The sequence below is a fragment of the Lissotriton vulgaris genome, unplaced genomic scaffold, assembly GCF_964263255.1.
Source record: "Lissotriton vulgaris unplaced genomic scaffold, aLisVul1.2 SCAFFOLD_2465, whole genome shotgun sequence".
Lineage (NCBI taxonomy): Eukaryota > Metazoa > Chordata > Amphibia > Caudata > Salamandridae > Lissotriton > Lissotriton vulgaris.
In genome coordinates this window covers 27,024-315,381 of record NW_028245675.1, presented here as the reverse complement: position 1 = coordinate 315,381, position 288,358 = coordinate 27,024, and the positions used below count along the sequence as shown (strand labels likewise).

The 288,358-nt window shown below is 44.9% G+C and overlaps 1 protein-coding gene across 1 annotated transcript; it reads left to right on the top strand.

The window, feature by feature from the left end:
• The first annotated feature begins 104,120 nt into the window (after positions 1–104,120).
• Positions 104,121–265,766, top strand: LOC147666317 (sodium- and chloride-dependent GABA transporter 2-like). The gene is made up of 5 exons (XM_086949139.1): positions 104,121–104,200; positions 182,684–182,902; positions 246,646–246,780; positions 253,596–253,736; positions 265,510–265,766. The coding sequence occupies exons 2-5, from the start codon at positions 182,689–182,691 to the stop codon at positions 265,764–265,766; spliced, it is 747 nt and encodes a 248-aa protein (XP_086805265.1). The 5' UTR covers positions 104,121–104,200; positions 182,684–182,688.
• Positions 265,767–288,358: the final 22,592 nt, after the last annotated feature.

Here is a 288,358-nt window from a genome sequence, read left to right as displayed (position 1 = left end):
GGCAAGTGACCGGACAACGTGGCAGGCAGCGAAAGAGCAGAAGGGCCCCACGCAGATCTCGTGGATGCTGGGGGGGCTGGACCCATTTTCAAACCCTGGGGTAGAAAATGCTGTCTTGGCTTTGGCATCCTCAGCTAACCTGATTTGCCAATAACCAGCTGTCAGGTCAAATGTACTCAAGAACTTGGCAGAAGCCAATCTGTCAATGAGTTCATCCGCTCTTGGTATTGGATGGGCATCTGTCTTAGTGACAGCATTGAGACCCCTGTAGTCTACACAAAACCTCATCTCTCTCTTACCATCTTGGGTGTGAGGTTTAGGCACTAGAACTACAGGACTAGCCCAAGGGCTCTCTGAGGGTTCAATGACTCCCAATTCCAACATTTTCTGTACTTCTTGTTTGATACAGTACCTGACGTGGTCAGGTTGCCTGTAGATTTTACTCTTTATAGGCAGACTGTCACCAGTGTCCATCTCATGGGTGCACCAGTTTGTCTGACTGGGTGTCAGAGAGAACATTTGTCTAAAGGATTGAAGAACCTGTTTACAATCCTCTTGTTGATGCTCAGAGAGGCTGTCAGAAAAAACTACACCATCTACTGACCCATCATCAGGGTTCTGAGTGAGCAGGTCTGGGAGAGGGTCACTCTCTTCCTCCTGTCCCTCATCTGTAGCCATGAGCAAGCTCATGTCTTCCCTGTTGACAAATGCCTTGAGCCTGTTCACATGAAGTACTCTGTGAGGGCTCCTGGGAGTTCCAAGGTCCACCAGGTAGGTGACCTCTCCCTTTTGCTCAATAATTGTATGGGGTCCAGACCACTTGTTTTGGAGAGCTGCTGGGGCCACTGGCTCCAACACCCACACCTTCTGTCCTGGGTGATACACAGTCAGGACAGCCTTTTGGTCATGCCAAACTTTTTGAAGTTCTTGGCTGGCCTCAAGGTTTTTAGATGCCTTCTCCATGTACTCTGTCATCCTGGAGCGGAGACCAAGTACATAGTCCACTATGTCCTGTTTAGGTTTTTTGAGAGGTAACTCCCATCCTTCCTTCACAAGACACAGGGGTCCTCTTACAGGATGCCCAAAGAGAAGTTCAAAGGGCTGTATCCAACCCCCTTCTGTGGGACCTCTCTGTAAGCAAACAAAAGGCAGGGTAACAGAATGTCCCATCTTCGCCTAAGCTTTTCAGGTAACCCTTTTATCATCCCTTTTAGGGTCTTGTTGAATCTTTCAACAAGCCCATTGCATTGTGGATGATAGGGGGTGGTGAACTTGTAGTTGACACCACACTCCTTCCACATAGCAGTCAAGTATCCTGACATGAAGTTTCTACCTCTGACAGAGACAACCTCCTTAGGAAACCCCACTCTGGAGAAAACTCCAAGTAGGGCCCTGGCCACAACAGGAGCTGTAGTGGTCCTAAGGGGAATAGCTTCTGGATACCTGGTGGCATGATCCACTACCACCAGTATAAATCTGTGCCCAGATGCTGTTGGGGGGTCCATTGGTCCAACAATGTCAATCCCCACTCTTTCAAAGGGTACCCCCACCACAGGTAGTAGTATAAGGGGGGCCTTTGTTGCGCCACCTGATTTTACACTGGCTTGACAGGTGACACATGAGCGACAAAACTCTTTAGTGTCCTCAGACATATGAGGCCAGTGAAAGTGTGGGCCAAGCCTGTCCCAAGTCTTGTTCTGGCCTAAGTGACCTGCAAGGGGAATTTCATGGGCCAAGGTGAGAAGGAAACCTCTCAGAGACAAGGGGATGACCAGCTTCCTGGTAGCACCAGGCTTGGGGTCTCTTGCCTCAGAGTAAAGGAGTCCATCTTCCCAATACACTTTATGGGCACCTGTGGCATTCCCTGCAGCCTCAGCAGCAGCTTGCTATCTGAGGGTTTCAAGAGATGAACAGGCTAATTGTGCTTGTCTCAAGTCTGCCCTGTAAGGTCCCCCTGTCCCAAGAAACTCAACCTGTTCAGGCTCAAGTTCTTCTAGGACAGTTCCTTCTGGGGTCTTTGGGTCACTCTCCTGTGAGAGCTGATCCTCTCCTTGAGGCAAGGGGGAAGGCACTGCCTTAACCCTACTGTTCTTCCTCTTGGTGAGTGTCTGGTCCATTGTTCCAGGATCCAGCACTAGTTCAGCTGGGCATTTTTTGGCCTGTGACCTAGTCACAGCAAGGACATGGGCTGACAAACCTAACATTTCCACATGAGTCCTATACTCCACATCTGACCATAGGGAGGATTCCAAATCATTGCCCAAAAGACAGTCCACTGGGAGGTCTGAACTAACAACAACCCTTTTGAGGACATTTACCCCTCCCCAGGAGAAATTAACAAGTGCCATACTATAGGTGGTAGTGACATTGCTAGCGTTGGTCACTAGGTAGTCTGAACCTAGTATTACCTGATCAGGGTCCACAAAGTTTGGTGTCACCATAGTGACACTGGCACAAGTGTCCCTGTAGGCCTGAGCCAATTTTCCATTGATTAAAGGCGTCTGCCTGTACTTGCCCAGAGTACTGGGACTTATTGTAGGGGTCAAATCCATGTCCCCAGTACAAACAAGAACAGCCTGGGTAGGTACTCTGACTAGGTCAGAGCCTGCCTCAGATACCAATGTCAACCCCACTATAGCCTTAGGGGGAACACTACCCCTACTAACTGAACTAGGGGTTGCAGGTGCCTTAGGGGCAGTAGGGGTAGGAGCTGGGCCTTTCTTGGTGCACTCACTAAACCAGTGAGTATTACTTTTACAGTACTGGCACTATGGTTTCTTCTGACCATTGTTCTTCTTCTTTTGGGAATTCTGGGACCCACCCTCCTTAGATTGCTGGGGCCCTGTTGAAGACTTCTGGTCATTTTGTTTACTCTCATTACCCTTCTGGTCTGCTTTCTTCTGGCCACCACCCTGGTTCTGGTTCTGCTGCTTGACCCTTGTCCTGACCCATCTGTCTGCCTTCTTTCCCAATTCTTGGGGAGAGGTCAGATCTGAGTCAATAAGGTGCTGATGCAACAACTGATTTTGACAATTACTTAAGATTTGTTCTCTCATAATTAGATTATGCAATCCTGTGTAATCAGTAACTTTACTTCCCAGTAACCAGCCTTCAAAAGCCTTAGTGGCACAATCTACAAAGTCAGCCCAATCCTGAGACTGAATTTTCTGGGTGTCTCTGAACAGCAACCTGTACTGCTCAGTTGTTAGGCCAAACCCATCAATCAGTGTATTCTTCAGGACTTGGTAATTGTTAGCATCCTCAGCTCTAGTAGTGAGTAGCTTATCTCTACCTTTGCCTTCAAAGGAGAGCCACATAATAGCTGCCCACTGACTCTGGGGGATGCACTGGACAGTGCAGGCCCTCTCCAAAGCAATCATCCATTTGTGGATGTCATCCCCTTGTTCAAAGGGGGGCACTATTTTACTCAGGTGTCTAGTATCAAAACTCCTGTCTTTATCTCCAGGGATAATGCTGCCACCAGTGGGGTCTGCCCCACTCATTTTCTGCTCTCTGGCAAAGTTAAGTCTTTCTTTGGCAAGGGCAAGTTCTTCCCTCTCAATCCTCAGATTGACTTTCCTCATTTTAGCTTCATGCTCTCTTCTCTGAGGGGATGTCATCCCTCTGTGAGAAGATGCCTGAGAGCCATTGGTATGAATGGATCTGTTAGAGCCTCTGGAGTGAGACCTAACTCGTCCATTCCCAATGTTAAGCCTGCCTGAGAGTGGGCCTGGGGGTCCCCCAGTTCCATTTTCATGCCTGCTTAAGTTGGTCCTAGTGAGCCTACTGACTACTACTGGACCTTTTTCTGCCCCATCCCCTGACAACTCCTGTTCCTCTTCCTCCTCTTCACTTTCTGTTCCATTGAGGTTGAGGTCAGGGTCCCCAAGGGTTCCCTCTAAGGGGGGCATGCTCCCATCTGGATTAGAAGGGCCTGTGTTAGTAGCTCTTCTGGCATCATATGTCTCTAAGAGACCTATCAGAAAGGGAGTGGTAGGGTTAGAACCCTGTTTTAGTTTCCTGGATGTACACAATTGTCTCATCTCCTGGAAGCTAAGAGCTGCATATCTGGAAGTGACCTGTGGAGGGTCAACAACGACAAGGAGAGTCTCAGATGACTCTCCATGGGTAGACATGCTTCTAGTGAGGTGTAAGTGGTGCACTTACCTACACTATTTGTTTACCTACTGATCCCTTGCTAAGAGTTGTAGTCAGGGTGTGCTAGGCCCTGTTACACTACAACAGCTGGTTCAGTAGAACTCAGAGTATTCTAAGCTAAGTTATATGTACCTTGGTACTTATGTGATCTTTCAAATGATATTCTTAGGATACGTGTGTGGCAAAACAACAGCAAGCTCAAATCCCACCGCTGCCACCAATGTGAGAAGTTGGCCTGATATATAGTGCTCACTATTCTAGTGATCACTGTGTATCATACCAAACGACCCTTATTGATGATTGGTTGTAAGTCAACCTTATAGACCAGCTATCCTAGTAGCGTGGACAAAAGCAGTCTTTAGGCTAAACTCTAGAGGGCGTGTTAAGCCAGCTGTTTTACCATCACATATATATCCCTTGAACACCAAGTGAAAGGACACCACACAAGTTGTTATAAAAATAAAGGATATTTATTAATAACAAGTCTACCCTGAACTCTTTATGAGTCAGGGAGCTAAGCACAATACAAAACTCTTACGAAAATACTTCAAGTTGCACAATTTACACAAATGCCCGAGGGGCACGAAAAACCATATACTCTAAAAGTGGAATGCGAAATACTAGCAGGTGAGTAACACGATCCAGAGGCTTCAGGACCGCTAGGACTACACTACTGAACTCTAAGGTTAGGAGCAGGAGACCTAGGGAGATCGGGTGCAGAGTGTGAACTCTTACGCGGGATGCGGGACAAAGTCTATGGAGGCTAGTATTTCTAAAGTTACTGTTTCCGGACGAATCCGACTAGGTAGACTTAAAACGAAAAAGGATCTGGACACTTGGATAGTGAACCTGCGTTGGAGCACCGAAATGCTCGGGTTACCTAGCCCAGGGGCTGCGGCTGCATAGGGTTCAAAAGACGTCGGGAATCCTCGTTGTAGTCTATGGAGCCTGAAAGAAGATGCTGCTGGCAGGCGACCAGTGAAGATGTTCGTGGTGATCCAAGGCTGGATCGATGATAGAGACGACCTGAAAGCAGAGGGGACTCAGTTCTTAATCACTAGCCAGTGATTGTGTGGGCACCAGGATGGCACCGGATGAGGTCACCGCGATCAGGTGAGTGGCCGACGCTGGACTCTGCAGTCACACGGGCCAGGAGGTGTTGTCGGCGACCAGGCTGGAGGTGCGAGCTGTCCCACGAGGGTGTCTGCTGTCGGCGATGCTGGATCCAAAGCCCACGCGGTGGAGTCAAGATGGCGTCTGGAGTGGACCAGGAGGGTCCGGAGTGCTCCTCTTTTGGAAGGGAGCAAGGGACCAGTCTGAAGCAACCAGACCAGCGGTGAAAACGTCGTGGTACGTCGTCAAGAGGGTCACTGGCCAACGGGCAAGTGACCGGACAACGTGGCAGGCAGAGAAAGAGCAGAAGGGCCCCACGCAGATCTCGTGGATGCTGGGGGGGCTGGACTTCGGTGCTGGGGCTGCTCTGGGTTGGGGCTTCTCAAACCCCAGTGCACTCACTCGACGATCCCTCGGCGGTCGTGCTGGTTAAGCGTTGTGCAGGTTTTGAAGATGGCCGGTCCCTCAGGTCTCGTCACACCCACGAATCTCAGCTGGGCTGATGATGCAGGTAGAGGTCAGAGATGCCAGGGAATCCGGGTCTCGTCGAGCTGGTCAGTCTTGATCCGGAGGATGGACGTGCAAGCAAACCGCAAATGCTTAGGTGGTGCCTGTGGGTGCAGGGTGGCTACTCCTTAGCCACAAGGGAGAGTCTTCAGAGAATGCCAGTTGTTCCTTTCGTGGAAAGTAGTTCAAGATTCAAGATTATCTAATTTGGGAAGGGGGCCCGCTCCTACCTTTATTCTAAGAAAAGGGGCTGGCACGCGACTTGGTCCTGCCCATGGGTGGGACCAGGAGGGCGGTGGTTACACCCCTCTCCTTTGTCCGGACTCTCCCCAGCTCAGGGGCTGGGGTGCCCCTGGAACTGGTTTGAGCCGGCATATGCACAGTGAGCACCGGGGTGCCACTTGCAGTCACCTTCCTCTCAGCCCTGCCTACCTGGGATACACAAAACCCTGTCTGGAATGGTGCTAGCACCGCCCCTGACAGGAAACCCTTTGTCCAAGCTCTCCTCGCTGGAAGGACTCCCAGCAGCAGGAGGTCAGACTTGTGTCTGTGGTGGCAGCATCCATTTTGTGATGCTGAGGCTCGAGTTAACTTTAACCGGGGTTCACAGTTACATACATGTCGTGTCCCTCTAGAAGGGTGGAATGCTAACCCCGTCGCCAGAATTGGCGAGGGGTTAGTATTCCAAATCGTATGACACCTTACTCGACATGTTTTGATAAAGCGATACCAAAGTTGGCAAATAACCGCGAGGATTATAATGCACTTAAGAGTATATGGTACGCGTTATCATGGAACAGCTATTAGGACTTGGTTCCGCAAGCTGCAAACGGGCTTGGCTCATGCCAGAGCACCATCTCACATAATTCCAAGCACTCTGCCTTCAGGATTGATAAGGCCTGCCATAGGAGTGACTGATAGGAATACATGTGTCCATTTTAGGGTTAGATATAGGAATACTATATCTAAAGCAAAGGGTGATTACACCACCTTGCCCCAGCTGTCGTGCAGCCAGTTGTGTCAGATTTGGGTGGCCAGCCAGGGGTGGCATAATACATGCTGCAGCCCCTGGTAGGCCCTGGGTACACCTATGCCCTGGATACCTAAGGTATGCTGTACAGGGACTGATAAGGTGGCCCAGTACCAATTGGTAAATGAACCTAGGGTACATGTGAGTCAATTTAGAGAGAGAACAGCTAGGCTGTGGGTCTGATTAGCAGACCCACAGCCAGGGAAAGTCGTAACCCAGTGAAGCAAAAAGCAAAAATCGGGGGTGACCATAGGATTGCAGACCCCACTCTCCTACACAGGAAATAGATTCTGAAAGCTGCAGAGGGGTCCTGGTCATGCATGGGCACCCTCTCACACAAATCCAAGCACTCTGCCTTCAGGATTGGTAAGGCCTGCCAAAGGAGTGACTTATAGGTTTATATGTGTCAGGGTAGATATAGGTAGCCTATATCTTAGTAAGGGGTGCATGCACCACCTTATCCAGGTTGCAGTAGCAGGCCTTTTGGTGCCATTTTAGAAGGCTTCCCAGGGGTGGCATAATACTTGCTTCAGCCTCTGGTAGGCCTCTGGGATACCAATGCCATTGGTACCTAAGGTACCATATACCTGGGACTAACAAGGGTAACCCAGTAACCAATCTGGAGTGTACCTAAAGTACAGGTAATCAATTTATAGAGGAAAGCAGAAAGGCTGGGGCCCTGATTAGCAGGATCCCAGCCAAACTAAGTCAAAAACCATCAAAACACCAGAAAAAAGTGGGGGCAACTGTGTAGTCAGATTCCACCTTCCGACACTAAGACCTTGTAACCTGTGTTAACTAAATGGGAAAATCATTAAGAGCTATATATATAATGGACTATGAGCCTATTTTGGAGTAATGGACACTTACTCCTTTAACTCACTACACAACGAATTTTAAATGTTTATGTCTAGTTTTAACTATTTATATATTTTATATGCTACTATTGCATTGAGAAAATGAAATTTAGTCTTTTTAACGATAGCCCAAAATCCAAAGATGTGCTATTTATCACAACAGAAGCTACTACTTTTGCAATCAGCCTGGCACCACGCCCACCCTAAATTGGGGTGAAGGGCGCAGGAAATGGGGCATTAATAGGCAATTTGCTGTGCTCACCACAACATGGGAAGGATCCGTAATAAAGGGGTTTATAATTATTAAGTAATACATCAATTCCAGTGCCTGAGTGAGCAGCTGCTGGGAGGGAGCTGTGTTGGACGGCATGGCATTGTGGTTGTCGCTCAGGGTCAAGCTGAGGTGATCAATGCAAGGTTGGGAGCGGCTCGACAACAACCTGTGATTCTGGGCACATGAGTATGGAGAGATTGAAGTGATTTGAAATTAATGTGTTTGTAATGAAAAGCAGTTGGAACTCTGGTAAAGCGTGCGTTGTTGCTTCGGAATGAGTTTGCGCATTATAAAAAAGGATGTGGTTCGTTTATTTCTGTTCTTGGTTTGCTTGTCTGTCGAAAGACTCTTCCTGCGCATTAGGGCATTTGCCACTGCCACAGCATTGCACTGATTGCAGAGAGTCAGTCGGGGAGTGAAATGCCCACGGCGTGTAGGAACAGCTGGACGGCAGTGTTGCTGCTGAACGGCCTTGCTGCATGAACCCAGCCTGCCTCAGATCACAGGCAGTGTCAGCGCTGCAGCGCGCATACCGCACACGAGGAGGAAGCAAGTTGGGGTCGGGGAAGTCAGAGGGGGTTTGTTTATGAAATCATAACCTCTCGTTCTAGGATGTCCGGGCCTGGCCTCCGGGCAGAGGCACCCAGGGACAGAATGTTCCAGGGAGGCCACTGTCACGCTAGTATGAGGTGTTTAAACTTTGTCTGGCCTGCGGTGTTTACTTCAATCCTTAATATGTTGATTGCGGAGCACATGTGGGTCAGGCAATCCGTGCCATTACCCAGCTCAATCAATGTTCCATATATGGCAACACGATACCACCCATGGCTAGGAAAGAAACGGAAATAATGTCTAGAAACCACTCTAATGTACCTGATACACTCGAGGTTAAGCCGACCTAAATTATACCATGAGCTGGCACGCCACTAACTGAGCTTCTGCTGCCTCACTCCAGTTATGTGCGTTGGGGGTTGAGCAGAACAATGCATTTGACTCACTCTCTAGTTGCATTTTTCCCTGCCATATCACTGTGAGAAGGTGGCCCGATGTGCAGCGTTCGCTATTCTAGCGACCACTATGTATCGTTCCAGCGACCCTTATGGTGATTGGTTGTAAGTCAACCTTAGACCAGCTATCCTAGTAGCGTGGATACGAGCAGTCTTCGGGCTAAACTCTAGAGGGCGTGTTAAGCCAGCTGTAATACCATCACATACCCCGTGAACACCAAGTGAAAGGACACCACACAAGTGTTATGAAAATAAACAGTATATTTATTAAGAATCACAACAGCCCTGTAATCTTTATGAGGACAGGGTACTAAGCACAGAACCAAAGCTCTTAGAAAATACTTCAAGTGCACAATTAAAAACAAGTGCCCGAGGGCACAGAAAGTTTAGTGGTCTCGGGTGGACCCGATAAGGCAAGTCGGAAGCGAGGGACTCGGGACCCTAGAGTAAGGAGGCTATGCAGGCACCGAAATGCCGAAGTTACCTAGCCACGAGGGCTGCGGCTGCACAAGTCTTACAGGCGTCGGGGGTCTTCGCTGACGAGCCAGGAGCCGGAAGAAAAGGAGTTGCTGGCCGGCGACCAGTGATGAATAGTTCGTAGAGATCCAAGCCTGGATCAGAGATCGATGATACCTGAAAGCAGAGGGGACCAAGTTCGTACTACTAGCCAGTAGTCAGAGGGTACCAGGAAGGCACCGGATGGCCGTCACCTCGACTAGGTGAGTGGGCGACGCTAGGCTCTGCAGTCTCACGGACCAGGAGGCGTTGTCGGCGACCCGGATGGAGGTGCGAGCTGTCCCACGAAGATTGAGGCTGTCGGCGTCGCTGGGCCCAGGATTGGGGCAACAAGCCTTGGCAGATCTCAGGGCCACGTGGTGGGGCTAAGATGGCGTCTTGAGTGGACCAGGAGGGTCCGGGGTGCTCCTCTCGAAAAAGGGAGCAAGGGCCGGTCTGGAGCAACCAGACCAGCAGCGTTGGTTGTCGGATGTCGTCAAAGAAGGACACAAGCCGGCGGCTAGTGACCAGACAACGTGCTGAGCAGCGAGCAGAAGGGCCCCACGCAGATCGTGGAGATGCTGGGAGACTGCACTTCGGTGCTGGAGCTGCTCAGGGTCGGGGCTTCTCGGACCCCAGAGCACTCACCAGAGAATTGCTTCGATGGTCGTGCTGGTTAAGAAAGCGTGCAGGTTTTGATGATGGCCGGTCCCTCGAGGTCTCGTCGCACCCACAGATCTCAGCTGAGCTGACGACGTGGGTAGAGGTCAGAGGTGCCAGGGAAGCCGGTTCTCGTCGAGCTGGGCCGTCGGATCCTTGAGGAAGGACTTGCAGCAAACCGCAGAGTTCTTAGATGGTGCCTGCGGATGCAGGGTGACTACTCCTTAGCCACAAGGGAGAAATCTTGAGAAGAGTCTCGAAGTCCTTTCGTAGAAAGTATTCTTGATTCAAAGATGATCTAATTTGGAAGGGTCCCCGCTCCGGCCTTTATCCTAAAGAAAGGGGCGGGTACATGACTAGGTCCTGCCCTAAGGGTGGGACCAGGAAGGGGGGTAGTTACACCCCTCTCCCCCTGCTGGACTTTCCCCAGGTCAGGGGCTGCGTGCCCCTGGAACTGGTTCTAGCCGGCAGATGCGTAGTGAGCACCGGGGTGCCACTCCGCAGTCACCTTTTTGCAAAGCCCTACCTACCCAGAATACACAAACCCTGTCTGGGACGGTGCGAACACCGCCCTTGACAGGAAACCCTTTGTCCAAGCTCTCCTCGCTGGAAGGACTCCCAGCAGCAGGAGGTCAGACTTGTGTCTGTGGTGGCAGCGTCCATTTTGTGGAGCTGAGGCTTCAGTTAACTTTAACCGGGGTTCACAGTTACGTACATGTCGTGTCCCTCTAGAAGGGCGGAATGCCAACCTCGTTGCCAGGAATGGTGAGAGGGCAGCACCCCGATTCGTATGACACCTTACTCGACATGTCTTGATAACGCGAGACCGAAGTTACCGATATGGGTCGCGTTATCATGGAACAGCCATTGGGTCTTGGTTCCGCAAGCTGCAACCGGGCTCGGCTCGTGCCGGAGTCCAATTCACACAGTTCCATGCACTCTGCCTTCAGGATTGTCAAGGCCTGCCATAGGAGTGACTGATAGGGACTCGGGTGTCCATTTTAAGGTTAGGCATAGGGATACTATACCTACAGCAACGGGCGAGTACGCCACGTTGCCCCAGCTGTCGCGCAGCCAGTTGTGTCAGATTTAGATGGCCATCCAGGGGTGGCATAATACATGCTTCAGCTCCTAGTAAGCCCTGGGTACACCGATGCCCTGAGTTACAGGGTCTGACAGGGTGGCCCAGTTCCAATTGGGTAATGCACCTAAGGTACACATATCAATTTAGCGAGAGGACAGCTAGGCTGTGGGTCTGATTGGCAGGCCCACAGCCCGAGAAAGTCTTAAACCAGTGAAACAAAAGCAAAAAGTCCGGGTGATCATAGCATTGCAGACCCTACTCTCCTACATGACCCCCCCCCCCCCCAAACGTTGGGACAATAAGCTAACCTTGACCAGGTGAGTCTTCTTGTTCTAAGTGGAAATACCTGGAGAGCCCATCTGCATTGCCATGATCAGTGCCAGGTCTATGCTCCACTGTGAAGTCCATCCCCTGTAGGGAAATGGACCACCTAAGCAGTTTGGGGTTTTCACCCTTCATCTGATTTAGCCATAGGAGGGGCTTATGGTCGGTCTGAATCTTGAAATGAGTGCCAAACAAGTATGGCCTCAGTTTCTTCAGGGCCCACACCACAGCGAAGGCCTCCCTCTCTATAGCTGACCAATTTTTCTCTCTGGGGGTCAGCCGTCTGCTTATAAAAGCAATGGGCTGGTCATTACCATCAAAATTCAGTTGAGATAGAACAGCTCCCACACCCAACTCAGAAGCATCTGTTTGGACAATGAATGGTTTGGAGTAGTCTGGACTCTTGAGGATAGGTGCCGTGCACATGGCCTGTTTTAGGTCATCGAATGCTTTTTGACAGCTCCCTGTCCACTGAACCTTTTTTGGCATTTTCTTACTCGTCAGTTCATTGAGCGGAGTCACAATCGATCCGTAATTTCTGACGAACTTCCGGTAGTAACCAGTCAGGCCCAAGAAAGCTCAAACCTGAGTCTGGGTGGTTGGAGGAGCCCAGTCCCTGATTGACTGTATCTTGCTCTCCAGTGGTTGAACTTGGCCTCCACCGACAAGGTGGCCCAAGTATACAACCTGTGTCTGCCCTATCTGGCACTTGGTAGCCTTGATAGTGAGACCTGCTGCTTGCAGAGCCTCTAACACTTTCCGCAGGTGGACCAGGTGATCCTCCCAGGTGGAGCTAAAGACAGCAATATCGTCAAGATACGCCGCACAGAAGTCATCCAGCCCGGTGAGAACGTGATTCACCAACCGTTGGAAGGTGGCAGGTGCATTTTTCAAACCAAAGGGCATCACCACGAACTGATAATGCCCACCAGGGGTAGAAAATGCGGTCTTAGGCTTGGCGTCCTCAGCTAACCTGATTTGCCAATACCCAGCTGTCAGGTCAAACGTACTTAAGTAGTTGGCCGAAGCCAATCTATCGATAAGCTCGTCTGCCCTTGGTATTGGGTGGGCGTCAGTCTTAGTGACTGCATTGAGACACCTGTAGTCTACGCAGAACCTCATCTCTTTCTTACCGCCCGGGGTGTGAGGTTTCGGCACTAGAACTACGGGACTAGCCCAAGGGCTATCCGAGGGTTCAATGACTCCCAGCTCCAACATTTTCTGCACTTCACTCTTGATGCAGTCTCTAACGTGGTCAGGCTGCCGGTAGATTTTACTCTTGACAGGCAAGCTGTCACCAGTGTCAACCTCATGGGTGCACCAATTGGTCTGACTGGGTGTTAGAGAGAACATATGCCGGAAGGATTGAAGAACCTGTTTACAATCCTCCTGTTGATGTTCGGAGAGGCTGCCACAAAAGACAACACCATCTACCGATCCATCGTCAGGATTCTGAGTGAGCAGGTCGGGGAGAGGGTCACTCTCCTCTTCCTGTCCCTCATCTATGGCCATGAGCAAACTCATGTCCTTCCTGTCGACATATGCTTTGAGCCTGTTGACATGAAGCACCCTGTGGGGGCTCCGGGGAGTTCCCAGGTCTACCAGGTAGGTGACCTCTCCCTTTTTCTCCAGGATGGAGTAGGGCCCGGACCATTTGTCGTTGAGTGCTGCTTGGGCCACTGGCTCCAACACCCACACCTTCTGTCCGGGCTGGTAAACAGTCAAGACAGCCTTTTGGTCATGCCAAGCTTTTGGAGTTCTTGGCTGGCCTTAAGGTTTTCGGATGCCTTCTCCATGTATTCAGCCATCCGCGAGCGGAGACCAAGCACATAGTCCACTATGTTGGTTGCAGGCTTTTTGAGAGGTCTCTCCCATCCTTCCTTCACCAAACACAGGGGTCCTCTTACAGGATGCCCGTACAAAAGTTCAAAAGGGCTGTAGCCAACCCCCTTCTGTGGGACTTCTCTGTAAGCGAATAAAAGGCAGGGGATCAGGACGTCCCATCTACGCCGAAGCTTTTAAGGTAGTCCATGAATCATCCCTTTTAGGGTCCTGTTGAATCTCTCAACAAGCCCATTGCATTGTGGATGATAGGGTGTAGTGAACTTGTAGTTGACACCACATTCCTTCCACATAGCAGTTAAGTAGCTCAACATAAAGTTTGCACCTCTGTCGGAGACGACCTCCTTAGGGAAGCCCACTCTGGAGAATACTCCAACTAGGGCTCTTGCCACAACAGGCGCTGTAGTGGTCCTAAGGGGAATAGCTTCAGGATACCTGGTGGCATGATCCACTACCACCAGTATAAACTTGTGCCCTGATGCTGTTGGTGGTTCCATGGGACCGACGATGTCAATCCCCACCCGTTCAAAGGGCACCCCCACCACAGGCATTGGTATAAGGGGGGCCTTTGTGGTGCCACCTGACTTACCACTGGCTTGGCAAGTGACACAGGAGCGGCAAAACTCCTTGGTATCTTCGTTCATGTGAGGCCAGTGAAAGTGTGAGACAAGCCTGTCCCACGTCTTCGTCTGGCCTAAGTGTCCTGCTAAGGGAATCTCGTGGGCCAAGGTAAGGAGGAAACCACGCTGAGACAAGGGGACGACCAGCCTCCTGGTCATGCCAGGCTTGGGGTCTCTTGCCTCAGTGTACAGGAGTCCATCTTCCCAGTATACCTTGTGGGTACCTGTGGCGTTCCCAGCAGCCTCAGCAGCAGCCTGCTGTCTGAGGGGTTCAAGGGAAGGGCAGTCTAACTGGTCCTTCCCCAGGTCCTCTCGTGTGGGTCCCCCTGAGCCCAGAAACTCAACTTGATCAAGTTCGAGTTCTTTAGGTTCAGTTTCCCGCAATTCCTGGAGGTCAGCCTCCTCTGAGACTTGATCCTCGACCTGGGGCAAGGGGGAAGGCGAAGCCTTAACCCGACTGCTCTTCTTCTTGGGAGGTGTCTGGTCCGTTGTTCCAGGATCCAGCACCTGTTCAGTGGGGCATCGTCTGACCTGTGACCTGGTCACAGCAAACACGTGTGCTGGCAAGCCTAACATCTCCATGTGAGTCCGTTGCTCCACTTCTGACCATTGTGATGACTCCAAATCATTGCCCAACAAACAATCCACTGGGAGGTCTGAACTAACAACAACCTTTTTCTGGCCATTTACCCCTCCCCAGGAGAAAGCAACAATCGCCATACTATGACTGGTAGTTATTGTTGCTGGCATTGGTCACCAGGAAATCTGTACCTGGCATGATCTGTCCAGGGTCCACAAAGTTAGGCGTCACCATGGTGACGCTGGCACAAGTGTCCCTATAGGCCTGAGCCATTCTTCCATTTATTAAAGGCGTCTGTCGGGATTTGCCCAAAGTATTGGGACTGACATCAGGGGATATATCCACATCCCCTGTACAGACAAGGACAGCCTGAGTGAGTGTGCCAACTAAGTTGTCATACCCCTCAGAACCCAAGGTTAACCCAACTAGTCCCTTGGGAGGCGCACTACTACTGCTGGCTGTACTAGGGGGCACAGGTGCCTTAGGGGCTGCAGTAGCAGGAGTCTGCCCTCCTTTCTTGGTGCACTCACTAAACCAGTGAGTTTTACTTTTACAGTATTGGCACCACCTTTTCAATTGGCCTTCTTGATTCTTCTTTTTCTGGGAAGCCTGACCCCCCCCCCCCTCTTTGGGTTGTTGGGGACCTGTTGAAGACTTCTGGTCAGTTTGTTCCCCTTTCGAATCTTTACCCTTCTGGTCTGCTTTCTTCTGACCACCCTGGTTCTGGCCCTGGTTTTGCTTAACCCTTGTTCTGACCCATCTGTCTGCCTTCTTTCCCAATTCTTGGGGAGAGGTCAGATCCGAGTCGACAAGGTGCTGATGCAACAACTGGTTCTGACAATTGTTTAAAATCTGTTCTCGCATGATCAAATTATACAATCCTGTGTAATCAGTAACCTTACTGCCCAGCAACCAGCCCTCCAAAGCCTTAGTGGCACAATCAACGAAATCAGACCAGTCCTGAGACTGAGTTTTCTGGGTATCCCTGAACAGCAACCTGTACTGCTCAGTGGTTAGGCCGAACCCATCAATCAGTGTGTTCTTCAGGACCTGGTAATTGTTAGCATCCTCGACTCTAGTAGTGAGGAGCTTATCTCTACCTTTACCGTCAAAGGAGAGCCACAAGATAGCTGCCCACTGACTCTGGGGTATGCACTGTACAGTGCAGGCCCGCTCCAAAGCAGTAATCCATTTGTGGATGTCGTCCCCTTGCTTAAAGGGGGGCACTATCTTATTCAGGTGCTTAGTGTCTAAACTCCTGGGTTCCCGTGGGGGAATGCTGCCACCAGTGGGAATTGTCCCACTCAACTCTTGCTCTCGAGCAAAGGCGAGTCTCTCTTTGGCTAGGGCAAGTTCTTCCCTCTCGATCCGCAGATTGACTTCCCTCTCCTTTGCTTCGTACATTCTCCTCTGAGGTGATGTCATCCCTCTTCGAGCAGAACCTCGAGAGCCATTGGTTCGAGCGGATCTGTTAGAGCCTCTCGACAGAGACCTAACTCGTCCGTTCCCAATGTTAAGCTGGCCCGAGAGTGGGCCCAGGGGTCCCCTAGTACCAATCTCGTGCCGGCTTAAGTTGTCCTGAGTTAGCTGACTAACTATGACTGGACCTTGGTCTGCCTCGTCCCCAGATGTCTCTGGCTCCTCGTCCTCCTCTTCACCTTCGGCGGAGAGATGGATAAGGTCAGGGTCACCTTGGGTTCCCTCGAGGGGAGGCATCTCCATTTCTGGATAAGAAGGGTCAGTGTTACCCGCCCTCCTAGTATCATAAGTCTCCAAGAGACCAATCAGAAACGGAATGGTAGGGTTTGCACCCTGTTTTAACTTCCGAGATGTACAGATCTGTCGCATCTCGTGGAAGCTAAGTGCAGCATATCTGGAGGTGACCTGTGGAAGGTCGACTGACACAAGGGGAGACTCAGAGTTTCCTCCTTTGTCCGACATGCTGCTTCTAGTGTGGTGTAAGTGATGCACCTACCTACACTATGGGTTTACCTACTGATCCCTTGCTAGGAGTTGTAGCCAAGGTGTGCTAAGCCTTGAGGAGCTACAACAGCTGGTTCAGTAGAACTCAGAGTATTCTAAGCTAAGTTATATGTACCTGGAGTACTTATGCGATCTTTCACAAGATATTCTTAGGATACGCGTGGTAAAACAACAGCAAGCTCAAATCCCAACCGCTGCTCACCAATGTGAGAAGGTGGCCCGATATGCAGCGTTCGCTATTCTAGCGACCACTATGTATCGTTCCAGCGACCCTTATGGTGATTGGTTGTAAGTCAACCTTAGACCAGCTATCCTAGTAGCGTGGATACGAGCAGTCTTCGGGCTAAACTCTAGAGGGCGTGTTAAGCCAGCTGTAATACCATCACATACCCCGTGAACACCAAGTGAAAGGACACCACACAAGTGTTATGAAAATAAACAGTATATTTATTAAGAATCACAACAGCCCTGTAATCTTTATGAGGACAGGGTACTAAGCACAGAACCAAAGCTCTTAGAAAATACTTCAAGTGCACAATTAAAAACAAGTGCCCGAGGGCACGGAAAGTTTAGTGGTCTCGGGCGGACCCGAAAAGGCAAGTCGGAAGCGAGGGACTCGGGACCCTAGAGTAAGGAGGCTATGCAGGCACCGAAATGCCGAAGTTGCCTAGCCACGAGGGCTGCGGCTGCACAAGTCTTACAGGCGTCGGGGGTCTTCGCTGACGAGCCAGGAGCCGGAAGAAAAGGAGTTGCTGGCCGGCGACCAGTGATGAATAGTTCGTAGAGATCCAAGCCTGGATCAGAGATCGATGATACCTGAAAGCAGAGGGGACCAAGTTCGTACTACTAGCCAGTAGTCAGAGGGTACCAGGAAGGCACTGGATGGCCGTCACCTCGACTAGGTGAGTGGGCGACGCTAGGCTCTGCAGTCTCACGGACCAGGAGGCGTTGCCGGCGACCCGGATGGAGGTGCGAGCTGTCCCACGAAGATTGAGGCTGTCGGCGTCGCTGGGCCCAGGATTGGGGCAACAAGCCTTGGCAGATCTCAGGGCCACGTGGTGGGCCTAAGATGGCGTCTTGAGTGGACCAGGAGGGTCCGGGGTGCTCCTCTCGAAAAAGGGAGCAAGGGCCGGTCTGGAGCAACCAGACCAGCAGCGTTGGTTGTCGGATGTCGTCAAAGAAGGACACAAGCCGGCGGCTAGTGACCAGACAACGTGCTGAGCAGCGAGCAGAAGGGCCCCACGCAGATCGTGGAGATGCTGGGAGACTGCACTTCGGTGCTGGAGCTGCTCAGGGTCGGGGCTTCTCAGACCCCAGAGCACTCACCAGAGAATTGCTTCGATGGTCGTGCTGGTTAAGAAAGCATGCAGGTTTTGATGATGGCCGGTCCCTCGAGGTCTCGTCGCACCCACAGATCTCAGCTGAGCTGACGACGTGGGTAGATGTCAGAGGTGCCAGGGAAGCCGGTTCTCGTCGAGCTGGGCCGTCGGATCCTTGAGGAAGGACTTGCAGCAAACCGCAGAGTTCTTAGATGGTGCCTGCGGATGCAGGGTGACTACTCCTTAGCCACAAGGGAGAAATCTTGAGAAGAGTATCGAAGTCCTTTCGTAGAAAGTATTCTTGATTCAAAGATGATCTAATTTGGAAGGGTCCCCGCTCCGGCCTTTATCCTAAAGAAAGGGGCGGGTACATGACTAGGTCCTGCCCTAAGGGTGGGACCAGGAAGGGGGGTAGTTACACCCCTCTCCCCCTGCTGGACTTTCCCCAGGTCAGGGGGTGTGCGCTCCTGGAACTGGTTCTAGCCGGCAGATGCGTAGTGAGCACCGGGGTGCCACTCCGCAGTCACCTTCTTGCAAAGCCCTACCTACCCAGAATATACAAACCCTGTCTGGGACGGTGCGAACACCGCCCTTGACAGGAAACCCTTTGTCCAAGCTCTCCTCGCTGGAAGGACTCCCAGCAGCAGGAGGTCAGACTTGTGTCTGTGGTGGCAGCGTCCATTTTGTGGAGCTGAGGCTTCAGTTAACTTTAACCGGGGTTCACAGTTACGTACATGTCGTGTCCCTCTAGAAGGGCGGAATGCCAACCTCGTCGCCAGGAATGGTGAGAGGGCAGCACCCCGATTCGTATGACACCTTACTCGACATGTCTTGATAACGCGAGACCGAAGTTACCGATATGGGTCGCGTTATCATGGAACAGCCATTGGGTCTTGGTTCCGCAAGCTGCAACCGGGCTCGGCTCGTGCCGGAGTCCAATTCACACAGTTCCATGCACTCTGCCATCAGGATTGTCAAGGCCTGCCATAGGAGTGACTGATAGGGACTCGGGTGTCCATTTTAAGGTTAGGCATAGGGATACTATACCTACAGCAACGGGCGAGTACGCCACGTTGCCCCAGCTGTCGCGCAGCCAGTTGTGTCAGATTTAGATGGCCATCCAGGGGTGGCATAATACATGCTTCAGCTCCCGGTAGGCTCTGGGTACACCGATGCCCTGAGTTACAGGGTCTGACAGGGTGGCCCAGTTCCAATTGGGTAATGCACCTAAGGTACACATATCAATTTAGCGAGAGGACAGCTAGGCTGTGGGTCTGATTGGCAGGCCCACAGCCCGAGAAAGTCGTAAACCAGTGAAACAAAAGCAAAAAGTCCGGGTGATCATAGGATTGCAGACCCTACTCTCCTACAATCACTATATGGTAACAACACTGCTATTAAATGTCCTGAGCCCAGTGTTTATGGCCTGACAGGTGTCTAGTGGTTTGGCGAAAGCACCCTTTTCAGCTCCTCCCAAATGCACACAAAACATTCAAGGAATTTGTCAGGGGATGAACTTTGTGTCCCGTCAGGCAAATCACAATAACTTGCCTGTCCTCTGTAGCGTTCATTTTATATCAATAAAGAAATCCTAAATGTGCGTGTGTATTCTTTGTTTACATTTCCTGGGGGGATGCAAGGTTCCGCGCCATATCAACGTCGAGCATTCCTGGCGTTTCAGCTAGCTGGCCAGTGTATTATGGGATTTGTGGTTTCATTTCCTAGTGCATGGGTACGAATGCAAAAGATACATTTGAGGTTCTCATGGTTGAAATGCCAGGATGTGTGTGGGCCGTCACTAGCGACACGCTGGGGAAGGGATGGCAGTCCACAGGCAGAGCTGACTATGTCTGGGAACGCTCGTCTTTTGTACATGTGCCCTCATCATGGCCCCCGAAGCAGGCGCTGTAGCTCAGAGTCAAGGTCTGCTGTACTGGAAGTCTCGCCCCCCCCCCCCCCCACACTCCCCCGATCCAGGAGCTGTGACGAGCACCTGTGCTAACATACACGCTACTCACATCTAGGGGGCTCTTGGCGCAGCACGGACACTAATGAACTCCTGGCTCACAGGTAAGCTCTGTAGAAACGTGTTTTACTGGTGCTTGCACGGGTGTGACATTCACGGCAATGAGTTCCGCCGACTTTAGTGAAGGATTTGGGGGATTAGTACGGAAGCTCTTCGAGGTCACTTGTTGCTCCTTGAAAAGTGCTGGTGCACCCCCCAGAATGTTCCAAGGACAGTTCGTTCCTTGATAAAAACTGAAGATATCTTGAGGATTCTAAAGTGCAGACCCTTGTATGCTCCTCCTAAAACTGTAGATTCCACGCACTACTGGTAGGGGAAATTGGACCCGCTCCTCGAGTGAGCAACACACAACCCCTGTCGAAATTTGGGACATATCCACTGCATGCACAATGTCCGCACCCTAATCCTATGGGATGGGGACATGTTTATTCCCTGCTGAAACGGAAAGCACGCAGGTCTTGTCGAGGAGCCCTATCACGCTGCTGTCACCCAGCAAGCCATTTGTTTTTGTTTTGGCTGAAACGGGGCAACCCAAGGGCACGACGTATTGTTGCATTCCATCACAATAAAGAGATTAGAAACGTACCGAGGACTAAAGCTTCTTCGGTTCGTTGGGATAGTCCTAAAATGACCTGTAGCCTGTACAACAATATATAGTCAGAATAACACACTTCCATGCCAGAGATCCGCACTGAACTGCACGCCTCCGCCCCAGAGCAGGCCTGAAGACATCCCTGCTAAGACTCATGTCTTTGCAGCGTGGCAATTACAATGCTGCTCTTACATGTTTGTGTTCTGTAGATATTGCGAAATTATGATAGCAAAAATAAAACCATGACTTCAGAGTGTGTTGTTAGACAATATCTGTCACAGCTTGTGAGAGTCCCTATACGGATACAATCTTGGCAAGTGAAATTTAGGATTTCAAAATGCACTCTTGTGATATGACTGCCTCATTTTTATCGACAGGTTGAAGGTGAGGCGGCGTGTGTGGGGGAGGGGCGAGTTGGCTGCACAAGTGAGATCGAAAGTTCTGGGTTTGACTCCAGCGAACAATGGTTTTACTTTTTCAGTAGTTACCTGCCCTCGGACTGTTTTCAAGTAGCCCCATGGTTGATTTAGCACCACCCTTTCACCTGATTTAGTTTTATTGCATGTATTTAAAACGTGCATGCATTTGTTCAGTTATAGTAAATTGCACCCACATATGTTTAGAGGATAGATCATGCATGTGTTTGTGTGTTCCCTTCCACGCTCTCCAGTCATGTGTATGAGTGGTATTTCTACAGCGCGAGCCTACCCACTTGGCAGCAGAGTGCTGTACACACTCATTCTGGCAGTAAGTGACACCCACAGAAGTCGATGGTATCAGAGCCGGGCAGCGTGAGAGGCCCCCCCCCCCCCCCCCCTTCAAGCTTAATACTTTGATGTCACTCGTTTTGGCAGCATGCGAAGCACCCAGGGCTGAGAGATATATCAATGAGCAACCATTTAGATTGCGAGCACTTATAGAAAACTGCAAGGGGCGTTTGCTGGATCGCAGAGCAGGTTTTCGGGTTTGTAAAGGTGGGTTGTTTTAGCCTGTCGAAACGTGGGTCGTTTTTTTCTTACCATTATTGTTTGCAACATATATGTGTCTATATTTATGTATATGTCTGTACGTTTGTGCACATAAATATTATAGCTATGAGTACATGTAGATATAAGTATGGTTTGTCCTCGCCTCATGTGCAAATCTTGGCGGGTCCACTCAGCCTTTCATCCTTCCAAGGTCGATACAATTATAGGTATTGAGTAACTTAACAGTAAACCATTGAGTAGAGTTAGCAGTTAATGGTAACATGGCCAAAATATCTCACAGTGTGGCGGAAGCTTTACAAATTCATGTGTTATGTTTTGTTAAGTTGTTATGTTATGTTACCTTGATGTTATGTTACCTTTCATGGTATGGCTAAATACTCGTAAGGTCCCAAAGGTCAGACCAATTGCATTGCGAATGCATGTTAATTAAAGCCGCATCACTTTTACGGTTTCACTTTTACGGTTTCTTTGCACAACAACCTCTCCCAATTAATATCTCCTAACTATCATATACACGTCTAACTGCAAGCAATCTAAAACACTGGAGTTGGGTGTCTGCGATACACTACAACAAAGGAAGAGTAACAGATTGCAAGTGACCCAAACACGTTACATGGAAATAAAAAGAGAAGTATAAAAAAAACGAAAACTATGTTCCTGATTGCTTTTTCTCCCACAAAACATGACAGTATGGGAAATTAGAAGTATGATAAAGCTAAAATGTCCGAGGAATTTTAAGGCCCATGAGACACGGGCATCCCAAGTTTTTTCGCAAAGACACTGATGATAATTGTTAGCATATATTTTCTCACATTATTAAATTTAACATTTCAAATTATGCAATGTTTCCTTATCCACGTTCAGAGCGAGTACAATGGCAGGCTGCGATTGGTTGTCCTAGACAGCCTTGAGGTGTATGTGGGAACTTCTATCCCCTTATCTGCCACCTGGGACAGCCCTCTGTGCTGCCACCTTGGATGGCCTGTTCCACAGTTTGATGAGCATTGGTTTCAAGTAAACTGTTGACATTGGGTGGGCGGTGTCTGAGACGTTTTAAGGTATGAACAAAGTGAATAATTCCCCAGGGCCTCACCTTCCAAGGGCCACTTTGTGAAAGTGACTAGGACCAGTCAGAGAACTTTATTTACTCTTTCTCCATCTCAACCGCTCTCCCTCTCTCTGATTATTGCTGCACCTGACCCTGTCTCACTCTACCTATCACTTCCTCACCACTCTCCTTTTCAATCTAATCTTTCTCCAGGCCACCTATCTCTCAGCCTAGCTTGCCTACCCCTTTTTAACTCTCACTTTTTTTCTACTTCCCTCTGATATACTCTTTCCTCTCTCTATTTTGCCTCTCTTTCTATCTCTGCTGGCTCAAATGGGAGACTAATCCACCCCTTGCATTTTATCTCTTCAAGGAGACCAGGACACCCTGCAGGCAACACAGGGCTGATTTACTAGTGTATTTCATGTACTAACAGTTTGGTGCTAGGTGATGCAGAGAGGGTCATATCTGACAGTGTGTGATACACACTGTATGTCATATCATTGTCACCAAATAATACTTAGGTGAAAGTGAGCTTTTTAGGGACGTGTATAGTAAACACATTGTTGGAAAGTGGGTTATTGGTAGGGGCAAATGTAGGTCTGCCACTGGCAATAAGGCACACACGCATGTACACCTTTGTCTGCATGTAACCAGCTCAGTGCCCCGCACTCTAGCTGCTGCGCAGTGGCCTGGTCAAGCTAGGGGGACACCCTTAAAATCCCCATGCAGTCTCTTTCATTATGAGTTTACTGTGGGTGAGTCCCAACTTATGAGGCTCCCCCACTGTAAAAGCTTAACAATTAGGTGCTCAAAAAGCGAAAAATCCGGGTGGCCCATAGTGTCAGAACCACCTTCTAACACACATGCTTTAGCACTTTTATCTACTGTGTGCCTCTGTTTCTACAGTACAAATCAATACTGTTTGGAATCATGAGGGCTTGAATTAGATGAAAATAGGCAAAAAATTGAAAGATGATCCAAACTGGGGGCCCCAAAATATGTCTTAGCCTGCCCCCAAATATACTTAAGATATCCCTGTTTTTACATCTGGTGACATCAGATTGCTGACTCTTCTCTCACCCATTAGGGGCGTATTTACAAGACCCTTGCACCACAAGAGTGTCACTTTATTTGACGCACCGGTAGTGCAATGTGCTGACCGATATTTACAAGGTCACGCAAAGTCACCCTCCATGGCTTTTCATGGCCTTGTAAATAGGGTCCCCTTTCACGCATTACTCTGTGTAAAAAGTGAGTTTCATGGGTTTTGCTGTGAGTGTTCCCACACAAAATCCATGGATTCTGACACATTCCTAGATTTACAAGGTTTTATAAACCTGGGAATTCATCAAATTCTAACGCCTTCACAGGGGAGGCATTCAAGTGGCGTAACAAGGAGAAATATTTTATTACTCCCTGTTTTTTCCTCTTTCAAAGAATGCAGCACACATAGAGGAAAACACAAATCAATAATTGTTTTTGTGCAGGGCAAACACAAACATTCAATGCAGGCACCCTTACACCACGTTGAAAGGGTGCCTGCATTGGCACTAGGCAACCTATTGTGCACCTGTCGTGTAGTTCCTATAAACCTATATAGGATCTGCGTGTTTAGAAAACATGGACTGTGGAATAGGTGTCCAGACTGATTCCAGACACCCCACCGGGAATATTCGCCTGTATACCCGCTAGCTCACAGTGCCGCTGTAAACTCCTCTTATCGAGGAGAGAACAGTTCTTGGCAACTATCAAACATGACAACTCTGTCCCATCAGGGATCGTGGAAACAGCACAGTACTTTTCGCTCAGTCACTCGTGCTCACTTTGTCTCAGATAGATACACAGAATAAACAGTGGGGACATTTTCAATAAGCATTTATTGAACCAACGTCATCCTAGTGTAAAATAGGTGTGCTGAAACAACCATAAGACAGAAATAGATATAAATGATTATAAGGACCAACAGATTAAAATAATGGTAGATTCCTACCATAGTGTTAAAACAATGAATACAGGCAGGTGTAAAAATACATGAAAGTAATAATGCATACTCCTACGATGCAACCCTAACTAGATGTACCTAAGTGTACCTAGCATGTATGTAGGTGTAGAGCCAAGAATGCCTCTAGGATAAAGTCTATCCCATTACCTGAAGTGAGAGACTGTAGGACGCATCTTTGTCTTGAGATGGACACTCTACGAGGGATGTCAGACCAATGTGAGCTCAAGTGTCTATGTGCAGGAACCTTAGCAACGTGCGTCAGTGTGTCAGCATGGAAGTCCTTTTTCTCCTCTCCCTGTCTCAGCAAAGATATGGTGTTTATATACCAAAATGGTACCCTCAGACGATCTACCTTGCTGCGTCATGTCAGACTATGATGACGGAAAGAATGACCCTCATATAGTTATTATGCAGGAAATGGTAGTCCTACTGATATTCCAAGAATCCTCATGCATAATGAATTAGGCTCGTTTTCAGAGAAAACCCCACGTCATTTTAGCAGTACAGTAGCTAGGTAAAAGGTCAGTACCAAGAACCTTTATATAGTGTAATGGTAGGGGAAATATAGGTGAAAGGTTTGGTTACTACCTGAGCCTATATCCGGGTATCTATATGAAACATAACACCCACTCCTCATCCAACTGGAGAGCATATTAAAATGCTAAATGAACTTCTAAAATATGTAGACAACTTAATAAGTCCATAAAAAATACGTAAACAACGCTAAAATATTAGTATAAGCTGTAGAAGTCTATGAAAATATGTTCGTATATACCGTCCAAACAATTATGAGTGCCTAAAAGCCATGCTGTTCAGCAAGAAAAGAAAAATGTTTTTTTTGTTCTAAAGTTCCAAATATGTTTGTTTTGAAAAAGGCCAATTTTTACACATCACATGATGAGCCAAATGTTTATCTGTCATGTGTGGGAGACGCAACATCACTGTTGCCTGCAATCGCAGATTACGGTTCCTGCAACACCTCACAGATCAGGTCAGTCGAGCACAGATGATCTTCTGTATTGCCCACAGCCTATGCTGGGGAAGCCTGTGTGACGTCCAAGGCCTGAGTGCTTGAAGAGAAGCCCGTCTCCGTTTGAACAAGAGCTGAAGCATCCCATGGTGGCTCTAAGAATGCAGACCACAACATGGGAATACGCTGTGGACACAGCAGTATGTGAACCATTATTGGGTCCAGTAAAGCGTCAACTTCCGGAGGCGAAACCGGTGGAAGTGTTAGACAGAGATCCAACACGTATTCTTGTCTGCAGAACAGGCATCGGACGACAGGCAGAACACAGTCAATCCATACTGGTCTAAATGATAGGAACCAAGACTTGCTTAGTTGCCGGAGGCGAGGTATGCACAGATGGAGTACCATACCATCACGGTATTGGCGCTCCAAGAGCATTTTTTCCATCTCCTTGGTGACTGGGACGTCCATTGCATAGCAGAAAAATTACAATAAGGATTCCTCTATATTAGGAACAGTATCAGCAGAAGTCCTCCAAAAATGCTTCCGAAGACTAAGTGTATGAAGTTTGGAAACAATACTTGCATACAACAAGTAACCCTGGAGCTTACAGTGACAAGATATGAGATGCCCAGAAGCATCCCACAACAACCTTGATCATTCAGCATCAAGTAACTCCCATTTGAGTGAAAATTGAACACCGGATTAATCACGGTAGCCAGAAACCCTTTCAAATGATAGGATACGTTTTTAACTGGACTCTTACAGGCCCCGTGAAGCATGATATCCTGGCATATGAGAGATCCATTTAAAGAGTTCTTGCAGTCTGTACCACTCAGAAACACTTCCATGTTCCCACTCCTGCATCGAAATCTATACGGCAAATCCCAATATTCTTTGATGAGTTCCTTACCCAATTCTTCATATCTGCCTGCCTGTGGTTTTTCTAGGCAATACTGAAACTGGAAAGTTGTGACTGGTAATGTTATATGGCCATGATTTAACTATTCTGTGCATGGTGACTCTGCCACAGTGAAAGATGAAATGTAAATTGATACTTGTATAGCGCACTACTCACCCACAAGGATCTCAAGGCGCTTGTACGAATATCGCTGTGGAACCCATCCTGGCTTTCCCTGTGAGGCATCCACTCCTGGGCACCCCCAAGGTGGAGGCCAGGCATCCTTAGCGTTGTGGGGGCCGTTGTGGAGATTAAGCAAGCTATTGCCCAGAGTTGCAGAGTGGGACTTCATGATTGGAATATGCACCAAGGCGAGAATTATCGAGTCTGTGGAATTGTGAGCCCAAGACCCACCGAGGCAGGGAATTGAACCCTGGTCCCGGGCTAGACCTCTGCATCAGGGTCTGCCGCTCTAACCATTGAGCCACACTTCTCCACTTCTCCACTTGGTCCACTTTTTCAATACACAGCTCTGTATATTTTGCTCCTCTCTCTTCCATTGTTATCTGCTTCTTAGTTAGATTGTATGCAGAGAACAGGGACATACTGTTTATAAATTGCCAACGTGCACAACCAGAAAGCAATGATTCGTCCAGCTTAACAACATAATAGAATGTAGGTGAGACTGTCCATGCTGTAGTATGGACATATCCTGGTCTAGTTTATCTATAGCAGAAGATACAATGTTGCCCAGTGAATACATCCTAGATGTTAATGTAGTCATACCATTATCAACTGCCGCTAAGGCTTTTTCTAGGTTGATCAATTTCACAAAGTTTCTTCTTAGCTTCCTGTTGAGAGATTTTCCAAATTTCCTTATAAAAAGCATAGAAGAAATCTTTCTGATGTGGCTTTCAGGGACCCAATGAAAAGTCCCTCAAATCCACGTCTTCTGGTATTAAGGATAAGTGATTTTTCACCGGGGATAGGGTTGAGGTTTTTAGCCAATCGAGGCATAACTTCCCAACACTGTATTATCTCACCACCCCTTGATGTTCTCGTTGTGCATAGCGTTGGTCTGGCCTATTGATACTAACCCCTTTGATGTTACCCCTGAATCTCGACAGACACCTATTTGTGTTGATAGGCAATATAAACCATCCCCTCCAATTGGGGTCTGATGAATTGTATGAAACTGTATGTATGACATCATCTACTGTATCCTTACCATGTGTTGTAAAGTTTTGCCACCCCTCAAAAGTGTGTTGGTGAGGGAATTCGAGGAGCGTTCAAATTCTTGTTCTTGGCTAGTCCAAGACAGGAAGTCTATTGCATAGTGTAGTTTAGAAACATGATCTGCTGTGGAATGAGGCATGTTCGAAATAGTGCTTTTATTCCCTGAACTTGCTATTCCTTTGAACCCCAGCCTATTTTTATGTGTATAGTGTCCTTCCATAAATTTAAACCCCGTTCAGACAGTTGGGAAATAAAGGATGCAGAGTAAATCTGTTTGGTGCTTGTTAGCATATTTTTCTGTGCAGTTGTAAGTACAACCTTATAGTAAAATGTGGTCTGGTCAGAAGTGTTAAATCCAGAAAAATAAGAAAATGTCTGTGCCAATGTTCGTGAACTACATTTCAGTGGTGTGGGGCAATAGTCCCATTGGTGGTATGTAAAAACATTGCATGGGATACTGGAGTTATGTAAAAAGTGATGACCACAATGTTGGTAACAGTACATTGTGTCATAATCAGTTGTGCCCTCTAACATTTAAATGCTTGAAAATGCAGCGGATTGTTCTAAATCAGACAACATATTGTTTACAGTTTCAAAATTCCAATCGTCAGAAAATGCCCTAGAGTTAAGGATATCATCTAAAGACATTTTAAATACATATGGTATTTTCAAAAGTTCTGTAGGGCCAAATACATCATATGAAACTCTGTCCCAAACTATACTATCAGGAAATGGAACAGCTGAAATGCTCACGTAGGACAGGTCTCTTTGTTCATGATGCAATCACGTTTGAAGTTTCAGGACCAAGTTCCCATTTGATACTGCAGAACGTTCTGGGAGATAGTTTCCGTTAATGAGTAAGCAAAAGACAGTCAATAGGCCAACCCAGAATTGAAAAAACAATTTACAGTTATTATCCATAGTTGTAGCCTTGGTGATGCTAGGTAAGTCTTTTTCAGAAAAATGTAGAATTCATGAAGTTGTTGTTTACGGGAAACTTGATCTGTCTTTGTTTCAGGTTCACTGGGATCAAGAGAAAAGGTATCAAAATCAATGGAGTCGCCAGATGCAATTAGATCTATCTTTAGTAACTTAGCAGTTTCGTTGAAGTGGCAGACGACTCTAGTAGAGGCTTATTTATGTAGATATCGGTGGAAGGCTGAATTAATATTTGTCTTTTGATATTCTATATCAATAAGAACGAGTTCAATTTCATAATTGGTAAGTCCATTACTTTGCATTGAAATCTTCAAATGTTATTAGTCTTTCTCTCTGAACTTCCTGTATGGTAGCTAAGCATGGGCGGAAAATCCGTTACGCTTGCGGATTTTGCGGATTTTCGGTAAATTCGCAATCCGCAAATGCTCCCGAATTTACCGAAAATCCGCAAATTCGCACGCAGCGGATTTTTTTTTCTTGGTGATACAATTTTGCGGCGTGCGGTGTAAGTTCCCAATTGCGAACATGTAGGTGCGGCGGGCAGCAACAATCTCGCACTCGCAAAAATACAAAAATTGCAATTCTGCACAAGAAATCCACTAGCAAGCAGCATAGACCTTCTGAAAATGATGATTTTTATCAGAATAACTCCTCAGGTTGACATTTGCCTGCACTTTTTTGGATTTGAGGCCTCTTGACTTTCTTTGGATCACTTTTGGATTAGAAATCAACTTTCACAAGTAAGCTTGTTTGGGGCATTACAGTTGCTGTAATGCTGTTCTGCAGAAAAACGAGTTTTGCAAAAGTGAAAGCATTCAGCAGGTGCAAAAGTTCAAACTCATCATTAGTAACCATTCCCTGTAGTGCTTCCTGACTGGGGCCCCTCCAGAGTTCAGTTGCTAGTTGCAACAATTGTATGACCCTGCTCTGACCCTCACAGCAGGCTCATAGAATAGCTACAAGTAGGCCACAAAGGTCCTGGTAAAAAAAATTGCACTGCAACAGAAAGCAAATTACAGATAAGGAAGCAGGTGCCAGACTGGAATTTTAAAACAGTGACACATTAATAAATCAACCCCAAATTAATTCATGTCAGTTGAAGCAGAGCAGGTGCGCTTGCTTTCCCCCCCCCATAATCTACAGTGATGATGAACCAGAGGGTGGCATTGATGTACCAGAGGGTGGCATGGGTGAAACAGAGGGTGGCAGGGGTGAAACAGAGGGTGCTGGGAACCTGTGATGATGAACCAGACGCAGAAACAACATAATAGCGACCGTTGCGAGCCGACATGTAAGTTCGCAATTGCGAACTGGTACAAAACCCTCGCAAACTGGCAGAAATCCTTGCGAACACAAAAATAAATCCGCAAATTCCAAGTTCAGTTGCTAGTTGCAACAATTGTATGACCCTGCTCTGACCCTCACAACAGGCTCATAGAATAGCTACAAGTAGGCCACAAAGGTCCTGGAAAAAAAAATTGCACTGCAACAGAAAGCAAATTACAGATAAGGAAGCAGGTGCCAGACTTGAATTTTAAAACAGTGACACATTAATAAATCAACCCCAAATTAATTCATATCAGTTGAAGCAGGGCAGGTGTGCTTACTTTTTCCCCCCATAATCTACAGTGATGATGAACCAGAGGGTGGCATTGATGTATCAGAGGGTGGCATGGGTGAAACAGAGGGTGACAGGGGTGAAACAGAGGGTTCTGGGAACCTGTGATGATGAACCAGACGTAGAAACAACATAATCGCGACCGTTGCGAGCCGACATGTAAGTTCGCAATTGCGAACTGGTACAAAACCCTCGCAAACTGGCAAAAATTCTTGCGAACACAAAAAAAACCTGCTAATTCGCTAGAATTCTCGGATTTTGCGGATTGCGAGTTCGCAAATTCGCAAAATTCGCGAACGCCAGATTCGCAAAATTCGCCCATGCTTAATGGTAGCGAGAGGAGATCATCGGCTACCCAGGAGCCTTACGGGGCCTACTATTCAGTATCGGTCACATAGTGTGGTTTGATCAGGTTGATGGAGACAAATCTTTTTTTTTTTGCCAGCAAGAGGCGGAAGAAGTACTGTTCTTATTCCTTCTTCAGCCATGACAGGTACAGGCTTTCTAAATGATGGCCCAAATAATTTTTGTCCACAATATTTTCTCTGACCAGAACCCTGACTTTTCGGATCCAGGCTGGTCTAGCCGTAGCTGTTTTCACATCCCCAGTGTAAATGTAAATGTACAGGAATTTATATAGCGCCAATCACCGAGCGGTTTCTAAGCGCTTGCTTAGGGAACCCGTCCTGGTATTCCCCTGTGAGATAACCCCGGCAGGGTATCCGCAAGGTGAAAGCCAGGCATCCCACCGCGAGGGGCCGTTGTGGAGATTAAGCAAGCTATTGCCTAGAGTCGCAGAGTGTGAACCCGTGAATCGAGTGGGCACCGGAGCGAGAATTGTCGAGTCCATGGACATTTTTAGGATCAAGACCCCGCCGAGCCGGGAATTGAAGCCTGGTCCTGGGCTGACCTCTGCTTCCAGGTCTGCCTCCTCTAACCAGTGAGCCACACTTCTCCAGTGGTGGTGTGTTTTACTTGCACATTGCTTTGTAGTGCCCGGAATTCATTAAGAGCCTGTAAAAAAGTCAAACTTTTATTGATGTCAAATGATTTTGCATCCACCACTGTGCTTTCATAGTCGAGCTCAGGTACCCACATTCTCATCCAAAATTGGACTTCGTAAAGAGTGAAACCTCATAGGAAACTTCCTGGCATATTATTGAGTGCCCTCTGGACCCCATGTAAGTGATTAACCCCACTAACATCCGAACCTAATACTCTTGTTGTTAGAGATTGCTTTAAGTCTTGGTTTTTCCTCTCCATGACCAAATTTCCCTCAGGATGGTACAGAGAGGAGTACCGCAGTGCAACACCCAGACTTCCCATGGCTTCCCTGTAAGCCCTAGAGCTAAACGTGGGGCTGCGGTCATAATGTAATATGCCAACTGCGTGTGTCCCTTTGAAGACTCGCAAATCTTTTATAACAGTCCGAGCATCAGCTGAGCGCTGAGGCCAAACCCACAGGAATCTAGAGCATGAATCCACTGCCACCCATACTTGTAATCCCTATCCGATTGTAAGGGGCCGCAGTGGTTCAAATAGACACAAGCGAGTGGTCTGTCTGGTATAAGTAATGGTGTCTGTGCTGTACGTGCCACAGTGGAACTCTTCCTCTGCTGAAATATGTCGCATTTTAAAACAAAAATCTTTGTTCAGTTAGTCCTGGCCACCAATAGCATTGTTTCAGTAAAGAAAACATTGTGGCATTTTTCTGTAGAAGCAAAACATATTTCTGCATTTATGTACAGGTGTGATTTGCATGCTATAGGTTCTGTTTTGCCTTCATTGAAGGTTAGATAAGTATACCCAGACTGAACCACTATAACATGGAGCACCAAAATTGTGTTTTTTACATGTGTGTGTAGGTGTTTGGAAGCTACCATGTCAGCGCGTAGGAAACAAAGGATATCTATGTGTTCATGTGTAATTGAAAAACCAGGTCTTATTAAGTTGTAGAAAGATTTCACTTTTTTTGCGTAATCTAAAATGTAAGTTCTTCCAAAATTTAAGAATCCCCATATTGATTATGAGATTTTCAAAGATTTAGGAGGTTGAAGCAGCACACACTTTTCTAAAAAGTTAGCTGCCATGCTTTTTCCTTCACTTGAAAGCTCATATAGGACATTGAGGTGGGCTATTTTCGATTTTTTAAAGTTAAATTTGTAGCCCTCAGAGGCGAACCACAAAATTTTGTTTCTCACCTTGGTCAAGTGATCCATTAATTCATCATCTGCCAGACAAATATCATCTACATAAGACAATGCCTTTTCATTCAAACTCTTAAGTAACTCTGTTACCTAGCTGAGAACAACCCAGGGCTATTCTTATACCCTTGGGGGAGTAGACAGAATTTATCCTGAAAACCGAGTGCTGAGAATGATGTTAAGTATCTGCTTTCAGGCGATATATTTTGGCAGAAAAATCCATTTGAGATATCTAATGTCGTTTGGTATTTTTTCCACACAATGTTATTCATTAATGCAGCACTGTGTGCATTCTGTACTTCAAATGTTTCAGTGCATGTGTTCAGATGTCTGTAGCGTAAAAATAGATGGCATGAATTATTGGGTTTCATTACAGGAAATAAAGGATAATTCATTGAAGAGGTGCACATTTCAATTACACCCTGGTATTCAAGTTGATCAAAAATCTCCTTAGCTTGCTTTATCGCATCTTGTTTTATTGGGTACTGTCTCTGTGGAGTTGGAGTAGTTTTTACTGGGATTGCATGCTGAGGTGATTCAGCATCCCACCCAACATGGTTGCGATATAATGCTGGAGCAAGTGCTACCACCCACTCCTGCGCGTATGAATGTTTTAAGTATACTGGAATGAGGTCAGAGCAAGCCAGTAAAATTACCGCTTCTCCCTTTGGGCACTCCATAACAAATTCAAGCAGCAAATCTCTTTTAGCCAAAATAATATCATGGTCATAAGTCATTTTCTCCCAAAAGAGACCTTTAATTTTTCTGGTTTGTCCCCCTCCATTTGGAGTGTTATTTCATGTAACTGATGTGGGACGCTTACTCTGATATCAGGTGTTTCCACCGCGATCTGTTCATTCAACTCCGCTGTCACCAGAAATTCTATCAAGTTCTGGCAAGCTTTTGTTACTTCTGCAGTGCTGTGTAGCATTGTCAGAGCCCATTCTGCGTTCAGAATGCCTCAGAATTCTGGGTATGTCTAACTTTAAGACCTGCTACCTTCTTCTTTTCAAATTGAGGTTTCGATTTTTGTTTCTCTTCTTTTTTGGAAGTATCGTCCAAAGCGCGTTGCATGTCTCTGGACTTTGTACGCTCTTCTTGTCTGTGTTCTAACCATCCGTCCCTCTCTGAGTTTTTTGATGAACACTGAAAGGAATGAGAGGAACGTGTATCAGTATCCTGATACCTGTCAGGATTTTTAATGTTATCTCTACTCCTAAGGTCTCCTTTCGGAGGGTTTCTGTCTAGGAGACTCACTCCTGGATTGTGACCTACTTTCTCTATACTTTTGTTTTTTAATTATCATGATCCCATTTCTTTTTGGAAGAATCGGGTGCTTTCTTGGTGTTATCTTTATCAGGACCACTCGTGAATTGACGTTTTGTTGCTCTAGCTCCCAAACTATCTCTACCTAATTTGGCATAGGTATCTTCCATAATTTTAGGAAATTCACATTCCTGTTGTAAAGCAGTTAAATCCCTCAGGCATTGGCGTACTGTCACTACTGCTGCCTCCCCTTTTATGTTTGCTAATATAATAGTTGATACCTGGGCAACATTTCCTAACAGTTTCATCCGTAAGTTCAGAGCAGGTTCTGCTCTATACTCATTCTGTATTTGTCTTAATACATCTGCTATTACTGCTATTGAAGGGATACCATGTGTTCTGGTATATATGGAAGCGAAAACTGTACCCCAAGAGGTAAAATCCACTATCTGGGGAGCGATCCCCATTGGCAAGCAGATTGTTAGCATTCTGTGTTTTTCTTGAGGGCTTGTAGTGGAAATACTGCCTCTAACTGTGTTAATTTTTTGAGCTATCCTGAATGGCATTTGCTTTTTACCCATAACTGCATGTGGAGTTTGTGGAGTTACTTTAGGTGTAGATCCCTGAATTTGTCCTGGAGGTGTAGCCCATGCTGGCTGAAGTGTGAGTGATCTCATCACAAACTGTGTCAGGTTTCTGTAAAGTTTTATGATTTCTTTATGAAGTGGACATATGTCTGGTGCTGGCATTGTGTTAATGTCTGGATGCTGTGTGTATGCCCTTAGGACTGGCCAAGTTGTTCCATCTATTCTGAGCAGACGGAGTCTCACATTTTCATTTGTATGTGGTACAGCGCCTTTAAACCAGTTTATGTGCTCCTGGTAGGTGAGGGGAATTTCAAAGTCCTCATACAGACAGTATTCATCTGGTGTTTCATCTTCAGTGTAAGAATGAAATATATTTGTGCATGCATCTGCTTGTGGCAATTTAACCCATGAATAGAATACCTCTGTTCGATATGGCTTCTATGCCTCAATCACGAAAATTACTGTCCAACCCATAGCTGTTACTCCATATTCTGCTTGATTTAAAGTAAGGGCAATTCTGAAATTTTCTGAAAAGTTAACTTCACCTTCTTGTTTTTCCTGCATTGCTGCAGTTGCACATTGAGCTGGCGCTATGACGTCTTCGACTGCCGTTATTGAAAAAGAAGAAGTTTCAAATAAACTGAGATAAGGTTTAATGCACAACAGGATACTGTTTGTCCTTCTAGCTTGATAAACCTTCAGCCAATACATAGGATATGCCTACTCAGCTGTGGCAGATTGTTCCCTTTCCCACTCCAGAAGTCTCTGGGAAAATGTGAGTAGAGGTCTCTGAGAACAGCATGACTGAGCTACTCAGATTTGACCGTTAAATAAGTACCAAACAAACGTTGGCTGTACCATGTTGTGTAGTTCCTATATACCTATATAGGATCTGCAAGTTTAGACAACATATACTGTGGGATTGGGGTCCAGACTGATTCCAGACACCCCCACCAGGTATGTTTGCCTGTATACCAGCTAGCTCACAGTGCCACTGTAAACTCCTCTTACCATGAAGAAAATAGTTCATGGCAACTATTGAACATGACAACTCTGTCCCATCAGGGATCGTGGAAACAGTACAGTGCTGTTTACTAAGCCGCTCGTACTCCCTTTGTCTCGGAGAGATACACAGAATAAATGGTGGGGATATTTTCAAGAAGCAATGGTTGAAACAGGGTCATTCTAGTGTAAAATAGGTGTGCTGAAACAACCATAAGACAGAAACAGATATAAATGATTATAAGCACCAACAGAGTAAAAGGATGGTAGATTCCTACCATAGTGCTAAAACAATGAATACAGGCAGGTATAAAAATACATGACAGTAATACTGTGTACTCCTACAATGCGATCCTAACTAGACGTACCTAATTGGACCTAGCATGTATGTAGGTGTAGAGCCAGGAATCCCTTTAGGATAAAATCAACCCCATTACCCGAAGTGAGAGATTGTGGGACCCCATCTAGGGATGGCAGACCACAGCAAGCTGGAGTGTCTGCATGCAGAAATCTCTGCATCTTGCATCGGTGTGTCAGCGTGGACGTCCTTTTTCTCCCCTCCCTGCCTCAACAAAGATATGGTGTTTAAATACCCAAAGTAGGACCCTCAGGCGATCTCCCTTGCTGTGTAATGTCGGTCTAGGATGATGGATGGATTGAAGGACCCTTATACATAGTTATTAGGCAGGAGATGGTAGCACTGCTGAGTTTCCCAGAAACCTCATGCATAATGAATAAAGATAGTTTTCGGAGAAAACCCCAAGTCATTTAAGCAGTACTGTAACTACGTAAACGGTCAATACCAAGAACCGTTCTGTAGTGTAATGACAGGGGAAATATAGGTGAAAGGGTTTGTTACTACCTGAGCCTATATTGGGGTACCTGAATAAAACATAACACACCAGTGAAGAGGAAAGCACAGGCATCTGTCATATTCTTGTAAATACAATGCATCCCTGCACTTCCCTAATGGTGCAGCTCAGCGCAGCAAGATGGCTTGCAGCACTACCCTGCTTTATTATCTTGCAAATGTACCCCTTAGTCCCTTCCTATTTGTTGCTCATGAGCCAGGGGCAAGACTGGAGCCTAGAAGAGACACTTGGTGGCATAGTTACAATATTGTGGTGTACAGCAGTGCTGCAATCCTCCTAGCTGTGCTGCCCTATGTCAAAAGAAAAGGGCAGGAATGTGCCGTATCTACAAGATACAGCGCATTGCTGTCTGTTCTGTCAGCAATGGGGCACAAACTGCAGCCAAGCGCCAATGCATGCCCCTTCTGTGTTGTTGGCATGATTGTTTTGGTGCAGGAAGAGACACCTTTCTGCAAAAAAAGCAATCAAATGAGAAATTTTCCTCATTCTCTGTTTGCTGCAGAATGCAGCTCATGTGGAAAGAGGAAACAAGGAGGAGAATATAAACATTTCTCCTTGTTATGCCTGCTTTGGTAACGCACCACATTTATGCTAGGTTGTAGTTTGAGTAGCAAGTGATTTTTTAGGGCTTAGGGTGGGTAGGGTATTTCCACAGTTTAAGGTGGGTGGGGTATTTGAGTGGCAAGGGAATTTTTAGGATTCAGGGTGGGAAGGGGTATTTGAGTGGCAAGGGTATTTTTAGGATTTAGAGGTAGGGGTATTTTACCAACAAGGGTATTTTCAGGGTTTAGAGTTGGTATGGGTTTTTGGGTGGCAAGGGAATTTTTAGAGTTTAGGGTGGGTAGGGGTATTTGTGTGTCAAGGACAATTCTAGGGTTTAGGGTGTGTAGGGCTATTTGAATGGCACATTTATTTTTGGGGTTTATGGTGGGTAGTGGCATTTGGGTGACACAGACATTTTTATGGTTAAGGGTGGATAAATGGTATTTAGGAGACAAGGGAATGTTTAAGGTTTAGGATGGGTATAGGTATGGGTATAGGTATGTGGGTGACAATGGAATTTTTAGGGTTTAGGGTTTAAGGTGGGTAGGGTACTAGGTGGCAAGGGTATGTTTAGGGTTTAGGGTGGGCAAGGATATTTGGGTTGCAAAATTATTTTTAAGGTTTAGGGTGGGTAGGGTATTTGGGCAGCAAGGGTATTTTTAGGGTTTAAGTTGGAGAAGGATATTTGTGTGGCAAGGGGATTTTTTTGGTTTAAGGTGGGTAAGGATATTTGCTTGGCAAGGGAATTTTTAGTGTTTAGGGTAGCAGGGGTACTTGAGTAGCAAGTGTATTATTAGGGTTGGTATTGGTGGCAAGGTTATTTTAAGGTTTGCAGGGTCAGTAGAGGTATTTGGCTGGGCAAGGTATTTTTAGGGTTTAGGGTAGGTAGGGGTATTTGGATGGCAAGGCAATTTTTAGGCTTTAGGGTGGGTAAGGGCATGTGGGTGGTAGGGGGATATTCAAGTTTAGGGTGAGTAGCAGTATTCGGGTGGGAGTGGTATTTTTAGGGTAGGTAAGGGTAGTCGGATAGCAAGGGTAGTTCAAGACTTTACATAAGGTAAGGGTATTTTAGGTAGCAAGGGTATTTTTAAGTTTTAAGGTAGCTAAGGGTATTTGGATGGCGAGGGAATTTGTAAGATTTAGGGTCTTTAAGGGTACTTGGTTGGCAAGAGCACGTTTAGAGTTTAGGTAAGTAGGGGTATGTGGAGGGCAAGGGTGTTATTTGGGTTTAGGGTGGGGATGGGTATTTGGGTTGCAGGGGTATTTTGGGGGTTTAAGGTGGGTAAGGGTATTTAGGGGGCATGGGAACTTTTAGGGTTAAGGTGGGTACGCTTTTTGGGGTTTGGGTCAAAAAGGTTGTATATTTATGTATATATTACCTACTGGTGGTCGCCTGTAGGTAGTTATATTTAGGACCTATTTTTTATAGGAAATCTGCAACATTCTATTTGGAATACCTTTAGCGCTGGTTGACGAATCTTCGAAAATATTTCAAAACTTATGGCCCGCTACGGTCCGCTCCTATCCTGAAAGTCTCAGGGTGATTTGCTAAGCGGGGACCGAGAAAAAAAGGGGGTCCCAAAACATGTTTTCCTCATGCAATTTTCCATAGGGGCCGTTAATCGCAGCTACAGCCCGAACTGCTGAACGGAATTACACCAAATTTGGCAGAGATGTGGACCTTGGTCCAGAGTCGTGCCTTTTGCTTAAATTGTGTAAATCCGTTTCAGTAGTTTTTTAGATATTAAAGGAAAAATATACTTATATATATCTGGGCAGAGCCTAACCACACATCTCATCGTGAGATCTGATTGGCTGTCAGCACTTCATCCAAGAAGTGTTGGCAGCCATCTTGGGACCAATATACATGATAGCACCTCATTAAAAAGCATTGCAGTTAATAGAAGGTTTTAAGACTTTAGTTACATTATAAATCATTTGTTGATGATGGTACCATACTCATTTTAGGAATTGTGTTATAAGGTGAATTTACAATGTGAAAAAGCCTTCTGCTGGGATATCATGAATCATGTTTGAGAGAAAACTATTTTCTCATGCTTTTCCCAGAGAGGTTTGGAAGGTGATCTATAATCTAAACTGGGAGCATATTTTCTGTAAATTCACAGTATCTTTCTCAGTCATGTGAGAATGAATTCTAGCATTCTCAGTAAAACATGAACATCCAAAAAGGGCAGAGACGGTCAGTTGATTCCTTTGTGTTCTACTGCAGCTTCCCAGAGTGTTCTAAAGAACAACTAGATCGCTAACAGTCCTACTTATGACAAACGTACGGCACACCTGAAGCCATCTTGATTGGAATAAAGTGGTAACTTTTAAAACATTTAATTTAAAAAGGAACAAAATGAGGGGGTTCATTTTGCCATAGAAAGTATGATTAGTGCTGCAGAAAGAAAAATTAGGGCACATTTTGAGTGACTTCTCAAATCCTTTTCTATTTCATTAAAAAATTCTTAGATGCAGACTGAAACATGCACTTTCAAAACCAGCAGCAGACTTCCCTGGCGGGCAGTAGCTTTACTACAGTGATCTAATGAGCAACTAGAGTGTTAACATTCTGAATTTATGGCAAATGTGACACAACTAAATGCCTTCTTGATGGAACCAAAGTAAACAAGCAGTCGAAATGCAATAGGTCTCGCCCTCGTTGAAGTTAAAGCAATTCTGTTTGTAAATAGGTTGATTTTTAGCTTTGCTTTTATTAGTGTTTTTTGAAATTCCATGTACATAACATGCATAAGTATGCATATATGTATATGTATGCATGCATTTATATTTGTATTTATATAGATATGCATTTGATATATATGTTTATATATGTATGTATATATATATATATATGTACACACACACACATACATATAAATATAAATGCATTTGCAACAGGAAATTGTTAACTATGCTCCCACTGTAAACAAAACCATGAATAAAAACATGCCTTGGTTACAACCACAAAAAGGTTTTTTTAAGTGCCCAAAATGCAAAGCATGTTTACATGGAGTCAACACAAAAACAGTTGAATTCCCTTTCAGAAAAATACCCTTTACAATCAAAGGCCATTTTACCTGTAAAACCGACCACGCAGTCTATGTACTTGGTTGCACTTGCAAGAAACTGTATGTGGGGAGTACAATTCATCCCGTCCATGTTAGAATTTTGCAGCACTTACGTGCCATCAGTAATGATGACCCAGCTTACCCCTTTGCAAGACATATTAACGCACACCATAAGGGCAACAAAGAAGAGTTAACATATTTCGTAATTGACCATGTAGCACCAAATCCAAGAGGTGGAAACAGATTGCAAGCACTGAGACGGTTAGAGTCCAAGTACATCATTCAGCTAAACTCTAAGATTCCGAATAGCCATAACGCTGATGAAGCACTGAGTGTCCACTTATAATTGTACCATAAGGTTATCTTTATGTCTCATGTAACGCCTCGCGCTCATAGATTATACCCATTAGCTGTTGTAACATCTAAGCTTCACCATCTTTTTGTACATTTTAAAACCCACAGATATACACCGTTTTGTGTTTGTTTAATAAATCTATTCACTTCCATCACATAAACGACAATAGGACCGTAACTGTGACAGAGACTTTGCTTTTTGCAGACTATTTTGCCTTGGTTTCCTATTTCTCTCACGGAACCTCTTCACCACTTAAACATTTTTTAGATCAGTTTCACTTATATTACTCAGGAATAGATGGGGTTAAGCGGTAAACCGGTGAAACACTTACACCTTATCCGTCATTCCCATTCAAGGGTTACATATGTTGCTGGTTTCCCGATAGTTACTTTGCCCACTTGGGCAGAATTTTCTACTTGTACTTTAATAATTGTGTGCAACCTGTTTTCATTTATGTTACGACAATGTATTCCATGTGCTTAAAAATCACGAGGGGGAAAAAACGGCATCCTGTGCTTGTTACTGTTTACACTATGTTTTGATTAATAATAGGAGGAATGTGAAACAAGATGTCATTTTTGTATCTTATGTGGTTAGTTTTCCAAACATTTTATTTATGAAAAACGCATGCCTCGTGAACTCATACATAATGAGTATTATTATGTAAAAGGGCACCTGAAGTACGCAAATGTTTTCACTAAAACATAAAATGTACTACGGGCAACAGCACTAATGAGCGTTTATTTACAAACTAATGTCATACAGCTCTCATGTTGGTCCATTCAGCAAAACCCTGAACCTTAATTCTTCACCGCGGCGATTGTGGCACTTTGGGTTAAACAACCAGCCCGAACCTCCCGCTTTTCTGTGCCTCCCGTAAACTTCCTAAAAGTAATTATGTACTCAATACAAATACCAGCGCACTAGTTCTTGTTGAGATGTATCACTAGAACATGCCCATAGCATAAATCCCCACATCAATCAAACCGCTACCAAGGCTCTCTCACCTTCGTCTCTAAACGTGAGGCACAGTCATCAATGTGGATGGAAAATTACAGAGCAGTCATGCGCTGACAGCTAATATAGAAAGCGTAATCTGTCTTCCATGTCCACTGCCACACAGACCGGAGACTCTTCACTTTTTCTGCCATTTCTTCATGTCAGTATTTAAACATGTACAAAGATTGTTGAATGAAGCATGAAGTTTCGAGACAAATAAGATCTTAAAAAACAAACAAATGTAACAAGCATTTTGTGCTTTATTTTTGTTATACATGACTCTGCAATAATGTAAATTTCTTCCATGTCTATCACTCTGTCACATGTCAGTTTTGTCGTTCACTAATGAACCAATGGGGTATCAAAAATCACTATAAATGCCTTACATGCACTTGGTGAACTCAGATGTAGTGAGAAAGGTGGACCTGTCTGCCGAAACGCATCTGATCGTTTTTACTTGCAAATAAAGACCCTTGATCTGAATCCCACGGAGTCGGTGCCTGTTTCTTCGAAGGATTGTGAACACAGGATTGAGTTATATATATATATATATATATATATATATATATATATATATATATATATATATATATATATATATATATATATATGTGTGTGTGTGCGTGTAGAGAGAGGTGTAGAGGTAGAGGTGTAGAGGTAGAGGTAGAGGTAGAGAGTAGTAGAGAGAGAATTAGAGAGGTAGAGATTAGAGAGTGAGTAATAGAGAGTAGAGAGTGAGTAGTAGGGAGAGTAGTAGAGACTGAGTAGTAGAGAGTGAGTAGCAGAGAGAGAGTAGTTGAGAGTGAGTAGTAGAGTGACTTGTAGAGAGTAGTAGAGAGTGAGTATTAGAGAGTAGCAGAGAGTGAGTAGTAGAGAGTAGTAGAGACTGAGTAGTAGAGAGTGAGTAGCAGAGAGAGAGTAGTTGAGAGTGAGTAGTAGAGTGAGTTGTAGAGAGTAGTAGAGAGTGAGTAGTAGAGAGTGAGGGGAGGAGAGCGACTAGTATAGTGAGTAGTAGAGAGTAGTAGAGAGTGAGTAGTAGAGAGTGAGTAGTAGGGAGTAGTGGAGAGTGAGTAGAAGAGAGTATTAGAGATTGAGTAGTAGAGAGTGAGTAGTAAAGAGTGAGTAGTAGAGAGAGAGTAATATAGAGAGAGTAGTAGAGAGTATTAGAGTGAGTAGTAGAGAGTGAGTTTTAGAGAGAGATTAGTAGAGAGCAGTAGAGAGTGAGTAGTAGAGTAGTAGAGAGTGAGTGGTAGAGAGTAATAGAGTGAGTAGTAGAGAGTAGTAGAGAGTGAGTAGTAGAGAGAGTAGTAGAGAGTAGTAAAGTAGTGGAAAGTGAGTAGTAGAGAGTAGTAGAGAGTGAGTAGTAGAGAGAGAGAGTATTAGAGAGTGACTAGTAGAGAGTGAGTAGTAGAGAGTGGGTAGTAGAGAGAGAGTAGTAGAGAGAGAGCAGTAGAGAGTAGTAGAGTGAGTAGTAGAGAGTGAGTAGTAGAGAGAGTAGTAGAGAGCAGTAGAGAGTGAGTAGTAGAGTAGTAGACAGTGAGTGGTAGAGAGTGAGTAATAGAGAGAGTAGTAGAGAATAGTAGGGAGTGAGTAGTAGAGAGTGAGTAGTAGAGAGTGGTGGAGTAGTAGAGAGTGAGTAGTAGAGAGTAGCGGAGAGTGAGTAGTAGAGTGAGTAGTAGAGAGTAGTAGAGAGTGAGAAGAAGAGTGAGTAGTAGAGAGTAGTAGAGAACAAGTAGTAGAGAGTGAGTAGTAGAGAGTGAGTAGTAGAGAGTATTAGAGTGAGTATTAGACAGAGAGAGAGTAGTAGAGAGTAGTCAGGAGTGAGTAGTAGAGAGTAGTAGATTGAGTTCTAGAGATTACGTTTTAGAGAGTAGTAGACTAGGTACTACAGAGTGAGTAGTAGAGAGTACTAGAGAGTGAGTAGTAGAGAGAGTAGTAGAGAGTAGTAGAGTAGTAGAAAGTGTGTAGTAGATAGTGAGTAGTAGAGAGTAGTAGAGAGCGAGAAGTTGAGAGTGAGTAGTGGAGAGTGAGTAGCGGAGAGTGAGTAGTAGAGAGTAGTAGAGAGCAAGTAGTAGAGAGTAGAGAGTGAGTAATAGAGAGTGAGTAGTAGAGAGTGAGTAGTAGAGAGAGAGTAGTAGAGCAGTAGAGAGTGAGTGGTAGAGAGTAGTAGAGTGAGTAGTAGAGACTAGTAATGATTGAGTAGTAGAGAGTGAGTAGTAGAGAGTAGTAGTAGAGAGTAGTAGAGAGTGAGTAGTAGAGAGTAGTAGCAAGTGAGTAGTAGAGAGTGAGTATTTTAATTTAAAAGGAACACAATGAGGGGGTTCATTTTGCCATAGTAATTGTGATTAGTGCTGAAAAAAGTAAAAATTAGGACACATTTTGAGTGACTTCTCAAATCCTCTTCTATTTCATTAAAAAAACATTCTGACATGCAGACTAAAACATGCACTTTGAATACCAGCAGCAGACATCCCTGGCGAGTAGTAGCTTTACTACAGTGATCTAATGAGCAACTAGAGTGCTAACATTCGGAATTTATGGCAAATGTGTGACACATCTGAATGCCTACTCGATGAAACCAAAGTAAACAAGCATTGAAAAAGTGCAAAAGGTCTCGCCCTCGTTTAAGTTAAAGCAATTCTGTTTGTAATTAGGTGGCTTTTTAGCTTTGATTGTATTAGTGTTTTTCAAACTTTCATGTACATAACATGCATATGTATGCATATAAGTAAAAATGTATGCATGAGTTTATATTTGTATTTATATAGATATGCATTTGATATATATGTATCTATATATATATATACACACATACATATATATAAATGCATATGCATATATATATATATATATATATATATATATATATATATATATATATATATATATATATACATATACATATATATATATATATATATATATATATATATATATGTAGTGATCAAGACTACTGTGTAGTCGAAACGCGTTTGGCAGCGGCAATAAAGAAAATCGTGAAAACCTCACTTGGCGTGGTCATTTTGCAAAGGATTGTGAGGGACTCGATCCAAGGAGTCCTATTGAGACGACGCAACTCTCGATCTGGTGGAGGCAGTCAATACTTGGATACTTGCTGTATATATATATATATATATATATATATATATATATATATATATATATATATATATATATATATATATATATATATATATATATATGCATAGGTGTGAGTGTAGAGAAAGGTAGAGGTGTAGAGGTGTAGAGGTAAAGGTGTAGAGGTAGAGTTAGAGAGGTAGAGGTAGAGAGGTAGAGAGTAGTGGAGAGAGAGGTAGAGATTAGAGAGTTAGTAAGAGAGAGTAGAGAGTCAGTAGTAGAGAGTAGTAGAGAGAGTTGCAGAGAGTGAGTAGTACAGAGTAGTAGATTTTGTAGTACAGAGTGAGTAGTAGAGAGTGAGTAGTATAGAGTAGTTGAGAGTGAGTAAGAGAGAGTAGTAGAGAGTGAGTAGTAGAGAGTGAGTAGTAGAGAGTAGTAGAGAGTAGTAGAGAGTGAGTAGTAGAGAATGAGTAGTAGAGAGAGAGTTTTAGAGAGTGAGTAGTAGAGAGTAGGTAGTAGAGAGTGAGTAGTTGAGAGTGAGTAGTAGAGAAAGAGTAGTAGAGAATAGTAAAGAGTGAGTAGTAGAGAGTGAGTAGTAGAGAATGGTGGAGAGTAAGTAGTAGAGAGTAGTAGAAAGTGAGTAGTAGAGAATGAGTGGTAGAGGGAGAGTTTTAGAGAGTGAGTAGTAGAGAGTGAGTAGTAGAGAGAGAGTAGTAGAGAATAGTAGAGAATGAGTAGTAGAGAGTGAGTAGTAGAGAGTGGTGGCGTAGTAGAGAGTAGTAGAGAGTTAGTAGTAGAGTGAGTAGTAGAGAGTGAGTAGTAGACAGTGAGTGGTAGAGAGAGAGTAGTAGAGAGTGAGTAGTAGAGAGTCGTAGATTGAGTTGTAGAGAGTAAGTTGATGAAAGTAGTAGACTGAGTACTACAGAGTGAGCAGTAGAGAGTTCTAGAGAGTGAGTAGTGGAGAGAGAGTAGTAGAGTGTATAGTAGAGAGAGAGTAGTAGAGAATAGTAGAGAGTGAGTAGTAGAGAGTGAGTAGTAGAGAGTGGTGGCGTAGTAGAGAGTGAGTATTAGAGAGTAGTAGAGAGTGAGTAGAAGAGTGAGTAGTAGAGAGTAGTAGAGAGTGAGTAGTAGAGAGTGAGTAGTAGAGAGTGTTAGAGTGAGTAGTAGACAGTGAGTGGTAGAGAGAGAGATTAGTAGAGAGTAAGTAGTAGAGAGTAGTAGATTGAGTTGTAGAGAGTAAGTTGACGAAAGTAGTAGACTGAATACTACAGAGTGAGTAGTAGAGCGTTCTAGAGAGTGAGTAGTAGAGATAGAGTAGTAGAGTGAGTAGTAGAGAGAGAGTAGCATAGGGTAAGTAGTAGAGAGTGAGTAGTAGAGAATGAGTACTAGAAAGTAGTGGAGAGTGAGTAGTAAAGTAGTAGACAGTAGTGAGTGGTAGAGAGAGAGTAGTAGAGAGTAGCAGAGAGTGAGTAGTAGAGAGTGAGCAGTAGAGAGTAGTACATTGAGTTGTAGAGAGTAGGTTGTAGAGAGTAGTAGAGTGAGTAGTACAGAGTGAGTAGTGGAGAGTAGTAGCAAGTGAGTAGTAGAGAGTGAGTAGTAGAGAGTAGTGGAGAGTGAGTAGTAAAGAGTAGTAGATAGTGAGTAGTAGAGAGTGAGTAGTGGAGAGAGAGTATTAGAGAGTGAGTAGTAGAGAATGAGTAGTAGAGAGTGAGTAGTGGAGAGAGAGTAGTAGAGAATAGTAGAGAGTGAGTAGTAGAGAGTGAGTAGGAGAGAGTGAGTAGGAGAGAGTGGTGGAGTAGTAGATAGTGAGTAATAGAGTAGTAGGGAGTGAGTAGTAGAGTGAGTAGTAGAGAGTAGTAGAGAGTGAGTAGTAGAGTGGTGAGTTGTAGAGAGTAGTAGAGAACGAGTAGTAGAGAGTGAGTAGTAGAGAGTGAATAGTAGAGAGTGAGTAGTAGAGAGTGAGTAGTTGAGAGTAGTAGAGTGAGTAGTAGAGAGTGAGTACTAGAGAGTGAGTAGTAGAGAGTGAGTAGGCGAAAGTGAGTACTAGAGAGTGAGTAGTAGAGAGTAGTAGAGTGGCTAGTAGAGAGTGAGTTGTAGAGAGAGAGTAGTAGAGAGTGAGTAGTAGAGAGTGAGTAGTAGAGAGTAGTAGTAGAGAGTAGTAGAGAGTGAGTAGTGGAGAGTAGTAGCAAGTGAGTAGTGGAGAGTGAGTATAGAGAGAGTAGTAGAGAGAGAGTTGTAGAGAGTAAGTAGTAGAGTAGTGGAAATTGAGTAGTAGAGAATAGTAGAGAGTAGTAGAGAGTGAGTAGTAGAAAGTAGTCAGTCAGTGTCAGTCAGTGTCAGTTAGTCAGTGTCAGTCAGTGCCAGTCAATCAGTGTCAGTCAGTGTCAGTCAATCAGTGTCAGTCAGTGTCAGTCATTCGGTGTCAGTCAATCAGTGTCAGTCAGTGTCAGTCAATCAGTGTCAGTCAGTGTCAGTGTCAGTCAATGTCAGTGTCAGCCAGTGTCAGTCATTGTCAGTCAATCAGTGTCATCTAGAGCAGCTCTGCTGACCTGGTTCTTTGACTCTAAAGCAGTTCTGCTGACCTGGTTCTCTGGCTCTAAACCTGCTCTGCTGACCTGGTTCTCTCCCTCTAAAGCAGCTCTGCTGACCTGGTTCTCTGCCTCTAGAGCAGCTCTGCTGACCTGGTTCTTTTGCTCTAAAGCAGCTCTGCTGACCTGGTTCTATAGGCTCTAGAGAAGCCCTGCTGACCTGGTTCTCTGGCTCTAAATCATCTCAGCTGACCTGGTTGTCTCCCTCTAAAGAGCTCTGCTGACCTGGTTCTCTGGCTCTAAAGCAATTCTGCTGACCTGGTTCTCTGCCTCTGGAGCAGCTCTGCTGACCTGGTTCTATGGCTCTAAAGCAAGCTCTGCTGACCTGGTTCTCTGGCTCTAGAGCAGCTCTGGTGACCTGGTTCTCTGGCTCTAAAGCAATTCTGCTGACCTGGTTCTCTCCCTCTAAAGCAGGTCTGCTGACCTGGTTTGTCTGCGAATACAGCAGCTCTGCTGACCTGGTTCTTGGGCTCTTGAGCAGCTCTGCTGACCTGGGTCTCTGGTTCTAGAGCAGCTCTACTGACCTGCTTTTTAGGCTCTAGAGCAGCACAGCTGACCTGGTTCTCTGGCTCAACAGCGGCTCTGCTGACCTGGTTTCAATGGCTCTACAGCAGCTCTGCTGACCTGGTTCTCTGCGCTCACGATGCACGCACCCGACTTCGCAAAAAAAAATTCAAAATAATATGTTAATTATAAGCACAAATATAATATTTTTTTGAATATCTTAGATAATCTCTTTCCCTAATATGTAATTTAAAGACACATACATATCATTTTGGAACATCATTTTTTCTTGCAGGGGTTGCTCACCAAGCGCTCCCCGGCACATATATGACGTCACGCAGGACCCACCACTGCGCAAGCATCGCGTACCGTAATGCACATATGTCATGAATGCGCGGGAGCAGGAGTCGCAGACTGGCCGCATACCAATCGCACACATCACGCAATATGAAATGTATCTGATGTAACTGAAAAACACTCAGCAGTGACACACCGTACGTGGATCCTTCATGACTTTTCTAAAATGGCGGCTAGAATCCACGCACCCACAGTGATGTGTACGCTTTGAGTGCGCGACTCCGTAAAAAAATTGGGATTTTTTTTAAAAGAAAAAAATATAAATATATTAAAATAAAAAATGAAAAGAAAAAAAGTAATCAATATTTCAGTTTGAATTAAAAAAATTGTGTGCAATTTTCTGAGAACTATATAATGTTATTTAATGAATAAAATATTCATAAATAAACATTTAAAAAACAGTAGAAAATCAGTACACAAAAAAAGGTATAACTACTATCACACTTGAAAATTAGCATTTAAAATACCTTTGAAATTCACTGAAAAAAAACATAGGTTTCAGAGACGTTAAAGTTAGAGATTAGCATTTAAAAAAGCTTTGAAATTCACTGAAAAACCAATAGGTTTCAGAGACGTTATAGTTAGAAATTAGCATTTAAAAAACCTTAGAAAATCACAGAAAAAAAACATAGGTTTTAGGGGTGCTATAGTTAGCTGGCCATTTCACTCGTACAAAACTATAGAAATTCCTCTGTTATAGTTAGTTCTGCTAACTATAACTTGCTTGCCCGCAATACACTGCTGATGATGTCACATGTTGCATCATTCATGACATGGTCAGTGACGTCACTGATGACATCTCGAATTATATCAATGGCCTGGCCATTGTTTTTTCTTAAATTTGTTTGGAGGGGGGCGCGTGGTCCCCCAGCTTAGGATTATTATGGCACGGGGACACCATCCCCCGGGGCCTGCCTGCCTATATATATTTTTTTTCTAAGGGGAGGGGGGCCACTAATAGCCCTGGGGACCCCATCCCCCGGGGCTGGTCCTCTCCGTTGGGGACTGTGGGGGTCCCCAATCCCCCTATGATCCCGCCCGCTTCCTGCCTCCGGCAGGAGCCAGCATTGCTTTTCCACATTGGGAGCTGCTAAGATGCAGCTTCTCATGTGGAAAATCAATTGGCTTTGGTTTTTGGAAGAGAGAGCAGGTTTTCTGCTCTCTCTTCCAAAAACCAATGCAGTTTGCTATGGCAGTGTGGGAGCCGCGAGGCTCCCGCCTTGTCATAGCAAACAGCAGTGTCCCGGGGGGGTGGACACCTCGGGACGCTGCAGGAGCCGGCCCTGGGGGTATTAAGTTTTAACGGGGTGAACCCATAAAACTACCCAGCCTGGGTCAATAGTACAGTACGTTCAAAAAATGGTCATGGTAGTTGCCTCATGTTTAACATATAGAGACAAACAATTCACCACACACAATTCTGATTCTATTCAACAGAAAAAGAGGTAATTTAATATCCATGAGTGATACATTTATTAAATCCAATTATGACGCAAAGCATTAATGTTACTGCATGTATCGGCTTGAATACATTCATAGTGCATGTCGTATTTACAGTGCTCACAGTGTGATAGAAGGAAAAAGGGGGCTATTTGGGTAATGGGGGTGAAATGGTGAGTGAGGGACAGGGTAAAGGTATAGTGACATGGGCACAATCACTGTTATATACAATAAAACCTTTCCAGTCTGATAAAGATCTATAGTTCCCATAAATACATAACTCATAGGCACATTTTTATTGGCTTGTTTTGTTTCTATGGGTTTGTTGGTATGTAGTAGATGGTCTACGTTTCGACCCCTGTTGGAAAGAGTGTGATTTGTTTCTCACTGTGGGGTTTTCATCAGGACAGAGTTATATAAAGAGCTCCTAGAAGTAATGAAAATGATTCAGTGTGTGAAGTAGATGTGGTGAAAAGTCAGGTAGGTGATCTGAATAGAACCTACTTGTGGTAGGAAAGACAGTCAATGAACGATCCCCAGGGCTGGGGGGGCTGTGAGTCCCCCCACACACATTACTTTAAAGCCCTGGAGATGCAGTCCCTGGTGCTGGGGGGCCCCTTTGGTCAACTCATACCTTAACAAAGATTGGCCTGGGGATTTGGCCCACCCAGGGGCTAATTATTAACAAAGTGCGGGAGGCCGCTCTTCGTTTTTTTTTTCACAGCCGGATCCGCGCACCCTGCATGGATTTTGCTGATTTTTTACAAAAAAAATGTTTTGGGGGCCCTGGGGGTTTTTGTGGGACCCCCTAAGCAGGCCTTGGGGGTCAGGTTGTTTCTACCCTGCCCCCTTTTCGCGTTTTTCAAATTTCCTTTACAGATTTCTTGTGCCTCGGTTCTACCGAGGCACAGGATGGCTTCCAACACTTCCTGCTTTGGAGTGTTGACAGCCAATTAGCATACAGCTCGTGATCGGGAGGGTGCGCGGATCCTGCACGGCCATAAATATATATGTGTTTTTACTTTTAATTGTCTCAGCAACTACTGAATGGATTTACACCATTTAACAAAAAGGGTTCTTTCTGGAACAAGAACTACCTCTCTGCCAAATTTGGTGTAATTGCGTTCAGCAGTTCTGGCTGTAGCCGTGTCTAAAGTTTCTTATGGAAAAATGCATGGGGAAAACACGTTTTGGGAACACCCTTTTTTCTCGGCCCCCACTTGATGAGTCACCCCGAGACTTTCAAGATAGTAGACCGGAGCGCCCCACGAGTTTTGAAAAATTGGCGAAGATTCGTCAACCAGCGCCAAAATTCTTGGGAATAGAATGTTGCGCATTTCCTATAGAAAATAGGTCCCAACTATAACTACCTACTGGTGATCACCAGTAGGTAATATATATATATATATATATATATATATATATATATATATATATATATATATATAAATAAATATTACCTACTGGCGGTCGCCAGTAGGTATATATAGTTAGGATTTTTTCTCTATGGGATTTTTGAAAATTCTATGTCTAATAACTTTGGCGTTTGTGGACGGAATTGGCTGAAATTTTCAGGAAAATGGAACATTTTGTTTCTGAGCAGCCCCTGACAATTTGGGGGGGTTTCATCAAGGGGGGGCCGAGAAAAAAGGGGGTTCCCAAAACGCGTTTTTCCCATGTTAATTTCCATAGGGCGGTTGGCCTCACTTTTAGCTCGAACGGCTGAATGGATTTGCACAAAACTTGGCAAAATTGTAGGGACTGTTAGCCCGATGTGCCTTTGCTAGGTCTCAATATATGTGCTCCAGTGGATTTTGAGTAATTTAGGTTCAAAAAAAGATATATATCTGGGCGGAGCCTAACCACACATCTGATCTGATTGGCTGTCAGCACTTCATCCAAGAAGTGTTGGCAGCCATCTTGGGACCAATATACATGATAGCACCTCATTAAAAAGCATTGTAGTTAATAGAGGGTTTTAGGACTTTAGTTACATTATAAATCATTTGTTGATGGTACCATACTCGTTTTAGGAATTGTGGTGGGTTCTAAGGTGATTTTACCATGTGAAAAAACCTTCTGCTGTGATATCATGAATATTGTTTGAAAGAAAACTAATATCTCATGATTTTCCCACAGTGGTTTGGAAGGGGATCTATAAGCTAAACTGAAAGCATATTTTCTGTAAATTCACATTATCTTTCTCAGTCATGTGAAAATGAAGTCTGACATTCTCAGTAAAACATGTACATCCAACAAGGACAGAGACTGTCAGTTGATTCCTTTGTGTTCTACTGCAGCCTCCTAGAGTGTTCTAAAGAACAACTAGAGCGCTAACAGTCCTACTTATTACATCTTGATTGGAATAAAGTGGTAACTCTTAAAACATTTAATTTAAAAAGAAACAACATGAGGGGGTATATTTTGCCATAGAAAGTATGATTAGTGCTGCAGAATGAAAAATTAGGGCACATTTTGAGTGACTTCTCAAATCCTTTTCTATTTCATTAAAACATTCTGACATGCAGTCTCCCAAAATGGCCACCAGAGACAAAAGAGCCCAAATGTAGCCCAAATATCACCCAGATGTAGCCCAAGTAGAGCCCAATGACAGAATGTCCCAGAGTGTTCTAAAGAACAACTAGAGCACTAACAGTCCTACTTATTACAAAGGTATAGCACACCTGGAGCCATCGTGATGGGAATAAAGTGGTAACTCTTAAAACATTTAATTTAAAAAGGAACAAAATGAGGGGGTATATTATGCAATAGAAGGTATTATTAGTGCTGCAGAAAGAAAAATTAGGGCACATTTTGAGTGACTTTTCAAATCCTCTTCTATTTCATAAAAAAATTCTGACATGCAGTCTCCCAAAATGGCCACCAGAGACAAAAGAGCCCAAATGTAGCCCAAATATCACCCAGATGTAGCCCAAGTATAGCCCAATGACAGAATGTCCCAGAGTGTTCTAAAGAACAACTAGAGCGCTAACAGTCCTACTTATTACAAAGGTATGGCACACCTGAAGCCATCTTGATTGGAATAAAGTGGTAACTCTTAAAATATTTAATTTAAAAAGGAACAAAATGAGGGGGTATATTTTGCCATATGAATTATGATTAGTGCTGCAGAAAGAAAAATTAGGGCACATTTTGAGTGACTTTTCAAATCCTCTTCTATTTCATTAAAAAATTCTGATATACAGTCTCCCAAGATGGCCACCAGAGACAAAAGAGCCTAAATGTAGCCCAAATATCACCCAGATGTACCCCAAGTATAGCCCAATGACAGAATGTCCCAGAGTGTTCTAAAGAACAACTAGAGCGCTAACAGTCTTACTTATGACAAAAGTATGGCACACCAGAAGCCATCTTGATTGGAATGAAGTGGCAAGTCTGAAAACACTCAATTTAAAAAGGAACAACATGAGGGGGTTAATTTTGCAATAGAAAGTATGATTAGTGCTTCAGAAAGAAAAATTAGGGATCATTTTGAGTGACTTCTCAAATCCTCTTCTGTTTCATTAAAAAAATTCTGACATGCAGACTGAAACATGCACTTTGAATACCAGCAGCAGACGTTCCTGGTGAGCAGTAGCTTTACTACAGTGATCTAATGTGCAACTAGAGTGCTAACATTCAGAATTTATGGCAAATGTGTGACACATCTGAATGCCTTCTTGATGGAACCAAAGTAAACAAGCATTGAAAATGCAATAGATCTCGCCCTTGTTTAAGTTAAAGCCATTCTGTTTGTAATGAGGTGGCTTTTTAGCTTTGCTTTTATTAGTGTTTTTTCAACTTTCATGTAAATAACATGCATCTGTATGCATATAAGTATACGGATGCATGCATTTATGTTTGTATTTATATAGATATACAGATGATATATGTTTATATATGTGCAGTACGCTCTCAGGAATCAAAACCTCAGGCCAGAAGTATATTGCAACCTTGGTTTATTCACACAACGCGTTTCGGCGACCTGCCTTGATCACGTGATCAAGGCAGGTCGCCGAAACGCGTTGTGTGAATAAAACAAGGTTGCAATATACTTCTGGCCTGAGGTTTTGATTCCTGAGAGCGTACTGCACTGGACTCTTGTTATTGAATATTTATTTCCGGTGGCTCCGCCGGAGTGTACGCCACTTGTCCATGGGTCACCACGTTGCAGCAGGAGCGGCTTTGTAGTGGATGTTTATATATGTATGTATATATATATATTCACTGAAAAAACCATAGGTTATAGACCATATATAGTAAGGAATTAGCATTTACAAAACCTTGAAAATTCACTGAAAAAAACATAGGTTATAGACCATATATAGTTAGGAATTAGCATTTACAAAACCTTGAAAATTCACTGAAAAAACCATAGGTTATAGACCATATATAGTTAGGAATTTGCATTTACAAAACCTTATTTTACTCACACAAAACCATTGAAATTCCATATATAGTTAGTTGCACTAACTATATATCGCGCACCCGCAATCCACTGCTGATGATGTCACATATTACATCATTCATGACATGGTCAGTGACATCACTGATGACATCACTGATGACATCTCAAATGACATCACTGATGACATCACTGATGACAACATCCAGTGACTGTATGTTTCTGTAAAGTTAAAATATGTCTTACATATTGAAGAATGAGTGGATGTATAAGTGTCTGGATGAAGGATTTAGTAGGTGCATGACTGACTGTATGAGTGAGTGATTAAATGTGTCTCACTGAGTGCATGGGTTAGTGACTAAACTGTCTTAATTTGTGCATCATTATGTCTGTTGTTCTGTAAACTGTTGCATGTGTTGATAAGTAGCTATATGAGTAACTATATGGGTTATTGATTGGTTGCCCAAGTATTTGTATGGGAGACTGAGTGTGTGTGTGGGTGGCTGGGAGGTGTATGACTCTGTGCATAGATGTGTGAGCAGTTGATTCACTAGATGTATGGTTTCAAAAGTGCATGTGGAAACAGCTGTATGGGCGGTTGACTGTGTGCATGAGTGTATTGGTGAGTGAATGGATATCTCAGTGCTACATGTCAAAGTAAGTACATATGTAAAACACAGTACATGTGAGAGTTGACATATATAAATAACTGTGCATAAGAGCCAGTGAATGTGTGAGTGGCTGTATGGATCATTGTGAACTTGTATCAGGGATTGTATAAGAGAGTAAATATGTGTTAGTATATGTTTGAATAAGTAAAGTTTGTATAACTGTATAGTTGAGGAAATGGAGGTGTGATTGATTCTTTGCATGACTGACTAGGTGTGTGAGTAACTTCATGGATGAGTGACAGTCTAGGAGTGTCTGTTTACACTGATTGTATCTAAGGTTATATTAGAGTCTTAAGAGGTTCATCGTATTATCACATGAATGATATCATCAGTGATGTGATCAGTAATGTCAAATGAGATGTCATCAGTGATGTCATTTGAGATGTCATCAGTGATGTCATTTGAGATGTCATCAGTGATGTCATCAGTGATGTCACTGACCATGTCATGAATGATGTAATATGTGACATCATCAGCAGTGGATTGCGGGTGCGCGATATATAGTTAGTGCAACTAACTATATATGGAATTTCAATGGTTTTGTGTGAGTAAAATAAGGTTTTGTAAATGCGAATTCCTAACTATATATGGTCTATAACCTATGGTTTTTTCAGTGAATATATATATATATATATATATATATATATATATATATATATATATATATATATATATATATATATATATATATATATATATATATATATTCACTGAAAAAACCATAAGTTTCACACCAGTTATAGTTAGGAATTAGCATTTAAAAAACCTATTAAATTCACTGAAAAAAACATAGGTTTCACACCAGTTATAGTTAGCTGGAAATGTTACTGACATAAAACCATTGAAATTCCCATGTTATAGTTAGTTGGACTCACTATAACTTGCGCGCCTGCAATGCACTGCTGATGACGTCACATATTACATCACTCATGACATGGTCAGTGACATCACTCATGACATGGCTCATGGCTCCTTTTATGACACCCACATCAAACCTAGGGGGTCAGGGGGGGTCTACTCTGCCCCCTTTCATCTCGGCCCCCGCTTGACGAATTCCCCCCAAACTTCCAGGGAAGGAGCGGAGCGCCGCGAGGCAAATTTGAGGACATTTTCAGGTAGATTCCTCAACCGTCGCCAAAGTTATTCCCAATAGAATGTTGCGAATTCCCTATACAAAATAATCCTAACTATAACTACCTACTGTCGACCGCCAGTAGGTAATATATATATATATATATATATATATATATATATATATATATATATATATATATATATATATATATATATATAAATGAAATCAAATTGAATTTCCTTTTATGCAAAATTGTGATTTTATTGTTGTCAGTATATGTACCAAGAATTGTTATTGTTTACTGAATTCAATTTTGAATTTGTTTTACAAAATACTACATGATTGTACTACGAATCAAATAGTTAGATGGTAACTCCATTTGAGCTGTTTTTCTGCACAGAGGCACTTTATGTTAGTTTGTCTTCCCTGTTTACAGACGCTATTTTTGCACATATTTAAGGTATACGCTGTGTTGTTTTTCCTCATTGTGTCCTAGGTAGCTGTGACTACCGATAAACGTTGATGTAAAATCTTCAGCCACAATAAAATTGGTGATTTAAACAAGCGCCATGAGTGCCCTGCTCCTTCGTGGAGCGAGGTGGAGATTGTTGGAATATATATATATATATATACATATGGAAATCACATCTTTATTTATTTTATTTATTTATTTATTGCTATTTGTAAAGCGCGACAAATACCCGCAGGCGTCTTAGCGCTGGTTAATTTGCAAAATTCAGATCGGTGGTAAAGTGCTCAGTGTTTACCTGTATTTATAGAAGTTATTGGGTGAACAACCACGTCTTAAGTCTCTTACGAAACTGGAGAAGAGTTGGACAAGTTTTAATGTCCAACGGGAGAGTGTTCCACAGTTTTGGTGGATCCACTGTGAAACGACGGTCGCCCCATGACACTGTTTTGACGCGGGGAACCACTAAGTGGTTGCAGTTGGAGGACTGGAGTTTACGGGAAGGTTGATATGGCATCAGTTGCCCACTTAAAAAATGTGGACCTTGCCTGTTGAGCGCTTTATAAACTATACACAGTGACTTGAATTTGATCCGATTCTGGATCGTCAGCCAATGAAGTCGTGAAATGGCATCCGAAATGGCCGCATACTTTGGGATTCCAAAAACCAGGCGAGCCGCTGCATTTTGTATTGACTGTAGTTTTCTCAAGACTCTGGTTTGTGTGTTTAGGAGTAGGCCATTACAATAATCCAGTGACGTTAGAACCAGGGAGCTAACCAAGGTTTTAATGGCCGCCACTGGAAGGTAGGGACTGATTTTTCGGATCATGCGTAATTTATAGTGGGCTGTAGAGGCCACTTTATTTGCATGGTCCATAAAATTTAGGCCATCATCGAAGATGACTCCCAAATTTCTTACTTTGGAAACTGGTTTAGGGATCGCTCCAAATGTGGCAGGCCACCACTGAGCTGACCAGTCCGGTGAAAGGGGGCCAAATATCACAACCTCAGTGTTTTCTGAGTTGAGTTTCAGGCAATTAGTTGCCATCCACTCTCCTATCTCCATCATTCCATTCTGAAAGCGTTGGGCGACTTCTACTCCGTCACCCCTGATGGCCAGAACCAATTGCGTGTTGTCCGCGTATGAGGTTAGGCCCATCCCATGTGCTTTGATGACATTAGCAAGGTCCCACACATAGATGTTAAATAGTGTCGGACTCAGGGATGAGCCTTGAGGTACCCCACATGGCAACGTCAGCTTGGCAGATTGGTAAGGTCCACGGGTAACGGCCTGAGTTCTATCAGAAAGAAACGAGGCCAGGAGATCCTTAGCCGTGTGGCAAATGCCCATCTTTTCGACAACATCGACCAAGGTCTTATGGTCGACCGTGTCAAAAGCAGCTGAGAGGTCCAGCAGTACCAACACTGCAGTCCCCCCAAGGTCTCTAATGCGGCGCACATCATCGGAGGCTTTGATTAAGGCGGTTTCGGTGCCATGGTATTTCCGAAATCCGAACTGAGTATCGTCCAGCAGTCTATGTGTCTCAATGTGCTCCGATAGTTGCATATTCATGGCCTTTTCCACCACTTTAGCCAAGAAAGGCAGGCTGGCAATTGGCCGATAGTTTTTTAACTCGGTCTTCTCCAGTCCCGGTTTCTTTAAAAGAGGTTTGAGCAGCGTGGTTTTTAAGGACTGAGGGTAACCTCCCCCAGCACAGGATGGAGTTGCATACTTGTGTCAGGACCGGTGTGATTGAGTCCATCACAGGAGGAAGAACCGAAAATGGACAAGGATCCAGTATGGATCCCGATTTGATTGTGGAGACAATACTCAGTATTTGGTTATCAGTTAATGGTTTAAAACTTGGGAAAATTATAGCTTGAAGTATATTCGAGACAGAAGGAATTGTTTTGATGGGTTCAGTAAATGTAGATTTAAGGGTAAAAGCCTGGTAAATGTCGTCCACTTTTGAAAAAAAGAAGTTTGCCAAAGCATCACACATAATTTGGGATGGGGGTGGAGTCAAGTCGGGGATGTGGCCTGAAAGAGATTCGGTAATTTCATAGAGTTTTTTGCTGGAATTCTTTGCCTGCTCGATTTGATCCGAGTAAAAGGATTTTTTTGCCGCTATATTCATGGTTTTATAAACGGCCAATGATTCTTTATAACGTGTCCTGCATATCTGGTCATAATTCTTCCTCCATTGCCTTTCAAAATGCCTGTTTTGTTGTTTTTGTTTTTTTAGTTCCTCTGTAAACCATGGTGCGGTAGGAGTGGACCTGTTCTTGGAAATTGTCTTAATAGGGACCAGAAGGTTTGTGGCCTGGCTCAGCCAGTCCTGGAATAGCTGTGTTGCCATAGCTGAGTCAGAAGGAATCCGCGGGCGTGTGCTGTCAAGCTGTTTTATTAGGTCTGGTTGTTTAATATTATGCCATGCTTTAAAGGGACCCTGGCGAGCAAGAGTGGTTGCCTTGTTCGCGGAATTATTTATTGTCAAAGTACAGAATACAGCGTAGTGGTCCGTCCATGTCATCGGTAAGATATCTGAGACCTGTAGACCCTGGACATTGGAAAAGATCCCATCTAGAATATGTCCTGCCCGGTGTGTGGGCGATGTGACCAGTTGTATAAGTCCCATGGTTTCCATATCAGAAATAAGGGCTAAGGTGTCTTTGTGGTTATTGTCATCTAGGTGAAAATTCATATCGCCCAACACCGTAATGGAGCTCTCGAGCGCAAGTGATTCTAATGTTGAACTTAAGTTAGCCAGAAAGCCAGTCTTGGCTCCTGGGGGTCTATATAAAAGTAGCCCCATAAAATTATAAAGGGGACTGAGTTTGATGGTATACCAAAGGGCCTCGCAGGAGGTATCTGGGATAAGTGAGGTCATAACCCCGAACCTGTCTCTGGCTATAATAGCTAGCCTTATTTTGGGTCTATCCTGTCTATAGGCTTTATAACCACTCGGTGTAGCAGTCACCAAGTTCGGTTCAGACGAATCGTCAGTCCATGTCTCTGTCTCTGTTATAAAGAGGATGTCCAGATTGAAATCTATTATAATTTCCTGACTATGTTTACATAAGGATCTTGCGTTAATGAGGGCTATAGTTATAGGTATATCCGTGCCCTTGGCAAGTAGCTTGGTATGGGTTCTATCATGGTTGGTTAATGTGGTATGCTGACAGTGTGAGAAACTATATGCAGCTTACTTAGCACTGCTGGTTAAGTCTAATAAGGTACATGCCGGGTCTATGGGTGGTCGAAGGCTGATCAAGGACGATTGAGTGTAGACCAGATGGCGATTTTGGGAGATTGGACCAGGGGTCAGGGCCCTCGGCCCGGGTCCGGCGCGGACGGGCGCAGACGGGCTTGCCTTTGGTGCGCCTTTGGTGCGCCTTTGGCGCGCCGCCGGCGCGCCCGCTGCGCCCGCCCGCTGCGCGGACGGGATGTGCATGTCCTTATATTCATGATTGGGCGGAGGAGGGGGGAGGGCTCGACCAGCTACACCGCTAACCCTCCCTCCGCAAGATGGCGGCTGAGGAGGTTTGGGTGAAGTCCCAGCGTCTGATTCCAGCCGCGCTGTGAGTGGCCAGCTGATTTGGTCAGCCTCGGGGCGAAGCAGCTCTCGCGCCGAGGTATAGACAATTACTTTTTAAAATCGAGCAGTTTAAAATTTATTCAAGTTCTAAAACACGTAATTCGTAGTCAATCACGCGTTGCAGTCCGAGATATGGCTTTGAATACAGAGTAAAGCATAGATACCCCCGGCTTCGCCTCAGGGGAGAAAAAGTGCAAATTATGCTATGGGCTGAAGGTAACTCCCTTAAGTAGCCTGGGAGGGGGGAGGGCTCGACCAGCTACACCGCTAACCCTCCCTCTGCAAGATGGCCGCTGAGGAGGGTCGGGTGAAGTCCCAGCGTCTGATTCTAGTCGCACTGTGAGTGGCCAGCTGATTGGGTCGGCCTCGGGGCGAAGCAGCTCTCGCGCCGAGGTATAGACAATTACTTTTTAAAATCGAGCAGTTTAAAATATATACAAGTTCTAAAACACGTAATTCGTAGTCAATCACGCGTTGCAGTCCGAGATATGGCTTTGAATACAGAGTAAAGCATAGATACCCCCGGCTTCCGCCTCAGGGGAGAAAAAGTGCAAATTGCTACATCATAACTCTAATTACCTACTAATGACAGCCAGTAGGTAAAATATATAAATATATTACCTACTGGAATATATATATATAAATATATATATACTAGCAGCCCGTCCCGACCTTGTCCAGGAGCAATCAGGCTTCCCCGGCCCCCGCCCACCCCGACATTGTCCAGCAGCCCGGGCCCCCGCCCGCCCCGTCCCCTGCCTGCTTCGACCCCCGCCTGATCCGACAGCCAAACCTACGTACATCGGGCCCAAAAAACAATGAGTCAAGATGGTGGTATTGCATGCATTTGAAAGGGAGTGTGCATTTTGTTAACTCTTCTCAGTTCGAGTTAAAGAACCATTTGCGAACATAATTAAGTAAATGATGCACTTGGCTTCCCCGACCCCCGCCGCAGCCCGGACCTGCACTTGGCTTTCCCGCCCACAGCCCTGACACCCGCCCGCAGCAGTAAATGATGCACTTGTCTTCCCTGACCCCCGCCCGCAGCCCGGACCTGCACTTGGCTTTCCCGAACCCCGCCCGTAGCCCGGACCCCCGCCCGCAGCCCTGGCAAACGCCCGCCCTGTCCCCTGCCTGCCCCGACCCCCGCCTGCTCTGACATTGTCCGTGGGTCCCCGGAGCCTTACCTCATCCGCCGCTCCTCAGTTCACTGCTCCGCTGCTCCTCACCGCCTGTCCACCGGTCGTCACCGCTCCTCCCCCGCGCCATGTCCGCCACTCCTCCTCACGCTCCTGGACGCCGCTCCTCCCCGCGCTCCTGACGTGAGCATGCAGGGCGCAGCAGGCGCTACTTCTCAGGGACTACATTTTTTTATGTACATTTTTTTAAATATAACGTATTTTTTTTACTTTATATAGTATAGCCTATGTCCATCTGCACACCCTGAGGATTACAACGATGTATCGGGTGTGTGGATTGGCGCTGTGGTTCCCGAGTTTACCCGCCTCAAAGGCTCAAAGTTCTTTCTTTATAATAATCGTATAGATATATCCATACTAATATAATAAAGAGAGAGCCCAAACCTTTCAGGCGGGTAATCTCAGGAACCACAGCACCAATCACAACACCCAATACAGCATTGGAAAGGGCAGTTGCAGAAGAAGGACATAGGCTATGCAGACGCCCACCATATACATTTAAAAGGTAAAAGAACCGTGCCAGCAAAGTAGTTCCTTGTGGGCGTGTCTGCGTTGTGCTGTGGGCGTGTTCTGGGGGCGTGACAAATGCTCGGGCGTGTGGTACGCTTCGCCCTTCATGCCATGTCCCATATTGTGTGCTAATCCCACCCTGCTCCCTTTAAATACCCCTGCACCCCATAATCATAACCCACCCTTACTCCTTAAAATACCCCTACACCCTTAAACACTAACCCATCTTAACCCTATCAATATACCCTGTACCCCAAAACGCAAACCTATCCCTAAACCCTAAAAATACCCCTTTACCCCTAAACCCAAACCTAGCCCTGACTCCTAAAAATATCCCTGTACCCCAAAATCGAAACCTAGCCCTAAACCCTAAAAAAATCCTGTACCCCAAACCCAAACCTACCCCTGAACCCTAAAATACCCCTGTACCTCAAACCCAAACCTATCCCTGAACCCTAAAAATACCCCTGTACCCCAAAACCCAAACCTAGCCCTGAACCCTAAAAATACCCCTGTACCCCAAAACGCAAACTTACCCCTGAACCCTAAAATACCCATGTACCCCAAAACCCAAACCTACCCCTGAACCCTTCAAATACCCCTGTTCCCCAAAACCCAAACCTAGCCCTGAACCCTAAAAATAACCCTGTACCCCAAAACTCAAACCTACCCCTGAACCCTAAAATACCCCTGTACCCCAAAATCCAAACCTAGCCCTGAACCCTAAAAATACCCCTGTACCCCAAAACCCAAACCTAGCCCTGAAAATACCCCTGTACCCCAAAACCCAAACCTATCCCTAAACCCTAAAACTACCCTTGTACCCCATAACCCAAAACTATATCTGAACCCTTAAAATACCAAAACACCCCAAAACATATACCTCAATACCCCAAAACATATACCCCTATACCCATATTTACCTTATCCAAACATTAAAAAAAACATGCTTTTACCATTCATGCATTTACAATGAATTTCGTTGTAAATGTATGCATGGTAGGGGGCGCTAGAGGGTGCCAGGCAAGATGACCGCACATACGTGAGGCTCCGCCAAGACCGTGTAAAATCCTTCATTTATCCTGCGAATCCTGCTGCTTCGCCTTCCCAGCCCGACGGGAATTGACAGCTGCAGCGGTGCGGAGAGCGGTGAGGCGTCTTTCTGCCGCCGAGCGGGACGCTAGACCTGCTTTTCTGGAGGTGCGGTGCTACGCCGGGGCCGGCTCTGGAGGTGGGCTGTCCTGTGGCTTGAGGCCGGCGGCCGCCTCGCTGAATTGCGGTGCTCCCCTTGCTCTGCGGGGATGGACGAGGTGCCTGTGACGAGAGCTGGTGGCGGAGAGAGCGGGCTCCGACGAGGAGCAGAGGAGCGAGGACCTCAAGGCCCGGAGCTTGGCCCTGCTACGAGCGGTGAGTGAGGTGGGGCTCTACGCGAGCCTGGGGCTGCGGAGGTGGCACTGGGCCGAACTAGGCCGCGCCGAGCGAGCCGTGACAGGCGTGGGCGTGGGCGCGGGCGGAGCGGCTGCTCTGGCTGAGAGGAATCTCGGGGAGCATTTTTGAACGTTGCCCACGAGTGGGGGGTCACTGCCTGCATAATCGACTGCTGGCTGGGCTGCTGCACGAACTGGGAGAGAGGCCGTGGCCGGTGTGGTTCAGCGCTTTGGATCTTCGATAGGCGGCTGCATTTTGAAGGCGGCAGGGGGGGTCAGGTGCATTTCGGCCTCACTGGTTCTTGTAAGTTGGAGCCCCTGCACAGAGTGGAGCACTGGGGCTCCACCCTCGTACTACAACTGGTCCGAAGGCCTGGAGTCTCGAGATGGGCAGGCCTGAGCGAAACCAACCCAAGCTGAACTTTGACGCTAAAAAGACGGCGTTGTCCTCCTCGCAGGGCCCTACGGACAATGACCCCCCCCCGGGGCGGTCGGTGGCACCCCTATCCTGGAAGCCACTTTGATGGCGATGCAAAAGACACTTCAATCCATAGAGGGCACCATGGAGTCGGTAAACCATAGGTTGGACCACATGGCAACGCAGTTTGACCGGCAAAATGAACGCATGGGCGAGGTGGAGCAAAGGGTGTCTGCCACTGAGGATGGGCTGGCCACGGTGACCACAATAGTGTTTAATATGGAGCGAGTTTTAGCGGTCATTCAGGCTAAGAATGAGGAGTTGGAAGGGAGGTCCAGACGCAATAACATCCGCGTCCTGGGCCTTCCGGAATCCACGAATGTGGGTAAAATGGAGGATTTTATGGAGCACATGCTGGTGGACATTTTTGGGATTGACCAACTATCGAGGGTGTTCATTGTAGAACGTGCACATCGCTCTTTGGCGAGGCGGCCGGTGCCGGGGGCACAGCCTCGCCCTGTCATCGCCCGGATTCTCAACTATAGAGACCGGGATGTTATTTTGCGCCTTGCCCGGGAAAAAGGGACTGTGGAGTATCAGGGTAATAAACTTGAATTCTATCCAGATTTCACAGTTGCGGTGCAAACAGAGCGTAAGGAATTCGCCTCAGTAAAACAGCTTCTTCGCGCTGAAAATGTTCCTTACGCCATGCTGTATCCGGCTAGGCTTCGGATTGGGCCTCCCTCAGATAACAAAATCTTTGCCTCTCCTAAGGCAGCCATGGACTATGCAAAAAAACTGAAAAAATGTAAAAGGGATTCCAATATGGCGCAGGACGGTGAGGACGTTCTGCAGGAGGAGGTGGCTTAAGTGATCTCATGGTTGGTCTTCGCGAATGGCCGACAGTCACGGACTGTTGCTTGGCTTCCTGATACTGGGCAGGCCCATTCCTCGACCTGCAAAAACACTGATCACACTGCACTTTCCTTTATCAGCGGACACCTTTGCCTATTATGTATGCTGAGTTTACTGAGACTTGATAATTGCGCGTTTCCTATGTTGCATTGCCGATTGATCAGGTCACATAGGAAAATTTGCACTGGGGGGTGGCTGTGGCAGGATGGGCCTGTATTGGACTGGTTATGTCCGCGGCTGGACTGTACGGAGGCTATCTGACGCTGTCTTAAGGCGCAGTTTTACTGCCATGTGCTGCAAGGGGTAGGGTGGTGCTATTACGGCTCACCTTCCGCCAATTGCTGAGGGCTGTTACACACTGCATTTTTGCTCTTTTAGCTATTGTAGGGCTGGGGTGGGAGAGGTGGGATGTACACAAGTTTCCATGGTCTGCTCTTCGTTAGTCCGCTAGCGAGAGCTGGGCGACTCTGCGCCCCGTCAAAAAGGGAGATCCCCACACATTAATGGTTGTCTTGTTGGGGTTTTGGGGTCTGTGGGGACAGCTTTGGCAGGTTTGGGGTGCTGAAGTGGGTGGAGGGGGGATGTTGGGTTATCGGGTCTTGAGGGTCATGGTGATTTGTGGTCAGTGTTCTGATTTGGGGTTGGATTGGGCGGGAAAGAAATTCAGTCGATTTTGGTCGCTGGGAGACGATGCTTGTGCGGCAGCACTTGCTGTCTGTATTTCGCTTGCTTATCATCTGCTGTGCACTATAGGTGGGGTACTGCACCTTTTCAAATGCTCACAGGCTGTGCTTGAGTTTTGGTTCAATGAACAGGGGGGGTAAGCTGACGTGTATTACCTGGAATGTGAGAGGATTGAATCGTCCACAGAAATTTAGACAAATGCTAGCGTTCCTGAACAAACAAAACAGGTGATGGACCGAATGTGGATCAATGTCACACATTCACCCCAGTCAAAAGATCTGGGCCCAAATCCATCGTTTTTTTGCACTCCACACTACCCTGGGTTAGACAATGGCAATAAGCAAATCAGCTCTGACCCTGTGCCCCATGGGAACAGTCCAGTCCGAACTACAAAAGCCATGTCCTTCCCAGAACGGAATCAAGCATCCGAGGACCGGACCGGTTTCGAGGTAACACCTCTCATCAGCCCGGCTAGCTTGACTCCAGTGGTGTGGAGTGCCTGGGACCCACGTCTGAGCATCCCCAGCGCACTTATGGCGGTATTGCAAACAAAACAGGTGATGGACCGAATGTGGATCAATGTCACACATTCACCCCAGTCAAAAGATCTGGGCCCAAATCCATCGTTTTTTTGCACTCCACACCACCCTGGGTTAGACAATGGCAATAAGCAAATCAGCTCTGGCCCTGTGCCCCATGGGAACAGTCCAGTCCAAACTACAAAAGCCATGTCCTTCCCAGAACGGAATCAAGCATCCGAGGACCGGACCGGTTTCGAGGTAACACCTCTCATCAGCCCGGCTAGCTTGACTCCAGTGGTGTGGAGTGCCTGGGACCCACGTCTGAGCATCCCCAGCGCACTTATGGCGGTATTGCAAACAAAACAGGTGATGGACCGAATGTGGATCAATGTCACACATTCACCCCAGTCAAAAGATCTGGGCCCAAATCCATCGTTTTTTTGCACTCCACACCACCCTGGGTTAGACAATGGCAATAAGCAAATCAGCTCTGACCCTGTGCCCCATGGGAACAGTCCAGTCCGAACTACAAAAGCCATGTCCTTCCCAGAACGGAATCAAGCATCCGAGGACCGGACCGGTTTCGAGGTAACACCTCTCATCAGCCCGGCTAGCTTGACTCCAGTGGTGTGGAGTGCCTGGGACCCACGTCTGAGCATCCCCAGCGCACTTATGGCGGTATTGCAAACAAAACAGGTGATGGACCAAATGTGGATCAATGTCACACATTCAACCCAGTCAAAAGATCTGGGCCCAAACCCATCGTTTTTTTGCACTCCACACCACCCTGGGTTAGACAATGGCAATAAGCAAATCAGCTCTGACCCTGTGCCCCATGGGAACAGTCCAGTCCGAACTACAAAAGCCATGTCCTTCCCAGAACGGAATCAAGCATCCGAGGACCGGACCGGTTTCGAGGTAACACCTCCCATCAGTCCGGCTAGCTTGACTCCAGTGGTGTGGAGTGCCTCCGAACTACAAAAGCCATGTCAAGTGCGCTGGGGATGCCCAGACGTGGGTCCCAGGCACTCCACACCACTGGAGTCAAGCTAGCCGGGCTGATGAGAGGTGTTACCTCGAAACCGGTCCGGTCCTCGGATGCTTGATTCCGTTCTGGGAAGGACATGGCTTTTGTAGTTCGGACTGGACTGTTCCCATGGGGCACATGGTCAGAGCTGATTTGCATATCGCCATTGTCTAACTCAGGGTGGTGTGGAGTGCAAAAAAACGATGGATTTGGGCCCAGATCTTTGGACTGGGGTGAGTGTGTGACATTGATCCACATTCGGTCCATCACCTGTTGTGTTTGCATATTCCGCCCTAAGTGCGCTGGGGATGCCCAGACGTGGGTCCCAGGTACTCCACACCACTGGAGTCAAGCTAGCCGGGCTGATGAGAGGTGTTACCTCGAAACCGGTCCGGTCCTCGGATGCTTGATTCCGTTCTGGGAAGGACATGGCTTTTGTAGTTCGGACTGGACTGTTCCCATGGGGCACAAGGTCAGAGCTGATTTGCATATCGCCATTGTCTAACCCAGGGTGGTGTGGAGTGCAAAAAAACGATGGATTTGGGCCTAGATCTTTGGACTGGGGTGAGTGTGTGACATTGATCCACATTCGGTCCATCACCTGTTGTGTTTGCATATTCCGCTCTAAGTGCGCTGGGGATGCCCAGACGTGGGTCCCAGGCACTCCACACCACTGGAGTCATGCTAGCCGGGCTGATGAGAGGTGTTACCTCGAAAGCGGTCCGGTCCTCGGATGCTTGATTCCGTTCTGGGAAGGACATGGCTTTTGTAGTTCGGACTGGACTGTTCCCATGGGGCACAGGGTCAGAGCTGATTTGCATATCGCCATTGTCTAACCCAGGGTGGTGTGGAGTGCAAAAAAACGATGGATTTGGGCCCAGATCTTTGGACTGGGGTGAGTGTGTGACATTGATCCACATTCGGTCCATCACCTGTTGTGTTTGCATATTCCGCCCTAAGTGCGCTGGGGATGCCCAGGCGTGGGTCCCAGGCACTCCACACCACTGGAGTCAAGCTAGCCGGGCTGATGAGAGGGGTTAGCTCGAAACCGGTCCAGTCCTCGGATGCTTGATTCCGTTCTGGGAAGGACATGGCTTTTGTAGTTCGGACTGGACTGTTCCCATGGGGCACAGGGTCAGAGCTGATTTGCATATCGCCATTGTCTAACCCAGGGTGGTGTGGAGTGCAAAAAAACGATGGATTTGGGCCCAGATCTTTGGACTGGGGTGAGTGTGTGACATTGATCCACATTCGGTCCATCACCTGTTGTGTTTGCATATTCCGCCCTAAGTGCGCTGGGGATGCCCAGACGTGGGTCCCAGGCACTCCACACCACTGGAGTCAAGCTAGCCGGGTTGATGAGAGGTGTTACCTCGAAATCGGTCCGGTCCTCGGATGCTTGATTCTGTTCTGGGAAGGACATGGCTTTTGTAGTTCGGACTGGACTGTTCCCATGGGGCACAGGGTCAGAGCTGATTTGCATATCGCCATTGTATAACCCAGGGTGGTGTGGAGTGCAAAAAAACGATGGATTTGGGCCCAGATCATTGGACTGGGGTGAGTGTGTGACATTGATCCACATTCGGTCCATCACCTGTTGTGTGAGCGTTCCTGAACAGGCATGGCGCACACGTGGCTTTCATACAGGAGACTCACCTACGGGGGAGGGCGGCTCAAACTGTGGGGAATCAGTGGGCTAGTACTCGACTAGCCTCGAATTATTCGGCCTATGCACGAGGTGTAATGATTCTGATCATGAAAAATGTACCATTTGTCTCCCTGCATGAGGACATAGATGAAAACGGTCGATATATTATTTTGCATGGTAAGCTGTGTGGTACGCTGGTTACGCTCATAAATGTCTATGGCCCTAATGCTGACGACCCAGATTTCTATGTCAATCTATGGAACAGGGTCTACTTATTGCCCCCATCGGCTATAATCCGTGGGGGAGATTTGAATGTCACTCTGGATGGAGTATTGGACAGGAAACAGGATAGGCCTTCTGCGCGAAAGAGAGCAGCTGATGTGGTGTTAGATGGCATGGGAGGGCTTGGAATGGTGGATGCATGGCGGTTGAAACATCCTGGGCGGAAGGAGGGCACGTGTTACACATCAGCTCATGACACGTGGTCCAGGCTGGATTATTGGTTGGTGACCCGAGATGTCAGCGGATGGGTGTTGGATGTTGGGCATCTTCCCCGAACACTTTCTGATCACGCGCCAGTGTGTATGGAGGTAGGACTGCCGTCGCATATGCCAGCCCCTTTTACCTGGAGACTGCCGCTGGACACTCTGACTGACTTGGTATTGCGTGAGCGTCCGAGGACGGTTGTTGAGGAGTTCTTTGACAATAATGTTGGGTCTGTTGACAGTATGTGCACGGTGTGGGAAGCCTTCAAGGTGACGGTGAGGGGAGCATGTATAGGCTTGCAGTCGAGTGTGCTTAAGTCGTTGAGAGACACGATGACCAGGTTGGATGGCGAATTGATGATGTTGGAAAGGCAGCTAGAAGAGCATCCTGAGGAGAGTTTACTGGCTGATATTCGTGTGAAAGTAACTGACTACAATGATCTGGCGGACCAGGAGGTAAAATTTCTATCCAAACACACCAGAGCACGCTATTATGGTGAGGGGGGTCGGCCAGGGCGGGGTTTGGCGGATCGTATTAAAGAACCTTGGGCTAGGCATTGTGCGGTGCAGGAGATTGAGGAAGGGGATACCACTGTCACTAATTCAACTGACATTCTGAATTGTTTTACCAAATACTATGAACGAATGTATGAGTATAAGGAGACGGCGGGGGAGGATGAGATCGCACAATATCTTGAAGATATCGTGCTGGTCTGGCTCTCAAGGGCTCAGCAGGAGTTCCTTATGCACCATGTTACGGAGGGGGAGTTCCGAGATGCAATTGTATCCTTGCCAAATGGCAAGGCAGAGGGCACCGATTTTATAAGGAATATGTGGATCTCTTGCTCCCGCATTTGGTGATGGTTCTGGAAGAGGCGGTGGAACAGGGTCAATTTCCGGCCACAATGAGAGAGGCGCTGTTGGTTGCTCTTCCAAAGCCTGGTAAGCCGCCAAGCAAATGCGACTCGTATCGGCCATTGTCCCTTATGAACACTGATGTTAAAATTGTAGCGAAAGTGTTGGCGACCAGACTACGACTGCTCCTCCCGGACATGGTTTTGCCGGACCAGTCTGGTGTTATTCCCCTCCGGTCCACCACTCATAATTTGAGAGCTCTCTTTGCGGTGCTACATCTTCTCAAACCGGACCTGGCTATGGTGGCTGTCATGCTAGATGCTGCAAAAGCCTTCGACTCGGTCGCATGGCGCTACATGATAGCGATACTTCATCGTATGGGAGTGCCGTTCTTTTTTACGTCACTGGTGACTTTACTATACACGAATCCCATGGCACGGGTTCGGGTGAATGGCCATGTATCGGCTCCATTTCCTGTGCGACGAGGGACTAGGCAGGGCTGTCCCTTGTCGCCTTTACTATTCGCTCTTGTGATGGAGCCCCTGGCATGTGTCTTGCGGCAGCGATATGCGGACGCTGCCCTGAAGTTTCCTCTTTGGTCTATGGCGGTGTCCATGTACGCCGATGATATGGTCCTATATGTGCGAGAGCCAGTGAGGGATCTTGAGCCTGTACTGCGTGAGTTTATTAGGTTCGGCCATCACTCAGGGCTCTCCATCAATTGGGAGAAGTCTGTTATATTACCACTCACAGACACTGCGGTTCCCTTCCCACTGGGATTCCCCTTGGAGTGGGCCGAGGAACCGGTACGCTACCTTGGAATCTTGATACACAGGGACAGTCAGGAAGTCATTAGTGCTAATTATAGCGTGGCTATTGCTAAGCTTGAAGATCAGGTGGCGCGCTGGATTCGACTCCCGCTCACATTTGCGGACCGTGTATCTCTCATTAAGATGGTAATACTGCCGAAGTTTTTATATTTTTTTGTTAATATTCCTATCCCGCTTAAATCGATTTTCTTTGCTAGATTACAGTCTTTGCTGATAACGCTAGTGTGGGCCGGTAAGACACCAAGAGTGAAATGGGACTTACTGACTAAACCATATGCTTTGGGGGGCTTCGCCATCCCGGATATGAAGCTATACTACCTATGCGCTCAGGCGCAGTTTGCTGCTTATTGGTTGTCAGCCCCGCCGTACACGCCACATGTGGCGCTTGAGGCCAGTGTGGTTCTGCCTATTCCATTGAAAGCAATGATTGTCAATTCACACTCTGTGTTTGAGAAGGGGGAAGTAGACACGGTGAGATCCACCGCTAACGCCTGGCAAGAACTGGGTAGGCGGGCGGACCGGCTGCCGCTATACGCCTCAGATATGCCACTGCTGTATAAAACAGCCATCTCGGTCACCAGTGAGATTGGGGCTTTACAGCTCCTTCAGGGGGTAGGCCTCAACACGGTAGGGGATCTTTATCCAGGTGCTTCTTTTCTCTCGCTGCGGGATATGACGGATCGTTCCCCGAACGTGGTTATGTCCACATTTATATATGCCCGGCTCCGAATTGCCATACACACCTTATATCCTACATATCCGAAGGAACCATTATCATTAGGTGCTCTGCAGTTGCTGTACACCGCGCCGGATAAAGTTAAACTGCTCTCCAGACTATATAAAGCCTCGCAGGAGGATGAGGGGGGGGTGCAGTAACGGCAAAGGCTAGGTGGGATGCATGCTTGCCTGACCCGCTAACAGAGGATGAATGGGCTGAGTGTTGCTCCATGACTGGGGGTTTTGTTGCCAACGGCAACTTTCGCCTTATACACTATAAGTTTATGCATCAATGGTACTACACCCCAGTACAGCTGGCGAGGTATGGTCTTCGAGAGACATCTCAGTGCGTTCGATGTGGGGCAGATGGGGCGGACTTTGTACAATTGGCCTGGGGCTATCCGCGTGTGTATGCTTTCTGGGTCGCTGTGACTGATGCACTCTCTACAATGACTTCGGTTGAGGTTCCGCTAGATATCCGCTTATGCCTGTTGGGCATGGCGTCTGGAATGCCTGCAAGTGTGAGACTTATGATACTATTGGCATTACAGATTGCTAAACGTAGAGTGGCTATGGCCTGGGGAGGGAGGCGAGCACCAGAGGTACGATTGTGGCTGCAGGACATGGCATACTGCAGGGATCAACTGATTTGCTATCACGAGGGGCTCCCTGCAAACTCGCGCCCGCGCGATATCTGGGGCCCATATACGGCGTATATGCTCTCCTTGGATGCGGACGGAAGCACTAGCAGTGTGCATGATGGCTCCCTGGTGGGGGAGGGAGGCTCGGGGTAATTAGATGCAGGGGGGGTCCACTACAGAGAAGTGCTGGATGCGTGTTGCGAATTTTCAACTTCACAGACTATCTTCAGCTGCTCACCTGTAGAGCCATGTGGGCAAGTTGAATGTGCGATGCCGCCATGCTTGGTGCGCAGTTGTCCATACTCAAGAGCATTTGGGGTGCGTTTCCCTGATGTCCTATACAGCTGAATGTTTTTGGATGCTATATCTATAACCTAAAAGCGCTGTGTACAGCTATCCGGACCTGACTCATGGGGTGCGGGGTGGTGGGAAGTTGGGGTGTTGAATTGTTAACTATATAAAGCACAAAATGAGACCATATTTCCTGTGTACAATGCTATTGTGAGATACAAGTGACACCTGGGGAACGGAGAGAGACTGCCTTCAAATACCACTACGTACTGTTATCTATGACTAACTATGTGCTACTCTTGTTGCTGCCAAATTGATCGCGGGCGGCCCTATCAACGGGTTGTAGGCCTGTTGCCATGTACTTGCATTCTTTGCAATAAAGGTCTACCCAAAAAAAAAGAAAAAAAAAATGTATGCGTGGTAAAAGCATATAAAATGTAATGCCATGCGTTATAATGGCATTGCGGAGTCATGGTACTTTCGTAATGAAAGTATGCGGAGTGATGGTATGCGGAAAGAAAGTTGCGGAATAATGGGTGTTTACCCTCCCAAGGTAAGTACATTGGTGGCACGGCGGCCCACATCTCCAGCAACCTACTCATATTTTTTCACCACCCATTTGAAAAATGCACAGGTCTCTCTCATTGATGGCGAGCACCAACATACACTTTTAGATATACATCCCGCCACAAGTTCTAGAATTGCGAACTTTAGAGCTGGGGAGCTACGTTCGAATCTCGGCATCAGCTCAACATCCTGTGATTCCAGGCAAATCGCTTTGTCTCCCCGTGCCTACCACAAATGAATGTGTTCTTCTGTAATGTAAATTGTGCTCATGCCATGTTGTCGAGTTCGCGCTATATAATATTGCAAGGAAAAATAAAGTAGGGAAACTCGAGTTCACACACTACTGAACGCGCAGTCTTAAGTGCATCAGCAGTGCACTGTGAATCGGAGCGTTTCACAGGCCTGTCACGGATAAGAAATGCTATCAAAACAAAATCCTACAAAACAATATACTACTGGCCGGCAGCAATTCATACCCGGACAACGTCGGGACGGGCTACTAGTATATATATATATATATATATATATATATTACCTACTGGCGGTCGCCAGTAGGTAGTTATAGTTAGGATTTTTTTCAATGTTAAATCTCAAAATTCTATTTGGAATAACTTTGGCGCTGGTTGACGAATCTGACTGAAAATTTCCTCAAAATGGCCTCGTGGCGCTCCGGTCCTTCCCTGAAAGTTTGGGGGGGATTCGTCAAGCGGGGGCAGAGATAAAAGGGGGGTCCCAAAACGCATTTTCCCCATGTTAATTTCCACAGGGCGGTCAATTTCACTTTTAGCACGAATGGCTGAATGGATTTCCACCAAATTTGGCAAAATTGTAGGGACTGGTAGCCCGATGTGCCTTTGCTATGTCTCAAGATATGTGCTCCAGTGGATTTTGAGAAATTTAGGTTCAAAAAAATATATATATCTATAGCAGCGCCCCGGTACGCGCCCCGGGGAGCGCTCCGGGCGCGCCACGCGAGGTGCGCACGGAAAGCTGATTGGCTCTCGGGTGTCTGTAAACATTCGAAACAGTCTGGAGTGGCCGCCATCTTGTGTCTCGGTCAAATCGAGACACAAGAGGTGGCTAACACAAAGGGGGAAATGACCATAAGGTGTCAGGGATAGACCCCCTTTGACCCCCTAGGTTTGATGTGGGGGCTATAAAAGGGCCCCGCGGGGCATTTAAAATATTTTTTTTTCTTTGTTTTGCGCTGGGGGAGCGCCCGGTACGCGCACCGGGGAGCGGCCCGGGGAGCGTACTATGAGGAAAAAAGATGACAGAGTTTTTAAAAAATTAAGCCTTTTTTTAGAAATTGGAGGCAGTTCTAAAAAGAACTTTTTTTTTCTTCTTTTTGTTGTTTTATATTTTTTTGTGTTTTTTGAACATTTTGTACTTTTTTTGGCTTTTCAAAACAGTTTTATATTTTTTTTGTATTTTTTTAGGGGGAGAAACAAAAAAGGGAATTGAAACTGGCTCAACTGGAGCAAAAAAACAAAAAACCCCAAAAATGACTTCTTTTTGGGGCACTTGTGATTATCACCTGCAAGGACGATGAGCTTTACGCTTTTTTCACCATAGGCGATAAGCTTGCCACATGCAGAACAAGTGATTTTAAAATCAGCAAATCTTGGCTGAATACAAGGCATCATCTCTGATGTTTCTGGTCCCGATGAAGTGGGTTCGTTTCTTTGGGAGGTGGTCCTTGAAGACTGGGGGAGGGTACTGGCCAGTTCCCTGAGCTCTGCACGAGAATAGTTGTTTGGGTGCTTTCGGGTCATATGACGAATCATGGTATAGTTACCAAATGAATATTTTTTGTTTGGGTTGCCCCTTGAGAGTTCTTCATTGCAGATTAGGCAAGTTACCTTGGCCGCATTCACTTTTTTCTTGCCCTCTGGGATTGAAAAAAACTCCCATACAATGTGTGGCTTGGGTTTGTATGGGGTATTTTCTTCAGGCAGCCATCTTCTCCTCCCCTCCTCCTCTTTCTCTTCCTCCTCCTCCTCTTCTTGACCACCAATATAATCTTGAGCTGGTCCTGTTGGTGGTGGTGGTGGGGCAGATGCACCAGCTGCTGCTGCTACTGAAGCCATTATAAAGATCAAAAAGGTACAGAGATGTACAAACAGGTCTTCCTCAGTCAAAGGACAAAGTCAGAATAAGGAAAAAAGGTGGGGTCTTTCATCATTTGGAAAAAAAACTGTCCTGAACCAATGAGAAGTGTTATTTTCAGGTCACAAGACCAGGGGCTTCATCATTATGAAACCAAAACTATTATGAACCAATGAAAAGTGTTATTTTCAGGTCACATGACCCGACGCGCTTACTCTACGCGCTCCGGGTCGCGTAGCGTAAGCGCGTCTGATGTTTACGTTGCGCGATCGTATTCGCTCGAGTACTTCCGGGTGCGCTTACGCCGTGCGTATCACGCGGACGCAGCTACGCGATACATCACGATCATGTTTTCGTTCGCGATATTGGCGCTCTCGGGACGCTCCCCGGAGCACGCCCCGGGGCGCTTTATAGAAGTACACTTTCCCGGGCACTCCCCGGGGCGCGCACCGGGAGCGCTCCAAGGCAAAAAAAAAATGGGATAATTGTAGGGACAGGTAGCCCTATTCTGAAGTGGTTTTTACAAAAATTAACTTTTGAAAAATATGTATTGTGCTACATTAGGCTTTATATATGTTAGAGCCAAAATGTAGCCCAGATGTAGCCCAATGTAGCCCAATGTAGCCCAAAGATGGCCACCAGAGACCAAAAAATACAAATGTAGCCCAAATATCAGCTAGATGTAGCCCAACTGTAGCCCAATGACAGAATGTACTAGAGTGTTCTAAAGAACAACTAGAGTGCTAACAGTCTTATTTATAAAGTGAGACTTATAGTTAGGAATTAGCATTTTAAAAAAGTTTGAAAATCACTGAAAAAACCATAGGTTTCACACCAGTTATAGTTAGGAATTAGCATTTAAAAAACCTATTAAATTCACTAAAAAAACCATAGGTTTCACATCAGTTATAGTTAGCTGAAAATTTTACTGACATAAAACCAATGAAATTCCACGTTATAGTTAGTTGGACTCACTATAACTTGCGCGCCTGCAATGCACTGCTGATGACGTCACATATTACATCACTCAAGACATGGTCAGTGACATCACTTTTGCCAAATCCGCTGTAATTCGGTTCAGCCGTTCGAGCTGTAGCCGTGGAAATTAACATGGGGAAAACACGTTTTGGGACCCCCTTTTTTCTCGGCCCCTGCTAGACGAATACCCACAAAACTTTCAGGGAAGGAGCGGAGCAGAGCGAGGCAAATTTAAGGAAAATTACAAACAGATCCCTCAAACGGCGCTAAAGTTATTCCCAATAGAATATTCGTAATTTCCTATGGTTACTAGGTCCTTACTATATATACCTACTGCCAGTAGGTAATATATACATATATATATATGACCAAGAACAACCAGGGTTGTTCGAAATGCGTTATTCTCGTCTTTTTGCTGTGCCAAATTAAATAATTGAAGAAAGGATTACCGGCTTGTCTGGATTCTTTTTCATTAGAATTCTGCTGTTTTATATATATATATATATATATATATATATATATATATATATATATATATATATATATATATATATATATATATATATATATATATATATATATATACATATACACATACATACATAGATACATAGATAGATAGATAGATAGATAGATAGATAGATAGATAGATAGATAGATAGATAGATAGATAGATAGATAGATAGATAGATAGATAGATAGATAGATAGATAGATAGATAGATATATAACATATATAATAAGGGGACAGGCCTTGGGCTACGGAAATCCTGGCTCTAGAAGTAGCATCATTTCAGGGTATACCACTAGTCAGTTTTAATTGATCAAAGTTTTTTGGGCTATTTAGGTCTTTCAAAACCCTTGTAGTTGACTGGTAGCTATTTTCTTCGAGACTTTAGCGCTTATGTGCGCCTGAGCAATTGAACTGTTTGTTCTGGGTTAACAGGGTTAATTGTTTTTTTCTCCTTATAGATCTTTCTGTTTGTTTTTCACAAGAAACTTAATAGGAGTCAACTTGCTTTGTGGTATAATAATGTTTTGGCCATACAATAACAATGTAGGATAACAACAAAGACTGCCAGTCTCAATACAAACAGAAATAGGTTTCTCAGTCAGTACAGGCTGAACTTCTAAAGTTATATACCCAGAACTAGGCCTGAGCGGTAAATTCGGAATTTGCGGAATTTGGGTAATTTTGCGTTCTGCGGAAAATGCGAAATTGCTCAAAATTCTACATTCGGCGACTTTGCAATTTTTTTTTTGCTTTTTCGCGTTCCCAAATGCGTGTTCACAAGATATTTCCCCCCGAGCACGCACACAGCAATTGAGAACTGTGACAAAGCATCGCGAACAAGCAATTCCGCATGTTCGCGGATTTCCTGCGTGTTCGCAGAGATTTTTTTCCATTTCGCAGAGATTTGCGTAACGCGATTACCTAAATTCCGCCCACCCCTACCCAGATCCCTCTTCATTTGGCCAAAGTGAGCATGCCAAGGCCCCCAGTTCTGTTAATGATTTGTACTGAATCCTCTAGCCCTCAAACAGTATCCTCAGCTATGGAGCATGGATCCATATCTCTGAGCCATTCCACATCCGTTGAGTCCCCAGGGTTTCTCCACCTACAGGTAATGTCACATTTCCCAATTAAAAGTCCTATTGCAAACAGGGAGCGAGCTGCCCTAGTCCTGCAGTATTCTTCAATGATGCCCAGTAGGCTTACTATGTGTCCAATTGGGCACTTTGGCCAACAATATCCCCACCAAATCGGCTGCAGTAATGCCCCTTCCGAGTTGTCACACCTTGTGCTTGCTGGGTGCCCTCCCCATCCACCAAAGTCTGATTGGGTGGAAGTGGACTCTGTGGAGGAATTTTAACTGGATGACCCTGAGTTTTGTGAAAATCAACATAGTTCAGGTGGTCATTCAGACTATTTTGTACCTCCCATCTCTCCGTCAACTGTGCAAGCACATCAAGTACATTTTCAATTAGTTCTCTGTAGAGCTTGGAGGCACCATTCTTACCCAGTGGCCAGAAGGTAAGCTTGGCATCAAGGGAGTTACAGTCAGGTCCTTGTGTCAAGTCAAGTCAAGTCAAAGAATTTATATAGCGCACTACAAACCCAGAGGGTCTCAAGGCGCTTAGGGAGGGGAGGAGGATTACTTGTCAAATATCCACGTTTTAAGTTGCTTTCTGAATGCTAGGTGGTTCTGGGTAAGGCGAAGGTAAGTGGGGAGTGAGTTCCATGTTTTAGCTGCCAGGTATGAGAAGGATCTTCCTCCCATTGTGGTCTTGTTGATGCGGGGTACAGTGGCGAGGGCTTGGCTGGAAGAACGTAGTTGGCGGGAGGGGGTGTAGAAGGACAGTCGTGAGTTGAGGCATTCTGGTCCGATGTCGTGGAGTGATTTGTGTGCATGGGTTAGCAGTCGGAAAGTGATCCTCTTATTGATGGTAGCCAGTGGAGGTCTTTCAGGTGGCCAGAGATGTGTTCGTTGCGCGGGATGTCTAATATGATCCTGGCTGAAGCGTTTTGGATTCGTTGGAGTTTCTTCTGGATTTTAGCGGTAGTACCTGCGTAGAGGGTGTTTCCGTAGTCCAGTCGGCTCGTGACCAGAGCATGGGTGACTGTTTTTCTGGTTTCGGTGGGGATCCAGCGAAATGTTTTTTTGAGCTTGTGAAGAATGTTGAAGCAGGATGAGGATACGGCGCGGACTTGTCTGTTCATTGAAAGTGAAGAATCCAGGATAACGCCTAGGTTCCGTGCGTGGTCTGTCGGGATGGGTGCTTTTCCGAGGGCATCCGGCCACCAAGAGTCGTCCCATGCAGAGGGGGATGTACCTAAGATGAGGACTTCTGTTTTATCTGAGTTCAGTTTCAGACGGCTGTGTTTCATCCATTCGGCAACTTCTTTCATTCCTTCGTGTAGGTTGGTTTTGGCGGTGCTGGGGTCATTGGTGAGAGAAAGGATCAGTTGAGTGTCATCCGCGTAGGAGATGATGTTGAGATTGTGTTGGCGAGCGATGGCCGCGAGGGGGCTCATGTATACGTTGAAGAGGGTGGGACTGAGTGAGGATCCTTGTGGTACGCCACAGATGACTTCAGTGGCCTCGGACTTGAATGGTGGAAGGCGGACTCTCTGGGTTCTTCCGGTGAGGAACGAGGTGATCCATTCAAGTGCTTTTCCTTGTATTCCGATGTTTCTGAGGCGTTGTAAAAGGGTGCTGTGGCAGACTGTGTCGAAGGCTGCAGAGAGGTCGAGGAGGATGAGGGCGACTGTGTCTCCATTGTCCAGTAGAGTTCGAATGTCGTCTGTTGCTGCGATTAGGGCGGTCTCAGTGCTGTGTTTTGCTCGGAAGCCAGATTGTGAGGAGTCGAGGGATTTGTTGGCTTCGAGGAAAGCGGCGAGTTGGTTGTTGACAGCTTTCTCGATGACTTTGGCCGGGAAAGGAAGGAGCGATATGGGGCGGTAATTTTTGAGTTCGGTGGGGTCCGCTGTGGGTTTTTTCAGAAGGGCGGTGAGTTCAGCGTGTTTCCAGCTTTCCGGGAAGGTGGCGGAGTTGAAGGAGCAGTTGATGACGTCTCGGAGGTGCGGTGCTATGACGGAGTCTGCTTTGTTGAAGATGTGGTGAGGACATGGGTCTGTGGGGGATCCTGAGTGGATGGAGTTCATCAGGCGGATGGTGTCCTCCGTGGAGATTGGGTTCCAGTCGTTGAGGATGTTCAAGGGGGGAGAATATTCAGCATATGGTTGGGTGGGTTGATCTCCGGGTTGGTTGTCGAAGCTGTTGTGGATGTCTGCAATTTTGTTGTGGAAGAATAAAGCCAGGGAGTCGCAGAGTGTTTGAGAGGGGGTGATGTCGTTGGAGTTGGCCGAGGGGTTGGTAAATTCCTTGACGATGTTGAAAAGTTCCTTGCTGTTGTGGGCGTTGTTGTCTAGTCGATCCTTGAATGCTGTTTTCTTGGCCTTTCGGATTAGTTGGTGGTGTGTGCGGGTGGCGTTTTTGAAGGCGTCCTTGGTGCTAGTGGTTGAGTCTTTTTTCCAGGCCTTCTCAAGGGAGCGGCAGAGTTTCTTGGACTTCTTAAGATAATCGTTGAACCATGAGGCCTTCTTGCTGCTAGGTTTGCTTTGACGTTTTTTCAGTGGTGCTAGGATGTCGGCGGTGTTGGATAACCATAGGGTGAAGTTGGCGGCGGCTTGGTTTGGGTTAGAAGAGTGGGCTGGGGTGTTTAGAAGGAGCGATGAGGAGATCTGGTCGATGGTGATTTTGTTCCAGTTTCTTTGCAGAGTTGGTTGGAGGTGGTTGATGGGTTTCGGCTTGTTGTAGGTGAAGTGAACGCAGCTGTGGTCAGTCCAGAGGAGATCCGTAGTGTGGCTGAAGGAGACATGATTGCTGGAGGTGAAGATAGGGTCGAGTGTGTGACCTGCGATGTGGGTGGGGGAAGTGACCAGTTGTTTAAGTCCAAGGTTGGCGAGGTTGTCTAAGAGGGTGGTGGTGTTGCGGTCGTTGTACTTTTCAAGGTGAAAGTTGAGGTCTCCCAGAAGGATGTAATCTTTGGAGGGGAGCGCGTGTGGAGTGATGAAGTCCGTGATGTCTTCACTGAATTTTGCGCGGGGTCCTGGTGGTGTGTAGAGGAGGGTGCCTCTGAGTGTGGTCTTGGGGTCGATGTGGATCTGGAAGTGAAGGTGTTCAGAGTTGGCGAGGTTGGCGTCAGAGCTGGTTGAGATATGGATGGATTTCTTATGGACGATAGCGATTCCTCCTCCTGTGTGGCCGGTACGGTCCTTGCGTGTAATCTTATAATCTTCAGGGATGGCAATGGTGATGTCTGGGGCGGAGGAAGCGTTCATCCATGTTTCTGTTAGGAAGGCGACGTCTGGAGAGATGGTGTCTAGTAGATTCCATAGGTCAATGGCGTGCCTGTGGACCGATCGGGTGTTGAGAAGGATGCATTGTAGGTGGTTGGGGTCGGGAATCTGTGGTGTGGTCGTAGCGGAGATGTTGTCGGTGCCGCAGAATTTGCAGGAGTAGCAAGAGAAAGATCCATGGGTGTGTCCGGGAGCGGCTAGGACGCAGTTGGGGGTGCGACCGGGGTTAAGGGCTAGGAGGGTGGCGGCATCGTAGGTAATGCGGGGGAGCTGGACAGCGCGTGGGGCAGGGGGTCTGGCGCTGGGCGCGGTCCAGGCGCGGACGGGCGTAGACGGGCTTACCTTTGGCGCACCTTCGGCGCGGATGGGGCGCGGTCGCTGCGCGTAAACGCTGCGCGCGGGAACTCCTGTCATATATGGATGGTGGAGGGGGAGGGGCGAGGGCGGCTCAGCTGGGAGGCGGGGCGGTCTCCAGAGGGCGACCACAACAAACAAAATGGCAGCGGAGGGGTCAGCAGGGCGTAGCGCTTGGGGAGAAACGCGCAATAACACAAACAAATATGATAGCGCTTTCAAAATGGTACAACAGCAAAGCGGCAAGCAGGGCAGGCTGCAGGCAACAAATATGAGGCAGATACAGTATCTGTAAGTATCAAACAAACTGGGATTTTGTTAAGTCAAATTCCTCTGAGAGTTTCTCAAATTACTTGATATGGGTCGAGTCCCATATATCCCCTAATGTCAAGACCCCTATAAGGTCCTTTTTCTTAAAACCCTCCAATTTTGTTCTCTGGGGCAACCATGTTCCCTGCCAAAAAGAGGTTTCGCTTTGAAAGGACTGCCACCAGCCAATGTGCCACTGGGCTTCCCACCATCATAATAAGGTTAATTTTGTAACAGCTGGGAGAGTGCGGAGAAGCGGGGACCCATAGAGCATTGAATGTATTGTCCCAGAAGCCTAATGTCTAGTTAACCACTGAGTTCGATTTGTCCCCAAAGAACACGTTTTTTGAGAGAGCATCTGTGCAGCCCAATTGTAAGTCCAATTGTCAGCAGTATCAAGTCCCCATCATAGTCTGACTGCGTGCTCTGAGCCCGTGAGGCCAGTGATGGGTCCCCACCCCATGGGAACTTATGCATAGACGATTTGAGCTGTTTAATGAATTGTGGTAAGATGGAGAAGGGTTTGTTCTGCAGCACATACAGAGTTCCAGCAGGGTGATGGTTTTAAATAAGGCACAATGTCCCATGACATTCAGAGGTAAGCTGGACCCGTTATCAGTTTCCGGTCTGGTGAGGCTAAGGAGCGGGTCAATGTCTGAACTACCTTTCACCCACATCCCCAAATGTTTGAAGTGGCCATAAGCAATCTTAAGCGGGAGATGTGAGTTTGCCTCCGGATGGATGCCCTGTTCTCTTTCAAAGAGTGAGGATAGTAACTCTTTGAACCCGACTCGCACGCATGGGTAACCAGAGAACATTTGCACATAGTTCCCGAAGCAAGGGCTGAAGAGCATTTGCTGCAGGAGCACGTGCAGGTATGGTTAATGAATTGTGTGGAAGGCCTTGTCGAAGTTGACCACCATTAACGATGCATCCTCCATCAGTTCTTGTGCCCTGCCTAATGCAACGACCCTGCAGAGGCAGTGATTAGTGTGTGTTACTTTAAAGAGTCCCTTTGCCAGTACTCTAGCCACATATTTTCACTTCTGTGTTTAACAAGGACATTGGAAGGTAGGAACGGCACACCTGCGTGGGCCTCCCCTCTTTCAAAAGTATCAACACGCTTTTCAGATCTAAGGGGAAGGTGGTCACCCGCCTCATCAAAGGTAATGTGGTGTCAATAGGGATGTGAACTTCTTACATCTTTGCAGGGGAACCCGTTCAGTCTTGCCTGAGACAAAACCTGTTGGATTTCATTCTGTGATATGGGGAGATTTCGACCTAGGCATCCCTCCAAAGATAGAGCTGGAAGGGAGAGGCCTTGCAGATTCGGGCGTGGGGTGGAGGAAAACTCCGGTGTAAAGCTGTCAATAATATTGCGAGAAAGCTGGCTTAATATGTACTTGGCTTGTAACAAACTCCTCTTGAAGGAAAGGTGTGGGCCAGCGGCCAAGGCGGATGACTCTGGAGGGCAAAGCTCACGAGACGAGCGCCAGTAGCAGCTCAGCTCTGCTCAGCACTGTGTGACTCTGGGCTTACTTAATCTCCTCGACTGCCCCCAGCGCCTTGAGACCCTTAGGTGAGTAGTTCACACTTTACAAATACGAGGTTTATAATTTATTGTAATGGTGGGAACTAATTGTAATGTAATCTATCCGTTTGCCAACCAGTGCAGCATTTTCTCTGCTTTGTCCCACATTCATAAGTTCTGTGCTCATCAGGCCCACTCTGGGCTCCTCAATTGATTTGCCTCGGATGGATGAGGTAGATCAGACGAGACCATCCGCCATGTTCTGTAGGCCAGTCACGCCCCAAGGGCTTGTTGTTTTTCATGAGCTATCTGATTTATAATAATCTCATGTCACAGATATTTTAGAACATGACAGTTGAGCACTGACTTATTAAGGTTTAAGTGTGCAATGGCTTACAAGGCAGATACCGTTTTGGATAACATGGGACATTTGCACAGATTTTTGGTTTGGGAAAATGTCCTTTTAAGGTATTATGAAAGCAATAGATCGTTCGGTGTCTATAAGCATGGAGGAGCTTTGTGTCAGTCGCTTTCAGTGATTATTTTTGTATGGCTAAATCTCCTACAACAAATGTGTGGTTGGCCTATACCTTAGCATCAGCAACAGCAGTTTTCAGATGTTTATGATGTCCGTTTTTGCTCATAAGCATGTCTCCACAATACATTTTGGGCTAATGCCTGTCGCGGGTGCTCGGCCCACCCACACGCGTGAGGCACCATTTTTATCGGGAGACCTGGGGGAATGCTGGGAGGTAGGGAATTTGTGTCAGACCTACATCCTACAACTTTTACACAGAAATTTGAGAAAAATCAGTTTTTTGTCAGCTTAATTTGAGGTTTGCAGGGGATTCAGGGTAGGAAAACGTTGAGGGGTGCAAGCAATCCATACCTCCCTTAACTCACCCGGGTGTATAGTTTTCAAAAATATCTAGGTTTGGTATGCTTCCCTAGATGGCTGCCAAGCTCAGGGCCAAAAACTCAGGTGAGCCCCTTTGCAAAACAAGGTGGTTTGTGGTAGTTCATTTTGATGAGTCCATGTTGTGTTTTCCTGCCGCGGGCACTAGGCTCACCCACCCGAATACCATATTTATCTGGAGACTTTAGGAAATGAGGGTTGGTAGAAGTTTGAGGATCCATACAGATTCCAGAACTTTTCATCACAGAAATGTGAGGAAAATTGATTCTTTTTTTTGAAGTTTGAGGTTATCAAGGGATTCTGGCAGGGTACGTAACACAGGTCCCCTCAGCCCCCGCGGTGCTGGGGGCCTTAGCTGCAGTGTCCCCCTCAGCAGGAAACTCAGGCCTGAGAGCTCTGGATAAAATCCGGAGCGGGGGACACTCCGTGTACCTTGCAATGGGACTCCCTCAACTTTTGTTACGCCACTGGATTCTGGGTTACAGAACCTGGTGAGAGCTACAAAAGTCACCCCCTCTAGGATTCCCCTGGGTGTCTTGTTTAAAAAAATGTATAGGTTTGCTAGGTTTCTCTAGGTGTTGGCAGAGCTACGGTTCAAAATCCTCAGCTAGGCACTTTGCAGAAAAAGGGTCAGCATTCACTGTAAAAATCTGGTGTGTCCATGTTGCGTTTTGGCCCATTTCCAGTCACAGGCACTATATCTACCCAAATGAGTGAGGTACCTTTTTTACCTGGAGATTTTGAGGAATGTGGGGTTGGTGGAATTTGGAGGATCCACACAGATTCCAGAACTTTACATCACAGAAATGTGAGGAAAATGTTTTTCTGACAACGTTTGAGGTTTGCAAGGGATTCTGGGTCACAGAACCTGGTGAGAGTCACACAAGTCACCCCATCCTGTATTCCATAGGTGTATAGTTTTCACAAATGTATAGGTTTGATAGGTTTCTCTAGGTGTTGGCAGAGCTACGGTTCAAAATCCTCAGCTAGGCACTTTGCAGAAAAAGGGTCAGCATTCACTGTAAAAATCTGGTGTGTCCATGTTGCGTTTTGGCCCATTTCCAGTCACAGGCACTATATCTACCCAAATGAGTGAGGTACCTTTTTTACCTGGAGACTTTGAGGAATGTGGGGTTGGTGGAATTTGGAGGATCCACACAGATTCCAGAACTTTACATCACAGAAATGTGAGGAAAATGTTTTTCTGACAACGTTTGAGGTTTGCAAGGGATTCTGGGTCACAGAACCTGGTGAGAGTCACACAAGTCACCCCATTCTGTATTCCATAGGTGTATAGTTTTCACAAATGTATAGGTTTGATAGGTTCCCCTAGGTGCTGGCAGAGCTATGGTTCAAAATCCACAGCTAGGTACTTTACAAAAAAAGGGACGGTCTCAACGTAAAAATGTGGTGTGTCCACATTGCGTTTTCTTGTTACCGGCACTAGGCCTACTCACATGAGTGGGGTACCATTTGTATTAGGAGATTTTGGAGAATGCAACATTGGGGGAATTTTGGGGATCACACAGGCTCCAGAACTTTCCATCATAAAAATAAGAGGAAAATGTGTTTTCTTTTACAACATTTGAGGTTTGCAAGGGATTCTTGGTAACAGAACACTGTGAGGGCCACACAAGTCACCCCCTCCTCGATTCCCCTGCATGTATAGTTTTCAAACATGTATAGGTTTGCTAGGTTTACCTAGGTGCCAGCAGAGATAGGGTTCAAAATCCACAGCTAGGCACTTTGAAAGAAAGGGTCAGTTTTCACTGTAAAAATGTGGTGCATACATGTTGCGTTTTGGCCCGTTTCCAGTCATGGGCACTATGTGTACCCACACAAGTGAGTTACCATTTTTATCGAGAGACTTAGGGAAACACAGAACTGTAGAGCAACTGTTACTACATATTGGCTTTCTATGCATTTCTGCCTTCCAAATGTAAGACAATTTGTAAAATAAAAGTCCCTTTGAAAAATGTCCTATAATTCACATGCTAGTATCGGTACCCACAATTTCGGAGGGAGGCAGAGCTGTTTTTAGGGCTTAGGGGATGGAGGGGTTGTTTTTAGGTGGTTTTTAAAGATAGGAGGTCTTGTTTTAGACTTAAGGACAGTGGAAAGGGTTGGGGCAGTTTTAGTAACATCCCGGGGGTTGAAAGGGTTCGGATATTGTAAGCCAAGGGTTAGGGACAGCATGGGGGGGTTAGGGTATTTGGACCGCAGGGCTGGGGGGCAGGTAGGGAGTTTGTAGCTTTTATCAAAAGACTTAGGGGAACACAGAACTGCAGAGCAACTGTTACTACCTATTGATTTTATATGCATTTCTGCCTTTCAAATGTAGGCCAATTTGTAAAATAAAAGTCCCTTTGAAAAATGTCCTATAATTCACATGCTAGTATGGGTAACCACAATTTTGGAGATGTGCAAATAGCTACTGATTCTGAACTCTATATTTTGTTCCCATTTCAGAAATACAAAGGAGTCCTTGATATCTATTTTTCACTCTTTATATTTTACCAAATGAAATGGTAAATACAATGTAGACAATGAAAAACCATTGCAAGATGCAGCTCCGTTTTTGGCTCTGGGTTCCTCAGGTTACTGGTGAACTTACAAGTTTATATATCCCCACAACCAGAAGGGTCCAGCGGCTTTAATGCTATATTGCTTTCAAAAGACTACGAAAACCCATTGCAAGATGCAGCTTTGTTATTGGCTCTGGGTTCCTCAGGTTCTTTGTGAATTTACAAGTCCTATATATCTCCACGACCAGAAGGGTCCAGCGGCCTTAACGCTATATTGCTTTCAAATATCTGTTATATTTAGAAGAAGTTACAGGTGAGAAAGTTTTCAACTTATTTTCAATTTTTAGGTCGAGCGACCTATCTCAATGCACATGTGCATTGAGAGCGGGAGCTCGATATAAAGGGGCTTAAACAGAGCTTACCGAGATCGGGCGATTCCATGAAGTGCCTGTGAAAGCTCGCTCAATGCGCATGTGCATTGCCATTAAAAGCGCGTGCACAGACACCAGCCTCCCTCCCACAGTCATCCCCCAGCGTGCGCTGTGCCAACAAGCCTTTGAAGTGAAGCTTCAAAGGCTTCACACGTTTCTCGCATTTCTCCTCCCTCCCTCGCCTCCCTCGCCCTTCAGCTTGTCTTTTCCCAATGTCCATTTATTTTTATTTTTGTTGCTTTCCCTTTGCTCGACTAATAGCACGGCGTCAGTGAAGCGGACGCCATACTTCATGTTTTGGATGGCATTTATATTACGGCCACCTTATCTTTCCTTTCCATCGCTGCCTCTATATTTCTGGCTTTCTCCCTCCCTCCTTGCGATAGGAGCCCTCCTCCCACCCTCCGAGCACAAACGCAGTTTACACAACCATTCATTGACATGTGAGGTGACATTGTAATTGAAAACCATTTAGAATATGCATTTTCATGCCTATGTAGGCAATATCAGCGTCATCTACCACAAAAGAAGAGTTATTTGAGAGAAAAAGTGTGCAGTTTAAAAAAATATATATTAGCGTTTTGCAATAGTTTATTTTTACTTCAACGTATTAACTAGAAGCAGGGATTAGTTTTATATAAAATAGCCGGGCGCCAAGTCTCTGCTGTGCTACCTCAGTGCTGCGGCTATCCTGCCGGGAGATCACTGTGTTTTAAAAAAATCCTAATGGGTAAACTATAGATTTCACGTAAGTCTGTTACTGGTGTAGCATCGCGCTACTGAAGGACAAGCTAGTGCACTTTCGAAAACACATGCACCAACCAGTTCAGAGTTGTTTGGGATTTTGCAAACAGAACAAGTAACGACCCCGCCAGCCAAACTTCGACCAGAGTATGGATGTCATTCTTTCGGGCTGTGTGCTTATTCTTTTGTGCTGCTTTTTAGACTTGCGGACTTTCAAGACCTATTGATGATTTCATTTTCCACCGCCTTATTTGTAATGGGAAGGATGGTGCGCAAAGCCTGTTTGTCAAATCCTGCATTACTCTACGTGCGTGCGTGTGAGGGCCCAGAACAGAGAAAGGGTACATGCTTCGGATGGAGAGTTTCCCTACTCCGTTACCCGGCTAATTAATCCATTTATGTCCTCTGAGGGTTTCGGACGGGGCAGAGGTCAGTGGTGGCACAGAAGCAGAGTTTCACCAGCTGAGGCTCGCATGTAGCCGCTACCACAGCCTCGGTGTCGGGACCTTATAACACGAGCCCGGTCACGAGCTCCTCTCCTCTCTTAGCCTCTGCTCGGAGGTCGTCTGATAAACTCCCCACCCGCGCACCCCTGTCACTTGACCTCTGTTAACAGCCTGGTGCGAAACGACCACCTTCCTGGTTTAGAGACAAATCCCGTCTCGCCCCGTGCGTCCGACCTTCGTCGTGTTAACAAAGGTGCACAAAGCCCAGCGCCGCAGCGTTGAGTTTTAAGATCGCTAAAAAGTCAGAACGCATCTGCTAGTCGCCCTGGCCGCCCACCTCAATCAGTTTTCAACAAGGAGTAGTTTAGTGTGTGGACGTATTCAAACACAGCCTGCCCTCTCATAAAAGTATTGTGCATGATATGTGAAACATATCACATGGGGCTACTTACTGGCACTATCTGCAGTTCGACACAAGATTTAATCACACCAGAGGAAGTAAATGAGGTGCTGCTCCAAATTCCATGAGCAGGTTTCAAAAGAAGCTCTCAGATTGCAGCTTGGCTCATTAGCACAATAGACCTGCAGATAAAACTGTTCAGCTTCTTTTGAAACATGCTCGTGCAGAAAAGAGTGGGGATAATTATTTGTTTTATCTCTGTGCGCAGAGTGACGTCTTTCAGCTTTACCATTTCAAGAGATAAACAAGCGCTCAGTTTCATCTGTGTATGACCTGCCGGGATCTAGGCAGAATCCTAGCATGTCGTCTTAAACATTCATCTTTCCAATGTTGGTACATTGTTCAGGGCTCTCCACTGAATAAGAGAAATGTTGAATAAATATGTTTTATGTGAAGAACTTTGAATTACACGATAGTAATGTAGTTGAGCTCCTCCTGTGTGGCAGCATATATCCCGGTTGGTGCAGACTGACTGTCGTCATCTGTGCATGCCATGCAGCACCTCTCAGGTTTTCCCCATCTGACTCTCTCCCTCACACACATGTTTGCACCGCCCCCTGTGACATCACGTTTCACTCTGCAGACCTGCATGGCCAGGCTCCTTTGCTCTTTAAAACTTGTCCTTGCTGAAGTTGCATCTGCCAACACCTGCTGAAAGGGGGTGCGCACTCCGAGCAAAGGTATCACTTCATCGCCACTGTTTGCAGCAAATGGACACTTTTTAAAAAATCCAACCCTGCTCTCTAGAGATGTGGCCTAACGACCAGAGCTGCCATCTAAGTCACGTAAATACAAAACATGTTGCATTCCAAATGCTATAGGTGTCACATTCGCGAAAGTTATAACTATTGGCATTGTAAATGACAAAGCTATCAATTTAGCAATTTTAAAAACCAAGAAATAAATAAAATATTTGTCATTTACAAGACCAATGGCTCCAACTTTTCTAATGCGAGACCTATTGCATTTCCAATGCTTGTTCTTATTTTCAACTGTTAGTTTCTATATAGAAACCTTGAAGGATCTACATAAATTACCACTTGCTAAATTTAGAATGTGGTCTACTGTATGGCTGTCCGGCATCCATTATTGCTTTCACACCCATTTCTTCCACTAACAGGAAGGAGGTTGAAAGCACAAAAAGTAGCAAAACTAGGTTATGTCCCTGTAAAATGCCAGAATTGAGTAGAAAATTTTGATTTTCTGCTGCAAGTAAAGTCCCTTGTCCCCTACCAGCAGATTTCTGGCCAGTCTCTACTAACAATCCTCCATTGCCTGTTAAAACAGTTCGTAATCTAGGAGTACTGCTGGACAGTAATCTACAATTGGACTCTCAAATAAATGAAACCGTGAGCACCTGTCTAGCTCTGCTCTGAGTCCTTCGAAAAATACTCCCTTTTCTACCTGTCTCAGTTAGACCTCAAGTGGTAAGGAGCATTATTATGAGCAGATTAGACTACTGCAATGCCCTACTCCTAGGAGCTCCAGGTTCTTTGTTAAAAAAAACTGCAAAGTATACAGATCATTGCAGCTAAGCTTGCTTTAAACAGACAACACAGAGCATCAGCCTTGCTTGCCCTAAAAAATCTTCACTGGTTGCCCATTGTGCGGAGAGTCAAGTTTAAATCACTCTGTATCGTTAATAGGGCAGCACATAAAATGGGGCCGAAGCTTTTACAGAGAGAAGCCCGCGTTCCTCTTCAGCCGGTCTGATATGCAGTCCCCATGTCAATAATGTTCGACTGGGGGGCAGATCATTTCGTTTTGTAGCCTCTCAACTCTGGAACACTTTGCCACCTGAGCTTAGACAAATGGACACTGTCACACTTTAGGAATGAATTGAAAACTAGACTCTTTCCTAGAGATTAATCCTCAACCCTGTTCTTCAAGGTCAGTTACATACAGTGTCTTTTGGTAATCCCAGCGCCTGGATACCTGTAGGGTGGCAGCTGTGCTATAAAAAGTGTCCCTTACATTACATTACATTACAAACGTGTGCCTGTCCCTGAAAGCTTAGGAAGATGGTGATTTCAGCATCACAAACCCTTCGTTGATACTATTTGCAGGGAAAAAAACATATGCTTTCTTCTGCATCACTTTTTCCCCTTTTTACCAACCCCCCCTCCAAATTTAGCAGTATTTCGGCTAATTTCTGCCAGGGAAATCCATAAGCCCTGTGTACCTTTAAAATTGCCATGATGTTGGAAGAAAAGGACTCAAATCTGACGTGGATACCTTATGTGGACAAAACGTTACCGGGGGCCTAAACCACAAACTACCCCAAATAGCCAAAAAAAGGCTTAGCACACGAGGGAAAAATGCCTAGCAGTGAAAGGTTAACCACACACATGCTTTAACCATGCATGCGTGGTGGCAGTGCGCAGTATAGCTGCTGCAGCTTCTGGGCAGAACTCAGAAGCAGGAAGACCTTGGACCTAGCCGAAGGACGCAGTGAGGTTAGTGGGGCTGGCACTGTGCTTGGGGGTAGTTTGTATGGTATTTGGGGGTAGTTACAGAGCTGGGGGGTCGAAGGTTGTTTTCAGGGCTTGGGAGGGAGGCAGGTTTGTTTTTAGGGCTTAGGGGATGGAGAGGTAGTTTTTAGAAATAGGGGTCATTGTTTTAGACTTAAGGTCAGTGTGAGGGGTAGAGGTACTTTTAGGAACATCCAGGAAGTGGAAGGGGGTCGGGTAGTGTAAGCTAAGGGTTACGGACAGAATGGGGGGGGTTGGAGTATTTGGATCTCAGGGCCGGGGGCCATGTAGGGAGTTTGCAGTTTAGGTTGTGGGCAGGGGTCACTACCTTAGCCACGCATACCCTTTTACCATTCATGCCTTTACCACAAAATTGCGTGATAAAGGATTGTGTGATTAAGACGCATTTGTAGTTCAGCCACCGTGGTAGAGGGACGCGTGGTTGAGCCATGCCTGCCCCTATTTTACAATCTAATAAAACCCCTGGTATAGTCTCACATTTGTAGTCCTGGTTGTATAATGAGTGACTTACTGGGCATGAAGCTAACTTGAGAGCTCTGAAAGTCCTGCTCATTAGAATGCAGCATTCTTGGGAGGCTAACTTAATTTTAATACTTTAAAAACATTTTAGAAGCTCAATTCCTTCCTTGGATGGTGAGGGATGACCAATGAGACTTTTCTGGTTCTGACTAGTAATTCATTACGTTTACAACACAGAACACAATCTATTGAGCAAAGATTAACAGAGATTTCCCAAATTGGAACCAGATTCTCTTTATTGCTTAAGCAGAGGTACTTTACACGTGTTGTGGCCAGGACTTAAAGTACCTCTCACCATACAGGATAATATTGCTCTTTGGAGCAAGCTTTACAAAAGTTTTTATGGGGCTTATGATCACATGATCTAATTATGAATATAAATATGGACTAATTATGAAGTGATTATATCAATTTTAAGGCTAAATAATGCTTTGCTTTTGCCCCCTCTTCACACACATAGCTCCATCTCCTTTTACACTGCTCTCTTTGATCCCTACCACTTCTGCTCACCAGTGGCGGATGATGACATTACAAAGTACTGAATGGAGCATAATATTTGACCACCAAATATGGCAAAAATAAACTCCTCTGTGCTAGGGCCACCTTTTTTCCATGGATGACTCTTCGAATGACAAGGTTTGCTTTCAAAATCTCAGCAATAGCATTTTGCAAAAGGAGCCCTCATATGTGAAATGTTACCTCACCATGTCAGGGACTGCATTGTGGCATAGGCAGGGCCACTGGAATTATGTGGAAGGAGAAAGATAAATTATGTGGCAGAGCTCAGTAAATTACATAGCATGAAAGGAGAATTATGTGCCATAATGTGGCATATTTTGCAATAGTATTACTTCATTATTTTGAAATTTTTAAGCTTGGCAACACTGACTGGGCATTGGCTGCACCTCATTAACGGCCAAACATTACAATGACCAACAGAAAGGTGACAAGTTCAGCTTTGCAAAGTGCCTTCCACGGCATGGTTTTTAGTAACTTTTGAACGGTTTGACCTAGAAACAAAAATGTACCTTTTTGTTAAATGTTCCATTGATAAACCATTGGTGCCCTCTCACACAAGTCAAGAACGACCACCAGTATGCCAGGGCCAACTTGGCACTTACAAGCACAACATAGCATGACACAAACACAAGCTTCCATGCATGTGCACACACATAAACACACACTCACTCACACACTCTCAGTCACACACTGGCCACTGCCTCTCAAGGGTGAAAATATGTGCACTTTAATATTGGATTACAGGACTGTGCTGATTCTAAGAAAAATACATTTGAACTTGGAGTGAGTGTGAAACAGGAAGCGTCATGCGATTGTGAATTTATTGCAGTAAGGTGTAGTCGATGTCTACTTTAAGATTGTATCCGTTCCTTATTTATGTTTTCATTCTTCAGATTAGGAAACAAAAAGGGTCTTGACTCCTAAACTCAGCAAGGCTGAGCCAATATAACCTGAAGAAACAATACACTTGCCAGTGCTGAGAAACTTATTTTTCAATTGAAGTATATAGCATACATGACAATGACATGGACACTAGCTTTACAAATTGCAACTTTTTAATTTTCTTTTTGAATGCTATTTCAGTTCTGCCACATTTTTGGTTTTGTGCATGGGAATACAAAAAATAATTCTATGTACATTTATATACACACATGAAAAACAAACAATTAGGTATGTACAATGAGTCAAAAACTTACATACAACACATTCTTGGCCATCCATTCATACAAATACACATACAAACTGGTCCCAGTGTCAAAAGAAACTTTTTGTTCAACAGATGAAGAGTCCTTTTTTAACGTATTTGACACTTGATTGTGACAGTTATAAGAAAAGTAAAATGTCTTTCTATAAATTGCCAAGAAGTTTTCAGTCAAATCAAGGGAATGACCCGGGACCGGGTCGGTCGACGCGTTTCGAGCCCTGTGACTGACAGGGTTCTCCTCAGGACCAAACAGTAACTCTAGTGTTGGGTCATGGCTCCGCAATTGCAGGCAATTGTATTCCGAATACAAAGAGTGGGTGGGGGGAAGTGCTGAGCTGTTAATAAAGATTGTCGAGGATGAGTCTCCTGAAGGTCAAGCTCTTTCGTAACGTTTCGCACCGAATCGTTATTGAAGCTCCGCGCTGGTTCTTAAAATCCACCGCCGTTCGTATAATTCACTCCTACAATGGAAGGAGTGAATTATACGAACGGCGGTGGATTCACTCCTACAATGGAAGGAGTGAATTATACGAACGGCGGTGGATTTTAAGAACCAGCGCGGAGCTTCAATAATGATTCGGTGCGAAACTTTACGAAAGAGCTTGACCTTCAGGAGACTCATCCTCGACAATCTTTATTAACAGCTCAGCACTTCCCCCCACCCACTCTTTGTATTCGGAATACAATTGCCTGCAATTGCGGAGCCATGACCCAACACTAGAGTTACTGTTTGGTCCTGAGGAGAACCCTGTCAGTCACAGGGCTCGAAACGTGTCGACCGACCCGGTCCCGGGTCATTCCCTTGATTTGACTGAAAACTTCTTGGCAATTTATAGAAAGACATTTTGCTTTTCTTATAACTGTCACAATCAAGTGTCAAATACGTTAAAAAAGGACTCTTCATCTGTTGAACAAAAAGTTTCTTTTGACACTGGGACCAGTATGTATGTGTATTTGTATGAATGGATGGCCAAGAATGTGTTGTATGTAAGTTTTTGACTCATTGTACATACCTAATTGTTTGTTTTTCATGTGTGTATATAAATGTACATAGAATTATTTTTTGTTTTCCCATGCACACAACCAAAAATGATGCAGAACTGAAATAGCATTCAAAAAGAAAATTAAAAAGTTGCAATTTGTAATGCTAGTGTCCATGTCATTGTCATGTATGCTATATACTTCAATTGAAAAATAAGTTTCTCAGCACTGGCAAGTGTATTGTTTCTTCAGTTCATTCTTCAGATGGCAGTAGGTAGGAAATAGCCACTTTTCTATGATCTCTTTCTATTATAAAACTGCTTTATTACCGGCTCTTTTAACTTTGGTTATTAAATGGAATTATAAAGGGCAACAAGCCTTTAGATGAAATGTAAGTATGCCCGTTGTGTGAAGTTTTCACGGTTCTGTATATCATCATATTATGGAGCTTATCAGTGGGGATTTGTATTTCACAGTGTTGAGTTATGAGGTGTGTGTAAAACAGTAGAACCATCAACATATCAAGGTAATAATTCCAATATGGTTCGCGCTAAAATATGTCTTACATTCGAAAAGAAAATATATATATTTTTTGTGGGTTGTATATGTTTTCCAAAAAAATTGTCAAGGGAATCAGAGCACTTTACTGTGTTCTTGCAATTCATTCGTTCCATAAAATCAAGTCCAACCATTCATGGTGTACAAATCACTTGAACCGATATACAAATGGTATCAAAGTCCTGGCAATGGTGTTTTCACAGCCATCTGCATAATTAGCAACACTCCATTGTACACTTGTTACAAGAGATGAAATTATTTCTCTGTGGCAGTTCTAATATTATGAATTTTCAGAGTTACACGTTTGAACCCACCTCTTTGTGAAAGCAAGTGCCATAGATAAATGAATACTGCATTTTCAGCCCCCAAACAGTAAAGGGAAACAAATGTTAACAATAAAACAGAGCAGGTTCAGAAGCTGTCAGCCTAACATGTAATGAAAAGGAGTAGTGGGCAGCACAGCAAGTAAATCCTACACAATTGGCATTCCAACTCAACAGAATTCTCACTAGAGAAGAGTCAGTTGAAGCCTAGTGCTTGAATGCATGATATTTCATTGTCTATATATGTTTTATCTCAATACAAGTGTGTGGAACCTAATTATGTGACAGAAATGAGTTACTTTCAGCAAAAACATATCTGTTGAACATGTGCCAGGATCTTCTCCAGCAAGGGTTGAAAGACATCCTTGAGGAGAAGATATCATTCATGAATACAATAGCGAGGTCATTATTCTCCTCCCAACTGCCAATTCTGAAAACGAGTCTAAATTTTGCACAAATGTGCTAATGCACTACTGTAAATAAAAATTGCATTTGGGCATACTGGAGTCATGAAACGTAAGCTTAAAGTACGCTTCAGATCAATAAGAAACAACACCTTTACATGACTATAAAATATACAGGTAAACACAATGAAATGCAAAAATACCAAAACAATAAAATTGAACTACATTGTAACATGTGATTATTTTTTCAAAATATGATTTTAAAAACTCCGAGGCTCATTTACAGGGTACCAAGAGATTTTAGTCCTGATTCACAAAGATTATCTGTGAATGAATCTTGTAGTACACCTAGTTTGCATTTTAATTATAGGAGTAAGCCATGAGTACTATTAGAGTACATTATAACTGCTAAATACATTAATTTTGGTAAATCTGTTACTCTGTCAAAAGGCCAGATGTAATACATTGACGTCTCAAATCCATGTCACTTCACAGCCAATACAAATCTGTATTCCTAAGCAATTTTGTAACTGTGTTACTTTAGGGTATTATGTTAATACTTCAAAGAAATGCTATTTGTTCATAGACTTCAGGTACCTTTATTTGTCCACACAAAGCCTGAACCTAAAGATATATGGGGGCCTATTCAAAAACTACATTTGTTGTGCATTAAGTAGTAATAAAACAATACACTCATATGCTTCAAATTGCTATTCACAAACCTACGCACAGTGACCTCCACCTCTCCGATCTTTAATGTGCAAAGATCTCCACCAAGGTGGTGGAGATCTCCCCCCATTTAGATATACCTTGTTGTAGTGTACGTGGTTGGGGGATAAGGGAAGTGGCTGGAAAATGGGGAGAAATTCAGGGACATTTAGGGTGAAATTTCGGAAGAGAAACCTTAATAGAACACACCCTGTTGGACTTGGCCCTTTTTGCAGGGTAATCCCTGAACTTTTTGCCTTCCTCCTAGTCTTTTTTCTGACCTGGTGTTGGTGGATTTAGGACTCTGGGCACTTTATCACTGCTGTCCAGTGTAAAGTGCTTGTGATTTCTATGATAAAAGGTGGTAAGATTGGTCTACACTTGTTTAGCATAATTAATTTTACCTATTAGTCCCCAGTAATGTGGTATCTCATACACCCAGGGCCACTAAATTAAATGCTACTGGTGGGCTTGCAGCGCTGCTTGTGCTGCCCACCAAAGTAGCCTTTCAAACCTGTCTCAGGCCTCTGCCATTGCAGGGCCTGCGCGCGCAGTTTAATGCTGCAGTGACGCGGTACATAAAGTGGGTGCGACGTCTATGACCCCCCTTTTTCTACATATGTCACCCCTAAGGTGAGCCATAGCCAGACCTAGGGGCAGGGTGCATTGTAGGTAAAAGGTAGAACATGTAGCTTTAGTGTACGACATGTCCAGGTAGTAACAAGGAGCTTTTTTGGTTTCGCACTACTGTGAGGCTGCCCTCTCAGCGATCACAAACAATGCCCAGCACTGTGCACTGTTTGGTGATCACTGAAAATTCACCCTGCTCTTCCCCCTGCTTTTTAAGTGGGAAAAAGATGGGTTCAGAGCCTTCTGGTGGCTGCACCAAAAGTGAGAGGTGAGTGCTCTGACTGGTATGTGGCCAAGTGCCCTGAGCAGTGTAGGGCCATGCAGCGTGTGAAAAGTTGCACCACCTGAGCCATCCATCGCTGACACTTCGCTCTCTGGACACTTTCGGGGAACAAACTCACCTCTCTGCTGGTTGCTTGAAGCTGCTTCCCTGATCCCGGTCTCCCTCTCGCCGCCGCAGCTACTTGCCATCACAGCGCGGCCGCGTTCTGGAGGGGGACTACATTATCCGGGAGCCTTTGCGGCGGAAGCCGCCACCGCCCATCGTTCATTCCGTGCCTGGAGGCGCTACAAAACATAGGAGAGCCCCTGCCTCGCAAGACAACGTGCGGGCTACGCCGGGCTAAGCCTGGGCCAAGGGCGGGCCCATTTGAGCACGTTCGAGACCTGAGAGGCTGGGCTGGGCCACCCCCTAACATCTGCGACTGATACATAAAACAGTAAGTGCACTTATCCCTATTAATACCTCCTACCAGTATCTATCACAACTCAAAATGGCTGACCATCGAGGAAGAGGGAAAATTGCTACATGTAGAGGATCCGTGGCTGGAACCTTAGATAATTTCATTATAAGAGCTGCTTCAGTATTAGCCGTGAAATTGATCTAACAGAACGTCGCCTCTCCTTAGACCCGGCATTTAATAGGAGGTCTTCTTTGAGTAATATTGTGCTGTCTAAAAGCCCAGATGGCAGTGTCAATACCAATACACTAATACCACCGTTGACTCAGCTGCTATAAGTTTATGCAGTGATACAACTGCAGCTTCTCTAACTAACAGGGCTGATGGAACAACTAAAACACAGATGGGAAACATAAAAAACCCAGTGATAAACTTGTCCGATGGAGTATCCACTCGTGCCCAAACTTTGGCTGAGAAGGGAGGTATCAATTATTCGGTGGGTTATAATTCAGGAGCAATACCTAAACAGAAGAAGGCAACGGCCAATAAAAAAGGAAGACAAAATAAAGCCACAACAGCAAATAAAGACTGTCCCCCACTTGTTGTACAACCACTGCTTATATACTTAAAACGGGAACAAGTCCTATTACGGCCAATACATCGGACTGTGCTCTGATTCTTATGGGGGAAGGCTTCTGGGTAAAGTTGGGGGAGATCCTAACATCCTCTATTCGGCCCATTACGGACAGATTAAAATATATGGAAGAGAGATTGAAAAAACTCGAGCAACTTACTTTATCTAATCTCGAGCTTAATAAAAAGTCAAACTCGATAAACCTAACAGCGACCCAGGAGAAACCCGCATCACCAAAAGAGATAAGGAAAGCCCTGGTGCCATCATCTACACCTCAGACATCTGGCTGTGACCCAATCACAGGAACATCACAGAAAAGAGGGGAAGGCGTACTGTGTACAAAGGACTTTGAAATTATTCCGTGAAAAAAGGACTCAGATCATATGGTGGCCGGGGGAAAAACTAAAACTACACCGAAGGGAGGGAAACCAACTGATACAATTAATGATCAAGGTTGTCTGTTTCCAAGCATAAATATGCCCCCAGAATCTACTCCCTATGTTATTGTTTTGACAGGAGTCCCTGCATTAGGGAAAGGTATTTCGGAATCTTTTGTGGAATTGAAAAACAAGACCATACACTGGCTCAATGCTAACAGACCCCTACCCCCGCACATCCATAGTAAGATTCTGCTTGTATGGTGGGTTAGTTGGGTGGGGAGAAGTAGGAAAAATATTCAAGGAGATTGCATTTTTCAGAGACACACAAGCTCTTCAGTACATCTGTGATGGGTGGCCTTACGTGTCAAACACAAGCATACAGCCATTTTATCTTGCCTACTTCTATAGCTCAGAAATAGGAAGACCAAATTATATTTCACAGGGAAACTTCATGGAGGGGAATACAGGAGTAAACTACCCCAGAAACAGAAGATTTCTTGAGGGCTATGGGCAGGAGATGGGTTTTCTGACCAACAACAGATTTAGCATACTCAATATGGTGGATTGACTGTCGCCAAATATTGCCACACCAAATAACCTCGGGCGAAAGAAGAAAGAAATAAGAGTTAATGGTAAGGATCAAGGAAAATCATTTTTTAGTAGGAGTCTCCCAGTTGGTAGGATTTCAGATGAACTCCAAATAATCCCTTCACTGAGCAAAAGACATGAGATAGATAAAGGGCTTCACCCCGATACCATCTTAGAAAATAATCAATACCCACAATATAAAGCTGAAACTCCACTCAAGCCAGATCTGCTTACAAATGTTATAGTAAGGGAAGCACCCTTGGTACCACATGAACAGGTTACGGATCTAAATAAGTACGAACTTACATGCCAAAGTAGAACTGGAATTTGCCCCTCTCACACTTCTTTGTTGCTTGTTAATACAAGCACATAAATCAGGGTTACTTCTGATTATGTAGGTTTATTTAATTTCACCATTAACTTTTTCTTCATTCAAATACAAAAATCAGTTTATTTTACATGTATGAGAAACACACGTAGCATATAACACTTAATCAAAGAATATACAACTCATGAATGACAACACATTAATTGTAAGAACATTAAATCTAAACAAAAATGGAAAAAACAAACAACATTTTGCACATTATTTTCCGAAATGCCTGTATCATGAAATGAGAATTTTTAAAGAGTCATTGAAGGACAAAAGGAGTCTGCAAGAAGGCTAGTAGATACAAATCAATAAATCAAATATCGCAATCAATCCTGTGCACTTTTATAGCCTTCTTGATGCCGACGCGTTTCGAACCCGTAAACTCAATACACGGGGTCTCATCAGGGCTTTGTCACTTCTATTCTTTCTCTATCTGGAAAGTGTGCAACCGAGAGAAAACAACACTTTAGTGATTCTGTTCTATCCCATTACGCTTCACTTGGCCTCTGTAAGCAATTATGTACCTGTAACTTTGCGTGTAGCCGGATCCAAGGGGTTCAACAGCCTTCTTACTCTGTCTACGTCTCGGGGTATTCTGAAAGATAGTTGTGTATATTAGTGTGATGGTAATTGTGGGGTGATCTCTCCTAACTACCGGGCGGTGCTGGTATTTCATACCTGTTTGTGGCACTGCTGTTCTTTAAAATAAGTCTCCGATATTTCTTTATCCTCTTCTGTGCTCTGCTAGTGTTTTATTTTTGGAGTTCAGTTTTGTCCTCCCTATACAAGAAAAATTAAAACTGTTTGCACAGCCGGACGGAGCTGAATTGTGTTATATGGTTGGGCATGAACAAATGCTGAAAGCAATCTACCTTGGGGGATGACGTCCCTCGACGGGCGTAAAGAGGCTCTCTTGTGAGTGCGGCACTATTCCTCCTTAATCTGTCGGGAAGCAGAATACTCTGTGTCATTTTTTAACTTGCGCTCGCATTTCTGTAGCGTATCTTATATTGGTGGCTTGGTTCCTACCTTTAATAGAAAGAAAGGGGCTCTTCATAGAGAAAACCGGCATTCTTTAGCGCACTGTTAGGAGAGATCACCCCACAATTACCATCACACTAATATACACAACTATCTTACAGAATAACCCGAGACGTAGACAAAGTAAGAAGGCTGTTGAACCCCTTGGATCCGGCTACACGCAAAGTTACAGGTACATAATTGCTTACAGACAGAGGCCAAGTGAAGCGTAATGGGATAGAACAGAATCACTAAAGTGTTGTTTTCTCTCGGTTGCACACTTTCCAGATAGAGAAAGAATAGAAGTGACAAAGCCCTGATGAGACCCCGTGTATTGAGTTTACGGGTTCGAAACGCGTCGGCATCAAGAAGGCTATAAAAGTGCACAGGATTGATTGCGATATTTGATTTATTGATTTGTATCTACTAGCCTTCTTGCAGACTCCTTTTGTCCTTCAATGACTCTTTAAAAATTCTCATTTCATGATACAGGCATTTTGGAAAATAATGTGCAAAATGTTGTTTGTTTTTTCCATTTTTGTTTAGATTTAATGTTCTTACAATTAATGTGTTGTCATTCATGAGTTGTATATTCTTTGATTAAGTGTTATATGTTACGTGTGTTTCTCATACATGTAAAAGAAACTGATTTTTGTATTTGAATGAAGAAAAAGTTAATGGTGAAATTAAATAAACCTACATAATCAGAAGTAACCCTGATTTATGTGCTTGCATTAACAAGCAACAAAGAAGTGTGAGAGGGGCAAATTGTATGTTAATCGATTGTAATATGGTCCAGCTCCTCCCATGTCCCAGGACCTAACTCCTTAAGCTTTAGCAAAGTAGAACTGGAGGCACCCCAGCTATTACATCTCTACAGAGATCTGATAGGCCAATAACAACTACCGTTGAGATGACAGATAATATTAGACTGATGTCTTGGAATTTCGCGGGCTATCTGCCAGGCTTGGGGATCCCGGCTGCCTACCATATATGCAAGAATACTCTATCGTTTGCCGGCAGGAATGTTGAGTTATGGAGCCTATTCATTTAAATGGTTATCGCACTTTTCATACACCTGCTACACATATGGCCAAGGGAAGAAATAAGGGAGGTCTTTGTACCTACATATCAAATCTTTTAACTGGTGTAGGAGTAAAATGTGAATCCGCTTCTGAATACTACCAGATACTGCAGATGACGGATGGGAGAAACCAAAAAATACTCCTGATACATTTTTATAATAATATTCCTAAGGCAGAGATGTGTAACATCTTAGAGGACATGTCCCAAACTCTAAAGTTTATAGAAGAAAATCAGACAAATGATAAATGAGTTATATAGGTGGGCGACTTCAACTGCCTTCTATGCTCATATAGCCACTCGAACATCTGTGGCCTGGGCTTAGGCAGAGAAGACACTAAAGCACACTTTTCCCATACGACCCTGGGTAATCTTTTCAATAATCTAATTTTTTATTTAGACCTGGGCTTTATAAACGAATTATGTTCACCTCCGGTCCCATTTAAACCAACATTTACTGGGAGGGGATGCACATCTGTCATAGATTTTGCCTTAATATCTAAGCGGCATTCTAGTTGCGCTCTCACTTTTACCACATGTGAGAGAGCAATGAGCGATCATTACCCAAATGGCCTATCCCTCTCCTTTGCAAGGACACAAGGAAAAGTAAATAATTTAACTGAGAACCTTTATAATTATAAACTAAGCCTTGCAAAGAAGAATGGATATACCATAAAATGGAATAAAGTAGAGCCAACAGCCTTTTTTGCAAACCTCATCAAAAATAAACAGAGGGAATTCGAAACATGTCTCACGGTGGAAATGGGTGATGCTAAAATTAGCGAGGCCTTTCTCTTAATCATAGAGGAAATTCGACAGCTTCTCAAAAGACTACAGATGCATGATATAATAAAGGCGCAGAGATGGTTCAACTCGGAGTGCAGCAAGTCACAAGCACATTTAATGTTAACATTAAAAAGTGAACCTGGAAACCAGATTGAAATAAGATCCGCTAGAACTGCTTACCAACATGCAGTAAAAAATCATAAAAGAGAGCTGAAGCAGGAAGCATGGCAGGCGTTACATCGCACCTGTCTGATCAACAATAATACTGGGTTCTGGAAGGCCGTAAATGCCCCTTTTTTCACAGAGAAAGAAACCAACACAATAGAAGTGGCAATCACTGAAGATACATGGGTAACCTATTTCAGTGAGCTCTTTGAGGCAGATACCCTAAATGTGGCAGAGAGCCCGGAACAATTAGAAGGAGTTCTTGATGTGGCCCAAAAAACATTCCCTTTAAATGTTGAATTATCATTAATAGAAGTCCAAACGGCTATTAATAATAGTGCGGCAGGGAAAGTGCCAGGACCCGATGGGGTACCGGTAGATGTATACAAATCCAACATAGAATTATGGGCCCCACTTTTAACAAATGTCTTAACCAGCTGTAACAAACATGAGTTTATTTGTACATGGCAAGAGGCCATTGTAATTCCCATTTTTAAAAAAGGTGACCGTGGTGATACAAAATGTTGTAGACCAATTTCTTTATTGGATTCGCTCATGAAGGCCGCAGGGAGGGTTATACCTAATAGATTACAGTCCTAGGTAGAAGACCAAGGTATATTCTCACCTTTTTAATATGGGTTTAGAGCAGGACTGGGAACAACGGAACAAGGCCTGAACTTAGCATTGATAATAGCCAAGTACGTATCGGTTAAAAAAGAAAATGTATTCTTGACCTTCGTATCCCTAAGTTCGGCCTTTGATTGTCTGAACCACGACAAATTATGGTCCATATTACAGCAACTGGGTGTTGAACCGAAACTGCTAGATTTTATAAAGGAACTATATCGGGGGGCTGCGGCAAGGGTACGATATGGGAACACGGGTGAATGCTCTTCAAAATTTTATATAAAAAAGGGAGTGAGGCAGGGATGCATACTAGCACCATTCTTGTTTAATTCATATATAGAAATAGTGTATCCTCCCACCTCATGGAAGATCAGTATGATAACCCTAGAATTAAGAACACCCCAGTCCCCACTTTACTATACGCAGATGATGCAGTAATTATGGCATGGACACAAGTCGGCCTCCAAAGATCACTTACTAAATTCTCACGGTAGATGAGTGATAAAGGACTAAAGATAAACATAGGCAAGATTTTTACTATGTGCTGCACTATGAAGAAGACCTTGAAATGTAAAATCTTTCTTTCAGACTCAAAAATAGCTATGACCGACACCTTCTCTTATCTGGGCATTATTTTGATAAAAGGGGGACTTGGTCTTCGGCAGCTCAGGCTAGAAAAATGGCCTTTTCAAGACCAATAGGGGCTGTCCGAAACTTTGCTAACAAACTCGGCGGCCGTCCAGTCCCAGTACTAATGGACATATATAAATCAAAATGTGTGTCCACGGCCATGTATGGTGCAGAGACATGAGGGATAAAAGAAGCTCACACTTTACAGCTTTGTGAGAATGCATTCCTCCGTTACCTACTAGCTGTCCCGCAGTCCACTTCTACTTTAGTATGCCACCAAGAATTAGGCCTACATTATATATCAGATCTCATTAAAGTTGATCCTATCTTATTTTGGCATAAAGTGTGGTCAACTGATGAGACAGGCCTGAATAGGGATATAAGACAGGATTGCCTTAGACTCGAGGGGGTCTCAAAAATCCCCTGGATTAAGTATGTAAAGAGGTTTTTGGCTGAAATAGGGCATATAAAATATTTTGACACCCCTAGCTGCTTAGTGACCGTATCCAGGAACAAGCTGAAACAAATCTGTCTGCACTTTTTAGAAAATAAACGATGGTTGGATGAGAAATGTAAGACATCAGTCATGGAGAATCATCTGTTCCTCCAAGGGCAGGTAATCCAGCCATATTTGATTACGGTGCAAAGCTGCTACTCTCGCATGTTACTGACACGATTCAGGGGGGGGACTTTCTTTAGATTGATCACGTTTCCGGACTTAAACTGTTGGTCCAAAAACCTGACATTTTGCCCCTGTGATGATGTTTCTGAACAGTCTACTCTACATTGTACTCTTTTCTGACAATGTTATACCCTGCCAAGGAAAAGATTTCTAATGTCAATTTTAAGACACTGGGGTTTGAGGCAATGTAGGACCATGTTAATGAGACTGAAAATATTGGAAGACGAATTGATCATGTACCTTGTGTCATCTTTTTTAAAATCTTTAATTAGAGCTAGGACCTCAATGAATTAATTTAATATAATTTGAAATTACTGTAAATCCTCCATTTTAAATGTTTTTTATATACAAATGTGCTTTAATATACTTACATGAATTGAGTTTTAAATGATTATTTATTGTTCTATTTGTGCTTTTATGATTTTTATTCTCAAAATCGAATAAAGCTGTTTTTGACTTTGACTTTCAGTTTGAGACTTCGCTCTGTAAATGGTAACTGGGAGCGACTGTGCCAGGATCCCGTGAATCGCCGCAGGACACAAAGACAGGTGAGGAGAGTGTGACTTGGGGTGAGGAAGCTAGACAGAGGTGCAGCCTGGTGGTAGGCAGTGCTCCCATGCTTGAGGGGAGCCCCGCGTGTGGCCGAGACGGTGGGGAGCGAGACCGGTAGAAAAGGAGCCATCGGGTGCACCCCGGTAGAAGGAGGTCCAGTTATACAGAGGGGCGGCTGCCGGAGGCTAGAGGAGAGCCTCCCGAGCCTCGAGGGACCAGAGAGGCTGCTCTGTCGCCTGCCAGAAGGGGAACCGTAGAGGTCACTGCACCCTCTCTATCTCAGCCAGAGAGTCCAGGTATTCCTTCCAACCCAGGCCCCGGTGGTGAAGGGCTCCGTAGTGCTGCTCTTGTACAGCTGCGCCGCAGGGTCGCACGAAGCTGCAGCTGTCCTGGATATTGGGGGCATTTAGAATGCCAGCATTTCTGGGAGTACCGACACGGTCACAGTTGCGCAATGCAGGCTCGCGGGCGGCTACAACGTCGAGGACAGTCTCCATGGAAGGAGACAAGGGTGAGTTGCACCCTGCGCCCTTTGCATTATGGGCATTGTCTCTGCTGCACTGGCAGCTATGGGGCCAGTTGAAGGCCTCGTGAGGGAAGGGGCATTTTGGGGAAAGCCCAGGTGGGGTACCTGAGTACCCCTATGGGACAGCTGGTACCGTGATTCCGACTTTCTGAATGTGTGTACTTTGCATGTATTTACTTTGGGTACACTGTTTCTGATGCTAAGGCATTATGTGCTAGGCTAAGTACCTGTGTGTGCAAGGAGAGTGATGCAGGGCCCTGCTGCTGATTATTTTTTACCTAATATAGTGTATTAGGTGATGTTAGGGTGTTCATGCCTAAGGTATTTATGCTAGGTACCTTTGCCAGTAGTTACTGGTTGTGATTTTTATTGCTTGAATGTGCTGATGATTCTGACAGTGGCTCGATTAACCCAGTCATATATATAATCCCCTGTAAAGTACTACCTAGTGCCAGTTTGCACAGTGTAGATTTGTGATTATGATCTAATGTGTTTATGAGTAATACAAAGAATATTTTTTGTATATAAACTTGTGTGGAGTTTCTTTTGTGGTGTCCCTAGTGTCTCACTGATGTGTGAGTGTGTTGCGTAAACGCTTTGCACATTGCCTATGGGATAAGCTTGACTGCTCTGCCAAGCTACCAAAGGGGTGAGCAGGGGTTATCTTAGGTGTGTACCTCCATCGCCCTGACTGGAGTGGTGGCTTCTGCCTGGCTTAGGTTCTTACCCTAACCAACCAGAAATCCCATTTCTAACACACCCACTTAACAATAAGACCATTGCTATTCACAGACATCACTTCTAAACCTACTACAGCCCTGAAGGTATCAAAAGTGGTTCACATGTATTCCAGTCCGGCCTTATAATAAGTTAAGGATTACACATTGCCATTCACAGGTACTGCAATAAACCCCCTCTATGAAGCAATCGAAGCAAGGAAATAACATAACACCCCTTAAGAAGCAAACTATACTAAAATACTTAATTAGTTAAACATATTTGGTGTGTTTCTATGTATCTGTAAGTCTATATCTATCTATCTATCTGTCTATCTATCTATCTATCTGTCTATCTATCTATCTGTCTGTCCGTCTGTATACCTATCTATCTGTCTATCAGTGGCGGCTGGTGACATTTCAAAGCAGTGAGGCGTAAAAGTTGGGCATGACTTTTTAGCTGCAGGCAAAGTGAGTAAGCACAGCTAACAAAAGTGGGTACAGGTTGGGTCCTCCTCTCTAGAGAAAATTGGAAAAAGACTGGAAAATGGTGAATTTTAAAGCAAAAGTATTCTGCTGTTAAGTGGCTGAAGAAGATTTGCTTTCAATGCAGGAAATCACAGGAACACAGCAAGCGATTAATATCATAAAACTGAAACACAACACAGCGGGTTATTAATGTCATTAAACAGACACTGAAACGCCTCTTCCATAGCACGGGTGGAGCAGGAAATAAAACGAGAATATTCCGTGGTGAGAGCACATACTACCACCCTTCACTTTTCACTGTGATACAAACTTGCAGCACCAGTGGCTTCGGGTCCACTCTATTAGTGCAATGCCCACCACACACTGTGAGCCTGCTTTGTGCTCCCACTCTCTCAGCACCACGGTTTGAGAGACAACGTAGTGCTCGGCAATACCCCGGTCCCCAAACACTTGTGCAACAGGTATGCTCAGTGTGCACACTTTTCAACTCACGCTGCCATGGAGTGTTTTATACAGTGCTTCGGTAACTTCATAGCGCTATTGCTGTGATACAGCAGTGTGTCAAATTAGTTTTTAAGCAAGTTAGAGTCTGCATCCAATTCTGCATGAAATGAGGAAGCTCTTTCCAAGCAAAGATACGTTTTTGAAACATAATTTCTCAAAAAATTAGTTTCAGTGCTCTCAAAAAGTGGGAGGTTTGCCTAACCTTCTTTATTCCTGTACAGAATAAAATAAATGCTGGTTTCCAGTGCTTCCAAAAGACGTTTGAGAGATGGAACTTACACACAAATTAACTCTTCCAGCACCCACACCCAGAAGTACCCAAAACACACACACTCACTCACTTTCAGAAATGCCAGAAGGACTGGGGTAGAGTCAAGCATGGCCCTTGGTCTACCTCAGTTCTCTTGGCATTACAGACGCCGAGGGCCATCAATTCCAGCCCACTCAGAACAGGAAAAAAATGAGTACTCTCGGGACGGGAGGGTGTTGTTGACATTCAGTGTTAGGTCCCTAAAAGTAACACTGGCCATAGATGGCCCATTCCTCGGGCCATCTGAGGACTCCGTTGGCTGCAACAGGATATTACAAAATAAATCTAAGCAGTTGCGGCCGGCAAGACGGGCTGGAGAGAGGGAAAGGGGGTGGGGAGGGGGTAACAAGAGCGTTGTGCGGGGGACGGCGAGGGTAATAAAATAAAGAAAACGTACCTTCCTCCGGACCTCCGCTCCTTCTCTACACCCCAAATTATCACGCACCGCGCAGCCGCCTCATAGACTTGAGTGTTCCATCAGTTTGAAAATGCACCAGGCTGCGCGGTGGAGTCTCAGCCAATCCAGGGGCTGCATTAGCAGCGTCAGGATTGACTAGAGCAGGGTTACTCTCCGCCCATTTTGAGACCCTCGGGCCCCTCGCCAGACAGTCGCTAAAGGGAAAGGTAGCAGTGGAGTAGTGTGCACATGTTCGGGCTGGTCCTAAAAATGGCCAGCCCACAAACAGACATGTGCACGGCTATTGCTGCTGCAGTCGTGCTGTCAGTTACAGTCTGTCACTCAAGCTGCCACAGCTCCACCCCCTTCAGCCCTTCCGATTGCCTCGGGGCTGGGCCTTTCTCCTTAGCTTTTCAGTTCAGAGAACGACTCGAGACAGGTCAGACTGCAAGACTTTTCTTTTACAGGCACGAATTGCATTTTAGGTGTGACGGTGCTGTCCATGTGGCTTAGTGGAGCAACGCCCCAATGGACGCACTGCCACTGCTGTCTATCTATCTATCTATCTATCTATCTATCTATCTATCTATCTATCTATCTATCTATCTATCTATCTATCTATCTATCTATCTATCTATCTATCTATCTATCTATCTATCTATCTATCTATCTATCTATCTATCTATCTACCTATGTGTTCACTGAAAAAACTATGTTTTTAAGGGATGTTACAGAGGATGTAATAGAGACGTGAAAATATCAGGTAAAACATACACTTTCGACAGACATAACCACAGAAATGCACCAGTTCTATGTATGCCTACTGCTATTTTGCACATCAGGTGGGGACATTGTAACTCTCTTTTGATCAGCAATACTGAGGCACTTTACCTGCATTTTGGGGAACTCTTGATTAGACAGTCAGAGAGAGTTGACACTATTTAGTTTAATTGGTGGTCTAGTCTTCCTCTAGGAGGGGACCATTTAGCACAAATGCCAACGTGACCACACAGTGGGGAGGGGAATTGTCCTACTTCTGGGACAGAAGACCTAACGTTGTCAAATCCTGGTTAAAGTGATTTTCGGTTCGGGGTTCGTGGGTGACTTCACATCCTGGTCACATGGACGTCATGGTTTATGTGTGATATCACATCCTAATCACTGTCCTTCAGTGTGAGAATTCATGTGTGATGTCACATGCTGGTCTAATGGCATTTTGGGGGGTACAGCTCATAGGTGACATCACATTGTAGCTACATGCCCTGTGAGTGATATAATTTATGGGGTATGTGATTGTAATGTGACATCACTCTCAGGGGATAGGCATTGGGCTATGGAAGCTCTGTCTAAAGAAGTGGCATCCTTTCAAGGCGAGCCACTTTTCTCAGTTTTAGTTTGATCAAAGGTTTCCTTCCTATTTAGACCTTTCAAAACCCTTGCAGGTGGCTGGTAGCTATTTTCTTTGTAACTTTAGCACTTACGTACAGCTGAGTATTTGAAGTGTCAGTTTTGAGACAGAGGGGTAAACATGGCTTGTTGTTTTTTAGGTCGAGCTGGAAAATGCGTCCAGCGAAGTATCTAATGTTGTCCGCCTCCTGGGAATCTGAGACAGGGGTCGGGCACACGCGGTGATTGGTATCTGTGGAAGCGCACGTCCAGGCTGGCACCGTGCACATCTCCTGCCTCACATTCCCTGAAGTGAGAAAACACACACATACACACATGCACACACACACACACACACAGGCAGGCACACACACACATGCACGCATGCACACACATGCAGGCACACACACGCAGGCACACACCCCTCCCCCCCTTACCTCACCGGGCTCGCATCTGGAACATGCCGGGCTTCTCATGCGAGCCCCGCAGAGCACTCGAGCTCCTCTGCTAGGCCAGCATACAGCGGGGCTCTCCCCTTAGGCATGGGAGCCCCGCAGTGCTTTCCACTGGTCTTTCCCCGGGCCCCCTCCTGGGACCCGGGACTTCAGCTGCCACTTCTCTTTCGCTCCGGGGCTCGCTACTGAAAATGAAACTTAGGAATGGCGCGCATGCGCTGGCAGCCCCTGCCCTCCAGCATAGAGACGGCTCAAGGCACTGAGGGTCATTCTCAGAAGCGTCTCGGGAGGTGGAGGCTTGAATCGGTGGAACGAACTAATAAAGTAGCACTCTCAAAGAAATAGTGTGACATGTAAATGGTGCTGTTTCTCATATAATGTGCAGTCCTGGGTATTTACGAAGTATTTTCATAGAAAAGAACATCGAGGCACAGAGAGATAATTATTTGCCCAGTTTAAGGAAAAGGCTTCGAAAAGGTTATTGTAGGTCACAGCACTTGCCCCCTGCGTTTTTCTGGTCTAAAGTCTGATAATCGTTTGCATCCCACACAGAATGCCACATCTATTTTGCTTCAGCTAAAGGCTATAGTATGCTGCATGCTAGAAGAGGTGCAAGAATTGACCAATTGATTGACCTTCCTTGACTAATGAGATTATTGAGGCGCATATGGCTGCACAGTTGGCTCTCGTGGATCATTGAATCCATTTTACCATAAACAAGTACCTGCGACGCGGCTAATAAACTTATCTACAGGCTATTGGATTTCACTTTTTTTTTCTTCATTATCCCGACTTTTTCTTCATTTTTCCTTTCCACAAAAAAACTTTTTTTTCTGAAGTCACACATCAAAATAATTTTTTTTCAGAACAAGTGGGTGTAGAATTTCAAGAAAGAACAAAACAGTGCAGTCACGATGCAGGCAAACGCTTGCCCTTTGGCAATAGTTATATTCCAGTGGAAACGGTGCCAGAAGTGAAACTTGTGTAAGCTACCGCAGTCACTGATGTGTCAGCTTACTCCTGCTAATAAAATACTACAGTCACATGTTTCGAAACTGAAATAATTCGAAAAAATAGACCTTTCGGTCAGATGTTTTTAAATAACTCTGTACTGCACTTACTTCTGGCACTCTGTTTAACCTTAACCAGCAGAGCTACCTTTGCATCTGGAGTTTCCGATTGCTGTATGTTTCACATTTCTTAATTTATTTTCACTTTTTAGCACGACATAATATCAATTTCAACTGCACCATGTTAGGAATCAACAATATGTTCCTTAACACCATGCGCGCTAGCGTTATTCTGCTCGCACGCTGAGATTTGCGAAAACGCACTTTACATGACGAGCTGGGCTCGTCATCAGCGTGCGAGGAGGCTACGCCATGACGAGCCCAGCTCGTCATGAGCGTGGAAGGGGTTAAAGTAGTGAACACACACTGCATCAATTATCCCTACAAACAAAACCCCCTCTCCTCTAGCAGGGTAGCTTTCCTAAAAACCAAGACCCCAGGTGTTCCTCGGTTTTCCTCAGTGTTAGTAGCCAGACTCACTGCCCGAGGCCTTTTAACTTCGTTTTAGCCACATATTCCATACCGATCCTAGTGGCTTCAATTCCTCTTAGAATATTGTTTTTCCTTCCGTAGTGTGACAACATGCAGGTTTCCCCCCACACACCCTTTCACCCTCACACACCCTCTCATCCTCACACACCCTCTCACCCTCACCCTCACTCACCCTCTCACTCTCTCACCCTCACACACCCTCACTCACCCTCACACCCTCACCCACCCTCTAACACCCTCACTCACCCTCACACCCTCATCCCCACAACCCTCACCCACCCTCTCAATCTCACTCACCCACACACCCTCACACCCCCTCACCCACACACCCCCTCACCCTCACACACCTCCTCCCCTCATATCCCCTCACTCTCACACCCCCTCACCCTCACACCCCCTCACCCTCACACCCCCACACACCCTCACCCTCACATAGCCTCTCACCCTAATTCGGACCCTCACCCTCACACCTCTTCACCCTCACACACCCTCACACCCTCTCACCCTCACTCACCTTCACCCACCCTCACACACCCTCACTCACCCTTGCACCCTTACCCCCTCACACCCCCCCACAGCCTCACACCCTCACCCCCTCACCCTCACACACCCCCTCACCCTCACTCTCACCCACCCCCTCACCCTCATACCCCCTCACCCTCACACACCCTCATCCTCACCCTCACACACCCCCTCACCCTCACACCCCTCACCCTCACACACCCTCATCCTCACCCTCACACACCCTCACCCTCACACACCCTCACCCTCACCCTCACACACCCCCTCACCCTCACACCCCCTCACTCTCACACCCCAACACACACTCACACTCCCTCACCCCCTTACCCTCACACCCCCTCACCCTCACACAACCTCACCCTCACACCCCTCACACTCACACACACCCTGACCCCCACACCTCCTCACACACCCACACACCCTCACCCTTACACCCTCACACATCCCCTCACACCCCCTCACCCTTACCCTCACACACCCTCACACCCCCTTACCCTCACACGCCCTCATCCTCACCCTCACCCTCACACCCCCCTCACCCTCACACCCCCTCACCCTCACACCCCCTCACCCTCACACACCCTCATCCTCATCCTCACCCTCACACACCCTCACCCTCACACACTCTCACCCTCACACACACCCTTACCCTCACACCCCCTCACCCTCACACACCCTCACACACCCACACTCCCTCACCCTTATACCCTCACACCCCCTCACCCTCACCCCCCTGACCCTCACACCCCTCACACACCCCCTGACCCTCACGTCCCCACACCTCCTCACACACCCACACCCGCTCAACCTTACACCCTCACACACCCCCTCTCACCCCCTCACCCTTACCCTCACACACCCTCACACACCCTTACCCTCACATACCCTCACCCTCACCCACCCTCACCCTTACACACCCTCTCACCCTCACTCACCCTCTCACACCCTCACACACCCTCTCACCCTCACACACACCCTCAGCCTCATACCCCTTCTCACCCTCACCCCCTCTCACCCTCACACACCCTCTCACCCTCACACACCCTCTCACCCTCACACACCCTCTCACCCTCACACACACCCTCACCCTCACTCACCCTCACACCGCCTCACCCTTACACCCTCACACTCTCACAACCCCACACCCTCCCCCTCACGCATTATCACACCCCCTCACTCCTCACACCCTCGCAACCCTCACCCTCATCCACCCCCTCACCCTCACACCCACTCACACCTCCTCACCCTCACACCCCCTCACCCTCACAACCTCTCAACATAGCATAACAAAACAAAGCATAGCATATCAAAACATAGCATAACAAAACATAGCATAGCATTACAAAACATAGCATAACATAACAAAACATAGCATAACATAACAAAACATAGCATAACATAACAAAACACAACAACACATAGCATAACAAAACATAGCAAAACACAACAAAACGTAGCATAGCTTAACAAAACACAACAAAACATAGTATAGAAAAACAAAACATATAATAACATAGCAAAACATAGCATACCAAACACAACAAAACATAGCATAGCATAACAAAACAAAGCATAGGATAGCAAAACAAAGCATAGCATAACATAACAAAACATAGCAAAACACAACAAAACATAGCATAGCTTAACAAAACACAACAAAACATAGTATAGCAAAACAAAACATATAATAGCATAGAAAAACATAGCATACCAAACACAACAAAACATAGCATAGCATAACAAAACATAGCATAGCAAAACAAAGCATAGCATAATAAAACACAACAAAACATAGCATAACATAACAAAACATAGCATAGCATAATAAAGCATAGCATAGCAAAACATAGCATAGCATAACAAAACATAGCATAGCATAACAAAACACAGCATAGCATAGCATAACAAATCAAAGGATAGGATAGCAAAACATAGCATAGCATAACAAAACAAAACATAGGATAGCAAAAATAAATATAGCATAGCATACAGCATCACTCCGCACCACCACAGCATCACTCAGGAGCACCACAACATCACTATGTGCTACCACAGCCTCACTGAACGCCACAGCATCACTTGTTCGCCATCACAACATCACTCAGCACCACCACAGCATCAATCTGTGCAACCAGTCAACAAAATCTGGTTCAAATATATCCTCTCAATGTTTCAAGCTTTATTACAAATGTAACAAAAAGATGTTAATATTTCACTTCTGTTCTTGGATTTTCGGCACAATAAAATACACTGAACATAATCTTCACAAAAGTTATTTACAAAACTTTAAGCTATTGCCATTATAAATGACAATAACTTTTTTAAAGTATTTATTATTGAAAAAAAATTAAAAGCCATTGTTAATTGTAATATCAATACATGTAAGTCACATAAATACAACACATGTTGCATTACAAATGCTACCCGTGTCACATTTGCGAAAGTTATAACTATTGGCATTGTAAATGACAAAGCTATTCATTTCGCTATTTTCAAAAACAAAACATAAATAAAAAATTTGTCATTTACAATGCCAATAGCTCAAACTTTCCTAATGCGAGACTTATTGCATTGCAAATGCTTGTTCTTTTTATTGACCTTTTTATTGAGACTGCCACTCTCAATACACTCAGAAAATGGTTTCTCAGTCAATACAGGCTGAACCTCTAATGTTTTATGCCTAGAACCCTGTTTATTTATCCAAAGTGGCCTTGCCAAGGTCCCCAGATCTGTTGATGATTGTACTACATCCTCTTGCACTGCACACAGTTCCCTCTGCTATGGAGCATAGATCCATATCGCTGATCCAATCTGCATTCATTGAGGCCCCAAGGGTCTCTCCACCTACAGGCAATGTCACATTTGCCAATTAAAATCCTATTGCAAACAGGGAGCAAGCTGCCCTAGTCCTGCCCTATTCTTTAGTGATGCTCTATAGGTTGACTCTGGGGTCCAGTGGGACACACTGGCCAAGAATCTCTCCACCTGGGCTCTTTGCATCTCCTCACAGTATTGTATAATGACTGGACAAGGACAAATTGCAACTAGTAATGTTCCTACAGCGTTCTCACAGTGTTTGCTCACTGGTTTGGGTGTCCTTCCCATCCACAACAATCTGATTGGGTGGTAGTGAACTCTGTGAAGGAATTTTACCTGGATGAACCTGAGCTTATGGAAATCATCAGAGTTCAGGCAGACATTCAGGCTATTTCCCTCCTTCCATCTCTCCCTTAATTGGAAAGTCATGAGGTACATTTACAATTAGTGTTCTGTTAAGCCTGGAGGCAACCTTCCAATCCAGTAGCCAGATGGTAAACCTGGCCTCAATGGGATTATAGCCAGGGACTTGCGTCAGTCTTTCCTCTTATGAGCCTAGTGCATGAGGCATCTGAAAGTATTGAAAGAACTGGGATTTTGCTAAGTGAAATCCCTCTGAAAGTTTCTGAAATTACTTGATATGGGCCGAGTTCCATATGTTGCACAATGTCAAGACCCCTATAAGGTCTCATTTTTTAAATCATTGCAATTTGCTATGTGAGACCACCATGTTCCCTGCCAAAAAGTTGTTTCATTTTTAAAGGATTGCTGCCAGCCTATGTGCTGCAGGACTTCTCACCAACACTATATGAGTAATTCTGTAACCGCTGGGAGGGCATGGGGAAGTGGAGTCTTGTAGAGCAGAGAATGTATTCCATACAGTTCCAGACGATCCATGTCTAGCCTAGCCATTCTGTCCAATCTGTCCATGTAGAGCCAGGTATTTTTGGTAGCATCTGTGCATCCCCATAATAAGCCTGATTGTCAGCCATACCCAATCCCCATTTGTTGTAATGTGGATTATAACTAGTGATAAGTAGGGACTTACCATGAGTAATAAGGCCAAAAATACAATAAAAGGGTCAGTCAAGATCTCAATAAATTATACCTTTGCTCCCCCTTTGGTAGCTTGGCACGAGCAGGCAGGCATAACTTATGAGACAGGTGTGTAAAACATTTAAAAACACCAACACATTAAATAAGAAAGACACAACCCACAATAAAAATCCAACTCCAATTTATAAGAATAGATTATATTTTTAAGAACAAATAGACAGCAAAATGGCAAAGATCCAATGTAGGGAACCAGAGATATGATGTTTTAAAGATTGAATGTAAAACTAGTGCTTAGAAGCAAATATCGCTCATAGGGTTAAAGAAAGGTTGTGCTGGATTGGAACAAAGTCCATAGCTCTTTACATTTATGTCCATAAGTGTTTCTTGATGCAGGAAAGTGGTCCACAGCACCAGCCAAAGTTTCAGATGCTCTGGGTTACCTGTTAGGTTCTGGGACTACAATTCCCACAATGCACCAGGCCAAATCCTTAACATTCCACAGGATAAACTCCAGTATGAGGACTCTTGTTGGAGATGATGTAGGTGGACTCTGTTAAATTGTAGCTTGCAGGGAGTCTACTCCTTCATCCTTCTTGAAGCAAGGCAAAGTCCTTAGGGTTGTAGAACCTGATTGCGCAGTCACTCAGAGTGCACTCCTTTGGGTGCAGATCCAGATTATAGCAAGGCTGTCCTTCTTCTCCTTGTAGTTTCAGGCAGCAGATCTGAGGAGCTAGACAGCTCCACCACATTTATTCTGTGTTTCAAGAAGGGGGGTACAGAGTGCTGGGTGGAATGCAGGGTGAAACCCAGGTGTATGACCACATCCCCCAAAGTGTGGCATATTCTTGCCCCGGAAAGCAGTATTCTTTGAAAATCTACCATGGAAAATGTCTCTCCAGAAGAGTTAGATGGGGCTAAGCTAACCCACTGGCGTGGCTAAGTTTTACTAGCACTCCTGTTCCATCCTTCTCCTTAACCTAATTACTGAGGCTCCTGTGTGGCTGTGTGGCTGTGTGGCTGGGGCTACAGACGGTGTTGTCCAAAGTGTTGTTCTTCCTTTGAAGACCAGCTTGGCTCCCCCTCCCACTTCCGTCCTTTTGGCTTCAGCATCCCAAGTTCTCAACCCACAGAAAATCCATTGTCTTCTCTGACAGGACAATTCACACAGCATCCTTTGACTCCTCTTGAGAAAGGCTGTCTAGTCACTAGTAGAATTCAAAGAGTGTCCTCTGAGATTTCTAAACTTTTATTACAGTCTTGTATTTCATACACAACTACCATTCGACAAACCGGTTATTCTTCCACATTCATTTTGAGGGATTACAATCGCATTCACATACCATGAACCTAAGTGCTGGCACAGCAACCTACAATCTTTTGTATCAATGTAATTGATTTTATTAAAATCACTCTAAACAGATAAAAACAATTCATCAAGGCACAAGAAGTGACTAACATAAAAAATACACAACAAATACTTTTAAAAACAGAGATAAAACAAGACAACAGTTTTTGTCATCTATTTCCACAACCACAGTGAGAGGCTATACACAAACCCCCAATCTGTCAGGATTCAATAGTATTTGGGCTTGTTTGAGAGCATTGGGTTTGTGGAAAACGGGTGTTGATACGTTTCGAAGGTAATATATTATTAGGATCTTCTTTTTCAAGACTACAAATTGGTTATGCTCATCTATCGGTCTCAAATCCTTATAGTTTAGGCGTTGACCACTATCTTGTTGGTTCAACTATTTCTTTGGGGCGGTGATTTTATCACCTATCTTACTAGAAATTGCTCCAATGGTTCAAAGCTATGTGAAATATTGTGGTGGTATAACCTCCTGCCAATTTTTAGATTTTATTTACCCAATATTTCATACCTAAAGGTCTGCTGATTAGGTCTTACCTTTCTCCTATCTCCTTTTTATATGCACGATGTTCTCCTTTCAAAGATCATGTAGTTGAACCGCATGCAGGAAGTCGGTGTATTGAGAGTTCCTCCGTATTATGGCGTCTCGAAAAATGAAAAAAAAAAAAGTCAGGAGTAGGCCTGGGTGGATTTTGGGGAGTTATGCTACTTAAAACTCCCCAAAGTGACCAAAAACATCTGCCACGATACGCGAGTCCTGCTAGCAGGAGAGTGTGTTAGGTTGTGCATTATGCATTGATTTTTAGTGCCAGGTGTTTTTCCCATGCTGAAAAATCTGCGGGAATGGCACGATGCGCAACATATGAAGGGACTGCTTCTTTCTGCCACTCAACTCGATGTTCTACTCGAGCGGCAGCTTCCTCAACATGAACCGAAGGTTTCTCAATGTTATTGGTATAAGCCATCCGTGACCACCCACATTGAGAAATCTCAATAAGATTTACCTCCCTCAGCAACTTAACAATGGCCAGCACGAGCGAGGAAAAAACTCTGCTCCACATAGCGAAGTAAGATTTTCTGAACTTAGTGAACTACGCAGAGTGAGAAAAACTCCACTAACTTCGCGTGCAGAGTGGAATTTCATTCCCAGGTCTAATAAGGAGAGGGCACTGGAAAGCTGTTCTTTGGCTCACAGAAAAGAAAGTTTAATAACTTATTTTCTGTAACAGTTATTATAAACCTAAGAGTGGCAAGTTTTTTGCGTTTATCTCAACTATTAGTTTGATACCTTAAAGTACATTTTTTAGGCAGTTCCTAACAGTATTTATATTTAAAACAAATATTACAATGTTAGCCCATGGAGCTATTCACTATAACGAGCAAAAACGGGATTGGCACTTTTTCTCTCACCAGGGATTATACAACATCTTTAATGATGTCCCTGCTTATAGTTACAAGGCATCCTACCCTTGGGGGATCCAGGGATACCTTAGGGGTGGTAAATGTAAAAACAAGCATTGGTAAATGCCTTAGGTTTTGCCTATGTTATTAATAGTAACCTGTTTTTTGTTGTAAGTCATTCTTGTTCCTCTTAGGGGAGCAGACAGAGGAGTCACCATGAAGGTAGTCGATACTGAGCTGTTTTATACTTATTCTAAGGAGTTAATGGGAGCATTAAGGCTGATTTAACAATAATAGAGGACACTAAAGAAAGAGGCAGGAGCGGATGCATTGATTTGTCCTCCCGGGTAGATGTCTGAGGCCCGGTGCTGCCAGATGCAGATTTATTGATATGTCTACCTGGATGCATGTTTGAGTTCCCAGGACATTTCTGAGCCCCCAGTGCACGTCTGAGCCTGGGGGACATGTACGATCCCCCGGTGTACGTATGAGGCCCCTGTTGTAGGGCTGAGCCCCTAGTGCATGTGTGTGCCCCCAGGTGCATGTCTGAGACCCAGGTGGCATGTCTGAGCCCCTGGTGCATGTCTGGCAGACCTTGGTGAGAGATGCTGGATGAGTGCTCCAAGGCAAACAGAGACCATTATGAGACAGGTTAAGTAGCATTAGAGAGTGGATGAGTGTCATTGGACTTATTGTGCAAGGGGAAGTGCAGATAAGAGCTGTGAGACAGGGTGTGATATTCATGAAACAAGTAGGTGCATTTGACAAACAACAATACAATGAAATAAAAAGCATGGGTCCTGTGATGCTGTAACGACCGGATTTTCGGACCAGATAGGATCAGCTCACCAAGACACCACCAACCCAGCCGAAACGCAACCACCTCCCTCCTCAAGACCCATCTATCCAGGCACCTGGGTACCTACCTGAGGATTGGGAATTAGCAATATATAAGCTCATATCATCAGAAACACCACTAAATCTATAGGGATTACTAGGAATACTCACTGATTACTAAGGACGTCCATGCCCTACACCACACTCATACCTTATAGTCTCGCGACCACATGGGCCCAGACTAATCTACCAAGGGGCAGTTCTTATTACTTACCATTACACACTGACCGCAACCAGTGCTCTCATTAAACAAGCCACAATCTTGTGGGTATAAACACCAGTGTCCCCCCTGATGCTCTCATTATTTCATACATACACAAGCCACAATCCTGTGGGTATACACACTGACCACAATCAGTGCTCTCACTAACCCCACTTTCCCTAGAGGCGATCTCATTACACACCAGTTTCCCCCCTGGTGCTCTCTCAAGCCACAATCTTGTGGGTATACACACTGACCACAATCAGTGCTCTCACTAACGCCGCTACACAACGACGATCACTTTCCTATGAATACCTTCAGCTCTCTCTCGCTATGTTGGGAAGTTTCTCTCACTATTCACTAGAGGTACAATAATATTATGGAATGGCCGAATTACACGGTGTACAACTTATTCTCTAGTTCAAGGGCTCCTCTCTCCCTAATTATTCAGGTACCACTTACCTGATCGGGGGTCGCTTCTGTTCGTGCAATGACACCTGACAAGAAGAAAAGGTTACTTTTACTGTATAAGAACAAGGCGTATACTGGTTCACTAAGAACTGGGGTTCCTTTATTACAATATAATACTGCACTACAACACATAGCCTGAAAAGTAAAAGGGCAATAGACACATACACAGATCTGCGGGGTCTCTGTAAAGCTTTATTACCATAACACACTCACATGTAGCTAACAGGGACTGTAAATAGACTGCACACCGCTGAAAGAAAAAGGATTAGCAACACAATAGGGACAAGGTTAATGTTTAAATGTAAAGCAAACTGATTACAGGACAAATATCACCTGATTAGTATGAAGTCTTGCTCTAGCTGTCATCTGGGTTCCTCTCTTGTCTGTGCCTTAGCTTGTCTCAGATCCTCCCCTGCACTCTTGGACACGCATCTGCGCTGATCACTCTGCACTGGATTCCTCTCCCCCACGAACTCTCTCCACCTTCCAGCTTCAGCCTAATAGTTTCTGCCGCTCTGATAACCGTTCGCTCCACTAGCTTCTTCACTCTGTCTGATTATCTCAGCTCCAATGTCCAATTCACTCCAGCTGCTCCCACAGACTAATCCACGATATAACTTCAGTCTCTTCCAAAAGGCATCACTTCAGACTCCAGCTGATCACAACTCCTTCTGATAAGTAACTGCTTCTGACTGCTTCCTTCAGTTCCAAACATCATCTCACTTCTCTCTGTTCAAAACACCATCTGCTCACAACTGCTTCTGACTTCTCTCTCTGGTTCCAACTCACTGACTGTCTGTCTGTCTTCTCTCTGTTCCAAGCATCGACTGCCTTCTTCTCCTCCTCTGCTCCAACTCACTCACTCTCAAAACTGACAAACTGACTAACTGACTTCTCTCTGTTCCAAGCATCGACTGTCTTCTTCTTCTCCTCTGCTCCAACTCACTCACTCTCAAAACTGACAAACTGACAAACTGACTAACTGACTTCTCTCTGTTCCAAGCATCGACTGTCTTCTTCTTCTCCTCTGCTCCAACTCACTCACTTTCAAAACTGACAAACTGACAAACTGACTAACTGACTTCTCTCTGTTCCAAGCATCGACTGTCTTCTTCTTCTCCTCTGCTCCAACTCAACTAACTCCGCCTCTGCACTTCACTAATATGGAATGCTCTCTCCTCATGGAAAGTTCCAGCCATCAGCCGGCCGCCCATCAGATCTCTGCACCACTCCGCGTCAGGGACACACACCCAGCCGGCCGGCCTTTTGTGGTGTCTTCGACACAAAGAATAATACAGCCTACCGATAAGGGCTGGCCCAGACCGGTTCTCTCCAAGTGAACAACACCTCATAACTAAAACATCACCTTTACCCTGCAAGCATCTCAGTCTGCAGGGACATAAAGCAAAATGGAGTCTCTCTAGTTCTGGGCCTTGTAGACCTGAGAAGGATGAAATAACACTTACCTCTGTCAGAGTACATACACAAACCATACCAATATGTAATATAAAGTCAGGACTACAGGATCCACCCTCTACTATAGGTAGGATGATGAAAGGACACATACTTATGTCAAAGCCAATATGCAATAGATGGATTAGAGTCAAGAATAAGGGATCTATCATCATTTAAAGCAGCTATCCTCTAGTTTATGCTTCTAGGTCTGGAAAAATGCCTTAAAAGGACCAACACAAGGCAAGAATAGAGATCCAGGATGGTAGCAAGCTTAAAGTCACCATCACTCAGAAATAGAGCCAAAAATATGGGGGCATATTACCAACAACTAGCGATAATTTTTGTCTCTAACTTATTTAGAGACAAAAATTATCGCCGCACATCGGCGATTTTTATCGCAGATAAACCTTGCTATTAGCAAGGTTTATCGCAAATGCGATAAAAAACGGCCGCAATGCATGAATATCGCTGAAAAGTCAGTGATATTCATGCATTATCGAGCAAATGCTCTTAGCCATGTTATCCACCTCCCATTGGATAACATGGCTAAGAACTGCTCCTGGGCAGGTGTTAGCTTTTGGAGATATTCGCGCTTAGCGCAAATATCTCCAAAAGTTGGTAATAGGAGATAGCGATGTTAGCGACTGTTTCCAGTCGCTAACATCTTGGCACGCCCACTTTGCATGTAATTAGTGATAAATATCACTGACATGCAAAGCGGGGCCCAAGATGGTCGCTATCTCCTATTAGCTGTCACTAACTGGTGTTAGCGACAGCTTGGTAATAGGGAGATAATTTTATCTCCGCTTTCTTGGCTTTTAAAGCCAAAAAAGCGGAGATAAACCCCCTTGATAATATGCCCCATGGTCACTACAGATGCCAGGAGACAAGAAATTGGGTACGAGTCCTGTGAGGTAGGGGATGCGAGTTTTTTGATCAGTGCAATGAAAATGACTCAGTCGGATAGAGGAATAGTCCTGGGAGACAGAATGAACAATGTGAGATAGTGGGCACGTGTTATGAAATGAGAGTTAAGTATTAGGAGATTGTGAGCTAGGAGGTAATAAACATGAGTGCATGTTCAGCAGAAAGAGGAATATATCCTGAAACAGAACAAACAGTGAGAAAAAGCACTAAGGGGTGAGATAAGGTAAGTATCATTAGACATTGTAAGACTGTCAGGACACAATGAGTGAGTGCCTTGAACCAAGAGGTGATTCTTATGGGACAAAGGTAAACCGCTCTTATACCTCACACTGCACAACGACAGTGTGAAATCCGACCCACGCTACTGAAAGGGTGGGATTTTACTTTTAGAGTCGGCTTACCATTCTCCAGAATCCTGACACAGGTCGACTAGACCTTTTTACCTGTCAAAGAGTGAATTAGGAAATCTATTTAAACAATGATTAGTCAATTTCAATCAATTCCCCTTGTACCCCCAAAGTACCACTGACTAGGAACTAAGTTCAAAGATTCATTAAAAAGCCAAAAACAACTGGATGTATAAACATCTCAGCAAAAGGTTCAAAAGATAAACAGGCACTAATACAAACATAATCCTACGGAAGAATCTCAGACGACTCAGAAATAATACAAGAATAAATTCAAGAATCATCAGGCTAACAAGAATTGCTATAACCTGAGTTTTAGTATGCATTCATAAAAGGAATAAAATCCAGGTTACTCTGTCCCTACACTATTCTAAATGACATCCCTACTCAACAATATCCCATTCAGAAAAGGTGTCAGCAGTGGTGACTCTCAAAGGAGTTCACTCACTTTCCTTCGATCTCAAGCTTCAGACTACTCAGTCATAGCTAAGCTCTCTGCCTGACCAATCTCTCTCTCTCAGTCCTCAGCCCATCTGCTCTACCTCCACCCTCGGGGTGCTGTCCCTAATACAAAACCCCACAATGCGGATGACACGCCTTCAGGTACGCCCCTCTAGAAGGTGTTGGTTTTCAGATTTTTCCATTATGGCACCTCTCCATCTTCGTCCGTTAAAACGTCCTTGGGCCCCAGGCTCTCCTTCGCTTCAAGTTGCTTCCTTGAATTCCTCGGCTACTCCTCCACATCTGAGCCTAGTATCCTAACTCTCATACACAATAGGCCCTTCTACTCCACTATCTACTTGGTCCCGCACCTGCAAAGGAACGCATGTGAATCGGCTCACAATTTCTAAATGTTGCAATTGACTTTAGCTAAAGCAGCTTTCTCCAAAAACATTTGTACGATTTAATGCTAAGCAAGGCATTTCAATCAGGCCTACACGATTTCCATGAAATGGGCCTCTGCACGTTTATGTGCGCCAACATCCTAACATAAGCAATACATTTTCGTTATTTAACATCAATCTTTAATGCAAAATACAATTCTCTACCTAAGCCATTCAATCACGTTTAAAAGGTACAACTGTGAGTTTTAATAAAGCAGATCTAAAGGCCCAATGGTGATTTATTAAACACATCTCTTATTAGTGAAATACCTCACATCAAACGGCATCTCTATGTTAAAACAGCATTATTGATTTTTAAAGCACTTTACACTAGCTCTCAGTGTATTTCTAATACCAACTACATTAGTTCTTAACCCTACATTACATTTGAACATGATTAGTAAGTCCTCTATATATGTGGGTGCTGACTACTTGTGCATATGATGCACCCCTACCAGTTTTACCTCTGTTTTGCGCTCTCTCAGTTCCCCCCTTTGATGACCTGTGTCATCACCATCACCACATCATCCCTGAAGGTAAGAACCGAGTTAAACAGAGCCTGTCGCCACTTTCCCTCGCTTGAACATCTCCATCGCTCTCAAGCTCTGATATTGACTGTCCTGCAGTCTCTCCATTCTTCGCTCTTGCACTCTCATCGATCTTTCCAACCTCGTTGACCTATACCACTTGTACACTCTTACCAAACCCCACAACCCAATCACACATGCCACAACTATGATGAGGGGTTTCAGTACAAACCCAAGGAAACTCCTTCCCAAGTTTAAAAACCAGTTTCCAACCTTTCCAAATCCTTTGCCAACCTTCTCCCACACGTTCTCTTGCATCAAATCCTCAATCTCATAATGAATGGCAGTAATGTTACTTATATATTTCTCCAGATCCTTAGAATTGTCTGGAATATACGTGCAACATTCCTGGACCTTCAAAAGTTTACAGACTCCTCCTTCCTTAGCTAGAAGGACATCTAAAGCAAGACGGTTCTGTAAAACCATTGTCCTTATCGACAACATCTTACCCTCAACCAACACTAATGACTTAGCTGTACTCATTGATAGTTCATCCACCACAGTAGCCAACCGCCGTATCTTCACGTCATTCAGAATCACTCCCAACATGGGTATCACTGCTCCGAACACATCTCCAACGATTGCAGCAGCACTTTCACCTCGCTTTACTCTCGTCTGGTGTCCTCCCTCCAAGAGAGCAAAATCCTCAGTATGGTATATTTTGGGAAAAATAATCGCTAGATAACACGTCCCATACAATTTCTCCGGCAATCGCACATACGCATTCCTTCCGCAGACAAAATACACAGTGGGAATCACCTGCACCACACTCTGCAAGAAATCCTTTGTGTAATACTCCAATGTGAAAGTGTGCTCACATGTAGTATGACCCACATACACATTCTCATAATATGTCTGTGGTCTGTGAATGCACAGCTTCCCTTTCTGTACCTCATCTAGAGCTATCGGGCCATAGCTCCCTCTTGACTTGTGCTGCTTCTCCTCATCCGTCCAATCAGCTTTACCTTGCCCTGAATCTCGCAACTGTTTTTGCTTTTTGTACCTGTCCTCTACTTGTTCTATGAACTTTTTCTGATAGCAAACATGTCAAATTGTGTCGGTGAGCATATGAGGTGTCTAACTCTTGTGTTGGAATGAAAAAATATCCAAGTCTGTCCTCTGACTTATAATAATCAAACTTATTCAGATGCTTATAAGCAGGGACTTCTGGAAGCACAGCATCATAATTCAAAAAGAAATACTCAACATTATTTCGCCCATAAAATATGCTAAGCAGCAATCTACATGAAATTCCATATGTCAATGGAAGGTGATGGTATTTAATACCCTCATCTACTGAAGCTGGCAATTGCATACACACATAGCAGTCTTTCGCATCCATCGCATCAATGTACTCATACAACAACTTTGCATACGCAGTCTGCTTAAAATTGCCTTTAGATAGATCTGCATGTAACCTACGGCTCTCTTCTACTAGCAAAGCTTTCTCTGCTCCTACTTTGACCTCTTTCTTGCTAGGAGTGGTAGGTGTCGGTGTTCCCTCAACCTCCACTGCCTTCTCGTGTGGCACTAAATATGAAACTATAACTACTAAGAAAATAAAGAGTATCACTCCTCCTACAAGTGTGCCTACAATGCACTTAGCCCTACGAGTCGGGTTTCCAGCCTCCATGGTCTCAGAACAGTGTAGTTCGTTCTCAGCAACAACACAAAGTCTCTTTCTTGGCTGTTTGAATCTCTCGAACCACATCTGGAAGCAGAAATTCCCTTGTAGTTCATTTACATCAACAACAAACAGCCCTAACCCTTCTCCGTCCTCAGTGGAAAGTCCCTAAATTTCTTCTTCCTCTTCCACTCGGCTCTAGGTTAGTTCAACAGCTAGTTACAAAAGTCTTTAATAATCGATGATCACACTTGTTCCAACTGCACCTAGCACGTACTCCAAAAGTTCCATGCGAAGAACAATCAATTCGTGAGTTGGTATTTCTGGACCAAATGTAGGAAAAATCAGTCTATTCAGGATTAAATCACGTATCTTGCTTAGATAAGGGGGATTAGGAACGGTGAGTGTCAGTACGCCTTCAATCTCAAGTCCTGGTACCAACAGCACCACATCCAACTTAACATTTGGGTTTGTACTGGTCACTGTCACAGCCCTCACCCTCCCTGATCTCAGTACACCGGGCATGTGTCACAGGGTAGGTCCACTCAGGAGTGGCGTATCTTCGACAAGGTACTCTCACCCTCCTTGACCTTCTTGGACCTCCTTGCTCTATTTCTTGTTCACCTTCTTCCTGGTCTGAATCTTCAGATACAGGGGCAAGATCTCTTTCGGAAGCCATTGTTATGTTCAATCGCCTCCGCTTCTCATGCCAATGTGTCTCTGCACTTCTCACTCTTCTGCTTCTCGTTCGCACACCCTGCTCATCACTACTTTCAGCTTGCTCTGTGTTCGAATCACCTTGCTCTGTGTTCGAATCACCTTCACAGCAACTTCCCCTTTCAGAGGTAGACTCAGAGTCGCTGTAGTCGTGATTTCCTTCAGCTCGATCAGATGAGCTACCAGCTTCTTCAGACACCCCCACAGCTTGACTTGTCCCCTCTAGTGGATCTTCCACCACAGCTGGATTTTCATCTACGAGAGGAGCTGTTTCTTCCAGAGGTGCTGGAACTCATCGGGTGTGAGAAGCATGGACCCAGTTCGGCAATCCTCCACACTTCACAGCAGTGTTCGTCACCAAGATAACCTGAAACGGTCCTATCCAGCGCACATCCAGGCAGCTTTTCCTTACGTGTTTCCGCAACAGGACCCAGTCACTTGGACACAGGTCGTGACAAAGGTCTTTAGAAGCTGGAATTTCAGCAGTCTGCATCTGAAGGGACACAGAATGGATGACATCAGAAAGTCCTTTGCAATAATCAAGAATCAGATCATCTGTGATAATCAGCAAGGCTGTTGAAGGAACAGATGGTAGCCTCATAGCCCTCCCCATCAATACTTCATGAGGTGAGAGACCTGTTCTCCTGTCTGGCGTACTGCGCATGCTCATTAGCACCAGCGGTAATGCCTCTCGCCATTTCAGGGACTTAGATGAGCACACTTTTGGCATTTCGGGCCTTGAGTGTTCCATTTACTTGCTCCACTATGCCAGAAGCCTTTGGTCGATAGCTACAATGTAGTCTCTGGTCAATGTTCAGTGCAGAGCAGAGCATTTTCACGATCTCGCTATTAAAATGCGTCCCTCTGTCTTATTCCAAAGAGGTTGGAACCCCGAAACGTGGCACAAGCTCCCTCAACAATAACTTTGCTACTGTGAGTGTATCGCACCTACGTGTTGGGTATGCCTCAACCCACCTGGAAAACACACACACGATCACCAAGACATACCTGAGGCGAATACACCTCGGCATCTCAATGAAGTCCAGTTGCATCCTATTGAAGGGTCCGCCGGACCTCCCAATGTGACGCAGTGTGACTGGTGTTCTTTTCCCAACGTTCATTTGTTGACATGTAACACACCTCTGACATGCTGCTTCCGTAGCTGCTCGGAATTTCGGGTTATACCACGTTTGTCTGAACACACGCATCATCGCATCTCTTCCCAGATGTACAGGACCATGTATCTGTCGTGCCATCGGACTCACCAGCTCATTCGGCAACACAGCTCTCCCATCAGCCGAAACCGACAAATCCAACTCTCCTTTGACACAACCAGCTGTCCCCCACACCTTTTTCTCATAGTCTGACGCCTGCTCCTGCATGCATTTTAACTCATCCCAGGTATCAGCCACTTCCAGTATCATGTTTAACTCAGTCCTTCCCTGCGTCCCTTCGACAGTTTGTTCAGTAAACGAGTATCCCTGCTCGGCACAGTAACGTGCGACTTCATCAGCATAACGATTACCCAGGGACACAAAGTCAGTACCCTTACTATGTGCAGTGCATTTCACAACAGCTATCTCTGCTGGCCCTGCAAAGCCTCCAGCAGTAATCTGACAAATTCTCCATTCCTGATAGGGGAACCTGAAGATGTCATGTAACCCCTTTGAGACCACAACTGACCGAAGTCATGAAGCACACCGAACCCATATTGGCTGTCAGTGTATATGGTGATCCGAATCTTGTTGGCTGCCAAACAGGCACGCGTCAACGCAATTATCTCAGCCACCTGAGCGGAGTATACTCCTTCAGAGCAAGCCGCTTCTACTATTCCAGAAATAGTACAAACAGCAAAAGCTGCTCTCAACTGACCAGTATTGTCTCTTACACATGAGCCATCAACAAAGAAAATGTCATCAGGGTCTACCAATGGCTCATCAACAATATCCGGTCTAGGTTTGGTACACAGTTCAGTCACATCAGGCAATCATGGTCTTCACAATCATCGTCTAAGGCATTTGGTAATGGCATCAAAGTAGCAGGATTCAAGACTGAGCACCTCTTAAGGGTTACATTCTCCGCAGCAAGTATAACATGCTCGTAGCATGTGAGCCTATTATTTGTCAAGCGCTGGGTCTTGGTCCTGGTCATCAACAATTCTACTGAGTGGGGAACATGTACCGTCAGTGGATGACCCATCACAATGCTTTCACACCTTTCAATGCTGACACCTGTTGCGGCAACAGATTTGAGACATCCGGGCAACGCTGCGGCTACTGGGTCTAAGGTAACCGAGAAGTAAGCAACTGGTCTACGGACACCTCCATGATCCTGTGCTAAAACTGCCAAAGCACAGCCCTCTCGCTCACAACAGAACAGTGAAAATGATTTGGTGTAATCAGGCATTCCCAGAGCCGGAGCGCGACACAAGTCCTCTCGCAGCTCAAGGAAAGCTATCATACAGTCTTTGTCCCATGGTACCGGATCACTTACATCCTTGTGCGTCACTTTCTGCAATGGTTTCGCTTGCAGGGAAAAGTTGGCAATCCACTGGCGCCTGTAGCCAACCATCCCCAAGAACATCCTAACCTCTCTCTGGGTCGAAGGCACTATCATTTTCATGATCGCCTCAATCCTGTCAGGCGACACTTTCCTCTTCCCCTTCTCTATCCTGTGACCCAGATACTGTACTTCAGACAAACAGTACTGTAACTTGCTGTGGGATACCTTGTGTCCATTTTCTGCCAAATGGTTCAACAAGGCAATGGTGTGAATTCTGCGGCAGTACTAGATTCTCAAGATTCCTTTTCAGCTACTGATTAAAGATCGATGGGCTCTCTGTGTACCCTTGAGGGATACGACACCACTTTAATACACGAGTTTCCAGCTTGAACGCAAAAAGAAATTGGCTCTCCTCATGCAATGGAATCGAGAAGAAAGCCTGACTAAGGTCAATCACAGTAAACCACTCAGCTTGGAACGGTATCTGAAACAGTATCACTGATGGATTCGGTACCACTGGACAGCATGGAACAACTATGTTGTTCACCTTTTGCAAATCCTGCACAATCCTGAACTTCCCGCTAGGCTTCTGCAAACCCATGATCGGGGAGTTGCATGGACTGCCCATGACTTCCTTCAGAATTCCCTGTCTAATCATGGATTCGATCACAGGTTTTATTCCTGCAATAGTTTCCAGAGTCAAATTGTATTGGGGTGTTCTTGGGAACTCAGCATTCAGTTTTACTTGAATCTTAACTGGCTCTACTCCTCTAATCAAACCGATCTCTTCTCCTGTAAAGTCCCACACTTCCTGTGAGACGGTATCCCTCAAATCCCAAGGGAGTTCCTCCACAGTTAAAGCAGGATACAATTCTATGCACACATGCGTATTTGCAACCTTAAAGGCAGCATCATCATCGTTTGCCTGCAACTCCACTCCCTTGGGGGTACAATAGATGGTGCAATTGAGTTTACACAGGAGATCTCTCCCTAACAGACACACAGGACTGGAATCACACACTACAAATTGGTGTTTATCCCTGAAACTTCCTATCTTCACTGGGACTGGCTCAGTCAGTGGGTTTGTCATTCTTCTGTTTGCAACGCCTACAACTTGGATAGTCTGTCCTGAAAGTGGTAGGTTGGGGACTACTGCAGACCGTACAGTAGAACGGGTAGCACCAGTATCAACCAGAAAGGTGGTGGGATGGCCATCCACATCAGCCTCTACGAATGGTCCTCTCTGGTCTACCTCCAAAACTGCCCCAAGGGTACAGTCCTCCTCCCCACTCAGGCATCCTCCTGTCACTAGGTCAAAGTAATAATACTCATCCCTTCAACTATGAAAGGCATCTGCTTGTAAACCTTGTTCCCTGCCGAAATCTCCGGTGGCTGGGGAACCGGAACCCGAAGAGCTGGAGTCCCCCCTTTAGCCGTCTTAACCTTCGCTATTGCTACTTTCTGCCCCGGAACCTCCTCCTCTTCCTCTTCTTGTCCTTGATTTTCTGGGTTAAGGGGACACTCGCGTCTCCAATGTCCGACCTCATGACACTGATGACACTTGGTCGTCTTCTTCAGAGTCGCCAGATCTATCCTCGGTCTCGTACTGTCCTCATTGTCCCTTTTCTGACCACCAGATTTTCTCCCTAAGGTTCCACCTCCTGACTGACCCTGTTCTCTCGATTGCATCTGAACTAACATCAGCTTATCCTTAAACTTCTTTGTCTTAGAGTCTATCTCGTCCCTGCAGTACCTTGCGTACCTCAAGATCTCATCTAGAGGCTTGTTCTGCCAACAAATTAAATGTTGTTGTATCATGAGACAAATATCGGGTCTCAGTCCTAGGACAAACGTAGACACAAACTGTCCCATGTCCTTTGGATCCATCACATCCAATCCGCTGTACTGCTTAAATATCTGCAATAATCGCTCATAGTACTTGTGAACTGTCTCCTTCGGTTCCTGCCTAGTCCGATCTATCTTCACCCAGCCAATGTCCTGTGGTGGTACCTTAGTCTTCAACCACGTGATCACCTGCTCATACTTTATCATCACCCTGGGTGAGGGTCCATTTGTGGCAGCATCTCGTTCTGGCTTCACTGTGGGCCATTCAACACTGACCTTACATGCTAGCCACAGATCTCCTGGAACCACAATGTCGAACAGAGTATTCAGATCAATCCACAATACCTTTGAGATCTTAAAAACCTCTCTACCTGTTTGTACCATTCCACCGGACTCTCGCGTAACTTCGGAAATGAGTTCGTAAAGGCAGCCAAATCTCCCCTACTCCAGGGTACATGTACATATCCCCCGTGAGCCACCTCACGCAAGGGGTACGCCTCCACATGCATCAACCCTCCTCCCGGAGATGTCTCAATAGCGCTTCGCCTAACACTCTTTTTCTTTGACCACCTTTCCTCCGATTTGTCCAATTGGACCCATGTTCGGAGTCCCACAACCAATTTCCTGATGTGGGTTTTTAATCCGATCACCCTCTTCTCTTCTAGATCTTGGTCCGAGTACTGCAACCTATGGCCACCCTGTAATGCTTTCGTCCTTGTCAAATCCACAGCATACTTGTTCGCTAATTCAGACAATTTCTCATGAGCTGTCCTAGCCCTTCGAGTAACATCTTTCGCCACAAACAACAGTTCATCTGGTTCATAGAGTTCGATTCTCTCTAGTGGCAATGTGCCTTCCACTATTTCCTCCACTTCTGATTTGAGTCTCATCACATCAATCCTCCTTGCCTTTATTGCCGCCTTCAATGTAACTTGACTAGATGTTCCATTAGAGTCCCCTCTGCCACAGTCCTGACTCACTCGTCTGTCTTCTTCAGGTGTGTTATGGGGAACCCTTCGGTTTTCCCAACCTTTGCGGTCCGACTCCTGTCTGTTATTGCTAGGTGCGTGGTGGGACACCCCCCTACTTTCCACACTTCTGCGATCCCATTCCTGCCTGCTTCCGCTAGGCGCGCAGTGAGACACCCCCCTGACTTCCATGATCAAAATCAACCCTCGACCTGTTGCTCTGGGTATCCACAATCATCTCCCAAGTTCTCAAATTAGGCCTTAATTCCCTAAGCGACCTTGGCCGTGGTCCTCTCAGATCCATCGGTCCTCTAGATGAGTCTGCTGATGCTGCCAAAGGGGTGTTCCTTTCCACAGGCCTTGGCAATTGGTTCCATCCGTAACAGGTACCGTAAGAGCGTCTGGCAGTCTCTGAGAATCGACACCCTCTTCGTTTTGTACATTTTGTACCGTAAATCTTCCCACTACTCTCGTCCTTGGAGAAAGTTGAGGTGCCCTTTCTCCCTCTACCAAGCCGGACCTGTTCCCTAAGGGGCCCAAACCGCTCGCCAGTGGGACGCCAGAGTCCACGACAGAGGCTTCCCTGTCCATTGCTGATGCTGGTCTTCCCTCTATCTCAGGATTATATGGAGGTGGTCTCTCCGACAACAGTCTCTCTATCAGGCTGTCGTCTGTCTCACTGTCCTCATCCTCAGTACTCTTTCTCTGCGCATCCCCTGCATTGACCAACAACGGGTACAACCTGTCCCCTTCAATGGTCTGCACTCTCCACCTCTTGGCCAGTGCATCCATCTCGCATCTTGAACCGCCCTAACTGATCTTTTTACTTTTTCTTGTCTCCTATCTCTGTTCTTTTCATCGGCTGCCCTGATCCACGCATTCAATGCTTCAAACTGTGTTGGTCTGGGCAAAGGCCGCAAAGAAGCCATAGTCGCTTTTAACTGATACAGCACCTCCAATTTAAACATTCCGTATCTTGGAAAGGTCAATTCCTCGCTTCCGTCAGTCATCTTACACCAGTTCTCAAGCCACAATATGGTATGCAAACCAACATTCGTAGCCATGTAATGGGCTGGAGTATCCTCGGGTGGAGCCTCTTCCCCACCCCGAGGTTCTAACCTCTTCTCACCTTTGAAACAATTTCGCAACACTTTTAAACATTTCATGATGAAAACCACGTTTCTTTGTTTATAGCACTCTTTTACTTCCCGATGACAATCCACCAATCCCAGCGCGGCTCCACACTAACCGCCCTATCCCAGCGCGGCTCTCTCTGACGTCACTCGCCTCCGCTTCGCAGCAGTTCCCCTCCTCTCTCAGCTCGTCTCCCGTTTACGCATGCGTCCCAATCATACACTTGAAATTATCACTTCCGACCAAGCAACCACTTCCTTCACTGTACGTCCACAGTCTGACTGTAATTGTCACCGAACTGGCAAATGTCGGTCCACAAAACAACCGGACAATCGCCTCAACTGATAGGTTACAAACACACGGCAACTTCCGACCAGCGTCCGTTACCCACGCACTCACACATTTGTTCCCCCTATCTCGGTCCTGCGGGTGATCAATGGTACCTCATGACCCCCTTAACAATGGTCGACAATTACTATGGGTGTTCGATACACCTGAACCACTTAAACTCCCCTTGAGCCTAAGATTTACACTGGTTGCGCGCGCTCACAACCTGATCTCCTTTCACACTACAGCACTCAACTCCGCAAGACAATACAACACAAAAATACAAACGTAACCGCAATCTAACAACGCATGACCCTTTTCATACTCACTCTCTTACGACCTGCTGCTTTCTGCCGCACCGTCACTCTCCGTCAGTTTCCATGGAACGCCATCCTCCGTCCGCGGTTCTCTGGACACTCATCACTAGATCTCTATTGGCCTCGGGGAAATCTTAACCTAATCTAGATTACCCTCACTCTAGAAGGTAACCATCCTACTCAGCTACCAACTGAAAGGGCGGGATTTTACTTCTAGAGTCGGCTTACCATTCTCCAGAATCACGACACAGGTCGACTAGACCTTTTTACCTGTCATAGAGTGAATTAGGAAATCTATTAAAACAATGATTAGTCAATTTCAACCAATTCCCCTTGTACCCCCCAAAGAACCACTGACTAGGAACTAAGTTCAAAGATTTATTACAAAGCCAAAACCAACTGGATGTATAAACATCTCAGCAAAAGGTTCAAAAGATAAACAGTCACTAATACAAACATATTCCTACGGAAGAATCTCAGACGACTCAGAAATAATACAAGAATCAATATATGAATCATCAGGCTAACAAGAATTGCTATAACCTGAGTTTTAGTATGCATTTATAAAAGGAATAAAATCCAGGTTACTCTGTCTCTACACTATTCTAAATGACAGCCCTACTCAACAATATCCCATTCAGAAAAGGTGTCAGCAGTGGTGACTCTCAAAGGAGTTCACTCACTTTCCTTCGATCTCAAGCTTCAGACTACTCAGTCATAGCTAAGCTCTCTGCCTGACCAACCTCTCTCTCTCACTCCTCAGCCCATCTGCTCTACCTCCACCCTCGGGGTGCTGTCCCTAATACAAAACCCCACAATGCGGACGACACGCCTTCAGGTATGCCCCTATAGAAGGTGTTGGTTTTCAGATTTTTCCATTATGGCACTTCTCCATCTTCGTCCGTTAAAACGTCCTTGGGTCCCAGGCTCTTCTTCGCTTCAAGTTGCTTCCTTGAATTCCTCGGCTACACCTCCACATCTGAGCCTAGTATCCTAACTCTCATACACAATGGGCCCTTCTACTCCACTATCTACTTGGTCCCGCACCTGCAAAGGAACGCATGTGAATCGGCTCACAATTTCTAAATGTTGCAATTGACTTTAGCTAAAGCAGCTTTCTAAAAAAACATTTCTACGATTTAATGCTAAGCAAGGCATTTCAATCAGGCCTACACGATTTCCATGAAATGGGCCTCTGCACGTTTATGTGCGCCAACATCCTAACATAAGCAATACATTTTCGTTCTTTAACATCAATCTTTAATGCAAAATGCAATTCTCTACCTAAGCCATTCAATCACGTTTAAAAGGTACAACTGTGAGTTTTAATAAAGCAGATCTAAAGGCACAATGGTGATTTATTAAACACATCTCTTATTAGTGAAATACTTCGCATCAAACGGCATCTCTATGTTAAAACAGCATTATTGATTTTTAAAGCACTTTACATTAGGTCTCAGTGTATTTCTAATACCAACTACATTAGTTCTCAACCCTACATTACATTTGAACATGATTAGTAAGTCCTCTATATATGTGGGTGCTGACTACTAGTGCATATGATGCACCCCTACAATTTTTACCTCTGTTTTGCGCTCTCTCAGTTCCAAACGGAGGGTATTGGAAAAGCAAAGCCTACGCTTGTAGATGTCCTTCTGGCCCCTAAACCTCTGCAGTGTGGTTTGTAATAGGGCTGCTCACTCATCCTGCAGCAGTACCGTAGCCGCAGTAAGCAGGAGGACAGCACGAAAGACAGTGAAGCTAAACTTTCAGGTTATTACAGGCAGCACAGAACGGACACGCTGGTATTGGTACTTGATTTAAGCAAGTTTCGTGCCGCTGGAGTAGTGATCGCTTACAGCTGACTTTGATAGCCTGGTCCCACAGCATATCTGCTGAAGATTGGCATGCATTTAATGATTGCATTACCTGGGCTTGTATGAGCAGTGAGTAGCACATACATTTAATTAATTCATTACATTGATGGCTGACTGAGTTCATGGCCTTGCTCGTAAGGGTGGAGCATAACTAACACGACTGCAGAGACAGTAAGCAAAATGACAGTATGTCAGTGGAGGAGAAGGTAATAAGTAAGCAGTAATAAGTAGCTTTGGTTTTGCTGTTTCTTGATATCTTGAGTCGGGCATACAGTGTGCTATCAAGACAATTACAATCAGCTGGCACCATCTTTGCAGCAGTTTGCAATCTTATCACAATCCCTCTCTAGACACTCTCCCTGGGAGTTAGAAGATGCCTGTGAAGCACTCCCTTCACATGCTGAATGCCCCAGTAAGGAATAGAAATCAGGCAGCCTGCAGTTATTCCAATGAAGTCTATTTATGGAGGTAAGAGTGAGCAGTAAAACAAGCCACCTCTGGCACACCAATAAAGCCCACACCCAGAACAGGATGCACCACTTGCAGCGGCAAAACTTCAACCCTCTGAGTAGAAGTCATCCATTGCTCCAGTAACTCGGCCTTGTGGTCCAAAGTTATAAATGACAGGTAGGAGTGTTCTGGTATATGAATCGGATGGCCAATAATAAAGTTACTTCTGTAGTGCCTTGCAATGTTTAGAAGCAGTCTATTCAGCCAGCTAAGACATACAGTGGGGTGGACATACAGGAAGAAATGCATTTACTGTCTGGGTGGCTCACAGCCATGAAAAGCTGTTTGGTGCCATTTAAGTACAGAGAAGGCTCCAGCCAGAGGCCGTTAAATTACAGAACATGCTGCATGTGAGTAGAAAGCCTTGCGGGTGCCAGGTTCCTCGCCCACCTGGCTCTGCTCTCATACAAACGTGCAGACACACTTGGCATGCACTTGGAGTGAGAAGCAACCTGCCGTTCATACATTATAGTGCGTCTCCACTTGTTTAAACAAGAACGGAGTAAGGTAAAAGTGCACTCTTGTACAGGGATATTCCTCCAACAATCACATCACCCTTCTTCCCAGTGAGGCACTCAGTGGACACGCTGGTCACCACGTGCTGTTCTGGGGGCTGAACCAAAGCAAGTGTGTCACACTGCCCACAAGCCAATAGCGGAATAGGGCCCACTCATTGCCCTATTTTATGGATGCTGATCTGTGGGCTGAGCCACGATGAGAGATGACGCTCTCATAAAGCAATAAATGATGTGAGCTATCGCATAGCCCATTTTGTGTAAATGCTATTAAGTATTATTACATTTTTTGTGAAAACAGAAGATCAGCAAGAAACTAAAGCTATCTCTAGGCCGGACCTAAAACGATAAGCCATTAAGGAGGGGCATTAACCCACACAAATACAAAAAGATGTAAACAAAAAGCACAAATAATTAACACTCACCCTCTGAAGCCACTCCAGTCCAGCAAGGCGCTAGGGAATGTCTGATTCTCTCCAATATTACTCTAGTTTGTGGTTCTCTTTTTTTTGCAATTTCTGTGATAATTTTTTCGGCGTTGCACTGATTAAGTTAGGTGATATTCTAATGTTGATATTGGCAGTACTCAGCAAGATATCCCATTTGTATCATTATTTTTTTTGAAAAATCAAACAATCAGATGTATTTGCTTTATCAACAGCCTTGAGAAAGTCATTCATCGACTAAACACGTGTCGGCTGTGGATGTACCAAAACTATGCGTCAACTTGTTTAGAAAAAAATATTTGTTTATGTTCTTGCCGTTTGGACTGATTTGAGTTACGATGTACTTGGGTAATTAAAATACATTACTGACTTTTGTTGGTCAGTTGGTTCTTTTTGAGGTGCTGTGCTCTGCTTTCGGTTCACTAGATTTTTTGTGCATGGAGGAAGTTTTCTCTCTGCACCTAGTGACAATGTGAATGGTACAGTGTTAACATTGAGCACGCCACATGACATATTAGTATATACCTGTGCAATATGTTAACAGAGGTGCTGACTGTTTTCTTGGTAACTGTTAGACCTGGCAACATTGGCGTGGGTCTCCCTTCCATTTTTCGCTGTTGCCTTATGTATTTTTGCTGGTGTTAGATGCTTAGGGCACTGTGCCACTGCTATCAGGTGCCACAGTGCAAGTGCTCCCTACGGTAAATTAAAGTACTAATCAGTGGTTTCATGTTTGGCTATTTTGGTTTACTTTTCAGACCCTAGTCTAGGGCACTAAGTGTGCCAGGGTGTGTAATCCAAATGCTGCTGGTGGGCCTGCAGCACTGGGTGTGCCACCCACAGAAGCAGCCTTGTAAAATGTGGCTAAGGTCTGCCATTGCAGAGCCTGCATGCATTCTGGTACTGCCATGCTGACTGGGCAAGTGCACCCACTTCCCAGTCCCTAAACCTTCCCTTTTCTTCATATCAATCACCCCTATGGTATGCCCAAGGGCAGGGTGCATTGTAAGTAGGGCAAGCCCTGATGTGTGTGGCATGTCCTAATAGTGAATTACAGCCATTTTCGTTTTTCACTATTGCAAGGCTACCTGTTCTCCATAGGTCAGAATGGGCTATTAGAATTTTTACACTTTATAATCCTAACTGTCTCAGAGAACATGGTAGAAATTCGAGTTTAGTATACCTGAACTCAGAATAAAAAAATACATATTTTAGTGAAGTTTATTTTAATATTCTGTGTTTGCAAATACCACTTTAGAAAGTAGGTATTTGCTTGTCAAACCATTCAAACCAGCCTCTGCTAGTTTGTCTATTCCTATGTCTGGTTTTGTGAGTGACAGGGCTGGGGAATTCCAGGAGACAGGCTGAGTCACCCAGTGGTGAATGGAGTTATCTGCATCTAGATGGGAGGGAGTAGTGCACTTGAACTCTGAATAGGGCTGTGCCTGCCTTCCACAATACTGGCTCCACCCTGGGGATCGGCTGATGTCTCTGCCCTGCACACTGAAAGAAGAGAAGGAGTCCTGTAAACAAAGTGCTCCAGGACTGTACTTGCCTTCCAGAATGCTGGCTCCACCTCCTGTGGGGCGTCTGATGTGCATGCCCTGCACTGTAAAAGGAAAGGAGAAGTCTGGTAAAAAGAGTGCTTCAGAACTGATTTGGACTGGGCAAAGTCCCCTTTCCCCTCAGAGAACAAATTATTTCTGGAGGGAGTGATCCCAAGAAATTAGGTCACTTAGGACTACAAGAAAAAACCTTTACTGAGGAGAGGAACCTGAAGAAACTGAGGAGAGACTATTCCCAAGCTGAAGTGCTGCTTGGGGGATTGGCCTGCAGTGGTTGCCTTACTGCCAAAGGAAGGAGAAAGGAACTTTGTGTACTTTGCTTTCAACTTGTGAAGGATCTCCAAGGAATTGGAAAAGAGCTTGCCTCCTGCTGAAGTCTCAGGGACAACAGACTTCACCCCAGCTCCCCAGAGTTCTTTGGAAGGGCCTGCTGCTGTTTTGGGCCTTCTGAGGAACTGCGTGTCGCAAGGAGCTGGAAGCACGACTCAACGAGAAGAAGCCTGTCGCCATTGCTGTGCCTGCCGTCAAAACTCCAAAGGAGGGTATCGCCGCTGGAACTGTCGCACTGCACCGCATCGGAGAGAAGCGTGCTGCAACAAAGTGGAAGCGTGTCGCCATCGCAACTCCGAAGAAGGAGGGTGTCGCCACTGTGGTTGTCGCACTGCACCGCATCAGGAGAAGAATCTCTCAACGAGGTCGGAGGTTGTCGCTGTGCCTGACGTCGCAACTACGAAGCCGGAGGGTGTCACTACTGGAACTGTCGCATTGCACCTCATGGACCAAGAGCACCTCACATCCCCGAGAAGTACGCCGCCGTCGGAGCTGCTGCCATTGCATCTTCGATGTCACTGCTGTAGTTGTCGCATCGAGCGGAAGCTTCACGCATCGTGGAGAAGAGCGTCGCCGCTGGAGCTGTTGCCATTGCATTGTAAGGGTGTCGCCGCTGCAGTCCACGCATCGAACCGAGGACTTCTCGCATCCCCGAGAAGTGTGCCGCATCTGGAAGATCTTCAAGTCTTTATTTCTTTGCACCTGACTTTGTCGCATTTCCCATCGCTGCGGCATTGCTTGTAGTGGAAGCGCAATGCAACTTAAGGTACATTGTTGCATCTAAGAACTGAATTGAACTAAGCTTAAATCTACCATCTTAAAGTAATCACAGTGGTATTTTGTCGTTTATGGTCTTTGTGGTAACTCTACATAAAGTCTACTTATTTTTTATATAAAACCTGTGTGATGTCCATTTGTAGTGTTGTCACTGGGTCACTGTATGTGGTCACAACTGCTTAACTTACAACACCTCTGAAACAAGCCTTGATTGCTCGCCCCACGCAGCCTAGAGGGTGAGCAGGGGTTATTTTAGGAGTTTAATCCCCTTGTCCTGACTAGAGGAGAGGGTCCCCATTTGTCACAAGTATCTACCTGTGCCAACTAGAGACCCCCAAATGTAACAGTAACCTCTGCCATCACTTATATAGATATAGTAACTCATTGACCTTGACTCCTACATTTGGGTAGGTACAGAGCATTTGCACATATTTTCTGGAGCCACGGCTAATGGCCATTTTCACAAAACCTCGTGCAGATATGGCTAATGGATTGTGTTGAAGACCTTCCCAAACACTGTGTCGCCCATCAGTTGAAGTGCCCTGGACAATGCAATTACCCTGCAGATGCAGTAATGGGTGCCCTGTGCTTGCTTGAAGCCATTCGGATCTCCATGGATGAGTGAATGTATTACTTTAGAGAGTTTGTTTGCCAGCACTCTAGACAAATATTTCACTTCTTTGTTTAACAAGGAGATTGGTCAGTAAGAACTGGACTCCTGCGGGGGCCGCCTCTCTTTCAGAAGCACCACAATGGTGGCATTTTTTCAGATCTAGCGGGAAGGAGGTCACCAGATGGACCTCCTGAAAAGCACAGAGAAGGATTGATGTCAGGAGAGATGTGGACTTCTTAGATCGCTCCAGGGGTACCCATTTTGTCTTGCCTGAGAGATACCCTGTTGGGTTTCTTTCTGTGATAGAGGGATATTTAGGTCTTTGCATTTTTCCAGAGAGAGAGCTAAAAGAGAAAGGTCATTCAGTATTGGGTGCTCTGGCTCTGTATGGGGGGGGTGGTAACTTGATTGTAAAGCTGTTAATAATATTGTAAGAAAAGTGCTGTCATGCTTAAGTTGCTTGTGAAACAATGCTCATTTAATTAGTGGGAAACATCTGTATCTCCACCTCTCTTACTGTGTAGAAACATGGAAGGGGCTTTGGGTCAGTCTTTTTCAGAGATTAACTTGTGTGGCTGAATCTTTTACGGCAAATGTTTGTTTTTTTCGGATGTTCATGTTGCCCATTGTTTGTCATAAGCATGGGGGTGTGGCTGTCCGTGCACCACATTCCCTGGCATGCTCTCAGCACTGCAGGTAGGTGCAGTCACTCTCTGCACCCACATGCAAAAGAATCTCTGTTACCCTTTGAAAAATGTCTGGATTCTTTCTGCACAGTGGAAGGCAGACCGTCTGCTTCAAACAATGGCTGCCAAAAGAGCTGAGCATTATTTGTAATAGGGCTCCTTGAGTCAAACAAGTACATTGAGCCCTATGTAAAATAAAGCCCCAGGAATCTTTACATTCTCACACTTGTAGTCCTGGTTGTATAATGGGACTGAACGCCCTCTGGGCATGAAGCTAACATGAGAGCTCTGGACGTCCTGCTCATAAGAATGCTGCGTTCTTGGGAGGCAAACTTGATTGAAAATGACCGAAGCAGACCAAAGAGACTTTTCTGGTACTCACTAGTAATGCATTAAGTTTATAACACAGAAGACAATCTATGGAGCAAAGAATGAACAGAGAGTGTCCAAATTGGAACCAGATTCTCTTTCTTGCCTAATCAGAGGTACATTACACGTGTTGGGGCACGGGACTTTAACTCTCACCTTACAGGGTACTAGTGTTCATTGGAGCAAGCTTTACAAAATGATTTGTGGGGCCTATGTTCAGAGGACCCAATCCTGAATATACACTTGGAAAAATTGTGAAATAATTGTATCAATTCTAATACTGAATATTCCATTGCTCAGCCCCCTCTGCACACACACGGCTCCATCTCGCTGTAGGGTGCCCTCTCTGATCCATGCCGCTTCTGCTCACCAGTGGAGGCGGATAATATTTCAAAGTAATGAATGGAGCATAATGCTTGCCCACATATGTCAAAGATGACCTCCAGTGTGCCAGGGCCTGCATTATGCCATAGGTAACATCTCCCATCCTTATGTTATCGGTGCCCTCCCTCATAAGCCAAGAATTACCCCCAGTATGCCAGTGCCAGGTTGGCACTAGCAAGCACAACACAAACACCCTCTTACACACACATACACATACTCACTCACGGTCTATCAGACACTCTCTCATTCATAGACCCATTTCTCCAATCCACTTGTGCTAGAAAAGGTTACACTGATGCCGTTTCTGTCTTGGCTTTTAGTGAAGCTTGGTAAAAATGCTTTCTCAATGCGCTATTCAAAATTAAGCACAAATAGCATTGCAGTGTGAAATATCGTGCACAACAGAGTCGATCTATATGTAGTTTCACAAGAAGATCAAGCAGCAACTGTATTGGAAATGGACTATTCTGCTTTGTCACATACCGTCCCAATGATTTATACCAGCTAGTCTCCTCCAGACAACCTGTTCTTTTCCCAGTAACAATTGAAAGTACAGGCATAAAAACACACACACTCTATGAGCCCCAGAATGTGGCGCTGGGTACCTGAAATGCAGGGACTGACTGAAAGTGTCACACAAAACATTGGGCCACTGGCATCTATGCAAAATATAAAAATAACTATAAATGTATTCAAGTTGGGTGACCAGGGTGGAGACCTACAAGGATGCATCTCTGCTAAGCTCCGTGCGCTGAGTTACCACCAAGCCCACTTGCGGGCACCGGGCTATCCTCTGGTGCGCCGCAAGGGTGGGGGCCGGTTTTGGGCCCCTGGGGGCCGTTTCTGTTACAGGGCCATTTTTGCAGCATAGCTGCAAAATCGGCCCTGTAACAAAATCGCCGAAAACAGGCCCCGGCAATGAGCTCAGGGGCACCCCCAAACCCCGAGGGGAGGAGGGGGTGACCGAGCACTTTGCCAAGGCCGATTTTGGTTCCCAATCCGGCCCTGCCACAATGGAAATCTCCAAGCACCACAAATGTGTCCAAAATTGTAGAAGGGGGCTTAGAAGTTGTAGTGGACCGAATGTTCTATTCCACCTGCGGAATTGGTGGAATTTTGGCAACTCAGCATGACTTTTTAACGCAGAGTACTGGCTAAATTCCTCCAATTGCTACGTGGTGCAATCTTTCTCCCATGAGGCTTCAGAATATGTGAGCTAGCAAGTGCAAGCGAGAGTTCAAGTTCGCTAGTACGATTTTCTGATGCAGGCAGTCATCGCTGTTTGCGATCCGTACCAGTCAAAGGGCTGACATTCATGGAGATTTGTTGTCACTCTACTCAAGCCGCAGCAAAATCAACTTGAATGGCTGCATGTTCTTGCGCAACACAAAGTGCCGTTTGTGCTGGTTTTCAGCGCTGCTCGTGCTACAGGCACTAAATTGCCAAGCGAGCTGCATCTATTTTGCCGATTGGTGGAATTCTGTGGGCTCTTGCAGAGTTTTCTGTAACTCCACAGAACTCTGAGGAGTGAAGCTCCAAGAGTTCCACTCACACCTACTTAGAAGGCACACTGACGGTGGATGAAGTAGTGAAAGAGAGCTAGGACACAGGCTCTGGGGCTGCACTGGGGCTGCTGCAGAGAAATCGATCTGTGCTTGCGGGAGATAACTAAAATAGAGTCCTGAGCTAGGACTCGAAGAGAAAACTCTGACGATGGGAGCCTTGTGATGACTTAAATAACCCCTGCAATCCTGCATAGAGTGACACCAGGTAGGAGAAAGTGTCAGACCTGGCAATGACGGAGAAGTTTGACAACGCGAAAGATCAGGGATGAACCCTTCACAATCAACAAAAATTTCAAGTTTCCTGACTGTTTCGCTGGAGGTCATGCTTTGTAATTCACTTTGATCTTGATTAGTTAACTCACTGCAGACTCAAAATTATTTTTGAGAAATGCATTCAATGTCTAACTAATCTTCACAGATCAACACTCTTCCTTTGGTCGATGGACATTAAGTTGAGTAATTGATGGAGATATTAACAATTAACTTACAGATCTTAGTTAAATAACCACAAACTCTGGGTTAGATTCAATTAATTTTATCTAAATCTCAGTCATAAATGAACATTCATTTGTATGAATTCACAGTGCAAATTCCATCAACTTTCATGGGAGAGAAAATTCATTTAGCAATACATTCAATTCACAGAACCATTCAACAAATCAAATGCATTAAGAGTGGGTAGCTAAAGAGACAAAAGGCATAATAAATCATTCATTTGCAAAAGAAATGCAAATTTAAATCAGAATAATAGTTACCCAAAGGTGATAACGGGAAACCCAGCCCTCTGGCCAAAGGACTGATGGAGGTGCCCTGATTAAGATTTAGAAGACAAAAACTATAGGACAGTATCAGGACAGGGCAATACTTACTAAACTTCTCTACAGACTCGACGCACCAGGGCGCATCCCTCTCTTACACTCTCTCCCTCCTCTATATTCTTCCGGAATCTTCAATCTAATCAGGTTGTCATTCAGGTATGAATCTCCCCAGTCTATTCTCTCCTTTCCTCATCAGCAGCAGCTCTCACCCCCCCCTCTCTCTCTCTCTCTCTCTCAATTTCAATCTTTATTATGCTTTGGAACTCCTTAGAGGTCCACATAAAGAAAAAATACAATACAAAAATACCATTCACAGCGAAAATTGACAAATCATCGCAATTGCACTTACTAGAACACAAAGTGACATATTATTAGACACGTCAGTCTTCAAAAAATTTCTAAAAAACATTTAAAAAAATTAAAGATATGAAAACAAAATCTCTCATTAGGGGGATTATATAAAGCACACATAAAAGAATTCACATTTAAAATACCCATTTGCAGGCATATTTGTCTTAGCCATTTGCTGCGATAGGGACGCAGCGCTGGGCATATAAAAAGTACATGTATTCGATCTTGAATAGAATGATGACAAAAATTGCAAATCGCAGACACTCCATGCCATTTAAACAAAAGATTATTTAGGGGTAGCAGATCTTGTCTCAATAAAAACCAAAATCTCCGAATACCATGAGATAAGTTCCAAGTAGCGTAAGGTTGGGCGGATTTTTTTGCGAATGAATCAGTAAGAAGATTAACACCCTTCTTATCGAAAATAGCAGAAAAGTCTAGTCTATAACTAAGGTCCCATGTAGCATCTTTCAGGACAGACTTTAACTGGGATACAGATAAAGAAAGGAGGGTACTCTCTTCCAACTGCAAGAGGGATACAGCCTTTCTAAAATTGCTAACAATCAAGGAGTGTTCCCCTAAACCTCCCAATAGTTCAGTCCTTAGGAGGAACCTCATAGTCCCCTCTTCTCCTCTGGCTATGCTTGTGACCCAGCGTACCACAGCAGCCAGGCCCTGCACCCAACTGCTGCGCAAACCAAACTCAAGTCTGCAAGCTGCCACGGAGCAGGCAGAACTGACAGAAGATATACTTCTTAGCAATTTCCCCTCCACCCTATTTAAAAAATCCCAGTGCTTGATATCAATTAATTCTAAGCCATATAGAAGGGTGGATGGGACCTTTGCCCTAAAGACCTCCAGTAAATGAGAAAAATGCCTTTTTCCCAGAGCCGAATACAGTGAATTTAAGCTTCTTCCTTGAGCTAAAGCCTTACGGACACTGTTATCGATATGGGATTTGGCACTTAAGTTATCACAAATTACTTTTCCCAGAAAAACGTAATTCTTTACAACCTCCAGTTTGTCATCTCCCACAGACCAGGTAAAGTTCCTAAATTTATGTTTTTTCCGGCCTGTGATGCACATAATTTTACTCTTACTTGCATTAATTTTTAGGAAATGATCAACTGCATACTGATGTAGAGCAAGGAGGCGTTTAGCAAGACCTTTGGGCATAAGATCCATTATTATGATATCATCCGCATATAACATACATGAGATGTGTTTTCCGCCCAAAATTGGAGCTATACCATCGCAAGAAGAGAGAGAAGCAGGTAAATCAGCAATATATAACGAAAAGAGTAACGGAGCAAGTAAACAACCTTGCTTAAGACCATTGCATGAAGGAATAATCTTAGAGAGCCCCTTGTCTCCTCCTTGCAAAACCTGGCACCAAGTGTCTGCATGTAGCAACTGAATCATATCTAATAGATACGGCGGCATTCCCATAGCCGAGAGCTTTCTCCACAGCAGTGGACGGTCAACCTTGTCAAATGCTGTGGAGAAGTCTATAAAGGCCACATAAACTCTTCCGCCACGTACCCCTATATATTTATCAGTGATTGTCTGAAGAGCGGAGAGATTGTCCAGCGTTCCGTGGCCCTTACGAAAGCCTACTTGTTCTAAGGGTAAGATTTGTTTTAACGCCACCCAATCATTAATTAGTGATAGTAGACATTTACAAAACACTTTCCCAATAGCGTCTAGGAGAGCTATTTGGCGATAGTTGATAGGTAAGTTCCTATCGCCCTTTTTGAACAACGGAACCAAAATACTCCCCTTCCAGGATGCTGGAATGTATTTTTTAAGATAACAAATCCTAAAAAGAGGAAATAGGATTTTACTCCAGGATACAGGATTTTGTTTTAAGACTGATATCGGGAGTTCATCTGGACCCATGGCACCGGATGAACGCATGTCTCTTATAGCTAATTCTATGGATAGTTCTGAGGGGTATTCAACAATAGAGGAAGTATTTTCCTCAATTCCCCTAAGTTGCACATGCCGATCATTTTTTGCATACAGACTTAAGATGTAGCTAACCCAGGTTTGTTCGGAGATAGGAATTGGAGATGGGCGCACTCTAGAACCACATCCCTCCCCGATAAGGGTCCAGAATTGTCTAGAGTTCCCATGAACAGCGGCTTCTCGCAATCCAATCCATAACAGGTCCTCTTTTTCTCTTTTCATTTTTTTCTTTAACCTACTCCTCCTCCTTTTAAGAAGAGATATTTTTTGGGATCTTTCTACTGCACCGCATATGTATTGTTCCCTCACCAGCTTATTTATTTCCTTATTAAGGGAAACAACCGCTTTAGGGAGGATATTTTTTTTCCTAGTTAGATTCGATTTTTTAGCGGCAGAGATGACCTCCTTTATAAAAACATCAAAAGAACACTCTTCCACCCCCTGCCAATTATTTAAATTGGACACTGTTTTTTCAAGAAGGGGTTCTAGACCCTTCATGGCTTTATAATCCCAAAAACATCTTCCTGTTTTTTGAAAGGTGACCGCCTCCCTATCCAACGCCCAAATATCAGAATTGGGTGGCTCTAGAGAGAGTGTTAGTAAGATGACATTATGGTCACTAAGGCTGGTGTCCATGACCACCAAATTCCTTAACAAAGAAAAAGTAAGGTGGTCAACAATTATATAGTCTAAGATTGATTTGCTGTTGTAGGAACTATGAGTGTAGTTTGCAGGGACATCAGATGGGAGCCTACCATTAGCTATGAGTCCCTCCGCGCTATATAATTCTTCCAGCAGCAATTTACCCCGTTTATTTGTTTTTATATTATCTGGAAAAATGGCTTGGGGTATCAATAAGACCTCCTCTTTTTCTTTATTCCTAAATAATTCTAGACTATAATTGGACACTTTACAATTTAAATCGCCGACTAGCAAAAAATTAGAGAGAGGGATTGTTTTTTTCATTTGTCTAATAAAGATAAAAATTTGCTTCATAACAGTGTTATAAAGATCACCAGGCGGAATATAGGCATTTATTATAACAAAAGGGTGTCTCTCCCCAGTTTTGTCCAAGTTGGAGAGGGTCACAGCCTGAAAAAAGTTACTGGGATCTATATAATGAGAGAAACTCCACTTAATTGTATTTAATAAAAGGCAGGCAATTCCCCCTTTTGCGTGTCCTCTACTAGAGGGGGATGCCGCCACCTCCAATACATAATAATCCTTCACTATATTCAATTTATCAATACACCAAGTTTCCTGAATGCAGATTATATTAGCATTCAAGGAAAAAAGATATGATAATTTTTCAGGATTGTTATTGATGCCGGCTGCATTCCAGGAAATGACAGAAAAACTACTGCTAAAGGTGAGAGAACAGTCTGGGATTGTCCGTCACCTTAGTCGCCAGGGCACCGGGTAACCAGTTCCATTGTTGATCATTTTCAGAGATACCTCTGTTTATCATTATAGGGGAGGGAATGGGGTGTGTTACTATCCTTTTTGTTTTTGACACACAAATTTTTAGGTCATCAAAAGGTTGAGAGAGACCAACCGAACTCAATCCCCTATGGAGACCATTCGCAGTTTGATTGTCACCACTAATGGCGGTAAACGGCACCACATCAATCCCCTGGCTCTGAAAAAGTTCTGCTTTATTTAATATTAAATTCACTATCAAATTTGAATAAAATCTTACCCTAGTGAATGACGTGGACCCTGATCCCAATAATGTTACTAGGTCAATGTCACTAGATTTAATTAGATTTAATCCCTCAATATCCTTACAACATTTCAACAGAAAGGATCTGTTCAGGCCCAAATCAATATCAAATAATGGGACAAAGTCCAAAAACAAAGAATCAGTACGAATTTCCGTGAATTTATGAGCAATATTTTGATCCACAGTTGCCCCTTCTATCCGTATATGGAATAGAGGGGCAGAAGGATTTAAAGGAGTAGGGACCGCCGAGGCAGAGCATCTTTCTTCTTCAACTAAATGGTGGGTCAAAATTTTTTCTTTTCCTATACCCTGATCTGTTAGGTTTAATTTAGAACAATTCCTAATAATCTCATCGGAATTAACGAAGAGCCCCAAGGATTCAGAGGATGACCTAATTAAATCGTGCTTCCGAGATCCCTTATCCTTATCCTTATCATCTACAACCTCAACAGAGGGGGACTTGAAGGAAACTTTGGGATTCTCAAAGAGAATTTGTCTCTGCCTCTTTTTTATAAATCTACGGAGAGACTTCCTCTTTTTCCCCCCCTTGTGTTTCACGTTTTTCCGTTTTTTCCTCCAATTCCGGCCCCTTAGGTTCAAGATCAAAAATAGGAAATAACGCCACTTCGGCATTAGCATTAGGAATTACCAAATTATTTTCCTCAGCAGCAATACCTAGAATGGAATCATGTATACAATTAAAAGCAGAAGATTTCAAAGTAGGACACACGTCCTTTACTACAGGGGCTACCGGCGTATTCTCAATCAACAGGCAAGATGTATTAGCCTCAACATTATTGGGAGGTATTAAAATGGGAAGGTCGGAGCCGCAGCTCCTTTCACAGGTCTTTGATAATAAAGCCTTTAAAATTTGGGTAACAGAGTCCAATACGCAATCCGAGCTCCCCACAAATTTATTAAGTAGCGTTAGAATTGAGGATAGCAGCTGTTCCAAGGAAAGTAAAAATTCAGAGATGGGTTTCTCTGTATTTTTCAGGCTGGGATCATTAATAGCCTCAATCCCGGTTATATTGAGCAATGGACTTGTAGAGATATTTGTTTTAGATGAAAAATCTTGTGAATTAGGAGAGGGGGTGCTACTAAAAAGATGGAGGCCAGAAGGGGTAGCGCCCATAGGTGTCTTTACAACTTCTAATAATGCCCTAGGTACATCAACCAGATACCTTTTACATAGCACTGGGTCAATAACCAGGGGTTGTGAATCTTCGTTTATATCCTCCCTCAACTTGGAGAGGGACGGTGACCCATTGTGCGAAGCATTTACAGAAGATAATAGAGTCTTAGTATTTTTGGGATTATCTGGGTAGGAAGTTAAACATTTCTCATTCTCCAAAAGTACAGAAGTAGTTGATGGAATACCCACAGGAATACAGGAGCTTAGGCCAGGAGTTCCCAGTTCTACCTCCTTCGGTTGACAAGCTAACGAAGGGGTAGGAGTTGAAATCAGGGAGATGCTCTTATTAGAAGCAATATTTTCCTCAGGAACACCATCTATCGCTTTCTCCCAAAGCTGAAAAATCTGGGTTTGACCTTTCAACTGGATTGTTGAAGCATTCTTATTTCGAAGGGGGTTGGATCTAGTCTTGGCTGTGGATCCCCCCCCCAACAATCTTCCAGATCTCAGCTTTTTGGCTGTCATATTACAACTAAGATCAAAATATTAGGAAACAGGAAATTTAAAATACCAGTACACAGGTTAAAATGTATCACGAAAAAAATACTGTCTAATAACACTAGCAAACAATCAAAGGCATGTCTAAAGTCACTACATAAACAGCAATTGCCTAAATCTACACGCAGTCCATGGGTTACACAAATGTGTTATCTCTATATGAATATAAATTAGAGAGTGGGCCCAGCCCAGCCTACTTCAGACCACTGAGGGCCACAGAGGGCCCGCTCTTAGTCCGGTCTTCGTCCGCGCGCGTCCCGCGTTCGCGTATACTAATGTGTTCTTATGGGAGAGGAAAAAGGGGGCGGAAAGAGGCACCAGGTGCGCGCGATGGAGAAGCGCTAGCACCTCTGGTCCTCGCAGTCCCGCTCCCGCTCCGTCCAATGAAAGCTTCTTGCACCAAATCACAGTTACAGCAGCACTCAGGCTCCTCGCTCCTCAAACAGCGCCTCTGTGCAGAACAGCCCACTCAATCAGGGCACAACGCTGTGTAGAGTGCGCGAAAACTTCAAGGCAAATGTAGGCAGAAACGAGCGGCACCCGCGGAGCGGGGGCCGCGAGAGGTAAAGTAGCCTGCAGTTAGGGGGCGGGAAGAGGCACCAGGTGCGCGCGATGGAGAAGCGCTAGCACCTCTGGTCCTCGCAGTCCCGCTCCCGCTCCGTCCAATGAAAGCTTCTTGCACCAAATCACAGTTACAGCAGCACTCAGGCTCCTCGCTCCTCAAACAGCGCCTCTGTGCAGAACAGCCCACTCAATCAGGGCACAACGCTGTGTAGAGTGCGCGAAAACTTCAAGGCAAATGTAGGCAGAAACGAGCGGCACCCGCGGAGCGGGGGCCGCGAGAGGTAAAGTAGCCTGCAGTTAGGGGGCGGGAAGAGGCACCAGGTGCGCGCGATGGAGAAGCGCTAGCACCTCTGGTCCTCGCAGTCCCGCTCCCGCTCCGTCCAATGAAAGCTTCTTGCACCAAATCACAGTTACAGCAGCACTCAGGCTCCTCGCTCCTCAAACAGCGCCTCTGTGCAGAACAGCCCACTCAATCAGGGCACAACGCTGTGTAGAGTGCGCGAAAACTTCAAGGCAAATGTAGGCAGAAACGAGCGGCCTTGATGACTTAAATCCTCTGCTTCTCGCTCTATCTGCATGTCGAACCCCGTAACAATTTTAAGTCACTCTAGTTATATTCTTTATTTGTGCATGTCCCACCCTCAAAAGTTACAAATCTTGTTGAAATACGAACTCTGGGCAGGGACAGGGGAGTTGTCATCACCTCATGCTGACATGTTTAATTTCTTAATAAACTCTTTTGTTTAGCAAACCCTTACTCTTTAGCACATTCAATATTCTGTCTTGTTTACCTTCTCATGTATCTGTTGTTGCAAATCAAATAACTTTTTGAATGTAGTTCCACAGAACAGAAGAGGTTTCACATTACTATCGTCCTTGACTCTTGACAGTCTGTCAGCGGCACAGTCAGCAGGTCACATCATGACTTCACTGTGCATGCTTAGCTTGCCCCAATTTTTGCCGCCATCTTTTTCTCTTGCATGTAACCACAGGCCCAAACATACACTAATAATAAAGGAATCATAAACAGATGTTAAGTTCTCAAATATGTGATTATTACTGTTCACCACCCACTTCCACTCTATCCGTGTTATTATCTTTTTCTTTAATTAAAAGCATTAGCAGAAACATCTCTCTTTAAATTCAGGCAAGCATATTCCAGGCATTCGGTGTCTCAAGACCTAATGTTAGTAATTCTTGCACATGCATGAGAGTTTTCCTTGTCAAATGGGTTAGTCATGTGGTGATCTACGCAATTCTGGTTTGCACATGCGTAAAAGTGTTTTTTAGTTTAAAGCAGATTTTAGTCGCATTGCATTTTATTGTTTGTTACTTAAGCGTGCATAAAGCTCACTTCCCATATGTAGATGTTGTGTGTATATTAATTTCGTCTTCTTTACTATTTTTAACAATTAGTACTGTTAATGAGGGATCTCCACGAGCAAGTTTTGTTTTCTTGAATCCTTGCTCATTCACATGCACAGTGCAAAAATATACTCTGGCCCTGGATTAAGGCATCGCTAAACAAGATCTTTTTGCCCAGTAACGCCAATGACAAGAGGCCTTCCAACAACACAAGAATCTGACAAGATAAACAGAACATCCTCAATGAAGCCTGTAAACAGAAACTGGTTATTTTCAAAGAAAAAACACATGATCTTTTAAGATATCTCTGCTCACTCTGTTTCAAGTAGGAGAATTCAAGAAGATTACTGTCTATCTTCCAATGTGAAACAATTACCTACAGATCAGACTACCCCTTTTGTCTACATTTCTCACTTAAAGGCAAGCACAATACTGTAAGACATCTACTGTATGCACATGAGCTACCAGGTCTAACTGAAACTCAAACATTCAAGGCGGACCCCCACAGACGGTGGAACATTTCCATAAGGAATAGGTATTTTAACAAAGGCCAGGATAGACTACCAGATGGACATTGGAATCCCGTGCCATTCGAGTAGACAATTGCTGAAATAGTCAAGCGGGAGAAAAGAGACCAGAAGGGACTAACTCCAAAAACAAGCTTCCTTAACTGGGACTTCATGAACACCCCAAATGGCCACTCTGGCCTAGTCTTCAAATAAACCGAACAAAAACCTATCTTTCTCATTTCGCCAAAAAAAACTTGGAACGGCGAATCAAGGGGAACTTATTCGAACTTAAATAGAGACAACAGGACAACCTACTAGTAGCAGATATTTTAGAAGGCTCAAGTGATACTGCTTTCTGGTTTCAAGAAGTTAACTCAGAAGACTTATACAAGTCCGTCTTTCAACACAGGGGCGATTGTAAACATTCCCTGGTGAGGACAGAATAAATCTTGTCTTGATAAAGGTGGTAACTAATAAGAGAACCCACCGAAACGCGTTGACGCTACTTACCGTACAATTCAAGTCTCCATAACCAGATTTGATATGCCGATGTCGTAGCAGTACAACACTGGTTGTTCAACCACGGAGCAGGAATGTACACGCTGTAACCAACAATTTTTATGTTGTACCCATCTTTGTCTGTTCTCGATAGTGCGGGTCATTATTGAGTGAATTGTTTTATTGTGTTTTATTCTTAGGGCTTTAGATTAGTTTGCCCTATTGTGTGTTTTAATTTATTCAAATAAATGAACTTTTAACTTTCATATGTTTCTGTTGTATGTACCTTTTACACTGTAAGGTTTAGTATTCTAAACCTCCACTTAGCTTTGTCTCAAGGGAATCCTCTTCTTTCCTAACTGAAACTCGACCACCCAGGAACAGAAACTGACTCACTCTTTCAGAAAGGCAGGAAATTAATGGCACCAACTCAGGCCTGCCACAGTATGGAAAAGAGAACTTTGCCACCAATGTTGCCTACAAGAAAAAAGTGACTCATTTAAGATCCTCAGATGAGCACTGCATCTTGTCCACAATCCCCAAATGTATGAACCACTCTTATTCTGCTACACTAGTAAGCACATATGGCCTAATAACTCAAAACCTCAAATGGGACAAACATCTTTTTGGCTGATGGGAAACCTCTACCATTTTGCTTTCCCCAACACTAACTTTCTGACTCAATCAATTCACCAAAGGTAACATGCCTTTGAAGGCCTGAAATGTTTCACCACCATGGGGGAATTCACTTGTGCTGTTATATTTTTTAATTTACTTCTCTCATATCAGGGTTTCCTTAATGCATGCAACATATATACCTTGAACTATGTAAGGTGGGTGGGAGAGCATGGAGCATTGGCAGCTGGATCATACAAGGACCATCTGAGCATGACAGCATGGACATCCATCAAAAAGCTGCAGCTAATATGCGGTCAGGTCACCTCTCTAGAGATGACTTGAGGACCCTTGTGTCATTGGTATCTCTGAATGTTTAGGCCCTCAACTCCCTCATAATGTGATGAGCAATCCTTCAGTGACTCCGACGTAGAGAGGTAAATGTGGCTCTCGATGAAGGAGGTCACCAAGAGACTATGACCTTTTCACTTCCCCACACAATTCCACTCCACTTTCCAAAAAAAATCCCAGCGAGTATTTATTCTTTGCAGGGGTCTGGACTTTGTCCTAGAACACAAGTATATGGACAAAGAGGGTTAGGGAGATGGGGATAAGGTGACGTCTAGGCCAGATGGAATCACTATAATATCCATCTACTGGCTGAACAAAAACAAGGACAAATTCTACTCTGAATTCTTCCTGAAGGTTTCACACTTCACAAGAGGTAAATTAATAACAGGGGGAGCTGTCAATACAGCACTTCAACCACAATTAGACAGATCCCAAGCTGGTCCCATGTCTGTGCCCACTCCTGCGATAATCACTGAGGACTTGCCAGACCTCAATTTAACAGATTTGTGGAAATTTCATATTTAATTTAATGAAAAATACACAAACTTTCAAAGGGGGGTCCAAGGGATATACAGTTTAGAGACCCACACCTTGTTTTATCCCCAGCTCCAAATGTAGCTTCAATAGTCAGCTACTAGACCCCCTGTGTTTCTTATGGTATATATCATATTTAATTTAATACCTTAAGGAAACACTCTTTTTTTAGACTCTAGAGTCTTCATCTCAACATTCTCGACTCCAAAATAGATGTCCAAAGGGCATATCATCAAGGGACGGCGATAAAACATGCACAGCGTGCTTAGCACTTTTATATTTATCACCGTCTAAGTCTGGAATTTATCACCCTGGTAGCGCGTTATTAACAACGCGTTTCTCCAGGGCGATACAAATTCCAGCAATAACGGGAAATCACCATTTTACAGGGAACATCGCTGGTTTTCCAGCGATGTTCCTTGCAAAACAGCGATAACCTTGCTGATACGACCCTGTGGTCGTATCAGCATAATCCACTCCAATTTTAGGGATAGGTAAGTCTGCATTTTAGCAGACGTTAGTTTTTGGCAAAAACAGCGGTTTTCTCCAAATACTAACGTCTGTTTAAATGCTGGAGCAGCCTTGTAAATATTGCGATGTGCACATCAGCGAAATTTGCAAGGTTGTACTGCCCACTTTGCATCTCATTAGAGATGCAAAGGGAGGCATTGGGTAAAAGGGTGCTAACATGCGCTAATGGATGTTAGCACCCACTTGTAAATAGAGCGAAAAGATTATCTCCGCGTTTTTGGCTTTGAAAGCCAAAAAAGCGGAGGTAATGCCTTTGCAAATTCTTTTGGACAGTGCCCCAATATGGCTGCACATATGCAGTCTACCTACCTAAAACAAGCATTGACATATCCAATAGGTCTGGCCTTTGGGATCCTTTAAGTAAATAAAATGTAAACATAAGTTATAAGACTTCACAAATACCACTGACATGATAGGGTTAGGATGCAACTGGTAGAGAAAAGGGAGATAAACCGGTCAATGTGGTAAGGAACCTCTAAAGAGGTTCAGACAGTGTGCAGTGCAACTGAAGGGATTTCTAACATTTGATAAAAGCCTGAGCTGCAAGTGAGGTGAGACGGTAGGTCAAGCATTCAAGACCTGTTGTAATTTCTTATGTTGGCTTAAAGCCATCCCTCAGCTTTTGATTTGTTTGTTTCAGTGTCCTTCAAAAATCTTTGCTTTACAGTGGTCAGTCTTGTCTCTTTGTCCCTCCTTTTTCTCTCCCATTCCTCCCATGCAGCAGGGACTGAGTACTGTCTCATCACACCACAGTTCTGTGTCTGTTCTGAGGGGGACTACTTTTTCCTAGGTTTCCTGCTCTGTTTCTGTTTGTCTATGTGTAGTTTTGGCAGTATAGCTGATTACATTTAAATATAGTGTTCCTCCCTCCCACCTCCTTCTAATTCCACAGTTGTGTTGGGGGTACATCTTTCACTATGCCTCCCTCTTCGTTGGTCATATTTTTTAGTTGTTTAGCAATTTTTGCTGTCAACCGTCATTAGGGCTTTTTTTTAGTAGGATATCAGTTTAAGGAGTATTGGGCTTGTTCCTCTTGTTCTTTGTATGCAATGTCCCAGTCCTTGCTTTCACCATAGACAGGTGAGGTGCCGCTTGTGCACTGCTGCCATCAAAGGGGAGGGTGCAGAGGCACTACCAGCCATAGATAGTGTCGTACGGCAGGTGCCGGTGTGTCTAATTGTTATTTGAAAATGTTTTTCACTCGTCAAGGCTGCCTCATTCGTATGTTATTGTTGAAGCAGGATGCGGTGCTGACAAGGGCCGCTAGGTGGCATGGCAGCCACCATTCATATTAGGCCGGCTGCCGTTCAGCAACGCGACTGCCATGCGCTTCTGCTGAGGTCACAGCAGCTCTCCCTTATTATTGCAGGCCTTGAGGACACCGGTGCAATGTTCCCTAATGGTGGGTGCATCCACTTACTGCATCTCTTTTGGGGCCAACGAGATGGTAGGCAGCAGCTATGCGCCACTCGTACTCCGACCTGCAGGAGTTGCCGAAACACGGGTTGGAGTCTGACTCATCAGGGGCACTTCAGGCAGGCCTCTTTTTCTCATTGCAGGTGGGTGAAAGCAGAGTCGCGGGCATGACATGCTTTGTGTTGCTGGACGGCAGTGCTGCTTGCTCTCTCTCGGCGCAGTGTGAAGGTTGCTGCGCAGTGTGAGGGTTGCGGTGGCCACCTGAGCCTCAGCGCCACCGCAGTCTCGTGTGGGTGACAGCCTCATTTATGGAGCAGCGATTCTGCTGGCTTATGGGTGCAGAGGTGCTCCTCGTGCCCTTTACAAACTTAATTTGTGCCATATGGTGCAGTTTCATATGGGCTGGCAGTGTTGAGGGGAAAGGGGACTCATGTATTGGTGGCTGTTGCGATCCGCCACCTTCAAAAAATGCTCCTGTCACCTCTGGCTTACTTATTCGCAGCTGTACCAGCTTTTCAGGTGAACCCTGTCTCACCGTTTGGGACTAGTGCTCCATTCATTTCTTGGCGCTGCCCACCCACTTCATGCTATCTCTGCACAGGTGGGTGGCAGCAGGTGCGGTGAGAAGTGGTGGAGGCGAATGGTCTCCTTCACCTCCCCCTTTTCAGCACACCTGGGGCCCGATGTAGGTGGCGAAATAATGGTCGGTAACTGTGAAATTCGGTAAATTTCACCGTTACCGACCGATATTTAGCCAATTGCAATTTACGTAATACCGAATTGATTCGGTAATAAGGAATCAGTAAAATAAGGAAAACCAGTTACAGATTCCTTATTACCGAATCTGAGATACCAAACACCCCAAATACCGATTTGGTAAATAAGTATCGGTAAAAGAGATGTACCAAAAATCAGAAATACCAAATTTCATGAAATTCGGTATTTAAGAGTCGGTGATTACCACTAACTCAAAGCAGGTGGTAATCATGTGCACAGCATTTAAACAGCCCCAAAATGCAACAGTCTCAACACAATGGCGGCCCTCCACGTTTTTGCAAGGAGGCTATGACTACAGGCAGCAGGAATGAGGATCTGGAGAAGGGAGGAGCGCATATATAGACAGCGCATCACACTATTTCAACTCACTGTGGCGGAAATTCATGAAAGGTACAGGCTACATTCCCAAGCTATCCTGGACCTGATACGGGAATTGCACCCACTCCTGGAGCATCCTACACCAAGGGCGCACGCTATACCACCACATGTCCAGATGCTCTGTAGCCTCAACATATTAGCATCAGGAAGTTACCAGGGGGGGATAGCCGTGGTGGTGGTGTTTCGCAAAGCTGCCTGTCTTGGTTCTTCAACAATTTCCTGGATGCCATGATGCAAAGGTTGCATCACTACATAAGCTTCCACACCACACAGGCTGAAATGCTGAAAACAAAAACAGACTTCTACCAAAAGGCACAGTTCCCGCATGCTATAGGGTGCATTGATGGGACCTATCTGCTCACCTGCAGCCAACAAGTACATCTACCGTAACAGAAAATCCACCCACTCCATCAACGTGCAGGTCATCTGCGATGCGGCAAACATCATCACCAACATTGTGGCAAAATTTCCTGGGAGCACGCAACGTGGTGGAGTGGACGTTTGGACTGTTGATTAGCAGGTTCTGCTGCATCCACAAAAGTGGAGGTGCCCGTCAGTACAGACCCATCATCTGCTGCAAGATCATCGCAACATGTGCTATGCTGCATGACCTGGCAACTAAGAAAGGTACAGCAGTCGAATTGACCGACTCTGAGGATGATGACGATGACTGTCCAGAGCCAGAGCCCAGCGCAGCAGGAGCGGCACCAGCTCCAGATGGGAGACAAAGACGGGGTGAGATTACACAGAACTATTTCTAGGTAAGTAAGGAGACACAGCCAGTAATTATGTGTTAGTGACGTAGTTTAAAAGCATGTCACTACGCCACATCATGAAGGGCTTAACATAGCAGTCCCAATTCCAAACAGCCTACAAGGCCATCATGGGTTAATTCACCCATGTATCAAAAACAAGTGTGCCTGGCATTACCTCCTGCACCCACGCACAACATGGCTGCTTCCTCTGTGTAAAATGTCCTCACTGGCAATCTGTCCTGTGCCACCACTTTGCCATCCGCTGCACCTTCTGGACTATGTAACAGGGGGAGTTTCACTACTGCGAGTATTTGTCTCCTCACTGTCCACCACATCACCTGCACCAGTATTGGCAGTCTGTTTATTCTGTAGCACTTCAAGTGCAGTGGTCACTGTCACCAGCCCCCTTGCCACATCCCGGCTGCAGTGTGTCATCAGTCGTGATGCCGGTGTTGATGCCGGTGGGGGTGGTGTTGATAGGGGTGGTGTTGATGGTGGTGGTGTTGACAGTGGTGGTGTTGTGGTGTGGCTGGCACAGCTTGATGTGCATGCATCCTACCTTGTTTGTTGCATCCCTGATGGCGCTGACACTCCCAGGCTCAATGGTGGACTCCACAAGCAGTTCCTGGGCAGTCGGTGCAGGTGCTCTATTTATTCCTGTACTTGTCAGGTTTGCTTGCTTTTTCTCTTCTTCGCTATACTCCTGAGGTCATACCACCTCTTTTTTAGGTTGTCCACGTCACGGTGGGTCACACCTATGGCATTAATAAGGTACTGGATTCCAATCCATATTTTCTTTTTTGTGACTCTGGCACTTGTATTGATTTTTTTCCAAATAGCTGGGTGTGTTCCTTTGCCTACTCCTCAATTAAGATCTCCAACTCCCTCTCACTAAATTTCATTTTTCTTTTCCTTTCTGCACCATCAGTTTCCCTGTCCTGGCTGTCAATTCTGGTGTTTGATGTCAGGTAGTAAAGTTGCTCCTGTTTGTCTTTCTCTGCTGCCTGCCTCTCCAACACCTTCTGTTTTCAGTGCAGCTCCTTGGGTGTGGCCACTTCCTTGTTAGGAGTAAATAGGATGCACAGGATTGACTTATTCCTCAATTGCAAGAATTTTGGATTACCAATTCGGTATTTACCGATTCGGTAATTCAGAATCGGTAATAACGATCGGTATTAAGGATTTGGTATTTTTTTTCAGAATATTACCGATTCGGTAAAAATTACCAATTTTTTACCTACATCGGAAACCCAATTTCTTTATACTGAATCGGTAAAATTCAGTATTAGGAAATCGGTATTTCATACTTACCTACATCTGCCCCTTAAACTTTGGCCCGGGCTGTTCACGGCCACAGCGTCGATCCTGTGTGCTTCTCTTTTTCCCTATGTATTCCTTTCTTCTCCATGTGCCTCTCCCCGCCTGCCAAATTGCTTCAACCCCTCCCCCGATGAACCATTTTCTCAAGTTAAAACTTTGTAATAAAAAAATTACAAATTGTATCTGGGACCGTAACTCACTCAGGGGTTTCTTTGCACTATAAAACTGATTTTTCTTTTCACCAAAGTAATGCTGCATATTTTATGGACCTCTGGAGAAGGACGACCTGAGCACGTAATTTCCAGCTGTAAATTGGTTGCAGTGTTATGCTGAGGGGTCCCTAGTGCTCCCTTCCTCTGTAGTGGCCTTCCCTGCCTCAGAAACAGCTGATTTGCGGATCTTGTCCATCTTTCTCGCAAACACACCTAGATATATTCCTCGAACCAGTGCAGTAAAAGTATAACACTATTGCTCTGTGCTTTGAGAGAGATGGATTTGCTCATTCCTCTGTCAATGATACTAAACCTCCTTTTATATTGAGTGGCCTCGGATACCCTAGCAGGTAAAGCACCACATTTTTCTTGGAAAGGATTGGTATATGATTTAGGCACCCTGTATTCAGTTTTGATTGATTTTTACAGATAAATATAGATGGTAAACTATTTCTTTTCTGTATTTATTTAAAAATGTCGATAAAAACTGAAATTAGGTTGCTTTTTGAGTGATTCTATATACTGTCTGCCATGACTGCCAAGCCAATAGCTGTGTGGATTGATATGTAGACGGATTAAAAAAAAAGGAATTTTAGCTCCAAGAGACTTAAACAGCAGTAGATGTGCACAAGATTGACACTGAAATGTGCAATGCAATAAGTCTCGCAATTGTGAGAGTTTGAGCTATTGGCATTGTAAATGACACTGCCTTTCATTTATGTGTTTATAAAAGCTGCAAGTGGTGAGTAAACACACACTTTGTACTTATAGTACTTGCTTACGAGAAGCAAGGCTGGCAGTAAAAGAGGTGTGGTTACTGACAGCGTTGCATCTCATAAGCAACGACTGTAAGTACAAAGTGTGTGTTTATGCACCGCTTGCGGGTTATTAAAATACATAAATAAAAGGCATTGGTATTTACAATGCCAATAGCCCAAACGCTCGCCAATGAGAGACCTATTGCATTGCAAATGCTTGTTTTTGTTGGCTGCTGTGTACCGCTTCCCTGACAGTGCTCTGTGGATGACTCATGCTTCCGGCACTCAACAGAAAATGACTGCTTAGCCTATTAAAAGCAGTGGGCGTGTTGTGGGTGTGTTTCATCCCTACATCCAGATTACAAAATTACTTGCAGAGCAGCGCATGCATGCTGCCTCTATGTTCGACCTAACCACCTCCTCGTCCATCAGTTCTCCATAAGTTAGCTTTCTGAGGCTTAGCATTATCTGACAATATTATGGAAACATCCAAGAAATATTTATAAATTAATAATGATGGAGAAGTCTGGGAATCCACTTTATGGGACAACACCAAGGTGGATATCCTTGGTGAATTAATATCCTACTCATCAATTTTTCAGCATTTTACCTAGCTTTAAAAAGAAAAAAACATGAGTCCCAACTCTGACATGCAGAACAACAGCACAAACTAAGATGCTCGCTTAGGGAGATGCAGGAGGTGTGCAGACTGAGGGGAGGAACTACAGCAACTAGCCATAAAAGAGACGGCTGGTGAACTACACTACATTAAAAAAATTATTAATAAGAGTGATAAAGCCGAAAGGAAGTTGGCATGAAAACTGAAACAATTCAAAACTCGAAAGCATATCAATCATAAGAGATAGTGGATGCAGATGGCAATAAATACTTTACCACAGAAGAAATATTGGAAGTGTTCACAACATACTATTCAGTGCTATTTATAAGTTTGCAACTAGTTTCCAAAAATTAAGATGAGTATACTTCTCTACACTTGCACTATGAATTTGCAGATTAGAAGAGGAAATCTTTCTAATTGGAAATAAAAAGTATGCCCAGCCGTAAGGCCCTAGGTCAGATGATTTTCCAGCCTCCTTCTACAAAGCATATGCTAATATACTGGCAGAATCCCTGTGAAGGGTATTCAGCTCCTTTCTAACATCACAAATAGTTACAGATACTGCCTTCATATCTTACATTGCTGCATACCCCATGGAAAGCCCCTATGGATGGTGGATATACGATGTAAAACTGTTCAACTCCAGGAGTGGCCCATGCAGGTAAGAGTGGTGGGACCAGGTTGAGGGGGGATTCGAAAGATGACCATGAGGGAAAATAAATAAATAAATAATTTTCCCTCGTTGTCTGTCAAAATCCCTCACCTGGCTGCACCACTCTTACCTACACGGGCTGCGGATGTTCACCTCCATCCTTGTCAGAAGGCCCTATATTCTCCAGCCCAAAATATTCTCTATCCAGCAATCATGATTCCTCAGGGCACAACAAGCAGAGAATAACACACAATTAGCTTATAATATTATCAAAGTGGCCAAAATAAATGAATTGCAAACATCAGAGGCATCAAGTTAGGTCGGATAGAATATGAGCTGGTCCAATTTGCAGACAACATCTTGTTTTTGTCAGAGAGCCAGAGATTTGCCTGCAAGTTCTCCAAACCGCACTGAACAGGTATGCTGGTGTTTCAGGGTTACCAATCCCCTACCCCAAATCTAAGTGCACAGGAGTGGCTGACCATCAACATTGAACCAAAAACTGAATAACTGCAGTAGACTTTGTCTGATCTATCACTCCTTTAAAATATTTGGGCATGTATTTTTCACATATCACTAAGACATTAATTGCCTTTAATAGCCCCCCCCACCCCAGCTCCAGACGCTCTGTAAGGATTTACATCTATGGGTGGAACAGCAAGGATTAAGATCAATCTACTTACCAGCTTTTCATATGTTGCAGAGTCCCTGCCTTTGCGGCTTCTGGCTTCAACATTGGGTAAAATTCAAGATAACGTGTAAACTTCATTTAGAAAGGGAAGAAACCTAGGTTCACCAAAACAACCTTGATCCTCTCCACAGGGGAGGGAGGTTTGGGCTATACATTCATATGTCCAGACAGCTCTTATCCACAGAGCCTTAGACTGGAACTCTAATACAGACTGGAAAACCTGAATTTAGGGACAAAAAGAATATTCTAGCATTCCATTCCAGCTCTTGCTATGACTACCTCAGTTGGGTGCACGTATTCACACTCTAATCCACAGTAACCCTTCTGGAATATAGGCAGCAGTTGACTCAATATACAAGGGTCTTCAACAGACCCATCCTCACTGACACCTATTACATACAACACTGACTTTTCAACTGGCATATTAGAACTAACTTTTTGCCTACAGATCCCTAGATCTCCGTGAAATCTAGATCACATTTCTGGTAACAGTGAGCTGTTATCGAATGAGGTGATATGTCACCGTATTTAACTAGAACAGAAACCATCCGCCTAATGTGGTCATGACACAGAGTATTGAGCAGGGGCGCAAAGGAAAACACTTAGGGGGATATTCACAAGGACTCAACTCTGATTTATCCCCACCCTAATGCAACAAATGTGGAGGTACATTTAACACCCCATTCACAAGCTGGTGCAAACTGTAGACAGCACCTATATTCCCACGATAACTGCCCCAAAATGTTGGACACCACCAACTAACCCTAATGAAATGCAGAGTAGGCGTACCTGTGCAAAAACACACGAAAAACCACAACACCACATTCACAATGAAATGCAAAATCTGCGATGCGAACCACAACCACACGATAAGCTGCGGTAGCAGCAGGTATTCAACACCAACCTCCTGCAGGTGTATAGCCAGTCGACAACCGAAGAACAAACGACGCCATGGAGCTACCCATCAGGCAGCTCAGAGCCCCAACAAGGCCACAACACCCACCGCCACCACCCCCAGGACCACCACCTCGCCCAGGACCCGGACCCACTCCCCCGGACCACCACAGAGGCACTGCAGAGTAAGACAGTGGACCTACCAAAAACGCACCAGTCTCAGAGACCTAACACCTGAGGAAGTCATTGCCCACTACAATTTCAAGCGGACAACCATCATCCACATCACGACCCACATCGCCCACAGGTTGACGATCCCAACACAGCGGAGAAACAACATCCCTCCGCAGACAAAGCTGCTGGCTGTGCTGCACCTGTTGGCCTCTGGCACCTTCCATCCAACAACTGCCAGCCCTATCAAAGTTCATCACACCTGTCTTGGATGCCATCCTCAGCTACATACCCCAGTACCTTCACTTCCCTCACACTGCGCAGGAACAACAGGAGACCAAGCAAGGCTTTTACGCCATGGCGGGATTCCTGGCCGTGTTGTGGCAATAGACTTCACACATGTCCCGCTTGTGCCCCCTGCGGATACAGCACACCACTACCGTAACAGAAAGCACACACCTTCCATCAATGTGCAGGCAATAGTGGACCACCGGGGACTCTTCACCAATGTCATAGCAAACTACCCAGGCAGTGTGCACGATTCCTTCATCTTCTGACAGTCCATCATCAACCAGCGCTTTCTGTACGGTATATATGGAACTGGACTGCTTGTTGGTAAGTGCCAGATCAACACACCCCACACCTCAAAGCCACCATCACACAACGCATAATTGTGGGAATGCACACGTGACCAAACCACATACAACATGCCAAACAAGATGCCCGCCTACCAGACACAAAAACACAACTCCATGGTGATCCTGGCCTACCCCTGCACACAAAATACAGCCAAATCATGGCACCACATTCACACAACAGCTGAATGTGTGTTGATGCGGAATGCTGCCATGTGCGCAGGATGTAAGTGACCCGTGAATGGCAATGTACACAACGGCAAGTGAGGCGTTAATGTGCAGGACAGACATGGGTAGGCAAACCACAGTTGTGTCCATGCAGACCACAACTGATGGTGATTGGAGAGTAGTGAACAGTGGACGCAACCATGTCACACCAGGCCGTGGCTCTAATAGCGAAAATGTCGCTTGCTCCCCCACTATATGCGTGAGCGTAGTGCGAGGGCACTTAGTACGCCAGGGCTGAGCAGTGGTGTGGACAAAAATCCCGTGGCACAGAGAGTGATTCTCTCACGGAAAGGCCAATGTCACTGACAGGGCAGAGCCTCGCAGTCCGCCGCGAGGCCTATGCCGTGAGCAGCCGGGGCTGTGACCCTGTGCGCCTGCTGCACCCCAGGACGCTGATACCCAGACCAGGCCTGCCCACACCAGCACCCCAAGGCCGCACCGCTCACCTGCTGACACCGTTGTGTGTCAAAGAGGGCCCACCACGAGCCTGGGCAAGTTCCATGCCCCAGTCCCGCAAGCTCTGCAGCCTCCGCAGACCATCGCTGGCCCCCACAATGCTGGCCCACATTACTCCTTTCTCAATGACATACTCCAATGGCGTCCCCTTTGTCACAGTGGGCCCCACATGTGGAACTGCGACCTGAGTCCTGAATGGCAGTGATCCCAAATCTGTGGCAGCGGCCACAGGGCCAGACTCCCTTCAATCAGTGAGGCATAATTCCATATGGCAGGCAGTCAACACGTCGTGCCTCTAACCCTGTGCAACGCAAGCCGTCGACATGAGGTGCCACTAACCCTGTTTGCCACAAGCTGGGGCCTCTTGGTGCCACTAACCCTGTGCAACGCAAGCCATCGACACCAGGTGCCACTAAACCTGTTCAATGCAAGCCGGTGACAGATGGTGCAACTAACCCTGTGCGCTGTGCGTGACCGTCAGCCTCTGGCAGAACATCATTGGTGTCTGAGCCTGTGGCTTGGGGGTTGTCACCAGCAAAGGGCAGGTACGGACTTGGTGTTTGGCATGAGTCTGTGGCATTCATATCCTACATGTATCAGGACACAGCTGGCATGTGCCCTCTGCATCATGCCCTGGGTTACACCTTCCACTGTCCACCGAGTCACTCCGCAACACGCTCCTTCAACTTCGACAAGAACCTGCTCCATACTCGTGACCCTACGCGAGTCTCCTGCAGGTCAGCATCCCGTGGGGGTGGGCCTGTGTCAGCCGCTGTGCATCCGGGGCCACTAACCCTGTGCAACTCAAGTCATTCCCCCTTGTTGTCCTGCCATTGCTTGTCTGAGTGCCTCATGTCTGTTGGAGTTGTTGACAGTACCAGCTACTCCCTCAGGGCTGGCTTACACTCACCCCACATACAGCCAGCCCAGGCATCACTGGATTTGTGGGCCTGCCATCACATACTGCCGAACCAAGTATTGACTGTTTTCTCCCTGCATTGTCACCAGTGATCAAGGATATGTATTCTGCCCTTGGATGATGACACCCCTCTGAGATCCAAACACACCCGCCCAGAGGCAGTACAAAGCGGCCCACATATGGACCAAGGGCATCATTGAACTCACATTTAGCATGTTGAAGTCACGCCTGGATGTTCCGGGTGGAAAGCTCCTGTACAGCCCGGAGATCGTGTACAAGATGATCGTAGCATGTTGTGTCTTGCACAAAATCTGTGTACGCACCAATGTCCCATGGATCCCAGTTCCAGAAGTCCCGGATGATGGGGAAGGTGGCCCACATCCGACTGCAGCTGCAGCAGGAATGGCCCGTAGGAACACCATCATTGACAATTACTTCTCATGAGCAAGTGACATTGCGTCCATCCCTGGCAATCATGGGACAGTAAAAATTATCAAGAAATACAGCAAGTGTGAATAAAACATATTTGCAGTTTGCAGGCTGTACTAATACATTGTGATGTCACTGTTCCCTGCTGGGCCAGATGTGATTTGCAATTTGGCGCACGTTTGCAGCACCAGTCGAGGCCTGTGTTCTGTTGTGGAGGTGTTGTTGTTTGTACCAGGATGTTGTCAATGTCGAGGTGCACTCATACTTATGTGCGTATGCTGCATGATTGGTGATTCACACCTGCGGCTCTGATTTGTCTGCCACTGGTCCCTTTCATGCGGTGTACCTGTCAGTTCAGTGCTTCCATGGTGCTGAGATGTTGCAGACCTGGGTAACTTGTGCTCTCTGTCGAGTTGTGACAATTGGCATGGTTTGTCTACAGATGTGTTGTTGACGTCAAGGGTAGTTTGTGCAGGTGATAGTGTCCAAGTGTGACCTGCTTCATTCCAGTTGTGGTCCGAACTCAGCCACCTCAGAGTCGTACTGTGTACATTGTCTTGGTGATTGGACAGCAGCCATGCTACTCATCATGTGGTGTCTCTTGCATTGTCAGTGTGGCTGACGTTTATGCCTGTTTGCTGTGTTTCGTACGTGTGCATGTGTTGTTTGTGTGCTTGTTGTTGTGTTGTGTGGGTGCCCCTTGGGCACATGGTGTACGTGGGACTACTTGCACTGCTTAGTTGTGCATATGTGCCAATAGGCTTGTCTCCTCCGTGCACCCACTCCCCGGTCGGTGCGCACCCTGTTGATGTGGTGTCAGGTCATGTTGGACAGTGTCCCGATCCCTGAGTCTTGTCTCCGTCTCCCGCCTGGTGACTATGGCCGCCATCTTCTCCATGTCATTCAGCTCCTGGTGTTCTGCTGGCCCCCCTCCTCCTGGGTTTGTTGCTGCTTCCATGTTGGCAGTGAGTTTCTACTTGGTTTGCCATTCACATCAGTCCAGGGCCTCTTGTGCTCTTTGATTGGCATCCATTGCCTTGCGACGGCATTCAGATGGTCCGAGGTGGTGTGCCTTCTCTGCCTCTTTGTTGCCAATGACACGTTGGAGGTGACATACAGTTGGTGGTGGTGCTCTGGCTCATCCGTGGTGGTACTCAAATTTTCCTGGCGAATGTGCCCCGTCTTCCTCTTCCTGTTCTCATTGGCCTTCCACTGGCCCTGTATTCCTGGGTGCTGCTCCGTGTCAATTGTGGGGTTCATGTTGTCCTCTACAGTGGGCCAGGGTGCATCTGTGGTACTCTGCAGTTGGTGTTGTTTTTTCAGTGGCATTTTCCGTCTGCTGTCCTTGTGCTTTTCCACGCATTATGCATGGGTAATACTGGCCTCGCGCTGGTTGTCACTGTTTTCTTATCGCGTTTAGGCAAATTGTGTGTTTTTCCGGGTTATGGTTTGTGTTTTTATCTCAGTTGCGATGGTTGTGTTGCGTACATTGGCTGCGGTTTCGGCTGACTATCGCATGCTACCACCTTGTTGTGAATTCCACGTTAACGTGGGTTTATTTTCCCGCGATCGGCTGCGATGTGTAAAGGTGTGTCAGCATTTTTGGGTGATGTTTAGCACACATTCTTGTGAATATACCCCTTAAGATCCTGTTTTTCAATGGATTCAGTGAGAAAGAGCATAGACTAGCCTTTAAAAACTCAAAACACAATCTAAACATAAATACATTCTGTAGTGGGAAGGAGAATTGGAGATAGACATCCCAGAGGGCTTAGGCGATTACGTTGTTAGTCTGTGCTCAACGTGGGGAAAATACTTACAATATTGTGACATGATGGTGCCTTTCATCTATCTGACTATAAACGGTGTTCGGAGGCTCTGAAGCCTGTTGGAAGGGCTGTGAGGCGCGGGGGACACTCATCTGTACATATTAAAGCATTTTAAAGTGAGGTTCTATCCCACATAAAATCCATAACCGGGGCAGTGCTGTCCATCTAGCCACTGGTACTATCCACATGTGGTAGGACAAGGTATGGGGAGTCAGCAAAAGATGATGGACCGAATGTTGCACAATGGCAAAACATTCACCCCCAGTCAAAGATCTGGGTTTAATCCATCATTATTTTGCTCACCAAGCCACCCCAGTTCAGACATGGCCATATGCAAATCAGTCTTGACCCTGTGCCTCATGGGAACAGTCCAGCCCGAACTGCCAAGGTATGGGGAGTCTTCACAATGGTGACGCGATCCCCCATAGTAAATGACAGTATATAAAAATTCAACAGGATATGGCTCCCGTTCATCGCATACATGAATAAGACCCACGTAGTGGGCGGGAACCCACAAGTTAAGTTAGATTCACTTAGACATTCCAAGCTATGTAACCTCACAGAGAAGATAATTAATCATCATGAAAATTCCAAGGGGGCTCTCTTTTGGGGAAAATTCCAAGACCCCCCCTTTAAAACACTTTAACAATGAATTTTGTTAAGACTACACTTTCTTCCCGAATGCGTTGGGGTATTGTCTGTGACCTTTCAGGCAATAATGATGAACAAGACGAGATATATTGTCGAGATATATTTTACTGGATGCTTAAACACCTGTATCTACACTACAAAATGAAAATGAAGTTGTTAAACAAAACGAGTTTCAGTCTGCAATATATCCCCTTTATTCTCGGAAACAAAGGCTTGCCATATCAAGTGCAGATTTTAGAATCCCTGTACTAATGGGAAAAGCATGGGAAAATTCAGTGAGCTACATAATTAACCTGATTTTATTTGGAACTTCCCTTTCTAACTTCTAAGCATTGAAATTAACAGATATGATTGTAACCCAGCTTAAATTGAAATTACCAACCAATGAAGGATAAAAGGCCGAGTCAGCTCTGCTGAATTAAAACCCATAACCTGTGGATCACCACAGAACTGAATTTCATGCATTCTGCTCATTGTGCCACCACACCCCTTAACAGAGGTGTACATAAATAGGAACACATTAAAGCAGGAGCATTCGTGCTTCATTTATATACATTTAGGCCCACATGCATCAATCGCCATTTGCGATTCCTTATTATCGAAAAATAAGGATTCGCTAACAAGGAATAGCAAAAGGCTATGCATGATGAAATAGCTAAAAAAATTGCGATTTCTTAATATTCCTTAATTGTGACTCGCAAATTGCGAATCACAATTAAGGAATACCTCCCCATTCATTCCTATGGGCTTAGAGGCCCATAGGAATGAATGGGAAGACATTCTCAATTTTGCGAATTGAAATTAGCGAATCGCAAATTGAGAATGCAATTTCAAGGTTGCAGGGGTGTCCAAATGACACCCTGTTGCACCTCTGAAATTAATCTGTGCACATATGTTGCGCACACACATGCCCTTAGGGCATGTGTGTGTGAGCAACATGAAACTTTGAAAAATGCACAAAAGTGCATTTTTCAAAGTTTTTGAAAAATTACCATGAAGTTGAACTTCATGGTAATTTGCTACTCCTATTAGCTAAATCGCTAATTTTTTTACTTTGATGCATTGCATTTAAGGAATCTCAATTTGGGATTCCTTAAAAGCAATCGCAATTTAAGGAATCTCAATTTAGAGATTCCTTAATTTGCGATTTTTGCATTTGGGATGGTGCATCCCAAATGCAAAAATACCGGTCGCAAAGGGGCAGATTCTCAGAATCTGCCCCTTTGCAACCGTTTTTTAGCTTGATGCATGTGGCTGTTAATGTTTTGCTATAGGCTACACTGTGCGCCATGCTGTAGGCATCTGATACCAATTTATCATCTGATTAAAGAAGAGACGACCATTTCAAGTCAGTTAAATCTGCTAGATATTTTAGTCTAAAATAACATGAACCTGGGGACAAAGCAGCAGATTATATACGGTGTTCTGTAGTAAAGGATGATGAAAGAGGAAGCCCTTGGATTTCCCTCGAGGATGGACAAAGTGGATCCGGGTTATTCCTCTGGTCTACATACTTTTTCACTTGCTCCTATTGGTAACCAGAAAGAACAATTCTTTTTGACCGCTTCAGAGACACACTGTAGAATGATTTACATCAGTGGAAGGGCTGTATGCCATAAATCAGGGGCAGGATGAGAGCGGGCTACGTGATCTGTTACAAAGTCATAGCTTGTGAAGTAAGATACAGCTGAAGTCAGGAGGCAGCACTTCCCACAACAGTATGCAATAGAACTACATTAAACTAACAAAAAGGCACATAAGAAACAGAAACTAAAAAGGGTGCTTTTGTTACTCTCAGGATGCAACATCATCCCCATACAAGCGGGTAGGTTGTGTTCAAGGCTATACTGTTTTCCTCGCTGAATGACTCTCATCACTCTATCACTCTTACTTACTCAATCACTTACTCACCCATCTAACACTGACTGACTCATTATCAGTAGCTGAGGTGATTGATGGCAGGGCTCTAGATTAGAACATGCAGACACCCCCTATATGTGCCCTGTAGCAAGGGTTTGCGGCGTTATGGGGCCTATTCACAATGGTATTTCGGAGTATGTAAAATAGTATTGTTAAATGCCTTTGGGAATTGGTACCAGAACATCTAAAATGAAGTGAAAAGGGGAATATTCTACGAATATTCAGGTACAACCAGTGCAAATAGAAAGAATGGGGTACTTTTGCTAAGGGAGAGTTGGATGCTTCATGGCCAAGTATAATAATATTTCCAGGACCCACATAGGCTTCTGGGAGTTGAACCCTATTTTGGTAAGTTGAAGTGGATAACCATTTGGATACATTCCAATATAGCTCTGAGCTAGGTAAAATTTCAAGTTTAGTCCTCCAGTTGGTTCTGAAAGAAACCCAAAGGTTGATCAAAAACCCTCACTCAATCACTCACTTGCTAGCTTAATTCAGAAGAAGCCAAACCCCAATGCAGCTGGAAAGGGGCTCCATTTGCTTCATCTTAAAATATGATTCACTTGAAATGCTAATGATTTCATATGAAACATAATTCTGGCATGGCTCAAATGTATTTAACAACATAAAATCTGCTACAGGCCTACAAGAAGGCTCTGATCCCTCATCACTTCTTTAGCAAGAGACCTATAAACATTGCTTAATTTACTTTACTTTACTTTACTTTGTGGACTTATAGAGCGCAAACGAATCATCCCCAAAGGGATCTCTCAGCGCTATAGGAGGAAGTAGGAAGGGCACACCCATCTAGAACAACCATGTCTTTAGAAGTTTCTTAAAGCTGGATAGCTCGCTGCAGGCCCTGATGTTTGATGGGAATTTATTCCAGTGGCTCGCGGCCAAATAACAGAAGGCTCTACCGCCCTTCCTTACCCTCTGTATCTTCTGAATACACAGACTGTTGGCATTACTAGATCTTAATTGCCGGGCCGGTTGATACTGCCTGAGTTTATTGCTGAGATAAACAGGGCCTTTCCCCTGTAATGATTTGAAAATCACACAGACCATCTTAAAGATAGCTTGTTTCCTCACCGGGAGCAAGTGTAGCTGGTTCAACAAAGGGACCGATGGGGTCCGTGCCGGCTTGTTTAGGGCGAGGCGGGCTGCAGTGTTCTGCACTACCTGTAGACGTGTTAGTAGATCCTCCTTGGCACCCACCAACAGCGAGTTACCATAGTCCAGCCAACTCACCATGAGTGACTGGACAAGGGTTTTCCTCGATGACAAAGGGATCCAGGGAAAGATTTTCCTGAGCATCCTCATTGTGCCAAAACACGTGCCGGACACTGTCTTGACCTGCTCTTCCATAGATAATTTATCATCCATCATGATGCTCAAATTCTTGGCCCATCTCCTGGGTGACGGAGCTTCAGCCAGCTCGGGCGGCAACCACTCAGGGGATCTGATTGCCTCAGCCTTCCTGAATAGCAGGATTTCCATTTTTGAGGAATTAAGTTGTAAAAAATTCCTCCTCATCCAGACGGCGATACTAGACATTCAGCTTCTAAATTTCCATTAGGTTGACATAATATCTTCCCCAATGGGAACAATTAGCTGCGTGTCATCCGCATAAGAAACCGTAGCCTCTGATGATATCAGCTAGGGGTGTCACATATGCGTTGAACAGGGTCACACTCAGTACAAAACCCTGTGGGACACCCCGATTTGAGCCAATTTGAGCTGGTAAGGCCCATCAGCACTTATTTTGGGACTGCCATTTATATTTCCTCATCCAACATTTCCCAAGAGCAAAAGAGGAAACACATGCAACAGAGAAAAAAAAGAGAAGAATAAGATGGAAAAAATGTTACAAAGGGGAAAAGGAACGTGCAACAGAGAGGTAAAGGGGCAAGGAGTGTCTGGAAGTTGGTCAAAGAGGCTGTAGGTTGATTTCAGACTGTGAGTCATTGATTGTGAGGATTTGGGTGTATTTTAGAATATGACTATGGGGCCTTATTATACAATACACTTGAAAAAACTGTTGTGGGTCCAGTCAGGCTTATTTGAAAACCTTAAGCTCAACCCTGTGTAACTTTGGCTCTGAGGAGCAAAGCTTAGCAAAGGAACAATGTGTAAAGCATTTAACAGCACCAAACAAGGGAATAAGAAAGTCACACAACCTGGAGGGGCGCGGCTGATCTCCAAGGAAGATGGATGCTACTTAGAACGCCTCTGTGATCATGGCACCTCATCCCACAACATCTGCTGCAAAAGCAGGACCTTAGCCATGGCCTAAATCACTGTAGGGTATGATGGTTTATGGGGATGCAATAGACTGGTCTGATATTGTTTCCCAACACCAGAATGTGCTTCGGTGGCATTGAGGCCTGTGTGGTGGGATGGAACCCCAACCTTTATTACAGCTCGAGAGAGCTGGTAAGCTTGCGGTTCGTTCCCGAGGGCGGGTGGCGCTGGGTGCTGCTGCCCGCGACATCAACTGTCGTTCCTGCTGTGCCTGCAGTGCTCCCTTTCCCTTGAGGAGGGACAGAGAATCATCAGCCATTCTTTCACTGCATCGGTGACTGATTCAGAGTACTGAGTGGCACCTCTGAGTCGGAGTCCCTATGCATCGATCTGGCCCACGGAGAAGGTGAGGACCAGGGCAGTGTGCGTCGTGGCCACCCTTGTGATGATCAGTTGCTTGATCTCCGCAGCGGCATTGAGGAGAGGGGCTCGGCGGTGGACCGGCACCATGTTGAAGCAAAATAGAGTCTGTCATTGTGGACGGATATTGCAGCCGGCCTGCACCATATTGACAAGAGGTCTCAATAACCATTCTGCTACACAAGGGGAGTGAGGAGGTATACAAGGACTTGCCACAAGCTGCTTGAATGGCCACTGCATTTGAAACCACGGTGACACGAGGGAGAGACTGTACAAATCTCCCTGATTGATATGTAGATCCTGGGGGGCTCTGTACGTGGGGACTGGCTTCCCCTCCCACCTATTCTTCCATCAGGCCTAGTGTGGCATGGACCCCAAGTCCTGAAAGACTTAGTGCCACCTGATAATTGTGGTCCTATGGACACTGGTGGGGTAGTAGACACAAGATGAAAAACCCAACAGGCTGTGGGGATGCCAGAGTGCACCCGCAGGCAGGCGGCGGTGAGTATTCAGGTGTCCTATTGGCCATGCACCAGTTCCACTTCACTTGCAGCACCATAATGACAGGGGGAAAGGACATGCGGGCATCCCACCAGACCAAACGTGACAAATTTGCGCTCCCCAATGGTCGGGAGACTCCAGAGGGCTCCCAAGAACACCTGTCCTCCATGACCCTCAGGCACCTGGAGGTGCCACTCTGTCTCTGCATGACATTATGGCAGCTACACAAGGAGTCGGCACTGTGCTGGAATGGTGCGTAGACTCGGTTACAACAAAAGTGTCACTGATGCAAACAGATATTTGTAACATGGGGCAAGAATTAAGGAGGTGGAGTACTCAGCAGGGACTTTGCTTCAGGACACAAAGGTCCTAAGGTCCATGTCGGCGAACTAGAGGCCACTAACAAAATCCTAGAAGGCAAGACTTGAGGACTATGAGGACAGATCCAGACACCAAATGTCTGCATTCTGAGGGTCCCTGAATGGGCAAAGAACCAGCCACAGATCTATTTGTGGAGGACCTCATCCTCAAGGACCTCCAATCCTGAGGTCTCTCCAAGATCTTTTCTGTAGAAAGGGCCCATCGAGTGCCAGACAGAAGACCGCAAACAGGTGCTCCATCAAGGCATATCCTCGCCTGTCTCTTCAATTTCCGTGATCGGGACATTGTGCTCGAGACAGCCCGCACCGCCCCACGAGTGGTCTATGATAATGCAACCATAACTTTTTTCCCTGACGTCACATTGAAGGTGCAGAGACATAGCTTTCTGGAAGTTAAAAAGGCTCTGAGGGAGAAAGGAGTGAAATACTCAATCTTTTTGCTGGCTAGGTTGCGAATTGAGTCTGAGGGTAAGGCATGGTTCTTCTCAACACAGGAGGAACCCTGGGAGTGGCTCAAGGGATGACATACAGTAGGCCGCCCCGGCCCTTGGGGAGCTGTGGGAGATGGAGGAGGCAGTAAGTGGCATCTGGCGGCCACTCCACAGGAAGTACCTCATAAGCGGAGGATGTGCCAGTGTGACAACAGGAGACTTGACTGCTGGGGAATGTATTCAGATACATGAGGGAGATACTCCTCTTTGATGGAGGTGACAAGTAGCAGTGACACAGTATTGTGGTCTGGGGATGAGAGGCTTTCAATGCACAGGTGGCAGGGTGGGGGCTATTGTGCACTCTGACTGTCATTGACTCCTTCTGCTCGGCAATGGATACGGCTTGGGAGCATGAAGCTTGTTCAATTATCAAGACTGCATTATTATCCTACCTGATCTAATGGTAACAATGTTCTATCCCCATGGGGGAGGCGTGGGTTAGTAGGGCAGTCCACGGTCTCCTGAGTTTATATGTTGGATTTGGGGCAACAAGCACTCTGCAGAGGTGGGGGGAATTTTGGGTCCATCATGCAGGGATGCGGGGAGAGAGAGTCTTTTTCAAGGGGGTGGCAAGAGAGGGAAGAGGGTTGTTTAATGTGTTTAAATTGTTCTTTATCTTTATTTACTGTGACTTGAAGAAGGCAGTTTTCATAAACCACTCTAATCCCCTTAACATGGCTAATGATAAGTGGGCGACTTGGGCCTGGTATTCAGGGGGTACCTGCTGGTGTAAAACCCATTTACAACATGTAGCTGCGAACTATCACAATGGAAGAAAATTTCATCCTTGAAATCCAATTATTATCTTGCAATGTAAACTGTCTGAGGGACAAGATCAAATATGGAGTAGTGCTCCAATATATCAAAAGACACCCCCGACATAAGCCTTTTGCAGGACACTCACCTCATAGTTAATGCTTGCAAAGTCCTAAACCACTGGGGATACAAAATGGACAAAATGGTGGTTTATTCATACATGCTACACTTGCAGCTCCAGGAACAAGGAGATACTCCTCAAGAAACAGTTCCCCTCTCTATTGACAAGTTTTGGTCGGACAAGCTAGGCAGGTATGCAGCCCTCTCTGATATATGGGAGGGGGAGGCAATCAATATTCTATCTGTTTATGTCCTACCGTCTCTGCATGGCGTAACCTTCTCTGACTTGGGTGCCTTTATGCTTGATTTTCCTGTTAGGGGCTCATGTTTGGAGGCATTTTGATACTGCACTATGTGATAATAGAGACCGTCTGTCCCCAAGATGACCGATGCCCTCACTAACCCAGCTGACAGAATTTCTTTAAGCGCGGGGACTGGTTAACATTTGGAGAGCCCTTACCCTAACACACAACAGTGTACATTTCACTCTGGGGCACACAGGAGCCTTTCACAAATTGACTTTATTATATTTTTGGTTTCTCACCTTCCAAATTTTCGAGATGTGCAACATTTGGCCTGGGGAATGTCTGATCACTCCCCAATAATGGCACAATATAGCGTGGGCATTATGTGTCCAATAGGACAATAACCATAAATCCTTGGTATATGAAAGTCCCGGGTGTAAGGAAGGGACTTGTAAACGACACAAACCAGTACTTTAAAGAAAATGAACACTCAGTTATTTCCTCTGGGACACTTTGGGAGGCCTAAAAAACAGTGGTCAGAGGGCAAGAACTTTCTTTGATAGTGGGACAAAACGTGAAATGAGAGATGTAGTGGAGGCGCTTTAACAAGAACGTTTAGACCTGGAGACTCAACTGCTGGGGTACAAGAATGATGAAACACAACACATCCTGAACCTTAAACAGCAGGAACACAAAGATCAGGTGATGGAGGCGGCAAGGGCAACATACAGAGGAACGCAACACTGGGTGTACGAAATGGGGGACAAGACACAAAAACTGCTTGCATGACTAGATAAGCAAAAGAGCAAGCCAATGGGTGGAGGCGAAATGCTCTGATGATGGGGAGAGTTTGCTTGATCTGCAGGCGATAGCTGATCCATTACCAACCTACTATTCATGCCTGTATTCCTCTGGGGGAACAGCCACAGAGCATGATTCCCCCAATCTCTTGGTGGATCGGCTGCTCCCGACTCTTTCACCTGAGCATGTGGCACTCTTGGAAAGCCATCTCACAGAAGATGTAGTGAAGCAAGCAATTAGGGCTATAAACTCAGGCAAGGCATTGGGGCCTAATGGTCTACCAATAGAATTATTTAAACACAGGGCATCCTCCATAGCGCCACACTTATTGAAGATGTTCACAGAGAGCCAATGAAATGGCACACTCCCTAAGGAAAAAAGGCTTACTTCTGTAATGGTCTTACACAAAGAGGGGAGACCAGGGCAGCAGTGTGCCCCCTACCGGCCTATTTTGTTATTGAATGCTGAAGCAAAGATTCTCACCAAACTCTTGGTGCTTTAAACCATTCCACTCATTTCTAAACTGATCCATCCAGACCAATCTGGGTTTATACAGGGTCGCAATATGGCTCTTAACTTGCAACATCTCAACAATGTCTTAGGATGCATACATAGAATCCAGGACGATGCAGAGGTTTTATCTTCCGATGCACACATGGCCTTTGATACAGTGGAGTGGCTTATCGCTTTGTTGTGCTCAAGCATATGGGCTTTGACTGAGGTTTTTGTCCTGGCTGCGACTTCTATATACCAAAACTTTGGCGCAGGTTGAAGAGTGTTCTGAGTTTTCCCTGTTCAGTGAGAGACCTGGCAGGGCCGCCCACTATCCCTATCTATTTTCACTTTAATTCTCAAACCCTTTGCTGCCTGGCTCCCAAGAGACCCATTGATCCACAGCCTACGCTGAACAGAGGACTGGGAGGACAGAACATTGTTATATGCTGACAATATCCTGCTTTTTTGGCAGATCCACAGTCCTCCATTCCCAGAATACTGAACATCTTCACTAATTTTGGTGGATACTTGGGATATACAATCAATTGGTCCAAATCGGTGGTGTTTGTCCTCCATGGGCTAGCACCATGGCTGCTGACTGACTGTGAGGCACAGATAGTAAAGGACAGGTTCCAATACCTGGTCATCTTCATTACCCTACATCTCTGACCTATTTGCTGCCAGAATTTTACAGAACCCACTGACCTGACTTAAAAGCGATGTCCAGCATTGAAGGTTGCTTCCACTCTCCTTGCCCGAAAGAGTGACATTATTCAAAACGATAGCATTACTGCGCTTTCTGTACATGTTGCAGAACATGTCATTATCTGTGTCTGATACTTATTTTAAAGCCAAAGTGGGTGGGATTAGGACCCTGCTGTGGGAAATAGGCTCCCAGCAAATTGCCCTGGGAAAGTTGACATGAGACTGGTATGATGAGGGGATGGCCTTGCCCAACATCCAATCACATTACAGAGCAGCGCAATTGGCGACTGTCAACCAGTGGGTTCATCAGCCCATGACCGAACCAGTCTACCGTATGGACCGTCTGGTTCTCCAACTGGGGGGGTACTTGTGAGCACTCTACACTAATCCACGGAGTCGTAGCCTGGAGGGAACAACAGCATTGACGGTTCACCTTTGGCACAAAACACATAGCAAACGGAGGTGGGGGAATAGGATCACCTAAACAACACCCTTGTGGTACTCTGAACTTTTGGGTACGATGGGTACTAGGCAGGGCTTTGATAAATGGGACCTTATTGGGCTCTCTAGGAGGGGTGATCTTTGTTCCGGAGCAGAGGTGGTCTCATTCGTTGATTTGCAGAAGACCTACAATCTAGCTCCTGCTGAGACCTTCAGATTTCTGCAAATTTAGCATTCTCTGCAGGCAGCATTATCCAGAGGGGAGGCGTTCCCGGAGTTGTCACTGCTAGAAAAGAGATTGTTAGAGGAACACATTAACCACAGGGTGATTTCCCTCAAGTACCAAAAACTCATTAACAATGCCCTGATGCACTTCTATGCCTTCGGGAGTGCTGGGAAGCGGACCCAGATGATATGCAAGAGGAGGACTAGCCAGAGGCCTCAGCATTACCCAGGAAGGTGACCATTAAGACCTGATTCCGACTGGTACAGCTCAAAATACTTCACAATGCTAACCTGTTTTGTAACATAATGGTAAAAATGGGAAGAGATCAGACTCAATGTGTCACAGACACTGTGGTCAAGAGGGTACTGTTATGTTTAGGAATATACCCAAATATAGGCCTGGGTAGTCCCCTAATCTTTCACCTACATTTACCTGCCATTGTACTACATAGCAGCTTTGGGGCTTACCTTTTGTCTAGATAGGTGCTGATTAATTGTTGTGTGGTTTTCTCTATAAAACTTACCTACATTTTTATGCATGAGGTGTCACAGAAACACAGCGGGGTTATCATCTTCTGCATAATAACTATGTATAAGATTCATCATAATTGTCGTCCTCTGCCGTCATGAAGGTAGAACCCCTAAGGGTACCTCTTGGGTATATAAACACCATATCTTTACCAAGGTAAAAGAGGAGAAAAAGACTTCCATGCTGATAAACTGACGCAAGACACTGAGGTTCCTGCATGTAGACACTTCAGCCCGCAATGGTCTGACATCCCTTGCGGGGTGTCCATCTCGAGACCAAGATGGCTTCCTTCATTCTCTCACACCAGGTAATGGGGTAGTTTTATCCTAGGGGGATTCTTAGCTATACACCTACATACAGGCTAGGTACATTTAGGTACATCTAGTTAGGGTTAGCATTGTTGGAATACGCATTGCTATTGTCATGTATCTATACACTTGTATATCCATTGTTTTAGAACTATAGTAGAATTCTACCATCTACCTACTATATTGGTCCTTACAACCGTTTATATCTGTTTCTGTCTTGCAGTTGTTACAGCACACATATTGTACACTAAAATGATGCTGGTTCAATAAATGCTTATTGAAAACATCCCTACCATTTATTCTGTGTACTTCTCTGACACAAAGTGAGTTCATGTGACTGATCTAAAAGTACTGTACTGTTTCCACGATCACTGAGAGGTCAGGGTTGTCATGTTTGATAGTTGCCAGAAACTATTTGCTCCTTGGTAGGGGTTCATAGTGGCACTGTGAGTTAGCTGGTATACAGGCAAACATATCCAGTGGGAATGTTTGGAATCAGTCTGGACACCAATCCCACACTTCAAGTTGTCTAAACACGCAGATCCTATATTGATTTATAGGAACTACATGACAGTACTTTTTATCATATTATCTGGGACTGCCTGAGGATTCAGTCCTATTGGGTCTCGGTGGTGTAATGCATGAGCAGGGTCTGTGGTGAGAGCCTCTCACTCTTGTCTCCTCAATGTGTGGGAGGCCACTTACCTGGTGCATGCGGACCAGACCTGGTAACTTTATCCATGATGATTGCAAAGCATACCATAGCTCGTCTATGGGGCATGGAGTCCACACCAACTCTCAGGGGCTGGAAGAGAGACAGAGACTGGTGCAGTGTTGGCAGAGAAGGCAGTCTATCAGAGTAGGGGTTGTCCTTGCAAGTGGGAACAGGTCTGGGGCAAATAGAATGTTCACAGGGAAAGCCCATGTGCTGACCCGGCAGTTGTGCCGATGCTGTCCCCAGTTTACGACGGCGTAGTATAGAAGGAGCCCTGGGTGGGATGAATACTAAATAGCTCTTTACTGGCATTGGTCATAAAGGACGTAAATATCATTGAAATGCTTAGATTTGTTGGTCATATATATAAGAAAGTGGTCCTGTATTATGTGATAAACTGCATCAATCTAGTAAAGAAATATATAAAAAAAGAAAATAATTATTAAACAATAGAGCGTATTTTTATGAATTTTTAGAGACCTTGATGAACAAAATCCCTTAGTGGATTCCAGAGACACAGATTTTAGGACATTTACAATATTTTTTATTGTAACTGCAAACAAGCATAGATCAACAAAAAGTTTGCAAAGTTTTGAAAGGTTTTAGAGAGCTAATTTGACTACTCCGGCCCAGGTTGAGCAACCTATTCTGACAGGACCTTGGTCTAGAGGCCAGAGAGGCTACTTTGGACAGTAACTGTCACCATAGACATCAAAGGAATGTTCCTGAGGCTGAGGGATGCAGGCTTAAAGATGCTCAAGGATGATACTGATGCTGTGCGGTCCACCGGGGTGAAGTCCAGTTAAGTCCTCGGTTCACAGGTGAGTTGGGCAACTCCATCCCCATCTCACGGGGGTCCCACGAAGACCTCTGAGCAGGGTTCCAGGGGCTGCAGATGCAGACCTTACACTTTCGAAATACAGTGATAAGGTTGAGAATCTACGGTGGAGGCTAGTGACCGCTTGTGGTGATGAATCCCACATAACCAACACTCATGGGTCCAGCAGACACGGGTGCAACTTTTGGCTATTGCTGAATTATTCTTTGGGGTGCCCCGCATAGGGTAGCAACAAAACATCTGCAGTGGCTACAAGAGATTAGACCCGGGCAGAGTTTGTGGAGTTTCACTACATGGAACTCTGCAAAGTGACCAAAAAATTCTGCCATGCTATCCAGAGTTCCACAAGCGGCAGAGTGCAGTGGATCACGCCGTTCCCACTATTGTTTGTCAGCGCGAACGGCACCATGCGCAGTGCAAGAGGGCGCAATTACTTTCTTATGCTCAAGTAGATTTTATACTTGAGCAGCAGCTTTTGCAATGAGACTGATGGTTTATCAACGCAAGCAGACAAGACCATCCGCGACCCCACGAGTTAAGAAAGATCACAGGGAGGTGGACTAGCTTTGGATTTTCCTAGGTCACCAACTCAACGTTTTTCAGAACTCATTATGCTCCGCAGAGTGCAGAAAACATTGCAAACTCTGCGAATGGAGTGGAATTCACTGCCCAGGCCTATGAGAGATACGACTTAGCTCTTTCAGCTCTTGTGTCCCTGGAGCTGGTTTCACAGGATCAGCGGACTGATCCCTGAGGTCACTGTTGTTGTTGAAGGGAGGAACACAACTTTAACCCGGGTAAGGAGCCTCAAGCACAGTCCCAATTTTACCAGCCCAAAAGTGCAGCAGGTGCAATCCTCTCAATGGTGTATCCTTTCTTTGTGCAGGTTGAGGGCAGCAGGTCAGTACTTTGTTGGCCCTTTCTTTAAGTCAGGTTTGTACTACTGAGCAGGGTGCCAGGGATGTTCTATTTTCCCCATGGAAGGGACTCGAAGGGACCAATGGGTCCCTAGCCAATGGGCTATTGGGTCCCCCTCCTACCTAGCGATGAAGTTCCTGTGATGTGTGGCACCTAGCTATCTCAGAGTGCCACATTCTTGCTCCTTGGATGATGGCAAGACCCTTCTTCGGTCCTGAGAAGATTGGTAGCCCACCTTAGGGGTGTAGCTACCAAAGAGCAACAGGCCCAAAGTCGAACAGGTTTTGGGGCTCGTTTTCGCTCCCCATTGCGGTCTCCACTTAGTCTTCAGGAACAAAAGACATCCTGTTCAGGGGTGTCAGCACATCTTCCTTACCAAAGACAACTCCACCTTTGAAAGTTGCTTTTTTGTTTATCCCCATGAGTTGCCATCCTATGGGAGGAAGTGAGACCTCTCTCCACAGAAACAGCCTTTGCTCCTGAACCAGGGAGTCATTCACATGTCTATCCAGGTGGGAAGAACTGTGAGGCTATTGGACTAGCTGGATACAGAAATGGCAACTTGATCATTAAGTTGCATTTACTGTCACAATTAATCTGATACCTTACATAACCCAGTTAGGTAGAACCATTCAGGAGTACACCGGGTTGGGTTGCCAGTTGGGAAAACTGTACTAGCCAATGGTGCTACTAACTTTATCCATAGCACAATGACAATTTTGATGTGTTGCTGTCTAGACATATGCAAATATATGTCTAACTTAAAACACAGCTCCCTGCCATAGGACTCTATAAGCCTTCCTTATGGAGACTTACATATATTGATAAGGCATGTGGTGGCCTTGCCATTGTTTTTTAATGCCCTCCCAGTGTGCAGTGGGAGATTGGGAGCCTTTGTGTCCATTGCCACATTTAGAGTGGTACAATTAGTGCTGCAGTCCAATGTGGACACTCTGCCATACTTGCCCTGGGTACCATACACCAGGGACTTATAAGTAAGTCAGTCCTTACCAATTGGGCATAGCCTATTCAACATGTCTTTTGCAATGGGCCAGAATGCTGGCACTGAAGTCTGGAAAGCAGGCCTCAGTTACTCTCAAAGTAGAAAAACCAGCAGCTAGCAGTCCAAATGGAAGCAAAAAGTGGGGGGAAACTTGCCAAAAACCTGTTTCCTTTAACATTGAAATTCTGTGCGCCGGTGCCAGCCTCAAGTTTCTGAGCAAAGCTTTAGGCACCAGCACTTATTCTTCTACAGATTAGGCACTGCCTACGAACCTTCCTTAACGGGAGGCAAATACTTCTGCCGAGATCTGGATTGAGCTGCAGAAGACTAAATCCAACCTTAAGACCTACCTTTCACTTACACACTGACTCACTCTGACATAGTCATTCACTTAACTACTCAGTAATTCACTTGCCTGCTCATTCACTCATCCAGCCATTTACTGACAATTATTAGACAGAACAACGGGGTTCCCAATCACTCTCTTGGCCTTCACAGCTAGGTGTACAGAAAGATCTTGTACTTTATAAATATTAAGCTGACAGGAATCACTGTAGGCAATAACTTCTAAGAGACATCCCAAACTTGTAACTTTGGAAAAGTTCAGCAGAGGTGTGAGATGATAAATAATGTTCCCTGAGTATCTCTTCCTATGCACATTGCCCTGTGCTCAATGTAAAATGCACTTGTGTTTGTGTTTTAGGGGTAATGGCTTTGAAGAATGCTGAGAGAGTTACCAATGGAAATACCATACCTGCACATGCGCTCATGGAAAAGAAGTACTTCGAAAAGTGCAAGCCAGAGATAATGGAGCGAGGGCACTGGAATAACAAGCGGGAGTTTCTGCTGTCGGTCGCAGGAGAAATCATTGGATTGGGCAATGTCTGGAGATTTCCTTTTCTCTGTTACAAAAATGGAGGAGGTAGGTCCAGGGCACTACTCTAAATTAGAAGCTAAAAGAATATTCAGACTGATAAATTATAATCCACCCACAATTGATGAATTCTATCTCCTGTAACTGGAGTACTGGAAAAGAGTGATAAAGTGTGGACATTTGGGGGCATATCATCAAGCGGTAGCGATAATTATCGCTGGCCACACTCAGCGCGAAAAATGTTATCGCTGGTAATTATCGCCAGGCTAGCACTGTATTAACAACGCATAGAGCAATGGAGATAATTATTCAATGTTTTCCATGGAACATCGCTGGTTTTTCAGCGATGTTCCATGGAAAATGGCAATAACTTTGCTGATACGACCCTCTGGTCGTATCAGCATAATCCACACCCAATGGTAAGTATACCTCAGTCCGCATTTTTGCAGACTTTAGCTTTTGGCGAAAACTGCTGTTTTTGCCAAAAACTAACGTCTGCAAAAATGCATGGCCCTCCTTGTAAATGTCGCAATGTGCACATCATCGATAATTTACAAAGAGTACTGCCCAGTGACGCCCACTTTGCATCTCTTTAGAGATGCAAAGCGAGGCGTTGGGAAAACGGGTGCTAACATGCACTAATGCATGTTAGCATACCCTTGTAGATAGGGCGATGTCATTTTTGCCGCTTTTTTGGCTTTTAAAGCCAAGAAATTGTCGAAATAGCCCTTGATAAGATGCCCCTTGGTTTTGGGATGATGTATGGGAATTTCCAAAGTAAATCTAGAATTTTGGGTAGGCATGGGTTGAAATTAGATTTAGACCCATTGTTGACGTAAATGTTCCATCATGTAATAGTGATACATATAGCCTACATTCTACCATTGGTATTATCTAATCTTGTAATGGTATCTAAGTTGGGGGACTTTTATGATGTGTAAATTTGATTTCTTGTTGCTTGAGATGAGTCATCAGTGGCGTAGATGAGGGTCATATGCTGCTTTTAGGTGTCTCTTTTGGTCAAATGTTTCTTTCAGTGGTTACTGGTGTATATCATGCATAGACAGAGGTTCTTATTCGGGTGCTTGCCAATGGGAGTATTGCTAAATGCATTAGCCATCTCTAAGTATGGAATAATTGATGTCTTTTCAGGGATCCATAGAATCCCTTATACTAGACTTGCTATGGGATGTTGGCTAGGTGCTGTATTTACGGTGTTCTATGTTGAAGTGAAATGGTATTTTTTTTGTGAAGAGTGGGGCCCTGTTTTGAGGTTGATGAGATACAACTAAATGGTATATGGTTATGATGTGTAATATCTTATTATTAGTGCTAGTTACAATAGACGTGGGTGACAGGGGAGATTGGAATGATGTGGAGTGAGATCCAGGGTTGTCAGAGGGAATACAATGTAGCAAGCTGTTATTGGAATAGGCAGGTGTTGGCCTGAATAGCAGATATTTAAAGACACTGTGAAGTTGTTCCTTCTATGCTGGTGAATTCAAGTCTCATTTTAAGAAGCTTTGAAACTGGTAGTGCTGCTGCATCACTATGAGACAAGTTCTCTGAACTTGGTGATGAGTAATTTAAGTGGATTTCAAAAAAGCCAGTCAAGATAAACAGTGAGGACTGATGTTACCTGTGCATTTCAAATTAGCTCAAATAAAGAAAAAGTGCAAGTGGAAGTGTAGGGAAGGGCTGAGAATGAGTGATTGTGCCTCACTGCGATCACATACAAACTAGGGTGGCCTAATGAGGCTGCACATAATTTAAAGCCATCTAACAGTCAAACAGCATTTCAAAGAACTGAAGCAATTTCCTAAAATTGGCCATTTTGAAAACAGGCACAGAAACAATGCAAGAAGACAAGGATCTAGGAGGGAAATTTGCGATCCTAGTGGCCATTATGATGTCAATCAAATGTCACTGTAGTGCAGACACCCTCTATAGAAAGGTCAGGCATACAAAATCAGCAAAACATGATGGAAAATTTACATTTTTAAAGAAGACATTCTATATACACATTTCCACTTATACAATATATATATATATTCAATTTTTTGCAGATATATATACATGTAAATATACATGCATATATATGTATATATAAATGAATATATATATATATATATATATATATATATATATATATATATATATATATATATATATATATTATTACCTACTGGCGATAGCCAGTAGGTATATATAGTTAGGATTTTTTCTCTATGGAACTTTTGAAAATTATATGTCTAATAACTTTGGCGTTTGTGGACGGAATCGGCTGAAATTTTCAGGAAAATGGCACATTTTGTTTCTGAGCAGCCCCTGATAATTTGGGGGGGTTCCGTCAAAGGGGGGCCGAGAAAAAAGGGGGGTCCCAAAACGCGTTTTTCCCATTCATTTTTCCATAGGGCCTTTGGCCTCACTTTTAGCTCGAACGGCTGAATGGATTTACACGAAACTTGGCAAAATTATAGGGACTGTTAGCCTGATGTGCCTTTGCTGGGTCTCAATATGTGTGTTCCAGTGGATTTTGAGAAATTAACGTTTAAAAAAACAGATATATCTGTGACAGCGTCCCAGATAGCGCACCAGATCGCGTACTTTTCGCGTAACGGAGCTTTGCGTAGCGAAGCTGATTGGCTCTCCGGTGTCTCTCAACATTCTAAACAGTCCGGTGCGGCCGCCATCTTGTCTCTCGGTAGGATCGAGAGACAAGAGGAGGAGAAAAACGAAGGGGGAATTTAATGAAAGGGGGCAAGGTAGATCTTTCTTGACCCCCTAGGAATGATGTTGGGGTTATTAAAGGGTCCCGTGGGGCAAATAATAAAAATGTGATTTTTCGCGGTAGAAGCGCTTCTCGGTTCGCGAACCGGGTCGCAAACTGGTAGCGAAACGTGAATTCGCCATTTTGTGTTTCGATTTAAACAAATTACTAGGTATAAGGGGGTATGGGAGTCGTATCCTGACCCCTTATGTTTTCTGAGGGTGGCTGAGGAGGCTCATATATGTTGATACATGTCTTCCAGCGGCTGTGCGTGAGCGTTTTTTTTTTTTTGCTGCGTGACGTCTGTTAACGTTCGATTCGATGGAAATCAGGAACTGTTGACCGCCATTTTGTCACTGCGAGTAAATATTTTGTTAAAAATAATTGTTATAAATTAATCCTTATTGATAAACATTGTCTGCGCCATCTTGCCTTTTTTGCAATGCCACACTTTTGTTGAGCACGGCAGCCATTTTAGATGCCTTGACCAGACCCACTCTCTGCACGCCGCCGATCCTCAGCATGGCTCCCCACCCTCGCAAGCATCTCCCCCACGCACTGGTCACCCCCGCTCTCTCTCTCATGCATGGGCCATAAACCTCCCCCCATTTGCGCTGCTCTTCCCTGAGAATCACACCCTGTGCCCGCCCAACACCTCCCTTATTTATTATTATTATTATTATTTTGAGTATTTGTAAAGCGCGACTGATACCTTGCAGGCTTCCTGGCGCTGGAGAATACTCTGCTGACGGATAAACCGGGAAAACAGTCAGACGGGCATTTATTGGGGGAAAAGCCAGGTTTTGATACGTCTCCTGAATGGAAGAAGTTGTGAAATCTGACGTATGTCAGTGGGCAGGCTGTTCCACAACTTGGCCGCTGCAACCCTGAAGGATCTGCCCCCGGTTCTGGTTTTATTGAATCTGGGTACCTTTACCAGACAAGCCGAGGATGAGCGTAGATCTCTGGCAGGAGTGTACCACAGAAACAGGGCTTGCAGAGGTTTGGGTCCGAGTCCGTGCAGAGCCTTAAAGACAATGCAGAGGGACTTGAAAGCCACACGTTGTTTTAAGGGTAGCCAATGTAGCTCGGCCAGAGCTGCTGTGGCCGAAGCCCTCCTCGTCCAGCCAAGAGCCAGCTTGGCGGCGGCAGATTGAATTCGCTGTAGTCGATCCATCAGCGTGACTGGAGACTCCAGGAGCAGGGCGTTACAATAGTCGAGGCGACTAAGTATCGTACACCTGACTATCGACGCCCGGGCTTGTGCAGGGAGAAGTGGCATGATTTTCCGCAGCGAGCGAAGCAGGGCTGTGCAGATCCCCACAGTTTTCGTTACCTGGGTTTCCATACTTAATTTGTTGTCAAGCATGGCTCCCAGGTTGCGAACCGAGGCAACTGGCAGAGGTTTGTCTCTAATCTCTGGGGGCCAGAATTCACTCGGAAACTGGCGGGGTATGTTGGTGCCTGAACAAAACAGGACCTCCGTTTTAGAGGAATTAAATTGGAGGGAGTTTCTGTGTAGCCATCCAGCCGTCTCTCTTAAGCAGTCATGGAAGGTGGAAAAAGGAATGGCATCTTCACCTTCCCAAGAGAGAATGAGCTGCGTGTCATCAGCGTAATTTATTGTTTTGATCCCAAAGGATTGGATTAGCTTGATTAGCGGGATGAGGTACACGTTAAAAAGGATGGGGCTGATGGAGGAGCCCTGAGGAACTCCCTGGGGTACTGGTGCAAAGGTGGATTGGAATGGGGGGAGGGAGACAGCCTGTCTTCTGTCCCGAAGGTAAGAGTGAAACCAGAGCAGTGCGGTGCCCTCCACTCCCACTTCACCGAGTCTCTGCAGCAGCGTACCATGGTTGACCGTATCGAATGCGGCAGACAGGTCCAGCAGTATCAGAGCCACTGGCTGGCCCCTGTCTGCACGCATGCGAAGATCCTCCATGGCTGTTAAGACCGCTGTTTCGGTACCGTGGGCAGGACGGAACCCGAACTGGTGATCGTCTAGAAGGTTGTTCTGTTCTAGGTGGCCGGTGGCCTTTCACCCTATTCACTACCGCACCCTCTGACACTCCTCTTCCTCTGTGTCCGATTGTCCAGGCCGGTCCCAGGCTATCACTTAGCCCTGCAGATGTAGTTTATGGCTCCAGCTGTAGAGAATCACCCCTCTTCAAAGGAGTTACAGTAGATCAAGGCCCCCACCCGATGAGATCCGTCACACCACACGCGTTCCTACTATCTGATAACCATCCTGTATTGTGCTTGGGGAGGGGATTCTCACTGTGAGGGTGTGTGGGTCCGAGCCTGAAGCGGAAGATTCCAGGGATGCCTTTTTGTACATCAAAGTCTTCACAATTATGTGTCACATTAAAAATATATAGCACTCCAACAAAGTTGTAGGATTATAACACTTTAATAACTTATAAATATATACAACGCTCCAACAAAGGAAACACGTTAAAAAAAACTTTTTAAACAACTATTTACATGACATTGCTTTAAGCAGGATAGACAAAGAAATGACACAGTGATGTAAAAGTTTCTGAAAGAAATGCCAAGAACGTCCCATGTGAAAGTGAATTTTATCTGGCAATTTTTTTCTTTTCCTTCTCATGAAAAGAAAGTTAATGCCAGGTTCGTTACCTGCCTCATCTGCCAAAAAAAAACTCTCGAGAGGGACCGAAAGAAAATATAGCTATGGTAATCATACCATGCATTGGCACATGGAGAGGTGGCACCCTCTTAATTATTCTAAAGCACAACTTCGAGATTTGGTGGATAATCCCCGACCGGCAAAAACATCCACCAATGACTTAGCAATAAGTGAGTCAGAGGCAAGGGAAATGGTCCCAAATCTGTAAAAGAACTTTAGGCAGATGAGATTGACTTGTGTAGCATGTGGAAAATTAATTTCATGCGGAGAGATGAGTATTACTTTAATAAATAGATCATATGAAAATCATCAATGTCCAAAACGTCCTAGAAAGTAATTTTTGTCATTTTTGAGGAAGAGAGATAACCTACAGTGGTACGAGGTCGTTTTCGTTCGTACTAGGGAGGCCAGGTGACATTCGTTCGGGGTGGCTTAGGGGCATTTAAAACAACTTCCCTGATACAGGTAGCATATAAAGTAGAGGCTAAATACCAGGATCTTTATCGATTGCTTTATGCTGTAGAAAAATGAAAAACACACAACAAACCTGGACCATTCATATTTTCAATGTTTCTGCGTACTATACTTTTTAACCCTTAACTAATTGAGCTGCTTCATTTCACCTGCTTTTTAAAAAAAAAAAAACAATCGGAAACAGTGGCCATTTCTTCGAAACCAATCTACGCGTTACAACTACGTTTGCTTTTTCAAAAAACCTTTAATAAAAATGTTGGTGCCCAAATACGGGCTTACAACCCCGTGGGCCGGCCACGGAGCAGGCTGGAACTGTAAATGGGGGGGGGGGGGGGGAGGTATTTATTTGTGGAAAACATAACAGAGAGTCAGTGGTCGTTGATTTCATAGTAAAAAGTGCGACAAGTGCAACAAAATCATATCGATAATTCATTGTGAGCAAGTACCAAAAGTGTCGACAATTCGAACCTTCAATAATAAATACAGTAATCAATGATGCATTAGAACTTAATATCAATTCATTGTTCGAACATGTAATCAGTCTTATCCCATATCAATTCATGTGCTAAAAACTGCATACATATCTCATGATATCAAGGCTGAGCAATCGGGGCACAACAAGGAGTTGAGAGTTTCATTTGTACCGGCGCCATTTTGGGTGAGGTCAGGAAGGTCCAAGTATAGTCAAAATGTCTCCACCAACTCGTGGTTGGACCGAGACCTCTTTCGGCAGTCCAAAAGTTTTCGTTGAAGGGTAGCAGAGGGGACTGGTGAAATGAACCATCAGTGAAAGTGGGGTGGGAGGAAACAATCTCTCCTACCGGGTCATACTGGTGTCCCACCGGAACTGATCAAGTTGGTAGTCTTGCAGGATTTTGGTGATTTCAAGACTGAGGCCGGCGCCGGCATGAGCGCGCCGACGTCCCGCGGCTACGTCGTGGTCGTTCCGTGGGTGATCATGGCAGTCTTTCAGACCGGTTACGGCCGTTTTCGGCCATTTCCGATCGTTAAATGGCAAATCGGTATGTAGGGGCTTAAATCCAAGGCCACGTGTAGGTAAATCTACATTTACAGAATCGGAAAAATTATTTGTTCGGTAAAATACCGAATCGGTAATTTTACCGATTCTGTTAATTTGTTATGCAGGGGGGAGTCTTCTGAGTCCCAAAGGCCTTAACGAATCGGTATTTTAGCATGAAATCAAACTTCATGGTAAAATACCGATTTCGGTGTGCATGCACATGTGTGCTCGCACACCTATGTCATGTGAAAGGCAGACCTGCCCTTAGGGCTGGTTTGCTTGCCATATGGCACCTGTGCCTGTTTTGAGGGTGTCAGAGGGTGTCAAAGTGATACCCCCTGCACCCTTGTGCATACTTTTTTTTTTTTATAGCATTGTCGAATCTAGTTCTTACTGTTATTGATTTACTGTTTGGTAATAGTGGTTAATGACATTTTTTATTATATTTCACCACAGATTCAACTGCAGATTATTTGGGAATTAGACAATGCTGTCTAAGGATAGAATTCGAAAGGCTACAAAACGTCAAAGACAGCTTGACCCCGGGAGCCGGCCGCCTATGTCGGGTGCGATCTCAGGCTACACCAGTGCTATAAGACTTGGGGAGGGGGTCGGAGACAAGCGTCTTCTCCGAGTCCGTGCCATCACACCGCCCCTCGGGGGCCTCCGTCAAGCGGTTTAGGGAGGTACCGTATCACATTGTTTTCAAATGCAGTCAGGTCCACAAACGGCCCCCACTTACTTTGAGAATAGTGAAGCTGCAGCAGGTGCAAATAAGGTTTAGACAGTGTTACAAGCGCTGCTCAGAACTCTGAAGTATGGCACCCAACATCCAGGACTTATGCCATTTGTGCAAGGCAGTGACATCGAAGCAACTCAGGGACCAAAACCATGAACGAACACTCATGTATTAAAATTTTAGTATTGATGCTTGACTGAGGCCAAGGAGATCAGAGTGCATGAGTCTCATGCTCGATCGATTGAGCTAGCCGGATCGGGCAACTAAAAGTATAAAATAGTTATGTAAATAGTTATTTAATAAAATGTTTTACCCTGTTACTTTGCTGGTGTGTTGTATATATTTATAATATTTGCATAGGGTTTGTCGTTGTTTTGGGTGGGGTGGGTGGCGGAGCCGAGCTGTCTTGCAGCCATCATCGTGTGGAGCTCAGTTCATCTCACTAGTTTCGTATTTCTCATGAGGGGTTGTTCTTAATGTTTCTATTTTAGCTAGGTCAAAAAGAGATCCCATTAGTGGCCTACTGATTTTGCTCGATTCCTTTTGTTTTTTAAAACGATTTTTAACTATCTGCAAAGACTAAACAGAGTATTGCGACTCTGTGCTTGTTTGTAAATAGAGAATGAACCAAAGAGAACAAATTCTCAAACAGTAAATGCTTGGATAACAATCAATCAAATGGAGAGAGAAGCAGACACGACGGATTAGAACGGGGGCAAAGGCCTGCGTTAACTACCCTTCACTATCTGCAAAGAGAGAGTACTGCTAAGAGAAAAGCGAGGGGGGGGAGGTGGGTGCAGCGTTCAAAGTACATCAGCGTGCATAAATACGAAAATGTTTTTACCTATCACGTACTTCACATTTGACAGCTTTTGATATTTGCTATTAAAAAACCATTGAAATTCACTGAAAAAACCATAGGTTTTAGGCCATATATAGTTAGGGATTAGCATTTACAAAACCATAATTTACTCGCACAAATCCATAGAAATTCGCATATATAGTTAGATGCAATAACTATATATCGCGCACCCGCAATCCACTGCTGATGATGTCACATATTACATCATTCATGACATGGTCAGTGACATCACTGATGACATCACTGATGACATCTGAAATGACATCACTGATGACATCACTGATGACATCTTAAATGATATCACTGATGACATCACTGATGACATCTCATTTGACATTACTGATCACATCACTGATGATATCATTTATGTGGTAATACAATGAACATCTTCAGACTCTAATATAACCTTAGATACAATCAGTGTAAACAGACACTCACAGACTGTCACTTATCCATGGAGTTACTCACACACCTAGTCAGTCATGCAAAGAATCAATCACACCTCCATTTTCTCAACTATACAGTTATACACATCTTACTTTATTCAAACATATACTAACACATATTTGCTCTCTTATACAATCCCTGATACATGTTCACAATGATCCATACAGCCACTCACACATTCACTGGCTCTTATGCACAGTTATTTATATATGTCAGCTCTCACATGTACTGTGTTTTACATATGTACTTACTTTGACATGTAGCACTGAGAAATCCATTCAATCACCAATACACTTATGCAGACAGTCAACCGCCCATACAGCTGTTTCCACATGCACTTTTGAACCCATACATCTAGTGAATCAACTACTCACACATCTATGCACAGAGTCATACACCTCCCAGCCACCCACACACACACTCAGTCTCCCGTACAAATACTTGGGCAAACAATCAATAACCCTTATAGTTACTCATATAGCTACTGATTAACACATGCAGCAGTTTACAGAACAACAGACATAATGATGCACAAATTAAGACAGTTTAGTCACTTACCCATGCACCCAGTGAGACACATTTAATCACTCACTCATACAGTCAGTCATGCACCTACTAAATCCTTCATCCAGACACTTATACATCCACTCATTCTTCAATATGTAAGACATATTTTAACACACAGTCACTGGATGATGTCATCAGTGATGTCATCAGTGATGTCACTGACCATGTCATGAATGATGTAATATGTGACATCATCAGCAGTGGATTGCGGGTGCGCGATATATAGTTATTGCATCTAACTATATATGCGAATTTCTATGGTTTTGTGCGAGTAAATTATGGTTTTGTAAATGCTAATCCCTAACTATATATGGCCTAAAACCTATGGTTTTTTCAGTGAATATATATATATATATATACATATACGTAAACATATATATATACATATATATATAAATATATATACATATATATATTCAATGAAAAAACCATTGGTTTTAGGCCATATATAGTTAGGGATTTGCATTTACAAAACCTTTTTTTACTCCCATAAAACCATTGAAATTCCATATATAGTTATAAGCGCTAACTATATATCGCGCACCCGCAATCCACTGCTGATGATGTCACATATTACATCATTCATGACATGGTTAGTGACATCACTGATGACATCACTGATGACATCTCAAATGACATCACTGATGACATCACTGATGACAACATCCAGTGACTGTATGTTTCTGTAAAGTAAAAATATGTCTTACATATTGAAGAATGAGTGGATGTATAAGTGTCTGGATGAAGGATTTAGTAGGTGCATGTCTGACTGTATGAGTGAGTGATTAAATGTGTCTCACTGAGTGCATGGGTTAGTGACTAAACTGTCTTAATTTGTGCATCATTATGTCTGTTGTTCTGTAAACTGCTGCATGTGTTGATCAGTAGCTATATGAGTAACTATATGGGTTATTGATTGGTTGCCCAAGTATTTGTATGGGAGACTGAGTGTGTGTGTGGGTGGCTGGGAGGTGTATGACTCTGTGCATAGATGTGTGAGCAGTTGATTCACTAGATGTATGGGTTCAAAAGTGCATGTGGAAACAGCTGTATGGGCGGTTGACTGTGTGCATGAGTGTATTGGTGAATGAATGGATATCTCAGTGCTACATGTCAAAGTAAGTACATATGTAAAACACAGTACATGTGAGAGTTGACATATATAAATAACTGTGCATAAGAGCCAGTGAATGTGTGAGTGGCTGTATGGATCATTGTGAACTTGTATCAGGGATTGTATAAGAGAGTAAAGTAAATATGTGTTAGTATATGTTTGAATAAGTAAGGTGTGTATAACTGTATAGTTGAGAAAATGGAGGTGTGATTGATTCTTGGCATAACTGACTAGGTGTGTGAGTAACTCCATGGATGAGTGACAGTCTGTGACTGTCTGTTTACACTGATTGTATCTAAGGTTATATTAGAGTCTGAAGAGGTTCATGGTATTATCACATGAATGATATCATCAGTGATGTTATCAGTCATGTCAAATGAGATGTTTTCAGTGATGTCATCAGTGATGTCATTTGAGATGTCATCAGTGATGTCATCAGTGATGTCATTTGAGATGTCATCAGTGATGTCATCAGTGATGTCACTAACCATGTCATGAATGATGTAATATGTGACATCATCAGCAGTGGATTGCGGGTGCGCGATATATAGTTAGCGCTTATAACTATATATGGAATTTCAATGGTTTTATGCGAGTAAAAAAAGGTTTTGTAAATGCAAATCCCTAACTATATATGGCCTAAAACCAATGGTTTTTTCATTGAATTTTCAAGGTTTTGTAAATGCAAATTCCTAACTATATATCCACTATAACCTATGGTTTTTTCTGTGAATTTCATTGGTTTTTTAATAGCAAATATGAAAAGCTTTAAAATGTCAAGTACGTGATAAATAAAAACATTTTCGTATTTATGCACGCTGATGTGCTTTGAACGCTGCACCCCCCCCCCTCCCCTCTTTTGTCTTAGTAGTACTCTCTCTTTGCAGATACTGAAGGGTAGTTAACGCAGGCCTTTACCCCCGTTGTAATCCGTCGTGGCTGCTTGTCTCTCCATTTGATTGTTTTTTGTCCAAGCATTTACTGTTTTAGAATTGGTTCTCTTTGGATCATTCTCTATTTACAAACAAGCACAAAGTCGCAATACTCTGTTTAGTCTTTGCAGATAGTGAAAAATCGTGTAAAAAAAATAAAAGTAATCGAGCAAAATCAGTAGGCCACTAATTGGATCTCTTTTTGACCTCGCTAAAATAGAAATATTAGGAACAACCCTTCATGAGAAATACGAAAATAGTGAGATGAACTGAGCTCCACACCATGAGGGCTGCAAGACAGCTCGGCTCCATCACCCATCCCGCACAAAATAACGACAAACCGTATGCAAATATTAAAAATATAGACAACACACCAGCAAAGAAACAGGGTAAAACATTTTATTAAAAAACTATTTACATAACGTTGGTTTATAAGATGATGTCAGTAGTGGACCGATGTGTGAATAGATCGAAAGCAGCACAAGGCTCCAAGATCCGGATGGCAAGCTCCTGGATGTTGGGTGCCATAGTTTAGAGTTCTGAATTTGAGCCTTTTTGAATGTCTGTGCTTTGTTGAATCAAATTTGCGGCTTGACACAAAGCTGACTCAAGCGTTGCTACTGATGCTATGCAGACCAAAACTGGTTTTCAGTTTGTACATTTTTCTAGATTTTTAATCCAAGTTTGGTTGACTTTGTAGAACGATGGCTTCAAATTTTCAACATACGGTGTGGTGGCGCTGACTGGGAGGGGGCGCTTCGCTCTTGCCCCCTCCCCAAGTAAGATTTTCATACGTGAAAGTACGTTAATGGTTTTGGTCCCTGAGATGCTTCGATGTCACTGCCATTCTCAAATAGCATAAGTTCTGGATGTTGGGTGCCATAGTTAAGAGTTCTGAGCAGCGCTTGTAACACTGTCTGAAGCTTATTTCCACCTACTGCAGCTTCACTATTCTCAAAGTAAGTGAGTGTCGTTTGTGGACCTGACTGCATTAGAAAACAATGTGATATATTACCTTCCTAAACAGCTTGACGGAGGCCCCTGAGGGGCGGTGTGATGGCCATGGACTCGGAGAAGACGCTTGGCTCCGACACCCTCCCCAAGTCTTATAGCACTGGTGTAGCCTGAGATTGCCCCCGACATAGGCGGCCGGCTCCCGGGATCCGGCGGAACTTTTTGCCTTTTGATGACTCTTCAATTCTGAACCTTGTCCCATCCAGCTGAGTTGCGCCCACTCTTGCGGCTACAGCGTCTTGCCCACCATCCAGCTGAATTGCGCCCACTCTTGCGGTGCAGCGATAGGCGGCTGCCACAGGACTCTCAAAATGGCGGCCGGCTCTTCGGTTTTGGGCCTGGTCCACTAAAATGGCCCTGGGACACCTTTGAACTCGGACGCTTCCCTGATAGGGCTTGGGTCCCATTCTCGAAAAGCGTCCCCTCAGCCGTGAAGATTCTACAAAAGTCTTGGGGGCCTCCGACTCCCGCAGGCTTCTGGTGGGGAGCGGCTGCCATGATTGCTCGTGGAATGGCCACGACGGAGCTACGAGATGGTAGTGGTCTCATGCTGACGCCAGCTTTAGTCTGAAACATCCAGAAACACTGTAGACTACCAATTCGATCAGTTCCGGTAGCGCCCCAACATGACCCGGAAGAGAAGAACTTGCCCTCCCCTCTTTGACTGATGGTTCTTGTTGCCTGTCCCCTCTGTTGTCATTTAACAGAACTTTTTGGACTGCTGAAAGGAGTTGTGTTCCGAACGCTGGTTGGTGGAGACATTTTGACTATATTCTTGACCTACGTTGTCGCGTAATGCGTTATATGACACGCCGCGTTACCGCACCCGGAAGTGATCCGAGGCGCGGCGCGCAGCGCGTAACGTAAGCATAACAGGACATGTGACTTGTTAATAAAACTTTTCATTGGTTCATTTTACTTTTGTTAATTTAATGATGAAAAGCTTGGTCATATGACCTAAAAATTACGCTTTTTATTGTTTTCGAACAATATTTTTTTTTCAAACATATGTTATAATATTCCAGGCTAATGTACTTTCCCGGAAAATTTACAACTGTCTTGTAAGTAAAATATATTCCTTTTTCGAGAAAAAGGGCGTTTCTTCCTTCCATAACGGAGCCGTTGAGTAAAAGAGATTCGGCCTGCTATCTTAGTCGCCGATACGCCTGATTATCAGATTCTTATCGATCACTTTATATTGCAGACATGAAAAACACAACTGCCCTTAAGCATTTATCTTTACTGCGTTCCTACATATTATACCTTTTATCCGTCATGTAATTGGACTGCTTTATTTCACTTGCCTTTACTGATTCGAAAACAGTGACTAAAAGTAAAAACTTTACCAATGTAAATACTACTACCGTGTTTTGTTTTAAAAACCTTTATTGTGAAAATGTCAGTATACAAATACGGGCCTATAACCACGTGGGCCGGCCACGGAGCAAACTGAAATCGTATATGATGAGGAGACATTTACACTGTAGAAGAACGTAACGAGCGGGCCATTAGGTTGCAAGAACAAAGGTGTCTAACAGTTGCGGAATCGGTGGACGTACATTTTGTAATTAAAATACGACACGGCCACTTACAATAACATTTTCTAGATATACATTTGCGGGCAAGGAGTTACGAGTCCCATTTATACCGGCGCCATTTTGGGCGAGGCCGGGCAGGTCCAAGATATAGTCAAAATGTCTCCACCAACCATCGGCCAGACCAGAACCCCTTTCGGCCCTTTATGCTACAAGATGGTGTCTTCCATTCAGAAAATAGTGTTGGCAGCATTTTGAAAGGAAACAGAAACAGCCATTCTCCTAGTGAGTTTCACATTGGTACATTTAGGAAGAATGTTGAAGAGTAGTATGTGGAAAATCTGAAGCCATTTTTCTACAAACTCTCAATCAGACTTGGATGGAAAAAAAAAAACCTGAAGAATGTACAAACTGAAAACCAATTTTTGTCTGTATAGCATCAACAGTAACGCCTGAGTCAGCTTTGTGTCAAGCCGCCATTTTCATTCAATCAATAGCGTCCCGCTGCACACATTCAGGGACCTGGTCGTGTCTTCAGATGAAACGGATTGTAGGAAAAGAAGCAGAAAGGAAAAGGAAAAAAGTTCCGCCGCACCTCGGGAGCCGGCCGCCTATGTCATGTGCCACCTTTGGCCACACCAGGGCAATAGTGAAGCTGCAGTAGGTGCAAATAAGCTTCAGACAGTCTTACAAGCACTGCTCAGAACTCTCAACTGAGGCACTCAACATCCAGGACTTGCCATTCGGATCTTGGCGCCTTGTGCTGGTTCCGACCTATTCACACATCAGTCCACTACTGACATCACCTCATAAGCCAACGGGGCACCCCACGCCGACTTTCGGCGCAGCATTGTAGGATGGCCACACCCGTGCGGCAACTTGCTGGACACAACATCGGGGCCATCCAGATCTCGGCGCGTTCGACTCACTGTACCGCAAGAGTGACCGCAACTCAGCTGGACACGCCATCTTTCGGCGCAGCATTGTAGGATGGCCACACCAGTGCGGCAATTTGCTGGACACCACCTCGGTGCCATCCGGATCTCGGCGCGTTCGAGTCACTGTACCGCAACAGTGACCGCAACTCAGCTGGACACGCCGTCTTTCGGCGCAGCATTGTAGGATGGCCACACCAGTGCGGCAATTTGCTGGACACCACCTCGGTGCCATCCGGATCTCGGCGCGTTCGAGTCACTGTACCGCAACAGTGACCGCAACTCAGCTGGACACGCCGTCTTTCGGCGCAGCATTGTAGGATGGCCACACCAGTGCGGCAATTTGCTGGACACCACCTCGGTGCCATCCGAATCTCGGCGCGTTGTGCTGCCTTCGGCCTATTCGCACATCGGTCCGCTACTGACGCCGCCTCACGTGCCAACGGATTTTCTACGCTTTTTGTAGCCCTATGCCGCATAACAGGTCATGTGACTTGTTTATAAAACTTTTCATTGGTTCATTTTACTTTTGGTTTCCTAAAGATGGAAGGCTTGGTCATATGACCTAAAAATAACACTTTTCATTGGTTTAGAACATTTTTTTTTCCCAAACGATGAAAGCCCCACCTTGTTTCTGAATCATTCAGACTGAAGCTGGCGTCAGCATGAGAGCACCACCATCTCGTGGCTCCGTCGTGGTCATTCCGCGAGCAATCATGGCAGCCGCTCCCCACCGGAAGCCTGCGGGAGTCGGGGGCCCCCAAGACTTTTGTAGAATCTTCACGGCTGAGGGGGCGCTTTTCGAGAATGGAGCCCAAGCCCTAGCAGGCAAGCGTCCGAGTTCCAAGGTGTCCCAGGGCCATTTCAGTGGACCAGGCCCAAAACCGAGGAGCCGTCCGCCATTTTAAGAGCCATGTGGCAGCCGCCTATCGCTGCACTGCAAGAGTGGGAGCAACTCAACAACATGGTGAGCGAGACGCTGTAGCCGCAAGAGCGGGCGCAACTCAGCTAGATGGCCGCCACCTGGGGAGGCCCGTTCACGCCGCCTCCCCCACCCCCGGGCCGCCGCACGCCAATTTTCGGAGCAGCATTGTAGGATACCAAAACCAGTGCGGCAGTTTACTGGACATCACCTGGGTGCCTGTCGTACATGTTGTGTCAGCCATGTGACACTGGACACAGTCCCATCAACATCTCAACGCGTTCTGCTGCCTTGGGACTATTCGCACAACAGACCGCTACTGACGAGGCCTCCCCCCGCACCACCCGGGACGCCCCACGCTGTTTTTCTGTGCTGCATTGTAGGATCCCAAAACCAGTGCGGCACCCAGGCGACATCACCTGGGTGCCGTCCAGAACTCTGCACTTTGTGCTGCCTTGGGACTATTCGCACAAAAGACAGCTTCTAACCATTGTTGCTTTTTGTGTTGAAAAATGTTTAAATGTTTTTAGTTTTTGTTCCGTTCGTTATAGTTAATAGTTAATAAAGTTTTATAATCTTACTTTGTTGGAGTGTTATCTATTTTTTTAAAAACGGGTGAATGGGGCCTTGAATCGGGTTATTGTCATGTGTGGGCTTTGGAAGTGTGCTGCTGCAGGATCGGACATTTCAAACTCAAATGCACGTTCTTTTTCTTACCTTTCCGAAGCATGGAGCGCAATAGCAGGCAGAGAAAGGGTGATGCACGTGTTGAACACTACCTGACCTGGCAAGTTGCTGGCAGTGCCCCCCCGCCCGCTCCTAAAAGAGGGCACACACACACCGCCGCCCCGAGTACTTCACAAATCTTTAAAAGACCATTCGCTTGTTCATGAGGCTTAAATGGTTTATCACCTCTTCTAGAACCCCTGCATCGACCCTCTGACGTTTCCTGGAAAAATTACCATGTAACACAATACCAAGCCCTGTCAGCTGAAACCCCCAAGGAATCGTGGGGCATATTATCAAGGGGGTTTATCTCCGCTTTTTTGGCTTTAAAAGCCATGAAAGCGGAGATAAAATTATCTCCCTATTACCAAGCTGTCGCTAACACCAGTTAGTGACAGCTAAAAGGCGATAGCGACCATCTTGGGCCCCGCTTTGCATGTCAGTGATACTTATCACTAATGACATGCAAAGTGGCGTACCAAGATGTTAGCGACTGGAAACAGTCCCTAACATCGCTATCTTCTATTACCAACTTTTGGAGATATTCGCGCTAAGCGCGAATATCTCCAAAATCTAACACCTGCCCTGAGCAGTTCTTAGCCATGTTATCCAATGGGAGGTGGATAACATGGCTAAGAGCATTTGCTCGATAATACATGAATATCGCTGACTTTTCTGCGATAATAGCAAGGTTTATCTGCGATAAAAATCGCCGATGTGCGGCGATAATTTTTGTCTCTAAACAAGTTAGAGACAAAAATTATCGCTAGTTGTTCGTAATATGCCCCCGGGTTTTTGCTTGCAGAAATCGGGAGGCGGGAGACTAGCACTGAAATCAGTAGTCACACGCCTGAATCAGGAGGGTTGGCATGTCTGAATTCTCTACAGCTGGGGCCATAAACTACATCCGCAGGGGTAGGTGATAGCCTGGGACCAGCCTGGCATCTAAAATGGCTGCCGTGCACGACAAAATTGTGGCATTGGAAAAAAGGCAAGATGGCGCAGCCGCTGGAAGAGATGTATCAACATATATCAGCCTCCTCAGCCACCCTCAGGAAACATAGGGGATTAGGATACGTCTCCCGCACCCCCTTATACCTAGTAATTTAATTAACGAAGCACAAAATGGCGAATTCCCGTTTCGCTACCAGTTTGCGGCCCAGTTCGCGGCCCGTGAAGCGCTTCTACCGTGAAAAATCATTTTTTTTTTCTTTTCCCCACGGGACCCTTTAATAACCCCAACAACATTCCTAGGGGGTCAAGAGGGGGATACCTTGCCCCCTTTCATTAAATTCCCCCTTAGTTTTTCACCTCTTCTTCTCTCTCGATCCTACCGAGAGACAAGATGGCGGCCGCTCCGGACTGTCACGCAGCAAAATAAAAAAAAGCTCACGCACAGCCGCTGGAAGAGATGTATCAACATATATCAGCCTCCTCAGCCACCCTCAGGAAACATAGGGGATTAGGATACGTCTCCCGCACCCCCTTATACCTAGTAATTTAATTAACGAAGCACAAAATGGCGAATTCCCGTTTCGCTACCAGTTTGCGGCCCAGTTCGCGGCCCGTGAAGCGCTTCTACCGTGAAAAATCATTTTTTTTTCCTTTTCCCCACGGGACCCTTTAATAACCCCAACAACATTCCTAGGGGGTCAAGAGGGGGATACCTTGCCCCCTTTTATTAAATTCCCCTTTCGTTTTTCACCTCTTCTTCTCTCTCGATCCTACCGAGAGACAAGATGGCGGCCGCTCTGGACTGTTTAGAATGTTGACAGACACCGGAGAGCCAATCAGCTTTCTGCGCGCAAAGTTCCGAAACGCGAAAAGTAAGCGGACCGGATCGCTGCCCGGAGCGCTGTTACAGATATATATCTTGATTTAAACGTTAATTTCTCAAAATCCACTGAAGCACATATATTGAGACCTAGCAAAGGCACATCGGGCTACCAGTCCCTACAATTTTGCCATGTTTCGTGCAAATCCATTCAGCCGTTCGAGCTAAAAGTGAGGCCAACCGCCCTATGGAAAACTCAATGTAAAAAACGCGTTTTGGGACCCCCCTTTTTTCTCAGCCCCCCCTTGACGAAACCCCACCAAATTTTCAGGGGCTGCTCAGAAACAAAATGTGCCATTTTCCTGAAAATTTCAGCCGATTCCGTCCACAAACGCCAAAGTTATTAGACATAGAATTTTCAGAAATCCCATAGGGAATTAATCCTAACTATATATACCTACTGGCGATAGCCAGTAGGTAATATATATACATATATATATACATATATATATATATGTATATATATATATATATATATATATATTCACTGAAAAAACCATAGGTTTCACACCAGTTATAGTTAGCTGGAAATTTTACTGATATAAAACCATTGAAATTCCCACGTTATAGTTAGTTGGACTCACTATAACTTGCGCGTGCAATGCACTGCTGATGACATCACATATTACATCACTCATGACATGGCCAGTGACATCACTCATGACATCACTGATGACACCATCCTTGTAACACAGTGACAGACCTCCTTTCACTGTAAAGTAACCTTTGAAACACATATTCAAAAATAGAAACTAACATTAACAAAAAAGTGGATATACTCATACCAGTTACAACAACCAATTCAGTAATTTCACCATCTATATACAAATTCACACATTCACCAACAGTTTTATGTATTCACTCATACATATACTCACTCATCATATGTAGTGATACCCCTATTCATTCTGTTACACACTGACAGTCATCAAAAACTTACTCATACATATACTCACACATGCAAATAAACTAATAAACATCCATTTATTTGCATATACAACTATACACACATTAGCACATTACTTCTAAGGAAACTTACACATACTTACTCTCTTAAACAATCACTTATAGAAACACATACTTATTTAAACAGGAACTCTTTCAATCTCTCACTCTCACATATACTTACTTATATACATCAATTCTCATATATACAAGATTTAAACATATGTAGTTACTCATAAAGACACTAGTGAGAGAGGCATTCACTCTCTAACACACACATATACACACTCATCCACCCATACAATCCTACACAAATGCTGTCTTCAAAACACATACAAAAAGTGAGTCAGTCATTGATGCATCTATGTGCTAAGTAACAGCCCCACCAAACCATACAGACACTCATACTGATACTAAAAAAACATGCCATGATTGATGTAATATGTGATGTCATCAGCAGTACATTGCACGCGCAAGTTATAGTGAGTCCAACTAACTATAACGTGGGAATTTCAATGGTTTTATATCAGTAAAATTTCCAGCTAACTATAACTGGTGTGAAACCTATGGTTTTTTCAGTGAATTTAATAGGTTTTTTAAATGCTAATTCCTAACTATAACCGGTCTGAAACCTATGGTTTTTTCAGTGAATTTCATAGGTTTTTTAAATGCTAATTCCTAACTATAACTGGTGTGAAACCTATGGTTTTTTCAGTGAATTTCATAGGTTTTTTTAATGCTAATTCCTAACTATAAGTCTCACTTTATAAATAAGACTGTTAGCACTCTAGTTGTTCTTTAGAACACTCTGGTACATTTTGTCATTGGGCTACAGTTGGGCTACATCTAGTTGAAATTTGGGCTACATTTACATTTTTTGGTCTCTGGTGGCCATCTTTGGGCTACATTGGGCTACATTGGACTACATTTGGGTTACATTTTGGCATTTTGGCATATATATATAGCCCAATGTAGCACAATATATATTTTATCAAAGTTAATTTTCGTAAAAACCACTTAAGAATAGGGCTACCAGTCCCTACAATTTTTCCCATTTTTATTTTTTTTTATTTTTTGCTTTGGAGCGCTCCCGGTGCGCTTCCCGGGGAGCGCCCCGAAAAGCGTACTTTTATAAAGCGCCCCCGGGCGCGCTCCGAGGAGCGTCCCGTAAGCGCCAATATCGCGAACGAAAACATGATCATGACGTATCGCGTAGCCGCGTCCGCGTGATACGCACGGCGTAAGCGCACCCGGAAGTACTCGAGCGAATACGATCGCGCAACGTAAACATCCGACGCGCTTACGCTACGCGACCCGAAGCGCCCCCGGGCGCGCCCGGGGGCGCGTAGCGTAAGCGCGTTGGGTCATGTGACCTGAAAATAACACTTTTCATTGGTTCATAACAGTTTTAGTTTCATAATGATGAAGCCCCTGGTCTTGTGACCTGAAAATAACACTTCTCATTGGTTCAGGACAGTTTTTTTTCTAAATGATGAAAGACCCCCCCTTTTTTCCTTATTCTGACTTTGTCCTTTGACTGAGGAAGACCTGTTTGTACATCTCTGTACCTTTTTGATATTAATAATGGCTTCAGTAGCAGCAGCAGCTGGTGCATCTGCCCCACCACCACCACCACAACCACCAAGAGGACCACCTCAAGATTATATTGGTGGTCAAGAACAGGAGGAGGAGGAAGAGGAAGAGGAGGAGGGGAGGAGAAGATGGCTGCCTGAAGAAAATACCCCATACAAACCCAAGCCACACATTGTATGGGAGTTTTTTTCAATCCCAGAGGGCAAGAAAAAAGTGAATGCGCCCAAGGTAACTTGCCTAATCTGCAATGAGGAACTTTCACGGGGCAACCCAAACAAAAAATATTCATTTGGTAACTATACCATGATTCGTCATATGACCAGAAAGCACCCAAACAACTACTCTTGTGCTGAGTTCAGGGAACTGGCCAGTAACCTCCCCCAGTCGTCAAGGACCACCTCCCAAACAAACCAACCCACTTCATCGGGACCAGAAACATCCGAGATGATGCCTTGCATTCAGCCAAGATTTGCTGATTTTAAAATCACTTGTTCTGCATGTGGCAAGCTTATCGCCTATGGTGAAAAAAGCGTTAAGCTCATCGTCCTTGCAGGTGATAATCACAAGTGCCCCAAAAAGAAGTAATTTTTGGGTTTTTTTATTTTTTTGCTCCAGTTGAGCCAGTTTCAATTCCCTTTTTTTGTTTCTCCCCCTAAAAAAATACACAAAAAAATAAAACTGTTTTGAAAAGCCAAAAAAAGTTCAAAAAGTTCAAAAAACACAAAAAAAATATAAAACAACAAAAAGAAGAAAAAAAAAGTTCTTTTTAGAACTACCTCCAATTTCTAAATAAAAACTTCATTTTTTAAAAACTCTGTCATCTTTTTCCCTCATTTTACGCTCCCCGGTGCGCTACCTGGTGCGCGTACCGGGCGCTTCCCCCGCGCAAAACGAAAAAAAAAAATATTTTAAATGCCCCGCGGGGCCCTTTTATAGCCCCCTCATCAAACCTAGGGGGTCAAGGGGGGGTCTACCCTGCCCCCTTATGGTCATTTCCCTCTTTGTTTTGCCCACCTCTCGTGTCTCGATCCTACCGAGACACAAGATGGCGGCCGCTCCGGACTGTTTAGAATGTTTACAGACAACTGAGAGCCAATCAGCTTTCTGCGCGCAAGTCGCGTGGCGTGCCTGGAGCGCACTCCGGTGCGCGCACCGGAGAGCGCCTATAGATATATATATTTTTTTTAACCTAAATTACTCAAAATCCACTGCAGCACATATCTTGAGACATAGCAAAGGCACATCGGGCTACCAGTCCCTACAATTTTGCCAAGTTTGGTGGAAATCCATTCAGCCGTTCGGGCTAAAAGTGAAATCGACCGCCCTATGGAAATTAACATGGGGAAAACGCGTTTTGGGACCCCCCTTTTATCTCGGCCCCCGCTTGACGTATCCCCCCCAAACTTTCAAGGAAGAACCGGAGCTCGACGAGGCCATTTTCAGGAAATTTTCAGGCAGATTCGTCAACCGGTGCCAAAGTTATTCCAAATAGAATTTTGAGATTTAACATTGAAAAAAATCCTAACTATAACTACCTACTGGCGACCGCCAGTAGGTAATATATATATATATATATATATATATATATATATATATATATATATATATATATATATATATATATATATATATATATATATTCACAGAAAAAACCATAGGTTATAGACCATATATAGTTAGGAATTTGCATTTACAAAACCTTGAAAATTCACTGAAAAAACCATAGGTTATAGACCATATATAGTTAGGGATTAGCATTTAAAAAACCTTATTTTATTTGCACAAAACCATTGAAATTCCATATATAGTTAGTTGCACTAACTATATATCACGGACCCGCAATCCACTGCTAATGATGTCACATATTACATCATTCATGACATGGTCAGTGACATCACTGATGACATCACTGATGACATCTCAAATGACATCACTGATGACATCACTGACATCTCATTTGACATTACTGATTACATCACTGATGATATCATTTATGTGATAATACATCTTCAGACTCTAATATAACCTTAGATACACTCAGTGTAAACAGGCACTCACAGACTGTCACACATCCATGGAGTTACTCACACACCTAGTCAGTCATGCAAAGAATCAATCACATCTCCATTTCCTCAACTATACAGTTATACACATAGTTAAACATATAGTAACACATATTTACTCTCTTATACAATCCTTGATACAAGTTCACAATGATTCATACAGCCACTCACACATTCACTGGCTCTTATGTTCAGTTATTTATATATGTCAACTCTCACATGGAGTGTGTTTTACATATGTACTTACTTTGACATGTAGCACTGAGATATCCATTCACTCACCAATATACTCATGCACACAGTCAACTGTCCATACAGCAGTTTCTACATGCACTTTTGAACCCATACACCTAGGGAATCAACTGCTCACACATCTATGCACAGAGTTATACACCTCCCAGCCACCCACACACATACTCAGTCTCCCATACAAATACTTGGGCAACCATTCAATAACCCATATAGTTACTGATATAGCTACTGATTTAAACATGCAGCAGTTTACAGAACAACATAAATAATGATTGCCAAATTAAGACACTTTAATCACTAACCCATACACTCAGTGAGACACATTTAATCATTCTCTCATACAGTCAGTCATGCACCTACTAAATCCTTCATCCAGACACTTATACATCCACTCATTCTTCAATATGTAAGACATATTTTAACTTTACAGAAACATACAGTCACTGGGTGTTGTCATCAGTGATGTCATCAGTGATGTCATCAGTGATGTCATTTGAGATGTCATCAGTGATGTCATCAGTGATGTCACTGACCATGTCATGAATGATGTAATATGTGACATCATTAGCAGTGGATTGCGGGTCCGCGATATTTAGTTAGTGCAACTAACTATATATGGAATTTCAATGGTTTTGTGCAAATAAAATAAGGTTTTTTAAATGCTAATCCCTAACTATATATGGTCTATAACCTATGGTTTTTTCAGTGAATTTTCAAGGTTTTGTAAATGCAAATTCCTAACTATATATGGTCTATAACCTATGGTTTTTTCTGTGAATTTCATTGGTTTTTTAAAAGCTAATATCTATAGCTGTAAAATATATTCTTTATCAAGTGACGTATCACGTAGCCCGTGAGACGCCTCATGATGCATCGCATAACCGTAACGTATCGTCTCTGCAGCGCAAACCAAACCCAAAACGTAAGCGCGCCAGAACACGCTTAAAGATATATATATATTTTTTTAACCTTAATTAGACAAAATCCACACGTGCACATATCACAAACGTTCAAAAAACACAATATGTCGGACTCCTGTTACGCTGCCAGTTAGCTGCCCGGTTAACGTACCAGGAAGCACCTTTACCGCGAAAAATCGCAATTTTATTTTTCTTTTGCCCCGCAGGGAACTTTAATAGCCCCCTCATCAATCCTAGGGGTTCAGGAGGGGTCTGCCTTACCCCTTTCATTCATTTACACCTTTTTTTTTTCCACCTCTTGTCTCTCGATCCCACAGAGAGACAAGATGGCGGCCGCTCCAGACTGTTTACAATGATAACAGCCAATCAGCTTCTCCTCAGACTCCCGTTACACTGCCGGTTAGCTTCCCGGTTAGCTGCCCGGTTAGCTGCCCGGTTCGCGTACCAAGACGCGTCTCTACGGCGAAAAAATCAGAATTTTTTTTTTTTTTTTTTTTGGCCCCGCGTGGCTTTATAATATCCCCCTCATCAATCCTATGGGGTCAGAAGGGGTCTACCTTGCCCTCTTTCCTTCATTTCCCCCTTTGTTTTGGTCTCCTCTTGTCTCTCGATCCTACCGAGAGACAAGATGGCGGCCGCTCCGGACTGTTTACAATGTTGACAGCCAATCAGCTACTCCTCAGACTCCCGTTACACTGCCGGTTAGCTTCCCGGTTAGCTGCCCGGTTAGCTGCCCGGTTCGCGTACCAAGACGCGTCTCTAAGATGGCGGCCGCTCCGGACTGTTTAGAATGTTGACAGACACCGGAGAGCCAATCAGCTTCGCTTCGCAAAGTTCCGATACGCGAAAAGTTCGCGAACCGGAGCGCTACCCGGAGCGCTGTTACAGATATATATCTTGTTTTAAACGTTAATTTCTCAAAATCCACTGAAGCACATATATTGAGACCTAGCAAAGGCACATCGGGCTAACAGTCCCTACAATTTTGCCAAGTTTCGTGGAAATCCATTCAGCCGTTCGGGCTAAAAGTGAGGCCAACCGCCCTATGGAAATTAACATGGGAAAAACGCGTTTTGGGACCCCCCTTTTTTCTCGGCCCCCCCTTGACGAACCCCCCCCAAATTTCCAGGAGCTGCTCAGAAACAAAATGTGCCATTTTCCTGAAAATTTCAGCCAATTCCGTCCACAAACGCCAAAGTTATTAGGCATAGAATTTTCAAAAGTTCCATAGAGAAAAAATCCTAACTAAATACACCTACTGGCTATTGCCAGTAGGTAATATATATATATATATATATATATATATATATATATATATATATATATATATATATATATATATATATACAGTCCTGAAACTTCGGGATCCTCAGATACCAGCAACAGGTACAGACCACAAACGAGCTTCAAACGTTCGATTAGTGCATGAATCTTTTATTCCATAATGGCGTTCGTCAGCATGATGCACTTCGGCTGCACACAGGCGGCCTTGATCACATGACGCCCCGGATTTAGTTTTCAGTTTATATACATACACTTCCTGGTTAGGCTAGATTGCCACAGTAGTTAAAACAGACACTTTCAATGAGTCCCGGATTCCTCTCACATGGTACATCGTAACTACTAGCTCAAAAACATATAAATATATTTTTAAGATCAAGTATAAAAATTACGATGAAATATTTACTATATACAACAAACCATAAATTAAAAATTGTAAAATCAGAGTTAATTCATACTGTTTTCAATAGTTTGTATTATATGGATTACTGGCCAAGTGGCCATAGTCAATTAGACCTAGAAGAATCATGATATAAAACCACAATCAGTCTAAATATTGTCTGTCTTAGGTAGGAAATAATTTGAAATGTATAAAAGACCCTAAGGGACACATTTTTGAAATAACATCAAAAATCACCTGTGAATCACACTTTGCAGTCTACCTCATCGAATGTGATTGTGGCAAACATTACATTGGTTCAACTATCTGTGCTCTAAAAAAAAGAATTCTTGAACACATTAGAGCAATCCAGAACAAAGAAACATCATATGCCATAGCTAAACATATGATCAGCCACAACAGCAAAACATGGCAAAACATCAAATACTCAGGTCTGGCAACAATAGAGGAACATGAAAGAGGGGGCAATCGACTGCAAAAACTAAGGGGCAGATTTATGATAACTGGCGCATCCTCAGGGATGCGCCAGTTATTTTGCGCCGCAGCTCCGCCATGCACCATGGGGCAAAAACGGCACAGATGAGTGACGCATCTGTGCCGTAAAGGTGGCGCATTGCTGGAGTTGCGTCGCAAGTGCGAAGCAGCTCCAGCAGGGCTCCGGGGTGCCCTATCTGTCAAATGCTGCCTCAAGCCTTACGCCTGCTTCAAACAGGCGCAGGGTTGTGACGCAGCTTTGGCCTGAAAGTGACTGAGTGAAATCTTATAGATTTCACTCAGCCACTTTTGCGAGGCCCACCTGCCCCGGAACGCCCACCCTGTGCCGGAACGCCCACAAGTGGCGCAGGGCTTTACAACATGACGCATCTGCCTACATGCGTCACGTTGTAAATGGGTCATAGGTATGCGCCACGTTTACGCCGCAGTTGCGTGACGCAAACGTGGCGCATTACCAACATAAATCTGCCCCTAAGACACTTATAGTCAAAATTAATCATCCGTTTTAACACCAAAATTCCGCAAGGTCTAAATGGAGACGAAGAAATGTATGAACACTTATAACTGCAATTGTATTAATAGAAGTGAATACCATCGCCATTTATACGAACAGTCTGAAGCAATAAATGTAAAACTCTATCTTTTCATGCTACTTGAACATGTATATGCAAGGAATATACATCACAGATTGTAAAAGTAATAATGAAAAGCAAAGTAGAAAAACAGAAAACTCCTTGTCACTATTTGAAATCCTGCATGAACTCTGGACCTTTGACTTGAAAGAATGCTTTAATATATTTAAAATGTTAAAATTTACAGTATTGAATAGATAACATTAAGTTATAGGTATCTCTAAATGTCATATCTTGATTGGTAGTTAATTTTGTATCCCGGGACATTGCCTTTAAGTGAGATTCATTTGTTGAGACCATGGGATATCTTCATCTGTCCCAATCCGGGTTTCGCGCACACTATTCTACTGAGTCCGCCCTCCTCGGGGTGACGGAGAGGCTTCGGCACGGTATCGATCGCGGAGAGACCTTTGCACTCATCCTTTTGGATTTGAGTGCAGCGTTTGATATTGTGTCCCATTCCATCCTCCTTAACTCTCTCCTCTCCCTTGGTGTGGCTGGATCTGGGCTGGCCTGGATTACCTCCTTTTTAGGTGAGCGTACCTTTCAGGTGTTCTCAACAGAAGCTGAATCTGCTGTTCATTCATCAGCATACGGCGTCCCCCAGGGGTCGATTCTCAGCCCATTGCTGTTTAATATCTACATCAGACCCCTTGCTACCATCGCGGAGGACGCCGGGTTGACAATCTATTCGTATGCCAATGATACGCAGATTGTGTTCTCTCTTTCCAGCAGTGAGGGCCATGAGATCTCGGCCTTGAAATCTGGCCTCTCACGCGTTGCTGCTCGGATGCATAACCATCTGCTCAAGCTCAACGGTGACAAGATCGAGGTGGTCATTCTGGGCAAGAATAAAGATCTGTGGGGCCCTCGACACTGGCCCAGTGATATGGGTCCTTTGCCGAAGCAAGCCCCCGTTGCCCGAAACCTTGGTTTTCTCATTGACGATAGGCTCTCTATGCGACAGCAGGTAATAAAGGTCGCTGCAATCTGTTTTTCCACCTTAAGATGGTTGCAGAAGATTATGTGGATGCTGCCCTGCTCCACTCGGAGAACTGTTGTCCAGGCTCTCGTACTTTCCCGTATTGATTACGGGAATGCGCTATATCTTGGTGCCGATAAGGCCACTATAAATAAACTTCAAGTGGTACAAAACTTGGCAGCCCGCTTACTGTGCAATGTACCTCGGAGATCTTCTGCAGCTCAGGCTTTGCGTGACCTTCACTGGCTCAGAGTCCCAAACCGCGTAAAATTCAAAACCTTATGCCTCCTTTTTAAAATCAGGCAGGGCTCTGCCCCCAAATACCTGCAGAACCTGGTTCAAGTCTATAAGCCTGGTCGGACTTTAAGATCTTCCACTAGTGGTGACTTTTTTGTTCCCAGAATTAAACTAGCCAAAATGGGCGGCCGCTCATTTTCTTATCTTGGCCCAAAGATGTGGAATGCCCTTCCGACGGCTTTGAAAGCTGAGACCAATCTTCTTTCCTTTCGCAAAAAATCGAAGACCCTCCTGTTTAATTAATTCCCTGGCATTCTCAGTTCTGTTTGAGCCTTTTGCTTGTTTCTTTCTTTTATCTATTTCTGGCGCCGGGAAACCCATTGAGGGTAGCTGTGCGCAATATAAGTTTAATAAATTAAATAAATATATATATACCGCAAAGCAGATTAACAAGCACTTAGCTCAAATTATCTCAACTCACTAGACAGTGAGTATTATTATGGCACTTAGCCATATAATGTCAGATTTGTAACCTGTTAATTCTAGCACAATTATACAAGCACATCATGCAAATTATTACATGATTTGTACGTAATTCACCACTTAGGTATTAAATGATGAGCGGTTGAAAAATGTTACGCTAATAGGCGATATCCAGGATAATTAGAAAAGTACAAAAACTACCAAGCCCACAATCAATCAATCAATCAATCAATCAATCAATCAGCAACATTTGTAGAGCGCGCTACTCACCCAAAGGGTCTCAAGGCGCTGAGGGGGGGCGGGCGCTACTGCTCGAACAGCCAGGTCTTGAGTTGTTTCCTGAAGGAGAGATGGTCCAGGGTCAGCCGTAGGTGAGTGGGGAGGGAGTTCCATGTCTTGGCTGCTAGGTAAGAGAAGGATCTTTCTCCGATGGTGGATTTGCGAATTTGTGGGATGGAGGCGACGGCGAGGCTGGCGGAACGGAGCTGGCAGGAGGGTGTGTAGAAGTGAGGCGGCTGTGGGGTACTTCGGGCCCGTGTCGTGGAGAGCCTTGTATGCGTAGGTGAGGAGTCTGAACATGATCCTCTTGCTGACGGGGAGCCAGTGCAGGTCTTTCAGGTGGGCTGAGATGTGGCTGTGGTGAGGGACGTCCAGGATGAGTCGAGCTGAGGCGTTCTGAATGCGCTGGAGTCTTTTCTGGAGTTTGGCTGTGGTTCCAGCGTAGAGGGCGTTCCCGTAGTCCAGACGGCTGGTGACGAGGGCCCGGGAGAACGTCTTCCTGGTTTCGGTGGGGATCCAGCGGAAGATCTTTCGGAGCATGCACAGGGTGTTGAAGCAGGATGACGAGACGGCGTTGACTTGCTTGGTCATCGTGAGGGAGGAGTGCAGGATGAAGCCCAGGTTGCGTGCGTGGTCTGTTGGCTTAGGTGCGGTGCCCAGGGCAGGGGGCCACCAGGAGTCGTCCCAGGCAGAAGGAGATGGTCCGAGGATGAGGACTTTCATCTTGCCTGAGTTCAGTTTCAGACGACTGATCTACATCCATTTTGCAACGGCTTTCATTCCTTCCTGGAGGTTGGCTTTGGCGGCGGTGGGGTCGTTGGTGAGGGAGAAGTTCAGCTGGGTGTCGTCGGTGTAGGAGATGATGTTGAGGTTGTGTTGGCGAGCGATGGCTGCGAGAGGGCTCATGTAGACGTTGAACAGGGTGGGGCTGAGTGAGGATCCTTGCGGAACGCCGCAGATGACTTTCTGTGGCCGCGGATCGGAACGGGGGGAGGCGGACTCTCTGGGTTCTACCGGCGAGGAACGAGATGATCCACTCCAGTGCCGCTCCTTGGATTCCGGTGTTGCTGAGGCGTTTTATCAGGGTGCGGTGGCATGCGGTGTCGAAGGCTGCCGAGAGGTCCAGGAGGATGAGGGCAGCAGTTTCCCCGTTGTCGAGCAGAGACCTGATGTCGTCGGTGGCTGCGATGAGGGCGGTCTCGGTGCTGTGGTTTGCTCGGAAGCCGGACTGTGAGGGGTCGAGGGATCCATTGGTCTCGAGGAAGGTGGAGAGTTGTCTGTTGACGGTCTTCTCGATGACTTTGGCTGGAAAGGGGAGGAGCGAGATGGGGCGGAAGTTCTTGAGGTCCGTGGGGTCCGCAGTTGGTTTCTTCAGGAGGGCGCTCAGCTCGGCATGTTTCCAGCTCTCCGGGAAGGTGGCGGATGCGAAGGAGCTGTTGATGATGTTCCGGAGTTGGGGTGCGATGATGGAGTCGGCTTTGTTGAAGATGTGGTGTGGGCAGGGGTCGGTAGGGGAGCCGGAGGGGATGGTGTTCATCAGGCGGGTGGTGTCTTCGGTGCTGACAGGGGTCCAGGTGCAGAGGGTGATGGTGGGAGGCGCTGGTTCGGTGGTTGGGTGCGTGGTCAACGCGCCGAAGCTGTTGTGTATGTCGGTGATCTTGTGGTGAAAGAACGTGGCGAGGGAGTCGCAGGGGTCTTGCGAGTGTGTGATGTCGTTGTTGAAGGCTCTGCGGTTGGAGAGCTCTTTAACAATGCTGAAGAGTTCCTTGCTGTTGTGGGTGCTGTTGAACAGTCGTTCTTTGAATGTTGTCATTTTGGTGGTGCGGATCAGCTGGTGGTGTTTGCGGGTGGTGTTCTTGAGGGCTGTCATGTGTTCTGCTGTCTGGTTGTGGCGCCAGGCTTTCTCGAGGGTGCGGCAGGTTTTCTTGGAGTTTTTGAGGTCGTTGGTAAACCATAAGGCTTTCCTGCTGCCGGGTCTGCTGGGAGGATCCTTCAGTGGTGCGAGTTCGTCGGCACAGTTGGTGAGCCACTGTGTGAGGTTGCGTGCTGCTTCATTGTGGTCAGTCGTGTTGGTGGGCGGGTTCTGGCTGAGGGTGGTGGTGAGCTGGTCGGCGTTGATCTTGCTCCAGCTTCTGCGGGGAACCTGTTGCGGGTGGTGGTGGGTCGTGGTTCTCCTGAAGTTGAAGTGAACACAGCTGTTATCTGTCCAGTGTAGTCCGGTGGAGTGGCTGAAGGAGATGTGCTTGCTGGAGGAGAAGATGGGGTCAAGCGTGTGGCCGGCGTAGTGGGTGGGGGTGTTCACCAGTTGCTTGAGTCCGAGGTTGCCGAGGTTGTCCAGCAGGGCGACGTGTTGCAGTCCTTGTTGTTCTCCAGGTGGAAGTTGAGGTCCCCTAGGAGGATGTAGTCTGTGGAGGTGAGGGCGTGCGGACTGACGAAGTCTGCGATGGCTTCGCTGAATTGTGTGTGTGGTCCCGGGGGTCTGTAGATGAGGGTGCCTCTAAGGGTGGTCTTGGGGTCGATGTGTATCTGGAAGTGAAGGTGCTCGGCGGCGGTGAGGGTGTCGTCAGAGTTGGTTGTGATGTGGATGGTGTTTCTGTGGACGATGGCGATGCTTCCCCCTGTTTGGTTGATGCAGTCCCTCCGGGTGATCTTGTAGTCATCCGGGATGGCTATGGCGATGTCGGGGGCTGAGGAGGCGTTCATCAAGGTTTCTGTGAGGAAGGCGACGTCTGGTGATGTTGTGTCGAGGAGGTTCCAGAGTTCGACGGCGTGCCTGTGGACGGAGCGGGTGTTGATCATGATGCACTTGAGGTGGTTGTTGCTGGTGCTCGGCTTGGCGGGTGCGGTGCAGGTTCGGAGGCAGGTGAATTGGCAGGCTTGGCAGGTGAAGGGTCCGTGGGTGTGTCTCGGGGTGGCTCAGTAGCAGGCGGGGTTCCGGCCGGCGTTGAGTGCGTGGAGGGTGGCAGCGTCGTTAGTGCGTCCGGTGCGCTGGCATCGTCGAGGACCAGGAGTCCTGGCACTGGGGGCGGCCCAGGTGCGGGCGGGCGCAGACGGGCTTGCCTTTGGCGCGCCTTCGGTGTGCCAGTGGTGCGCCTGCTGCGCGAGTCCGCTGCGCTGCAGTGCAGCTGTTGCCATAGGAGGGAAGGAGGGGAGGAGGGGTCAGCTGGGAGGCAGGAGGGAAGGGTCCAATGGGATGCAGCGGGGCGGGGCGGCATGGGAGGCAGCGGCGGGAAACACGGGGCTGAGGAGCCCGGTGAAGAAACCAAGTAAACAAAAATAGAAAAACACTCACTCAATCCCCTGACACTCGGGATACAAAAAAGAGAAGGGGGGCGGGCAGGCACACGGGGCACAAGACAAGGTCACAGGCAGTCCAGGCGGTGCTCGTGTGGGCCAGGAGAGCGCAGATCTGGAGGGGGGATCAGGCGGCCAACAGGCGGCAGAGAGGTCAGGATAGGCGGAGCTGCAGCGGCGGGGAAGTGACCTACCCGAGGGTCAAGGGTCACTGTCTCCGCCGCGCAGCGGTCGCCATAAGAGGGAAGGAGGGGAGGAGGGGTCAGCTGGGAGGCGTGAGGGAAGGGTCCAATGGGATGCAGGGGGTGGGGCGGCACAGGAGGCAGCAGCGGGAAACACAGGGCTGAGGAGCCCGGCGAAGAAACCAAGTAAACAAAAATAGAAAAACACTCACTCAATCCCCTGACACTCAGGATACAAAAAAGAGAAGGGGGGCGGGCAGGCACACGGGGCACATGACAAGGTCACAGGTAGTCCAGGCGGTGCTCGTGCAGGGCAGGAGAGTGCAGATCTGGAGGGGGAATCAGGCGGCAAACAGGCGGCAGAGAGGTCAGGATAGGCGGAGATGCAGCGGCGGGGAAGTGACCTACCTGAGGGTCAAGGGTCACTGCTTCATAATGGTACAAGTGGTTACTTGGTATAAAAAGTCAGAAACTAATGACTTGGAATGCTACCGTGAATAAACACTGTTGAAGTTCCAAACGCGTAGGAGTGAGAGAAAGATAATGGGTCAATAAACCTATTTTTGAACCATCCAGAAAGAGTGTGGCGTCCTTTGTGAAAGGTTTGCTGAGCATATATATATATATATATATATATATATATATATATATATATATATATATATATATATATATATATATATATATATATATATATATATATTCACACGCCAGTTCCCAGTTTCCCGGCCATTAAGCGCTCGATGTGGGTGCAATCCCTACGGCAGAACCTCACGATCGTGTTTGTTTTCATTGCTGAAGGATTGTAATAAACTAATTTGTGGAACTTAAAGGGAGTGCACCCATTGCTTTCGTCCAAGTGGCGGAGGAGTGTTAAATTTATATATATATATATATATATATATATATATATATATATATATATATATATATATATATATATATATATATATATATATATATATATATATATATATATATATATATATATAAATATTCACTTAAAAAACCATAGGTTTCAGGCCTTATATAGTTAGGAATAAGCATGGGTGGAAAATCCGTTCCACTTGCGGATTTCGCGGATTTTCGGTAAATTCGCAAAACGCAAACTTCCCGAATTTACCGAAAATCCGCAAATTCGCACGCAGCGGATTTTTTTGCTTGGTGATACAATATTGCGGCGCGCGGCGTTCACTTACCGTCATTCAGCGTTTGCCGAGTTGTTTTTCTTGATATTTTGCGAGTGCTGCACCATTTTGGATCTTGCTGGGGGATCCTGTGGGAGTTTGGCGACGCATCGCGAGAGTTTGCAATTGCGAACATGTAGATGCGGCGGGCAGCAACAATCTTGCATTCGCGAAATTACAAAATTTGCAATTCTGCACAAGAAATCCACCAGCAAGCAGCATAAACCTTCTGAAAATGATGATTTTTATCAGAATAACTTCTCAGGTTGACATTTGCCTGCACTTTTTTGGATTTGAGGCCTTTTTGACTTACTTTGGATCACTTTTTGATTAGAAATCAACTTTCACAAGTAAGTTTGTTTGGGGCATTACAGTTACTGTTCTGCAGAAAAATGAGTTTTGCAAAACTGAAAGCACTCAGCAGGTGCAAAAGTTCACTCATCATTAGTAACCATTCCCTGTAGTGCTTCCTAAGGGGCCCCTCCAGAGTTCAGTTGCCTACGTACAGTTGCTGTTCTGCAGAAAAATGAGTTTTGCAAAACTGAAAGCACTCAGCAGGTGCAAAAGTTCAAACTCATCATTAGTAACCATTCCCTGTAGTGCTTCCTGAGGGGCCCCTCCAGAGTTCAGTTGCCTACTTGCAACTATTCTATGACCCTGCTCTGACCCTCACAGCAGGCTCATAGAATAGCTACAAGTAGGCCACATAGGTCCTGGGGAAAAAAATGGCACTGCAACAGAAAGCAAATTACAGATAAGGAAGCAGGTGCCAGACAGGAAGTTTAAATTCAGTGACACATTAATGAACCCCAAATTAATTCATGTCAGTTGAAGCAGGGCAGGTGTGCTTGCTTTTCCCCCCCATAATCTACAGTGATGAATCAGAGGGTGGCAGTGTTGTACCAGAGGGTGGCATGGGTGAATCAGAGGGTGACAGTGGTGAAACAGAGGGTGCTGTGATGATGAACCAGACGTAGAAACAACAAAGTCGCGACTGTTGCGAGCCGACAAGTAAGTTTGAAATTGCGAACTGGTACAAAACCCTCGCGAACTGGCAGAAACCCTTGCGAACACAAAAAAAAAAAATCCGCAAATTTGCGAGAGTTCGCGGACTTTGCGGATTGCGAGTTCGCAAATACGCAAATTCGCGAACGCCAGATTCGCAAAATTCGCCCATGCTTAGTTAGGAATTAGCATTTTAAAAACCTTGCAAATTTACTTAAAAAACCATAGATTTCAGGCCTTATATAGTTAGGAATTAGCATTTAAAAAACCATTGAAATTGTTCCTATATAGTTAGTTGTACTAACTATATTTCGCGCACCCGCAATCCACTGCTGATGATGTCACATATTACATCATTCATGACATGGTCAGTCACATCACTGATTACATCACTGATGACATCTCAAATGACATCACTGATGACATCACTGATTACATCTCATTTGACATCACTGATGACATCATCCAGTGACTGTGCGTTTCTGTAAAGTTTAAATATGTTTTACATATTGAAGAATGAGTGGATGTATAAGTGTCTGGATGAAGGATTTAGTAGGTGCGTGACTGACTGTATGAGTGAGTGATTAAATGTGTCTTACCAAATGCATGGGTTAGTGACTAAAATGTCTGATGTTGTGTAAGCTGCTGCATGTGTTGATCAGTAGCTATATGAGTGGCTATATGGGTTATTGATTGGTTGCCCAAGTATTTGAATGGGAGACTGAGTGTGCGTGTGGGTGGCTGGGAGGTGTGTGACTCTGTGCATAGATGTGTGAGCAGTTGATTCACTAGGTGTATGAGTTCAATAGTGCATGTGGAAACAGCTATATGGACGGTTGAATGTGTGCATGGGTGTGTTGGTGAGTGAATGGATATCTCAGTGCTACATATGCAAGTAAGTACATATGTAAAACACAGTGCATGTGAGAGTTGGCATATAAAAATGACTATACATGAGAGCCAGTGAATGTGCGAGAGGCTATATGGATCATGGTATACTTGTATCAGTTATTGTATAAGAGAGTAAGTATGTGTTAGTATATGTTTGAATAAGTAAGGTGTTGTGTGTATAACTGTATAGTTGAGGAAATGGAAGTGTGATTGATTCTTTGCATGACTGACTAGGTGTGTGAGTAACTCCATGGATGAGTGGCAGTGTGTGAGTGTCTGTATAGGTGTATGAGTGCATATGATAGTGTTGTATTGATGAGTGACTGTATGTATGAGTGATTCTATGGGTGAAAGAGTGAATGTGTGTGTAGACCTAGGAATCAGTGAGTGCGTATGTAGTAACTGGTATTGGTGTGTCAATGGTTTCAAGAATGGTAGTCGGTATTTAACACTGGGTGTATCAAAGGTTATATTAGAGTGAGAGGAGGTGCATCGTATTATCACATGAATGATATCATCAGTGATGTGATCAGTGATGTCAAATGAGATGTCATCAGTGATGTCATCAGTGATGTCATTTGAGATGTCATCAGTGATGTCATCAGTGATTTCACTGACCATGTCATGAATGATGTAATATGTGACATCATCAGCAGTGGATTGCGGGTGCGTAAAATATAGTTAGTACAACTAACTATATAGGAGCAATTTCAATGGTTTTTTAAATGCTAATTCCTAACTATATAAGGCCTGAAATTTATGGTTTTTTAAGTGAATTTGCAAGGTTTTTAAAATGCTAATTCCTAACTATATAAGGCCTGAAACCTATGGTTTTTTTAAGTGAATTTGCAAGGTTTTTTAAATGCTAATTCCTAACTACATAAGTCCTGAAACATATGGTTTTTTAAGTGAATTTGCAAGGTTTTTTTAATGCTAATTCCTAACTATATAAGGCTTGAAACCTATGGTTTTTTCAGTGTATTTGCAAGGTTTTTTAAATGCTAATTCCTAACTATATCAGGCGTGAAACCTATATTTTTTTCAATAAATTTCAAAGGTTTTGTAATTGCTAATTCTATTAGCGGATAACGTTTATATATTTTATTATCCTTCTGGGACCACCTGAACAGCCATCTTGTTTCTCAGGAGAAGTGAGGCACAAGAGAGCACAAAACAAGAGTGGAAATCATGAAAAGGGGGCAGGGTTGAGGCCCCCTGACCCCCTAGCCCTTCTCAGGGGTCCCAGAATGACCACCAAGTGCAAAACATATATATATATTTTTTTTAAATCGCGGGGTACGCGCACGGTATGCGTACCCTACGCGTACGGTGCACGTACCCCGCGATTTTTAAAAATTTTTTTTTTACCTTGGGGGTCCTTTTGGGACCCCCTGAGAAGGGCTAGAGGGTTGGGGGGTCTCTACCCTGCCCCCTTTTCGTGTTTTCCACTCTTGTTTTGGGCTCTCTTGTGCCTCAGTTCTCCTGAAAAAGAAGATGGTGGCCAACACTTCCTGGTTTGGACAGTTTGGAATGCTGACAGTCGACTGCCAGCCAATCAGAAACTCACTCGTGCACGTAAGGGTACGCGCACGTACGCGTACGGTACGCGTACCGTACACGTACGGTTCGCGTACGGTGAGCGCATATAGATATATAATTTGATCAAATTCAATTTTCTCAACAACTACTGGAGGGATTTTCACCAAATATAGAAAAGGCACTACTGCATACCTGTCCCTACCATTTTGCCAAGTTTGGTGTAATTCCGTTCAGCCGTTCGGGCTTAGCCGTGTCTGAAGGTCCCATAGAAAATGCCATTTGAAAAATTTCAAAATCAATTATCTCGAGAACTACTGGAGGGATTTACACCAACCATACAAAAGGCACTGCAGCATACCAGTCCCTACCATTTTGCCAAATCTGGTATAATTCCATTCAGCCGTTCGAGCTGTAGCCTTGTCAGAATGTCCCTATGGAAATGAACATGGGGAAAGCACGTTTTGTGACCCCCCTTTTTTCTCGGCCCCCGCTTGAGCGAATCCCCACGAAACTTTCAGGCAAGGAGCGGAGCGCAGCGAGGCAAATTTAAAAAAAATTACAGGCAGATCCCTCAATTGGCGCCAATGTTATTCCTAATAGAATGTTCGGAATTTCCTATGGTATCTAGGTCCTAACTATATATACCTACTGGCGACCGCCAGTAGGTAATATATATATATATATATATTTATATATACATATATATATATATATATATATATATATATATATATATATATATATATATATATATATATATATATATATATATATATATACACACACACACACAATAAGGAAGAAGAAAATCAAATTGACAGTCAGATTCCAAAGACCTTAATAAATATGGAACAGATGCATCTCCATTAGGAGGAAGAAATGATTTGCGGCATGATAGTTTGAAGATCTCTACCATTTTATGTCTGATCAGCAAACTATAGCCCTGATCTGGAAGAAACGGAAGAGGCAGAGGTTTGTGATCAATTACTTAACATTGTTGGAGATGAGGTGTAATATTTGATAATGACACTTCCAGAATCTGATACAGAAACATGTGGCGGGCTCATGAATTCTCTTAATAAAATATTTGACCCACAAAGAAACTGATATTTTGTAAGGTATACATTTAACATGGCTTGTCAACAAGGAGAGGAAACAAAAGATGAATATGCAATGAGACTGACTGATGAAGATAGAAACATTTTGTAAGTTAAATAATGAAGAAGCAATATTGCTGTTGATTACAAAAGACTGTAATCATACTTCTTCCCATGCTTGTGAATGATTTCAGAAAATTCTGAATTCAGAAAAAAACTTAGCGAGAGAAATTGTATGACCTACAAATTATGTTACAAATGGCTCATAAAGAGAGGAGAGCGAAAACGCATCTTGTTAATAGAGAGCAAGGTAAATGACAAATGGAGTCAGAACGAACATTAGAAATATGAAAATCAATAGAAAGATGAAAAATTGCTGGAAATGTGGGGAAGTAAATCGTTTTGCCAATGTGTGTAAAGCAAAACTTTAAAATACTGGCAAAGAAGGCTTTGGAAATTCGAGAATGGAGGATGAGTTATAAAATACATATTAGACAAATGGAAGATCATGATTGGAAACATATAAAAGAAACAGAAAAGGATCTGAACAATGCTGAACGTTTATACAAGAGTCAAAAGAAAATAAGGATTAAAAAACAAACATGTATAATCAAATAAAAAAACACTTTCTGTAGTCATTTTAATTGGACATCAAGAAATGCCATTTTTAGTAGACAGTGAAGTAACATGTAGTATCATTTGCATTACAGAATATGAGAAGCTACAAGTGAAGTCCATTCTGGGTTCTTCAAACATATGTATTTTTCAGTGGTGCACTTATCACCCTGTGTCTTGTTAAGGGAAATTTGTGGTAATGCTCAAGTTGGGAGACATATCAAGCAGAGAAGAAATTCATCTTTCAAAAGGTGAGGTTCCTAAAAAATTTCTCTTGAGTCATGTAACGGGTGAAGCATAATTGCAATGACCTTCATTGTGTCAAAACAACATCCTATATTAAAAAGATGTCCACGTTTGTTTAGAGAACTTGGCGAACTAAAGGATAAATTGGCTATGCTAAATATCGATTAATCTATCAAGCCTGTGGTGCAAATTCATAGAAAGGTGGGGGTGGCTAACTACCACCCAAGATGCCCACTTAATTGTGGGCCTCTGAACCACAGCGCTGAAATCCCTAATGCCCTGAAAAATATGCCTGCATCTGTGATCACGCTTAAGGAGTATTAGATAACAGAAGAGTTGTTCAGTAAATCCATGCCATGCATGAAAAGATGTGTCAGAGCTCTTCATTTGCTTATAGGCACCATGGGCACTCTAAGTGCTGCAGCCACATCTCTTGGGCAAATGGAGCAGCAGTGCCTACTGAATTGCTGGGCCATGCTTGGCTGCACCTTTTAAGAGTTGTCTAGAGATAACACCACACAGAGCAGCTAAGATCTGGAGACAGAGGGGGCCTGCAAATGTTGCAGACCTGCTTCCCCTCTATTATCCCAACTGGGATCTCTACACACTGACCGGTGGGCCATCAATACCATCTCGACTTGGGGAATACAAGATATCCTAAAAACAGATAATGGTCCACATTTTAGTGGACATGAGTTTCAGAACTATGAATTATGTGAGAGATGTTTACAGGAAAGTAACTCAAATATGGCGACAAGCAAACAGAAACAATAAAAAAAGCTCAAGTATGTACACCAAGGGGCAAATTACGATGTCATTTGGGAAGGCTCAGAATAAAATTTTGTATCTTAGAATTTGATTCAGGAGCCTTGTTTCTGACCGAATTGTACACATTACCAAGTGAACGATTATGATGGGTAGAAACCATTTGAGCTATGTGATTTATTTCCAGAAGGCATTCGGACAGCTGAGTCTTTTGGAACTGAATCATACAGCTCTATGGAAACGGTTTCCGAGTGAGCAATTATGATTACTGATTCGGACAGCCGGTCTGATTCAGTCTGTCCGACATGAAACTGCTGTCAGAATCTGTCTTTAGGGCCCTGTTGCCGGCCACCCTTCACCTGGAGTCTTCCGGTTGGGGCCTGTTAGGGCACCAAAGGGACCCCTTTTTCCAACCAGTCACAATGTGGCAGTCACCATGGGGTGCACAACACATGGATCAAGGTTTTCCCCAACCACCCCTTTTCTTTCAATGGGTGCCTGTGTTCTCGTTCAGAACACAGGCTCCCATTGAAGTCAATGCAAGTCCGACCGAACGATGTTGGAAAGCATCGTAATCAGTCGATCAGACTCACAGAACCCGATTCATTCAGAAACGATTCCGTGACCGATTCAGTCAGAACAGTTTCCGAACGACATCATAATTGGCCCCCAAGTTTTGTGTCAAATATTATATAATTATAGGAACCCTCTGCACAGTTTAACGGTAAACTGTCTTTCCAATTTCATGTTTTGACAAAGTAAACAGATCTGGTCAACAAAAGAGGTTGCAGAAATTGAAGGATTGGTGAAACAAAATATAAATATGAGTAAACAGATAAACACATGCATAGGTGCATAAATACCAAGTTGGAGACATGGTGTTAGCAAAGCACAATCAAACAAATTATGACAGCATGTTTGAACTGGTTTCAATTCAGAATAATGACCACAAAATGATAGACCAAAAAATCGAAGTTAAAATTATGCACTTATTTAGCTATTATTAATTCATCTACAAAAATGCAAAACAATTTGTTAGATAAATCACATTTACAATTAATTAACATATATGTTTTATGGTGATCAGATTTATTATTGTTATACCAGTCCAACTAAATTTGAGGTGGGGGGGCAGATTTACTACTGTAACTCTAGTCCAACTATCATTAGGTAAAATGCATTTATCTGAGGGGTCAGATTTACCATTCTCACACCAAAATAAGCAACATCGGGAAAGTACTGGACTCTGGAGAGGTCAGATTTATGATTCCCTCTCCAAACAAAGCAACACTAGGAAAAGGTGCTTGACTCGGTGGTGTTTGATGTACCATTCCCACTCTAAATATGCAAAATTGTGAAGAAAAAAATAGGAACCTGGGTGTGTCAGATTTACTATTGTCACTCCAATATAATAACATTATCAAACGTATTGGACTCTGAGGTTAGATTTACTGTTCCCACTTTTAAGTAAGCAACATTATGGAAAGTATTGGCTCTTTTAGAGGTGGGAGTGCATTTACCATCCCCACTCCAAAATAAGCAACTGTCAGGAATCAGATAAATGCCATTTCCCTTATTGAGGGCAAGTTGAGGAAGGGTCGGAAAAGAAGCATAGAAGGGCATAGCCTAGCGGAGCGGGAGCCCGGTAGAGCAATAGCCCATTGAAGGTGCCGGTAAGAGGGGATTATTACGAAGGGAAACCGTGTGCTTTTGATTTAGATCACACGTAGCAGTTGAACTAGCAATATTGCCACAAAGAGCAGCACGTCAGAGCTAGATTTAATATAATAGACAAGCCATAGCCGATATCGTCGGAGTTTTGGGCAGGGATTAATGGGCGATTGGCTGTCATAAGAGCGATTTTCGCATAACAACAATGCATGGAATGGGAAAAAAAAGGAGATAGTAGCTATTACAAATATTCTTATCAGTGTAGTAGTACCAAGTAAGAGTTACATACCAGAAATAGCAGAGATAGCAAGGATGATAATGTACGCAATATAATGCAATGCAATGTACATAATATTACAGGTCGACATACAGCGACCGCTAGCAATATATGTGGACAACCATTGAAGTACGGGACACTGGTGTCCACAGATAGGCCAGAGAGTGGCTACTTACAGGTAATTTAGAAATGTCCATGAAACAATTGATAAACAATATAAGAAGCTGAAACTTGGGCATTAACCAATCAGTGTCACTCTGTGTTTTTATTTGGCGTGTCTAAGTCTGTGTTTTTACATGTTTGAGTGCTGAAAATCACAGCAGTGTGTGTGGTAAAACCCCCAGCCCTGAAGAAGTTGCCGAACAAGTAAGACATTGCAAAGAACACAGTTGATGGACAGAATGCAGAACAATGTCTTACATTCACCCCAGTACAAAGATCTGGGCCTAAATCCATTGTTTTTTTGCTCTCCACACCACCCTAGGTCAGACACTGGCTATATGCAAATCAGCCTTGACCCTGTGCCTCATGGAAACAGTCCAGCCCGAACTACCAAGCCATGTCTTTCCTAGACCGGAATCAAGCATCCAAGGACCGGTTTCTGGCTATCAGCCTTCTTCAGCCTGGATAGCTTGACTCCAGTGATGTGGAGAGCCTGGGACTCACGTCTGAGCATACCCAGCCCACTTGGGGTGAAAATTGCAAAAAACACAGTTGATGGACAGAATGCAGAACAATAAAATAGAAGGGGGTTCCCCAGTGGGATAGTTCGGATATTGGCAGGAAAAGGAGGGGAAGTAAACAGCTGAATAGAACAGAGGTACCCTGCCAGGGTAGATTGCTAGGTCCCAGAGGGGGGATCCTAAAGGTAATGGAGGTGTTGACCACAAGCTACATATCAGAGACAATAGTACATCACACAACTTCAGTACATCTTTGTTATGAAAATAGGATTTGTTTATTAATAAAGCAGTGGCTCAGACATGAGTCCATGTGCAAAATTCAGGGCAAATGTGAAAAAGTAGATAAAACATTAAGTATAAAACAATTCAAAATTGATCTTCACAGAGAACAACCCAAGGTTCATGTCCCACACACTTCCACAAACATTCATTCAACAGACACTCACTTTCACGCTACCTCACTATAATCAAGCACTCATACACATTAGATCATCGGGGTACATATGGGCCTGCAGAGAACGAGTTCATAAGCTGCTAGGACTGGAGTAACATGGAGGCAGGACAATGTGGGCAGGATGTTTTTACAGCAACTACACTGGAGGCCATCCATGTACATCACGCCAACGCGCGTTTCGATGCGAAGCCTATTTAGGCTGCACCTTCATCAGGGCGACGTGGACCAGGGGGTGGGAACATGTACACTGTAAATAAAAGAGGAAGTTAATTACAATCTGGTCATTCTAGTTGGTACATCTTTGATAATATCTTTAACAGTTAAGGGATACATTTAGCATAGGTGGCACGATAGAGAGACTTCTTTTCATATATAAGTACATAGATATAAAATTCAGATACAAATGGTGTAAAAAACAATTCAAAGGCATTCATATATTTGATTAAATGGGGTGCGTGTATATGCTCTGAATACGAGGTCACTCGGGGTATTTGGGTTTTTCCTCAATGAGAAGAACAAATAGGGCAAGGCAAGGATGAGCCCCAGGATATATATGCTGAATAGGCAGGGAACCAGTGCACTTGCAAACATACAGTCAGTCACAACAAGAGGCAGTTAAGACTTTAAGGATAAGAGATGTGCCTAATTTCAAAAGACCGCTTTAGGTCAGAGAATCAGAGCTGAGTGGTTATAAGTGGTTTATCCAGATATCAAAGATATGCCTGATTACTAGGGACGGGGAATGCCCAAAGGGGACATGAGCATCTTAGGTAGGTATGGCGATGGCTAGAGAGAGAATGAAAAACTTACCTCTATACACATAGGGGAAATCTAAGGTATGATGGGCTTCAAGGGCATCACAAAAAGGCTCTCTGCGTTGATGGGTGAGGGATTCTCAAAGGACAAGGGTCTAACTGGGAGAATCCCGATCGGAGGTTTTTTCCAGAAGTAGGTGGATTCGAGGCAGGGGAGGTCCCAGGGGTTCCTATAGATGGGGATACAATAGAGTTTAAATCGCATAAAGACAGGTAGATGGACATCAGAGTATCCTTGCGATTAGGCAGAGGGGGTGGGAACATAAATGGGAGCACAATAGGGTTTAATTCGCATGAAGACAGAATGATGGACATCTGGGTATTCTCGCGATTAGGAAAGGGGGGGAAGGGGGGGGTGAAGGGGGAAACACAGATAGGGTAGGCGGAGTTACCTTGTAGGGCATAGAGTATCCTGGCGATATTATTCTTCTTTTATATAAGACGTTGACTGGATCACGTAGATCTTAAAGCAGAGGGAGGGGGGAGAGAACCATAAGCGGTGGTAAAAGGTTTTAAACACCTGGTGATGCAGATAAAAATAAAGAGGAAGAACACAGAACAATTCAGTTAAGTAAGATATTTAGAGGATCAGTGATAGGTTTAGAGAGTAGGTGGGGCAAGTGACATGTTTACCTAGAGAAGTCACAACCGTGACTAAAGAGTCCCGCTTCGGTAAGAACTAGTTCTCAGGGATATCAGGCGGTTCGATTTACCGAGGTGGTTAACTCAGTCTTAAGATCGCCAGTAGTCAGAGGGGGTCCTTTCAAGGTTAAAAAGACAGGCAAATATTCAGCGTATATAGGAAACCGATCATGTCACAGGGGAGCAGGATCTCTATAAAGTATGCTCTTACCCCGGGGTGATGATGCAGGCGGCAGCTTAAGTCGGTCGATGTCTGTAGCTCGTCCACAGTCATGCATGGGTCCTAGGATGTATGCGGCGTCTACGGCATCACTGGCGGGGGAGGGCGGGGAAGGAGGGGATAACAGGGAGGATCTGTGGGGAGGGAGCAAAACAATATTTAGGATATGGTAAGGTCAAAGGGGGAAAGGCCAGGGCGCTGAAGTCAAGCTAAAGGGTTTCTAAAGTTTACCTGAATCCTCGTTATCAGCGGGAGCCGCGCGGCGACGTCCTCTCTCGGGAAGGGGGGGGCGAAGGAATACCAGATGCTGGTGGCAGCTTTTTAAGGAGTGGTTAAGGAGCCCAATTGGGTGTACAGGGGAAGTACGATACGCGGAAGCGGTCAAGACACATTTTAGGGTCATTTCCTCAGGGTGGAGTAGAGTAGGTACTGCCACAAACAAAGGACTAATGAATGGGACATAATCAACGTGGCGGCCACCTTTAGACAGGCAAACGATCAAAATAGGGAAGTCACGATGCGGGGGAAAGAGGTCAGAATATGTGACTCTAGATAAGGATCAAGGCATCGAATGGGTCCTCTAAAGATAAATCAGAAGTAGATTCAAAAGAGGAAAATCACAAGTCGGAGTTTTTTACCCAGTTGCTCATCTTATATATAGAAATCAAATATATAGAGATGGCTATTTTGGGGTATATGGGTACTCAGGGAAAACGGGGCTGTTAGAGGGCAGGTAACCCCACGACCAGTGAGTGACTGCGGTTCAAAGGGGAAAATTAATTCTCCGGGAGCCAGAGGAAAGGAGGATCATAAATAAAGTCAGGTCTATAGATGGCGGCATAAGATTCACAGAATAGCATTGGACCATGGGCATTCCTCATTGAGTGCCTTAGATACTGAGTTAAATATGAAGATCCAGAACACCTCTCTCTTCTTGCGGAGGTTGACAGGATCAATTCCAGGTTGCGCCGTTATCTTCTCCAAAATGAACCATCGGAGGTCTCTTTCACTGTGGCCTTTGTCCAGCCAGTGTGACACCAAAGGGGCAGATATTTTTCGGTTTCGGATGTTAGATTTATGTCCCCCGATTCTCAGGCGGCATTCCCTTCCGGTCTCACCAACGTAGGGCAGATTACAGGGGCAAAGGATGATATAAATGATGTTGGTAGTTCGGCAGTTCGGCATCTTTTTGTTTTGTGCCACTGATACCGTCCGTTCAGTGGTGCTCACCGAATCGCCAATGATGGCGTGTGGGCAAGCATGACAGGTGCCACATCGGTGGTTGCCAAAGACAGGATCCAAATTGGTAATGGCCTTTTGGGAGCTGGGTGGGGCCTCAGGTATTCTCCCCCTAACAAGATAGTTCTTTAAGTTTTTGTTCCTTCTGAACGCAAAAATGGGTCGGTCGAGAGGGGTTTGTTCTTTTTCCAAGTTGAGCAGGTGCCAGCTGGAATTGATGACCTGGCGGATTTTATGGTTCATGTTGGAGTGTCTGGTGATGTAAACCAGTCGTTCCATGGGTTCAGGAATGGAAGGTTCAAACATCAGGTCTCGATTGGCATATCTGGCTCTTTTGAACGAGTCCTTAATGAGTTTTCTAGGATAGCCTCGATGGAACAGCTTTTCCTTCAAGATGTCAGATTGTTGAAGATAATCGCTCATATCAGTGCTGTCTTTTTGGTTTCTGGGATGAAAGCTGGGATATTGTAAAAGGGTGTTCCTGGCCGTGGGTTTAGTGTATAGGGATACTTTTAACAGATTATTCTGATGTTCTACCCAGATGTCCAGGAACTCAATCCTTTGGTGACTATGGTGACTGGTGAAGCATAAGTTAGGGTCAGCTGCATTCAACCATAGAATGTATTCCTCCAGGGACCCGTGGTCCCCCCTCCAGATCAAAAAAATGTTGTCGATAAATCGACGCCAGCCTCTGACATTTTCATGGAAGGGGGCCATTTCATTGAAGATGTTAACACATTCAAATTCTCCCATATATAAACAGGCGATGCTGGGGGCTCAACTGGCCCCCATGCTGACGCCGTTAGTTTGTTTGAACAGGGTATTATTGAAATCAAAGTAATTTTCCAAGAGGACCAACTCCAGACACTGCAGGATAAATTCTGCGTTGGTGATATCATTTCTGGTAAGGAGGATATTTTCTATAGTGTCATAGGCTCCTCTCTGGGGGATGTTGGAGTAGAGAGATTCGACATCGAGAGTTACAAGTAACTCTCGATTATCGAAGAACGGGGTGCCTTCCACTAAACTAATGAAGTGTCCTGTGTCTTTTACATCGGATTTGATTTCCATGACCAGGGGTTGGAGAAACTTGTCTATATATTTAGACAGGGGTTCAGTTGCAGACCCAATGGTGGATACTATAGGTCGTAAGGGTGGGTCATAACAGTCCCTGTGTGTTTTGGGCACCCCGTATATGATGGGGATCCTCGTGTTGGTGGGGGTCAAGAATTCAGCCTCGGATTCGCAGATCCAATTCTGAACCACGGCTGTTTGGACCATACAAAGGATCCGTTGTTTGAGGGCAGGTTCGGGGTTTTGGGTGATCTCTTGGTAATGGCCAGACTGTGAAAGTAGGTTGTTCATTTTGTCAATGTAATTAGATGTTTCAAACATGACAATACCCCCACCCTTGTCGCAGGGTTTTATGGTAATATTCTTGTCATCCTTAAGAGTTTTAAGGATGACTTCTTCCTCCCTGTGCAGATTGGAATCAGGGGTGGGTACATACTTGATGAGTTTCTCAACCTTGGCAGCAACAGCTTTTTCAAAAATACTGACCTCAGGGCCCAACATATCAAGTGTCGGAGTGAATGACGAAGGAGGTTTTAATCCGGATTTGTTCTCCTGATCTGATGTGTTGGGTCTGCTAGAAAAATACTTTTTCAAGCGGATCTTTCTGAAAAAGAGGTGTAGATCTTTGGTGAATTCAAACTTATCAAAGTTCGCTGAAGGGACAAATGATAATCCTCGGGTCAATAGGCCAATGGCAGTAGGGTCAATCTCTTTTTTGGTGAGGTTAAACACCGGGATACCCTTTATGTTTTCCAGTATTGATGGCTGCGAGTCTGGACATACATCTGGGGTTGACCCCGACCCGGATGGTAATTCCTCGGCTGGAGGGTCCCCGGAGGTGGGCGTTGGTTGCCCCGGCGGTTCCCTAAAAAACGATTCTGGGGGTTACCGCGTTCATATCCTCCCCTTCTATTAGGTCTGTTGGTGTTGTATCCTTGGTCATAGGTAGGGCCATATTGTTCTTGATTTTCTCCTTCTGAGTCGGTGGTATCAGAGAAGGTGGTCACCCTTTTATTACTCCACCGGACAGCTGGAGCTCGATGGTTGCCTTTCTCCTGGTTGGTATAGTATCCAGCAGATAAGAACGGGTAGGCTCGTTCCTGGGAATACATGCGGATGTTTTTGCGCAGTTTCTCGGTTTTTCTTTTTAGTAGGTATTCCGTAAAGGAGTCCAATTCAAGGTTTATTTCCTCAAGTTTGCTTTTACCTAAGTCAACCGAGTTCGAATCTCTAAGTTTGTTTTCTAGTTCTAATATTTCCTTGTTAAGAGCTGCCAGTACTTCCCTGGCAGTTTCCACGATAATCATCATATAGTCCCTGGAGCAACGGTTGGAGATGAGGGCCCATCGCTCAAAGAATTTTCTGATTTCTACATACGATTTCTATATACGCTGAATATTTGCCTGTCTTTTTAACCTTGACAGGACCCCCTCTGACTACTGGCGATCTTAAGACTGAGTTAACCACCTGGGTAAATCGAACCGCCTGATATCCCTGAGAACTCGTTCTTACCGAAACGGGACTCTTTAGTCACGGTTGTGACTTCTCTAGGTAAACATGTCACTTGCCCTACTTACTCTCTAAACCTATCACTGATCCTCTAAATATCTTACTTAACTGAATTGTTCTGTGTTCTTCCTCTTTATTTTTATCTACATCACCAGGTGTTTAAAACCTTTTACCACCTCTTATGGTTCTCTCCCCCCTCCCTCCGCTTTAAGATCTACGTGATCCAGTCAACGTCTTATATAAAAGAAGAATAATATCGCCAGGATACTCTATGCCCTACCCTATCTGTGTTTCCCCCTCCCCCCATTCCCCCCCTTTCCTAATCGCAGAATACCCAGATGTCCATCATTCTGTCTTCATGCGAATTAAACCCTATTGTGCTCCCATCTATGTTCCCACCCCTTCTGCCTAATCGCGAGGATACTCTGATGTCCAACTCCCTGTCTTTATGCGATTTAAACCCTATTGTATCCCCATCTATAGGAACCCCTGGGACCTCCCCTGCCTCGAATCCACCTACTTCTGGAAAAAACCTCCGATCAGGATTCTCCCAGTTAGACCCTTGTCCTATGAGAATCCCTCACTCATCAACGCAGAGAGCCTTTTTGTGATGCTCTTGAAGCCCATCATACCTTAGATTTCCCCTATGTGTATAGAGGTAAGTTTTTCATTCTCTCTCTAGCCATCGCCATACCTACCTAAGACGCTCATGTCCCCTTTGGGCATTCCCCGTCCCTAGTAATCAGGCATATCTTTGATATCTGGATAACCCACTTATAACCACTCAGCTCTGATTCTCTGACCTAAAGCGGGCTTTTGAAATTAGGCACATCTATCTCTTATCCTTAAAGTCTTAACTGTCTCTTGTTGTGACTGACTGTATGTTTGCAAGTGCACTGGTTCCCTGTCTATTCAGCATATATATCCTGGGGCTCTTCCTTGCCTTGCCTTATGTGTTCTTCTCATTGAGGAAGAACCCAAATACCCCGAGTGACCTCGTATTCAGAGCATATACACGCACCCCATTTAATCAAATATATGAATGCCTTCGAATTGTTTTTTACACCATTTGTATCTGAATTTTATATCTATGTCCTTATATATGAAAAAAAGTCTCTCTATCGTGCCACCTATGCTAAATGTATCCCTTAACTGTTAAAGATATTATCAAAGATGTACCAACTAGAATGACCAGATTGTAATTAACTTCCTCTATTATTTACAGTGTACATGTTCCCACCCCCTGGTCCACGTCGCCCTGATGAAGGTGCAGCCTAAATAGGCTCCGCATCGAAACGCGCATTGGCGTGATGTACATGGATGGCCTCTAGTGTAGTTGCTGTAAAAACATCCTGCCCACATTGTCCTGCCTCCATGTTACTCCAGTCCTAGCAGCTTATAAACTCGTTCTCTGCAGGCCCATATGTACCCCGATGATCTAATGTGTATGAGTGCTTGATTATAGTGAGGTAGCGTGAAAGTGAGTGTCTGTTGAATGAATGTTTGTGGGAGTGTGTGTGACATGAACCTTGGATTGTTCTCTGTGAAGATCAATTTTGACTTGTTTTATATTTATTGTTTTATCTACTTTTTCACATTTGCCCTGAATTTTACATATTGACTCATGTCTGAGCCACTGCTTTATTAATAAACAAATCCTATTTTCATAACAAAGATGTACTGAAGTTGTGTGATGTACTATTGTCTCTAATATGTAGCTCGTGGTCACCACCTCCATTATATTTAGGATCCCCCCCTCTGGGACCTAGCAATCTACCCTGGCAGGGTACCTCTGTTCTATTCAGCAGAATGCAGAACAATGTCTTACATTCACCCCAGTACAAAGATCTGGGCCTAAATCCATCGTTTGTTTGCTCTCCACACCCCCCTAGGTCAGACACTGGCTATATGCAAATCAGCCTTGACCCTGTGCCTCATGGGAACAGTCCAGCCCGAACTACCAAGCCATGTCTTTCCTAGACTGGAATCAAGCATCCAAGGACCGGTTTCTGGCTATCATCCTTCTTCAGCCTGGATAACTTGACTCCAGTGATGTGGAGAGCCTGGGACTCACGTCTGAGCATACCCAGCCCACTCGGGGTGAAAATTGCAAAAAACACAGTTGATGGACAGAATGCAGAACAGTGTCTTACAAGTAAGACAGGCATTGAAACATGTTGGCTTCCCATAAGTTAAAACAAAGCTCAACAGGAGTGTGTTGGTTTTGACTGGAGTAGATACCCAGCAACGAATAAAGAATATCATTTAGCTAGTGGTATCTAACCCATTTTTAGCTGGTTATAGCATCGAATAGCGTTTATCGAAACCTCTGGGGGTGGGTGAATAAAGTTGTAAGCAACTAGGATCGCATTTGAGTTATTATGAGTCACTCACACTTTTTCACAACATTTCAGTTACAGGTTGGAAGGAACCAATGATGAGTAAGTGGAACAAACTGACGAGTACCAGTCAGCAGTTCCCTGGTGGTTTCTACCGTGAGGTTCCTTCCTTCCTCGCACACATTTTTCTACAACACCAAGTACAATGTTGGGTAGATAATTACACACGCAGACGCAGGCACACAGGTTTTTTTAAGCAGAAACGAGGCACACTCTGTCTATCAATGTAATTTGTGTTGTAGATTAAATATATCTCCACATAGTAATAGACAGGCGATGTTAAAAGCAAATTCCTCTGATAATCAGGACCAGGTTTTGTTGTTTAGAATATTGTAATTGGAGGGTAACCTGGGTCCCATGTTTTCCCTCTATGCTCCTAATTAAGAGGATCAGAAAAGAAGCAGTAAGGCCATAGTGAAGCCTTCAATGAAGAATCAATGGAAGAAGCTGCAGATTTAGATTAGATCCAAACATTACAATGGAGCTGTAGCATTTTCTGAGTTTTTACAAGCCCTCCGCCTAGAGTATTCATTCAAGCCCTCCGCCTAGAGTATTCATTAACTAGTGCCTATGCCAGAGGAATTGCTAATATCATCAGGTAAGCATACAATCTCCTACACGCGGATGAAGGAGCGCTCCGATCCTTGCTTAAAATAGAAACATTTGAACGCGAATCATCAAAGCATGTATTTTCAAACTTTCAGAAACTAATACTAATCTGCTACTATCCTGGACACCTGCCGACCTGAAACTCTTCTTAAAACATTTTACCCCAAGACTTACCTTTGACTGTAAAAGTCAGAAGTAATCAATGAACGGGTCACCAAATAGCAGCGGACTGAGGCGCTGCCCCAAGGTATCTATGAGCTGCAATAACGCAGAGAGGTCCGCATAATAACGAGACCGGTCTCGTTATTATGCGGACCTCTCTGCTTTGACCCTGTTGTCCTTATTTACTGTAGTCGGGGTCTTGCTTTTACAATTTTCGAGTTTAATATTATATTCTCATTGTGACATCCAACACGTTATGTCGGGTGGATGACTACTATCTCAAATTTAGATTGTGGCACGGTACCACGATCAGGGTGAAGTCTTACTACTATCAATATCATTATCCTGGAATTTCATCTCCTCTGAAAATTAATGTCCTGGCTTTCACCCCAACTATATATATTTAGGGTCCTTGACTCTTTAGTCACACTTTACCATACAGATAAGATCTCTACATGACTTGGTCATTTCTGTCTTCCAAGCTTTGAGAAAGTCACGGTACGAACTGACGGTACTGACGAAACACATGTCGGCTGTTTTTGTTGATTCTGCAAATTTTCCATGACGTAACTTCAAAATAAAGAGAATTAATAATAAGAAACTCCTTCTCTGTTATCCTGTCCTACAATGAAGACCCTACAATAATTGGAATTGGACTAATGTGCTTATGCATTGTGACTAACAAGTCATCTTACTTTATTTGGTTCCTAAGGATTTTGCTTTTTGTGACCCCTCCCCTATAGCTACATATTTGCTAGTCTTTCGACTAACAATAGTCACTCTTGGTGGTGAGTGACAGTGGTGTATGCAGCACTCCGTCTTAAATTGAAGATTCTATTACATACTATATACCCAGCACTACTTATTAACGTAAGAGAGCCAGTGTATGTGCTGTTCTTTCCCTATGGGAAGCGCCACTACCGATTTTTCTTCCCCTTTGCTTAGTGATGTTTAAATTCAAGACACCCCACAGAAAGACTAGGCCCATGCACCACACACTAGCCCTGGGCAAAAGGCCCCAACAGCAGCCAAAAAAATCAAAAAACACACAAAAATCAGCACAATCCCATGCCATCCATGCCCTCCATGATGTTTAAATTCAAGACACCCCACAGAAAGACTAGGCCCATGCACCACTCACTACCCCTGGGCATAATGGATGAAAGCTAGGCAAAATGGGTGCAGGCCTGAGAACACTGCCTGCATTCAAAATGGCCCCTTGCACCCCCAGCACATGGCCAGGGCCTGCCTGTACCAGCACTCAAAATGGCCCCCACCACATGGCCAGTCCCCATCAACACCCCAAAAATTCGAAAAACACACAAAAATCAGCACAATCCAATGCCATCCATGCCCTCCATGATGTTTACATTAAAGAGACCCCACCGAAAGACTCAGTCCATGCACCACTCACTACCCCTGGGCAAAAGGCCCCAACAGCAGCCAAAAAAATCGAAAAACACACAAAAATCAGCACAATCCCATGCCATCCATGCCCTCCATGATGTTTAAATTCAAGACACCCCACAGAAAGACTAGGCCCATGCACCACTCACTACCCCTGGGCAAAAGGCCCCAACAACAGCCCAAAAATAGAAAATCCCAAAATTGTAGTTGCTGCAACTGTAATGCCCCAAACAAACTTACTTGTGAAATTTCTAATCCAAAAGTGATCCAAAGAAAGTCAAAAAGGCCTCAAATCCAAATATCCAGCAGCATCCACAAAAAGTAATCCTTCCAGGTCAAGATCCGAAACAAAGGGAGCAGCACATGAAGAAAGCACTGGGAGGAGCCTGCTGGACAGGAACAGGAAGTTGGAGACTGTGGGGCACTTCCTCCCCCCCTTCCAAAATCGACTCCTTGCAAAAAAAAGTGCAGGCAAATGTCAACCTGAGGAGTTATTCTGATAAAAATCATCATTTTCAGAAGGTTTATGCTGCTTGCTGGTGGATTTCTTCTGCAGAATTACAAATTTTGTAATTTCGCGAGTGCGAGATTGTTGCTGCCCGCCGCATCTACGTGTTCGCAATTGCAAACTCCCGCGATACGTGATCACGGCGTACTCGCGTTGACAAACTCTCGCTGTGCAAGGTGGCAAGCCGTGATGACGTAATCGCGGTCGCCAAACTCCCGTGGGATCCCGCAGCAAGATCCAAAATGGCTCAGCACACGCAAAATATCGGGAAAAACAACTTGGCAAAATCTGAATGACGGTAAGTGAACGCCGCTCGCCGCAATATTGTATAACCAAGCAAAATAATCCGCTGCGTGCGAATTTGCGGATTTTCGGCAAATTCGCGAGAGTTCGCGGATTGCGAATTTACCGAAAATCCGCAAAATCCGCGAGCGGAATGGATTTTACGCCCATGCTTACTTTCAGGTTCTTCTCATCTTCGATACATGCTTGGATCACACTGGACACTTTCCTCTACGGCGGCAGCAACACTTTGCAGCAAATTGCCATTGAAAACGACGATGACCCCCAACACCAAAAGACACCTATGCATCTGGCTTCCCTGGGTGAGGTAACTTAAGTACTCCGGTGCTCCCATGGGTGTTGGCCCTAGAACCCCTTAAGTCTAAAGGGGTTTGCTCAAAGTCCTCTTCCAAGTGTCCTTTTTCTTTAAATTTCCAACTGCTTCTTTCCCCATAGAAGCTAAAGTTGATTTGCGACTGCGTTCTCACACTGCATGCGTCCCCCGTGGGTCCCCAGTGTCACTACCTTGGGTGGTTCCTAGTGGGCCCAGCGATTCTACAGGCTCTAGGACTTGTGTCTAGTTAAATTGTGATTCTCATACCACTTTCTTAATATATGGTTTGGTATGCCCCTGGGGCTCAACTTAAATTGTGCTAATTTACTGTGTGCTATTAAGTGTAACTTATGTGCTTTTACCTCTAGCCCCATAAAGAGACTATTAGGGTGTGTTTAGAATAAATATATATATTTTATATATATACCTGGTATGGTTCTCGTTTCATTTGGTCATTCAAGAGATTATAGACTAGTAAAACAACTGCTTTACATTCCTTCAAGACTGAGCCTGAAGGCTGCTCTCCATAGCTACCAAAAGGATAGCTTTCAATAAAGGTTGTCTTTAACCTATCACCTCTACTGCGTTGTTTGGACTGGTGCAAGGTGCCTACTATAACTAGTGGACAGCATATGCCAGGCCAACTTCTCACACTATGCCTTAAAGTGCAACATCTGTCAGCAGATGAAAGGTTCCACCTTAGTACAGCCACCAAAAACCCCATTTCTCATTTCAAACTGACTTCCCGCATGTGTCTATTTGGATCACTGCAGTCCCTTAAATTCAGACCGGGCTGACAGGTACATATTGGTTGCAGTAGGTTCATGCTTTAGATTTCTATAGGTTTGGCCTCAGTGCTCTGCAGATGCTCGAACTGTTATAAGGGATTTGCGAGTCTTCATTGGTACACAAACAATTGGCATGTTACATTCCGACTGTGGCTCTGCGTTTAGCTCTCTGGCTTACAAGGAAGCCATGGAAAGTGTGGATGCGACTTTGCTGTACTCCCCCACTACCATCCTGAGGGATATTAGGTAGTGGAGAGAAAAAACCAGGACCTAAAGCGATCCTTAACAGCAAGGGTATTAGGTATGGGCAGTAGTTGGGTCAATCACCTATAAGGGGTCCAGAGGGCACTAAACAATATGCCAAGAAAATCCTTAGCAGGATGTACCCCCTATGAGATCCTGTTTGGGGCAAGAATGTGGGTACCTGACCTCGATTGTGCCAAAACAGTGGCGGATGTAAAACATATGAATTGAATGATTATTTGGCTATTTTACAGGAACTCTATGAATTCCGGGCATTACAAAGCAACGTTCAAGTAAAACGCAACACCACTATGGAAGTGAAACCAGCATTGGCAAGACCTGTCTGGATCCCGAAGATTGGGGACCTGGTTAGAGAAGAGATCGCGGACAAGAGAGAGCTAAGGCCATCCTACAGAACACTTGTACCTGTCCTGGAGGTTCAAGGAACAGGAACAGTAGTTCTTCCATCTCTTGCTGGCAAAAAAGAAAATAATTTGTCTCCATTGATCTGATCAAACCACGATATGTGGTAGATTCTCAACAGTAGGCCGTGTGGAATCCTAGGTATCCACTGTGAGAAGTTGGCCTGGCATATGCTGTCCACTATTCTAGTGGGCACCTTGCACCAGTTCAAATGACCCTTATTGATGATAGGTTTAAAAACAACCTATATAGAAAGCTATCCTAGTGGTAGCTGCGGAGACCAGCCTTCAGGCTAAGTCTTGAAGGAATGTAAAGCAGCTTGTTTTACCAGTCTATAATCTCACGAATGACCAAATGAAAGGAGAACCACACCAGGTATATATATATAAAATATATGGTTTTATTCTAAACACATCCCTTTAGTCTCTTTATGAGGCTAGAGCCAAAATTACATTCAGTAAACTTATTTAACACACAGTAAATTAGCACAATATACATCGAGCCCTAGAGGCGTACCAAACCATATATTCAGAAAGTGGTATAAGAACCACTGGAGCCACCAGGAACAACCAAAGGTAGTGACAAAGGGGACCCACTGGGACGTGTGCAGTGTCTAAATACAGCCGCGAATCACCATTAACTTCTGAGGGGAAAGTCACGGTTTGAAACTTATAGATTAAGGACACTTAGAAGAGGACTTTGAGTAAACCCCTTTAGAACTAGGAGGTTCTAGAGTCAACACCCACGGGAGCACTGGAGTACTCGAGTAACCTCACCCAGGGAAGCCGGGTTTCATCGTCGATTTCAATGGCGAGCTGCTGAAAAATGCTGCAGGCGACCAAGTGGAAAGTGTCCAGGAGAATCCAAGGGTGGATCGGAGATATGATGAACCTGAAAGCAGATGGGACAGAGTCTGGGTCCTTTGCCAGTGACCAGTGACCAGGAAGGATATGAGAAGATACCAACCGATGTCGTGTGATTTCAGGTGAAGAAGGAGAAACTTGACTCTTCAGCCACGAGGACCAGGAGGCATCGACAATAACCAGGACCTGGATTTAAGCTGTCCCACAAAGGATGTCAAGTGCTGCAGTGTCGGATTCCGGATTAGACCCAACAAGATTTGGCAACAGCAACCTACTTATACTAAGTTAGGGGGTTAGACATACTCTGGGGACCCACCTATGGGAGGATCTAGGGAGGGGGGTGGCTAAACCCCTTTCCCTTTGTGCAGTTTCATGCCAGAGCAGGGGCTGAGTGCCACTGCAGCCGGTTTGAACTGGGATATGCACATGGACACCAAGTGTGCCCCCAGCACTGTCTGAAAAGCATTCTATGAATGCACTCACCCAGCCCCAATACACTAAAGCCTGTCTGGGAGGTGGGTACACCTCCCTGTGACAGGAAACCTATTGTCCAGGCCTCCCCTGCTAGAGTTTCGTCCAGCAGCAGGAGGCCAGACTCGTGTCTGCAGCTGCTACCGGTTAGGTCAGTGTGTACATGTCTCTCCCTGTAGAAGGATGGAATTCTACCCTTGCCGCCAGGACTGGTGGGGGGTAGGATTCCAAAGTGTTTGACACCAAACATGACATGTTTAAATGCAGCCATTTTAAAGTTAGCATTTACTGCGGGGTTATAATGCACTTAAGAGTATATGGTCTGGCTACATGACAGAACAGCTTCAGAGAATATATTCTGAAATCTGCAGAGGGGCACCCTCTCTCAAAAAACCAAGCACTCTGCCTTCAGGATTGATAAGGCCTGCCATAGGAGTGACTTATAGGTTTAAATGTGTCAGTGATTAAAGGTACATATAGGTAACCTATATCTCAGTAGGGGGTGCATGCACCACCTTACTCAGGCTGCAGTAGCAGACCTGTGGTGCCATTTTGGAAGGCTTCCCAGGGGTGGCATAATACATGCTTCAGCCCCTGGTAGGTCCCGGGATACCTATGCCCTTAGTACCTAAGGTACTATATACTAGGGACTCACAAGGGTAAACCAGTAACCAATCTGGAGTGTACCTAATGTACATGCAATCATTTTAAAGAGGAAGCAGCTAGGCTGGTGTGCTGGTTAGCAGGACCCAGCCAGACTAAAGTCGAAAAACTGTGAAACACCAGCAAAAAGTGGGGGTAACCATAGTAAGCAGATCCTACTCTCCTACAGCTACAAATCTCCTCTCGCTACTATACTGGGAGTTCAGATGGAAAGACTAATGACAGTTCAAGACTCCTCTGCTCAAGATGCCGGAGTAGTCAATAATGGAGTACGAATTACACCCGTTGAAACAGAACAATATCCAAATGAGACTGGAAAGGAAATTGTAATTTGGTCCAATAATGAAGTTTATATCAATATGCCTTTACAAGAAGCAACTGCCAGTTCTACAAACACTGCTGAGCTCCCAATGATAGATTGAACTGTGTCTGGCTACTTCATCAACTTAGATGACTTTTCTTCAGATCCAAGTGAAACTAAGCAAACGCCACCGGTTTCTAAAAAAGAACAATTTAGACAATTCTTTCTCTGGCTGAAAAAGAGTTACTCTGTGTCCCCCTGATTACGTGTTTGGTTTGCATTAGTGACCCTGTTCCTGTTAATTTGGATTGGTATATTAACTGTCTTTTTCCTACAACTAAATGGGCATTACCTCCCACAACGCTCTGCAGTACAACCTGTAAAATTGGCCCTTAGACCACAAACATCATCACACCATGAACAAAGAGACTTGTCCCTAGTGAACAATACAGCAGTTCCAGTAGCGGATGTAATAGTTTGGGATAGGGTTTCATATGATGTATTTGGACCTACTGAACATTCAACAAAATTCCACACGTATTTAAAATTTCATTGATTAATTTCATTACCCCGAGTACACTCTCTGATGATTTGGACATTGAGACTGTAAATATTATGCTTTCAGATTAGGAACAATCTGCTGCATTTTCTTACAGGGAATTCATTGTATGAAGATACAACTGACTTCAACAGTAGGTATTGTTTACAGCATTATGTTAATCACTTTTTGCACAGAGCTAGTGTTCCACGCACTGTCAACACTTACCATCAATGGAAACATTACATGACACCACCAAAAGGTAGTTCTGCCATATTCGCACAGAAATGTGCATACTTTTCAGGGGTCAATACCTCAGACCCAATGTCATACTACTGTAAGCTACTACAAATGAATGCAACTGCGAAGAAAATGATGCTGACAAACACCAAACTTATATATTTAGCACTCTTTATAATCCCAGCTATCTATACAAGGTTTCGACTATTGGATGGACACAATAGACACAAAATCTATCTGGGGGACGAAAGATTGACAGGTTCAGGGATCTGAGGCCCTATTTAGAGCTTTACTCACTCCATTACAAATAATATGCCTGAACAGAACAGTGCAACAGACTACCTACTATGAGTTTTCAAAAATTAAAGACCTAAAAACACCATGCATCCCCTCGCCCATACCTATTGAAGGCATATCAAATGATACACTGATTAGTGAGAATTTACTGGGTACAATGATACAGAATGGTACATACATTTCATCACCTCCCAATTAGAAGGGTTGGTTGGTTTGGCCTATTGACTTGCATAGGTGTCAAACAAGATTCAAGGATACCACCGGAGGGTTTAGCATCCATAGGCCTGACCCACGCTATGTACACACAAACGACTCAGGGGTAGTGACTTCTCATAGTGTTGGTAAGTTGTGCCTAGAATGGTTTAAAACCTCAACACTACAACAGGCGAAACAACACTTGTCCCTTCTAGCTGACAACATGGATCTTAGGGCTTTCTTGCTAGGTCCCAAGAAACCACGTAAAAAATGCTCCTTATATGCTATCACCAATGAACAGGTGGAAAGTCTCCAAACAGGATGCTGCTGAGAGATTACGTGGGATTGATAGGATTAACCTAGAAAAGGTTTTGGCTGTGGTAGACAATGGTATGACTATACTTTATTCACATATTTATTCACTGGGAAGCATTGTATCCTTGTCAATTGACATAATGGAACAAGATTTGTCTATTCGCAACATGGGCAATCTCAATTGCGCTCCATATTGCTTTTGAGCGTGATGCTACAATGCTGCCTTCTGGCATCATGCCATGGCAGTACATAAACGGCTCAAATGCGTTTTCAACGTATAATCTGACTGACAGACAGTTGACCATGGCACGCAGAGATGCAAAGTACATCATGGTGCTCATTGAAAAATGAGATAAGTTAACTTTTACAATAGTAGAGTCCCCGTTCATGGAATGGCAAATTCATGACTATATCACAGAGCCAATTATGACATTCCAGTTCCAATACTGCTTTAGATACATCCAAGCAGGCAGGTATGAAGTATTGGGTGAAGAGTACATACAGGAAACCTGGGAGTTACCGCCCAGATATAGGTATAGGAAGAATTACACTGAAGATTTTATAAGTGGATCAGACTGTGAGAGGGCTTTATGTGGATCTTTAGAGTGTAAGGAGGTCTTGCTTCATGGAGCGTGTAATGCTTCGAAGGTATACTTATCTTACAAGCTTGAAGGGCTCCCCAGCTGCAGTGACTCATCCAGTCTTCGAGTTACTTTCGAATGGGAGTTATTTAATGCTGAATTATCAAGGCTGTTGTGGGGTGGTGCCAGACATCACATATCTAGTCACAGTAAACCTCAGGGTTGTTTGTTGCAAGCAAGTATTGTTTCCCCCGGCTCGCATAGTTAGGGAGGCACCACTGTGGCCTTCGTTGAATGTTTCCAGTATAAGGTTTGATTCGCTGGGCAGACTGAAAGCCATGTTGTTTCAACAAAATGTGGCCTTAACATCAGCCTTATAGACTTTTGATCTCCAGGTTGCAAGGTCTTCAGAAGAGATACAGGCCCTGGTCTCTATGAACTTCCCAATCCATTTCGGAGAAATGATTCATTGTATCTTTAACATGTCTGATACGAGTGCGATCGTATACTTATTTAGGCGCCTCGGATCAGGTCTCTTAACGTCTTTTCAGACCATCTTCGGTGTAATTCCAGCTTTCATATACTCCATACTTGGAAGCATTTTTGCAGGGCTTCCTTTGGTCCTGCTGTCAGTAGCAGGAATCCTGATTTTAATCCTATTGCTTTGCAATGTATGTCTCAGTCCCTCAAGAAATGGAGTGAACACTGCTGGAACGACGTTGTTGTGAGCATATGGTGTTCTACCTGACTGTGCCTCGGCTTCGAGAGCTGAGTGAGCATTGGCTCCTGTCTTTCAGACCGGTCTGGTTAGACTGTGTCCTGCCTGTGTTCCGCTGCCTCTTCTGAAGATTCAGATGCATGTTGGACCTTGGTCTGTCACTTCCATTAGTTGGGCCACCAGACATAGACATGCTACAGGAGCCCTTGAAGGCCCATGTGTACAGTTGTCCACTACGTTTTTCCAATATTTGATGATGGCATGTCTAGATCCTCCAAAGGACCTGTTCGAAGGGAAATCGGCCCTGCTCCAGAGGTACAGGCATCAGCTCTGGGCGTACACTCATCTAATTCTTCCCCGGAGGCTAAAGTGGGAACCAGAGATGGCCCTCTTTGCTCACTCAACATGATATTGGAAGTTCTGGAGGGATTGTGACCTGTGGATATGAATTTCAGTGATGGTGATTCTTTGGCACAGAATTCATAAACAATCTAACCTTTCCTGTGCTGGGAACTATTGAGTATTTTTTAACATTTTCCAAATTGAAGGTCGAGACTGACTTTGTTTTATTTCTCCTTCTCTGCTCTAACTGAGCGTACTGGCTTTCAAGGTGCTCAGTGTAATAATAACCACATATACAAGTTTACAGGGCCTTTTTGAACGCTTTTTAGGAAAAAACTACTTTTTCTTTTATGAACATATGTTACAAGCTTTTAAAGTACTTTTAGTATTTTTATGATAAAAGATTTTTATGCTTTTACTTGCCTTAGCTTTATCCTTATGTAGCTGACCCTGTTGACCTTTTGATGAGGAGTAGGAGTCGTATCCTTTAGGCTAGTCATGTCATGTATACCCCTATTGCAAACATTTGTTCCCATCCACACGACAATAATGATTCTAAACAGGTGACATTTTACCTAGTAGCTTGCTCCAATCTCTTCAACACCAGGCGCTCTGTATTCTATCATAATCCCTGAACCTGAGGGACATAAACATGTCCTCAGGCCCGGTATAATTATTCTGTATAAGTGTCACTACTTTTCATCCTTGGCCAACAGCCAGCTGTGCAACATGTTTAGTAAAGTCACATTATGACTGACTTTCATCATTTCTCAAATGCACATATTTTGTTTGAACAAATTAAACAAAAAATTCATATTTATGCACTAAAGCAAAAAACTGTAATATTGAATCGTGAACTCTGAATTTATATCTTTTGCAGCAAAATTATTACTTGCGCTATAGATCAGGATCTGATTATACATTTATGCATTTCCACATTATATGGCTATCTTCCTCATTTTAATGTATGTCATTTAAATCTTTCTTTAAATGGCGAAAACGTATATATATATATATATATATATATATATATATATATGAACAAGGACACCGTCTGTGTCCGACTGCACCTTCGTTGATTAAAATAAAGTACTCAGCATTGGCAACAGCAACAATTGTGTCCGCGGTCCTGCTTGTGCGCGCTCGCACTTGGGCACCGCTAGTTTATATATATATATATATATAGTGAGCAAGACGGAGGCTTCCGCCGAAACGCGTCTTAAGCAGCTCGATGGAATAAACTTAACTTGAGTAGAATTCACGGTGTCAGTGCCATCCTTGATCGTGAGGAAATGCGGCTTGGTAACCAATATATATATATATACTAGCAGTCCGTCCTGACCTTGTACGGGAGCAATCAGGCTTCAGGGCCCCCGCCCCGTGAGCGCACCCGCGGCTGCTTCACTTACCTCCGCCTGTCCGCCGGTCCTCACCGCCTGTCCGCTGCTCCTCACCGCCTGTCCTCCGCTGCTCCTCACCGCTCCTCCCCGCCTGTCCGCCGCTCCTCACCGCCTGTCCGCTGCTCCTCACTGCCTATCCGCTGCTCCTCACCGCCTGTCCTCCGCTGCTCCTCACTGCTCCTCCCCACCTGTACACTGCTCCCCCTACCGCTCCTCCTCGCGCTCGTGTACGCCGCTCCTCCCCGCGCTCCTGATGTCAGGACGCACGTCGCGGCCAGCGCTACTTTGAAGGGACTACTTTTTTTAATGTAAAATTTTTAAAACCACGTATATTTTTAAAAAAAATATAGCCTATGTCCATCTGCACACCCTGACAATTACAAAGATGTATCAGGTGTTTGAATTGGCGCTGTGGTTCCCGAGTTTACCCGCCTCAATGGTTCACAGTTCTTACTTTATTATAGTAGTATAGATATATATATATATATATAGCTACACGCATATACATGCTACACATATAGATCTAGGCTAGGTACATATTAGGCAAACTACTAAGGTTGAGGCTGGACCAATAAGTACTTATTGAAATATCCTAATTGCCATCCTTTGTAATTTCTGAGAATAAGTGAGCACGAGTGACTGAGAGAAAAGTACTGTACTGTTTTCCAAGATCCCTGAGTAATCAGATTTGTCATGTTCAGTGGTTGGCAGAAACTACTTATGCCACTATAAGATACAGGGGTGGTAGTGGCACTGTAGAGCTAGCTGACATATCCTGTGGGGCTGTTTGGAAGTGGTTGAGACACAAAGCCCTCAGTTTAGGTGAGCCAAAACGGGCCGGTCCTGGGGATTCCTAGGAACTACACTACAGCTCTTACTCTAGAATCACGTGAACAAAAGAAAAGGAAACAGTATGTGCCATGAAGGACAAATAAGCAAGCAACTCTGAGTAAAGATAATGAGTGGGTTTGGATTCTGTAAGAATGCCCAAGGTATACTGACTATGACAGTGAAACAGTCGGAGTGGCCCATGGTTCTTTCTAGTCTTTAAATTAGGTTTACATGTGTCATGAGATTCTAAACAAGATGTATGAGACAATTACTTGTTTCATTTTGCAGGTGCCTTCCTCATCATCCATCTAGTCTTTAAATTAGATTTACATGTGTCCTTAAAGTTTTACCATTACATATTTCATTTTCCAGGTGCCTTCCTTATCCCGTACCTCATCTTCCTCTTTACCTGTGGAATCCCGTTGTTCATCCTTGAGGTCTCCATGGGACAGTACACAGGCCAAGGGGGCATAACTTGCTGGAGACGACTCTGCCCAATTTTTGAAGGTGAGCTATTTTTTACTTCTTAATATGTACTTAGAACTGTAAAAAAGCAAAATTCTGATACAGATTATATGTCCACTTATTTAATACATTTTCAGCACCCTCCTAAATATAGTGCTAAGTGTTATATGTTGCAATATTTGATTGTTACTTTGTCGACTGGAATTGAGTCCGAGTTTAATGAAAAGGTATATAACACTTAGCGAGGTTATCTGTTCCTGTAATAAAAAAGCATGAATGTATCTGTAATCCTCACTATCATTATAGCAGATAGTTTTCTGAGGTTTACAGGGTAAGGTGAGCATTCTCATCACATTATTCAATGATTTACAGTGATATGAACTAACTGAGAGGATACCGATACAGTGTGGGGTTCGACAAGGGTGCGTTTTAGCCCGCACGCTGTTTTCCCTGTTCATCAATGATGTGGTGAGTCGCCTAATGGTTGGCGAGAATGATGCACCCTGCCTGGACGGGGAAAAAGTCCCCATCCTGCTCTTTGCAGACGACTCCTTATTAATATCTAAGGGGCATATGTATCATAGTACCGTTTTGCGAATTCCAAATAGTGAATTTTAAGGAATCGCTATTTGGAATTCGCAAAACGGTATGTATGTACAAAATCGCTTTTTTATAGCGATTCCTTACCATTCCAAATTTGCGATTAGCAAATTGCTAATCACAAATTACCCTTTCATTTCTATGGGCCAGGAGGCCCATAGGAATGAAGGGGCAATTTGCGATTAGCAATTAGCTAATCGCAAATTAGGAATTTCTTTCAAGGGTGCAGGGGTGTCTCAAGAACACCCTGCTGCACCCCTGAAAAAGACATTTGGGGGCAAATGGCGCACATACATGCCCTACGGGCATGTATGGGCGTCATAGGGCACCTTTGTTTTTTTTGAAAAATGCATAATTAAAAGAATTCGCAACTTACCACCAACTAGAAGTTGGTGGTAATTTGCGATTCCTTAATGGCATTTTTTGCATTTTTTTTCTTTGATACATTGCATTTCAGGAATCGCAATATTTGCGATTCCTTAAGTGCAATCTAAAAATAAGGAATAGCAAATTTTGCGATTCCTTATTTTGATGCAAAAATGTTTGATACATACCATTTAGGTATTTAGCATTCGCAAAGGCCGAAATTCGCAGAATTTCGGCCTTTGCGAATGCTAAATAGCTTGATACATATGGCCCTAAGACTCCAATGGGTTTGCAAATATTATTGGATAGATTTTGAGAATTTTGTAGAGATCGGTGATTGGAACTCAACACCTCCAAGACAAAATATATGGTGTTTGGGAAAGTTCGGAGTAGCCTTCAGATGATCAAGATTACACACGAGCTCCTTGAGCGGGTAAAGAATGTTGATTACCTAGGCATAGGTTTGAGTGAGTCACTCAATTGGAATTCCCAGCTAAATAAGCGTTACCTAATCCTATGCCAAAGGTGTATATTTATATTAAGATTTAGTAAACAATCTTATACTCAACCCCTATCCCCAGCACTGTAAATCTGTCATGCACAAGCCCAAAGTGGAGCCCTGTATGGGGCAGAGATCTGGGGCTAAACCAACGCCAATAAGCTGACGACAAGTGAAAACATCTTTGTTAGATCCCTCATCTCATTACGATTATAACTCCTCTCATTCCCCTCTTCTGTGATCTTGGGCTGAAGAGAATTGAGGATCTGGCTGCTCTGGAACCATTTAAACTACTTGCTGTGCCTATGGATAACCCCCCAACTTATCGATTATCAAAATTCTCTTCTGGAGGTTATGATGATCAATGGTGCAAAAAGGTTACCATGGTTTAAACACATTACAGAATGGTGCAAGGTATTGAGTATGAAGGACCTGTTAGAACATCTGGATAGTGCTACAGGAGATGATTTCCTGAGATTAAAAGCCAGATATTGGGAGATGGTGGCCGTCAACTATGATAATAATTTGACCAATGGTCATTTAGCATCTATATTTTTAGCTGTAAAGTCATGCCCACAATTTGAACCCTTTCTGGATCGAATATCTACCCCTCTTGAAAGAAGACTATATGTGAGATTCAGATACAGCAATCTGCTCCTAAAGTTTCCTAGTAAGGAGGCGTCTGGCCTAATATTGGATTTATGTCCTTCCTGCACTACTGTCAGAGAAACTGAAGAACATATCTTTCTTTTGGCCTAGATACCAGTAGATACACAGGAGGTGGATTAGACCAATCTGCCTTAATCCAGGAGCTAGGCAGTATCAGATTTTGTACAGAATTTTAAAATCAGACATATCTGAACCAAAAGTTTTTTTGTCAGTCCCTTTTTATTTGCCTTCTGGATAATCTGCCAGAAATTATTATTATAGACTGCACCATATTATTAATTTTTCTGCAAAATATGTACCTATGCATTGTGCATTTTAGGAACGTTCCCCTAATTTCTCCAGGGAGCATGTCCTTTAGCGGTTTCTTAATGTATTCTGGTGTTAGTTTGGCTTGCCATCTTTTTAGTGTTCTTTTTAATAAGCTACTTAATAATGTATCAGTTTTTATATTTTTAAACTGTAATTTGACAATGTTTTATTCTTTGTGTACTTTGATGGTTTTGTACAAACAAACCGAATAAAGTTTGATAATGATGATGATGATGAATTGTAGGACTGTGAGGACATTGCTTATTTTTAAACCTACAAATTCTAAGTGCAGGAGCTTGGTGGTTACAGATTAAACTGCTGTTACTGAAATGGTGGCAGTGTAGAAAGATACTAACTGAATTTATGCTAATAGTTCTGTAGCATGTGATGACATTGTTTTCCAACACAAAAGTTATGGTCTAAAACTTTCTTTTAAAATAAAGTTGTTTTCTTGTACACACATACACACGTGCACACACACACACACACAACCACACACACACACACACACACACATATATGGCCAAATGGATAATTGAATTCTATGAAAAACAAAAATGTGCCTAAAATATATTTCATTGATATTTAAGGATTTATAGATAAAATAAAAGGGATAAGAATAAATATAAATAGGAACAAGTGCATGTATGTATGTATATATACATACATATGGAGAGAGATGTAAATAAAAGGCACATAAAAATATATCCGAAGGGAATTTGGGGGCCTTGAGGTCTTCCCCCCAAACAATATGTAAAAAGTGAGCATCAAAATACTGTTTTCATATATTAACTCCTAAAGGAAATGTTGGGAGTGTTATAGAAAAAAACAGGGGAACATGACTGTACCAAATTTGGCAGAACGTGAGAACTTTACTCAGAAAATGTGCTTTTTATTATTTGAGGTAAATCTCTTCAGTCATTTTTGAGAGATGTGCATTTAAAGAGGTTCTTTGAGTGGTCATGAGGGGTTAAAAAACAGGAATATCTGGATGATTGCACTTCCACAATACCATAACTTAAAATATTATTAAGAGATAGTTTTTTTCATTGGTCGTTTCGGTCCTGTGGGAAAGAACAATATAATTGGCCCGCTGCACCCAGAAGGATAATGTTTCTTTCACCATTAAAGGACTTGGGGCCAAATGCTTGAGTTTATTAAAATAATAAGATATAAAGTAACCCTGCGCGTAGTTTGCGTAGCAGCACTACACGTAGCTTCACGTAGTATACTTTGAACTACATGTAGTACACATAGTACTGCGTAGCGTAGCTGATGGCACTGTGTACTTTTCTGCACTGTGAAATAATTGCAAATGGCATCCCACACAGTGCAAGTTATGATTAAATAAGTATCTCTATCTTAATATGCTAAAGGACATATAGTACTTTCACAAAAGTAAAACTGAAAAATTAGCAAGCAGTGAGATAGGTGATGATTTTGGGATACTCCCTAACCTAGGGGAAGTACCAAGCAGATCCCTTGAAAACAAAAAGCACACCTTATTGAACGATTTGGTCGTGGTCCCATCCTCTTAGGACCACCCCAAGCACAGTTATTGGCAAGTGGGCAGTGAATATTATATAGTATCCAATATCAAAATGATTCTACAAAGAGCTGCAGTTCAACTGGTGGTTACTAGATACCATATTTTTACACGGTAGCCAAACAAGTACTTCCACTTGTGATATGCAATTCAGAATAAAGATATGTGAAACACCAGGTTGCTCATCGGGAGACAGTCTTTACAACGCAGTCATCACATCGCAGTTCCTTTACAAGATCGCTTTGTTAGAACGCAATGCCTTTACAACGCAAGTTATTAGATCGACTTTTTGTAGGGGCGCCTTAACATAAGGAATAGTATAATTTACTATTCCAACACCTTCCCACTATGGCGCAGGCTTGAGTTGGAATAGTAAATTATACTATTCCTAAGTCCAGCGTGGCCTCTACAGCAAGTTGATCTAATGACTTGCGTTGTAAAGGTATCGTATTCTAACAACGCATTTGTTGTAGCAATCGCGTTGTAAAGGAACGCTATGTGATAACATGCATAGTAACATGCTATATTCAGCTCATCTGCTATAGGGGAGCCTAAAAGGTCCACAATTGCTAGAAAAGCCTAAAAACAATGGAGAATCACAAATAAAGTTCAAATTCGCTGTCCAGGATCTTATATTGGTAAGGATAGGGATACAAATAAAGCTGTAGTTTCTGACCCAGGAACAAACTCTGTTGCAGTCTGGTCTAAAGGAAGTAAAAAGCAAAGAAAGAATGCAGAAAACATAGATTAGAACCATAGAGAAAGGTGTATGTCAGCCCAATCAACTGGATGGGATCTTTTATTGGAAGATAATATAATCCATTCAACTAAAGTTGCAGCCTCTATCCCACGGACAGTTACAGAGTACCAGATTAATATGGTGTTATCAGAAGAAAGTATAACACAAATTTGTTATCACTACCATTTATCAAAAATAGTAATCTAACTCCTCACAGGCCTTGATCCAATGACCCTTTCTTTTGTTTTAAACAGGGGAGTAGTTACCATTGGTGCAGCATGTGCAACAACTCCAGGTCCCAGATTGCTGAGGGACCCGTTGAACACTGGCAATTGTTGTATTTTAATACTCAAACAGCAATCAGAGGGGCCGTTTTTCCTTACTTGCCATCCTTGCTACACCACTGGTTTTAAGGGGACAAGGAGATGGATTTAACGGGCCTCTAGGTGATACTTGATTTCCATTCTCTGTTTGTTCATGGATACCACACATTACTGTGCTCTAAATAGGTTGCAGTTGTTTAACATTTTCTATGCCATTCACTTGCTAAGAAAGTAAAACGGAAGAAAACTGTTTTGATGTGGATGATGAAATCATCAGAGGTCAAGTTACTGTTCTATAGAACCGGGAAATTTATCAATGAGAATATTGATTAAGTTGGAAATGTGTTAATCTGCACCATCCATCTGTTTGTGTTCATGGTCCAATGAATTAAAACTCGTCAGTCCCCATACTTGTAACACAAGCTCGCAGGTGGCCAACAGTATGAAATGAGGCATCAAATCTTGTGATTATGCGTGAAAATAAAAGGCAGGTCAACAATTGAAAGATGATAATTGATGAATTAACAAGCAGTTTCACTAAGAATGCAAAAACGGTGTGGTCATAGCTCACATCAGCTCATAGCTTTAAAATGAAATCATCTCTTTTGTCATATGCCTGGATGATAGCAAGATAGTGGTTGCTAATATTGCCAGAATTGGAGTGGAAAACTGCAGTTTTTCATTGTCATAGAACAGTAGTTTTTAACCTTAGGTCTGTTGACCTAGGGGTCTGTGATCCCTACTCGGGGTTCCTCGGCTATTTAGAAAATTAAATAATACTGATTGATTAATAAAGTACAGATAGATAAAGCAAAACTAAACATTTTGGAATGTTCTGTAAATGTGAGGGAATTTGAAATAGAGACTAAAAATGTAATTGCTATGCTTACCAATTCTAGAAAATGTCAAAATCAACGAGGTCAGGGGTAGAATATTTTAATTCGGATCACAAGTACAACAGTCTCTAATTAACAGTTGGTGGGTGCTGTGCCTAATAACATTCAACATGTAAGATTGGCTATGGCAAAGTGAAAAAATTAAACCCCGTAGTATTAAATATTTACAATTTGTATGTTCCCTTATAGTAAAGACATAGAGAACATATTTATCATGAAAGTGCTGGAAAAGATGTTGGCCCAATCCAGACATTAAGTGAAAATGTAAGCTATGTGGATGTTATGTTGCTACCCCTAAGGACATTAAAAACAATATTACTGGAGCAGAGGGAAGTGTTTGATGTTTTTCAACCCTAATTGTGAAGTGGGGTAGAAACAGCCAAATATCTGGGTAGAAATGTGGAGTTGAACTGTTAAATAAATTGGAATCACTGTTTGTATTTCTGATTCATTAGGTTACTCCTGACTTCCGAGAGAACTCTCAAGGTCTACCTCATAAGTACATAACATGTATTTGCAAAGCACACATTCACCCATAAGGGTATCTTGGCACTCGATAACAATTGTTTATTACCCAGCAGTTCTCATTTTATTGACCTCGAAAGAATAAATGGACTTGCCCAGATTAGAACCTGTGACCAGGAGGTCAAACAGAGGCCTCTACAAGGGACGCATTAGTCCACTAAGTCACCAGACCCAGCATAGTCACCAGACCTCGCATCCTGACAATCTAAGAGTTTCTGATAAACCTGGTATCGGTAACTCTGTGGTTTGTAGTTTCCAGGCAGCTTTATCTCATTATGTTATGCTGCTCATAGAGCTGACAAACACCAAGCTGTTCCTTAGGTTAGCAAAGCTGTTCCTTAGGTTGCTTCTGCTCTACTTTGACATTGTGTGCCCTTTCTTTCAGGACTTGGATATGCCTCTCAGGTGATTGTCTCACTGCAGAATTTGTACTACATAACTGTTCTTGCCTGGGCCTTTTTCTACTTCTTCAGCTCATTCACCACAGACCTCCCCTGGGCCAGCTGTGGTCATGAGTGGAATACAGGTAAATCATTTTCTCTGAAAGATTCTCCGTTAAACTTAGGGCAGAGGATATTATACTAGGGTGGGGGAAGGCTGATACAGATCTGACAGGACGACATCTGGGAATTAATGTCCATGGGGGCCTATGGGACTTGAAAGAGAAGATTATCTCAGGGAGTTCAATCAGTTGAAGACAGGAGATGTGGTCACTTACAATGTCCTAAAGATTTGATAGATGGGGACATTGTGAAACATTGGCATGGGACGGAAAAACACTCAGTGGGGAGGGCAACTTCAGATGGGAAAGGGGCAGTGTGTTCCTGATGATGGTGAGGACATTATGTGTTGAACTCGGGATCTGGTCATGACATAGGGCTTGAACGATTTGTATTGGAAGTGGGCATGTGAATCTTGATGGGCACGTAGATCTAAAAGGACCTGATGAGAAAAGAGAACAGGAAGGTGCTGATGCGCCCTATCCTCTTTGGAAAGTAAGGATTAAGTAATTGGTGATGACATATATAATGTCAGTAATTCAGTTATTTTGCAATGCGTTTGTTATTCTTGGTGATATTGTGTGAACTGCAGGGATAAGTTATTAAAACATAGCCAACTATACTTGATTAATGTCAGTGTTTTAGAGGCCAGAAATGTAGCCAAAACATGTTTTCATAAAACCTGCAACGTAGGTTAGCATGTGATTGCATTTTATAATCATATACTTTACTAACAGTACCAAAAAGGCATAGTGTGGCATGTAATACTGGGAATTTACCCAGTACCTATGCTTGAAGTACTGCCATTACATAGCTTGTGTCTCTACCCTGATGATATAGAACAAAGGGTATTGCCCAGGCGATACTTTGTGCCCAATCCCCATGCAATAGTGCCCACAGGTACAAGAACTATATTACAACAGCATTTTATACCCCATTTGTGAATATCCTGGTTCCTTCTGTGGGATAAGGGAGATCTTTACCACCCACAATCTTCCAAAGTACCTCTAAAAACAGTATCCCCACACTTTCGGCTGGATTTGAGGTCCATCCATATTTATCTTGTAGTATCTGACATGAAGTCCATAAGGCTCAACTCCTTCTTCAGCAGACCGAGACTCCTTTTTCTCTATTTTTGACTAATCATTGACATGTCTGCCTCTGATGAAGATGTTGTCTGTCCTTATCTTTCCACAAAGCTGTGAAAGTGTCAAGTAATTCAGACAATGACCTCAACAGGACACCAGATACGCAGACAAGGCCCCCAAATAAGACACCTGATGCGGCATCAGTCTAGGACAAATGCTTTGTAAGCTGTTTTTTATGGTCACATAATAATAGCGTAAAAAATGTAGTCTGAATTGAAGTGTTTTACCTTAGTTGTTTATGGCACACGTTATGTCAGACATTACTAAATGTATATGTGCATTTACCATCTCAGAGTAGCCACAGTATAAAAGACCCATCAAGTGACCACTTGGAAGGAGAGGTCCTTTGCCCCAAATTATTCAGCAAGAGACTGCCAGAAGATCCAGACAGAAGCTGCCATAATGTAGATTATTGTTCAGGCCTGGATTCTTAGCTGTAATCCTGGTCACGAAAGGTCCATAGTATGGGTAACACTTCGGCATGTCACAATGTCATCATAGACTGGAGTATGTGTTAGGCAATTGCACTCAAGAAGCTGCCACCTTCTCAGGAGGAAGAAACCAACGGCATACAGACCTCCATGCTGGGAAAAGAATTCAATGGATTGAAGAAAACCAAGAATCAAGAGTCCAAGAGTGAAACACTTTGGAGTAAAGAGTCAGGATCAACATTTGGAGGAATCAAAGAAAGAAGAGTGAAGCCTTTATAGTAAAAGTATTTACAACAAGGGGTGGTGAGGGACAGAGTCTCTGAATTAAACAGAATACTCTCACCCAGTCAAGAGATCAGGGCTAGATCCAACACCGTTTTTTAGCTCACTGCACCATCCCAGTTTCAGAACCTGGCTGTATGCAAATTAGTCTGTTCCTGTCCCAGTGCATGATGGGAACAGGGCAAACCAAACTACAAAAGCCAATTCTTACACTGGGAAGGAAACAACCTACCGGGGACCGATTTCTGGCATTTCAGCCGTCTTCGGCCCGGCTTGCTTGAATCCTGATGGTGCAATGAGCAAGGGACTCACATCTGAGTATACCCTTCCACACTTAGGGTGGACAAAAATATTCACAACAAGGGGTGGTGAGGGACAGAGTCTCTGAATTAAACAGAATACTCTCACCCAGTCAAGAGATCAGGGCTAGATCCAACACCGTTTTTTAGCTCACTGCACCATCCCAGTTTCAGAACCTGGCTGTATGCAAATTAGTCTGTTCCTGTCCCAGTACATGATGGGAACAGGGCAAACCAAACTACAAAAGCCAATTCTTACACTGGGAAGGAAACAAGCTACCGGGGACCGGTTTCTGGCATTTCAGCCGTCTTCGGCCGGGCTTGCTTGAATCCTGATGGTGCAATGAGCAAGTGACTCACATCTGAGTATACCCTTCCACGCTTAGGGTGGACAAAAATATTTACAACAAGGGGTGGTGAGGGACAGAGTCTCTGAATTAAACAGAATACTCTCACCCAGTCAAGAGATCAGGGCTAGATCCAACACCGTTTTTTAGCTCACTGCACCATCCCAGTTTCAGAACCTGGCTGTATGCAAATTAGTCTGTTCCTGTCCCAGTGCATGATGGGAACAGGGCAAACCAAACTACAAAAGCCAATTCTTACACTGGGAAGGAAACAAGCTACCGGGGACCGGTTTCTGGCATTTCAGCCGTCTTCGGCCCGGCTTGCTTGAATCCTGATGGTGCAATGAGCAAGGGACTCACATCTGAGTATACCCTTCCACGCTTAGGGTGGACAAAAATATTTACAACAAGGGGTGGTGAGGGACAGAGTCTCTGAATTAAACAGAATACTCTCACCCAGTCAAGAGATCAGGGCTAGATCCAACACCGTTTGTTAGCTCACTGCACCATCCCAGTTTCAGAACCTGGCTGTATGCAAATTAGTCTGTTCCTGTCCCAGTGCATGATGGGAACAGGGCAAACCAAACTACAAAAGCCAATTCTTACACTGGGAAGGAAACAAGCTACCGGGGACCGGTTTCTGGCATTTCAGCCGTCTTCGGCCCGGCTTGCTTGAATCCTGATGGTGCAATGAGCAAGGGACTCACATCTGAGTATACCCTTCCACGCTTAGGGTGGACAAAAATATTTACAACAAGGGGTGGTGAGGGACAGAGTCTCTGAATTAAACAGAATACTCTCACCCAGTCAAGAGATCAGGGCTAGATCCAACACCGTTTTTTAGCTCACTGCACCATCCCAGTTTCAGAACCTGGCTGTATGCAAATTAGTCTGTTCCTGTCCCAGTGCATGATGGGAACAGGGCAAACCAAACTACAAAAGCCAATTCTTACACTGGGAAGGAAACAAGCTACCGGGGACCGGTTTCTGGCATTTCAGCCGTCTTCGGCCCGGCTTGCTTGAATCCTGATGTTGCAATGAGCAAGGGACTCACATCTGAGTATACCCTTCCACGCTTAGGGTGGACAAAAATATTTACAACAAGGGGTGGTGAGGGACAGAGTCTCTGAATTAAACAGAATACTCTCACCCAGTCAAGAGATCAGGGCTAGATCCAACACCGTTTTTTAGCTCACTGCACCATCCCAGTTTCAGAACCTGGCTGTATGCAAATTAGTCTGTTCCTGTCCCAGTGCATGATGGGAACAGGGCAAACCAAACTACAAAAGCCAATTCTTACACTGGGAAGAAAACAAGCTACCGGGGACCGGTTTCTGGCATTTCAGCCGTCTTCGGCCCGGCTTGCTTGAATCCTGATGGTGCAATGAGCAAGGGACTCACATCTGAGTATACCCTTCCACGCTTAGGGTGGACAAAAATATTTACAACAAGGGGTGGTGAGGGACAGAGTCTCTGAATTAAACAGAATACTCTCACCCAGTCAAGAGATCAGGGCTAGAACCAACACCGTTTTTTAGCTCACTGCACCATCCCAGTTTCAGAACCTGGCTGTATGCAAATTAGTCTGTTCCTGTCCCAGTGCATGATGGGAACAGGGCAAACCAAACTACAAAAGCCAATTCTTACACTGGGAAGGAAACAAGCTACCGGGGACCGGTTTCTGGCATTTCAGCCATCTTCGGCCCGGCTTGCTTGAATCCTGATGGTGCAATGAGCAAGGGACTCACATCTGAGTATACCCTTCCACGCTTAGGGTGGACAAAAATATTTACAACAAGGGGTGGTGAGGGACAGAGTCTCTGAATTAAACAGAATACTCTCACCCAGTCAAGAGATCAGGGCTAGATCCAACACCGTTTTTTAGCTCACTGCACCATCCCAGTTTCAGAACCTGGCTGTATGCAAATTAGTCTGTTCCTGTCCCAGTGCATGATGGGAACAGGGCAAACCAAACTACAAAAGCCAATTCTTACACTGGGAAGGAAACAAGCTACCGGGGACCGGTTTCTGGCATTTCAGCCGTCTTCCGCCCGGCTTGCTTGAATCCTGATGGTGCAATGAGCAAGGGACTCACATCTGAGTATACCCTTCCACGCTTAGGGTGGACAAAAATATTTACAACAAGGGGTGGTGAGGGACAGAGTCTCTGAATTAAACAGAATACTCTCACCCAGTCAAGAGATCAGGGCTAGATCCAACACCGTTTTTTAGCTCACTGCACCATCCCAGTTTCAGAACCTGGCTGTATGCAAATTAGTCTGTTCCTGTCCCAGTGCATGATGGGAACAGGGCAAACCAAACTACAAAAGCCAATTCTTACACTGGGAAGGAAACAAGCTACCGGGGACCGGTTTCTGGCATTTCAGCCGTCTTCGGCCCGGCTTGCTTGAATCCTGATGGTGCAATGAGCAAGGTACTCACATCTGAGTATACCCTTCCACGCTTAGGGTGGACAAAAATATTTACAACAAGGGGTGGTGAGGGACAGAGTCTCTGAATTAAACAGAATACTCTCACCCAGTCAAGAGATCAGGGCTAGATCCAACACCGTTTTTTAGCTCACTGCACCATCCCAGTTTCAGAACCTGGCTGTATGCAAATTAGTCTGTTCCTGTCCCAGTGCATGATGGGAACAAGGCAAACCAAACTACAAAAGCCAATTCTTACACTGGGAAGGAAACAAGCTACCGGGGACCGGTTTCTGGCATTTCAGCCGTCTTCGGCCCGGCTTGCTTGAATCCTGATGGTGCAATGAGCAAGGGACTCACATCTGAGTATACCCTTCCATGCTTAGGGTGGACAAAAATATTTACAACAAGGGGTGGTGAGGGACAGAGTCTCTGAATTAAACAGAATACTCTCACCCAGTCAAGAGATCAGGGCTAGATCCAACACCGTTTTTTAGCTCACTGCACCATCCCAATTTCAGAATCTGGCTGTATGCAAATTAGTCTGTTCCTGTCCCAGTGCATGATGGGAACAGGGCAAATCAAACTACAAAAGCCAATTCTTACACTGGGAAGGAAACAAGCTACCGGGGACCGGTTTCTGGCATTTCAGCCGTCTTCGGCCCGGCTTGCTTGAATCCTGATGGTGCAATGAGCAAGGGACTCACATCTGAGTATACCCTTCCACGCTTAGGGTGGACAAAAATATTTACAACAAGGGGTGGTGAGGGACAGAGTCTCTGAATTAAACAGAATACTCTCACCCAGTCAAGAGATCAGGGCTAGATCCAACACCGTTTTTTAGCTCACTGCACCATCCCAGTTTCAGAACCTGGCTGTATGCAAATTAGTCTGTTCCTGTCCCAGTGCATGATGGGAACAGGGCAAACCAAACTACAAAAGCCAATTCTTACACTGGGAAGGAAACAAGCTACCGGGGACCGGTTTCTGGCATTTCAGCCGTCTTCGGCCCGGCTTGCTTGAATCCTGATGGTGCAATGAGCAAGGGACTCACATCTGAGTATACCCTTCCACGCTTAGGGTGGACAAAAATATTTACAACAAGGGGTGGTGAGGGACAGAGTCTCTGAATTAAACAGAATACTCTCACCCAGTCAAGAGATCAGGGCTAGATCCAACACCGTTTTTTAGCTCACTGCACCATCCCAGTTTCAGAATCTGGCTGTATGCAAATTAGTCTGTTCCTGTCCCAGTGCATGATGGGAACAGGGCAAACCAAACTACAAAAGCCAATTCTTACACTGGGAAGGAAACAAGCTACCGGGGAACGGTTTCTGGCATTTCAGCCGTCTTCGGCCCGGCTTGCTTGAATCCTGATGGTGCAATGAGCAAGGGACTCACATCTGAGTATACCCTTCCACGCTTAGGGTGGACAAAAATATTTACAACAAGGGGTGGTGAGGGACAGAGTCTCTGAATTAAACAGAATACTCTCACCCAGTCAAGAGATCAGGGCTAGATCCAACACCGTTTTTTAGCTCACTGCACCATCCCAGTTTCAGAACCTGGCTGTATGCAAATTAGTCTGTTCCTGTCCCAGTGCATGATGGGAACAGGGCAAACCAAACTACAAAAGCCAATTCTTACACTGGGAAGGAAACAAGCTACCGGGGACCGGTTTCTGGCATTTCAGCCGTCTTCGGCCCGGCTTGCTTGAATCCTGATGGTGCAATGAGCAAGGGACTCACATCTGAGTATACCCTTCCACGCTTAGGGTGGACAAAAATATTTACAACAAGGGGTGGTGAGGGACAGAGTCTCTGAATTAAACAGAATACTCTCACCCAGTCAAGAGATCAGGGCTAGATCCAACACCGTTTTTTAGCTCACTGCACCATCCCAGTTTCAGAATCTGGCTGTATGCAAATTAGTCTGTTCCTGTCCCAGTGCATGATGGGAACAGGGCAAACCAAACTACAAAAGCCAATTCTTACACTGGGAAGGAAACAAGCTACCGGGGAACGGTTTCTGGCATTTCAGCCGTCTTCGGCCCGGCTTGCTTGAATCCTGATTGTGCAATGAGCAAGGGACTCACATCTGAGTATACCCTTCCACGCTTAGGGTGGACAAAAATATTTACAACAAGGGGTGGTGAGGGACAGAGTCTCTGAATTAAACAGAATACACTCACCCAGTCAAGAGATCAGGGCTAGATCCAACACCGTTTTTTAGCTCACTGCACCATCCCAGTTCCAGAACCTGGCTGTATGCAAATTAGTCTGTTCCTGTCCCAGTGCATGATGGGAACAGGGCAAACCAAACTACAAAAGCCAATTCTTACACTGGGAAGGAAACAAGCTACCGGGGGCTTGGTAGTTTAGTCTGCCCTGTTCCCATGATGCACTGGGCCAGGGACAGACTGATTTGCATATAGCCAGGTTCTGAGCTGGGATGGGGCAGTGAGATAAATAACGGTGATGGATCAAGCCCTGATCTTTGGACTGGGTAAGAGTGGTCTGTTTAACTCAGACACTCTGTTCATCACCACCCCCTTTTTGTAAATCGTTTTTGGCCACTACAGGTGTGGCAGGGTATACTCAGACATGAGTCCCTTTCTCACTGCTCCATCAGGATTCAAGCAAGCCGGGCCGAAGAAGGCTGAAATGCCAGAAACCGGTCCCCGGTAGCTTGTCTCCTTTCTGGTGAAGAATTGGCTTGGTAGTTTAGTCTGCCCTGTTCCCATGATGCACTGGGCCAGGGACAGACTGATTTGCATATAGCCAGGTTCTGAGCTGGGATGGGGCAGTGAGATAAATAACGGTGATGGATCAAGCCCTGATATTTGGACTGGGTAAGAGTGGTCTGTTTAACTCAGACACTCTGTTCATCACCACCCCCTTTTTGTAAATCGTTTTTGGCCACTATAGGTGTGGCAGGGTATACTCAGACATGAGTCCCTTTCTCACTGCTCCATCAGGATTCAAGCAAGCCGGGCCGAAGAAGGCTGAAATGCCAGAAACCGGTCCCCGGTAGCTTGTCTCCTTTCTGGTGAAGAATTGGCTTGGTAGTTTAGTCTGCCCTGTTCCCATGATGCACTGGGCCAGGGACAGACTGATTTGCATATAGCCAGGTTCTGAGCTGGGATGGGGCAGTGAGATAAATAACGGTGATGGATCAAGCCCTGATCTTTGGACTGGGTAAGAGTGGTCTGTTTAACTCAGACACTCTGTTCATCACCACCCCCTTTTTGTAAATCGTTTTTGGCCACTATTGGTGTGGCAGGGTATACTCAGACATGAGTCCCTTTCTCACTGCTCCATCAGGATTCAAGCAAGCCGGGCCGAAGAAGGCTGAAATGCCAGAAACCGGTCCCCGGTAGCTTGTCTCCTTTCTGGTGAAGAATTGGCTTGGTAGTTTAGTCTGCCCTGTTCCCATGATGCACTCGGCCAGGGACAGACTGATTTGCATATAGCCAGGTTCTGAGCTGGGATGGGGCAGTGAGATAAATAACGGTGATGGATCAAGCCCTGATCTTTGGACTGGGTAAGAGTGGTCTGTTTAACTCAGACACTCTGTTCATCACCGCCCCCTTTTTGTAAATCGTTTATAGTAAAAGAGCTGGAAAAGGAAATGACATCAATACACCACGTGTTCGATTTAGAATGTCGGGAAGAAACTAAGGAAGAAGTAATCATATAGGAAAGGAAAAGAGAATGGAAATCTGAACTGGGTTAGTATGGAGCAGCTTTAAAAGGCAACTGGAACCCCTCAGACAGGTGATTGCCATTTTGGAAATGAAAGATCATGGAGCAGCAGCCAGGAGCTTGGGAGCTGGAGAAAAGGCAGCCCCAGGCTTGTTACAGATGCAGGCTTCCTGTAATGCCTTTTGAGCCCTAGGAAACATGGAATCCCAAAAGGTCTTTTGATTCTCAGGTGCCCAGGCTACCAACATACTGCAGATGCAACACTTTTTAGACAAGAGGTCAGTTATAATCATAATAATATTATAATAATTGCTATACTTACCTAGCACACTCTACAATTTGCCTGACCTCTAGGTGTTGATCACACATGCCAATTATTACCCAATTTAAAGTTACTCATTATAGAACTCCAGTCTGTGACCTTTATGTTACACACAGAGCCGTACTTTGGATACATGAGACCACCGGCATAACTTGCTAGTCAAAAAGCACTTGTTAGCCCAATGGCATTTTTGTTGAACTAATAGCTAAAGGTCTGAATAATGAACTACTATATTGGTTTGTTTTCATTAATCATTGATATATCAAAGCTTCACAGAACTCGCAGACCATCCAGGCAGCTAGAAAAAGGCTTTTTAATGTAAATATATGTGGCCATTTATTGATATAGCTTATTAATATGAGGCTTTCAAGGCACTCCCAATTTTGACAGATAGGAGACACATATGCAGACACAAACTTTGCTATTTGATCATGCAGGAAAGGACCTACTTTCGAACATGGGGCAGTGGGGTTGAATGGCAGCTTTCATAGCCGTGGTCAAATCACAAACCATGCCTTTACATCTCTGGATTGACTCTAAAATATATATTCTAATAATGAATGCCAGCTCAATCATCATTGGTAATCCAGTACAGTGTAGGTATCGACTTCAACGGGTCTTGTTTCTTGTAAGAATAGTGGGTGGATTGCTACTCTTGTGTACTAGTTGTTCCTCATTACTTCTGATCCCTGAGTTCTTTAATGTGTTTGGGACTACAGCATGTATTTCTCTTACCTCAATTATGAGCATTCCACTACCTCCCCTATTCATTTTCTGAGCTGAACAATCACTTTTTGTGAGTCAGGAAGTACTTTCTGCAGTGACTACTAACGATGTTATTTTTCTCTGTACTTTTTATTTGCTCACACAAAAGCCAATACCAGTTAGAAGTCTCTGTTTTTTGAATTTTTGGATAGTTTACAACCACTTAAGGATGGAGGGCTCTTAATCTCCTTAAGGACTTTCTACCGCAAGCCAAATAACTTACATGCTTAGATCTCAAAAATGCCTTTTTGACAATACCAATTTCACAAAATCAAGTTAACCCTTTGGCTTGCTTTCAAATGTTTTATTTATCTAAGAATTAAAATATGCCATTGCTATGTGTGGATGAGCCACTCTCAGCTAAAACAAATTTCACTTCACTCAAATGTCAAAGTGGTAAACTAAGGAAATCCAGCGAGCCTAGGAAGGTCAACTTCGGCACAGCCAAAGCAAAGTATTCAACCTGCTTATATAAATCATCGTCAAAATGATCATCTTAAATTTTTACATCGGCAAACCTTGTGGGCATGGTTGATCCCTACCAGGGAACTGGATAAGGCAGTTAATATGGTGGGTGAATCTCTGGCTGAGAGCACAGGAGGAGCGTTTGGGGTCTCAGTGATAGCAGGCTAAGGCGAAAACAGAAACCTCCTCTAACTTGCTTCCCAAAACCTTTGCTACTGTTCTTTTTCCTTCACTCTTTTCCACTGCATTATGAGTTAGCTCGAGCAGTATACCTGAGGGATATCACCCTGTCGATCTCTAGATGTCCCCTGTTCGAACTACCCAAGTTATTAGGTGATGAAACTTCAGACAATTTGTCAACACTCAGGATTTTATTTCATGTTTTGTAACTGCTATGAGACCCACACAGGACTAAAACATACAAATATACAAATTCATAGACATAAAAGACATTAAAACTTATTATAAAATACGTTTTTCGAAAATGATCAGACTAACAGATCAAGGTCAAAAGATACATATGAAAAGTATCAACATAAATTTAAGAAACATTTAAAAAAGTTAAAAGCTTTAAAACAGAAACTTTAATTTGCTGAGTATATTACAAATGGAGTGCCTCAGCTGCTGTTCGCAAACCAAACTTATAAAAAAGTGTCATAGTTGCTCACGTTGGCATAACCGTAAAGCAGGACAAACAAACAAAACATTTTTCAAGTCTTGGATACCATTTTGACCCAGATTACAAGTATACAGGGTACCATACAATTTAGCGGTTAAAATATTTAAAACAAGAATATCTAATCTCAATAGAGTTCCGAAATGCCTGGCCCCATATGACATGTTCCAGGTCAAATATGGTTGCAGAAATTTCAGGATAACAGTTTTGACTAAGACCTCATATCTCTTTTTTTTATCGCAGGAATCAATATCCCAGTGCCTACTGAAATGAGAAATTTCCTAGTTAGCACAGAGGAAAGTTTCAATTCTATTAAGGACGCGGAGGCGAGGATTATGCATATCCTTTCTTCATTTATTAAACAGCAAGTTGAAAGTAAAAACAAAAAACATCACATAAACTACATATCCCATGAGGCAGTGGTAACCATGGAAGCACAGTAACCAATCACAGTCCAAGGAAGTCTATATATTCTGTCCATAGTCATAGTCCTTCCTCTTGCGCTGCAGCAGGAAGTTAAGCCGCCTGCATCCCAGTCCGTTTTTTGATCAGAACCTAGGAGAACAGAAAACACTATAATCTCCAATCCCAGTAAAACTCAGAAATGACAATAGCAAAGAACCAGAAGGCTAGAAAAATATTGTGATATCAAAAGTACAATCCCAGACGAAATGCATAATAACATAATGTTGAAAATATCAATGCATATGTAACAAAACGGCAATGTAAAATTTCATTGAACAAATGCAAATCAGTCATAAAAAACAGTACTTCCTTGATATGTAGAAAAAGTCAGAACCTCCAATAACAGACAAATTATCAGGTAGGGAGGCACATAAAACTGCCAGGGGGGATAATCCTCGCCTCCGCGTCCTTAATAGAATTGAAACTTTCCTTTGTGCTAACTAGGAAATATCTTATTCTATGTCAGAATACGGAGGCAAGGATTATGCAAGTTCAAGGCTTACTTACCACCAGCGCAGCGACTTCGTGAATTGGTTTGAAATAAAACTTTTTAAAAGTAGATTCCAAAGACCAATCAGCCACGTTCATAATGTCTTCCAACCTGCCACCTACCTGGACAGCTTTGTAAGCCTTAGCCCCCCTAGTGAAATGAGCACCAAATTGTCTGACATCAATGCAGGATTCCGACATAATCCATTTGAACAACCTAGCGATGGTCGGTGAGGATACCGCTTGAAACGTTTTTTTAATGGCAATCAAGAGTTGCCGTTCAGCAGGAGGCCTAACCTCCAGTGTCATAGCCTCATATGATTTTAAACATCTGACTACACACAATTTTGGAGAATCAGGGAAAGCAGGATGTTACTGACCTTGTGCTCGATATAGTCCTCCTGGAAATGGTAAATATAACCCCTTCCGGGGTGAAAACCCTAGCATAAATGTCAAGAGCCCTAACATCAGATGCCCTCTTACAGGAGATAAGACAAAGGAGCATAGCAAGTTTAGCAGATATCTCTTTTCTGGAGAGAAAATCATTATCATGCCAAGAAATGAGAAAACGAAGGACCAAGTTAACATCCCAGAGACCCGAATAATGAGGATCTGGTGGGCAAGAGAGTCTAATACCCTTCAAAAGTTTACAAACCCAAGGATGTTCACCCACTGGAGCCCCATCTACCAGAGAATGACCAGCAGAAATGGCTGACCTGAAAGAATTAATGGTGCAATAGGCCAATTTCTGATGAAAAAGTTCTGCCAAGAAGTTTACAACTTCGGTAACGTTGGCCCCCATGGGATCCAGGTGTTTCTCCACACACCAACGAACCCAACATCTCCAGGCGGATCTGTAATGCTTGGTAGTGCCCGGGGCCCAAGCTTGCTGGATAAGGAGTGCAGCCTCTCTCGAAAGCGAGACGTCAGACCATCGTCCCCTGAAATCCTCCAAGCCATAAGATGTAGATGGCCTTGGAGAACCAGAGGGTGAAGTTGACCCAGGGGATCCGATAGGATTCTGTGGAAAGATGGCAACCGATTAAGTTTGTCCCAGGACAATTCCAGAAGGGACGGAAACCAAATCTGGGCCCGCCATATTGGAGTAATCAGGATCAGGGAGGCTCTCTGTCGACGGACTTGGGCTGCGACCCTTTGAATGAACAGGAAGGGGGGGAAACGCATAAGCTAGGCTCCCCGACCAATCTTGAAGGAAAGCGTCCACAGCTTCCGCTCCCGGGTCCGGTTTCCAACTGAAAAATCAGGGAAGTTGGGCATTCCATCTGGAAGCAAACAGATCTACCAGAGGAAGACCCCAAAGGCTTGCCTGTTGAAGGAACACCGCAGGGTCCAGCCTCCAGTCGTTGGCTTCCCTGAAATGTCTGGAGTTCCAATCCGCCACATGATTCTGATCCCTGAGAGATACTCCTCTGTCACGGGAATCTGACGATAAAGGCAATAAGGCCAGAAATCCTTGGCAAGCTCTGCCAGAATCTTGGAGTGAGTACCCCTCAGATGGTTATTGTACTGCGCCGCCGACATATTGTCCATTCTGAGAAGGACACAACAGGAGACCCTGTTCGTCGTGAAGGAGCGAATGGCAAAAGAACCCACCAGAAGCTCCAGACAATTGATGTGCAGGAGAAGTTCCTCCTCCGTCCATCTGCCTCCCACAGAGAGAGTCCCGCATCTGGCTCCCCAGCCTATGCGACTGGCATCCGACTCTATTACTAGATCCGAGCGGGAACCAAAGATCGCTCTCCCGTTCCACGCCTCCATGTGATCTAACCACCAGTGAAGTTACGACCTGGCTTCCAAGGTCAGGGAGATCAATTCTGAGTAGGTGAGGCCCCTCCGAAGTTGCAACGCCTTCAACCACTGGAGAGCTCTGCAATGAAGAGGTCCCGGAAAAATTGCTTGAATTGAGGATGATAACAATCTCACAATCCTGGCCAACTGACGTAAGGAGATCCTGTCCCTTTGGAGAACCTTCCGAATCTCTTTTTTGATCTTGGAAATCTTCTGGGGTGGAAGATTCAAGGTGGCATCCTTCGTGTCGATGCGAAAACCAAGAAAAATCATGCTTTGCTGGGGAACCAGATCTGACTTCAGGGCATTGATGATAAATCCCAGATTCTGTAGAAGAGAAACCGTAGTTCGCAAGTGGAGGAGAAGCTGATCTCTGGACTGATCCATCAAGAGGATATCGTCCAGGTAGATAATCAAGCGGATATCCTTTGTCCGGAGATGTTCCACAACCGGTCTGAGAAGTTTGGTAAAGTACCAAGGTGCTGAGGAAAGACCAAAGGGAAGAGTTCTGAACTCGAAAATCTGACCCATCCACAGGAACTGAAGGAACCTGCAATGTGGAGGAAAGATGGGGACGACAGATAGGCATCTCTGAGGTCCAATCGAACCAGCCAGTCGTTCTGTAGAAGGAGGTCCCTGAGGAGATGGATCCCCTTCATCTTGAAGTGACGGTAAACCAGCCACTCGTTGAAAGACCTGAGGTTTATAACCGGCCTGAAGCCTTTTTCTTTCTTTTCTACAAGAAAGATATTGCTTAGAAAGCCCCGCGGTGGAGACTTGAAAGCGAGATTGCGCCCTTGGAAAGAAGATCGTGAACTTCCTGATCTATCAGAGACTCCTCTAAGGCCGAAAAAACCAAAGGACCAGGGCGCGAAGGCTGAAATGGAGTCCCGAAGAACTCCATGTGAAAGTCTTGTACCGTCTCCAACACCCAGGGATCTGAGTGAGAAACATCAAATCTGTCAGAAACAGGGAGATTCTGCCCCCTAACCGGACAGGAGAGAGGAGATTTAAGCTTACCATTATAACTGCTGGAGTTGGCCTGGCCTCCACCGCAGCCTCTGTTCTGTCCTTTGCCGCCGTGGGATGGATAGAAGGTTCCTTGGCGACCATCATTCCATCCGTTGTTGCGTTTAGCCTGAGCTCTGTTGGGGCCTTGGTTCTACTGACGGCCAGAAGAGCGACCCCTGCCTCGTCCAGCCCCTTCAAAAACCTTTTTAGGGAATATCTTCTTCATGGAAGCTAGAGCCTTATCTAAGGCAGAAAAGGTGGCGACAAACTTCCCCAGTTCCTTAACAAAAGGATCGCCAAAGAGAGTACCCTGCGCCACAGGCCCGGCCACCGAAGAAGACAACTCTCCAAGTTTCTGATCAATCTTCAACGGAAGAGAACGGTGATGTTCGGCCGCGAGGGCACAGTTGGCGTTGCCTAAAATGCACATAGCCCTCTGTGACCACCCAGGAAACGTCTACCGTCCCGAGAGGTTGCCCAGATTCGCGAGACCTTTCCACCAATTCTATAATCTTAGTGAGGGGACCAACAATATCCAGTAGCTTGTCTTGGCAAGCCCTCCTAGATCTATCTATACCCTTCTTAGAGTCCTTAATATACTTAGCAAAAAATGTACAAAGCTTAAGGTCAATTTCAGGGGTAGATGTGACACCATTGGGAAGTGAAGGCCTAGGACACTCAGACCTGAGACGGGATCTCACTTCCTGGTTGAGGGGTTGCCTAATCTTTGTGGCCACATAATCAGCCGTTTTCTTGTCGGGAACCCAATCGGCAGAACGCAGACGAAAAATAGATGTGGGATCAAACATGTCAGAGGGAAGAGACTCCCCTACTCCCAGCTCAGAGCAGGAAGACTGAGGACTCCATGAACTGCCGGAATCAAACAAATCATCAGAGGAATCATCATCGTCTTCAAAATCATCACCCTCTCCACCTTCGGGAAACCCTTCCTCAGGGTCAAAATCCGGGGTGACATCGTCACCATTATTTCCGGGTAAATCTTCCTCCCAGTAGGGTGCGCTTCTTAGCAAACTCGCACTCTGAATGAAGACTTCAGTCAGCCGACTGAAGCCTTCCAGGTTCCCCGCGTCACGCTTAACAGCCTTGCATGGCATCACAGCGTGCATGCCACTAGGCCCAGCCCTCCGTCACCCAGGATGCCAGAGCTATTTTTAAAAACATGGTCAGAGAACTTTTTAACGCTATCCTGCAGAGGAGCAAGCCCCGGGGCAGTGGCCGAAGAAAGGAGCTTGTCAACCTCTGCAGGAGGGCGTGCCTGGGAGGTCATTTCCTCATTAGAGGGTATTGCTACATAGTTGTGCTCATTAAGAGACTGCATAATTAAAGAGGGTCCGGCACCCATGCACTGTGAACACCCTGGTGAAGTACAAAAGGGTTCCCCCTACACCGGTGCCCAGGGATACAATAACTAGTAAAAGTATTTAAACAGGAAATAAAGTGCACGTATTAAAACCAAAACTTCCTGCCAAATTGGGCCAAGCCCGTCAATCTTACCGCAAACGCGGTGTTTGGTGAAGGGGGGGGAGACAGAAAACCACCAAAAACGAAGCGCTGCTTATCTCTGTGCTTTCCTATCACATGCGCGCATAGGGCGCTGTGGAGGAAACTATAAATGCCGGCGGCTCGAGCCGGAACCACACAGCCCACTCGCGCTGAAGAGAACAAAGTCACTCGGGCAAAAAGCCTACTTCATCGTAAACAAAGCGGGAGAAAGCCCACAACTTCAAACAGTGCTCAAAATATTTTGAAATAACAGAAAACCCCACGTGTTAATACCCAAAGGCAAACAAGCGTGAAGGGACTTAACTGACGGAAGCAGCAATGAAGAAAGAGGAAGGACTACGACTAAGGACAGAATATATTGACTTCCTTGGACTGTGATTGGTTACTGTGCTCCCATGGTTACCACTGCCTCATGGGATATGTAGTTTATGTGGTGGTTTTTGTTTTTACTTCCAACTTTCTGTTTAATAAATGAAGAAAGGATATGCATAATCCTCGCCTCCGCTTCCTGACAAAGAATTTACTGACGCAAAAAACACAGTTGATGGACAGAATGCAGAACAATGTCATACATTCACTCCAGTACAGAGATCTGGGCCCAAATCCATCGTTTTTTTGCACTCCACACCACCCCAGTTCAGACATGGCCATATGCAAATCAGTCTGACCCTGTGCCTCATGGGAACATCCAGCCCGAACTGCCAAGCCAAGCCTTCTCTGGACCGGAAACAAGCTTCCAAGGACCGGTTTCTGGCATTCCAGCCGTCTTCAGCCCGGCTTGCTTGAATCCAGTGGCGTGGAGTGCATGGGACTCACGTCTGAGTATACCCATCCCACTCGGGGTGACAAATGCAAAAACCACAGTTGATGTACAGAATGCAGAACAATGTCATACATTCACGCCAGTACAGAGATCTGGGCCCAAATCCATCGTTTTTTTGCACTCCACACCACCCCAGTTCGGACATGGCCATATGCAAATCAGTCTGACCCTGTGCCTCGTGGGAACAGTCCAGCCCGAACTGTCAAGCCGTGCCTTCCCTGGACCGGAAACAAGGTTCCGAGGAACGGTTTCTGGCATTCCAGCCGTCTTCAGCCCGGCTTGTTTGAAACCAGTGGCGTGGAGTGCATGGGACTCACGTCTGAGCATACCCATCCCACTCGGGGTGACAAATGCAAAAACCACAGTTGATGGACAGAATGTAGAACAATGTCATACATTCACCCCAGTATAGAGATCTGGGCCAAAATCCATCGTTTTTTTGCACTCCACACCACCCCAGTTCAGACATGGCCATATGCAAATCAGTCTGACCACGTGCCTCATGGGAACAGTCCAGCCCGAACTGCCAAGCCATGCCTTCCCTGGACCCGAAACAAGCTTCCGAGGACCGGTTTCTGGCATTTCAGCCGTCTTCAGCCCGGGGTGGTGTGGAGTGCAAAAAAACGATGGATTTAGTCCCAGATCTCTGTACTGGGGTGAATGTATGACATTGTTCTGCATTCTGTCCATCAACTGTGGTTTTTTGCATAGAATTTACTGAAGCATGTTTTAAACAGACCTTTAATTGGGTTGGTGTTAAATAAACTAATGCTTTTTGACCTATCTCTAATTGGTTGAGAGCATACCTTAAAAAAATTAAACTGGGAATTTTTTCTCTTGAAATCGTAGATTTCTTTACTTAAAAAGTGCCTTAATTATAAACTTCACTTCTCAACATACCACTCCGTTCAGGCCTTGTGCAAATGCACTTTTAATCTCTACTTTGAATCTTAGGGCAGCAGTCAATCTTAGAGTATTACATGAGGATAATTGTCTCAGAATTTGGCCTTCGGACTTATCCAAAAAGCCCCATCTTGCTACATCAATTAACTCCACCGCATACAGTAGGTAGGTGGAATCTTGGCCCAATACACCACAAAAAGGTGAGAGAAGTGTCTCTTTACTGACAGCGTTGAAGAAAGCACCTAGTCCCTTGGTCTGAGATTGTGCTTTGGTTACAATGTTTGTGATATGCTCTGTATCGCCGAGGGAGCTAGTTGCAATTTTACTTAAAAGGTGATACGATCAGACTCGCTCCATTTTTTCAGAACCCAAAGGCCATGAAATGTTTGTAGCTGTGCAACCCTTCTTTCCCATGAAGCATAAGATTTTACTTTTTGATGCATTTATCTTTATATAGTGCAAATCCTCAAGTTGTTGGTGGGTCGCCAATTTGCAGTTCAAGCAATTTGTGGTAAGATTGAGGATTACAATATTGTCTACATAAGTAGGAAAGTTAAAGAGTGACCTCCAATGCTAGATGGGAAACTAGGACCTTTAGATCTAAAACTGGGAGGATCGTGTATGTGCAATGAGAACAGCAAGGGAGCAAGTAAGCATCCCTGCTTCAGGCCGTTTTTGTGTCGGGAAAAGCATAGATAGACCCTGATCTCCACCCAACAAATCTTTACACCAGGTTGAGAAGTATAGGGCTATAATAAATTGCAACAGGGTTCCAGGATTTCCAAGATTAGATAACATCCGCCTCAGTGTAGGTTGATTAACTTTATTGAAAGGTGTGTAGAAATCAATAAACACAGCATAAACAGAAGAGCTCCATTTATAAGCTGCAAGGCAGCAATATTGTCTAATGTGCCATGGTGTTTCTTAAAGCTCTTTTGCTCGAGTGGAATAAAAATACAAATTTCAACCTAGGTTGTAAGAAGATGCAGTAGGCATTTAGTAAAAACCTTGCCCACTGCGTCTAACAGGGCGATTTGGCGATAGTTAGAAGGTGATTTTCTATCCCCTTTTTCATGCAGCGTAATAATAATGCTTCCAGACCACGATGAAGGCACTTTTCAATTCAGGAAGCAGTGTTCAAAGACTGTAAGCAGAATCATTGCCCATAGACTGATGTCTTTTTTGCTAACTGATATTGGAACTTGGTCCGGCCCCATTGCTTCCGAGGGTCTGAGAGCCCTGATCAAAGATTCAATCTCACCCACCGAAGGTGGTCCATAATTGGCAATTACCAGTAGTGGGCTAGCAAGGATGTCTTGAGTTTGCTTTTTGGCTCCTGAATTCTCTGCATAGTTTGATAGGATGAAATCCCTCCATGCATCCTAATGAATTGGGGATGGGAAAGACCTCTCTCTAGCCCCACAACTGTCAGCAATAATCTCCCATAATTTTATGACATTTTTCCTATGGGCCACTTCTCTTAAGTTGACCCAACTACAATCGATGTCCTGCTTTTTAAAATCAATCTTCACTTGTCTCCTTCTCCTGCTTAGCAGGGAGATAAATAGGTGTCTTTCCTTGGAGAAGGACACAAACTTCATACAAATTAGTTTACTAATTCCCCAGTTCAAGGAAAGAAGTGAACGACAGAATGATTTACTGGAAGGCTAGGGCGCAATGGGCAGTCATCCTGTACAATCTGTTTCATGAAATGGGAGAAAAAGAGTTAAACATATCTGTGCTCTAAATATCTTAAACCAAGACAGCCGTATCTAGAAGACCTTCCACATTAAAATTTTTAGAATGTAAACACTGTGTCCTACCCATATTCCTATTGAATTTAGAGCTGTCACTATTAAATTTCCATGATCCCACTGTGTGCAGATTAAATTCTAAAGAAAGATCCAATAGGCTGTTGTTCCTGAGTGGGGACTCTTCAACTTTCAAGTCATTAAAAGATGAAAAGTAGTATACAGGGCGATAGTATAGTCGATGATGCAGAGACCCTGTGGAGATTTATGAGTAAAATGAGAAGGTATGGTTTCATTAAATTTGCCATTTATTATCGCGCAATCATTCTTTCTTTGGGTGCCAAGGGAGAAACTGCCCGCTTTTGATAGTTCTCAAATTTGGAGGGAAAAGTAGTGGTGGAATCTGGAGTGCTGATTCTTTCTCTTGGTTCAGAAATAGGTTAATAGAGTGGTCAGAGGCTTTGAGATTTAGGTTTCCAATCGGCAAAACCTGATATTTCTCAATATCATTCATGACTTTCATTAGGAAGGACAAGACATCAGGGAGATACGATGTTGATAGCGTTGGATGTATATTGTACTATAGCTCCTGAAAATGTACATGTCTATCCTTGTTCTGGATACATTGTAAGCAGTGATTATGATTAAATAAAAACAAGTAAAAAAAATGATATCAGTTTCTGGGTATGGCTTTTATCAAAGGGGGATATATGTATTTAAAGCTATTAGTGGGAGTTTCGCACTTTCATCTGCTGCTGGAACAATCTTTATCGCTTAAAACAGGTTGGAGAGATCTTTATAACAATTATATATCCACTGCATGACATTGCTCAACAAAATGGCTCACCCCCCCCCCCACCCCCCCCTTTTGCATGCCCTTTTTTAGATGAAAAGGCATTGCAGCTTAGGACAAAGTAACTATCACACAAAAACCAGTCTGACACCAGGTTTCCTGGTTACAGATTCTGGGTTTTATTATGAGTACGGCTCTGTACTTGTGGTGGTGGTCCGACCGCCGTAACCTAGGAAGTCTGACTGCCTGATTACAAATCTGGCAGTCAGACTGCCACAAGCCTGCTGCAACACTGCTGGCACCACCAGGATCCTGAATCCCACGCTGCTGGCGATGTTCAGAGTGGGTAGAAATGGAGCTGTTAAATTACGAATTGTTCTTCTGAAAGCCTTTTCGTGGCAGTGGAACTGCCATGAAAAAGCTGGCATAATGGCAAGAAGGTGTCCTCAAAGCAGGGCCCTGGCAATCATTGCATATTCGGTCATGTGAATGGGGGCACCTGTTGTGCCCTCCGCGGCTGCACCGTTGTTCCTGAACTGTGAACCACGCATGACATGGTGCATGCCAGCAGTGCACACACAAAAGTACAGCCTCTGCTGCATTGGCTTCGGGCTCTCTCATTGAGCCAAAGCATGCAAATAGTGCAAGACCGGGTTTGGCACACCGCTGGCCCAGTCGTAATGCGGCAGTCTTTAAACCACCGGCATTGTGGTCTTGTGGCGTATGCAGCTTTGGCGGTCCAGCGGTTGAACCAGAAAAGTTGTTAGAAGGCCCTCTATATACTTTTAAGCTATTTAAAAAGTTCTGCTATTCCAGGGAACTCATTATGGGTAATGAGTAATTGGCCTGATGTACAGACGCAGCTGAGTGGGTCGGCTGACCAATTCAACTTCATACAATCATCTTCTACAGAAGTAGAGGGAAACCCCGGGTCATATGGCCCATAGTGTCTTACAGATCTTCAACCATTTACTACAGAGACATATAGAGATTTTAAGTCAACCGCAGATAGCTCATAGAGGGGGAGTAATTGGTACTCCGAGATTGACGGTTTCAAGAACTCATGGCACAGGTTGGGCATTTTATCTTCACTAAATATGTGAATTACATCAATTTCTCTACATTGAAGTTAATCTCTATTTTTAACAATAACATTTGTAACAATTTTAGATTTGAACTGAACCCTTGTTTTTAGTGCTGTGGGGGGATACATTAGGAAAATCAGAGTGATGTCATTGGTTTGTATCATCCTCAAGTTTACAATCTCTGAAAAACAAGTTGATAAGAACTAATGATTCATAACTTTAGCTGAGTCAAAAAAGCCACAAAATCTAACATAAGAGTGTCAGCAGGAACTTAGGGTCGTGAGTGAACAGTTCCTATAGGCTGTGTGGGGTTCATAGCTGCCCTTGAAGCTACACAGAAGATTTCAGCCCAAGGATTTACGTCCATTGACTTTAATTCAGAGGACCCTGGATTTGCTCCATGTATTTCAGCTTCTTTGCTAGCTATTGGGTTTAGTATGGAGCAGTACTCCATTTTTACAGCTAGAGCCTCTTTTGGCAACAGGAGGAGACAGGTTGCTAAGAGAATTAGTTCGATTCTCCAGAGGGACTTTGGGGGCACCTGGTTTGTTCGTTCTTGGAAGCAGTCATCCGTATTATGATGCAGTGGGACTGCCACCATCAGGCCATTGGTTCCACTCCCGCTGTCATCTGTCCCTGCAGGTCCGCCCACGACATTACGATGGCGGGCAGATGATGGGATGTTGGTGAGACAATCCGCCACTAATCTAATGGGCTCAAAGAACCTATCAGACCGTCAGAGGGACTGCAATACCTACTATAGGGACGGGGCCTGCTCAGGCATCACTGTACAGATTACAATGTCCCTTTCTACCTGCCAATTTTAATGGTGGTCCCCCACCATGAAAAGTCAGGGGGAAAGTGACTTTAAAGTCCTCTAGCAGGCCCCCCTTTCCCCATGGTCCTCTTCTATAGATTCTGGGGGCACCTATGCTGCCCCCTAAACATCCCTGCACCATTTGGCAGGCACTGCAAAAAGTGTATATTTTGGACTGTGGCATTTTCTGCAGACCACAACACGTGCCGCAATACAAAATATACAGATTGCAACTGGATTGAAGGTGAATGCATCCCAATATGTGTAGCATGACCGCTGACGGCTAGTCTGGCGGTCCTGCTACCGCTAAGGTGCTGGTCAGCCTAAAGTCCGACTGGCATCATAATCAGACCCAGTGTCTTCTTGAATTTTTCTTAGAGATTCTCTGTTTGTTCTTTTTTCTCAAGACCTGTTTTCTTGCCTTGGATTTTCCCTTCGTTTGGCCAGAAACCTCAGGAGTTACCAAGCCCGGGGTGATCTGGTCATGAGGTCTAAGAATAGGGAAGGTCTCAAGGCCTGTGCATGTGTTGTTCACTGTAGTGCTGGGACCATCAGGACTAATAAAGTCAGGGTCAAAAAGCTTTTTCGGCTGGTAGTAGGACTTTCTTCATTGTGTTTCTCCTTTCTAGAATCCATTACTGACTTAATTTGATGTGTACCAGCTTGCATCCTCTGATCAAAAGCTAGAAGTTCTGGGGAAACACCAACACTTTTCTGGAGCTTAGAATCCACTGATTGCAGGCCCCGAACCAAAAGTACCAACTTACTGCATGCCTCATCTGTAGCTATTTGGAGTGCTTGATTAGGAAATTCCCCCTTCTCCTTTGAACTCAACAGCACTTTCAATATTACCAATAAAGTATATTGGCTATGGTCCGAGTTAGTCACTGACTTTTCCAGAAGAGCGAAAGCAGATGACAAGCTTCTTTCTATGCACATAAGAGACTCAGGTAATTGTGTACATTGACCGGGAAGGCTGCAAGACAAGTCCCCAAGTATTTCCAAGTCAGGTGTTTAAGAGGTCTATAGTGTTATAGATGCTTGATCTGATGGGGAGCTGCTTAATATATTTAAGTCTGTAACCTGTGCTGAACCAGAGGAGGTCTTTGAGGAACCAGCCATCATAGGGTAATGTTTTCTCAACTGTATGTCTAAGTCCGGTAATGTGAAATCCTCATTAATGAAATTATCATGCATCCCAGGCACAAGGTTAATAATATTTGAGGCAGACGTTTGCTGAAAATAGGGACTGAGGGAGATTGAAATTTGATTCAGCTATTGTGGAGATAGTGTAGGTCTACGAATTAGAGGAGAGAGCATCATTCTTAGTGATTAACAGAGTATTCTCATTTTGGAAGAAGGAAAAGATTGAGTTCAAGCTTTCCAACAGAGTAGCATGTGCCAGCTTATTTTTGAGGGGATTAGATTTTGTGTTTTTTCAGTCTCTCATAGGAATCAGTCTGCATGAGCGTGTCTTCTGAGCTGTCATCTTGATGTGAAGGAAATACATGGGTGAAAAGTGTATAAGGACAAGGCTTATTGGTGGATGAAGGCCACGGGTGAATGAAGGCAAAGAGTGGGGGAGCATGTGGTGGAGAGTAAGCTACACCACAAACTTACTGGGCCACTTCCGTGCTCTGCCGGCTCTACACTCAAGACAAAACACTAACAGCTCTTCTAACAGTGGGCCAAGGTAAAGCAGTTACTAATATATACCAATTCTCATCAACCAAGAGGTGGCAACCAAACTAAAGCTAAACACCACACTCCTCCTTTCTTCTCTCTTTTCATGCACCCTTTCTCACCTTTCTTCAGGGTTCTCTTTTGAAATTCACTTTTGAGAGCAACTCAATTGGAGCTGCGAGATACCGATACACCGATCTTCAGGTCATTCAAAAACAAGTGGCCCCCAGAAAGTAGTAGTAGTAAAGTAACTGAGCTTATAAAGCGCCTGCTTACACTTAGCAGTGTGTCCCCGCACTGTACCGCTGAGTAACCCATCCTGGCCTGTTCCTGTGAGGCGCCCACTCCTGGGCACCACAAGGTGAAGCCAGGCATCCTTAGCAATTAGGGCCGGTGTGGAGATTAAGCAAGCTATTGCCCAGAGATGCAGAGTGGGACCCATGATTAGAGTAGGCACCGTGGCGAGAATTATCGGGTCTGCGGACATTGAGCCCAAGACCCTGCCGCGACGGGAATTGAACCCTGGTCACGGGTCAGATCTCTGCATCAGGGTCTGCCGCTCTAACCAGTGAGCCACACTTCTCCACAAAGGTACACAAGGGGAGTCAGCCTCAATGATGGACAACAGACTCCATTTAGGAGGAGTAAGCAGTGCAGCAATCTAAGAAACAAGATAATTAAATGGCAGCTGCGGCAGCCACGAGGAGCTTGCAAGCTGTGTCATGACTCCTTGTGCTTCTCCGGTGCAGGTCCAGCAGCAGGATCCAGCAGCGGGAATCAGAACCGGCTGAGCACAAGCGGAGTAAAAGAGAAGCAGCACAAGGCAGGAAAGCACCTTGCAGGTGGCTGTAATGCTCCGGCAGTATCCTTACACAGGGTGCCACAAGGAAGATTTTCAGGCATGGTGCGGTTCCAGACCCGCAGTAGCTTCAAGCCAGCAGCTCCGAGCCCGCAGAAGCCTCCAGACAGCAGCTCCTCCTCCTACTCCAGTGCTTAATTTGTGCTGATGGTTTCCGGTGCCTAGCACCAGCACTTAATTATCAGCAATGGCCCTAGTGACAATGTACCACATGGTAATGCTGTCATTTTCATATTGCGATGAGCACAACAAGCATGTTTATTGAGTCAATATTAATTAAACATTTATAATACCGGCCTCTCATGCAAGTTTTATAGCTCTGTATGGCCTGAAATAGAATAGTCTGAATTGCCAACCTTGTAGGATGCGATGGCTAGGTATTATGTTTTTTCTCTCGCTGGCAGGGTATGGGTGAAGCAGGCTGCAGTGGCCTTCCGAGAAGGGCCTTGGCACATATTTTTTACCAATTAAGCACTTTCCTACTCACATGTCCTCACGTCAGCACTGTCAAAAGACCTTTTATCATATTGGATGGGTTTCTGCACCTAGCAAAAACCCTTTGGACTCAGGGCAAGAGCTATGGACACAGGCAGAACCCATCCACCACCCAACACCTTCCTTCACCATGTGGGATCCTGAAGCACACCCCTTAGACTGACACATCAGAGTCTTCTTTGACACTGGACACCCTCTTAACCTCATGACCCCTGCCCTGCAACCCACATTGACCCACCCATTTCCATGGAAAAAATGCCTGAGAATTGAGCACTGGTTTGAAAAGGACTTGGTAATCTTGAGTCTGTATTGCTATAACCCCTCTCCCCCGCAGAATTTGACTTGAATAAGGCTGGGTATCTGGTGGAGAGTCTTAGGCAGTTTGATTGCACCTCGCAAGGGAAACAAAACCTAAAAACATAAAACAATGGATCAATTTCAAGGCATTTTGTCAGACCCTTATAGCGTTTCAGGGACTGGTTCAGCTTTTCGCTCTAGACTTGTGATCTCTTACTTACCTCTCAGATCTTTGCAGTCAAGCTTCTCTCTCCTTTGAGTATACCTTGGTTCAAGTGGACACACACCAGTAGTGTAGCTTTCTGAGTGATGGGGTTCAAGGTATGAAATGACCTACCTCACCAGCCTCATGGTCTTATTTATTATCTCTCCTGTATTGGTAAAATAAACAAATTGCAAAGTCAAAATGTTGTTTTACCGTAATATTATCAAACAAATATTGTGACTGCAAAAATATCGGGGAACAAAATATTAAAGATAAGAATATATTTTTCTGGTATATAATATTGTTGGATTTAATATTGTTTACTTTAATTTAGCTGTAATAAATCTTTTTTCTGCCCTCTGTTCCACTCGTTTTTTTGTGCCCTTCTGCCCTCTGTGCCACTCAATTTTCCCTAGCATTTTGTGCCTTTCTGCCCTCTTTTCCACTTGTTTTTCCCTCATTTTTTGTGCCTTTCGGCCCTCTGTTCCACTTGTTTTTCCTTCGTTTGTTGTGCCTTTCTGCCCTCTGTTCCACTCATTTGTCCCTCGTTTTTTGTGCCTTTCTGCCCACTGTTCCACTCATTTCCCTCGCCGCTGTGCCCCCTGTGGCCCCACCCCCCTGACTGCCCACTGCCCATTCGCTGCCCCCGCCTCCCAGCAGCTCCTCCCTCCCACCTCCCCATATAGGCCGGCCGCTGCGCTGTGAGGAGAGCGACCCTTGACCCCACCAGGTAGGACGCTCCCCCTCTGCACAGCACTGGCTGTGCCTCCCTGCCCCAGCTGCCGCTGCTGAGGAAGATTGAGGCCCTCCTCCACCCGCAGGCTACCACCTGCGCCTCATACCTGGTGGCCAGTGGTAGGCCGTAGGTAGGTTTGTTCATCCTCCGCTTTAATGCTTTTATTGTATTGCCTGTATTTTCATTGTAGTGTCTGTGACTGCTGTTGTCTGTCTTCCCCCACTGCCTGTACGTGGTACATGCCCCTTTGTCTTCCCTCTGTTACCCTCACTGTCCCCGTGCTCTCTCTGCCCAGTCTTTCCTTCTGTACCCTTCGCTGCCCCATGTCTCTGCCCTGTTTTCCCTTCTGTTCCCCTTGCTGCCCCTGTGCCTCTCTGCCCGTTCTGCCCTCTGTTCCACTCGTTTTTCCCACATTTTTTGTGCCTCTCTGTCATCTGTTCCACTCGTTTTTACCTTGTTTTTTGTGCTTTTCTGCTCTCTGTTCGACTCATTTTCCCTCGTTTTTTGTGCCTATCTGCCCACTGTTCAACTTGTTTTTCCCTCGTTTATTGTGCTTTTCTGCCCTCTGTGCCACTAATTTTTCCCTCGTTTTTTGTGCCTTTCTGCCCTCTGTTCGACTTGTTTTACCCTTGTTTTTTGTGCCTTTCTGCCTTCTGACCACTCGTTATTCGCTAGTTTTTTGTGCCTTTCTGCCCTCTGTGCCACTCGTTTTTCCCTCATTTTTTGTGCCTTTCTGCCCTCTGTGCCACGCGATTTTCCCTTATTTTTTGTGCCTTTCTGCCCTCTGTTCCACTCTTTTTTCCCTCGGTTTTGGTGCCTTTCTGCTCTATGCTCCACTTGTTTTTCCCTCATTTTTTTGTGTCCTTGTGCACTCTTTTCCACTCATTTTTTGTGGCCCTCTGCCCTCGGTGGCACTCGCTTTTTCCCTCATTTTTTGTGCATTTCTGCCCTCTGTTCCACTCGTTTTACCCTCATTTTTTGTACCTGTCTGCCCTCTGTTCCACTTGTTTTTCCGTTGTTTTTTGTGCCTTTCTACCCTCTGTTCCACTCATTTTTTCCTCGTTTTTTGTGCCTTCCTGTCCTCTGTTCCACTCCTTTTTCCCTCGTACTTTATGCCTTTCTGCCCTCTGTTCCACTCGTTTTTCCCTTGTTTTTGTGCCCTTCTGCCCTCCGTTCCACTGGTTTTTTTGCCCTTCTGCCCTCTGTGCGACTCGTTTTTCCCTCGTTTCTGTGCCCCTTTCGCCTTCTGTTCCACTCATTTTTTTGTGCCCTTCTGCCCTCTGTGCCACTCGTTTTTTGTGCCTTTCTGCCCTCTACGCCACTCGTTTTTCCGTCATTTTTTGTGCCTTTCTGCCCTCTGTGCCACTCGGTTTTCCCTGTTTTTGTGTGCCTTTCTGCCCTCTGTTCCACTCATTTATTTATTTATTTATTTATTTAATTTGTATAGCGCGTTATAACCACCGGGGTCTCTAAGCGCTGTTTGTCCAGATTACGTAGTGGGGTTCGGTATTTACTTGATCTTAACACAACGCCTGTCTGCCCTCTGGGCCACTCGTTTTTCCCTGTTTTTTGTGCCATTCTTCCCTCTGTGCCACTCGTTTTTCCCTTGTTTTTTGTGCCTTTCTGCCCTCTGTTCGACTTGTTTTTTCCTCGTTTATTGTGCCTTTCTGCCCCCTGTGCCACTAATTTTTGCCTCGTTTTTTGTGCCTTTCTGCCCTCTGACTTGTTTTACCCTTGTTTTTTGTTCCTTTCTGCCCTCTGACCACTAGTTATTCCCTAGTTTTTTGTGCCTTTCTGCCCTCTGTACCACTCGATTTTCCCTCATTTTTTGTGCCTTTCTGCCCTCTGTGCCACTCGATTGTCCCTCATTTTTTGTGCCTTTCTGCCCTCTGTTCCACTTTTTCTCCCTCATTTTTGGTGCCTTTCTGCTCTCTGCTCCACTTGTTTTTCCATCATTTTTTTTGTGTCCTTGTGCACTCTGTTCCACTCATTTTTTGTGCCCCTCGCTTTTTCCCTCGCATTTTGTGCAATCTGCCCTCTGTTCCACTCGTTTTACTCTCATTTTTTGTGCCTGTCTGCCCTCTGTTCCACTTGTTTTTCCCTTGTTTTTTGTGCCTTTCTGCCCTCTGTTCCAATCATTTTCTCCTCGTTTTTTGTGCCTTCCTGCCCTCTTTTCCACTCCTTTTTCCCTCATAGTTTATGCCTTTCTGCCCTCTGTTCAACTTGTTTTTCCCTCGTTTTTGTGCCCTTCTGCCCTCTGTGCCACTCGTTTTTCCCTCGTTTCTGTGCCCCTTTCGCCTTCTGTTCCACTCGTTTTTTTGTGCCCTTATGCCTTCTGTTCCACTTGTTTTATCCTCGATTTTTGTGCCTTTTTTCCTCCTGTTACCTTCGATGTCCCTCACCGCCCTCAATGCTGTGTCCCCTGTGGCCCCGCCCCGACTGTCCTTTGCCTGTTTGCTGCCCCCGCCTCCCTCCTCCCAGCTGCTCCTCCCTCCCCATATATGCCAGCCGCTGCGCAGCCGAGTCCGCTGGCACAGAGAAGGCGAGCTCTTCTGCGCCTGTCCGTGCCTGGACCGCGCCCAGTGCCAGAACCCCTGACCACCACACCCGCCACGACGACCGCCGCCACTACGACACCAGCATTCTGCACGCTCTCAACTCCGGACGGAGCCACACCTGCTTCAAAGCCGCCCCAAAACGCATACACGGCCCCTTCACCTGCAGGAACTGCAGCTTCACCAGCCTCAGAGCCGACGAACCACCCGCCAAGAAAGACCCCAACGACCCCCGATGTATACGACTGAACACCCGCTCCGCACGCAATCATGCTGTCAAGCTCTGGGACCTGCTCGACACAACCTCCCCGGACATTGCCTTCCTGACAAGAGACAAGGTTTAATGAGTCCTCCGCACCCGACATCGCCGTAGCCATCCCAGACGGCTACAGGATCACCCGCAGAGACCACACCAACGGAGTCGGAATCACCATTGTCCACAAGAACTGCATCAGGGTCTCGACTAGCACCGACGACGCGCTCAGCACCGCCGAACAAAAGCATTTGCAGGTCCACACAGACCCTAATTCCAACCTCAGAGGCACCCTCGTTACAGACACCCCAGCCCTCAGTACGGCGACTCCATCGCCGACTTGATCAACACGCACACCCTGACCTCCATGGACTACATCCTCCTCAGAGACCTGAACTCCACAACCCTGATCGATAGCCTCGCCAACCTCGGACTGAAGCAACTCGTCACAACGCCCACCCACTCCACCGGCCACACGCTCAACCCAGTATTCTCAAGCCCGTACGTCTCTATCAGCCACACCACCGAACTCCTCTGGACCGACTACCGCTGCATCCACTTCGCCTTCCAGAAACCCACCACAAACCACGGCGCCCAAGAGATCCCCCGCCACTGCTGGAGTAAAATCACCGAAAACCAAACTACACGCAAACCTCACTCTCAGCCCACCCACTGAACCCTCGAACACCGACGATGCTGCCCACAGCCTCAGACGCTGGATTGAGGACCGGGTCAACACCCTCGCCCCACTGAAGAAACCCCCCCACAGAGACACCAGCCAGAGGGTCAGCTGGTGCACCCCAGAACTCCTAGCCTCCAAGCAAGCCTGCCGGAAACTAGAAAAGAAATGGCACAGTGAACAAACTCCGGACAGCCACGCAGCACACAAGGACGCCATCCGCAACCACCACCACCTAATCAGGGCAGCCAAGAGGAGCTCTTTTAAATACCGCCTCAACAACAATGCACACAATAGCAAGGAGCTCTTTAACATTGTGAAGGAACTCTCCAACTTCAGCTCTAACACCAACGACATCCCGCCGTCGCAAGACCTGTGCGACTCCCTCGCCACCTTCTTCCACCGCAAGATAGCAGACATCCACGACAGCTTCAACACCCAGACAGCCCCAACAGTCAGCAACACAACAGACCCTCTGTACACCATCAACCACGACCCCCTGCTAGCCTGGGCCAGCGTGAGCATCAATGACACAATCAAGACCATGCGCTCAATCCACTCCGGCTCTCCGTCTGACCCATTCCCGCACCACGTCTTCAACAGAGCAAGCAGCACCATCACACCCCACCTGCGCAACGTCATCAATCTCTCCCTCGAGACGTGACCTTCCCAGAGATCAGGAAACAAGCCGAGATCCACGCCCTACTCAAAAAACCTAAGGCAGACCCAAGAGACCTCAAGAACTTCTGGGCCATCTCTCTGCTCCCATTTCCCGCCAAGGTAATTGAGAAAACCGTCAACAGACAGCTAACCCAATACCTCGAAGAAAACAGAATCCTGGAACCTTCCCAGTCAAGGTTCCGCAGCAACCACAGCACTGAGACTGCCCTCATTGCCACCACCGACGACATCAGGACCCTGCTGGACAATGGCAAGACTGCATCACTCATCCTCCTAGACCTCTCTGCCTCCTTCGACACCATCTGCCACCACACACTACATGCACGCCTCCGTGCTGCAGGGTCCGAGACAAGGCTCTGGATTGAACCACTCCCTTCCTCTCCGGCAGAACCCAGAGCGTCCGCCTCCCCCATTCCGTTCCTAAGCCTCCGAGATCATCTGCGACATACCACAGGGATCCTCCCTCAGCCCGACGCTGTTCAACATTTACATGGCCCCACTCACACACGTAGCCCAACAGCACGACCTCGACATAATCTCCTATGCCGACACTCAGCTGATCCTCTCTCTCACCAAGGACCCCATCACAGCCAAATCCAACCTCCACGAAGGAATGAAGGCCGTTGCCGACTGGATGAAGACCAGCCGACTGGATGAAGACCAGCCGTCTGAAGCTGAACTCGGACAAGATGGAGTTCCTCATCCTCAGCTCCAACCCTTCAGCCTGGATGACTCGTGAATGAATGAATGAATGAATGAATGAATGAATGAATGAATGAATGAAATAAAACGTATAAACGTGCAACTTTGCCCGGAGGCATCAAGGCGCCTACAAAGAAAATGAAACACGAAAAGGCGAGACCAAAGAGCTAAGGGTAGGCTTTGCCAAAGAGCCATGTTTACAGGGCCTTTCTGAAAGGTTGTATTGAGGGTAGCATCCTAATTTCTAAAGGGACAGTGTTCCACCATCTTGGAGCCAGATTGGAAAAGGCTCTGCCTCCCCATTTAGCTCTTCGCACTCGAGGAGCGGTGAGGAGCAGCTTCGAGGAGGAACGAATGTTCTTCACAGGAACATAAGGAATCAGGAGATCTTTTACACCTCCGGTCTCTTTCATGTTTAAGGCGCCAAACACCAAGCAAAGCACTTTAAATGAGATCCTGGCATCAATAGGAAGCCAGTGCAGAGATTTCCTGGCGGCGGTAGCTGACGACCTTTTAGGAAGGTCCAGTACAAACATCGCCACTGCATTTTGCACCGATTGAAGACCTTGCAACAGGCCTTTATTGGCTCCCACATATAAAGCAATACAATAATCAAGCCGAGATGTTATCAGAGCTACCACAGTTTGTTTCTGGGCTTGCACGGACAGGTAGTGCTTGATTTTCCGCAGGATTCCAATGATGCCCCAGCAGGTGGAGATAGTCCGCTTTACTTGGAGGGCCATGTCGAGGGAAGGGTCAATCATAACCCCCAGATTTTGTGCTGCAAGAGTTGGAGCCGGACACGCCCCCAGGGATCCGGGCCACCATTCCGCCGACCAGATATCTTCCGTCTCGCCAAACACAAGGATCTCCGTCTTTTCCCCGTTTAGCCGCAATGAATTGTTAATCATCCAATGGGCGACTGCCTCCATACAGAGTCTGAACTTGGAGGCAGAGGAACTGACAGGCTGGGCGAGGGACAGCAAGATCTGTGTGTCATCGACGTACGACACTACCTCCATCCCGAAAGATCTAATGAGCCTGGCCAGGGGGGTCACGTAGATGTTGAACAGGGTCGGACTTAACGCCGACCCCTGTGGAACCCCCCACTTCATCGGCAGGGATGCAGATAGGAACTCTCCCAGCTTCACTCTTTGTTCCCTCTGGTCCAGGAAAGAAGCCAACAGGCTTAGTGCGTGCGCCTCCACCCCTATCTCCCTCAGACGAGATGTTAAAACAAGGGGAGACGGGTATCAAATGCAGCTGTAAGATCCAGCAGGATCAGCAACGTACTTCCACCCTTGTCATTTGTGGTATGGATGTTATCAAGCACCACAGTCAGGGCGGATTCCGTGCTATGACCCTTCCGAAAACCGTGCTGCGAATGATCCAGGAGACCAGAGGATTCTAGAAAGGAAGAAAGATGCTGGTGTAGATGGATTTCCAGCATCTTTGCCGGGGCTGGGAGCAGAGAAATGGGGCGGAAATTATTAAGCACCTCCGGGTCCAACAACGGCTTCTTCAAGAGCGGCTTCACCACCGCTTTCTTCCATTGGGAAGGAAAAATGCCATCCCTCAGGGCCCTATTCATGCTCTGAAGTAGCGGGGGCAAAAGAGTTTCCTTACATTGTTTGAGAAGATGGAGAGGACAAGGGTCAAGAGATGAACCAAACTTGTTCTTAGCCAAGAGGACTTCCAGTTCCTGTAAGGAGAGCGGGGGAAAGCTAGACAGCAAGGTCGAATTAGCAAGTCTAACAGACCCTATGAGGGGAGGGATCTGAGAGATAGGAGAGGTAGGGGAAGATGCAGGAATCCTTTGGAGCTCAAGGGCCGAGACAATTCCAGCAATTGTGTCATGAAAGAATTCGGCTATGTTATCGCAAAGCTGTTGCGAACAGATGACAGGATCAGGGGTCTTCAGGGTAATCAGGGAGTCGATGATGTTGAGTCGTGGCAGCGGACGGCACTGGGGGCAGCCTGACACCCACCGACCAGGCACGCAACCTGGGAATCTTCCTCAACTCAATGCTCTCAATGACCAAGCAAGTCAACGCCGTCTCCTCCTCCTGCTTCAACACCCTCCGCATGCTCCGCAAGATCTACAGATGGATTCCGACAGATACAAGAAAGACAGTTACCCAGGCCCTCGTCAGCAGCAGACTCGACTATGGAAACGCCCTTTATGCAGGAGCCCCGACCAAGCTCATCAAACGACTACAACGCATCCAAAACACCTCGGCACGACTAAGCCTCGATGTACCATGCCACGGCCACATTACCCCCCACCTGAGAAACCTGCACTGGCTCCCCGTCAACAAGAGGATATCCTTCAAGCTCCTTACCCATGCACACAAGGCACTCCACAAGACTGGCCCAGCCTACCTCAACAGATGGCTCTCCTTCTACATCCCCAACCACCAGCTACGCTCCGTCGACCTCTCACTCGCCACCGTCCCAGGCATCCGAACAACAAATCAACAAGTAAACTGTCTTGATCTAATAATCTGTAATCAGAATTCAAGATAACAACATTAACAACAAAATAGACTGACAAATCCCAATCCAATAATTTAAAGGGTAACTAATAAGGACCAACAAAAAACTGCAGGCAGCAATCAGGAAACCTTTATCTAGAAAACACTGTGAATCAACCAATGTCCGAAGGCATGTGGCTACACTGGGGGTGAGTGTTTGAAAAGTTTGGGCACTCTATTCATCATCTTGTGTTTGCTATATTTGTCCTAAGTGGCAAAGGGTATGCCCTGAAGTGGGTCCTTTACTGGCTTTGCCACTGGATTCAATCTAACCTGTCTGATGAGGGGGTGATGCGCCAGAACCGGTCCCAGAATGCTTTTGTTACGGTCCAAGGAGGACCTGACCTGGCAGTTCTGTCTGTACTGTTAGCATGGGGAGCAGGGTCAAGACTGAATTGCATATGGCTGGGTTTAAACTGGGGTGGCGATGAGCAAAAGAAAGATGGATTTCACCCAGACCTCGTGACTGGGGGTGAGTGTTTGAAAAGTTTTAGCACTCTGTCTATCATCTTCTAATGTTTGCTATGTTCGTACTAGGTGGCCAAGGGTATGGCCAGACGTGGGTCTCTTGCTTGCTGTGCCACTGGATTTGGGATATCTTGGCTGATGAGGAGTGATACCCAAAAACTGG

What these genes read in the sequence shown, in the direction of transcription:
- LOC147666317 (XM_086949139.1), top strand. Translation starts at nt 182,689, where the DNA reads ATGGCTTTGAAGAATGCTGAGAGAGTTACCAATGGAAATACCATACCT. An exon ending in CTGTTACAAAAATGGAGGAG is followed by an intron (nt 182,903 to 246,645) that starts GTAGGTCCAGGG and finishes TTCATTTTCCAG; the next exon opens with GTGCCTTCCTTATCCCGTAC. An exon ending in ACTCTGCCCAATTTTTGAAG is followed by an intron (nt 246,781 to 253,595) that starts GTGAGCTATTTT and finishes CCTTTCTTTCAG; the next exon opens with GACTTGGATATGCCTCTCAG.